Genomic DNA, 288,358 nt, shown 5'->3' with positions numbered 1-288,358 from the left:
TGTGAGACTTGGATTAATTGCCACTTATTACCAACCAGACTGGTGTTCCCCATTCCTTCCTTCCTTCACCTATCACCATTGGTCAGGTGGGATGGGAGAATGGTGATTTGGCCATGAATACACCAAGAAGACTCTAGGTTCACCACAAACAGGCCCCTGAGCAAACTCTCATAACTCTAGAACAAATGGAAAATAGAAGTTCAGCAGTCAAGAAATCAAATAGAATCTGTATTCAAATATACAAACGCTGCAAGTTTTTTCAACACTGTTAAACATTGTTCATATTTAAAGCCTAGAATTTTGAACAATTAATTTCCTGGTATAAAAGTAAAAGAAATTCACATATTACACATTCTATGATTTGACACACATATGGAAAATTTTTAGTGAAGGGAAAAGAAGAACACAGATCATCACTATGGACAAGAATTGAAAGTTCTACAAAGATTCCTCCAGACCCTGTGCCAGGCTGGACCTCATATCTGGGGCACACTGGAGGGTGATGGATGAGTTCCCCCCCCCCCCGAAAACAGATCCCCAGCAGCCAAAAACCTCCAGAACCTAATTACCACATGTTCGTGACCAATATCTATGGGCTCAAACAAGCCTCATCCATGAATGATTCTTTTGAAAAACTCAGGTATGCAGGTTTTGTTACTGAAATCTCCAGACTCTCAAGGAGTCGGAAGTGGGTGACCTCCACACATTAGCCTATTGTTCTAAGAGCCTGACTGTCACACTCACAAACTCTCTCTGGTGCAATGTATAAGCTCCTTAACCAGCCATGATTCAGAGACCCACAAATAAATCTTTGAATAGAACATCAAGCTGCATAGTTGCCTCAGGCCCAAAAGTTGCCATCCGGTTAATATTTTAACTCCATTTATATCACCTTCCTGGGCCGGTTTACCCCTCCTTAGGCAACCTGGTGGTCCTCCGCTCCCGGAGGGTCACCATATTGATGCCGAACTTAGTGCGGACACCCGATCGGCATAGCTCACTACAGCCCAGAACTCCTGGACTCAAGCGATCCTCCAGCCTCAGCCTCCCGAGTAGCTGGGACTACAGGCGCGCGCCACCACGCCCGGCTGGAGTGATAGCACAGCGGTAGGGCGTTTGCCTTACAAGCGGCCAACATGGCCGACCCGAGTTCAATTCCTCTGCCCCTCTCGGAGAGCCTGGCAAGCTACCGAGAGTATTCGATATGCCAGACACAGTAACAACAAAGTCTCCAATGGAGACGTTACTGGGCCCGCTCGAGCAAATCGACGATCAACGGGAGGGCCTTTACCTTTACCTTACCTATATCACCTTATTTAAAATTTTAGAATTCCAGGAGTATGCAGTTGTGTTCGTGGCTATGTGACATCTCATACTCCATATCACTGATATACCAGGAGTAGCACACACTGGATAGGATGCAAAGTAGAAGGCAAACAATCCAAATTAAAAAAATATTAGCACATAATGTTCAGCCTGTAACAGCATGTTAATAATCTCTTATATAAGGACTCAATAGCTCCATTGTGAGATACAACAAACTTCACACACTTTCTTCTAAGTAATCTTTTTGATAATTGTAAGATAATTATTCAAAACAAGCACTACAAAATAAATTATTTAGGGCCTGCTATTGGGGCAAACTTGGGTGGTGGTTGGTAAAATTCAAAATAATGAAGTAAGGTGTAATGGTGTTAGAATTGATGTTGAAATATTGAATGTAATAAATTATTATGAAAAACCTTATAAAAGTAGAATTTTAAACAGGAATTAATGCTCAAAGTAGGCAATGGAATATACATGATAACCTATGAGTATCTGTACTGAAAACCACAATGCCTAAAAAAAAGGAGGGGGGAGGGAAAGAGAGAGAGAAAGAAAAGTGTGCCTGAGATAGAGTGGCAATGTGGGGTGGGGGGAGGGAAACTGAAGGCACTTGTGGTGGTAAATGTACACTGGTGAAAAGATGGGTGATAGAACATTGTATGACCAAAGCCCCATCACAAACAAATTTGTAACTATGAATCTCACAGTTTAAAAAGAAAACAGAGTGAGAGACAGGGAGAAAGGAGAGAGAGAAGTGTGGTGGGAAGGGAGAGCGATGATCATGGATAATTGAGAGTTTATTCATTTTTAAATTAAAAAATCATCTATAAAGCTAACAGAAGAATTTTCCATAGCTCAGCTTATTGTAAATAATGCTACACACATCATTGAGTTCAGATACCTTTGTAAGTAAGTAGATAAATTTTCAGAAGTAGAGTTGTTGAATCATATGCTGGTTAATTTTATATTAAAATTTCTAGGATAGCAGCACTGTACTCCCGTTGTTCATTGATTTGCTTGAGTGGGCACCAGTAATGTCTCCATTGTGAGACTTGTTGTTACTGTTTTTTTTTTTGCATATTGAATACGTCACGGGTAGTTTGCCAGGCTTTCCCATGAGGGCAGGATACACTTGGTAGCTTGCCGAGTGCTCTGAGGGGTCTAAGATTGTAATATTTTTAATTTGTAAGATCCTATATATTGTTTTATTGTTTCCCACTGTAGCTACAGGAATTAACATCGAAACCAACTGTATACTAGGATATATTTTCTCCACATGTGTAAGATAACATTGGTTTGTCCTTTCTGCCTTGCCACAGAGAGCTTAGGTTTATTGGGTTGCACACATCACAGTGTTCCTGAGGCACTCACATTCCTCTGTGTTTATCTGTAACATTTATCTTCTAATCAGACTCTGTTAACTTGTAAATATTGCTTTTCTCTTCTTCTTATGTTCTTTGCATAGTGAATTCAGACCAACTCCCTTTTTTATAGACACAGGAAGACAATGCTATGCTTTTGTAACTTAGGAGTTAATGAACTCCGAATAATATTCACTCCGAGGGCATGTTTTCTCAACTTAAGCCTCAGTTGCCCTTACTTCCTAGCACCTCAAAAGCAGGGTCCCGGCGAGGGACTGGATGGACCCAGAGCAAGCTGTGAGCTACCCTGGCATCGAAATGGGCCAGGCTAAAGCGCCATAATACTTAACTATAAATTAAGGTTGTGGACAAATTCTGTCATGACCCAAAAAGTAACAATTGGATTAGGACCCTTCTAGGGTTCACTATCATTGTATCACTGTCATCCCGTTATTCAACGATTTTCTCGAGCGGACCAAAGTAACGTCTGCAATCATCCTAGCTCTAAGATTTTAGCAGCCTCACCTTACTCGTCCTTCCCAATGGTGCCGCATTGGAGGCTCTTTCAGGGTCAGGGGAATGAGACACATCATTGTTACTGTTTTTGGCATATCGAATATGCCACGGGAGCTTGCCAGACTTTGAGATGCAGGCAGGATACTCTCTTTAGCTTGCCGGGTTCTCCAAAAAGGAGAACTACACTATAAGAGGTCTCTGGGTCTTTGTTTTATAGTCTCTTCTAACACTTCTAAGGTTAGGAAAGACTAATCTGGCCTGAGTACTGCAGTCTGAGATTTATTGTGAGATGTACCCAGGAGAGCCAACCTATAAGCTTAATGTATCTCTTACTGTGTCCATACAAAATGACTAATATTACTAAGCACTAAAAATTAAGATGAATGCTTAAATGGTTATTGGACTAAGGAAAGGAGGAACACACTCTAGATGGTATTTTGCCCTTGAGCTGATCTCCTGACGGCAGGAGATCAGGAAGGGCTTTCATATATTAATTGTGCTACCAGACTTGGGTGTAGTTGCTACTGCCAAGGTTTGGAGGGTGGGAGAGACTAGAGAGACCAGGACAGGGAGTCAGAGCATAGAGAGACTAGCAAAAGGGAGAGGAGGAGACTGGAATGGGGAGCTTAGTGAGACTAGAACAGGCGCTTGGGGAGAATGGAATAAATTGCAATTGATCACCAACCAAACTGGCCTTTGTTTCTTCCTTTGTCCGCTCTTGGTGTTGGCCATCCCAGGTAGGGAAGCGGCCCAAGACCACTGAATACAGGCAGTGAGAGATAGCCATGAGCTTTTATTTGTTTTATGAATACACACACATGCTCACATGCATTTTATTTTACTACATAGGTAAAGGTAAGGTAAAGCCCTCTTGCTGATCGTCGATTTGCTCGAGCGGGCCCAGTAACGTCTCCATTGGAGACTTTGTTGTTACTGTGTTTGGCATATCGAATTCTCGGTAGCTTGCCGGGCTCTCCGAGAGGGGCGGAGGAATCAAACTCGGGTTGGCCATGTTGGCCGCTTGTAAGGCGAACGCCCTACCGCTGTGCTATCACTCCAGCCCCTTTTTACTAGATACACTGACTAAAATGAGACTCTATTTCATTGTGTTTACAATTTAGTGGATATCTCACTAAAATCTGGTGATAGCCAGAAATGATATAAGATAGAGGGTTGTGGGCACTTTGGTGACAATATTATGGACAAACTTTGTATCTCAACACCTTAAGTTTCAACACTATTATACCTGTATTGCCTTGGGCTGGAGCAATGGCACAGAGGATAGGGTGCTTGCCTTGCACATGGCTTAACCTTATTTCATCTCAGCATACCATAAGGTTCCCTGAACACAGCCAGAAGTGATCTCAGAGGGTAGAGACAGAACTAAGCTCTGAGCACTGCCGGGTATGTTCCAAAATATGTTTATATGTGTATTACCTAAACTGCAATAAATTTTTGACTGGGGATACTCAGTAGCTTTTTTGTGTAACATTCTTGTATCTTTGAGAGAAAATGTTTATTGGGTACTTTGTCATTTATTAATTATTGCATTATAATTGAATTAAAATTATGTAATTACATTACATATATAGTCTTTTAACTGTGTTAATCATTTATTTTTGCTGTAATTTGTTTTGGGGGCCTCCTCCACCTGCAACAACCAGGCCTAGGACCCTCCTATCATTGATGATCATCTTGTTTTCTGCTCTTACACCAGATATTTACTCACCTGATGCTAATTATCAAACCTTAAAGCTCCAAACCAGCAATGAAAAAGTATTACTGCACATACCCTCACATTGGGAACAGGTAGACTGTGACAGTCTTAGTTCTTGAATAGTATACACCCATATATCTTAATTAACAGAATAACTAGTTGAAGATTCCCTTGTCATACTCAAATATTACTTTATGGCAAGGAAATACTCTCAGAAAAACAGAGATATTATAAGTACTCTTCTGGTATAGACAGTTGAGAAGATTACTTCCTAAGTAACAGGGAATATAAACCTCCATCATTAACACCCATAACTCATAAAACAATGAGAAATAAAGGAACTCAGCTGTTGTGGCCTACAGAGATAGAAAGTCAGGCTAAAACTCAAACTCATAAAAACTCTTCAGCCTGACAAGATGCTCCACATCATTAATCATCAGGGAGATGCAGATCAAAACCACAATGAGATATCATTTCACACCACATAGATTGGCCCACATCCAAAAGAACAAAATCAACCTGTGTTTGTGTGAATGTGGCGAGAAAGGGACCCTCATTCACTGCTGGGGGGAATGCCGACTAGTTCAGCCATTTTGGAAACCAATATGGACGATTCTCAAAAAATTAGAAATTGAGCTTCCATTTGATCCAGCAATACCACTCCTGGGAATATATCCCAGAGAGGCAAAAAAGTATAGCCAAAATGACATCTGCAATTGTTTGTTCATTGCAGCACTCTTTAGAATAGCCAGAATCTGGATAAAACCTGAGTGCCCAAGAACAGATGACTGGCTAAAGAAACTTTGGTACATTTACATAATGGAGTACTATGTAGCTGTTAGAAAAGATGAAGTCATGAAATTCACATACAAGTGGTACTACATGGAGAGTATCATGTTAAGCTAAATGACTCAGAAAGAAAGGGATAGACATAGAAAGATTGCATTCATCTGGGGAACATAAAGTAACAAAATAGGAGACTAACACCCAAGAATGGCCGAGATTAGTACCAGGAATTTTACTCCATGGCTTGGAGGCCAACCACACATGCTAGGGGAAAAGGGAGCTCAAATAGAAAAGGGAACACCAAATAAAGGGTGTTCAAGGATCCTCCCAGGATGGGAGAAGCATGCTGAAAGTAGACTATAGACCAAACATGATTGTTACCAATTGCCTCTTTTGCAAACCACAACACCCAATGAGAGAGAGAGAACAAAAGGGAATGCTCTGCAACAGAGGCAGGGTGGGATGGGAGGGATGGGTGTGGGAAGGATACTGGTATCCGTGGTGGTGGGAAATGGGCACTGGTGGAAGTATGGGTATTTGATCATTGTATAATTGAAACCCAAGCACAAAAATTTGTAAGTCTACAACTGTATCTCATGATGTCTCACTAATAAAAATTTAAAAAAAAGAATACACTTACTTATATGCTTTTCTTTAAAGGTAAATGGAATCCCTGTCGCAATTATTCTGTTTCTTATACTACTATTAAACACCCATACCCTGTACTGTCTAACTCCCAATGTAAATAAAATATACTTCCCCATTAAAAAAATCTCTTCAGCCTGGTTGGAGTACTTTAATCAACACTCATCTCTTTGTCAACAGAAATTAAGAAAGCACTGGCAATTGAAATTAAACAATTACTAGATGAGAAGTTCAAGCAACTCAAAGAGAACTGTATAGAGGATGAGACATTCAATTCAAACAGAATGGAAGGACTTAAAGAACTCACTAGCAAGTCATAGAAGCAGAATTTCACATGTCAAATATAGACAAACTTGAAGACAAAATACAAGCCAGCATTGATAAGCAAGTAGTAAAAGAAAAGAGAAGCAAAATAATAGAAGAGAATCTAAGGTACTTAATGGATAACAGCAAGAGGAGTAATAACTGAATTATATGAATACCATAAGGTGAGAAATAAAGGAAAGGGGAAAAAGAAGTGATGGGAGAGATAGTAGCAAGTAATTTCCTCAGTCCTGGGGGGAGACCGCTGCACAGATTCAAGAAACCCAAAGATTACAAAACAAAGTAGATTCAAACAGAACAATACCAAGACATATAGTAATCAAAGTGGTAAAAACCAAAGAGACAAACTTTGTAACGCATTAAGCGAGAAGAGATACTTTAACTATAATCAAAACAATATAATAATCACAACACATATCTCATATTAAACAGTACAGATAAGAAATGAGTGGAATGACATGTTCAAATTACTGACTGAAAAAATAAACTTTTAACCTAGATTTCACTACTCTTGCAATGTTCTGGATGGAAGGATACAAATATCCTCGAACAAACAAGGGCTGTCTGTTAGATGGGAGGGAAGGATAAAAACATTTTCAGACAAGCACGACTTTGTAACATTTGTTATAACTAAACTGACCCAGAATGAAATGCTGAAAGATAACTTATATAAAACAAATAGCCAGTTGTTGATACTACACTGCCATAGAGCAGATAACAATACTGTCTTTTGTTCAACAATATTCCTGAATCTCAATTTACTAAACTCTTCCATCAAAAGACATAGTGTGGTGAGATGAATCAGGAAACTAAATCCATTAATTTCTGCTTGTAGGAAACACATCTAAAATAACAGGATATACATAAGTTATAAAAAATATATGGAACATGGGGGGCAGTATGATAGTACAGTAGGTAAAGCATTTGCCTTACATTCAGCCTACCTGAGTTTGATCCTTGCCATTCCATATGATCTGCTGAGCATCTCCAGGTCTAATTCCTGAGTGCAAAGCCAGAAGTAGCCCAGGAAAAGTCCTGCAGTATTTCTGTGTGTGTTCTATAAAATAGCAAAAGAATATTTGAGACACAGCAATAGCAATGTTTAGAGGGAAAATCATAGCACTACAGGCATACATTAGGAAATAAGAAAAAGATAAAATCAATAACCTAAGTGAACATCTTAAAACGGAGAACAAACAAGAAATGAATCAAAAGATTAGCAGAAGAAAGGAAACAATAAAAACCAGAGTATAAATCAATGATATGATTTATCAATGACCACAAAAGGAAAACAAAGAATAAAATCATGAGCTGGTTGTTTGGAAGAATAAACAAGGTAAACAAACCTTTAGCTAGACTCACAAGGATAAAAGAGAAAGTGCTCAAATATATCAATCAGAAAAGAAAGAGAGAAATTGCAATTAAGCCATCAGAAACCAAAGACAACATAAAAGCCTACTATGAACAATACTGTGCTGTTGAGCTGAAGAACCTAGAAGAAATGCAAATATTATTAGAACTTATTCCAAAAACTAAATGAGGAGGAAGTAGAAAACCTGAATAGGCTAATCAAAAAGAAGGAATTGAAATAGAAATTAAGAATCTCTCTAAGAACACAAGTCCTGGTCCAGATGTGTTTACTGATGAGTTTTATAAAACTTTCAGATGACTTATTGCCATTGATCCCTAAGTACTTTCCAAATATCCAAGACCCAGTAATTTTCCCTAATACTTATATGAAGAAAACATGACACTGTACTGAAAGCTGACAGAAATACTACCAAAACTGAAAATTTTAGACCAATCTCAATGAATATAAATGAAAAATCCTCAACAAATTTTTAAAAGTTCATACATCATGATCAAGTGGAATTCATCCAGGGATGCAAGGATGATTCAGTATACAAAAATGAATTAACAGAATAAATCACATCAGTAAAAGGAAAGATAGAAATCAGTGATAACTTCAATCAATACAGAGAAAGCTTTTGACAAGATCCAACACTCATTAATGATAGGAAAATACCCTCAATAAAATAGTAGTGGAAGAAAACTTTCTCAAGGCAGTAGCAGGTATTTATAACAAGGCTAGTTTATTTTTAATAGTGAAAAACTGAAATCATTCCCACCTCTGAGATCACAGACAAGACAAGTATGCAGACTGTCCTCAGTCTTATTAAACATTGTACTAGAAGTACTTGAAGCAAAAATTAAGCAAAAAAGGAAATCAAAGGGATCCAAAATGGGAAAGAGGAAATCAAATTGTCTTTATTTGCTATGACATGATGATATACATTGAAGACTCTAAAGACTCCACAATCTTCGTGACAACCAATACAGCAAAGTAGTCAGCTACAAATTTGATGCACAAAAATTGGTTTCCTGTAGGCAAATAATAATTCAGAGGAGAAAAGGATCAAAAGTTCATTACATTTAAAATAATGTCCAGAAATATCAAATACAAAGGAATTTGTATTTGATATTTTTATATCCTTTATATATATCCTTTGTTTATATAAATAAAGGATATAAATATCCTTTATATATATATCCTTTATTATATATTATATATATCCTTTATTTATATCCTTTGTATCAAATACAAAGGAATTATCATAAGAGGTGAGAGATCTATACCATGAAAACATTAACATACTTAAGAAATAAACTGAAAAAGACTAGTAAATTGAAAAACAAGAATGGTTTTTCAAAAAAAACTGGGTACTGAAACAAAACAAGAATGTTTTTCCTTTTACTAGTCTTTTTCAGTTTATTTCTTAAGTATATTAATGTTTTGATGGTGTAGGTCTCTCACCTCTTTTGATAAGTTGATTCCTATGTACGTGAATTGAAAAAATTCAATATTGTCAAAAATAACAATCCTACCTAGAATACTCCACAGATTCAGTGCAATTCCTATACAAATTCAGAGAACATTGTTCAAGGACTTAGAACAGTTGATTATAAAGTTTGCGTGGAATCATAAAAGACACAACACCCAAAAGGAGAGAGAGAACAAAAGGGAATGCCCTGCCAAAGAGGCAGTGTGGGATTGGGGGGTGCAGGGGGTGGGAGGGATACTGGGACCCGTGGTGGTGGAAAATGGGCACTGGTGGAGGAATGAGTATTTGATCATTGTATAATTGAAATCCAAGCACAGAAATTTGTAAGTCTACAACTGTACCTCATGGTGTTTCACTAATAAAGAATTAAAAAAGACCCTAAACACCGAAAACCATACAAAAAGATAAGAAACTGGAGGTATTTCATTACTTAACTTGAAGCAATAATATAGAGCCATAGTGATCAAAACAGCATGGTACTGAAACAAAAACGTTTATCTGGTCAATGGCCAGAATGGAATATTAAAGAACAACACTTCATATAAATGGTTAGAATTTTTTTAAACAAAGGTGATGAGGCCAAAAAATAGAATAAAGATAGCCTTTCAAGTGGTGTTTGGAGTATCAGATCACCATGTGCAAGAAATTAAAGCTGAATCCATATGTCACAACTTACAAAAAGTCAAATCAAAGTAGATCAATGATCTTGAGATCACATCTGAATCTATAAAGTTTATTGAGAAAAAAATAGGCAGAATGTTCCAATATCTAGACCTGAAAAGGGTCCTCAAAGATATGATGCCAATAGCAAAGGCTAAACAATCAAAACTAAGCAAAACTAAACAATCAAAACTAAAAAGATTCTGTAAGATGAAAGAAACATGACTAAAATACAGCTATGAGTAGAAGAAAATATTTTCACTCAACATTTGTTGATATCAAGGATCTATGAAGTACTCACAAAGATCAACAACAACAAAAATCTAAATCTAAAAACCCCCAAATATATAAAGAGTAAATGAACTGAGGAAGACCAACAGTCTTCTGATAAAGACAAACAGATGGCCAACAGACATATGAAAAATGCTCATCATTACTTATAATTAGGGAAATCTAAATCAAGATGACAATGAAATATCATCTCATGTCAGTGAGAATGACACATATCAAAAATACTGAGAAATATATCTTGGCAGGGATGTGATTAAAAAGAAAGTTTCATCCACTGCTGGTGGTTAGTAATTTCTGGCTCAAACCCTATGGAAAACAGTATGGAGCACTTATCAGCAAACTTGAAATTGAATTCCCAGGATCCAGAATTTCACTTTCGGGCATCTATCCAAGGACAGAAAATAATTCATTAAAAAGAACATATTCACACCATTATGCATTGAAGCACTCAGTACAATAGCTATGACTTGGAATTAACTCAGATGTCCAAAGACAGGTAATGGACCATAAAGATATGATATAATATAGACAATGGAATATTACATAGTTGTATGGAATGAGGAAATTATGCAATTCATGATGACATGGAAGGAACTGGAAGATATCATGCTAAATGAAATATTCCAGAAGAAGTATAAACACAGGATGATCTCACCTATATGCCATTTAGACTAACTGAATGAGGGAATGCATGCCTTAAAGAGATTACCAAGATCCCAATAGCCCCAAAGTAGAAGGGGAGAAATGGAAAAAACAGAGTAGAAGTGATAAGGAGAAGAGAGAGATGAGAAGCAACAGGAGGTAGGTCAAGGGGCTACATGTACATTGGTGGTGTTTCAGGAATTATAGAGCCAAATAGCCAAATCATAAAGTCACTAGACTGAAATCACGAGACGCAAACATTAACAACTAAACTTACAAAGGTACTTGACAGAAGGGCAGATTGGGGGAGGGCACCTGGGAACACTGGTGAATTGGAAGATGACACTAATAGTGGGATCAATGCTGGAACATTGTATGTTAAAACTCAACTATGAATAACTTTGTATGTCCTGGTCCTTTATTAAAGATTTAAAAAGAAACCCAACACTTTTGATAAATATGTTAACAATTACTATGTTTTTTTTTGTAGAAGTGAAATCAGAAACATAACAATTTTCCTTACAGCAGGCTTATCAGAATGAAAAATCACTTGACCACTTGATATTCTAATTGATCACGATCACGACCATCCTGTTGTTCGTAGATTGCCTTGAGCAGGCCCCAGTAACGTCGCCTTCATCCTAGCCCTGAGATTTTATAAAATGTGCCATATTCAAGGCTCTTTCAGGGTTAGGATAATGAGACCCATCATTGTTACTGGTATTTGGCATATTGGGTACGCCACGGCTTGTTTTCCAGACTCTGCCGTGTGGGCAGGTTACATTCGATAGCCTGCCAGTTTGTCCAAAGTAAGGATGAGATAATAAGTTGTCGCGTGGCTGCAAATGTGGCTGCAAATGTGGCCGCACACTTCAGGATCTAGGTTTTATAGTCTCTGGGTCTTGGCCGTTGATGGGATTACATGGCGTCAGGGGGCCAGTTGGTAGGTGTGACCCCTGCCTACTGGAATATGGAGGATCTGGGTGGAGGATGCTCAGCCCCGATCCGATCAGGCTTGGAGATCTCAGCCCCGGGACCCGCATGCCTTTGTTCCTCTGCTGGTACCTTCATGCGTGTGGAGAGTGGTCTCAGCATGGTGGTAGCTGGTTCTGGAGGTCTTCGGCTGCTGGAGCCCTGGTCGGGGCGGGGAGGGAAACTCAACCCGCTCCCCTCCAAGGGGCCCCAACGAGGACAGCCAGGCGCGGGGGCAGGAGACTAATAAATATCCTATTACTCATCAATTTTCTTGAGCAGGCACCAGTAATGCCTCCATTCATCCCTGTTGCATGCTAGTGTAGCCCAATGGCATCTATTCACTACAGGAACACAAAGAGCCTCAAACCATTTATTCAGGATCTTGATGAAGAAGTCTGACCATCTTGTAAGTGGCCACACGTTCTTTTGACGTCATGTGAAATCCAGTTGGTAACAGCTATAGTCCAGCAGTCATCTTCAAATTGCATTATGAGTCAAGCCCATCTGATTTTCTATGCCTTGGAAAATGAGACAGCATCCCTGATTCTCAATGATTCTTGAATGTCAACGGAGGTCGGAACTCTGGTTTCTTTCTCTCACTTGAGTGAAGCGTGATACTCCAAGAATAGCTCTTTTGATTCCTCTTTGGGAGACCCAAAGAGCATTCTCATCCTGTTTTCATAGGGCCCGGATTTCTGAGGCATATGTTAGTGCAGGGAGAATGGTGGAGTCGAAGAGATGTGCCCAAAGCTATAACTATTCATCCTCTTAGCTATTTCTTCAAAGCTCTTGAAGGAGTTCCAAGCTGCTCTCTTCCTCCTGTGCAACTCAGGTGCTAGGTCATTCGTCATGTTGAGTTCTCAAACAAGGTATGTATAACTGTTTCATTCGGAGATGCTCATTATATTGAGAGCAAATGGAACGTCAGGAACTAGTCCGTTTTTCATAAACATTGTCTTCATGAGATTCAGCTTTAGTCACGGTTAAAGTCGGCCAGCATTTGTGCCACTTGGATAAGGTTTGGTGTTATTAGAACGATGTCATCAATGAATCAGAGGTGGTGTACACCTGTCTGTCCTTCACCAACTACAAGACCAAGATGACTGCCCTCTGATGTCCTGATGGATCTATCACATCTTCCATAAGGGCAATGGAGAAGATTATCCACGACTTATATCTTTGATATCTTTGATGATCACGTCCAGCTGACCACATAACAAATTGAGCAGGATGGATATGTCGTTCCGAACGTTCTACCTTCTTAAATCCGACACACCATTTTGTTGGTAAAGAATCGAGGGGGTATGCTGCCACCAGCAGGTCAATCTGTACCTGTGAGGTGAGTGCATCAACAGCCTGATGGCACCTTCAGACTTTCAGATACCCCAAAATTGCTTCTGTGCCCTTGGCCAGACCCCAAAAAACTTGGGGCAAAGTTTACCAAGAAAGTAAATGGCCAAAAAATGAATAAATAAAATTAAAAAAAAAGAAAAAAGAAAAAAAGTAAACGGCCAAAAGTTAGGTATGTGGGAGACACACCCACAAACCACATCTGGCTCAGCTATATACTTGGAGGCATGGACTCTCTAGTTCCTGATCAAACTGCTTAATGGCCATGATCCCAGAGATTCAGAAACAAATCTCAAACCCAATGACTTTTGGCAGAAATGTGCCCATTCCCTGCAGTAGGTTACTGGCGCTGGGCCACCCCAGGTGGGAAAAGGTTTCATGCCTCGGCCTGTTCCTCCTGGCGGCCTGGTGGCCACCATACCCTAGAGGCCACTGGACAGTCAGGTTTGGGCCCACAGTGACGAGACACATGGGACCTCACTGGGTGGGGGTGGAGCTGGCCCTTTCCTGCCCATCCCAATGAGACCCCGAGTCACCGCCCACGAACGGCCTCTAAGGCTCCTGATCAAGCTGCTTAATGGCCATGATCCCGGAGACTCAGAAACAAATCCGAAACCCAGCTGCTTTTGGAAGAAATGCGTCCGGACCCTACATTAGGTTACTGTGCCAGGCCATACCAAGGGGGAAAGAGTGCTATCCCACTGTCTGCTCCTCCTAGGAGGCTCGGTGGCCGCCATTCTCCATAGGCCATTGGACAGTCAGGTTTGGCCCCTCAGTGATGAAACACGCAGGGCCTCACAGGATGTGGGTGGAGCCAGCTCTTCCCCCACCTCCCGTCCCAACGAGACCCTGAGATGCCGCCCACAAATGGCTTTTCTGGCTCCTGATCAAGCTGCTTAATAGCCATGATCCAAGAGACTCAGGAACAAATCTAGGAACCCAGCAGGTTTGGGCAGAAATCACTCCAGATTTAATTCTTAAAATTTCTGAATTTCAAATTTGCACAGCCACTACGGCAGCTGCACGACATCATATTTTATTCATAACCAGCATTAAAAATCAAATTGTCTACTGTTGCCTTTTTAGCATATCTGAGTGTTGGAGTCACTGTCCTCCCGTTGTTCATCGATTTTCTCGAGCAGGCCCAGTAACGTCTCCATTGTGAGACTTTTTTGTTACTGTGTTTGGCATATCGAATACATAATGGGTAGCTTGCCAGGCTTTGCCGTGCGGGCAAGATACTCTTGATAGCTTGCCGGGCTCTTCAAGAAGGGCAGAAGAATCGAACTTGGGTCAGCCATGTTGACTGCATGCAAGGCAAATGTCCTACCCGCTGTGCTATGTCTCCAGCCCAAGTTTTGGGGTAAAATCCAAAATAATAATGGTGTCAAAATATTGAATGTGATCAAAGTAGAGAGAGAGTAGTGTGGAAATCATCTGCTCCACAGGCAGGGGGAGGTGTGTGATGGGGGTATACTGGGTTTTTTTTTGGGGGGGTGAAGAATGGGTACTGATGAAGGGATGGGTGTTTCGTTGTATGACTGAGACTTAAACCTGAAACCTTTGATACTGCTCTCACGGTGACTCAATAAATAAAATTATAAAAAAATGAAAAAAAAGAATAGAACAGCACCTGGTCCAGACAAGGTCATACCCCAAACACTTGAAGAATCTGCTGTCAATAATCGTCAATACACTGGCTCAACTCTTCCCATGCTACTTGTCTGAATGCATGACATTGGTAACTATAGCCGGATCTGCCTGTTCTCTGCCTTCTACAAGCTTTTTGCTCGAGTCATCCTGAATAGGATTGGCAGAACACTAGATGAAGGACAACCACACAAGCAAGCCGGGTTCCCAAAAGGATTCAGCACGATCAATCATAACCACACAGTGACCAAGCTCATTGAAGTTTCTCGGGAAATCAAGGTGCCACTCTGTGTAATGTTCATTGATTTAAAGAAGGCCTTTGATTCTGTTGAGACTGAAGCAGTCATCGAAGCCCTAGCCAAACAGGACATTCAAACCAGTACATCAGGATCCTCCATGAGCTGTATTACAGATTCACCACAGGATCTCACCATTCTACAAGGATGTGATCATCTACATAAAGATGAGGGTTTGACAGGGCGATACCATTTCACCAAAACTCTTCAGTATCTCCCTCGAGAACATCATACGACGACTGGAGTGGAAAGGAATCGGAGTGAAGATAGACGGTCAGCAACCAAACCACCTCCAGAATGCAAAATAAAGGAACAAAATATAATGCTATAGCCATTATATTCTTGTTCCTTAAAAACTCTGCTATGCTTGAGTTAGGAAAAGTTTTTCTTCTCCAGGTCCAAATGTTTTAAAAATTGTCTAATGTATCATATTTCTTGTTTAGACCAATAATTTTGAAATCCAAAAACCCATTGAATGGGTATCATTAATAAAAAAACAGGAGGTTTTACTCCCTTACACAGATATGTTACCTAAAAAGATGAATTTATTCCTGAGATTTTTGGGTTCTTGAGAGTCATGCAAAAGATTTGCATACAAAATTTTGATTCTTTATATATGAAAAATTATTGTCCAGTTAAAGTACATGTGTCCAGGTCCTTCTTGTAAAATATGACCACTTTCTCATCAATTAGCACCACCAGGGTCTGCCTCTGTGGCAGGCACTTTATGCATACAGAGAAGTCTAGGCCAAATCAATTTGGGTTAAATTGTATATAATCTTTTCCTAAAAGCCATTATCTGCAATTGCACCCCCCCCCCGATAAGCCCCTTTCTTCTCCTTTGATTGTGTATCTCTCATACCTCACAGTTATCTAAAACTCTTAGAAGAAAAACTATTGTTTTACAAAAGTAAGAAAAAAATCAATCAACACAAACCATCATATCAACAAAAGAAAAGATAAAAATATCATCATATAAAAACAAGCAGAAAATCATTTGACTAGATCCAGCACCCATTTATGATGAAAACCCTCGCCAAAATGGGGATAGAGGGGACTTTTCTCAATATAGTTAAAACCATCTACCACAAGCCTACAGCAAGCAGCATCCTCAATGGGGGAAAACTGAGAGCCTTCCCCCTAAGATCAGGGAGGAGACAAGGATGCCCAATCTCTCCACTACTGTTCAGTATAGTACTGGAAGTACTTGCAATAGCGGTCAGGCAAGAAAAAGATATTAATTGTATCCAGGTAAGAAAGGAAGAAATCAAGCTCTCACTATTTGCAGATGATATACTATACTTAGAGAACCCTAAAACCTCTATCAAGAAAATCCTAGAAACAATAGACTTGTATAGTAAAGTGACAGGCTATAAAATCAATACCCCCCTCAATTATATGATCATCTAATCTTTGATACAGGTGCAAGAAATGTGAAGTGGAGTAAGGAAAGACTCTTTAACAAATTGTGCTGGCATCACTGGACGGCTACATGCAAAAAATGGGCTCAGAACTCTGCCTAACACCATGTACAAAAGTAAGATCAAAATGGATTAAAGAACTCAACATCAGACCAGACACCATAAGGTACATTGAAGACAAAGATGGCAAAACTCTCCATGACATTGAGGCTAATGGTACTTTCAAAGATGCCACGCCACTGACCGAGCAAGTAAAAACAGAGATAGATAAATGGGACTATCTTAAACTAAGAAGCTTCTGCACCTCCAAAGAAACAGTGACCAAAATACAAAGACAGTCTACAGAATGGGAAAGGATATTCACCGAATACACATCTGACAAGGGGTTGATATCAAGGATATACAAAGTACTGGTTGAACTCCACAGGAAGAAAACATCCAACCCAATCAAAAAATGGGGCAATGAAATGAACAGAAACTTTCTCAAAGAAGAAATCCGAATGGCAAAAAAGCACATGAGAAAATGCTCTACACCATTAATCATCAGAGAGATGCAGATAAAAACCACAATGAGATACCATCTCACACCTCAGAGACTGGCCCACATTCAAAAGAACAAAAGCAACCGATGCTGGCACGGATGTGGCGAGAAAGGGACACTCCTTCACTGTTGATGGGAATGCCGACTAGTTCAGCCCTTTTGGAAAACAGTATGGACGTTTCTCAAAAAATTAGAAATTGAGCTCCCATTTGACCCAGTGATACCACTCCTGGGATTATACCCCAGAGAGGCAAAAATGTGTAGTCGAAGTGACATCTGCACTTGTTTGTTCATTGCAGCACTCTTTACAATAGCCAGAAACTGGAAGAAACCTGAGTGCCCAAGAACAGATGACTGGTTAAAGAAACTTTGGTACATCTACACAATGGAGTACTATGTAGCTGTTAGAAAAGATGAAGTCATGAAATTTACATACAAGTGGTACAATATGGAAAGTGTCATGCTAAGCGAAATGAGTCAGAAAGAGAGGGATAGACATAGAAAGATTGCATTCATCTGGGGGATATAAAGCAACAAAATATGAGATCAATACCTAAGAATCGCTGAGATCAACACCAGGAGGATTACTCCATAGCTTAGAGGCCAGATATTCTAGGGGAAAGGGCCGTTCAGATAGAGAATGGAGCACCAAATAAAGGGTGTTTGGAGGATCCTCCCAGGAGGGGAAATGCATGTTGAAAGTAGACTATGGACTGAACATGATTGCCACTCAATGCCTCTTTTGCAGACCACAACACCCAAAAGGAGAGAGAGAACAAAGGGGAATGCTGTGCCACAGAGGCAGGGTGGGAGGGGGGGTGGGGGGGATATTATCCATGGTTGTGAAAAATGGGCACTGGTGGAGGGATGGGTATTTGATCATTGTATAATCTAAACCCAAGCACAAAGATTTGTAAATCTACAACTGTACCTCATGGTGCTTCACTAATAAAAAAAAAATCAATACCCAAATGTCCATGACTTTGCTGTACGCAAATAGTGAAAGAGAAGAAAGTGACATAAAGAAAACAATCCCAGGGGCTGGAGCGATAGTACAGCAGTTAGGGCATTTGTCTTGCACACGACCGACCTGGGTTTTATTCCCAGCATCCCATATGGGCCCTCTGAGCACCACCAGGAGTAACTCCTAAGTGCACAAGCCAGGAGTAACCCCTGTGCATGGCTAGGTGTGACCCAAAAAGCAAAATTTTAAAAAAAGAAAAAAAAACAATCAAGTTCACAATTGTGCCTCAGAAAATCAAGTACCTAAGAATCAGCTTAACTAAGGAAGTAAAGGACCTGTACAAAGAAAACTACAAAATGGTTTTTTCATTTCATCATCATTTCATCATCCTGTTAATCGTCGATTGCCTCGAGCAGGCCCCAGTAACGTCTCTTTCATCCTAGCCCTGAGATTATATTCACAGCTCTTTAGGAGAATGAGACCCATCATTGTTACTGGTATTTGGCATATTTGGTACGCCACGGGGAGTTTGCCAGACTCTGCCCTGTGGGCAGGCTACATTCGATAGCCTGCAAGTTTGTCCAAAGTAGGAATGAGATAATAAGATGTCATAAAAAAAAAAAAAAGTTCTGTTAAGATGTCGCGCGGCCGCGAAAGCGGCCGCGCGGTTCCGGGATCTGGATTTTATAGTCTCTGAGTCTTGGCCGCTGATGGGATTACACGACGCCAGGGGGCCAGGTGGTGGGTGTGACCCCCGCCTACGTGTAATCCCATCAGCGGCCAAGACTCAGAGACTATAAAATCCAGATCCCGGACAAAATGGTACCTTAGGAAATAAAAGATGACATGGGAAATGGAAAAATGTCCCCTGTTCATGGATTGGGAGAATTAACATTGTCAAAACGGCAATAATTACCAAAGCACTGTAAAAAATCAATGTGATCCCTATTACGATACCCATGACATTCTTCAAGAAATGGAGCAAACACTCCTGAAATTTATATGGAACAATAAACTCCCACGAATAGCTAAAGCAATTCTTAGGAAAAAGAAAATGGGAAGAATCAACCTCCCCAACCTCAAACTCTACTACAAAGCAGTAACAATTAAATCAGCATGGTACTGGACTATTAAATCAGCAGGGTACTGGAAAAAAGGCAGAGCTGTAGACCAATGGAACAGGGTTGAATATACTGACATCTCCCCCCAAGCATATGATCACTTAATCTTCGATAAGGGGGAAAGAAAAGTGAGGTGGAGCAGGCTAAACCTCTTTAACAACTTTTGGGAGCTGGGTTTTGTAGTCTCTGAGTCTTGGCCGCTGATGGGATTACACAACGCTAGGGGGTCAGTTGGTGTGTGTGATCCCTACCTAATGGAATATGGAGGATCTGGGTGGAGGATGCTCAGCCCCAACCCAAGCAGGCTTGGAGATCTCAGCCCCGGGACCCGCATGCCTTTGTTCCTCTGCCGGTACCTTAACAAGTGTGGAGCGTCATCTCAGCATGGTTTACCTCCATATAAAAGAAAATAAACGGTATATAGAAGAAAATTTATAAAAATAAAATTGGAAAATAAAACAAGTTATATGAAATAAGATGATTATTGATACAAGTGATCACTCATGTGAGGTAATATTCCATTGTTTTGTTTTAATTTCCCAGATGAGTTCCCCAGTAACAAAAGCTCATGATCATAGGGGTCTAATAGTTTAATAGTGATTTCTTCAAAAGCTTTTAAGAATCACTTCCGTTTTTTTAGTCTCTTTCAGAAAGTTGAAAAAACAGAAATCCTTTCAAATAGCTTTTTTGAGGCAAAAAGTATCCAGATGACAAAAGCAGGAAGAAACATCACTAAGAAAGAAAATTAGAGAACTGTATCACTGATGAACATTGACGCAAATGTCTTCAACCCAATATTAGACAATCAAGGGGGAAGAGCAATAGTACAGTGAATAACGAATGTGCTTTGCATGTGACCAACTGAGATTCGATTTCTGGGATGCCATATGATCTCCCATGCCATTTCAGGAGTTATCTTTGAGTGAAGATCCTGGATTAAGCCCTGACCACCACTGAGTGTGGCACAAACAACAGCAACAACAACAATATAACCACATCAAATAAAACATCAAAAATACCAGACATATATCTAAGTAGGGATTCATCCTGGGGGTGCAAGGAGATTTTAATATATGCAAGTCAGTTAACATAATACTCATATCAATACAAGAAAAAGCATGTTATCACTTCAATAGACAGAAAACATTTGACAATGTCCAACACTCATTCATGATAAAAACTCTCAACAAGTCAGAAGTTTCGTCTGGCACCTGGGAGAGGACCAGATAGGCTCCTCAAAGAGTTGATGTGGCAGATCTGCGCAGGACGGCAACCGAGCCCCACCTCCCAGCAACAAAGCTGAAGGTCTCCGGGAACTCTCTCCCCTTCCATTCAGGTACAGCCCGACCCCAAGGCCTGGGACTCTCTCTGGGCATGCACAGCTAGCTCGATCTCATAGACAGCCAGTTTCTTCCCCTGATCTGCACGGGACTGCAACCGAGCCCCACCTCCCAGCAACAAAGCTGAAGATCTCTGGTAGCTCTCTCCCCTTCCATTCAGGTACAGCCCTCTCCCAAGGCCTGGGACTCTCTCTGGGCATGCGCAGCTAGCTCGATCTCATAGGACAGCAGTTTTTTCCCCCTGATCTGCGCGGGACCAGTGCAGGGACCCTTTCTGAAGCCGCGGTCGCTAACGCGGCCATGAAATATTTTCCCACTGCATATGCCCTAGGAACCATAAACTACCTTCTTAGATGGAATCTTCCCTATTTTAGCTCAGCCACTAGAAACTCAGTAGCCAATAACTCATAAGCCTATCTCAACTCACACTGCATATCAAGCAGAATAGTAACAGTGAACGTGAAGGACTAAACCACACTTGTTACAATGGTAAAGCAACACAAAAGCCCACCAAACTTTGTTATTGAATAGGCTAGCCCAGAAGACATCAACAGTACTGGAGTGTTAGACAACCTCTCTGACAAGGAATTCAGAAGGGAGCTACTTAGGATGCTTAGGGAACTAAAAGAAACAATGGAAAGCAATGCCAATAAAAGACAAGAGGATTTGAAGGCAGAAATGAGGAAAATGCAATCGGAAATGTCAGACCTGAAAAACCTGGTAGGCAAATTGAAAAACTCAGTGGAAGGTCTCACAGTAGAGTAACAGCCGCTGAGAACAGAATCAGTGAGCTCGAAGATGAAGTTCAGAGACTCTCCAGGAAAGAGCAGAAAATGGAAAAGAGACTCACTATTCGGGAACAGATGGCAAGAAAAGATCGTGACTAAGCCAAGAGGGCTAACATAAGAATTATTGGAGTCCCAGAGGGACAGGAAGAAAACCCAGGTACCTTGAGCCCAGAGTCTAAGGTCACAAATTTCTGCATTACTTGGGCTCCGTGGGACATCATTCATGCGTGAGGCTTGGCCTGAGTGTCTGGAAAGCGGCCTGGAGCATGGAGGTCAGCTGATGGGGCTGGGTCCTTTGGGGCAGGAAGGGCTCTCACCCGGCCCAGTCTGGGGTGCCCCAGAATAATATTATATCTTCAAAAATAGCTCCTAGAAATAATAGATTTGCATAGCAAAGTGGCAAGCTATAAGATTAATATGCAAAAGACCATGGATTTCCTGTAATAAAAGATATTAATTAGGAGCTGCGCGAGACGGGCACGGAGGCACAGCTCTGGGCAACAAAGCTGAATGGCTCCAATTCCAAACAGGTACAGCCCGCCCCCAAGGGCCTGGGACCCTTTCTGGAAATGCGCAGCTAGATCCAGCCCCTAGAAAGCCGGTTTTCAACCCCTGAGCTGCGCGGGATGGGCACGGAGGACCAGCTCTGGGCAACAAAGCTGAACGGCTCCAATTCCAAACTGGTAACGTACCCAACTCCTCGCCCCGTGCCAGGGACTCTTTCCGGAGCCGCGGCCGCTAATTGCGTCTGCGAAATATTTTCCCACTACATGTGCCATAGGAACCATAAGCTACCTTCTTAGATGGAAACTTCTCTATTTTATCTCAGCCACTAGAAACACAGTAGCCAATAACTCATAAGCCTATCTTAACTCACACTGCATATCAAGCAGAATAGTTACAGTGAACGTGAAGGACTAAAGCACACCTCTCACAATGGTAAAGCAATGCAAAAGCCCACCAATCTTTCATATTGAAGAGTCTAGCCCAGATGACACCAACAGTACTGTAGTGTTAGACAACCTCTCTGACAAGGAATTCAGGAGGGAGCTACTTAGGATACTTAGGGAATTAAAAGAAACAATGGAAAGCAATGCCAATAGAAGACAAGAGGATCTGAAGGCAGAAATGAGGAAAATGCAATCAGAAATATCAGACCTGAAAAATCTCGTAGGCGAATTGAAAAGCTCAGTGGAAGGCCTCAGCAGCAGAGTAACAGCTGCTGAGAACAGAATCAGTGAACTCGAAGATGAAGTTCAGAGACTCTCCAGAAAAGAGCAGAAAATTGAAAAGAGACTCACAATTCGGGAACAGATGGCAAGAGAAGATCGTGATGAAGCCAAGAGGGGTAACATAAGAATTATTGGAGTCCCAGAGGTACAGGAAGAAAACCTTGATGAAGAAGAAACAGTCAAAGACATCATTGCTACAACGTTTCCAGAGCTGAAGAAAACTTGTGACTACATTCAGGAGGCCCGAAGGGTACCAGCTAGAAGAAATCCGAATAAAAATACCCCAAGACACATTCTTATCAAAATGACCAAAACCTTAGACAGAGACAAAATTCTGAAAGCAGCAAGATCGAAGAAAGAAATCTCTTACAAAGGAGCATCCTTAAAATTCACAGCTGATTTTTCTGATGAAACCCTCATGGCCCGAAAACAGTGGTGGGACATAGTCAAAAAACTCAATGAAATAAATGCCTCTCCAAAAATACTTTACCCAGCGAGACTCTCATTCAAAATAGAAGGAACAACACACAGTTTCACAGACAAACAACAGCTCAGGAAATTCATAGACTCAAAACCATGGTTACAAGAACAACTAAATGGGCTACTTTAAAGCAAGAAAGGCCCCTCAAATACACCAAATTTTAACAGAACAATGGGACAAAATCCCATAACAATAATCTCTCTCAATGTCAATGGGCTAAACGCACCAATTAAAAGACACAGAGTGGCAGGATGGATTAGAAAATTGAACCCAACATTCTGCTGCCTGCAAGAAACGCATCTCAATAGTCAAAGCAAACACAGACTCAGAGTCAAAGGCTGGAAAACAACCCTACAGGCAAACAGCTCCCATAAAAAAGCTGGGGTAGCCATCCTTATATCAGACCACATCGATTTCAGAGTGAGGAAGGTCATAAGAGATAGTGAAGGCCATTTCTTATTGATCAAAGGATCTGTACAACAGGAAGAACTTACAATAATAAATGTATATGCACCTAATGAGAGACCAGCAAAGTACTTAAAACAACTACTCATAGATTTGGAAAAAGACATCAATAGCAACACAATACTAGTGGGAGACTTCAACACTGCTTTGTCACCTCTTGATAGATCAACCAGACTCAAGCTTAGCAAGGACATACTTCATTTGAGGGAAACAATGGAAGAAAGGGACTTAGTAGATATATATAGGACACTTCTTCCACAAAAAGCTGAATACACATTCTTCTCAAGCGTACATGGAACATTCTCCAAGATAGACCACATGCTGAGCCACAAAACATGCCTCCATAAAATTAAGAAGATAGAGATTGTATCAACAATCTTCTCAGACCATAATGCGCTGAAATTAGAAGTAAATCACACACAAAAACAGAAAACTAAATCAAACACCTGGAAATTAAACAGTGCACTATTGAACAACGAGTGGATTAGACAGGAAATCAAAGAGGAAATCAAAAGATTCCTAGAAACGAATGAAAATGAGAACACGAGTTACCAAAACTTATGGGGCACAGCAAAGCCTGTGTTAAGAGGAAAGTTTATAGCTCTACAAGCATTCCTCAGGAAGGAGCAGCGAGCACACATAAGTAACCTAACCTCACAGCTTAAGAGCTTGGAGATGGACCAAAAAAAGGAGCACAACACGAACAGGAGAAAGGAAATAATAAAACTTAGAGCAGAGATTAACGAGATGGAAACCCAAAAAACAATCCGAAAGATCAATGAAACCAAAAGCTGGTTCTTTGAGAAAATTAACAAGATCGATAAGCCTCTAGCAAAACTCACAAAGAAAGGGAGAGAGAAAACCCTAATAAACCGAATCAGAAATGAAAAGGGGGTCATTACAACAGAAACCACAGAAATTCAGAGGATCCTCAGGGAGTACTTTGAGAAGCTTTATGCCACGGAACATCAAAACCTCGAGGAAATGGATAAATTCCTAGACTCCTACAGACTCCCAAGGCTGAACCAAGAAGACCTGGAATACCTGAACAGACCTATCACCATCAAGGAAATTGAAATGGTAATAAAACGACTCCCCAAGCACAAAAGTCCTGGCCCGGATGGATTCACTAGTGAATTCTTCCAAATCTTTAAAGAGGACATACTCCCAATGCTCTTTAAGCTTTTCCACGAAATTGAAATATCAATAACACTTCCAAACAGTTTCTACGAAGCAAATATCACACTGATATCAAAAGCAGACAGAGATACCACAAATAAAGAGAATTACAGGCCGATATCCCTGATGAACACAGATGCAAAGATCCTCAACAAACTACTAGCAAATAGAATCCAACTACTCATCAAAAAGATCATACACCATGACCAAGTAGGATTCATCCCAGGGATGCAAGGATGGTTTAACATTCGAAAATCAATCAACATAATCCATCATATCAACAAAAGAAAAGATAAAAAGCATATGATCATATCAATAGATGCAGAGAAAGCATTTGACAAGATCCAGCACCACTTTATGATGAAAACCCTAGCCAAAATGGGTATAGAGGGGACCTTCCTCAACATAATTAAAGCCATCTACCACAAGCCTACAGCAAGCATCATCCTCAGTGGGGAAAAAATGAGAGCCTTCCCTCTAAGATCAGGGATGAGACAGGGATGCCCACTCTCTCCACTTCTGTTCAATATAGTACTGGAAGTACTTGCAATAGCGATTAGGCAAGAAAAAGATATTAAGGGCATTCAGGTAGGAAAGGAAGAAATCAAGCTCTCACTATTCGCAGATGATATGATACTCTATTTAGAGAACCCAATAACCTCCACCAAAATACTCCTAGAAACAATAGACTCGTATAGTAAAGTTGCAGGTTATAAAATCAATACCCAAAAGTCCATGGCTTTCCTATACGCAAACAGTGAGAGAGAAGAAAGCAACATGGAAAAAACAATCCCGTTCACAATTGTGCCCCAGAAAATCAAGTACCTAGGAATCAGCTTAACTAAGGAAGTAAAGGACCTGTACAAAGAAAACTACAAAACGCTACTTCAGGAAATAAAAGAGGACATGAGGAAATGGAAAGATATCCCCTGCTCATGGGTCGGGAAACTTAACATTGTCAAAATGGCAATACTACCGAAAGCATTGTATAAATTCAATGCAATCCCTATAAGGATACCCATGACATTCTTCAAAGAAATGGAGCAAACACTCATGAAACTTATATGGAAAAATAAGCCCCCACGAATAGCTAAAGCAATTCTTGGGAAAAAGAAAATGGGAGGAATCAAACTCCCTAACTTCAAACTGTACTACAAAGCAACAATAATTAAAACAGCATGGTACTGGAACAAAGGCAGAACTGTAGACCAATGGAACAGGGTTGAATACACTGACATCTCCCCTCAATCATATGATCATCTAATCTTTGATAAAGTTGCAAGTAATGTGAAGTGGAGTAAGGAAAGCCTCTTTTATAAATTGTGTTGGCATCATTGGACGGTTACATGCAAAAAAATAGGCTCAGAACTCTGCCTAACACCATGTACAAAAGTATGATCAAAATGGATTAAAGACCTCAACATCAGACCAAGGTACATTGAAGATAAAGTTGGCAAAACCCTCCATGACATTGAAGCTAATGGTATCTTCAAAGATGCCACGCCACTGGCCGAGCAAGTGAAAACAGAGATAGATAAATGGGACTATCTTAAACTAAGAAGCTTCTGCACCTCCAAAGAAACAGTGACCAAAATACAAAGACAGCCTACAGAATGGGAAAGGATATTTGCCGAATACACATCTGACATGGGGTTGATATCCAGGATATACAAAATACTGGTTAAACTCCACAAGAAGAAAACATCCAACCCCATCCAAAAATGGGGCAATGAAATGAACAGAAACTTTCTCAAAGAAGAAATCCGAATGGCAAAAAAGAACATGAGAAAATGCTCTACATCATTAATCATCAGAGAGATGCAGATCAAAACCACAATGAGATACCATCTCACACCTCAGAGACTGGCCCACATTCAAAAAAACAAAAGCAACCAATGCTGGCGTGGATGTGGCGAGAAAGGGACACTCCTTCACTGTTGGTGGGAATGTCCACTGGTTCAGCCCTTCTGGACAACAGTATGGACGATTCTCAAAAAATTAGAAATTGAGCTCCCATTTGACCCAGCAATACCACTCCTGGGAATATATCCCAGAGAGGCAAAAATGTATAGTCGAAGTGACATCTGCACTTGTTTGTTCATTGCAGCACTCTTTACAATAGCCAGAAACTGGAAGAAACCTGAATGCCCAAGAACAGATGACTGGTTAAAGAAACTTTGGTACATCTACACAATGGAGTACTATGTAGCTCTTAGAAAAGATGAAGTCATGAAATTTACATACAAGTGGTACAATATGGAAAGTATCATGCTAAGCGAAATGAGTCAGGAAGAGAGGGATAAACATAGAAAGATTGCATTCATCTGGGGGATATAAAGTAACAAAGTATGAGATTAATACCCAAGAATTGCTGAGATCAGCACCAGGAGGATTACTCCATAACTTAGAGGCCAGCCGGGTATCCTAGAGGAAAGGGCAGTTCAGATGGAGAAGGGAGCACCAAATAAAGGATGTTTGGAGGATCCTCTCAGGAGGGGAGATGCATGTCGAAAGTAGACTATGGGCTGAACATGTTTGCCACTCAATGCCTCTTTTGCAGACCACAACACCCAAACGGAGAGAGAGAACACAGGGTATTGCCCTGTCACAGAGGATATTATCCATGGTGGTGCAAAACGGGCACTGGTGGAGGGATGGGTATCTGATCATTGTATAATTGAAACCCAAGCACAAAAAATTGTAAATCTACAACTGTAAAAAAAATAAAGATAAAAAAATTAAAAAAAATTAAAAAAACGATATTAATTAAATATAGATCTTTAGCAAATAACTCCATTCACAATTTTACCTCAAAAATCAAGAACCTAAGAATCAGCTTTACTAAGGAGGCAAAAGAAATAGACAAATACATCTGCAAAACACTACATCACAAAATATTGGAGAATAGGAGGAAATGTAAACACATCCCCTTCTCATAGATTGGGAGGATTAATGTAATAAAAATGCCAATAATTCCCAAAGAATCAGTGGACAGAATCAACGGAGTCCCTATAAGGATACTCATGACACTTATTTTATAAACTCAAACAGTCCTGAAATTCATATGGAATAATATCCTCCCTTCTGAAATATCTAAAACAATCCATGAGAAAAACAAGTTGGGAGGCATCACTTTCCCCAATTTCAACTACAAAGTGATAATAATTAAAACATGTGCTGTATAATATCTCCGGTGGGAGGCCAGTGAGATGCCCCGGAGACTCTCCCCCTTGATGCCAGCGTTCAGGAGGCCTCGGGCCGCTCACCCAGCTGGGGCGATCCAGGCCATGGGGCAGATGGTGGAGGAAATGAGGGCCAAGCCGATTGATTGATCAGTTGCCGTTTACTCCATTCTCCCCACGTGCCTGCCCCAGTCTCTCTGAGCCCCCCCATTCTAGTCTCACACTCCCCTCATTTCCATCTCCTTCTGTCTCTCCTGCTCATCTCTCTGCACTCCATCTCACAGCCTGGGCACTTTCTCTCCATGTGCCTGCTCTTGTATTCTTCTACATTCTCTCTCTATCCCCCTTGCTAGTCTCTCCATGCTCCACCATGCTGCCCTTCCCTTTCCTCACTCTCTCCCCAGCTCTCCTGCCTCTCCAAATCCCCAGCACTCTGGGCCTACACTGCACCCAGTCAGGTAGCAAAATCAACCTAAGAAAGCCCTTCCTGAGCGCCCACCCATTTCAAAGGAAACACCACTGTCCGTCACTGTCTGTCACTGTCCTCCTGTTGTTCATCAATTTGCTTGAGCGGGCCCAGTAACGTCTCCATTGGAGACTTTTGTTGTTACTGTGTTTGACATATCGAATACATCACGGGTAGCTTGCCAGGCTCTGCCGTGCGGGCTAGATACTCTAGGTAGCTTGCTGGGCTCTCTGGGCTCTCCAGGAGGGGCAGAGGAATTGAACTCGGGTTGGCCATGTTGGCTGCATGCAAGGTAAATGCCCTACCACTGAAGAGATATTACAAAGCCCTTGCTGACTGCCCAGGGACGAAATAACTCTTAAGGTGTTTTTCTCCTTCCCTCAGTCCAATAACTATGAACCTCTTAATACTAGTTATTTTTGTATGGGCACAGTAAAAGATACATTGAGGCTTGTAAGGCAGCTCTCCTGGGAACATCTTGCCACAGACTCAGACTACAGAGCTCAGGACACATTAATCTTTCCTAATCCTAGCAGGGTCCAAATCTAGTTACTACTTTTTGGATCATGACAGCATTTGTCCATGACCAAGCTCTTAACTTATAGTTAAGCATTATGGCAGTTTGGCCAGACCCATTTCGATGCCACGGTAGCACATAGCTTACCACTTGCCTTGGTTCCATCCAGTCCCTCGTCGGGACCCTGCTTTGGGGGAGGCGTTAGGAAGTAAAGGCAGCTGAGGGTTAGATGAGAGAACAGATGTCCAGGAGAAAAATATCACTGAGAGAAACATTACAAAAGCATAGCATATACTATTTTCTTGTGTCCATACAAAAAGGACATTGCTCTGAATAAACTATGCAAAGGACTTAGGGAGAAGAGAAAAACAATATTTACAAGTCAAGAGAGCACAAAGAAAGAGGTTACAAATAAACACAGAGGAATAGGAGCATTTTGATGGGAACAACCCAATAAACCTAAACTACCTTAGGGGCTAGAGTGATAACATAGCAGGTAGGGCGTTTGCCTTGCATGTGGCTGACACGGCCAACCCGAGATAGATTCTTCCGCCTCTCTCGGAGAGCCGACAAGCTACTGAGAGTATCTCACCCACACGGCAAAGCCTGGCAAGCTACCCGTGACGTGTTCGAAATGCCAAACACAGTAACAAGTATCAGTATGTTACTGGGCCTGCTCGAGCAAATCGGGAGGACAGTGACAATGACCTTAGGCTATGCAGCGTAGAATAACATTGCCACAAGGAGCTTAGGTTTGTCGGGCTACACCCAGGACAATGCTCCCGAGTCACTCCTATTCCTCTGTTTATCTGTAAACTCTTCTCTGTGCTTTCCTCCATGGCCAGCTAATCACCTTTTCTCCCTAATCAGATTCTGTTAGCTTGTAAGATCAGATCCTTCTAAGGACACTGAACTTGTATTGTAAGTTATGTCCTTTGCATAGTTTATCTTAAAGCAATGTCCTTTCTGTATGGACACAGGAAGACAGTTGATATTATGCTTTGTAACTTGGGAGTTGATTGACTCCGAATAATATTTACTCCTGGGCATCTGCTTTCTTGACTCAGTTGCCCTTAGTTACTAACACCCCAAAAGCAGGGTCCTGAGGAGGGACTGAATGGATCCAGGGCAAGCTGTGAGCTACTCTAGCATCGAAACAGGCCAGGCCAATGCGCCACGATACTCAACTATAAGTTGAGGGCATGATCATGGACAAATGTTGTCATGATCCAAAAGTAAGTAAAGACGAGACTAGGACCCTGCTGGGCTAGGAAGACTAACCTGACCTGAGGACTGTAATATATATATATGTATATATATGTACATATCATAATATATATAGCGGAATATATAGTGAGATTTCCCCGGGAAGAACCAAACTGTAAGTTTATCTCTTACTGTGCTCATACAGAATGACATTGCTAGAGATATTAGAAGTAGACTTACTACAATTATTTAAGTAGATTACTAGCTGAGGAAAGAACACACGCTTGTTGGAATCCCACCTTTGAGCAGATCTCCTAGTATTCTAGAATAAATCTCTTTAGATGAGATTTAATCCTTGAGCTAATCTCCTCCAGGAGTGGTCTTACCTCTCTTTGCTGATTTGTTAATGTTCAACCCACCTTTGTGCCACCACCCTACATGATTGCTATATAAGCTAAGACTGTAAAGTTGAAGGGGGCTTGGGGCTCGAGAGAGCAGAGACTGAGGCTCAGGCTGAGGCTCGGGCAGAGGCTCAAGATTGAAATAAACTACAATTGATACCTACCAGCCTGGTCCTCGTTCATTGCTTCGCCTGCTCATCGCCATCGACCTCCCTGAGGTGGGGGAAACTGCTCGACACTACCAAACACGGGCAGCGGGAGAGATAGAATGCCGCCGGACCTTCTGAAAACACACATTGCAGGAAGAACAAAGCAGTGTTTTCCTACAGTGTGTTACTAGAAAAAAGGCAGACTCTCAAATCAATAGAATAGAGTTGAGTATCTTGAGATAGACCCTCATATATGTGGTCAGTTAATCTATGGTAAAAAGAACAACAAATTTAAAGTGGAGTGAAGAAAAGTTTTTCAACAGTGGTGCTGGGAAAACTGGTCAGGTACATGCAAAAACAAAAAAAAGTCAGACTTCTTTCTGACATTATGAAAAAAAGTAAAGTTAAAATGGATTAAAGAGAAGCCGAGCTGGTCTCTTCTCCCCACCCAGGTCAGTTTTCCTGCTGCTTCTCGAACCCGGGACTTGGATTTCACCCTGACAGCACCCAGACGTCCCCCAGACACCAAGAGGCAAAGCAGATCTGAGCCTCTCTGCCTCTCCCTTTCCGCCGCCCAAGCCGAGCAGGTCTTTTCTCCGCACCCAGTCTTTACTCCCCGGACACACACCAGGTATCCGTGGGGGTGTAGACAGTTTAGAAGTGGGTGTGGCCTTTAAAAAGTGAGCGTGGCCTAATTTTGGGCTGGCGGCCAAGTTTTCTTATACCAAAAAATCCAAGCCCTACACCTAAACACCAACATGAAGAAACAATGCCAATCCCTGCCACAGGGAGACGAGGAGGAAACAAGTCCAGAAGCCTCAGTAGGTGTTAGCCACCTTAGGGACCTCTCTGACAAAGAATTCAGATATGAAGTCATTCACTTGATCACTTGATCCCCCGTTATTCATCGAATTACTCGAGCGGGTGCCGGTAAAATCTCCATTCATCCCTGTTGCTTGCTAGCGTAGCCCAATGGCATCTGTTCATTCTAGGAACATGCAGAGCCTAAAACCGATCATTCAGGGTCTTGACGAAGAAGTCTGACCATGTTGTAGGTGGGCGTCCACGCAATCTTTTGACGTCCCATGGAATCCAGTCAGTAATGGCTCTAGTCCAGCGGTTGTCTGTAAACCTCATTACATGTCCAGCACATCTGATTTTTGATGCCTTGGAAATGAGACAGCATCCCTGATTCTTGAGCGTTGACGGAGATCAGAACTCCGGAATTCTATCTCTAATTTGAGTGAATCGTGATATTCCAAGCATAGCTCTTTCAATTCCTCTTTGAGAGACCCGAATAGCGTTCTCATTCTGTTTTCGTAGGGCCCAGGTCTCTGAGGCATATGTTAATGCAGGAAGAACAGTGAATCCTTTTCGAAATCCAGCTTATTCACATGGTTGTCCTTCATCTAGTGTTCTGCTAATCCTATTCAGGATGCCTCGAGTGAACGGTTTGTAGATGACAGATAATAGGCAGATTGGGCCATAGTAGCCAATGTCGTGGTTGTCTCACTTCTTGTATAGTAGTACAGTCCTGCTGGTTTTCCATTGGGATGGAACCTTGCATTCAGACAGGTGGTGTGTGAAGAGCCGAGCCAGTGTATTGATTGAGTACTGATGGTAAGTTCTTCAGGTGTTCAGGTCTGATCTTGTCGGGGCCAGATGCTCTTTGTTTCTTTACCGACGAGATGGCATGTTGGATTTTGGAAGGGAGAACATTGGGAACACATATCCATCATGCGGAATGTGGTATGTGGGCAAGTGGACGTGGCTATTAAAGAGATCTGAGTAGAAGTCATGAATAATCTTCTACATTGCCCTTCTGGAAGATGTGATATATCCATCAGGATGTCGGAGGGCAGTCATCTTGGTCCTGTAGTTGGTGAAGGACAGGCGGGCATTACGAATGCTTTTCCTGGCTTCTGCCACATCTACCAGCACCACTGCTCTCCTGTCTTTGAGGTCATCCTTGATGACTTCTCTGCATTGTTTTGCCAGCTCAGACGTTCGCTTGCAGTTGCCTGAGGCATGTGCCAAGCCACGTTGGCAAATAAGTTCAAGAGTGTTCCATGAAAGGGAGTTTTTTGTGGTTATCTCTCTCTTGGCATTCCTCGCACAATCATGGAGGTGCTGAATAATTTCATTGTATTCCTCATCAGTGATGTCAATGACGGCATCTTCCCATGTTGCCACAACAGAGCCAAAGAGTTCCCAGTTGGTGGTCGTTCAGGGAGTGCTCTTTTAAACTTTGCATTCTTTTCTCCTCGTTCTGTGAGGTATAACTTTGCACGAAGGAGACGGTGGTCCGATCTCGTTTGGAATTTTGGGACAACAGCAACATCGGTTAGGCAAAACCACCGATTGAATATGATGTGGTCTATTTCATTGTGGAACCATCCACCGGGAGACTCCCATTTGCAACGTTTAGATTCAGCCTTTTGGAACTGTGAGTTACCATGGAAGGTCTTGGTTGACATGATGAACTCAGACAGTCTGTCACCCTGTTTGTTCCATTCTAGTCCATGGGTCCCGATGTGGAGTTCGTTGGCTGATCTTCTTGGTCCTATCTTGGCATTCAAATCACTGACAATGATCTTGTAGAAGGTGTGATCTTCTTTATAGAGCTTCTCCAGCTCCATGAAGAACTTCTCTATTTCTCTTTAACCATAATTGGATGTTGGTGCATAGGCAACAAAAATAGAAACTGTCGGCAGTGAGCCACATCTATTCAAGTGTAATTGATTGATTTGGGTTGTTAGGCATTCGAATGAATCAATGCTCATGGCTAAGTTTGTGTTGACAAAGATACCGACACCACCGACGCCTCTTTTGTCACATGTTCCAAGGAACAGTTCTTCTCCAGTGTCGAAAACGTAGTGATGTGATCAATGTCTTCTCGTTTCGGTCAGAACACTGATGTGGTACTTGATGTTTCGTGCTTGTACCATCAGGTCCTCGGTGCATGCATCAGATGCCAGCGTACGTGCATTAAAAATACAGACAATCATTTTTGTCTTTATTCATTTTGGCAGTCATTAAGATGTTCAATCAACTAAATGAAACAGTCAGACAAATGTCCACTAAATTGAAAGAGGACATGAAAGAAACAATCGATCGCACAATCAACAAAATACAGGAAGAAATGAGAGCTGAAATTGGAAAGCTTCTCGCAGAAATGGCACGGATCAGAGATTCCATACATGAAATCAAAAACTCAGTCTGTACCCTCAAAAATAGAATGACCACAGCTGAGGAAAGAATCAGCGAACTGGAAGATCAGCTGCACCAAGCCAAGACACAACAACAAACAGTGGCAAACGACCTCGAAATGGCTCTACAGAGAATCAGAGTCCTAGGAGACGATTCCAAAAGAAACAACATTAGAATCATTGGACTACTAGAAGCTCAGGGAAACAATCCCAATGAAAAAACCAGGGTTAAACAAATCATTGCTGAGAAATTCCCAGAGCTTCACAATACAGCCATTCAGACTCAAGAAGACCGAAGTTTGCCAGCTAAAAGAGACCCTAACAAAAACACTCCAAGACATATCATGGTTAGAATGATCGATGCTGCCGATAAAGACACAATACTGCAAGCATCAAGGGCAAAGAAGAAAATCACATACAAAGGAGCATCCCTGAGATTCAGAGAAGACCTATCAGAGGAAACCCTGCAAGCCCGAAGGCAGTGGCGAGATATAGTGAAAATACTCACTGAAATGAATGCTTCACCAAGAATACTCTATCCGGCTAAACTCTCATACAAAATCGAAGGAACAGTACACTATTTTCTAGATAAAAAGCAGCTCAGGAACTTCATCGACTCAAAACTAAACCTAAAACAAGAGCTAAAGGGGATACTATAAGACAAGACAAACCCAATGAGCACAACAGAGCGTAAACAGAAAGATGACACAAAGCCACATAACAATAATCTCTCTCAATGTCAACAGTCTAAATTCACCATTTAAGAGACACAGTGTGGCAAAATGGATACAGAGACAGAACCCAACATTCTGCTGCATACAAGAAACTCATCTTAACACTCAGAGCAAACACAGACTCAAAGTCAAAGGATGGAAAACAATCCTGCAAGCAAACGGCTCCCTCAAAAAAGCTGGCGTGGCCATACTAGTATCCTAAAACATTACATTCACCTTGAAAAAGATTAGAAGGGACAGTGTAGGCTATTTTCCCTGCATCAAGGGATACGTACAACAGGAAGAAATAAAACTCTTAAATGTATACGTACCTAATGAGAGAACAGGTAAAAATTTAAAACAACTGCTAATAGATTTTAAGGATGACATTGCTAGCAACACAATAGTACTTGGAGACTTCAACATCGCCTTATCACTTCTAGACAGATCAACAAGTACAAAACCCAGCAAGGAATCATTGGCTTTGAAAGAAGAAATAGAAGAGAAAGGGCTTATAGAACTATACAGGGCTTTACACCCCAAAAAGAAAGAATACACATTCTTCTTCAGTGCACACGGAACATTTTACAAAATAGACCATGTGCTACAACACAAAACATAACTCAACAGAATCAGGAAGATAGAAATAGTATCAACCATCTTTTCAGACCATGATGCACTGAGGATAGAAGCGAATCACACACAGACACGGAGAACCAAATCAAACACCTGGAAATTAAACAACTCAATGCTGAACAACGAGTGGGTCAGGAACAAAGTCAAGGACGAAAACAAAACATACCTAGAAACAAATGAGAATGAAGACACGAGCTACCAGAACCTATGGGATGCAGCAAATGCAGTATAAAGGGGAAAATTTATAGCTCCGCAAGCCTATCATAGGTCTGTAGAAAGGATGCACGTAAAAAACTTGACCTCACAGCTCAAGACCTTAGAAAAGGATCAACAGAAAGAGCATAAAACAGTCAGAAGGAAAGAGATCATAAAGCTTAGAGCAGAAATCAATGACATGGAAACCAAAGAAACAATCTGAAATATCAATGAAACCAAGAGCTGGTTCTTCAAGAAAATAAACAAGATAGATAAACCACTAGCAACACTCACAAAGAAACAGAGAGAGATAACCCTAATAAACCGAATCAGAAATGAGAAGGGGGATATCACAACAGAAATCAAAGAAATCCAAAAGATCATGAGAGACTACTTTGAAAGTCTATATGCCACTAAACAAGAGAACCTAGAAGAAATGGACAAATGACTGGACTCCTATAATCTCCCAAAGCTGAATCAAGAAGACCTGGAGAATCTGAATAGAGCTATTAATCAAGGAAATAGAAACTGTAATCAAAAGTCTTCCCAAAAACAAAAGCCCAGGTCCAGATGGATTCACTAGCGAATTTTTCCAAACATTTAAAGAGGACCTACTGCCAGTCCCTCTCAAGCTTTTCCAGGAAATTGAAAAAAATGGAAACTCTGCCAAAGAGCTTCTATGAAGCCCATATCTCTCTAATCCAAAAAGGAAACAAAGACACAACGAGAAAAGAAAAAAGCAGGCCGATATCCCTGATGAACACGGATGCGATGATTCTCAACAAAATACTAGCAAATAGAATTCAACTACTCCTCAAAAAGATCATACTCCATGACCAAGTAAGATTTATCCCAGGGATGCAAGGCTGGTTTAACACTCGGAAATCAATCAACATAATCCACCATATCAACAAAAGAAAAGATACAAATCATATGATGATATCAATAGATGCAGAGAAAGCATTTGACAAGATCCAGCACCTATTTATGATGAAAACCCTAGCCAAAATGGAGATCGAGGGGACTTTCCTCAATATAGTTAAAGCCATCCACCACAAGCCTACAGCAAGCATCGTCTTCAATGGCGAAAAACTGAGAGCCTTCCCTCTAAGATCAGGGACAAGACAAGGATGTCCACTCTCTCCACTGCTGATCAATATAGTACTGGAAATACTGCAATAGCGATTAGGCAAGAAAAAGATATTAGGGGCATGCAGGTAGGAAAGGAAGAAATCAAGCTCTCACTCTTCGCAGATGGTATGATACTATACTTAGAGAATCCTAAAACCTCTACCAAGAAACTCCTAGAAACAATAGGCTTGTATAGTAAAGTTGCAGGCTATAAAATCAATACCCAAAAGTCCATGGCTTCCCTATTTGCAAATAGTGAAAGAGAAGAAAGTGACATGAAGAAAATCATCCTGTTTACAATTATGCCCCAGAAAATCAAGTAACTAGGAATCACCTTAACCAAGGCAGTAAAGGACCTGTACAAAGAAAACTACAAAACGGTACTTAAGGAAATAAAAGAGGATACGTGGAAATTGAAAAATATCCCCTGTTCATGGATCAGGAAATTTAACATTGTCAAAATGGCAATACTTCCCCAAACACTGTATAAATTAAGCGCAATCCCTATTAGGATGCCCATGACAGTCTTGAAAGAAATGGAGCAAACACTCCTGAAATTTATATGGAACAATAAGCCCCATGAATAGCTAAAGCAATTTTTGGGAAAAACAAAATGGGAGGAATCAACCTCCCTAACTTCAAACTCTTCTACAAAGCATGAGTAATTAAAACAGCATGGGATTGGAACAAAGGCAGGGCTGTAGACCTATGGAACAGGGTTGAATATACTGACATCTCCCCGCAAGCATACGAGCATCTAATCTTCGATAAGGGGGCTAGAAAAGTTAGGTTAAGTAGGGAAATCCTCTTTAACAAATTATGCTGGCAAAACTGGATGGCTACATGCAAAAAAAGTGGGCTCAGATCTCTGCCTAACTCCATGTACAAAAGTAAGTTCAAAGTGGATTAAAGACTTCAACATCAGACCGGAATCCATAAGGTACATTGAGGAAAACGTTGGTAAAACCCTCCATAACATAGAAGTTAATGGTGTCTTCAAAGATGTCACACCGCTGGCCAAGCAAGTGAAAACAGAGAGACAATTGGGACTATCTTAAACTAAGAATCTTCTACACCTCAAAAGAAACAATGACCAAAATACAAAGACAGTCTACAGAATGGGAAAGGATATTCGCCAAATACACATCCGATAAGGGGTTAATATCAAGGATATACAAAGTACTGGTTGAACTCCACAAAAATAAAACATTCAACCCCATCAAAAAATGGGGCAATGAAATGAATAGAAACTTTCACAAAGAAAAAATCCGAATGGCTAAAAGGCACATGAGAAAATGCTCCACATCACTAATCATCAGGGAGATGCAGATCAAAACCACAATGAGGTATCATTTCATACCGCAGAGACTGGCCCATACCCACAAGAACAAAAACAACCGGTGCTGGTGCGGATGTGGCGAGAAAGGGACAGTCCTTCACTGCTGGTGGGAATGCCGACTGGTTCAGCCATTTTGGAAATCAGTATGGACGATTCTCAAAAAAATAGAAATTGAGCTCCTATTTGATCCAGCGATACCACTCCTGGGAATACATCCCAGAAAGTCAAAAAAGTATAGTCGATGTGACATCTGCAATTTTCTGTTCATTGCAGCAGTCTTTACAATAGCCAGAATCTGGAAAAATCCTGAGTGCTCTAGAACAGATGACTGGTTAAAGAAACTTTGGTACATTTACACAATGGAGTATTATGTTGCTGTTTGAAAAGACGAAGTCACGAAATGTACATACAAGTGGTACTACATGGAAAGTATCATGTTAAGTGAAATGATTCAGAAAGAAAGGGATAGAAGTAGAAAGTTTGCTTTGCATTAATCTGGGGAACATAAAGTAACCAAATAGGAAACTAACACCCAAGAATAGCCGAGATTATTACCAGGAATTTTACTCCATGTCTTGGAGGCAAACTACACATACTAGGGGAAAAGGGAGCTCAGATATAGAGGGAAACACCAAATAAAGGTGTTGGGAGGATCCTCCCAGGATGGGAGAAGCATGTGGAAAGTAGACTATAGACTAAACATGATTGTCACCCATTGCCTCTTTTGCAAACCACAACACCCAATAAAAGAGAGAGAGAACAAAAGGGAATGCCCTGCCACAGAGGCAGGGTGGGATGGGGGGGATTGCGGGTCGGAGAGATACAGGGTTCCGTGGTGGTGGGAAATGGGCACCGGTGGAGGGATGGGTATTTGATCATTGTATAATTGAAACCCAAGCACAAAAATGTGTTAGTCTGCAACTGTACCTCATGATGTCTCACTATTAAAAATTAAATTAAAAAATAAATAAAATAAAATGAAAACTAAAAAAAAATGGATCAAAGAAGTTGATATAAGACCTCAATCCATAAGATACATATAGGAAAATGTAGGCAGAACTCTCCATTACATTGAAGCTAAAGGCATATTGATTTTTTATTCTTTTTTTTTGGCTTTTGGGGGTCATCCTTAGCTTTGCTCAGGGCTTACTACTTACCTTCTACTTACGATTTACTCACTTACTACTTACTTAGGCTCTGCACTAAGGAATTCCTACTGGTGGTTCTCTGGGACCATATGACATGCTTGGGATCAAACTGGGATCAACTGCTTGCAAGACAAAGGCACTACAGGCTGTACTCTCACTCAGTTCCCAAGGGCATATTCAAAGATGAATCATGACTGATAAAGCAAGTATGAATATAAACAAATGGGTCTACAATAATTAAGAATCTTATGTACCTCAAGAAAAATGATGACCAAGATCCAAAGAGGTCCCACAGCCTGGGAAAAATTATTTTTTCACTATCACTCATCTGATACTGAGTTATATCAGAGATATACAACCACTGATAGAACTTCACATGAAAAAATATTCAACCATAAGACTAACACCCAAGAATAGCAGAGTACCATGTTTTAAGTACCAGGCAGTTTACTCCATGGCTTGGAGGCCAGTCACACACGCTGGGGGGGAAAGGAAGCTCAGATAGAGAAGGAAGGACCGGATAAATGGTGTTGAGAGGATCCTCTCAGGATGGGAGATGCGTGTTGAGAGTAGACTCTAGACCAAACATGATTGTCACTCAATGCCTCTTTTGCAATCCACAGCACCCAAAAGGAGAGAGAACAAGGGTGAATGCCCTGCCACAGAGGCAGGGTGGTATGGGGGGGACGGGGGGTAGGAGGAATACTGGGATCAGTGGTGGTGGAGAATGGGCACTGGTGGAGGGATAGGTATTCGACCATTGTATAACTGAAACCCAAGCACAAAAGTTTGTAAATCTAAAACTGTACCTCATGGTGTTCACTAATAAAAATCTAAATAAAAAATATTCAACCATATCAAAAATGGTGGAAGAAATGAAAAGAAACTTCTCAATGTAGAAATACAAACGGCCAAAGCACACGAAAAATGCTCTGTTTCACTAATCATTAGGGAGATGCAGAATCAAAACAACAAAGAGATATCATCTCATAGAACAGACTGGTACACTTCAAAAACAACAAGAACAGACAGTGTTGGCACGGGTGCAGGGGAAAAAGATTCTCATTCACTGCTGCTGAGTATATCGACTGGTCAGGCCTTTATGGAAAACAAGATGGACACTATTAGTAAAATCTAGGAATTGAGACTGCATTTAACTCAGCAACTTGACTTTTAGAATACATCCCAAGGGCCCAAAACAAAATGGACAGAATAAATTTGGAATCCTATATTGCACTATCCACAATAGCCCAAGCCTAAAACCAACCAAAACGCCCAGGAACAGATGAGTGAATAAAGAAATTATAATTTCTTTATACACACTGTAGCACCGTAGCACTGTCCTCCCGTTGTTCATCAATTTGCTTGAGCAGGCACCAGTAAGGTCTCCATTGTGAGACTTATTACTGTTTTTGGAATATTTAATATGCCACGGGAATCTTGCCAGGCTCTGCTGTGCAGGCAGGATACTCTCAGTAGCTTGCAGGGTTCTCTGAGAGGGACAGGGGAATCGAACCCGGGTCAGCCACGTGCAAGGCAAACGCCCTACCCTATGTGCTATTGCTTATACACAATGGAATATTATTAGTCCATAAGGAAAAATAAAATTATGCAACTTGCTGCTATATGGAAGGGCATATAGAGTATCAGGCTGAGTGAAGTTAATCAGAGGGAGAGAGGCCAAGACAGAATCATCTTTCATATGCGGTATATAAAGAAACATAATGGTGAAATAAGAAATGCCCAAAGGCAATGAAAACAATGATCATGAGAACTGGAATTGAGTACGAAGAATGCCACTTGTGTTTTGGACTGGCGGTGGGTAACAATTATGGTGGGGGGAAGCTTTCAACCAGGAAAGATAGGTACTTAAAGGTGGTAAAGTGTTATATATTAAACCCTGTAGCACTGTAGCACTGTACTCCTGCTGTTCATCGATTTGCCTGAGCAGGCACCAGTAACCTAAAGTTACTGTAAAATCTCCATTGTGAGACTTGTTGTTTTTGGGATATCGAAAACCACTTGTTTTTGGCATATCGAATATGCCACAGGTAGCTTGCCAGGCTCTGCCATGCAGGCAGGATACTCTTGGTAGGTTGCCAGTTTCTCCAAGAGGGATAAAGGAATCAAACCCGGGTCGGCCGCGTGCAAGGCAAATGCCCTACCCGCTGTAATATTGCTCCAGCCCTATATTAAACCCTATTAACAACAATACTGTAAATCACTGTAAATACTGTAAATCAAGACCCAGAGACTATAAAACCCAGCTCCTGGAAGCACGCAGCTGCAGTTGCACCGCACGACATCTTATTATCTTATTCTTACTTTGGACAACCTGGCAGGCTACTGAATGTAACCTGCCACATGGCAGAGTCTGGCAAACTCCCCGTGGTGTACCCAATATGCTAAATACCAGTAACAATGATGGGTCTCTTTCTCCTAACCCTGAAAGAGCCTTGAATATGGCACCTTTTAAAATCTCAGGGCTAGGAAAAAGGAGACGTTACTGGTGCCTGCTAGAGGCAATTGACGAACAACAGGATGATCGTGATCATGATCATGACTGTAAATCACAATGCAAAAACTTGAATAATAAAGTTTCTCTCATAGAGGTTCACTTGTGGGTGGGAAGCAAATGGGGGTCGGTGGGAAACTAATGGAGGGAAGTGGAACTGGAAAAGTGATCAGTGTTGAAACACTTTATACCTGGAAACCAATCATGAATAACCCAGTAATTTCACAATGAAAGATTAACTCTCAATGAATTTGGGGTTGATAAAATGTTTCTTAACATGGTTAAAGTCATTTACCAGAAGCCAACAGCAAATATTATACTCATTAGTAAAAATTGAAGGTCTTCCATCTAAGATAATGCACAAGACAAGGCTGCCCACTATTATCCTACTAGTCAATTTAGTATTGAAAGTTCTAACCATAGTAATTATGTAAGAAAGAGATGTTGAGGGCCTACATATTTGAAAAGAAGAAGTAATACCCTTGCTTTTGGCATATGACATGTACTATATTTATAAGATCTCAAATATCCTAAAAAAAAACTCCTAAAAACCTTAGACTTGCACAGTAAAGTGGCATGCTCCAAAATCCATGCCAGATATCCACAAGTTTTTCATCATGCAAATAATTAAATAGAAGAGAGCCAAATTAACAAACAGTTTTTCTCACTTTTGTGCCTCAGAAAAGCAAATATCTAGGAATCAGCATTGTTGGAATACAAGGAGTTTAGGTTTATCAGGTTACACCCATCACAGTTCTCCCGAGTGACTTCCATTCCTTCGTTTGTCTGTAACCACTTCTTTGTGCTCTCTTCCCCAACCAATTCTCCAATTCTCCAATCAGAATCTGTTAATTTGTAATGTCAGATCCTTCTAGGACACTGAACTTGTATTGTAAGTTAATATTGCCTTTCTCCTCTCTTTATGTCTTTTGAATAGTTTACTGCAATGTTCTTTTTGTATAGATACAGGAAGACAATTAATATTATGCTTTGTAACTTAGTATCTAATTGGCTTTGAATATTATTCACTCTCAGGCATCTGCTTTCTCAACTTAAGCCTCAGTTGTCGTCACTTCCTAGCACCCCCAAAAGCCAGTAAGTTATGTGCTACCCTGGTATCGAGATGGGCCAGGCCAAGGTGCCACAATTCTTAACTATAGGTTAAGAGTTTGATCATAGGCAAATGCTGTCATGATCCAAAAGTAATGACGAGACTAGGACCCTGCTAGGGATAGGAAAAACTATTTGGCCTGAGCGCTGTATTCTGAGGTTGAGATGGCCCTAGGAGAGCAATTCTATAAGCTCAAGGTATTTCTTACTGTGTCCATACAAAATGATTTAATTTATATATGCTTATATGTTTGTTGGACAAGGAGAGGAGAAACACACCCAGGGGATTCCGTTCTACGGTGGGTCAATCGGCTAAATGAGAATCTGCCCTAGAAGCTGCCTTAGCTTGTGTCCTGACTAGTTTGGATGAGGCTGAACATTTCTCCCTTCAATCTGCCTTCAGTAAATAATTTCAGTATATTGTAAGAGGCAGTTTCACTTTTCCCACAGAAATCTCAGGTACTAGCCAGGCCTGATCTTTGAGATGTACATTCCAGGCTCAAGGCAGGCTAGTCTTTGGAATGCAAAGCTCAGATATTTGTCTTTGGGATGTAGATCCCAAGCTCTAACAGACTGGTCTTTGGGATGCAAATCCAAATGCTTGCAGCTTGTGAAAGTGCTTGTGAAAGGTTTCAGTCTTGGTTTTGTATCTTCTTTCTGGAGGCTGAAATTACTGGCCTGCGGATGTAAAGAAACAACATGTGTTTTGCTGCCTCAATGTTCTTTCTGTAATTCCTTTTGATGACATCACTGTATTGTGCCCTTTAGAGGTACCATGATCTATATAAGGAGATTTTCGGGGCTCTCTGGGAGAACATGTGCCTGAGAGAACGGGGAACACAGGCTGAGAGAATCTGGGGGACACGTGTTTGAGAGAACTGAGAGAATGGGGAACACAGGCCCTAGAGTACCTGGAAAGCAAGTGCTTGGGAGATCTTGGGACCTCCATTGATGTCGTTGGACCCCATGGGTGGCTCACGCGAGTTGGGAGTAGAGAAAGACGGTCACTCTCTCTCACTCCTCCTCTGCCACCCAAGAGCCCCTGGGTAGGCTAGGACTGGTAAAGTCTGTAGTGAGGACCTGCTTGGTACAGGCCTAAGTCCCGCCAGCCCCACAAGGTGGCCGTCAAGCCACACCTGAAGTCCGCTTGATCTTCTTGGCACAGGAGTTAATCCCCACCACCCGATTTCTCGGGAAGCCATGGACTCAAGTTGGAACAAGAGTTTGCTCTTTGCAGGAAAGGAGAGACAGTTCCACGCCTTGCCTGGGGTTTCTAGGGTTCTTGTGTCGCTTGCAGAAAATAATTTCAGGAGTAGACGAGCATTGATGTAACAGATTTTTTGAAGGCTTTTGGAGAGGGAGAGAAAGGGATAAGCAGGTAAACGGGGGAAAGAGAGTAAGAGAGAGAGAGAGAGTAACGTGTCCAGAGGGAATGCGGGCTTCTCCTAGGATGGAGAGAGCCCCAACTGGGCTCTCGAGCTGGCTCTTCTAGATCCTTCTGACTTGGAATGTTCTGGAATCTCCTTGGGGCTGGGTCACTGGATTTAACCAGATTGAAAGGGGGTCCAAGAATCTTCTGACTCGGAATGTCCTGGAATCTCCTTGGGGCTGAGTCTCTGGAGTTAACCAGATTGAAAAGGGGGGGTCCGAGAATCTTCTGACTCGGAATGTCCTGGAATCTCCTTGAGGCTGTGTCACTGGAGTTAACCGGATTGAAAGGGAGGTTCGGGGATTTTTGAAAAAGGAGGAATTTCATGGGGAGGAGGCCCATATCTTCAGGGTCTAGGGATGGTCTTATCATGTCTTTGTTCTCTGTATCCACAAGGTGGGTCAGTCCTGGAATTCTTCTTCCATGAAACTTTGTTAATTCAAGTTTCATCACCGAGGGCCTTTTCCCTATCTACCTGCCTACATCACCATGACATACATTTCTTCCATGTAATAAACTGCTACTGATGTAGGCAGGTAGATAGGAAAAGGCCCTTTGCTATGAAACAAAGTTTCATGGAAGAAGAATTCTAGGAATTACCCACCTTGAGGATACAGAAAACAAAGACCTGATAAGACCATCTGCAGACCCTGAGGATATAGGCCTCCTCCCCATGAAGTTCCTCTTTTTGGACCTCCCTGGTAGCCTCCTTAGCAATGGACTTTTACCTGGGAAGAAACTTCACATGGGTGCAGGCTAGAGAAACCCTATAAAGGGCACCTTGAACAAAGGAAGGGTGCGCATATGCTGCCTGAGCCCATGTGCTGCTTGCGCCCACGTGGCCGAGCACATGTGGTGCCCGGGCACATGTGTCGTCTGCATCTCCCCTCTTGAGATGTGTACTTTCATGCTTTTGTGTCTAATGCTAAGATGTGTGTAGGGGCTCTCTCCGCCCTTGGAGAAGTCGGTGTTCTCTCTTGAGTACGTTACTCTCTCTCTCCCTCCATACCTAAAATTCCTCCAAATAAAATCTATTTACTTCACTGCTTGTCTACTCCTGAAATTCCTTTCTGCGAGGCAAGACAAGAACCCAGTAACCCTGGGTCCCGGGTGGCAGAGGCGGTTGGGGAGAAAGTGAACGTCTTTCTCCTCCCCACTTCACATAAGTCACCCGTGGGGCCCACCGACATCACTACTATGACCAACCAGCCTGGCCCTTGTTTCCTTCCTTTGCCTGCCCATCGCCATCGACCTCCCTGGAGTGGGAAAACGGCCTGAGACTGCCGAATGTGGGCAGTGGGAGAGAAGGCTGCTGCCATCCCTTTGCCAGGCTTTTTTTGTGTTTACACACAGCATAACAAAAGAGGTGAATGAAACACACAAAAAAAGCTGTAAATCACTGCTACAAAAAATAAAAGATGACACAAAGAAATAGAAGCACATCCCTATTCATGGATTGAAAAGATCAATATTGTCAAAATAGCAATTGTGCCCAAAATATTATATAGGTTCAATTCAGTCCCAATAGAAATATCATGAAGCTCTAAAAAATTATAGTTTTATATTTATTGAGATACTGTCAGTTACGAAGTTGTTTACAAGAGTTTTTTTGGGTATATAATATTCCAACACCAATCCCACCACCAGTGTACCTTTCCTTCCACCAATGTCCCCAGACTTTCTCCCACCCCCAGCCAATCCTCTTGACAGATATAAAATAAATAAATTTAATGTTGCTTGCTACAACAAATGAGAATGCTACTCGGGTCTTCCAAAGAGGAATTGAAAGAGCTATGCTTGGAATATCACGTTTCACTCAAATGAGAGAAAGAATCCGGAGTTCCAACATTCATCGATGATCAAGAATCAGGGAAGCTGTCTCGTTTGCCAAGGTGTCAAAAATCAGATGGGTTGGTCACATAATGAGATTTAAAGAAGACCGCTGGACTAGAGCTGTTACCGACTGGATCCCACGGGATGTCAAAAGACCGCGTGGCCGCCCACCTACCAGATGGTCAGACATCTTCATCAAGATCATGAATGATCGGTTAGAGGCTCTTCATGTTCCCAGAGCGAACAGATGCCATTGGGCTATACTAGCACGCGACAGGGACAAATGGAGACGTTACTGGAGCCCGCTCAAGCAAATCGACGAACTAACGGGAAGTTAAGTGATTAAGTGATTAAGCTACAACAAAAGTTAAAGAAATGTCAAATGGACTAGTATAAAATAAACTAATAAAATTCCATTGTGATGATTAATGTGCATAGAATTTTAACATATGTAAAGGAAGCACTGTAGCACTGTCCTCCCGTTGTTCATCGATTTGCTCGAGTGGGCCCAGTAACATTTTCATTGTGAGATTTCTTGTTACTGTGTTTGGCATATTGATTTTGTCACGGGTAGCTTGCCAGGCTTTGCCATGCAGGCGAGATACTCTCGGTAGCTTGCCGGGCTCCCCGAGAGGGGCGGAGGAATCGAACCCGGCTTGGCTGGGCCAGCCACATGCAAGGCAAACGCCCTGCCGCTGTACTATCGCTCCAGCTCTACGTAAAGGAAGAAAAAAAATAATTTAATACAATATAGTATACTGCCTGTTCGTATTTATATATAACTAAGTTTTCAACTCTGGCTTCTAAAATACATTGCATTGAATTTTATTTTGTGCTTGATTTTATTGTTGTAGTTAGCATGTCTCTGTCATAAATAAACCTCAAATTATTCTGTGGCAATATATTTTATATTTTTCATAAAATTTGTGAAATCTACAAAAGTAAAATTTAGTAATAGTGAAGATAATTAAGAAAATATAAATGGGAATATATAAATAGACTCTTCCTAAGAAAGGTAATATTGGTTTTATAGCACTGTCGCACTGTAGCACTGTCCTCCCATTGTTCATCGATTTGCTGGAGCGGACAACAGTAATGTCTCCAGCGTGGGACTTGTTGTTACTGTTTTTGACATATCAAATATGCCATTGGGAGCTTGCCAGGCTCTGCCATGTGGGCAGGATACTCCTGTAGCTTGCCGGGCTCTCCAAGAGGGATGGAGGAATTGAACCTGGGTCGGCCACGAGCCCTACCCACTGTGATATCGCTCCAACCCGTGGTTTTATAACAGAAAATATTTTAGATATTCCTTGTGGGCATTAATAAGTTAAATATTGAAATAAAACTCTGTATATAAAAAACTGATTAGACAGAACAATCAATGCAATTGAGAGCTTAATTTGTTAGCATGTGGAAGCTAGGAGTAAACATACATTTCTAAATCTAGTAGTGGGCAAACATATGCACTATTAGGGATGGCCATACTCAACGTCACATGTTGGGAAGTTTTTCCTGTGCGTTAAAGAAGATCTTTTAATGCCTTTTTGTAAACTTGTGTCTGGGTTATAAATACCCTAAGCTGTAGCCTATGAAGCTCTGTATTGATCGTTCAAATCTGAATGATAATCTAGGTAGGGTATTGCTGGTGAAGTGTTTATTTCTTTGTTTTTCCTCCATAATTTTCTGGTTTGGAGACTTATTTAATACAACTGCTTTAAATCTAGGGGTTTTCCCATAGATTTAAAACAGATGTAAAGTTCCTATTTTGATCTGTTGCTTTCAGTATTCTGCCTCTGTCTTTGGCTTTTGTCATTTTGATTAAATGTGCCTTGGAGTTTTCCAAGCTTTTTCTGTTTTCATTGGGAGTCTTCAAGATTCTTGGGTCTTGGTGCCTGTATTCATCAACTCTGGGAAATTACTATCAGTGACTTCTTTAACTATTGTTTCTTCATCAAATTTGCATTTCTGCTATGTAGAAACTATCAATGATTGTTATTTTGTTCCTCATTAACTCATCCCATATTTCTCTGCTGGTCTGTTAATTTCTTTTCAGACTACTTTATCTAGCTGTTTCCTAGCACTTTCCTCCTCTCATATTGGAGTTCCTTGATCTTCTTAGCTGCTGTTATTTTGTGATTCATAGAGGCTATTGAGTTTTTTATATTATCTTCATTTCTGTCATTTCTGATTGTGGTAGTTTTCTTATTTATACTCAATTTCTTGTGCTTTGCTGACTAGCTCTGCTATAGTTTCTTTGAGTTCATTAAAGTATGCCTAAAGATATCAACCAGAGTATTAGCTTCAGATGGAATGGCAGAGCAGCAATCAGAAGTTCATGACATTTTAAAAAGACACAGATCAAATGATCTTGAAATCCGTATATAATAATACCACCCTCAGTACAGTCAAAGTCATACTAGGGAAAAAGAAGATGGGCTGTTTCTACTTCCCCAATTTTAAACACATCATAAGACACTCCCTACCCATTTTCCATAATTACCACACCATATTTGATGCGGTTTAGACAGTAGGCAACAAATCATAGAGGGAAATATATATATATATACATATATATATCACTTGATCGCTTGATACCCCGTTATTCATCGATTTACTTGAGCGGGTGCCAGTAACGTCTCCATTCATCCCTGTTGCATGCTAGTGTAGCCCAATGGCATCTGCTCGTTCTAGGAACATGCAGAGACTCAAACCGATTATTCATGGTCTTGACGAAGAAGTCTGACCATCTTGTAGGTGGGCGTCCACACGATCTTTTGAGGTCCCGTGGAATCCAGTCAGTAATGGCTCTAGTCCAGCGGTCGTCTGTAAACCTCATTACATGTCCAGCCCATCTGATTTGTGATGCCTTGGCAAATGAGACAGCGTCCTTTATTCTTGAGCATTGACAGAGATTGGAACTCCGGATTCTATCTCTCATTTGAGTGAAGCGTGATACTCCAAGCATATATATATATATGGAGAACCTGGCAAGCTACCGAAAGTATCCCGCCCACATGAGTAAATTGATGAACAACAGGATGACAGTGATACAGTGATACTATCAAGATGTGGTAATCAAAACTGTGAGGTACTGGTATAAGAACAAAGTCTTAGATCAGTGGAATATAATTAAAAGTCCATAGATAGATCTGCAGGTAATTTTCAGGGAAAAGGGGAAAAGTATAAAGTGGAGCAAGCAAAGCTTCATCAACAAATGATGCTGGTAAAATCCATCAGTTATATACAAAGAAATGAACTCAGATCCCTTTCTAACACCATGCACAAAAGTCAAGTCAAAATGAATTCAGAAAATTGACATCAGACAAGAATACATAACTTATATTGAAATTATATTGAGGAAAACATATATAAACCTCTTCATGACATTGAATCTCAAGGTGGCTTCAATGATTAAATGTCATTCGCCAGGCAAACACAAGCAAAGACTAAACAAATGACATTAATAAGCTTCAAACTAAGAAGCTTCTGCATAGCAAAAACAAAAACAAAAACAAAAAAACAAACCACAGACTAGGAGTAATATTTTCCCACCACTTATCTGACAAAGTGTTAACATCCAGGACGTAAATGACACTGGTAAAACTTTACGAGAAAACACCAAAACCCATAAAAATGCGAGGAAAGAGATGAAGAAAAACTTCCTTAAGAAGACATACAGATGGCTCGAAGTTATATGAAAAAATTTGCTCCATCATTTATCATCAGAGAAATACAAAGCTTAATATATAGTATTAGAAATTTTAGTTCACAGTTATGATATTTAATAAAAATTGCGTCATTTTTGTGTGTATGGCATTTGCCAGATAAGAATACTTAATGTTGTTTTTAAGATATATCAATTAAACATGTTTTCATTTCATAGTTCTATAAATAAAGAAGTATTGTACATTTTAGAATAGACAAAATAATTTAGAGGCAGTAAGATAAATACCATTTGATTTTGTCCATTCTTGGAATGAAAAGAATTAGATGGCAAAGTAAAATCAAATTTTTAGAGTATTGAACAAAATCATGTTAATTTGAAGGTAAAGAGGATAAAAGTTGCTAATTGTATGTATGGTGAAGTATAAATACTATTTTGGTGGCAAACAGAATATCATATGTAAATGTTGATTCATAATAATGTACACATAAACTCAATGTAACATTACAAGCAAGGTACTTGAATTTTAATAAGCATTAGTATTGCATTAAAATTATAGTAAATATTATTAATAAATATAAGAAATAATAGTAAATAGTTATTCAGAAAACAACTTCATAATAAGACAAGAAGAAAAACTATCCGTAATTTGAAAAAATTAACAAACATGCACAACATTGTAGGATAATATTTGTTTGCCCTTCCTCCCTGTCCACAGGGATCTTGGGTTTGTTGATTCCTCCCCCAACCTATCGATTACCTTTGCCTCCTGATAAGACTCTGCTGAATTGTAAATATTGTTTTTTTCTCTACTCCTTAAAGTCCTTTGCATGGTTAGTTACTTCAGAGCAATTACTTTTTGTATGAACACAGGAAGATAGTTAAAAAGATAAGCTCATAACTTGGGAGTTAATTGACTCCAGATAATATTACCTCCTGGACATCTGCTCTCTCAACTTAAGCCTCAGTTGCCCTTACTTCCTAGATCTCCCAAAGCAGGGCCCCAACGAGGGACTAGATGGACCCAGGGCAAGCTGTGAGCTACCCTACCATCGAAATGGGCCAGACCAAAGTGCCGTGATACTTAACTATAAGTTAAGAGCATGGTCATGGACAAATTCTGTCATGAAGCAAAAAGCAATAACTAGGTTTGGACCCTGCTAGGGTTAAGAATGATTTATACGGCCTGAGCACTGTAGTCTAAGTCTGTGGCAAGATGTCCCCAGGAGAGTTGCCCTATAAGCCTAAATGTGTCTATTACTGTGTCAATACAGAATGGCAAATGTTAGGAAGTAGAATTAAGATGTTTATTAAGTTAAGGAGAGGAGGAACACACCCTAAGTGCTGTTTTGCCCTCATGGGCTGCAGGTCATCAGGAAGGCCTGATAAACATGATGATTGCACTTCCCGGGAAGAGGTGTGGTTTGGGAGACATGGTAAGAGAAGAGGTGGTAAAAGTGGTGGCTGGAGAAGGAGTGAGAGAAAGGTAGAGAGTTCAGAGAGAAAGGGGAGAGAGTTCGAGAGAGGCAGAGTGGGAGCTGTGGGCAGAGCAAGGGACAGAGCGAACGAGAGATGGAGAGAGCGTTGTGGAGCGAGTCAGAGGGTTATAGAGATCTGGGAGAGAGTTGGAGACAGTTATGGACAAGTTTGGGAGAGGGTTGTGAGAGTTGTGGAGAGAGTTTGGGAGACACGAGAGATGGAACAAACAGCATTTGATCACCAAGCAGCTTGACCCTTCTTCTTCCTTCTTCAGCCCAAGGCAATGGCTGTCCTGCATGATGAAGTGGTTCAAGAGAACCGAACGCGGGTGGCGAGAGAGAGCCACCCAGAGAGCCCATGAACATCCGTTAATGTGTGATCACTCCTAATGTCACCCAAGCAAAAGGAGTTTACACAGCTCCGATAATCGTGCTTACACACAACATTATACATATTTACTTCAATATCTATCACTCTACATAAAATATTTATATCACATATTGGAATAATATTGTTCTTTTTCTCGCAGATCCCAAAACATGAATTTAGACTAATTGGTGTTTCTAAATTGTGTCAGTATGAGAGAGTATAGTTAACAATGTAATCAAAAGAATTATATACTGAAAATAGAAGATATTGTACAAAAAGTAGAGTACACAAAAATATGTTAACTTATCACCTCTACTCATAGATTGGAATAATAAAGGTCATTTTTGATGACCACGTTACCTCTACTGTTATGTTTACTTGTTGTGGTGACAGTGTGCACCATTGTTTACTTGATAATTTTGCAGGAAAAGCTTTTAAAATTGTAGAATTGAGTATGAAGTTATTTGTTGGATTGTCATAGTCATAATTATTTTGTGTTAAATGATATCTACAACTGAATTGTTCATATTTTCCCTCCTGAATATTTGATGGGATTTTACTCATTAACTCCAAAGTTTCTTATGTTTCTATATAATATTTATGTTTCTATATAATATTTCCAAAATAATCAGAAAATTTAGAAACAGCAAAATAACCATTGTGGCAAAATTATTATTGCAAATATAAATGTTTTAATTATAAAAAGTCTATTTGGGGATTGGAGAGAAAATAAAGGGCTTAACTCTGCTGTGATCCCAAGAACTGTATTACCTGAGCACCATCAGGTTTGATCCCTGGGCACAGAGCCAGGAGTAAGACCTGAGAACCTCTGTGTGTGCACCCGTTTAGAAAACAAAAATAAATGATAAATTAAAAATTTCATTTTGACAAAAAGAGCACAACTTTTAAAATTTCTATGCTTCTGATAATCATCACAAAATGTGTTTAAAATGTAAATTTACATGTAAAATTTAACAAACAAAATTATAGTGGAAAATCTAAACACAGTTTACTCAGAAATAGACAAATTAAATAAAATTAAGGATATAGAATATTCGTACAGAAAAATTAAGCCAGCATTTTTGGACATATGTTGAACTTTATCCCCAACACTGAAGAATACATATTCTTTCAGAGCACATGTAGAACATTTTTTGTTGTTGTTTGGGCAACAACATCAGTGTTTGCTCTTGGCTTCCCACTTAGAGATCACTTCTGGTGGTGCTCAACAAACACCATATAGGATACTGGAAATCAAACCTGGGTGAGTTTAGCCATGTGCAAGATCTGCATCCTACCTACTATACTATCACTCTGGCCCCACTTTCAAACTGGGGGCATTGGTAGAGGGTAGTGGACACAGGTGATGGGATTGGTGTTAAAACAATGTACACTCAACCATAAATTGCTTTGAAACTTTGCAATTCATGGTGATTAAATAATTAAAATATAATGCCCAGTGCAACTATATCATATAAACACTGTAAATCAATGTTCTGAGGTATAGTAATGTACGAAGAAACAAAGAATAAGAAATATTCTGTTATACCTATAATATATGTGAAGTATTCCTTTATGGTGGAGTTTAGTGAAATTAAATGGATGTTGAAAACTCTAAAAATGCATATATATATATGTATATATATATATGCTAGGATAGGGCTTAAAACTAAACTGTAGGCAGAATTAAGCCTTTTATAACTTTTTTCCTTCTTTAACAAATTCATTGAAATATGATTCATATATTGCATTCATTTAAAGTGTATAATCCAGGGGGCAGAACAATAATATTGTGGATAGGGTGCTTGCCTTGCATGAAGTCAACCTGTCTCCAATCCTTGGCATCTCATATGACCACCCAAGCCATACCAGAAGTGACCTCTGAGTGCAGAACCACGAGTAAGTACTGAGCAAATCTGGGTGTGACCCCAAACAACAAAAAAAGTATGTAATCCATGGATATTTAATTCACTGATTTGTATATACACCTGTGTAAGTTTTCAATAGAAAAGGTGCATGGGTCTGAGCAGGATGCGATCATTTGGTGGCCAAGAGCCACCTTCCCAGGCTAGATGATGGTGGCGGATGGACAGGCAAGCAGAAGAAGGGAATGGGAAAACTGGGCCTGGGTCCCAGGCTGGTCGGTAGTCTACTTCTCTCTCCTCCCAAGTCGTCCAATTTCTCCCCTCATAGCACAGGCATAGTCGTAGTTTTGGTCATAGTTCCAGTCATCATAGTTTCGTCATCCTAGTCTCCTCATAGACTTCAAAGTCTTCCACTTCATTATATCTTCCTCGTTTCAATGTAGACTCATAGTCCTCTACTTCCACTCATTTTCTTCATCTTGCCCTCCTTCTAGTCCCAAAGTCCTAAAGTCTCCAAAATCTCAGTTCTCCTCTAGTCTTTAATGTCTAGTCATTGACTTTCTCATCTTCAATGTCTAATCCCCTCTTACCTCTTACAGCATAGTTAAATAGAAATCATGAAGGGTGGGGATACACAAAGGTGTGGTTGATAACAACATATCATAACAACAAACAGATGTAAAGGTGGGGTTGATAACAACATATAACAACAAACAGATGTAATGCCACTCCTTCAGAAGATTAACTCAAAGGATAAAATCTCATCTGAAGAGATTACTCCAGGTTACTAGGAGATCTTTCAAGGGCAGGATTCCACCGAGGGAATATTTCTTTCTCCTTTCCTCAGCTAATAATCCATTTAAACAATCATTGTAAGTTTAGTTCTTATATATTTCCAGTCATTTTGTGTGAACACAGTAACATATTAAACTAAAGTTTGACTCTTCCTGGGGTCATCTGGCTAAACGTTCCAGACCACAGTCCTCAGGTCAGTTTAGTCTTTCCTAACCCCAGAAGGGTCCTTATTCAGTTACTTCTTTTTGGGCCATGACAGAATTTGTCTATGACCGTGCTCTTAACATGTAGTTCAGTATTTTAGCACTTGGCCTGACCCATTTCGATGCCAGAGTAGCTCACAGCTCGCTCTGGTTCCAACCAGTCCCTTGTTGAGCCCCATCTCTTGGAGTGCTAGAAACTAAGGGCAACTGAGGTTTAAGTAAAGTAAATATGGATCCCCAGGAGAAAATATAATTCTGGAGTCAATTAACTCCCATGTTAAAAAGAATAGCATGAACTACCTTCCTGTGTCTATACAAAAAGGACATTGTTAAATAAACCATCCACATGATATAAAGGAAAGAGAAAATCAATATAGGAGTATTAGAGCTTGATGGAATTGGGTGTGCCTCAGTTACACTGTTGTAGGAGTGGCTCAATAAATCTTCAGCTCCCTGTGGGAGAAGCAAGGACAACCCAATATTATCCAACACACCTGCACATAGTATTTTATTTGTACCAAAAGAAAATCATACACATCTTTAGCTATCACCCTCCAAAACTTTACATACATACTCTTTTCACCCCTCAGCAAATATCATTATAATTTCTTTGTTTAGGTATTTGTGTATTTTAGCCATTTCACATAAATTGAATCATAAATTATTTGTTCTTTTTGACTACCTTCATGTCTTCAAGGTTCATCCTTTCTAAAATATGACATTGGGGGCCAGAGCAATGGTGCAGTGATCTTGCAAACAGCTAACCCAGGTTTGATTTCCTGAATCACATATGTTCTCCTTAGTCCATCTGGAGTAATTCCTGTGAGAAAAGCCAGGAGTAAGCCCTGAGCACTTCTGAATGTGCCCTTCCCCCACCTGAAAACAAATAAACAAAGAAAAAAGTATGACATCAGTATGTAATTTCTTCTGATTGCCAAAATGTATTTTGTTTATCCATTCATTCACTATGTGTGGGCTTCCCAGTGGCTCTCAGAAGGCCTCATTATCTCCCTGTGATTTTTTGATAATCAGAAAGGTTTTTCCATGCCAGAACCCAAGGATACAGTGCTACTTAGACACTTCTATGCTGGAAATAACCCGGGCCACACCAGGCAGTCTTCAGATGCCTCTATGGTTGCATTCAGTAACATTCTGTGGGGCCATGTGGTGCCGAAGATCTAATCAGCTACAAGACATACAGCTTGATCTCTGTAAGACCTCTCTAGCCCCAACCATTATCATAAGTTTATATACAATTTGGTTGCTCAGATCATTGGTTATTATTAAAAATACTGCTAAAGTGTTCTTTGAAAGCTTTTGTACTTGCAATGTAACATCTGTTATCTTGGATATGATCTTTTTATATAATAGAAAGTTTAGGTAATAGGGCTACAGTAATTGTAAATTTTATTATATTGCTATACAAAGTTACTGATTTTTTGTCATTGTTATTATGGGCAATATTTTATTGCGATTTTATATGCATATGCTTGATAGAAATTAAGGCATCACCACATCCTCAATAAATAATCTTTTCCATTATGGGGTAAAAATAAAATAGTAATATTGCCACAAATTATGATCAAAGTCATCAGAACTAGAGATTTTGTCTATAAAACTGAGTTTATGTCAGTCAGACACCTCAGCTAATCTGTCAGAGTTAGGCCCGGTTTCCGGGCTGAGATCTCTGGAGCCTTCTCTGCATGAGGTGGACAAGTCTCTGCCCCGAAGAGAGGTCCAGAACCCCACCCACGCCCAACTTCATACAACATATATATGGCCCAGTTCCAAGATTAATCGCTAAGAGTTACCCAGCTGCTAAATGACCTCAGTAACAAAACTATTGAATATTTCCAAATTTCACAGTACTATAGTTGAGTAGGAGCACAACAAATTAGATGGGAAAGTTGTATAGAAGCCCACTAAGTCCAGTTAGTGAGAACAATAACACAGAAGCTCAACTAGCAACTAACAGCTGAGAAAATCCTCAGGCAGTGACCTTAGCAAGACTGTTGGGAAATATATATTCTAACAAACAATAATGAGTAAATTTCTACCTGCTAAGGGATCAGGTTTGGCAAAGAAGTGAGAAACTGGGGAGATTGGTGGAGGGAAGTTCCCACTTGAGATATATATATCTTTACACGTGATAAAATAAAATATATATATTTTACACGTGATATATATGTATATATATAAAGACTATATATATATATATAAAGACTGAACTTACATTGGAGGTAGAGAAGTCCCTAGAGAGAAATGGATGGAAGTGTTCTCTCTGATGATGGGTGTGGTGTTGGTATGATATATGAATGAAAGTATAAATAAAAGTATAAATAAATAACAGTAGTGTATCTCCCACTACCTCAATAAAATTGACTATAAAATTTAAAAATAGATAAAATATAAGTATTTTCGTTAAGTTATTGACAACTTTACATACATTATTTTAGAATTATCTACACATGGCATTAGTGATTTAAATGTTTTTATTATTTTTAAATTTTATTTCTTTACTTTCATTATTTTGGGGTTTGGGAGCCATAGTCATCAATGCTCAGGGAATACTTCTCTATAATGAGGAGTAGTGGCCCCCAGTGATGCTCAGTGTTTTTTTTAATTATTTTTTATTAGTGACACACCATAAGGTACAGTTGTAGACTTACAAATTTTTGTGCTTGAATTTCAATAATACAATAATCAGATACCCATCCCTCCACCAGTGCCCATTTCCCACCACCACTGATCCCAGTAACCTTCCCAACCCCTATCCTCCCCATCCAACCCTGACTTTGTGGCAGGGCATTCCCCTTTTTTCTCTCTCTCCTTTTGGGTGCTGTGGTTTTCAAAAGAGGCATTGAGAGGTGATCATGTTCGGTCTATAGTCTATTTTCAGCATGCATCTCCCATCCTGGGAGGATCCTCCCAACACCCTTTATTTGATGCTCCCTTCTCTATCTGATCAGTGATGTTCAGCGGACCAATCAATGAATGTAGGATTTGAAACAACAAGGATAGGCCATAAGTAAGGCAAGTGGCTTACCTCCTGTACAATACCTCTCTGGCACCATGTTTTTTTTATTATTAAGCCATAATATTCTTTTTACCGCTGGAACGATAGCACAGCGGTAGGGCATTTGCCTTGCACGCAGCCAATATGGCCGACCCGAGTTCGATTCCTCCGCCCCTCTCGGAGAGCCCGGCAAGCTACCGAGAGTATCTTGCCCGCACGGCAGAGCCTGGCAAGCTCCCTGTGACGTATTCGATATGCCAGACACAGTAACAACAAAGTCTCCAATGAAGACGTTACTGGGCCCGCTCGAGCAAATCGATGATCAATGGGAGGACCTTTTACCTAATATTCTTTTTGTCGTTGTTGTTTTTTGGGATATACCTGATGATGCTTGGGCACTACTCCTGGCTCTATGCTTAGGAGTAACTCCTGGCATAGTTCAGGGGACCAATGGGCTGTCAGTAGTCACGATTTGCTGCATGCAAGGCACCTTACCCACTCTATTATCTCTCCTGCCCGAAGTTCAGAATCACTGGATCACTGTCATCCTGTTGTTCATCAATTGCCTCGAGCAGGCCCCAGTAACATCTCCTTTGTCCTAGCCCAGAGATTTTAAAATGTGCCCCATTCGAGGCTCTTTCAAGGTCAGGAGAAAAAGACCCATCATTATTACTGGTTTTTGGCATATTGAATACGCCACGGGGAGTTTGCCAGACTCTGCTGTGGGAAGGATACTTTTGGTAGCATGCCAGGTTCTCCAGAGTAAGAACTAGATAATAAGATGTTGTGTGGCCACAAATGCAGCCATGTGCTTCCGGGAGCAGGATTTTATCGTCTCTGGGTCTTGGTCATTGATGGGATTCACGGCGCCAGGGTCAGCTGGTGGGTATAACACCTACATACTAGAATATGGGGGATTTGGGTGGAGGAGGCCCCAGTCCCAACCTGAACAGGCTTGTAGATCTATGTCCTGGGTCCCGCACACCTGGGTTCCTCTGCTGGTTCCTTCAGGCCTGAGGCTCGTCCAAATGTGTGGAGAGTGGTCTTAAGCATGACTGTGGCTGGAACCAGAGGTCTTCAGCTGCCGGGGCTCTGCTCGGGGTGGGGAGGGAAGCTCAACCCACCCTCCTCCAAAGGGCCCTGGTGAGGACAGCCAGGCAAAGAGGCAGGAGACTGCATTGTTCTCTTCCGGGTGCAGGGTTTAATAGTCTCTGGGTCTTGGCCGTTGATGGGATTACAGGGCGCCGGGGGCAGTTGGTAGGTGTAATGCCTACGTACTAGAAGATGGGGGATCTGGGTGGAGGAGGCCCCAGTCCCAATCCGAGCAGGCTTGGAGATCTATGCCCTGGGTCCCGCACACCTGGCTTCCTCTGCCGGTTCCTTCATGCGTGAGATTCATCCGAACGTGTGGAGAGTGGTCTTAAGTATGGCTGTGACTGGAACCAGATGTTTTCAGCTGCCAGGGCTCTGCTCGGAGTGGGGAGGGAAACTCAACCCACCCTCCTCCAAGGGGCCCCGGTGAGGACAGCCAGGCGCGAAGTTCATAATATTCTTTTTAAATATATTTTTTATTGATTGAGGATCTGTGATTTATAATGCTATTTTTGGTGTGTTTTATGCGCAAAATCCTACACCACATCCATCATCAATGTACCCACTTCCCTTCCCCATGGAAATCCATACCCGTCCCCTTAATACCCCCAACTTAATTTTGTGGATCAGTTCTCCTGTTGTGTTGTCTTTGGCCCTTTATTGCTATGTTACATCCTTGGGTCCCACATATTAGTGAGATCACTTTGTGTCTATATCATTCTTTCTGATTGATTTAACTCAGCATATTCTATAGTTCTATCTATATTTTGAAAATTACATGATTTTGTTCTTTGTTAAAGTTGCACAGTATTTCATTGTGTATAACACAACTTCTTTTTTGCTTTATTTTTATTGAGTCACTGTGAGATACACAGCTACAAAGCTGTTCATAATTGAGTTTGAGTCATACAATGTGCCAACACCCATCCCTCTACCAGTGTACATTTAGCACCATCAATGACCCCAATTTCCCTCCCACCGCCCCGCCACCCCACCCCAGCCTGCTTCTATGGCAGGCATTTTCCTCTCTCTCTCTCCCTCTCTCTCTCTCTCTTTACCTCTCTCTCTCTCCTTTTGCTAATTATGGTCCACAACACAAATACTGAGAGGTTATCAATAACACACTTCTTGATCCAGTCATCTGTACATGGGCACTTAGGTTATTTCCATTTCATGGCTATTATAAAAATTATATGAGTAACATAGGTGTGTATTGTATCCTTTTGAATTAATACTTTTATGCCTCAGGAATATAAAAAGTGCCCAATATCATTCATGATTATGAAAATAAAAACAACATTGCCAGGGATTATGGCATATATTAAGAAGCCTGGGAAAAGCCAGTGTTGGTGAACGTGTGCTAAAAAAGGAATACTCATCCAATGTTGATGGGAATATCATTTGGTTTAGCCTCTATGGAAAGTAATATGAAGACAACTAAAAAATAATAGGAATAGAATTTACATATGGCCTAGCAATATTACTGCCCCCAAACATAATATTCATTATACATATTTATAAGTTATATGTATATAACACAAATATATAAATGTATTTCTATTTAATTGTATTCATATAATACAAATATATGTAGCACTGCACTGTAGCATTGTCCTCCCATTGTTCATCAATTTGCTCGAGCAGGCACCAGAAATGTCTCCATTGTGCAATTTGCTCGAGCAGGCACCAGAAATGTCTCCATTGTGAGATTTGTTGTTACTGTTTTTAGCATATCCAATACAACACAGGGAACTTGCCAGGCTCTGCAATATGGGCGGGATACACTCAGCAGCTTGCCGGGCTCTCTGAGAGCCAGTGTCTCAATCAATAAAAAAAATAAAATTAAAAAAATTATAAAAATATGGACTCCTTCACGAATTTGCTTTGGCAGCACATATACTAAAATCGGAATGATACAGAGAAGATTAGCATGGCCCCTGAGCAAAGATGACAAATATATGTATTTATATAAAATGTATTTATATATTAATATTATAACTGAGTTTATATTATATTAATAGCATTATGATGTTATTTATATATACACAGAACTTAACAAATCCATTATTTACAAAAATTTCACCCTTCAATATTGGAGGATGACTTTTCATTTTGTTGTTATTTTTGAAAAGTAAAATCATTCATTTTGCTGATAATCTCTTGATATCGTAATTTCTTTATTGGTTACTGATTGGAATCATATTTAAGAAATCATTGTTTTTCTGGAGCAATTGTATAGCTGGTAGGGCTTGCATGCTGTCAACCTATGTTTGTTCCCCAGCAATACATATGGTCATAGGACTCTTGCCAGGAGTGATGCTTGAGCACAAACCCATGAGTAAGCCCTGAGCACTGGTAGGTGAATCCCTCAAACAAAAAATAAAAATAAATCATTGTCTAATTCAAGGTAAAAATATTTGTGCTTATATTTTCTTCAAAGTTTTTTCTTCAAAGTTATTTTCTTTATAGTTTTAAATTCCTGTTTGCTTTTTGGGTCACACCTGGCGATGCACAGAGGTTACTCCGGGCATTGCTCAGGGGAACATATAGGATGCTGGGAACTGAACCTGGTTTGGCCGCGTGCAAGGCAAACGCCCTACCCGCTGTACTATCGCTCCAGCCCCACACGGCAGGTAGGGCGTTTGCCTTGCATGTGGCCAACCTGGGTTAGATTCCTCCATTCCTCTTGGATAGCTGGGCAAGTTACCAAGAGAATCCTGCCCACATAGCAGAGCCTGGCAAGCTCCCCTTGGCATATTTGATATGCCAAAAACAGTAACAACGAGTCTCACAATAGAGATGTTACTGGTTCCCACTAGAGCAAATCGATGAACAACAGGAGGACAGTGCTACAGTGTGTATAAAGAAATCATAATTTCCTTATTCAGTCATCTATTCTTGGACATTTTGGTTGTTTTTAGATTTGGGCTATTGTGGATAGTGCAATATAGGATTCCAAATTGTTATAAATCAAGCAAAAATCAACAATACACAATGAGCTCCAAAATCTTAAAAATAAAAGCAAATAGTCACAAATGAGAAAACATCCATTAACTCACAACAGATATTTTCCTCAAAGAAACTACTGGCCAGAATAGAGTCACATGATATATCTAAAGTACTTAATGTAAAATATCTCCAAGATTTCTCTATCAAGTAGTTCTGAAGGAGAGATAAAATGTTTTATGGACAAGGACCAAATAAATAGGTAGGGTACATTTGCACAACTTAAGTTCAATTCTCAGCACCCCATTCAGTCCCCTGAGCCTATTAGTAGTCCCTGAATACAGCGCCAGGTTTAAGCCCTGAGTTAGTTCCTTACCTGATATACTACCTCTCTAGCCCCTAAAACATCTAGAGTTAATAAAAATGATAAAATTCTTTAAATCATTAATTTTACCAAATATTAATCAAATAAACTCACAATCAAAAGGTGCAGAGTGATGGGTGAATAAGAAAACAAACTAAATATTTTGCTTTTTTAGGAAACAACTTTAATGCTATAGAAAAATTTTAAAATTATAGACAATTTATCAACAGGTAAATGGTGGACTAAAACAGGAGTTGACTGTATACAACTTCTAAATAAAAAAATAGATTTAAGATAAAAGTGTAATCAAATGGTTAGATTCTTGGCACTGTGTATGGTTCCCCTAGTTCCACCAGTAGTGACTTTGAACAATGAGCCAGGAGTAATCACAGAGCCAAGAGTAGCCCCTGAGCACCATTAGGTATGGCCCAAACCCTTCTTCAACAAAATATGTGATAAGAGATAAAATTGCACATTAAATAATGAGTAAAGGGTCTACACATCAAGAGAACTTAATAACCAATAACATATTCACCAAATCAAAATAAATAAAATAGATAACAAGTCTAAATATAGATATGAACAGCAGCATAATTGCTGTAGGAGATAATCTTTTACCATTTAACACAACTAGACACAAATCAACAAGAAAACAGCTATCTTACATGAGAAGACTGAGGCCAGGGAGACAGTCCAGCAAGCAGTGTGCTTAGGCAAGCTGACGTGACTTTGATCTTCGTCATCACGTATGTAGCCCTGACAGGAATAATGTTTAGGCAAAGATATATCAACAAACCCTGGAGAGAACTAGGTGTGGTGAAGAAAGAAAGAAAGAAAGAAAGAAAGAAAGAAAGAAAGAAAGAAAGAAAGAAAGAAAGAAAGAAAGGAGGGAGGGAGGGAGGGAGGGAGGGAGGGAGGAAAGGATGGAAGAAGAGAGAAGGAAGGAAGGGGAGAGAGGAAAGGAAGAAGAGAGGGAAGGAAGGGAGGAAAGACTAAGGAAGGAAGGAGCGAGGGAGGGAGGGAGGGGAAGAACATATTTCAATATCCTTAATGAACATAGAGGCAAAGCTCCTAAAGAAAATTTTAGTGAAAGAAATTCAACAAGACATTGAAAGGATTGTCCACCATAATCAAATAATATTTGTTTCAGGAATATACGGGTGGCTCAACATATGCAAACAAATTAAAATGATACATCAACACAATGAAAGATAGTTTATATGATCAGGGCCAGGGAGATAGCTCAGACATCCGGGATTCAAGCTTTGCCTGCACAAGACCTGAGCTCAAACCTCAGCTCCACAGATCTCCACTCTGAACAACACTGAGTATAGTGCTCTGACAGGGACAGAAATTACAGTAAATCATTGAGTTTAAATAAATATCAAGCATAATCAATGAGGAAATAAAATCAATTACCTTTGCAATGGCCATAAAGTAAAGAAAGCTCTGAAAGAAAAAAATCAGTCAAAAGATAATACCTTGGGTGTATAGCACCACTAGCAGGTCAATCTGTACCTGTGAGGCGAGTTCTTCAGTAGCCTGACGGCGCCTTCAGACTTCCAGATACCTCAAAATTGCTGCTGTGCCTCTGGCCAGACCCCCAAAAACTTGGGGCAAAATTTACCAAGAAAGTAAATGGCCAAAAGTTAGGTATGTGGGAAACACACCCACAAACCACCTCCGACTCAGCTATACAATTGGAGGCATGGCCTCTCTGGTTCCTAATTGAACTGCTTAACAGCCATGATCCCAGAGACTCAGAAACAAATCTCAAAACCCAGCGGCTTTTGGCAGAAATGCGTCCGGTCCCTGCAGTAGGTTACCGGTGCTGGGCCAACCCAGGTGGGAATACGTTTCGTGACTTGGCCTGCTTCCCCTTGGCGGCTCAATGGCCGTCATCCTCCAGAGGACATTAGACAGTCAGGCTTGGGCTCACAGTGATGAAACTTGTTGGGCCTCATGGGATGGGAGTGGAGCCAGGCCTATCCTCCCCACCCCAATGAGACCCCATGTCATTGCCCACGAACAGCCTTTATGACTCCTGATCAAGCTGCTTAATGGCCATGATCCCAGAGGCTCAGAAACAAATCTCAAAACCCAGCGGCTTTTGGCAGAAATGCATCCGGAACCCACAGTAGGTCACTGTCGCCGGGCCACCCTGGGGGGTAAGGGTGCTCTCCCTCCTCCTGCTTCTCCCTGGCGGCTTGGTGGCCATTATCCTCCAGAGGCAACTGGACAGTTAGGCTTGGGCCTGCAGTGACGAAACTTGTTGGGCCTCACGGGATGGGGGTGGAGCCAGGCCTGTCCTCCCCACCCCAACGAGACCCCAAGTCATTGCCCATGAACGGCCTCCCTGGCTCCTGATCAAGCTGCTCAATGGCCATGATCCCAGAGACTCAGGAGCAAATATCAAAACCTAGTGGCTTTTGGCAGAAATCCCTCCAGATTTAAATGTTAAAATTTTGGAATTTCAAAATCACATGGCCCTACTGCAGCCATGCAACATCATATGTTATTCATAACCAGCAATAGAACACAAATTGTCTACGGTTGCCTTTTCAGCATATCTGAGTGTTCGGGTAAAATATCAAATAATAATGGTAGGTCTGGTGTTGAAATATTGAATGTGATCAAAGTAGAGGGAGAGTAATGTGGAAATCATCTGCCCCACAGGTAGGGGGAGGGTGTGGGATACTTGGGTATACTGGGGTATACTGGGGTTTTTGGTGGTGGAGAATGGGCACTGGTGAAGGTACGGGTGTTTCATTTTACGACCGAGACTTAGACCTGAAAGCTTTGTAAGTGCTCTCACGGTGATTCAATTAAAAAAATTATAAAAATAAAAAAAAAGTAAGGTGGAGTTCACACACAATTCAATCAGCTAATCAGTGGCTGAATAAATAGCAGTACTCCTACAAAAAAAAGATAATACCTTGTTCCAGGGTATCAGAGAGTCCATGCAAATGGAGCTGAAGAAGTTAAAAATGAGCCAGTCACACCAACAGAATTAAACATATGGAGGGCAGTTTCAGTGATATTGAAAATAAAATTCTAGTCACAACCAATAATGGAGTTACAGAAGAAAAAGAAGTAGAAAAATAGAATAGAATGTAAGATTTGTAATAGGTAATAGCAAGATAAATAATCTTTGTTTCATAAGAATAATGGACAGGGTAAAGAGAATGGGGAGAATGGCTGGTGGAAGAAATAATAACTGATAATTTTCCTGATATCTGGATAGAGGCTCCTGCTCATAATCAGGAGACCCAAAGAGTATCAACAAAATAGATGCCAAAAAATGCCAAAAATAATAGTGATCCAAGTGGTAAAAAGAAAAAGAAAAAGAAGAGAGGGGCTGGAGTGATAGCACAGTGGGTAAGGAATTTGCCTTGCACGTGGCCAACCTGGGTTTGATTCCCATTATCCTATATGGTCCCCTGAGCACCGCTAGGAGTGATTCCTGAGTGCGAAGCCAGGAGTAACCCCTTTGCATCGCCAGGTGTGACCCAAAAAGCCAAAAAAAAAGAAAAACAAAAAAGAAAAAGTAGAGAAAAACTACATAAAACGGGAGAGAAGAAAATTCTGCAACCCAAGTGAAAACAGAGATAGATAAATGGGACTATCTTAAACTAAGAAGCTTCTGCACCTCCAAAGAAACAGTGACCAAAATACAAAGACAGTCTACAGAATGGGAAAGGATATTCGCCGAATACACATCTGACAAGGGGTTGATATCCAGGATATACAAAATACTGGTTAAACTCCACAAGAAGAAAACATCCAACCCCATCCAAAAATGGGGCAATGAAATGAACAGAAACTTTCTCAAAGAAGAAATCCGAATGGCAAAAAAGAACATGAGAAAATGCTCTACATCATTAATCATCAGAGAGATGCAGATCAAAACACAATGAGATACCATCTCACAACTCAGAGACTGGCCCATATTCAAAAGAACAAAAGCAACCGATGCTGGCGCAGATGTGGCGAGAAAGGGACACTCCTTCACTGTTGGTGGGAATGTCGACTGGTTCAGCCCTTCTGGAAAACAGTATGGACGATTCTCAAAAAATTAGAAATTGAGCTCCCATTTGACCCAGCAATATCACTCTTGGGAATATACCCCAGAGAGGCAAAAATGTATAGTCGAAGTGACATCTGCACTTGTTTGTTCATTGCAGCACTCTTTACAATAGCCAGAAACTGGAAGAAACCTGAATGCCCAAGAACAGATGACTGGTTAAAGAAACTTTGGTACATCTACACAATGGAGACAATGGAGTACTATGTAGCTGTTAGAAACGATGAAGTCGTGAAATTTACCTACAAGTGGTACAACATGGAAAGTATCATGCTAAGCGAAATGAGTCAGAAAGAGAGGGATAGACATAGAAAGATTGCATTCATCTGGGGGATATAAAGTAACAAAATATGAGATTAATACCCAAGAATAGCTGAGATCAGCACCAGGAGGATTACTCCATAGCTTAGTGGCCAGCCAGGCATTCTAGAGGAAAGGGCAGCTCAGATAGAGAAGGGAACACCAAATAAAGTGTGTTTGGAGGATCCTCCCAGGAGAGGAGATGCATGTCAAAAGTAGACTATGGACTGAACATGTTTGCCACTCAATGCCTCTTTTGCAGACCACAACACCCAAAAGAGAGATAGAACACAGGGGATTGCCCTGCCACAGAGGTGGGGGGAATGGGGGGATGGGGGTGGGAGGGATATTATCCACGGTGGTGGAAAATGGGCACTGGTGGAGGGATGGGTATCTGATCATTGTATAATCAAACCCAAGCACAAAAAATTGTAAATCTACAACTGTACCTCATGGTGTTTCACTAATAAAAAAAGAAAAAAAAAGAAAATTCTGCAACCCAAGGGAAACAAAATGTAATTGAAAGAGACCATCTTTCTCATATATTACAAACCAGAAAGGAGTGAATTATACATTCAAGGTACTAAACAAAAAAATCTAGACTAGAGTCCACTCAACTGCAAACCTATGATATTGACTTGAGGGAGAGACATGAACATTTTAAGACAAAGAGCTGGCAACAATTGCATCAACTAAAACAATCCTGCAAGAATTATTGAAACTCCACCATAAACAGCAAATAAACTCTGGCAAAAACAACTTGATTTCTTTTCCTTTTTTTAATTTCCCCCTCTGGAAAGCAAGATGGCAGCCGCCTCGGAGCTTTTTGGAAAGCCAGGTATGAGCAGGTCGTGACGGGGCGACTGAAACCTCATGGGAAGGGGGGTGTTCCCGGCTCGTCCTTCTCGCCCTACAGAGGTCACGAGTTGCCCCCCATGAGTGGCTCTCCGACATGGCCATGGCTCCAGAAGCACAAGGACTTAATTCAGAGCCCGACAGATTGCGGCAGAGAGGTGAATGGACTATGCATTAATCCACGTCACCATGCCTGTCTGGAGGGGAAAGGTTGTTGCTCCCTTCAGCCTTTATCCCTCTGGAAAGCAAGATGGCAGCCAATCTCATAATTATCTGACTCTTGGCAGAAATACTTCCAGGCTTAATAAGTAAAATACTAGAAATCCAAAATCTTGCGGCCGCTATCGCGGCTGTGTGACATCATTTGGTTCTTGTAACCAGCTGTAGAAAACAAATTATTTCACAATGCCTTTCCAGCAGGTCTGATTTTGGGGTGTAGACTCTGAATAATAATGGTGCATCTTTTGTCGAAGCAATGAATCTAATCAAAGTAGATAGAGTGTTAACTAGAATTCATCTGTCTCACGGGCATTGGGAGGGTTGAGAGGGGGGTTTATTAGGGTTCTTTGTGGTGAAAAATGGATACTGGTGAAGGGAAATGTGTTTGATGATTGCGTGACCAAGACTTAAACCTGAAAGCTTTGTAGTTTTTTCCACAGTGATTCAATAAATAAATAAATTAAAAACAGATGAAATTCTTTTATGCATGGATGAATTATTTGGCGTTTACTTTCATATTAAATCATTTGAATCCCACAAACAAAAAAAATCAACTTGATTTCATACTCACACAAAAATAGCAACACAGCCTTTTATATCAATAACTTTTCTCTCTCAATGTCAACTGAAAACATTCCCCTTAAGAAGGCAAATCAGACAAGACCACAAATAGCCAAAAACATAATTAAAAACTAGAAATTGTGAAGTAAGGTAGCTAGAGAGGGCATAGTCTCTAGGGCAGCGAGCCAAGTAAGGAGCCACAGGGAACTAGAAGACTACTTTTAAACTAAGGTGCCTACATGAGCACTTAGGTCAGAGGGCATTCCAGTAGTTTTAGAAGTACACCAAAGCAGAACTCTAACCCAAGACCACCATCAATGTGGTCCCCTTGCCCACAAATACAGCAGTGGTAGGGAGGCCTCTGGGGTGGCTGTAGCTCACGTGGCCACGGTTTTTTTCTCCTTTCATTGTGCTTTGGACTCACAGCTCAACCTCCATTACCTAATTCTTACAAGAACATCCTGGCTATCCTGAACATATTCGGCCAATTCTAAATAGCCTCTTCTATTCCAATAATTCCAACTAGCCTATTCTAATCAAAATACATCAAAATTTACCAAAATAACAATGAACGTAAAAATTGAACATGGCTATTGGAAAGGAATACATTAAATGAAGCTACACTATACAGGCCTCACATAAGTCACAAAAGAGAACCAAAGAGAATGTTAATATTCTTTCTTTTAACAGAAAAGAGTATTTATGACACGGAGGGCGGGGCGGCTGCGGTAGGGGCTCACTCGGTCCAGCAGTGGCCTCAGTGCAGGGCTGTGCACACGTAATACAGGCGCATTGCGTCCTCGGCTCGGGCACTGTGCGACTGGAAAAACACCGCCTCCTTGTGGCCGCACTTTTGGCAGGGGTGGTCCTCGGTCCGCGGCAAGGTGGGGTCCTGGGACACATTGGCGATGATCTGGGTCAGTTCGTCCACTTCATGCGTGATTTTGTTGACGTAGATGCAGCTATTACGGCTTCCTGCTGGTAATCGCAATTCCGGCACGCGTAGAGCAGAATGCGGTTCTCCTTGTCTTCCTTGGGGTAAAGCATGTTGTTACATTCTTGGCAGAACCGGATACCCACGAAACCAGGCTCATAGGTCCCCGTCCGGTTCCATAGCGACGTTCCGCCCACCAAGCCAAACGCACTTGCTCTCGAGAATGTTAATATTCTTGAAGGAGAAAAGGGAGACTACCATTGACCAAACTTTTCAAGAAACTTCTCTTAAAGCAAAAGGGGGATCACTGGTGATAAACTGGAGGGATCCACCTCCATACTCCTACAGAAACAAGAAGAAACAGTGCAGATCCCCACCACAAAGAATGGATGAAGGAAAGAGCCCCGAAGCTTCAACAAGGAATATCCATATACTATCTCACCAATAAAGAAGTCAGAGCTGAAATGGTGAGGATGTTCAATGAGCACAAAGAAATGGTAGAACATACATCCAGAAAATTAAAGGAAGATATAAAAGAAACAGTGTAATGGATAGCCAAGAAAATACAGGAAGAAATGAGAGAAGAATAAAGGAAACTACAAACAGAAGTGTCACTAATAATTCAGTAGATGAAATTAAAAACGCAGCGAGTGCCTTCAACAGTAGAGTGACAACAATCGAAGAGAGAATCAGTGAGCTTGAAGATGAGCTGAAGAAAGCATATAGGCAACAACAGACAATGGAAAAAGACCTGAAAATAACTATAAGTTGAGTCAGAGACTTAGGGGATGAACTCAAGATGAACAACATAAGAATTATTGGAGTACCATAATGACAGGAAGTCAGCCCCACTGAAATGATAACAGTTAAAGATATCATTCCTGAGAAGTTCCCAGAGCTGAAGAATGAGGGCATCCAGATCCAAGAAGCCCAAAGGGCTAAAAGAGACCCTAATAAAAGACTCCAAGATATATCATACTTAGAATGACAAACACCACAGATAGAGACACAATATTGCAAGCAGCAAGGTCAAAGAAGGAAACCACATACAAAGGAACACCCCTTAGATATAAAGCAGACTTATCAGAAGAAAACTTCCAAACCTGAAGACTTGATCACTTGATCACTTGATACCCCGTTACTCATCGATTTACTCGAGTGGGTGCCAGTAACGTCTCCATTCATCCCTGTTGCGTGCTAGCATAGCCCAATGGCATCTGCTCGTTCTAGGAACATGCAGAGCCTCAAACTGATCATTTAGGGTCTTGACGAAGAAGTCTGATCATCTTGTAGGTGGGCGTCCACACGATCTTTTGACGTCCCATGGAATCCAGTCAGTAATAGCTCTAGTCCAGTGGTTGTCTTTAAATCTCATTACGTGTCCAGCCCATCTGATTTTTGATGCCTTGACAAATGAGACAGTGTCCCTGATTCTTGAGCGTTGATGGAGATCAGAACTCCGGATTCTATTTCTCATTTGAGTGAAGCATGATACTCCAAGCATAGCTCTTTCGATTCCTCTTCGAGAGACCCGAATAGTGTTCTCATCCTGTTTTCGTAGGGCCCAGGACTCTGAGGCATATGTTAATGCAGGAAGAACAGTGGAATCGAAGAGATGTGCTCGGAGCTGGAGGTTCTTTGTCCTCTTCGTTATTTCTTCAAATAAATAAAATCCATTTCTAAAAAAATGGATCTCATTCCCCAGTAAACCTGAAGACAATGGTGGAAATAGTAAAAAAAACTCAATGAAATGAACGCCTCACCAAGAATACTTTATCCAGCTAAACTCTCACTCAGACTCGAAAGAACAATACCCTATTTCATGGATAAAGTTACAGCTCAGTAACTTCATAGACTCAAAACCAAACATAAAAGACGGACTAAAGGGGTTACCATAAGACAGGAAAAAACCTTACAAGCACAACAAACCTCTACAGGAAGATGGTGCAAAACCCCATGACAATAATCTTTCTCAATGTCAATGGTCTAAATGAAACAATTAAGAGACAGAGTCGCAAAATGGATTACAAAATGAAACCCAACATTCTGCTGCCTACAAGAAACATATCTGAATAGTCAGAGCAAAAATAGACTCAAACTGAAAGGATGGAAAAAATCCATCAAGCAAGCAACCTACTCAAAAAATCTGGGGAAACCCATACTAGTATCTTACAACATAGATTTCATGCTGAAAAAGATAAGAAGGGACAGAAAAGGACATTTTTAATAATAAAGGGATATGTACAGCAGGAAGAAATCATACTTCTAAACATATACGCACCCAGTTAAATACTTAACACGAATTAAGTACTTAAAACAACTGCTAATAAACTTCAAGGAGGACAATAGTAGCAAAACAATAGTAGTTGGAGACACAATAGTAGGAAAACAATAGTAGTTGGAGACATCAACACAGCCTTATAACCTCTGTATTGATCAGCAAGACTAAAATTCAGCAAGGAAGTACTGGATTTTAAGGAAGAAATAGAAGTAAAAGGGCTAATCAATTTACACAGAGCCTTACATCCTCAAAAAAACCAAATTCACATTTTTACAGTGCACATGGAGCATTTTCCAAGCCTGCTTACAATGCAGATTGTTACAACATGCCAGTCAACCGAAAACTTGCATTCAGTAGACCGGGAACACCCTTAAAAGCGATTACAGCCCCCCAAAAGCCTCCATCCCTCTTGGAGAGCTCAGCAAGCTACCCAGAGTATCCTGCCCGTACAGCAGAGCTGGGCAAGCTACACGTAGCGTATTTGATATGCCAAATAGTAACGATAATGGACCTCATTCTCCTGACCCTGAAACAGCTCCGAATACGCCATTGAGCTATGCTACCGTGCGATAGGGACAAATAGAGTCGTTACTGGTGCCCAATTTAGTAAACTAATGATCAACAGGATGATAAGTGACAAGTGATACAAGTGATGTATTTTTATATATTTTTATATAGTAGAAGACTAATATCCATGGCCAGGGAAAAAGGGTTAGGAGGACTGGTAAATTGTTAAAAGTAACCACAAATGAGTGTAGGGCTGAGGGTAGGTAAGATAGAGAAGAGATCAGTATGACAATAGTAGCTGGGAATGATCATGCTGGAAAAGATATTAGAGTTATATATAGGTAAAAGGATTGCCTTGATAATCTCTCAGTATCAATATTGCAAACCTCAATGCCCAAAATGAGAGAAAGAGAAGAAAAGTGAATTCCATACAGGTAGGCATGGGGTGAGGTTTGGTGGGTGATGGGAGGGAACCTGGGAACACTGGTGCTGGGAAATGTACACTGGTGGAGGGGTACATGTTGGAATACTGAATGGCTGAAATTCAATCATGAACAACTTTTTAGGGGTCTATCTCACTGTGACTCATTACAAAACTTTTAAAAATAAATAAATGATGTAAAAAACAACAAACAAACAACGAAAAAGAAATGGGAGGTGTTATGTTACTAATTCTAAACTGAATTGTAATGCCATAGTGATCAGAATTAGAATAAATTAGAATAAATAGACTGGAATAAATGTAAGCTTTCTGATCAATGAATCAGAATTTCATGCCCCATGACAAAACCCAAAATATATGGATAGTTTATTCTAATAAGGGAGCTGTGAAGATTATTTGGTGTAAAGATACATTCTTCAACAAAAGGTTTTGGAAAAATTATAACAAATGTGAAAAATTAAATCTTGATTCATATATAACACTTTATACTAAATCCAATGCAAATTGGATCAAATACTTTGAGATCTGACCAGAAACCATACAGCACATTGAGGAAGAAAAAAACACTTTAATATTTGTACCTCAATGGTGTGTTCAATTTTCTGATACCACTGGCAAAGGCAACAAAACCAAAAGTAGACAACTGGGATTCCATAAAATTAAAAAACTTCTGCATGACAAAAGAAGCATGGTTTAAAAGACAGCTTACAAGATGGGGAAAATATTTACATTCACTACATCAGGTAAACTTCATATTTCAAGGATATACAAAGTTCGCTCAAAGATCAACCAAAAATTTTTTAAAATACTATCAAAACGGAGAGAGAAAATTAATAGACTCTTCTCAGAGGAAGACAGGCAGACGACCAGTAGGAATAGTAATACATGATCAGTATCACTTATAATCAGAAAATTCAAATCAAGATGACAATGAGATACCATTTCACACCAGTGAGAATGACACATATAAAAATAATAGCAACAACCTGCGTTGGTAGGTATGTGGAGAACAAATACCTCTTATCAACTGCCTGTGGGGTTGTTTTTTGGTTCAATCCCTGCGGAAAATAATATGAAGAGTCCACAGTAAACTTAAAATTGAACTTTAATATGAACCAGCAATCCTACTTTTGGACAGCTACCCTGAAAACTTAAAACAGTTATTCAAACAGAATTATGTACACCATGTTAAACTTTGTGGTTAGTACAATAGCTGAGATATGGAATAACCCTTCAAGTCCTTCAACAGATGAATTAAGATATTGTATATATACAAATGGAAAACTATGCATCTGCAAGGAACAACAAAATCATGCAATTTTCTGAAAGATAGTTGTATCATATTGAATGAAGTAAACCAGAATAAAAAATACAAACAGGGGATCATCTCATATTTCTGTAGTATATAGAATAAGTGGATGAGGAAATGTAATGTTGTGAAGGGGAGATTCCTAGATCACCTTTGAACCCAGAGGTTAGTGAGGAAAAGGACAAAAAATTAAAAAAATAAATCAAGGGGATAAGGAAGATGATAAAGAGAAGTAATGGGTTGGGTAATGGATAGGGTAAGTAATGGATAGGGTTGGGTCTTCAGTTATACTGGTTATATGGGAGAGTGGCATAGGTATATACCCAAAGAACAGACTCAAATTGAAAATATGATATCTAAATTGCATCCACTGAATTTTGCAACTTGCCTGTCAAAGATGATATTTTGATGATGGGGGGAGTGAGTTGAAGAGGTATAGGGTTTGGGAATATTTGTGGAAGGAAGTTTCAGTGGTGGTAGGATTACTGTTGAAGTATACACCTAAGACTCAACTGTCAATAACTTTTTAAAAAAGATATGTTAAATTAAGTAATTCAGAAAAAGAAATACATATATACCATAGTCATAGTTCTGTGTGGTGTATAGAATAACTGGACAATGGAATTCAATGTATTAAATGGAGGTTTATGTCATCCTTTCTCTGAGAGTATAGGGATGAGAAGGACAGAGAAAGAAAGAAATCTAATGAGTAAGGAAGAAGAGAAAGGGAAGTAACAGGAGATCTACTATCAAGGACTTTGAGTACACTGATGATTTTGGTGAGTGATATAGCTATGTATCCAAACCTCAGATTCAACAACACTAAACAGATGAGATACAAACTTCAAAAATCAGACTTAAAAATTTCAATGTGGTAGGCTGGTCTGGGGTAAGTTTCATAGGAAGGAATTTGGGAAAACTAGTAGAGGGAAGTTCACACTGTGGTGGGATTGGTGCTAGAACATTACATATCTAAATCTCAACTATTCATAACTCTCTCTAAATTATGGTTCTTTAATAAAATAACTTTTAGAAATGTTGGAGCACATAAAATTCATAATAAGCCACAAGAGTACTGGAAATCAAAGAGCAATAATACTCTATCTATATATTTATATAGATATACACATATATATATATGTTTGTGTGTATCTGGCATCCAAATTGTAAAAGAGAAAGCAAAGTACACCTACTGCAGATTACATGATAATGTACATTGGAAGCCATAAATACTCCAAACATACTAGAAATAATTATTTAATGTTATTAAGTGGTAGCTACAAATCAAAACTAAATTTTTTATAAATTTCAATATATGGAAACTGACCTATAGAGAAAGAAATAATAAAAATTATTTACAGTTATAGAAAATGTTATATACCAAGGAATTAACAAAGTATATTTTTCACAATTTAAAATGGAGGAATGAAAAATTAGATATTTTCCATGTTAATTGACTGGAAAAATTGTTACTGTTAAAATCTCCATCCCACATAAAGCATTATAGTCACTCACCAAAATTTGTATCAAAAATTCAATAGAACTGTCTGAATACACAGAATGAAGATTAATAACATTTCTAAGAAATCACTCCCTGAATTCCAAAGCAGTTCTCAGAAGAAAAAGCTGGGAGGCACCTGGTTCCTCTATATTTTTTTCTGAAACAGTATTGGTATATTTATTTAGTCTTTTTTTTTTATTGAATCACTGTGGGAAAAGTTACAAAGCTTTCAGGTTTAAGTCTCAGTCATGCAATTATCAAACACATTTCCCTTCACCAATACTTATTTTTCACCACCAAGAACCCCAACCCCCCCCCCCCCCCCAAACCCTCACAATGCCTGTGAGGTAGATGAATTCTAGTTAACACTCTATCTGCTTTGAGTAGATTCATTGTTTCGACAAAAGATGCACCATTATTATTTAAAGTTTACAATCCCAAATCAGACATGCTGAAAAGGCATTGTGAAATAATTTGTTTTCTACAGCTGGTTACAATAATCAATGATGTCGCTCGGCCACAATAGCGGCTGCGTAATTTTGGATTTCTGGTATTTTACTTATTAAGCCTGGAAGTATATCTGCTGAGAGTCAGATAATTATGAGATTGGTTTCTGTGGCTATGGAGTCATGTCCGTGCCAGAGAGCCGCTCGTGGGGAGCAACTCGTGACCTTGGTAGGGCGTGAAGGATGAGCCGAGACGCCCCCCTTCCCATGAGGTTTCAGTGGCCCTGTCACGACCGGCTCATACCTGGCTTTCCATAAAGCTCTGAAGTGGCTGCCATCTTTCTTTCCAGAGGAAAAAAGGCGGAAGGGAGCAACACTCTTTCCCCTCTGGGCAGGAATGGTGGTGTGGATTAACGCATAGTCCATTCACTTTTCTGTCGCAAGCTGCCAGGCTCTTCATTAAGTCCTTCCTTGTGCTTCTGGAGCCATGGTCGTGCCAGAGAGCTGCTCTTGGGGGGCAACTCGTGACCCTATTTGGTCTTTAAGAGCACAGCATTCTTTGGGTGAAAGTGTTTCAGGGAACTAACAATAAAGAAGAAATTCCCTGATGCAGTGATGCTATTATTCAAGATCCCAATGGTTTAGCATCATGAAATGGCTTAGTGCTTAGGAATGAACCTCTTCACCAGCAGCAGCACAAAGACTAACATTACTAGAATACCTATTAGAATCCCGGAAGCAAAATAGAAAACAGGGCTTTGACTCAAAGTCCTTGCATAAAGGAAGTACTTCCATTCCAGTTTTAAATTTTGTACTTCCATTCCAGTTGTAAATTTTGATGATGGCAGAAGCATTTTACCTCAGAAGTTTTAATTACATCCATTTCCTTCAAAGCTTTACACCTTGGAACTGACAGTCCTTCCTCTGGGAGCTGCGCTGCCGCCTCCTCCCCACGCACCCCGCCCCTGGGCAGCCGGCCAGGAGCGACAGCCAGAGAAGTGGCCACTGCATCCCCGCTGGGCTCCAGCTGAGAGTCCTTAAAATGGCCGGGCCAGGAAGAAGCGTGCGGGAAAGGCCCAGGCGCCTCCTCCTGGCCCGGGCGGAGGAAGAGGAAGAGGAGGAGGAGGTAGGCGATGGGGAACGAGGAGGAGGTGGGGAGGGAGGACAAGGAGGAGGAGGAGAGGAGGAGGAGGGGGTAGGGGAGAAGGGAGGGAGGAAAGAAGGAAAGGAGGAGGAGAAGGAGGAGAGGAGGGGGAGAGGGGAGGACGAGGGGAGGAGGGGAGGACGGGGTATGATCGTTTCCTCTATTTTAAACTAAACTAAAAAACTGTAAAATCCAAAACAGCATAGTATAACAAGAAACAAATGCTCAAACCAATGGAATGAAATAAATAGCCCAAAATAGAAATTCATATAAATTGGCAGCAGAATTTGCAATAAAAGGACAAAGAAAATAAAATGTACAAAACATATCCCTTCAACATATGGCATTAGAAAAACTGTATGAACACATGCAATGTAATAAAATTGGACTATTTCATTCCATGAACAAAAATTAACTCCGTATTGATTAAAAACCAAAAATTTTGATCCAAATTCATAAAATACATAGAAAATCACAGGCAAACAATACATGAGTGTTTTGAGTAGTCTTTAGTAATTTGATTACACTGGCAAGGAAGACAAAATAGACAAGAGACTGTGTTTTTATAAAAAAAGAGCTTCAGTATTTCAAAAGAAACTGTAACTAAAAGGTCCCTGAGAACTAAAGAAAGGCTAGGCAGGAATGACATAAGGGTGTCTGTATCGAACTCAGAAACACCCAGTTTGCTACCCACTTCAAGAGTGAACCCCACCCACAAATGGGAAAGGACTGATATTCAACCTGACTTGGATTTGCCCAGCCCAGCTAAGCTACCTGAGAACTTGTAGGATAACATTTGGTTTGTCCTTTCAGCCTTGCCGCAAGAAACTTAGTTTACCTTAAATCAATGTCCTTTCTGTATGGACAGAGGAAGACAGTTAATATTATGCTTTTGTAACTTGGGAGTTGATTGACTCAGAATAATATTTACTCCTGAGCATCTGCTTTCTCGACTTTGTTGCCCTTAGTCGCTAGCACCCCCAAAGCAGGGTCCCCGTGAGGGACTGAATGGACCCAGGACATGCTGTGAGTTACCCTGGCATCGAAATGGGCCAGGTCAAAGTGCCACAATACTCAACTATAAGTTGAGAGCATGATCATGGACAGATGCTGTCATGATCCAAAAGTAACGATGAGGTAAGGACCCTGCTGGGGTTAGGAAGATTAATCTGGCCTGAGGGACTGCGGTCTGGAATACATAGTGAGATGTCCTCAGGAAGAACCAAATCTTAAGTTGATATATGTCTTACTGTGCTCATACTGAATGACATTGCTAGAAATAATAGAAGTAGATTAACTACAACTAAGTGGATTACTAGTTGAGAAAAGAAGAAAGTGACACACCCTTGATGGGATCCCTCCATTAAGCATATCTCCTAGTAATTCGGAGTAATCTCTTTAGATGAGATTTTATACTTGAGTTAATCTCCTGGAGGAGTGGCCTTACCTCTCTTTGTTGATTTTTTTAATGTTAAGCCCACCTTTTTATCACCATCCTATGTGATTGTTATATTAACTAAGACTGTAAGAGTGGACGGGGCAGAGTCAAGAATCCAGAGCGAAGAGCTCCAGGGAGCAGAGTCAGAATCAAGAGCGAGAAGGGCTCCAGAGAGAGAAGTAGAAGCATTCCAGAGAGAGAAGCAGAAGAGCTCCAGAGAGAGAAGCTGAAAGTCTCCAGAGAAAGAAGCAAAGGGGCTCCAGAGAGAGAGAGATCGGGAGAGACCAGAGGAGACACTACAGAAACAGAGTCAGAGAGACAGATAGAAGAGAGCACAGCAGCACAAACAGAAGCAGAGAACAAAGGAGGAGCCATCCCTATCCAGTTCATACATAGCGTCTCTAGAGCATCAAATGCGGGCGGTGAGAGAGAGCCATCTGGAGAGCCCGCCAAAACATATCATCATCATCATCATCATCATCATCATCATCATCATCATCATCATCCCTTCTTCTCCTTCTGCACATTTGTACTTTTACAAGAACGAAAGAAAGTTCAGGCAGGCGTCACATCAGGGACTCTGGATCAAACTCAGGAGCCTCATTTTTGCTCACCAGGTCAGGTGTGAACCACGCCCACAAAAGGAGTAAACATAGAAAGACAACCTAACTGCAAGTTTATAACCACAAAATATCACACAAGAAAAAACTCCAAAATGCACAGGTCACAATGGCAATGAAAGGTAGAAACCCACCAGGCAAAGAGAGTGAAGAAGCTAACCCAGATGACCCAACCAGTAAGAATGAGCTTTATAAATTCTATGCTAAGGAACTCAGAATGGAATTGTTGATGCATAAGGAGCTAAGAGAAACAATGGAACACACTGCTAATAAAAAATAAGATATGAAAGCAGAAATGAGAAAATTACAAAGGAAAAATACAAACAGAAATGGCAGATCTGAAAACTCTGGTAGTTGAAATGAAAAACTCACTGGAAGGCCTCAGTCACAAAGTAACAGCTGCTGAGGAAAGAATTAGTGAGCTTCAAGATGTGGTGCAGAAAATTTAAGGAAAACAGGAGAAGAGAAAAAGGACCTTCAAGACAAACCAACAAATGATGCAATAAAGCCAAGAGGAACAACAAAAGAATCACTGGAATACCAGAGGGGCAGGAAGGAAATCCTGATGAAGAAGCAGCTGTCAAAGCTATCATTGCTGATAAATTTCTGGAGCTGAAGAGCACATGCACCCAGATCCGAGAGGTCTAAAGGGTGCCAGCTAAAAAATCCAAATAATCCAAATAAAATTACTTCAAGACATCATAAGCAGAATGACGAAAATCATAGGTAAAGATAGACTACTGAAAACAAGAAGATCAAAGAAGGAAAGTTCTAACAAATGAACATCCTTAAGATTTGCACTGACTTATCCAGGACTGAAAATGTTGGTGGAATATAGTGAAAAAACTAAACAAAATAAATGCTTCAGAGAGAATAATTCATCAACCAAACTCTCATTCTGATATGAAGGAACAGTACACAATTTCAGAAATAAAGAACAACTCAGAAAGTTCATAAAATCAAAACTATTGTTACAAGAACTAAGTGCGCTACTTTAAGACAATACAAATCCCACAAGTGCAGCAAACTCCAAGATAAAGATAGCACAAAATCCCATCACAATATTATCTCTCAGTATCATGTCAATAGACTAAATGCAAAAGACACAGAGTGGCAGGATGGATTAGAAAAATGAATTCAACATTCTTCTACCTGCAAGAAACATACTTGAACATTCAATACAAACACAGCCTCAAAGTCAAAGGCTGGAAAACAATTCCCCAAGTAAATAACAACCTTAAAAAGCTGGTGTCACTTTATGTTCTCCAGATGAATGTAATCTTTCTATTACACCCAAGAATAGCCAAGATAAGTACCACGAGGTTTACTCCATGGCTTCGAGGTCATCTAGGGGAAAAGGCAGCTCAGATAGAAAAGGGAGCACCAAATAAAGGGTGTCGGGAGGATCCTCCCAGGATGGGAGATGCATGCTGAAACTAGAATATAGACCAAACGTGATTGCCACTCAATGCCTCTTTTGCAAACCACAGCACCCAAAAGGAGAGAGAGAACAAAAGAGAATACAGAGGCACCACAGAGGCAGGGTGGGATGAGATTTTGGGGGTGGGAGGGATACTGGTATCAGTGGTGGTGGAGAAAGGGCACTGGTGGAAGGATGGGTACTCGATCATTGTATAACTGAAACCGAAGCACAAAATTTGTAAGTCTACAAATGTACCTCATTGCATTTAACTAATAAAAATTTTTAAAAAAAGAAAAAAAGCTGGTGTCACCATACTTGTATCAGGCCACAAGACTTCATACTGAAGAAGGTTATAAGAGACTGTTAAGGTCATTTCTTTTTTTTTTCATTTTTTTCCCTTTATTTATTTTTTTTACAGTTGTAGATTTACAATTTTTTGTGCTTGGGTTTCAATTATACAATGATCAGATACCCATCCCTCCACCAGTGCTCATTTTTCACCACCATGGATAATATCCCTCCCACCCCCATCCCCCTATCCCCCCTGTCTCTGTGGCAGGGCAATCCCCTGGGTTCTCTCTCTCCTTTTGGGTGTTGTGGTCTGCAAAAGAGGCATTGAGTGGCAAACATGTTCAGTCCATAGTCTACTTTCGACATGCATCTCCCCTCCTGGGAGGATCCTCCAAACATCCTTTATTTGGTGCTCCCTTCTCTATCTGAACTGCCCTTTCCTCTAGGATACCCGGCTGGCCTCTAAGTTATGGAGTAATCATCCTGGTGCTGATCTCAGCTATTCTTGGGTATTAATCTCATACTTTGTTACTTTATATCCCCCAGATGAATGCAATCTTTCTATGTCTATCCCTCTCTTTCTGACTCATTTCGCTTAGCATGATACTTTCCATATTGTACCACTTGTAGGTAAATTTCATGACTTCATCTTTTCTAACAGCTACATAGTACTCCATTGTGTAGATGTACCAAAGTTTCTTTAACCAGTCATCTGTTCTTGGGCATTCAGGTTTCTTCCAGTTTCTGGCTATTGTAAAGAGTGCTGCAATGAACAAACAAGTGCAGATGTCACTTCGACTATACATTTTTGCCTCTCTGGGATATATTCCCAGGAGTGGTATTGCTGGGTCAAATGGGAGCTCAATTTCTAATTTTTTGAGAATCGTTGTTAAGGTCATTTCTTAGTGATCAAGGAATCTATATATCAGGAAGAACTCACACTCCTAAATGTATATGCAAATAATGATGGACCAGCAAAATACTTGAACAAACTGCTAATAGACTTTAAGAAATGTAAAATCTTAGCACACTGAAGGTTGTGTGTTCACAGGCTCTCTGGACAGCTCTATCTCATCGCCCATGTTCAGTGCTCTTCTTTTTTTTAGATTTTTATTATTGAAACACCATGAGGTACAGTTGTAGATTTACACATTTTTGTCCTTGGGTTTCAGTTATACAATGATCGAATACCCATCCTTCCACCAGTGTCCATTCTCCACCTCTTGAGCCGCTGTGTGTGGCATGGATCAGGAAGCTGTTGGCCAAGGGCAGACGAAGGAAGAAACGAGAGCCAGACTGGTTGGTTTTAGTCACCGTTTATTCTAATCCTCTTCACTCCTGTCTGCCTCTCTCCTGAGCCCCAATCTGGAACCATTTCTCCCTCTTGCTCTGACTCTGGATATCTGGAGCCCAAGCCCCCTCCGAGTTTACAGTCCTAGTTTATATATCAATCACGTAGGGTAGTGACACAAGGTGGGTTGAACATTAACAAATCAACAAAGAGAGGTAAGACCTCTCCTTCAGGAGATTAATTCAAGGATAAAATCTCATCTAAAGAGATTACTCCAGGTTACTAGGAGATCCACTCAAGCGTGGGATCCCAAAAAGGGTCTGTTATTTCCTCAGATAATAATCTACTTAAATAGTTGTAGTAAATCTACTTCTAATATTTCTAGCAAAGTCATTCTGTATAAGCACAGTAAGAGATATAAACTTACAGTTTGGTTCTTCCTGAGGACATCTCACTATATATTCCGCAGTCCTTCAGGCCATGTTAGTCTTCCTAGCCCCAGCAGGGTCCTAGTCTCATCGTTACTTACTTTTGGATCATGACAGTATTTGCCCATGATCATTCCCTCAACTTATAGTCGAGTATCATGGCACTTTGGCCTGGCCCATTTTGATGCCAGGGTAGCTCACAGCTTGCCCGGGTCCATTCATTCCCTCGTCGGGACCCTGCTTTGGAAGTGCTAGGAACTAAGGGCAACTGAGTCAAGAAAGCAGATGCCCAAGAGTAAATATTATCCAGAGTCAATCAACTCCCAAGTTACAAAGCATAATATTAACTGTCTTCCTGTGTTCATACAGAAAGGACATTGCTTTAAGGTAAACTATGCAAAAGACATAACTTACAATACAAGTTTAGTGTCCTTAGAAGGATCTGATCTTACAAACTAACAGAATCTGATTAGGGAGAAAAGGTGATTAACTGGCTGGGAAGGAGAGCACAGAGAAGAGTTTACAGATAAACAGAGGAATGGGAGTGACTCAGGAGCACTGGGATGGGTGTTACTCGATAAAGCTAAGTTACCTGAGGAAGGACAATACAGTGTTATCCTGCAAAGAAAGACACTGATAACAATACTATAGTAGTTCGAAATTTCAATACCATTTTGAAACCTCTCAATAGATCAATCAGACCAAAGCTCAGTAAGGAAATACTTTAGTCTAAGGAAGAAATGGAATAGAAGGGGTTAGTACGTATATGTCTGCCTTTTAATTCCCAAAACCTGAATATACATTCTTCTTCAGTGCACATGGGATATTCTCCATGATAGCCTACATGCTGGGTCACAAAACATAGCACAAAGAATTAAGAAGATGGAAATTGTATCAAATGTCCTTTAATACCATGATGCACTTAACATAGAAGTTAGTCACACACAAAAACTGAAAATAAAATTAAACACTTGGAAATGAAACAGCTCACAATTGAGCAACCAGTCCATTAGAAAACAAGTCAAAGAGGAAATTGAAAGATTCCTCAAAACAAATGAGAATAAGGACAGTGATACAAGAATTTGTGGGACACAGCAAAATTGCAGTGTTAAGTGGAAAGCTAACTCTGAAAGCATTCATTGGGATAGAAGAAGGGGCACATCAATAACTTAACTGCTCAGCTTAAGATCTTGAAATATGCCTAACAAAATGAGCCCAAACCAGACAAAAGGAAGTAAATAGCAAAATTTAGAGCAGAAATCAATGAGCTGTAACCACAAAACCCAGTCCAAAAGATAAATGAAACCAAGAGCTGGTCCATTGTGAAAATAAATAAGATTGATAAACCACTAGCGAGACACAAAAAGAAACAAAGTGTAACAAACCTAATAAACAAAATCAGAAATATGAAAGGGGATATAATAGCAGAAACTACAGTAATCTGTAGAATGATCAGAGACTATTTTGTAAATCTTTATGACATGAAATACATGAAATAAGGGAATCTTCAAGAAATGGATAAATTCCTGGATTCCTGTAACTCCCTCTTCCTCCAAGGCTGAATCAAGAAGATTTAGAATACCTAAACACACCAATCACCATCAAGAAAACTGAAATGAAAAATCTCCCCCAAAAAGCAAAAGTTTCCCCATTAAAAAAAGCCCTGGCCCAGTTGGATTCACTAGTGAATTTCAAACCTTTAAAGAGAATCTTCTGGCAATCCTTTTCAAGATTTTCCAGGAAACTGAAAAAAAAACAGAAACACTCCCAAACAGTTTATATGAGGCAAATATCACCCTGATACCCAAAGCAGACAGACACTATGAGAGAAGAAAATTACAGACCTATATCCCTGATAAACACAGATTCAAAGATCCTCAATAAACTCTGAGCAAATATAATTCAATAGCTCATCAACAAGATCATACACCAAGAACAAATTGGATTCATCTCAGTGATGGAAGTATGGTTTAACATTCGCAATTCAATCAACATAATAATTTATATCAATCAAAGAAAGGATAAAATGGTATGACCAGGTTCAGATAAATATTTGACAAGGTCCAGCACCTGTTCATGATAAAAACTCTCAACAAAATGGGAGTTGAAGGGACTTTTCTCTATATAGTCATCAAAACCATCTACCACAAGCTCACAGCAAACATTATACTCAATGGGGAAAAAATAATAGCCTTCCCTCTAAGATCAGGCATGACACAATATCACCACTTCAATTCAATATAGTACTGAAAGTACTTGCCATAGCAAATAAAGGCAGAGAGAACAGAGAGAAGTCCATTATTGTATTTTGGAGTAATTATTGGAGTAACAAAATTATTGGAGTAATAAAGATTATTGAAGTAATAAAATCACCCAGTTGGAAGGAATATTAACCAGATGGTATCATATACTGAACCCAGACCATTATCATTTGGAATCCATAGCCAATTTGTTGTTCTTTATATGATATTCTATAGAAAAGTAGTTTCTGAAGATAGTAAGCTAATAAGTTACGTTATAGGGACATTTTCTATGGTGCCAAAGACACACCTACTAAAAAACCCACATTTGTTTAGTGGTCCTCGTCTCCACGACCTTCTCAGTATGATAGAATTCCATTGTATAATATTTGTTAATGTGTCATGTTAAAGGTCAAGAAGAGAAATAAGCTTGGAATATCTTAGTTGTCAATAAGAGGCATACTATAACATTCAGTGTCTGTTTCTTTTTTTAAATTTTTTTACTGAATAGATCCTTAAAAAGCTGTTAATGATGAGATTTAAGTCACAACATTCCAAGACCCATCCCTCTATCAGTGTACATTTCCCAGCATCAGGGTCTCCAAGTTCTAATTCATCACCCCCACCCTCCAGCCTGCCTTGATTTCAGGGTCTTTTCTTCTCTCTGCATCTCTGTCTCTGTCTCTCTGTTTCTCTTTCTCTCTCTCCTTTTGGGCATTGTGGTTTGCAATATTTGAATCAATCATAAGTGTGGGGGAAGAGGGTAGGTAAGACAGTGTATGTTTCTTGAACTGCTTAATCAATGACTGACTGTCAGTCATTCATTTTTCTCCTGTCTCTAAAGAACTCTAATAGGAAAGCATAAAGTCCTTATTTAGGATATTAATAACAATGATTAACTCTTGTATTTCTATGTATTAATACATCACATAGAGGTATTTAAGGGAATGTCAAGGAAGGAAAAGCAGTTCTTAGAAGGAATGGTTTTGAGAAGCATCCAATATCATGAGGAGCCTTCACCTTATAAACAATGGGTTTGGGGTCTTGAGAAGTTGGTGTCATAGAAAGTTTGGAGTAGCTTCCTTTCATCTTGCTATATTATCACAATAACAGGAATTCTACAGTATAACTTTTTTAGAAACCACACATATCAACAAATCTACTTCAGGCTATGCAGAAGATAGCTCTATTTTGTTGATTCTAAATAGTCATATAACTTATTTTTTTCTCTCATTCTTTCCAATATATATAACTTTCATAACTTTTTATTAAAGTTATTAAAGTATTTTAATTAAAGTATTAAAGTGTTTTATAAATACTGTGATTTACAAAATTATTCATAGTTGAGTTTTAGACATATAATATTGCAGTACTGATCCCACCACCAATGTCAATCTCCCTCCAGCAATGTTTCCAGGTTGCTCTCTTGACAGCGCACTCCATCCTGCACTCTTGACAGGCACCTTTTGAAGTTTGGTTGTTAAAGTCTCTTGATTTCAGTGTTGTTGACACTATGGTTTAGTTATTTGGTTCTATCATTCAAAACTTTTCACATGTCTCTTTTCTTCCTCTTTCATTTTCCCCTACTTTTTGTCTGCATCATGTTCCAATTAATTTTTTTATTTTAATGATTTTTGGTCCACAGCCCACTGTTCTCAGGACTCTGCACAAGGATTATTACTGGTGGAATTTGAGGAACAATATGTAGGGCTGAGAACAGAACTAGTATTTCCCACATGCAAGGCAAGTGCCTTGCCCTCTGCACTCTCTCAAGCCTTGCTTTAATTTTTTCAATGCTGTTATTTCTGATTTCATTTGCCCTACCTCTCTCTCCCAGTTCAATTTCTCACTCTTTCTGAAATCTCTCTCTCTCTCTCTCTCTCTCTCTCTCCTGTTTGTGAAATCGTCATTTATAGATTTCCTAGGAAACCTTTTAACCAAATTCCTGCCAGACGTTATGAAAAGCCAACAAAATAATGCATCTATGATCTGAGACCACACTTGCTTTTCCACATTACTGGAAGTAAAATAAGCCTTATCCTGCTCCGGCAGAACCCCCTGAAAATCTCCAACAAATAAACACTTCAACAAACTGCTGTATTTAGACCAACTCTGCTTCACAACCACATTTTCACTTCTTGGTTTCATTTATTGATGACAGCACCTTGATCCTAGCACACTCCCCTGATGTGAGCCTGTAAAGTCTGTTGAACCTACTTGTCTGCAAGTCCTTTGGGGTTAGAGCTCAGGACCTATTTCTATAATGATCAGTACTGAGTTCTAAAAAAAGAATTTTGATAACACATAAATGGCTTCTAGAAAACAATACAGCAATAAACACTGGAATGATAATGTGAATTACTGTTCAGAAAACCTGTAACTCCAAACTTTACCAATCACATTCATGAAGCACTAATAGTAATAATGAAAGAGTGGTGGAAACCATTTGGTTGCACATATGGGGACATAAATCCAGGTACGTCCTCAAGTACATTAGAGCTTTGGCCATTACGCTAATAACAAAAACAGACAGATGCTAAAGAAATAGAAAATGCAGACAAATTACTGACAAAAATTCTCAGCAAAACCTTAGTGAACTGAAGTCAAAATTTAATAAAAGAATCATACACCATGATAAAGTGGAATTCATTCCAGAGATGCAAAGAACACAATAATATAATCCATAGCATTTAACACACCATATCAGAAAATGTCAATATAAAAATCTTATGCATCTCCAGACCCGTCTGACTGAGCACTGGGAAGATGGCGGAAGCACGATTCAAATAGCCTGAGACGCAGCAGACGCAAGTGTGCACGGGCCTCAGGGCGAAGCAACGGCTTGAAGCCGCCCCCACGTGACCCCTGTGCATGGACAGGCACCCACCTGCAGCTCCCAGGGCCTACATGCGAGGGCCCGAAAGGGCAGGCTTCCACACGCACATGTGCCCCCATCCTGCGTGCCGCGTGCTCATCACTGCCCCCCACTCCCCCCCACCCAGTGCCTTAGAACCTTATGCAGCGGTGGGGTGTTTGCCTTGTGCGCCGCCTGCCTGGCGGAGCCTGGTCCGAGTTCTTGATAATATAAATTCTTTAAAAAAATAGAGATATTGGGTGATGTCTCTGTGGACCAAAATAAAATTTTGCCTCAAATACTGCATTAATTACTTTAATTTTTAGAAAATGTTGACTTTCAAGGATTCTCACATACCCACAAAAACATGAAAAATGACTGAATATTCAACAAAGCAAAATTATTTTTAAAAGCTTGCTAAAATACTTGGAAAGTGCCAAAAGTTTAATATGGGGGCCAAGAAAATTAATATGAGGGTATGTTTTGTGTGTATGTCTCCTACAACGAGTCAAACCAAAGGTAAACTTCACTTTCTTTGGATGATAAGATGACTCATACTGAAATACATATCCCTGAGCTGGAATAACTACAATGGAGCTAAATCCCCACAAAGGCAAAGGGGTAACTAGAACCACAATTAACATAATCTGGGGAAAACCCAAGAAAGCATAAAAACAAGCACTAATGATGTTAAAATCAGAGTACCTAATTACCCAGAACATTTAATTTTAGCCATGATTATATGATTACACTTACTATATTATATTCTGAATGCTATGCTATATGCTGTATTTGATATATATACTAACAGCCTAATGGTAGCAATTGGCCATCATTTGTGCTGAGTGCACTTCATAAACCCCACTTTGTTTGATATAGTAACTTATATTATTCGAAACACTATCCAAAGAGCTGTTGATTCAAAGTTCTACCAATAAGTAAAGCATGACCCAGTTGAAAGAACCTGAGTCAGAACTCGAATATCTAGGCCAATAGCTAGAGACCTTCATATAACAATCTAGATTTTTCTGCAACCGTATTTTAATACAAGTGTGTTTGACTGCAGTCCATTTTAATAAATGCATGTCTAGAGTGAAGTAGAAAATCACTTATACACGTGTCCAAAATGATTAATAGTTTCGATGTTTTATAGTATCAATAAATGTAATTATCAACTAGAAATGAAGGAGTAGGGTATTACTTTGGATTGGTGGAATAATCTCTGTCCCACAAAGCTGGAAATTTGGAATGCCATTGAAATCTGGATTCTTTTAAGAACTGGAATGTTAACGTTCTTATTGATAATTTGTTGCAGCATCAAGATCCTGTGCTAAGGAAAAGATGGCATCACTACCCCACAACCAGATGGATTTATGCTCAGAAACTAACATCATCTTTGACCATTCGAAAATTCACCTGGAAGAGGCAGCACATCAATGATACTAATAGTTCTCATTTAAAAATAAAAATGGCCGAACTGCAATGGGGCCGCCCCGGCTCTCAGGAAACCTCTAACTCCGGAAGTCACGCCCACAACTTGCCCCCAGCGCCATCTTACAGCACACAGAAACAAAGAAGAAAACCGGCTGGAGGGCCCCACAGCTCCCAGAGAATTCTCCGGACCCCAAATAGAGCCGATATCACCGGGAGGTTCCAGATGGGGTAGGTGCTGCCGCCTCGCCTTCTCCAGATGGAATCCCGGTGACCATGAGCTTCTACAAGCATAGCTCTGGCATGCGGGTACCAGGATATTTTTTTCCGAACCGCCTGGCCACTTACGCAGCCTGTGCGATTTTTCCTTATATGCAAAGTGATCGATGGAAAGTAAATCATCCAACATTTCTCCCTGAAAATCAGGCTTGACTCTTTTGCAAACCACAACACCCAAAAGGAGAGAGAGAACAAAGGGGAATGCCCTGCCACAGAGGCAGGGTGGGATGGGGGGTTGGGGTTGAGAGGGATACTGGGATCCGTGGTGGTGGGAAATGGTCACTGGTGGAGGGATGGGTATTTGATCATTGTATAATTGAAACCCAAGCACAAAATTTGTAAGTCTACAACTGTACCTCATGGTATCCCACTAATAAAAATTTTTTTAAAAATCAAATAAAAAATAAAAATAAAAATAGGGCATATTCGGGAAATCGCTCAACTAACAATAACCCCAAGTTTGGGATAGTTTCCTGTGCAAAAGAGTTTGAGTCTTTTAGAACATAAACAGCCAATCAAAACTGACCCACGGAAGAATAAAATATATTACAAGGCAAGCTAAACATACCCAGGAAATAATGGTATAAAACCCTTTAAGATCTTTTAGATGTAGAGCAAAACAAGGCAAAAATAAATTGGAAATAAAACTTTATACTTCAAGGGTGCCAACTGATTAATTATGTGAAATACTCCAGACTGTTCTTCAATTATTTATTGAATTTTAATTTGCTAACTAATGTGCTGAATGCATTTGTCAACTTAAACAATGGCTCACATGTTTGGAAGTAGGCTGGAAACCCAGTATTGTCTTGAATAAATAGCCAGTCTGTGAACAAACTGATGGGTAATGAAGGTGACCCTAAAGCTTGGACAGTTTGGGTAATTGTCTTCTTGTATTTGTTTTATCACCCCATGCATGTATGTACCATTTTCTGTGACTTTTCCCTGGTGGATACAGGTTAAAGTTGCCAATCTGATCGACTTCAGACACTACCCAAAGCAGTAGATTCAGTTAGAAACCCATCAAAATTCTGATAGTATTTTTCAGGCACTTATATAAAATTCTGATAAAATTTTCATTGAATTATTAACCTTCCTAAATAGCTAAAGTATTCTGATAAAATTAAGTTCAGAAATATAGTAATCCCTGACACTAAATTATACCATAGACTATAGGAATCAAACAACATGGTACTGTAATAAAGATGTACTCCCAAGCCAATAGAATAGAATTGATACACCATACATAATCCAGCAGATATATGGAAAGTTAAACATTTAAAAGGAGTTAAGTACTTGGTATGAAATAAGAAAACCATCTTCACCAAATAGTGTTGGAAAAACAAGATGAACCACCTGAGGGTAGGTGTGAAGACGGGTTGGAGGGGAGATGCAGGGGTAGTTGAAATAAATCCCAGATTCCTTCCCACACAATTTTTAACTCAAATTTGCCACATTGTTGTCTTCATTCTCTTCCTGTTCTAGGTCCTGCGTCAATGTTTATTAAGGCAGAGTATCTTAGAAATTGTATTGTGTTAAGTTCATGAAATCTGGAAAGAATTTACCTTTCTCAAATCTAAGACCTAATGTTTGTTACTCTATTGTGTCTACCACTTTCAGATTCCTTTACTAGCAATTGAGTCTGATATTCAGTAGGTGGAGGATAAGACATGGGCATCAATGTAACTCTAAATTTTCAGTTTTCTGTTCCATCAACTCATAATTTTCTAGTGCATAAACATGTCCTACTGCCTGGTTATCATGTTTCAGATTTCTCCAGTATGGAATTTTAAAAATATCCTCATAATTATCTCCTGTTTCAACTTTTCTACTCTAAGGATCGATACTATCCCTGTATCACTCCTCCCACCTTTTACTCACAGCTAAAGCTCATCTCTCCCACCATGTAAATAGATTAAATAGCATAAAATTACTATTCTATACGTAGTTACAAAGTTGTTTATGATTGGGTTTTGGCCACACAATGTTTTGATACCCATCCCATCAAATTATTATCTTCCTTGTCCTACTCTGACCTGGCTACCTGCACTAACTGGGCATTCTACCAGTAGACAAAGTAGCCTTATCCTGGCTAATTTCTTCCTCCAAGTCTCTATTTCCAAGATATTGATACTGAACCTCTTGTAACTAGTGAGTCATAAAGAAATCATAGCTTAATATCAAATAAATGTCTGAGCCTGGTTTCTTACCCTGTCCTATTATTTTGCTTCTACAGTTGCTATCCAAAATGGAATTAATTAGTAGTACACATTTTTCAGGTACAGTGTAACCTTTCCATGGTGAAGTATTAGTGACAGATTCTAATTATAAGCTTTACTTCAGTGCATAGACAAACACTGCGATGATTAGACTTAGCTTTTGAAGATTAAAGCATTTACACTCCAAATCTCTTTAATTTTATTGGAAAGGGGAGAAAATGTCATGTAAATAATTCATTTCAAAGCATAAATCCAACACAGAACTCCTATGTCAGTAATCACCACCCACCCACTTGCATCATAATCTGAGAAACAATCACAAAAAGGCCCAAGTTCCTTATATATCCGTTTATATATATTAAGTATTCCAGTTTAGAATTAATTTATTTTTCCTTCCCCTATAATGTTTTGCGGAATGTCACCTTCATTTTCTTACTAGTAGACTGTGGGAAGACTTTTTTGGCTTCACGTGTTTAAGTATATTTGATATAAATACTTGGCTTGACTTGACATCCCGTTACATAATCAATTTGCTCGAGTGGGTGCCAGTAACGTCTCCATTAGGCCCTGTCGCATGCTAGTGTAGCCCAATGGCATCTACTTGCTCCAGGGACAAGAGGAGCCTCAAAACATTCGTTCAGGGTCTTGACAAAGAAGTGTGACCATCTCGTAGGTGGGTGGCCACAGGATCTTTTGATGTCCTGTGGAATCCAGTTGGTAACGGCTTTAGTCCAGTGGTTGTCTCCAAATCTCATTACATGCCCAGCCCATCTGATTTTTGACACCTTAGCAAACAGCGTCCCTGATTCTTGATCATCAATGGAGGTTGGAACTCCAGATTCCTTCTCTCACTTGAGTGAAGCGTGATACTCCAAACATGGCTCTTTTAATTCCTCTTTGGAAGACCCAAACCGCATTCTCATCCTGTTTTTATAGGGCCCAGGTCTCTGAGAAGTATTTTAATGCAGGAAGAATGGTGAAGTCAAAGAGATGTGCCTGGAGCTGGAGGTTCTTTATCCTCTTAGCTATTTCTTCGACTCTCTTGAAGGCATTTCAAGCCGCTCTCTTCCTCCTGCACAACTCAGTTGCCAGGTCATTCGTCATGTTGACTTCGCGACCTAGGTAAACAAAACTGCTGCATTTGGAAATGTTCATTTCACTGAGAGTGAATGGAATGTCAAGAATGAGTCTGTTTCACATGAACATTGTCTTCATGAGATTCAGCTGCAATCTAACATTTCCACACACACGGCTGAAGTCAGCCAGCATTTGTGCTGCTTGGCTAATGTTTGGTGTTATTAGAATAATGTCATCAGCGAAGTGGAGGTGCTGTAGTTGACGACCGTCTATCTTCACTCCCATTCCTTCCCATTCCAGTCTTCGCATGATGTTCTCAAGGGTGGCACTGAAGTGTTTTGGTGAAATTGTATCACCCTATCGAATCCCTCTCTTTATGTCGATGATCACTTCCTTGTAGAATGGTGAGATCCTGATAGTGAATCCGTAATTCAGCTCATGGAGGATCCTGATATATTGAGTTTGAACGCCCTGTTTGGCTAGGGCTTTGATAACCTCTTCAGTCTCAACAGAATCAAAGGTCTTATTTAAATTGATGAACATTAGACAGAGCGGAATCTTGAACTCCCAAGAAACCTCAATGATCTTGGTTACCGTGTGGATATGGTCGATCATGCTGAATCCTTTTTGGAACCTGGCTTGCTTGCATGGTTGTCCCTCATCTAGTGTTACTATTCAATCCTATTCAGGACGACTTGTTGAACAGCTTGTAGACAACAGTCAACAGGCAGATCGGGCAATATTTGCCAATGTCGTGGATATCTCCTTTCTTGTACAGTAGAACGGTCCTGCTTTTTTCCATTGGGAGGAACCTTGCATTCATACAGGTAGTGTGTGAACAGCCAAGCCAGTGTATTGAGAGTATTGACAGCAGATTCTTCAGGTGTATGGGTCTGACCTTGTCTGGGGCAGGTGCTGTTCGCTTCTTTACCAATTAAATGGGTGTCAGATTTCGGAAGGGAGAATGTTGGGAATGACATATCTATCCTGCAGAAATTGGTATGTGGGCAGATGGGCGTGGCTATCAAAGAGATCCAAGTAGATGTCATGAATAATTTTCTCCATTGCCCTTCTGAAAGATGTGATAGATCCATCAGGACGTTGGAGGGCAGTCATCTTGGTCTTGTAGTTTTCAATGGACAGGCAGGTGTTGCGAATGTTTTGCCCAGCTTCTGCCGCATCGGCCAGCACTGCTGTTCTTCTATCTTTGAGGTCTTACTTTATTGATTTTCTGCACTGCTTTATGATTCTGACATTAGCTTGTGATTGCCTGAGGCTCGCACGAAGCCATGTTGGCAAAGGAGCTCAGAGTTTCTAAAGGCAGTGAGGCTTCTTTCTGTGGCTTTTCCTCTCTAAGCGTTCTTTGCACAATCATGGAGGTACTGAAGCAAGCGATCGTATTCTTCATCAATGTTGTCAACCACGGCATCTCCCCATATCGCCATAATAGTGTCAAAGAGCTCCCATTTGGTGGTCGCTCTGGGAGTTCTCTTCTTAAAATTTTCAGGCCTTTCTCCCCACTCTGTGAAGTAGAATTTTGCACAAAGGAGATGTTGGTTTGATCCCGTTTGGAATTTTGGGACAACAGCGACATAGGTCAGGCAAGACTGTCAATTGAATATGATGTCGTCAGTTTCATTGTGGAACTGTCCACAGGGAGACTCTCATGTCCAACGTTTAGATTCTACCTCTGGAACTGTGAGTTACCATGGATGGTCTTCGTTGACATGATGAACTCTGACAGTCTCTCACCCTGTTCGTTCCATTCTAGGACATGGGTCCCAATGTGGATTTCTTCAGGTGATCTTTTCAGTCTTATCTTTGCATTAAAATCAATCACTGACATTGATCTTGCAGAAAGTGTGGTCTTATTTATAGAACTTCTTCAACTCCATGTAGAACTTCTCAATTACTTCATCATTGTAATTGGATGTTGGTGTGTAGACAACGAAAGATAGAAATTGCCGGCAGTGAGCCACATTGATTCAAGTGTAATCGTCCTATTCGAATTGTTAGGCATTTAAATGAATCAATGCTCATGGCAACTTTGTGTTGACAAGGACACCGAGACCACCAACACCTCTTTTGTCCCATGTTCCAAGAAACAATTCTTCTCCAGTGTTGAAAATAGCGTGATGTGATCAATGCCTTCTCATCTCAGTCAGACAAATCATGTCATACTTGATCTTCCGCATATGTACCATCAGGTCCTCAACAGATGCTTCCAATGCCAGCATAGGGTGTTGAAAGTACAGACAGTTATTTTAGACCTTCTTTGTTATGACAGCCTACTTTGGCCCTGAGATTTCATCAACCTCTCCTTGATCATCCTTCTTAAACCTGCCATATTGGGGGCTCTTTTAGAGTCAAGGGAACGAGGCCCATTGTTTTTACTGTTTTTGGCATATTGAATACGCCACGGGTAGCTTGCCAGGCTCTGCCCTGCAGGCGGGATACTCTTGGTAGCTTGCCGGGATCTCCTAGAAGGTTGGAGGCTTTTAAGGAGGCCTTTAATCGCCCTTACAGGTGTTTCCATGGTTCACACCATATTTGAACCCCATTAAATATGGTGCAGTAATTATGGAAAAATGGGTATTAAGTGTCTTATGATGTGTCGTGTGGTCCGGAAAGTGGACTGGAAAGTGGTAGTGGCTGGGTAGTGGAGGTAGTGGAGGTCTGCTGATGAGGTATTTATCTGATACCGGCAGGGTGGGGCTTCTGGGTGTGATCCCTGGGTAGACGGAGATTGGTGGAAGCAGGGATATAATCTTTGTTTCCGGGTCCCATTGAGCCTAGAGTCCAAGGTCACAAGTTCCGCTTTACCTGGTTCTGTAGGGCTTCACTCATGCATGAGGCTCGGCCTACTTGTCCAGAAAGTGGCCTGAAGTGTGGCAGCGGCTGGGTAGTGGGTGTAGCGGAGGTCAGCGATGAGGTATTTATCTGGTTCCAGCGGGGTGGGTCTTTTCAGTGTGACCACTGGTTTGCCGGAGATTAGTGGAAGCAGGCAGAGGATCTGTTTCTGGGTCCCGTTGAGCCTGGAGTCCAAGGTCACAAGGTTACCCAGCCACTGCCACACTGCAGGCCACTTTTTGGACCATTCGGGCTGAGCCTCATGCATGAGCGAAGCCCCACAGAACCAGGTAAAGTGGAACTTTGTGACCTTGGACTCCAGGCTCAACGGGACCAGGAAACAGAGATTCTCTGCTTGCGTCCACCAATCTCCGGTGACCCAGGGATCACACCCAGAAAACCCACCCTGCTGGAGTCAGATAAATACCTCATCGACCGACCTCCACTACCTCCACTACCCAGCCGCCACCATATAAATAACTAAGTATACTTATAAATATAATAGTGTCATTGAATCCTGGTAGTCCAGCTGGCAGAAAATCTATAATTCCAGTCTAGATGGAGTGCATGGTGCCTGGGAAGAATAGAAGGAAGATAAATCAAGAAGAGAAGGAACTCACAAATCTTGGCACAAAATTTGTTGAGGAGAGAGAACTGGAACTCACAACAGGGCTAATGGACTGCAGCAAGAAATCCTGAAACATGATATTGGAAGAAAGGACTTTGTTAAAGCATGAATGAGCTGATAACAAAATGGTAAATATGGTGGGATTCAGACCTCGGAAATACATGATTTGGCACAAATTATGGGCATGATTGAAGACGATAGTATACAAATTAGTGACATAATATCTCCCTGAGAGGAAAATCTAAGTATAACTCAGTTAATGGCATATAAATTAACCAAAAAGACATATTCCTTTTAAGATAAAATAGTAAGTACGAATCTTCCTCTAAAGTGGACTAACATGGACTAAAAAAAGCCAACTTGCTTTAGAGTTTTCTAGTCAGAAGTTGGGCTTGAATTTTCAAAGTACATACGACTTAATACAAACAGAAATCTTGTTCATTTCAGTGCAAGACACTACGACTTTGCCTTCTGGTTAAAAGGGAAGAACTTAACAAGAGTTTGGGGATCCAGAACTTGAAGTGAAGGGGGGTGACTAGTTTCTCTCCTTCTAATTTCAGGTTTTTCCCCAGAATTATTCACAATTATACATAAATAAATTTCATTTCTGTTCCACAAGATACTTATAGATGACTTATTTTGTCTCTAGAAGCCTACATTTATATTTATGCAAACTAAAGATAATACAATGTTGCCATTGGTATTTCTTAGTAAATATTAAGTAAATTAAATACATCTCTGGCTTTCTTCTAATGTCCACAAGAGGACAGATACATTTATTCTTTAAAGCTGGGTGGTCTGAGCTGTGCTAGACAAGAAAGTGTCTGATGACCACTTCCAGACTGAATACGGGATGAAAGTCAGGACAGGAGAATGGTGGATTTGGAGGATGTTATATATAAGAATATCAAATGTATCTAATCATGGAAAATATAATTTAATTTCCCATCTTTCATTTAAGACACTGAACTATAAAGCAGCATTAACTTCCATCATAAGGGTTTTGTCTCTCTCTGAGTTTATGCCACAATTTATTGCTTCATATTTACCCTTTTAGTCTATTATTTAGTAGATGTGGTAGTAGAGGTTGTAATGGGTGCACACAATAATTTGTTGAGTGTCGTGCATATGCTAGACATGCTGCTAAATGCATCATATTCGTTATCATAAAGAGCCCTGAAGCCACGTTATAGATGAGAAAACGGAAAAGGAAGGTTATATTTATTAATGAAGAGTCACATTGTTAAAAAACAACAGAGTCATGACTAGCTACTAGATTTCTGACTCTAGATCCTTTGTTCTTCTGTACTATGGGTAAATTAGGGAGGTCCGGATTCACCTGAGTCAGGTCTATTTACAAATACTTTCCTTCTGGTTTCATATATACGTAGACCACCATTTGTTTTGGAGGTGAAAATACATTTACACGTTACTAGCACTCATACTTTCATTAGACATTAGACATTTTTTACAGTTATCATGCCCAATTCCAAGTTGTCACAGAGTGGGTATTGATGACTCCTGTTTTAATGTTCACATCTAGCTCTCTCAGCCTCTCATTACATATCTGAAAAAGGTTGTATCTCCTGACATGGATCAGATGTCATAAGTAAGATATCTCACTTTCTCATTTCCTTCCTAATACCTCTTGATAACCTTAGCTTTCACCCTTTTAGTAAAACATTTTAGAAAGAAAAACTGGCAGAATCACGCTGATTGCTTAAACCTTGATAAAATAAAAGCTACCTGGAAAAAATGCAACCCACGTTCTCCACTCATGGACATCAGAAATGAAGTCTAAAAGTCACAAAGTCAGTCAGGATTTCTAACAAAGTAGGCCACCAGAGTGGACTAATTAATGCTATTTGGCAGTGGACTGGCTGAAACCTGCACTTTGGAAGGGTTGTAAGCCAGTCAGGCCACAGCTGCTCTGAGAGCCCATAGCCTATTCCTGGCCTATTCCTTAGCCCTGCAGTTTTATTAGATTCATTTTTATGTGCGTTTTAAGACTATAAATGCAGCCAAAACCAACATCAAATAACATCAAGGAACACAAGGTCATGATCCCCCAACCCCCAGTTCTTAGAGGTGGGGTGAGTAAAATGTTCTAGTTTTCTCTCTTCATTATTTGCAGAGGGAGAAAACTGCTGCTGCTCTGTGAGCTATTCTCAGATACTGCTGCCTCAGAAATCACTGTCAAAGACATTCAGGTCACCATAACCCCAAGATTCAGAAGGAAGGGAAATATGGGGGGAGAGAAAACTCAGCCAACAAGCAATCCTCAAATCTTTGCTTCCCTGTTGCTATGAATGCTGAGTCTAATGGTCTTGGCTGGGGCATGCTGGGAGGGACTCTTGGAGAAACCAATTTTCTGTCTCTAGGCTACTTGACTCCCTCCTCCCTTTTCTTCCCTTTCCCAGTTTTATTTCCTTGAAGAGTCAGCCTGAAACCAGTGTTCCAAGATGCTTCTCATTTTGGGGGCAAATCCCAGCTCTCCCAAAGGTTACACAGAGACAAAGACTGTTCTTGAAAATTGGAAGTTTACCGACAGTACAAGCTTGGAACTGAATCTGAAACCAGATGCAGAGACCAAACTGCCTGAGCTGAAAGAGTTTCCCAGTACAAAGATATTCAGAAAATCATTTCAGATTACAGATTTTCTGACACATGGTAATGATTGGTAAGGGCAAAATACTAGGATTCATGGGAAAGTGCCTTGGTCTTTCAATCAGGAACCAAGTCCTGGGTTCTAGCTCTGAAGGTGTGTTGCTTAAAATTAGTGGGTAAGGTGTTTGCCTTGCACGTGGCTTACATGGCTACTATCCCTAACATCCTATATGGTCCTCTTGTGCACTGTAAGGACTAGTTTCTGAGTGCAGAACCAACATTAACCCCTGAGCATTGCTAGGTGTGATCCCAAAAGACAAAAAAACGTTTTTAAAAAACAAACAATCAGATTCTTGCAGAAACATAGTAACTTTCTCTTCACATATTCTTCTAAAATAGAATATTTGTATTTTTAAAAATACATAATATGTGTAGAGTTACCAAAGTTTCTTTAACCAGTCATCTGTTCTCGGGCACTCAGATTTTTTCCAGATTCTGGCTATTGTGAACAGTGCTGTAATGAACATACAGATGTCATTTCCACTGTGAATTTTTGCACCCTTGGAATATATTCCCAGAAGTGGTATTGTGGGGTCGTATGGAAGTTCAATTTCTAGTTTATGAAGGAATGCCCATATTGTTTTCCAAAAAGAGTGGGCCAGTTTTCATTTCATTTCATTTCATTTCCATCAACAATGAAAGAGAGTACCTTTCTCCCCACATCTGCACCAGCACTGACTGTTCTTGTTCTTTTTGATGTGTGCCAGTCTTGTGGTGTGAGATGATATCTCATAGTTGTTTTGATTTGCATCTACCTGATGATTAGCGATGTGGAGCATTTTTTTATGTGCATGCCTTTTGACAATTTGTATTTCTTTTTTTTTTTTTTTTGCTTTTTGGGTCACACTCGACGATGCACAAGGGTTACTCCTGGCTCTGCTCTCAGGAATTACTCCTGGCGGTGATCAGAGGACCATACGGAATGCTGGGATTTGAACCTGGGTTGGCCGCATGCAAGGCAAACGCCCTACCTGCTGTGCTATCACTTCAGCCCCTATATTTCTTTTTTAAAAGAAGCTTTCATTGATTTCTTCACTCCATTTTTTTCCCACTTCTTTTTTTTCCCTTTATTTTATTTTATTTTATTTTTTAAAGTTGTAGATTTACAATTTTTTGTGCTTTGATTTCATGGAATGCTATGCAGCTGTTAGGAAAGATGAAGTCATGAAACTTGCTTATAAGTGGATGGTCATGGAGAATATCATGCTAAGTGAAATAAGTCAGAAAGAAAGGGATAGACATAGAATGACTGCATTCATTTGTGAAATATAAAATAACATAATATGAGACTGACACCCAAAGACAGTAGACACAAGGGCCAGGAATATTACTCCATGGTTGGAAGCCTGCCTCATGAACTGGGGGAGAAGGCAGCTGGAATAGAGAAGGGATCACTAAGTCAATGATGGTTGGAGGGATCGTTCAGGATGAAAGGTGTGTGCTGAAAATAGATAAAGGACCAAAGGTGATAGCCTCTCAGTATCTGTATTGCAAAGCATTATATCCCAAAGTAGAGAGAGAGAGTGTGGGGTAAATTGTTTTCCATAGAGGCAGGGGGAGGGTTGGGATGGGAGAAGGGATACTGGGGACATTGGTGGTGGAAAATGTGCACTGATAGAAAGAATGGGTGTTTGATCATTGTATGACTGAAACTCAAAATGAAAGCTTTTTATCTGTATGTCACGGTGATTCAATTAAAATTTTTTAAAAAAATAAAAAAAACATAATATGTTAAAATTTTGTTTGCTAAGATTTGATAAAGAAAGCTTAGAAGCAGCAATGTAGCATGACAAAGGGAAGTTAATTCTAAAACTTTTATTATGTGCTTGTTCCCTTAACAGACAAGGGCTTATGTCCTGCTTCTGTACCCCAGATCCAAGTTAGAATTTGGTTAAGTGACATCTCTATTTAGAAAATATAAAAAAAATTTGTTTAGTCTATGGGTTAAAAATACAACCTGAGTCCAGAAATTACAGTATATACTAGGACTTAAAGGCAGAATTTCTTTGGCAGATAGGTTATATGTGGAAATGTTGGTTAAAACTGCCTCCCATGCCTATAGTAGTGAGTAGAAACTGGGAGCAATAAATTGGAAGTCCTGTGAACTTTGTTCCTGTGCAAAAAAGGAAGCAATAATGCTGTTTTCCTATCTATTGCACTTGGTTTATCACTTTTATATCAGAAGCTTACAAACTTTTTGGTTCCAAAGCCCTTAAAATCTGTTTATTTTCTTTTTGATTTGTGTAAAGACAAGCTGGGTTCAATCCCTGGCACTTATATTACTGCCCACCACCTGGCACCAATAAAGGTGTCTGAATTAAAAACTTGGAAACACCAGGGTTCTTGGGTCACTGTCACTGTTCTCCCATTGTTCATCGATTTTCTCGAGCGGGCCCAGTAATGTCTCCATTGTGAGACTTTGTTGTTACTGTGTTTGGCATATTGAATACATCACGGGTAGCTTGCCAGGCTTTGCTGTGCGGGCGAGATACTCTCGGTAGCTTGCCGGGCTCTCCGAGAGGGGCGGAGGAATCGAACTCGGGTCAGCCAAGTTGGCTGCGTGCAAGGCAACCGCCTTACCCGCTGTGCTATTGCTCCAGCCCACCAGGGTTCTAAAACTCTAAAAATTATTTAGTCATAATATTCCCACTTTCCCTTAACTTTCTTCAAGAAATGTCTAGTTCCATAATTTCAAAGTATTTTTGTTGTATAGTTATTAAATAGATGAAGAATATGCTTATATATTATCTACAACATTGCTATTGGAGTTGTGTGTTCCAGCCAACTCATCAAAGTATGCTTCATATTGTAGGTGGGTATATAATTTTAGAAGTTTATACCTGACATGCTCATCAACTTGGAATATGATTTATACAATTATTTTCTGGAAATGTTTATGATTATTTATTTAAAATAAACATATATATGCTCTATGATCCAGGTAGTCTATAAGTGTATAACCTGAAAATTGATGCACACATAAACCATGTTACATATACCCAGGCAGCCATAGTAGGATTGCTCATAATAGCACCAACTCTTGCACAGTTTAACTACTGATATTGAGTATATTGGATAGATCGTAATTTTTTTTTGGCTTTTGGGGTCACATCCAGCTATCTTCAGAGGTTACTCTTGGCTATGCACTCAGAAATAACTCCTGACAGTGCTTGGGGGACTCTATGGGATACTGGAGGAACCCAGGTTGGCTGTGTGCAAGGCAAACTTCCTACCTGCTGTACAATCGCTATAGCCCAGTAATATATGTAGACAGTGGAATACTATGTGATAATGTTAACAAAATAATTATAATTCTATATAAATAGCAACTTATGATAGTCTCACCAATATAGTATTGAGGAAAATCAATAAGCATATCTACCATATAATTCCATTAATACATATTTTCAAAAGAAAATACACTCTACGGATTACTTGTATATTGTTAAACTATATTTTAAACAGACATCAAATACTGCCTAAATAAAGTAGCCCAAGTGGTCTGAGGCTAAAATTTCACATCTGGCAGCAATGAATTCCTCAGAGATAGTACAAAGCATCATTGTCATCACCTGTTACGTTTACTTTGCAGCATTAAACAATTTGAATTATCGTTAAGGCAGTAGAACAAGCGAGTATCTGATCTCGTACCTCACAGGCAAAAATTTGACGCTCTATGTTTAGTGAGGGGGTATTAAAGATAAGATCGAGATGTCTATTTCATCTATCTGACATGAAGTAATATGTGTCAGTATATCAATTTTCCAGAGGTGGTATCAGGAGGATTCAATGAGAAGTTGAGCATAGATATCTACCCTTTTTCCTGTACAACAATATAGAGGTTGCCATATTTTTAATAACAAGATAAAATTAAATTAAAAATATTCAAATATAGGTGACAATATTATCAAACAATAAAAACCAAAGTAAAAACTAAGAAAATCACAATTTGAATAAGAAAATAATTAAATTATACAAACATTGAGATGACAAAGGTGTTGGAATAACCTAAAAAGTTTTTAAACAAGCCAAAGATTATCACTTAACATTTTTTTGAATAAAGGAAAAATAGAATTTCGTAGTGAAGGAAAAAATAAGTCACTACAAAATACACTAATTTCCAATCTCACTATTTGAAAAATATAGGATTATAGTAGAAGAGAAAACAAACAAATATTCTACTGATCAATTCCAATAGTAAATGGCAAGTGACAAATTAGAGAACTAGAAAATTTGAGGAAATAATATAATTCAAACACTATCAATAACAATAAAAGGCTAAAATATTAATAATCTCTAGAGAACATTGAGAAAATATTTTTAAAAAAACACTGTGTAATTTGAGTCCAATAAATGAAGGACAATGGAAAGTGATGCATTTTTAAGAAAGTAAAGAAAATAATTACCAATCTGTAAATCTGGATATAATTAAACTCTATTTCATAAAGTAGGTAAATAAGGTGTTATCAAATAAAGGAAACTTTAGAGAATTTATTATAAGCAGACCTACCAAAAGAATGCCTAAAAGTTTTCTTTATTTAGAAAATAAATCCTAACAGAAGAAATCTTGGAAGCATAGAAAGGAAAGAATATCAGATTGGGTACAATTAAACTTGAACATAACAGACTAACTTACTTATCATGAATTTCTTATAATATTTTATAAATGAACCACACTAAAAAGTCTGATATCATTCTCAAATGTAGAATAAATTCTTAGCAAGTTATTTTTAAGTCTAGAGGATAAAGAAACATAATAATGCAATGCTTATGAATTACACTACACTTGATCTTAGCCAAAAGGCCGAGAAGCGATATTGACACCTCCATTACCTCCATTACCTCCACTACCCAGCCGCGGATGCCCTCCAGGATGCTTTCTGGACACTCAAGCCGGGACTCACGCATGAGTGAAGCCCCAGAGAGCCAGGAAAGCAGAACTCTGTGACCTCGGACTCCAGGCTCAACAGATGCCGGAGCAGAGATCCTCTGCCTGCTCTCAGCAGCCTGGGTGACCTCCATTGCCTCCATTACCTCCACTACCCAGCCGCGGATTCCCTCCAGAATGCTTTCAGGACTGCGTGGCCACTATGCGGCCGCCCAATACATCATAAAACACTTAATACAAGATTACTACACCATTGAATGCATTGAAATGTGGTTTGAAGAAAGGGAACACCTGTAAGGGTGATTAGAGGCCACGCTAAAAGCCTCTATCCCTCTCAGAGAGCCTTTCAAGCTACCTAGAGTGTTCCGCCCAAATGGCAGAGCATGGCAAGCTATCCATGTTGTATTCGATATACTAAAACCAGTAAGTACAATTGGTCCAATTCTCCTGACCCTGAAAGAGCCACCAATATGGCAGCGTTAAAAAGGATGAGGAAGGAGAGGCTCATCTAATCTCAGGGCCGACCTAGGCTGCCAAAAAGAAGAAGGACAAAAATGGCTGTCTGTACTTTCAGTGAACATATGCTGACATAGGATGCATCCACTGAGGACCTGATGGTACAAGCACGAAAATATGACAAGTATGTCAAGTATGACATCATTGGTCTGACCGAGATGAGAAGGCACCAATCACAACATGCTGTTTTCGACACCAGGGAAGAACTCTTCCTTGGAACATGTGACAAAAAGGTGCTGGTCGTGTCGGTGTCCTTGTCAACATGAACTTGGACAAAAACATTGATTCATTCGAATGCCTAACAACCCAAATTCGACGATTACACTTAAATAGATGTGGTTCACTGCTGGCAGTTTCTATCTTCGTTGTCTATGCACCAACATCCAATTATGATGAAGGAGAAATTGAGAAGTTCTACATGGAGCTGGAGAAGTTCTATAAAGAGGACCACACCTTCTACAAGATCATTGTTGGTGATTTTAATGCTAAGATAGGACTGAGAAGATCAGCCGAAGAACTCCACATTGGAACCCATGGCCTAGAATGGAACAAACAGGGTGAGAGACTGTTCAAGTTCATCATGTCGACCAAGACCATCATGGTAACTCTCAATTCCAGAAGGCCGAATCTAAACGTTGGACATGGGAGTCTTCGGTGGATGGTTCCACAACGAAATTGACCACATCATATTCAATCGACAGTTTTGCCTGACTGATGTTGCTGTTATCCCAAAATTCCAAACGGGATCAGACCAGCGTCTCCTTCACGCAAAATTCTACTTCACAGAGTTGGGAGAAGGAATGCAAAGTTTAAGAAGAGAACTCCCAGAATGACCACCAGCTGGGAGCTCTTTGGCACTACTGCAGAAACATGGGAAGATGCCATCATTGACAACATTGACAAGGAATACAATCGACTGGTTCAGCACATCCATGATTGTGCAAGGAACACTGAGAGAAAGATATCCACAAAAAAGACGACTGTCTTCGAAAACTCTTGAGCTCATTCGCCAACGTGGCATGGCGCAAGCCTCAGGGAACCACAAGCGAACATTCGAGCTCGCAAAGCAGTGCAGAGAAGCGATAAAGGAAAACCTCAAAGAGAGAAGAGCAGCAGTGCTGGCAGAAGGGGCAGAAGCTGGGAAAAGCATTTGCAACGCCCGCCTGTCCATCGCCAACTACAAGACCAAGATGACTGCCTTCCGACATCCTGAAGGATCTATCACATCTTGCAGAAGAGCAATGGAGAAGATTATCCATGACTTCTACTCGGATCTCATTGATTGCCCATGTGCCAAATTCCACAGGATGGATATGTTATTCCCAAAGTTCTCCCTTCTGAAATCCGACATGCCATTTCATTGGTAAAGAAGCAAACAGCACCCGGCCCAGACAAGGTCAGACCTGAACACCTGAAGAACTTGCCATCAGTACTCATCAATACACTGGCCTGGCTCTTCACATGCTACCTGTTGAATGCAAAATTTCATCCCTATGGAAAACCAGTAGGACTGTACTACTGTACAAGAAGGGAGACATCCACGACATTGGCAACTATTGCCCGATCTGACTGTTGTCCGTTGTCTACAAGCTGTTCACTCGAGTCATCTTGAATAGGATTGGCAGAACACTAGATGAAGTACAATCATGCAAGGCAGCCGGTTTTCAAAAAGGATTTAGCACAATGGACCATATCCACATGATAACCAAGCTCATTGAGGTTTCTCAGGAGTTCAAGATGCCACTCTGTCTAACGTTCATTGATTTATAGAAGGCCTTTGATTCTGTTGAGACAGAAGAAGTCATCAAGGCTCTAGCCAAACAACACGTTCAGAGTCAATACATCAGGATTCTCCCTGAGCTGTATTGCGGAATCACTACCAGGATCTTACCATTCTACAGGGAGGTGATCGTTGACGTCAAAAGAGGTTTTTGCCCGGGTGATACCATTTCACTGAAACTCTTCAGTGCCACCCCCGAGAACATCATGTGACGACTGGAATGGGAAGGAATGGGAGTGAAGATAGATGGTTGGCAACTACACCACCTCAGCTTCACTGATGACATTGTTCTTATAACCAAACATCAGCCAAGCAGTACAAATGCTGGCTGACTGACCTTGAGTGTGGAAAGGTCGGACTACAGCTGAATCTAACGAATACAATGTTTATGATAAATGGTCTCATTCCTGACGTTCCATTCACTCTCAACGGGATGAACATTTCCGAATGTAAATTATGTGTATTTAGGTCGAGAAGTCAACATGACGAATGCGCTGGCACCTGAGTTGTGCAGGAGAATGAGAGCTGCTTGGAACGCCTTCAAGAACTTTGAAGAAATAGCTAAAAGGACAAAGAACCTCCGGCTCAAGGCACATCTCTTTTATTCCAGTGTTCTTCCTGCATTAACATATGCCTCAGAGACCTGGGCCCTAAGAAAGCAGGATGAGAATGCTATACGGGTCTCTCAAAGAGGAATCAAAAGAGCTATGCTTGGAGTATCACGCTTCACTCAAATGAGAGAAAGAATCTGGAGTTCTTTCCTTTGTCGATGGTCAAGAATCAGGGACGCTATCTCGTTTGCCATGGCGTCGAAAATAAGATGGGCTGGACACGTAATGAGATTTGGAGACGACCACTGGACTAGAGCCATTACCGACTGGATTCCACGGGACATCAAAAGATCACGTTGCCACCCACCTATGAGATGGTCAGACTTCTTTGTCAAGACCCTGAACTAATGGTCTGAGGCTCTTCGTGTTCCTAGAATGAGCAGGTGCCATTGGGCTACATTAACATGTGACAAGGATGAATAGAGACGTTACTGGCACCTGCTCGATCAAATTGATGAGCAATGGGATCTCAAGTGATCAATTAATCAAGTTTATGTATTTATAGCAAAATAATAAAATGCCCATACTAGTAAACTATAACAAACTATGGAAGTGGATTGAAATACTGACAGCAACAACTAAGAAAATTATACAAAGAGATAATACCAGAGAACAGTACAAATAAATTAAGATTGAAAACCTTTGAAATGTTCAAAGAACCAATAAGAATATAAAGAAAAGAAAGCAGGATTAGTAAACAGAGAAATCATACAGAAAAAAACAACAAACCAATAAACATAAATGGCTTAAATAAATTTTAAGAAAAGAACAGAGTAGGAAAACTCTCACTAATCCAATGAAATCTTTTGTAAAAGAAGCTTACTTTTTTTTGCTTTTTGGGTCACACCTGGCGATTCACAGGGGTTTCTTCTGGCTCTGAATTCAGGACTTACTCCTGGCAGTGCTCAGGGGACCATATGGGATGCTGGGAATCAAACACGGGTTGGCCGCGTGCAAGGCAAACGACCTACCCACTGTGCTATCTCTCCAGCCCCAAAAGAAGCTTACCTTAAATAAAACAGCATCACGAAGTTAAAAGTAAAAGAATGGAAAAGATAGATAAAAGGAAAAAAATTCCCCACTGAGGATAATCCTTGCTGTGGGCTTGTGGAAGTTGACTTTTACTAACTTGAGGGAAATTACTTTAACTCCTGTTTTGTTGAGAGTTTTTACCATTAACGCGTGCTGGATCTTGTCAATTGATCTTCTGTATCCATTGATGTGATCATATGGTTTTGGCTTAGTTTTATTGATATGGCTTATTATATGAATTGAAATGCAAATATTCAACCATCCTTGCATCCGCAGGATGAATCGTACTTGGTCATGGTGTATGATTTTTTTTGATGAGTCATTCAATTCTATCTGTTAGCATTTTGTTGAGGATCTTTGTATGTGTTCATCAAGGATATCTACCTGTAATTCTCTTTTTTGTGATGTCTCTGTATACTTTTAGTGTTTTGCCTGATAGAAAATGTTTGGGAGTGTTTCTGTTTCTTCAGTTTCCTGGAGAAAGCTTAAAAAAATAACGAGTACGTATGTCTTCTTTAAAGATTTGGAAGAATTCACTAGTGAATCCATCTGGGATTGGGCTTTTCTTTAGGGAAGAATATTGTTTACCATTTCAATTTCCTCCATGGCTATAGGTCTGTTCAGGTATTCCAGATCTTCTTTGTTGAGTCTTGGGAGGTTACCGAAGGAATTATCCAATCCAGGAATTTATTCATTTTTTCAAGACACTCTTGTTTTGTACTGTGAAGATTTTCAAAGTAATCTCTGATGATCCTGTGGATCCAGTTTCTGTTGTGATGTCCCCCTTTGCATTTCTGCTACAGTTTACTAGGTTTCTCTCTGTTTCTTTGTGAGTTTCACTCACGGTTTATCATCAATATTCCCTCTAAGATCAGGCACAAGACAATGTCGCACACTATCATCAGTTCTTTTCAATATAGTACTGGAAGTACTCGCCATAGGAAATAGGCCAGATAAGGATATCAACGGCATTCAGATAGAAAAGGAAGAAGTCTTGCTCTCACTATTTTCAGATGTCACTATACTATACTTAGAAAATCCTTAATACTCCCCGAAATAGCTCCTAGAAACTACAGATTTGCATAAAAGAGTAGCAGATTACAAAATCAATGTCCAGAAGTCAATGGTTTACTTATTTGCAAATAATGAATGAGAAGAGATGCCTAAAAAAATAATATTGGACCTGAGCGATAGTACAGTAAGTAGGGCATATGTCAGACCTGGGTTCAATCCCCGGCATCCCATATGGCCGTGCAAGCACTGCCAGGACTAATTCCTTATGGCAGAGCCAGGAGTAACCCATACGCATCGCTGGGTATGACACAAAGAGCAAAAAGAGAGAGAGAGAGAGACAGACAGAGAGAGAGAAAGAAAAGAAAAATAAACAATATCACTCATAGTCATATCTCAGAATATCAAGCACCTTGCAATCAGTTTAACTAAAATGGTGAAGGACCTATACAAAGAAAACTATAAAACAGTGCTCTAAGAAATAAAAGAGGACAAGAGAAAACAGAAACAAATTCCCTGCTCATGAACTAGGAGGATTAACATTACCCAAACGGCAAAACTCCTTAAAGCATTATACAAATTCAATGTAGTTTCTATAAGGATACTCACAACATTTTTCAAAGAAATAGATCAAACACTCCTGAAATTCATACGGAAGAACAAACTTCTATGAATAACTAAAGCAATACTTGGGAAAAGGAGTATGGGAGGCATCACCTTCCTCAACCTCAAACTTTACTACAAAGCAGTATTAAAGAAAACAGCAGGGTACTGGAATAAGACAGACCCACAGATCAATGGAACAGAGATGAATATCCTGACCCCGGTCCTCAAATATATGATCATCTAATCTTTGAAAAATGAGCAAGAAATATGAAGTGGAACAAGTATCTTGAACAGACAGTGCTGGGAAAACTGGGCATCTACATACAAAAAGGAAACTCACATCTCTTTTTAACACCAAGCACAAAAGTCAGATCAAAATGCATTAAATACCTTGATATCAGAAATGAATCCTTAAAACACTGCAGAAAATGTGGGCACAACACTCCATGACAATGAAGCTAAAAGCATCTTCAAAGACAGAACATCACTAACCAAGAAGTGGTAGACAAGACAAATGGGACTACATTAAAATCAGAAGCTTCTGAACCTCAAAAGAAGCAGTGAGCAATATACAAAGACATCACACAGACTAGGAAAAATATTTATTCAATACCCATCTGTAAGAAGTTAATATATAAGACATATAAGGCATTTGTAGAGCTTACAATAAAAAACTCCAACCCCATCAAAAAATGGGGAGAAGAAATAAACAGAAACTTTCTCAAATAATAAATATAAATGATCAAAGGACACATGAAAAATACTCTATATCGCTATTCATCAGGAAGATGCAAATTAAAACAACAATGAGGTATCATCTCATATCACAGAGACTGGTAAACATCAAAATGCGCAAGAACCACCAGTACAAATGAGGGGAGAAAGGATCTCTCATTGGTGGCAATGCAATCTGCTCCAGCCTTTTTGGAAAAAAATATGGGCATTCCTAAATAATGCTAGAAATTGACAGACCTACAGATCAATGGGTCATATGATCCATATGACCCAGCAATAGAACTTCAGGGAATATACCCAAAACATACAGTAGACATGATCTTAGCACTTCAATGTTTATTGAAGCACTATTCCCAATAGTCAAACAGCCCCACTGCCTGAGAACAGATGACTGCTTCAAGAAATTATGATCATCTAATTGAAATAATATGCAGTTGTTAGGGAAAAATGAAATTATGAACTTTGCTTATAAATGGATGTACATAGAGGATATCATGCTGATTGAAGGAGAGAGAAGGTCAGAAGGAGAAAGATTACACAGAATGATGGGACTATTTTGTGAGATTAAAATGAACAAAGAGGATATCATGCTGATTGAAGAAGAGAGAAGGTCAGGAGACAAATACCGAATGACAGTAGAAACAAGGGCCAAGAGAATTGGTCCAAGTTTGTAAGCCTTCCTCAAGTGCTGGGAGAGAAGGCAGCTGCAATAGAGAAGGGACCATATGACACAGATTGTATTTTTAATTTAAGTAATTATTTTTATTGAATCACCGTAAAATACAGTTACAAAGCTTTCATGTTTGGGTTTTGGTTATACAATGATCAAATACCCATCTCTCACTATTGCACAGTTGCTAATGATTACTTTTTGGATAAGAACTGCATACTTAATACAGGTAAAGAAAAAAATAATAACCTTCAGTACATGTATTGCAAAACCATTATGCCCCAAAGGGGAGAGAAAGTGATACAGACAGAGAGAAAGAAGGAATGTGCCTGCCATAGAGACAGTATAGACAGGTTTCGTGGAGGTTGGTGGTAGGGAAGCTGGGGACATTTGTGGTGGAAAATATACACTGGTGGAAGGATGGGTGTTGAAACACCGTCTGAAACCCAACCATGATCAGCTTTGTATCTCACAGTGGCTCAAAAAAATTTTAAAAAATAAATTAAGTTTAAGAAGATAAAAAAACAGGAATAGCAATATAAAATATAAAGTGTATTTCATAGCAAAAAAGTTTAACAAGACATAAAGAACATTACCTAGCAATAAAATGTTCAATCCAAAACTAGACGTTAGAACACAATATGCAAAACAAAAAGAAAATGAAAGCCTTGAAATAGAGAATGCCAGAAGGTCAAATTGAATGAAAAAAATGTGGATTAATTCCAAGAGGCTCCTCTTTTTTAAATTCTCATCCCAGTTCACAGTTGCTTCTCTTATATTTCTTTCAAGATGTTTCTCTGTTGTAGTAAAAAATTTGGTATCTGAGAGTCACTTACAAAAGGAGGTAAGAGGCTGAAAAGATAATACTGGTGGTGAGGTACTTGCCTTGCTTGTGACCAACCCTGGTTAATCCCCAGTACAGTGTATAGTACCACAAGCATTTCCGGGACTGATTCTGTGTACAGACCCAGAAGTATGCCCTAAGCACCACTAGGTGTGGCCCGAAGCCAAATAAAAATGTGGAAGATATACAAATTAAAATATAAGCCATCAATAAATGAAAAAATAGAAGATATGATGGATATAAATTCATAGACTGCAAAAACTAACATTGTAAAATAACCGACTTATCAAACACACTATATGGATTTAATGCAGGCTCCATAAAAATTCCCAAGACACCCCTCATCATATTAAAATTTATATGGAGTTTTAAAATTAATAAAATAGCCAAAGAAATCCTGGGGAAAGAATATGGGATACTTTTGTTTTTCAAAACATAAATTATACTATAAAATTAGATTATGTCATTATAATAAAAGCATGCTTTCAAATAATTTAAATAGAATTGTTGGCTAGAAACATACTCTCAGGTATATTGAGAGCTAATCTTTGAAAAAAGGGCAAGGTATGTGAAATAGTGTGGAAAACCTCTTCATCAAATGGTGCTGTGAAGACTAAGTAGCGACATGCGAGAAAAGAAGAAACTTTAATTCCCATCTCGCACCATACATAAAATGAATGTAATGTAATTTAAAATGTCAATATTAAATATAATACATAAGTAGCATACATAGAGAGAAATGCAAGCAGAACTTTCACTGACATTGACTCAAGAGATATCTTCAATGATTAAGTGTCTTTGGCCAAGCGAAGAGAAACAAACAAACAAGCAAAACAAACAAAGCACATACAATTAAGAAGCTTCTGTACTTGTAAATAAATGATAACTGGAATAAAACAACATATTATGGACTGAGAGAAAATATTTTTTCACAACATATCTGACAAAACATTACTATCCAATGTTTATAAATAACTTGCAAAACTACAAAAATGAATACTAAGCAATCCCATCAGAAAATGTGGAGAAGAAATGAAAACAATTCTTCTGAGAAGATCAACAGATGTCTAATAAGTATATGGAAAAGGTGCTATTATCACTTATCAGGGAAATGAACTTAAAGCAATGAGTTATTCCTCATAAGTGAGATTGACACATATCAACAAGTAGGAACAACCAGTGTTGGTTGAGATGTGGTTGAAAAGTAATCCATGTCCAATGTTGGTGGTGGGAATGCCATATACTTAAGCCTCTATGGAAAATAGTATGGAGCATCTAACCTCCAAGCCTCCAAATGCTGTTTTGAAAATGTTTCCTCTCCTGTGTTCATAAAGTGCTACTCACTGTAGCCAAGATTAGGAAACAACCCAAGTGTTCAAAAATATGAGTGGAAAAAGAAACTGTTGTACGCATTCACAGTGAATATTGCAAGACGTAAAAAAGATAAAGTCGTGCAATTCATCAATACATGGATGGAATTGGTGGGCATTGTGCTGAGCCAAACAGGCAGAGGGAGTAGGACATAAGGGTTTCTATCATATATGAAATATAGATAAGCATAATAAGGGTATAAAAGTTGGCCGATGTTAGCAGACATTGAGTCAATATATAGAGCTGAATTTGTCAAGAGATTGTGGAGAATTAGAGTTTGGGGGATTTGAAACATTGGTGGAATAAAGATGACTTTCTGATGATGCATGCAAGTTGTATAGCTAAAACTCTTAACAGTACAATACATCATGGTACCTAAATGAACATTGAAAAATAAAATAGTTTTTAAGGTCTCATCAGTGTTACCTTAGCATATACAATGTTAAACAGAAAAAAAAACTATTTTTCAAAAATCCTAGTAGCACAGCGGGTAGGGTGTTTGCCTTGCACGCGGCCAACCCGGTAGGTCCAGGTTTGATTCCTCCGCCACTCTCGGAAAGCCCTGCAAGCTACCGAGAGTATCTCACCCACACGGCAAAGCCTGGCAAGCTACCCGAGACGTATTCAATATGCCAAACACAGTAGCAACAAGTGTCACAATGGAGATGTTACTGGGCCCACTCGAGCAAATCGATGAACCACGGGAGAACAGTGCTACAGTGCTATAATAGTTTCTTATGTTTATTTGCAGCTTGAATCATATAGGTGACAAGCAAGACAAATTATGTATTTCATTTTATGTCTTCCCTATGTGTTGAGCATTTCTGTTGTGAATGGCATAAAAATCTGTTACCTGACAATATGACCTCAAATAGCTTTGAAATAAGTGAGAATGTTATAATTAGGCAATTGAATGTCTTTCCTTGGAAGAAAATTATTTAGACTCTCATATATGAGGCAGAAGTACAAGTTCTTTGCTTAGGTTAAATAGGGAAAGAATGGAATTTTCTCTAATCTGAAGGTCATAGGCTTAAGCATTTGAGGTACTTTACCAGAGAAAATTTTCCTGAATTAAACAATTTTGGATTAAAAAAAAGTTTTGAATAAAAAGCTAGAAAAAAAACTGAATCTAGAAAGAATGGAGAAAATGACTCAAAGAACACTCATGATCAAATAAACCATTAGCACTTTTAAAAAAATAAAGTTTGAAAGAAATGGCAAAAAAAAGTTTTGGGTTTCAGTACTAGACTGAAAACAACAGAATGATCCTAATTTCTTTGTCATTGATCTAAAGTTTCAGTACCAAACCTCAATCCTTTTTAATTGAGTGATCTTACTTTGTAGCTAAGGAGTTCAAATAAAAAAGCCATATTCCCCCTGATGAAGACATTACAAACAACGCTTTTAAGGATAATAATTACTTAGCAGTCTGCTAACTTGTCAGGTTCCTAATCACCAGATATGAGGTTGGTGCATAGGCAGGAACTAAAAAATCATAAAGGTGACTCCAAACAGTGGCCACCTAGTATTAAAAAGGGAAATCAAATAGGATTTTCTTGGTACTGGTGCTAAATCTCCAGATCAAATCAGGTTAAGCCAAGGGCTTGAATAATAATAAAGGGCTCTGTATTTTCTTGAAGAAAAAAGGGTCTAGAATCTATGTAGAATTCAGTAAAATTCTATACATCGTTTTTGTCTACAAGTACTTAACTCTCTTAAGTACATGAGTTAAACTTGTCCCCGCTCAAACCAGGTAACTGGCTTAAAAGAGAGCCATATATGTGTGATATATTCATTTTCCCCAGCCTTAGCTACACTGAGTGACTAGACACTGGATTTTCTGACAGGAGTTGGCACTAAAAAAATATATTGCTGATGATAAGACCGGTCAACAGATTAGGTTTGAGCCTCAAGTATAGAATATTATAGATCACTTGACTTCCCGTTAATCATTGATTTGCTCTAGCGGGCATCAGTAACATCTCCATTTGTCGCTGTCGCGTGCTAGTGTAGCCCAATGGCGTCTGTTCTTTCTAGGAACATGAAGAGCCTCAAATCAATCACTCAGGATCTTGATGAAGAAGTCTGACCATCTGGTAGGTGGGCGGGTATGTGGTCTTTTGACGTCCCGTGGAATCCAGTCAGTAATGGCTCTAGTCCAGTGGTCATCTCCAAATCTCATTACGTGTCCAGCCCATCTGATTTTTGACACCTTGGCAAATGAGAGAGCATCCCTGATTCTTGATGGTCGACGGATGTCAGAACTCCGGATTCTTTCTCTCATTTGAGGGAAACCTGATACTCCAAGCATAGCTCTTTTGATTCCTCTTTGGGAGACCCGGATAGCGTTCTCATCCTGTTTGCGTAGTGCCCAGGCATCTGAGGTGTATGTTAATGCAAGAAGAATAGTGGAGTCAAAGAGATGTGCCGGGAGCTGGAGGCTCATCGTAGCTATTTCTTCGACGCTCTTGAAGGCGTTCCAAGCAGCTCTCTTCCTCCTGCGCAACTCAGATGCCAGGTCATTCATTATGTTGACTTCTCGACATATATACACATAATGTTGCATTCGGAGATGGTGGTTTCATAGAGAGCGAATGGAGTGTCAGGAACGAGGCTGTTTCTCATAAACATTGTCTTCGTGAGATTCAGCTGTAGTCCGACCTTTCCACACTCACGGTCAAAGTCGGCCAGCATTTGTGCCACTTGGCTAATGTTTGGTGTCATTAGAACAATGTCATTAGCAAAGCGGAGGTGGTGTAGTTGCCGACCATCTATCTTCACTCCCATTCCTTCCCATTCCAGTCGTCACATGATGTTCTCGAGGGTGGCACTGAAGAGTTTCGGTGAAATGGTATCACCTTGCCGAACCCCTCTCTTGACATTGATGATCACTTCTTTGTAGAATGGTCAGATCCTGGTAGTTAATCCATAATACAACTCACGGAGGATCCTGGTGTATTGAGTTTGAATACCCTCATTGACTAGAGCTTCAATGACCACTTCAGTCTCAACAGAATTAAAGGCCTTCTTTAAATCAATGAACGTTAGACAGAGCGGCATCTTGAACTACCGAGAAACCTCAATGAGCTTGGTTATCATGTGGATATAGTTGATGGTGCTGAATCTTTTTCAGAACCTGGCTTGCTTGCATTGTTGTCCTTCATCTAGTTTTCTGCTAATCCTATTCAGGATGACTCAAGTGAAGAGCTTGTAGATGACAGACAATAGACAGATTGGGCAATAGTTGCCAATGTCGTGGATGTCTCCCTTCTTGTACAGTAGTACAATCCTGCTGGCTTTCCATTGGGATGGAAACTTGCATTCAGACAGGTAGTGTGTGAAGAGCCAAGCCAGCGTATTGATGACTACTGATGGCAGGTTCTTTAGGTCTTCAGGTCTGACCTTGTCTGGGCCAGGTGCCGTTCGTTTCTTTACCGACAAAATGGCGTGTCGGATTTCGGAAGGGAGAACATTGGGATCGACAAATCCATCCTGCAGAATTTGGTATGTTGACAGGTGGACATGGCTATTGAAGAGATCTGAGTAGAAGTCATGGATAATCTTCTTCATTGCCCTTCTGGGAGATGTGATAGATCCATCAGAACGTCGGAGGGCAGTCATCTTGGTCTTGTAGTTGGCGAAGGACAGGTGGGCGTTATGAATGCTTTTCCCAGCTTCTGCCACATCCACCAGCACTTCTGCTCTACTCTCTTTGAGATCTTCCTTTATCGCACCTCTGCACTACTTTGTGAGCACAGACGTTCACTTGCGGTTGCCTGAGCCATGTGCCAAACCACGTTGGCAAATAAGCTCAAGAGTTTTAGAAGACAGGTTTTGTGTGTGTGTGTGTGGCTATCTCTCTCTTGGCATCCCTCGCACAAGCATGGAGGTGCTGTACCAGTCGATCGTATTCCTCGTCAATTTTGTCAACAATGGCATCTTCCCATGTTGCAGCAATAGTGCCAAAGAGCTCCCAGTTGGTGGTCGTTCTGGGAGTTCTCTGTGTAAACTCACACAAAGGGGGCACAGCACACACACAGCGGCAGTGGCTCTATCTCTCCCGCCGCCCGCGTTTGGTAGTCTCACTGTTCTCCCACCCCGGAGAGGTCGATGGCGATGGTCAGGCGGAGGAAGGAACGAGGGCCAGGCTGGTATGTATTAGTCGTAGTTTATTCTGATTCTCTCCTCATCTGTCTCTGCTCCTGTCTCTCTCTGTCTCTCCTCGTCTCTGCCCCCTGTCTCTGCTCTCTGTCTCTGCCCCTCTTCTCCTTCTGTATCTCTGCTCCCCATTCTTCCTCCCCCAGCTACTTCATTCTCCTTCTCCATCCCCCTTCATCCTCCTCTTCCTTCTGATCTTCTCTGAACCTCCAGCCCACTCCTACAGTCTGCTTAAATCCTCTCTCCATGAGGAATTGGGGAAACAATTACACATAGGTGTGGTCACAATCAATAGGGGTAGAAATCTTAGCCTCAGGGAAGACCACTCCTAGAACAGATCCTTCCTCAGCAGGAGGACCCACCCTAGAGCATAATCCCATGGGCATGCCTCTCCTCTCCTTGTCCATCAAGCATATAAGAATATAATATAAATCATTTTGTATGGATACAGTAAGAAATATCTTAAACTTATAGAATTGCTCTCCGAGGGCCATCTCGATCTCAGACTACGGTGCTCAGGCCAGATAGTTTTTCCCATCCCTAGCAGGATCCTAGTCTTGTCGGTACCTTTGGATCATGACAGCATTTGTCTATGATCAAACTCTTAACTTATAGTTAAGAATCGTGGCACTTTGGCCTGGCCCATTTCGCTGCAGGGTAGCTCACTGCTTGCCCTGGGTCCATTCAGTCCCTCGTCGGGACCCTGCTTTTGGGGTGTTAGGAAATAAGGGCAACTGAGGTTTAAGTCGAGAAAGCAGATGCCCGGGAGTGAATAATATTCAAAGCCAATCAAATCCTAAGTTACAAAGCATACTGTTAACGGTCTTCCTGTTATTCGTCGATTGCCTCGAGCAGGCCCCAGTAAAGTCTCTTTCATCCTAGCCCTGAGATTATATTCAAGGCTATTTAGGAGAATGAGATCCATCATTGTTACTGGTATTTGGCATATTTGGTACGCCACGGGGAGTTTGCCAGACTCTGCCCTGTGGGCAGGCTATATGCGATAGCCTTCAAGTTTGTCCAGAGTAGGAATGAGATAATAAGATGTCATAAAAAAAATTTCTGTTAAGATGTCGCGCGGCCGCAAATGCGGCCGCGCGGTTCCGGGATCTGGATTTAATAGTCTCTGAGTCTTGGCCGCTGATGGGATTACACGGCGCCAGGGGCCCAGGTGGTGGGTGTGACCCCCGCCTACTGGAATTTGGAGGATCTGGGTGGAAGGTGCTCGGCTCCAATTCGAGTAGGCTTGGAGGTCTCGGCCCCGGAACCCGCGTGGCTTTGTCCCTCTGCCAGTACCTTCCTGTGTGCGGAGAGTGGTCTCAGCATGGTGGTGGCTGGTCCTGGAGGTCTTCGGCTGCCGTAGCCCTGGTCGGGACGGGGAGGAAAGCTCAACCCGCTCCCCTCCAAGGGACTCCGGGAAGGAACACCCAGGCGCGGGGGCAGAGACTGCACTCTTCTCGTCCGGGATCTGGATTTAATAGTCTCTGAGTCTTGGCCGCTGATGGGATTACACGGCGCCAGGGGGCCAGGTGGTGGGTGTGACCCCCGCCTACTGGAATTTGGAGGATCTGGGTGAAAGGTGCTCGGCTCCAATTAGAGTAGGCTTGGAGGTCTCGGCCCCTGAATCGGCGTGGCTTTGTCCCTCTGCCAGTACCTTCCTGTGTGCGGAGAGAGGTCTCAGCATATTGGTGGCTGGTCCTTGAGGTGTTCGGCTGCCGTAGCCCTGGTCGGGGCAGGGAGGAAAGCTCAACCCGCTGCCCTCCAAGTTACTCCGGGAAGGAACACCCAGGCGCGGGGGCAGAGACTGCACTGTTCTCGTCCGGGATCTGGATTTTACAGTCTCTGAGTCTTGGCCGCTGATGGGATTACACGGCGCCAGGGGCCCAGGTGGTGGGTGTGACCCCCGCCTACTGGAATTTGGAGGATCTGGGTGGAAGGTGCTCGGCTCCAATTCGAGTAGGCTTGGAGGTCTCGGCCCCGGAACCCGCGTGGCTTTGTCCCTCTGCCAGTACCTTCCTGTGTGCGGAGAGTGGTCTCAGCATGGTGGTGGCTGGTCCTGGAGGTCTTCGGCTGCCGTAGCCCTGGTCGGGACGGGGAGGAAAGCTCAACCCGCTCCCCTCCAAGGGACTCCGGGAAGGAACACCCAGGCGCGGGGGCAGAGACTGCACTCTTCTCGTCCGGGATCTGGATTTAATAGTCTCTGAGTCTTGGCCGCTGATGGGATTACACGGCGCCAGGGGGCCAGGTGGTGGGTGTGACCCCCGCCTACTGGAATTTGGAGGATCTGGGTGAAAGGTGCTCGGCTCCAATTAGAGTAGGCTTGGAGGTCTCGGCCCCTGAATCGGCGTGGCTTTGTCCCTCTGCCAGTACCTTCCTGTGTGCGGAGAGTGGTCTCAGCATATTGGTGGCTGGTCCTTGAGGTGTTCGGCTGCCGTAGCCCTGGTCGGGGCAGGGAGGAAAGCTCAACCCGCTGCCCTCCAAGTTACTCCGGGAAGGAACACCCAGGCGCGGGGGCAGAGACTGCACTGTTCTCGTCCGGGATCTGGATTTTATAGTCTCTGAGTCTTGGCCGCTGATGGGATTACACGGCGCCAGGGGGCCAGGTGGTGGGTGTGACCCCCGCCTACTGGAATTTGGAGGATTTGGGTGGAAGGTGCTCGGCTCCAATTCGAGTAGGCTTGGAGGTCTCGGCCCCGGAACCCGCGTGGCTTTGTCCCTCTGCCAGTACCTTCCTGTGTGCGGAGAGTGGTCTCAGCATGGTGGTGGCTGGTCCTGGAGGTCTTCGGCTGCCGTAGCCCTAGTCGGGGCGGGGAGGAATGCTCAACCCGCTCCCCTCCAAGGGACTCCGGGAAGGAACACCAAGGCGCGGGGGCAGAGACTGCACTGTTCTCGTCCGGGATCTGGATTTCATAGTCTCGTAGTCTTGGCCGCTGATGGGATTACACGGTGCCAGGGGGCCAGGTGGTGGGTGTGAACCCCGCCTACTGGAATTTGGAGGATCTGGGTGGAAGGTGCTTGCTCCAATTCGAGTAGGCTTGGAGGTATCGGCCCCGAACCGGCGTGGCTTTGTCCCTCTGCCAGTACCTTCCTGTGTGCGGAGAGTGGTCTCAGCATGTTGGTGGCTGGTCCTGGAGGTCTTCGGCTGCCGTAGCCCTGGTCGGGGCGGGGAGGAAAGCTCAACCCGCTGCCCTCCAAGTTACTCCGGGAAGGAACACCCAGGCGCGCGGGCAGAGACTGCACTGTTCTCGTCCGGGATCTGGATTTTATAGTCTCTGAGTCTTGGCCGCTGATGGGATTACACGGCGCCAGGGGGCCAGGTGGTGGGTGTGACCCCCGCCTACTGGAATTTGGAGGATCTGGGTGGAAGGTGCTTGCTCCAATTCGAGTAGGCTTGGAGGTCTCGGCCCCGGAACCCGCGTGGCTTTGTCCCTCTGCCAGTACCTTCCTGTGTGCGGAGAGTGGTCTCAGCATGGTGGTGGCTGGTCCTGGAGGTCTTCGGCTGCCGTAGCCCTGGTCGGGACGGGGAGGAAAGCTCAACCCGCTCCCCTCCAAGGGACTCCGGGAAGGAACACCCAGGCGCGGGGGCAGAGACTGCACTCTTCTCGTCCGGGATCTGGATTTAATAGTCTCTGAGTCTTGGCCGCTGATGGGATTACACGGCGCCAGGGGGCCAGGTGGTGGGTGTGACCCCCGCCTACTGGAATTTGGAGGATCTGGGTGGAAGGTGCTCGGCTCCAATTCGAGTAGGCATGGAGGTCTCGGCCCCGGAACCCGCGTGGCTTTGTCCCTCTGCCAGTACCTTCCTGTGTGCGGAGAGTGGTCTCAGCATGGTGGTGGCTGGTCCTGGAGGTCTTCGGCTGCCGTAGCCCTGGTCGGGGCGGGGAGGATAGCTCAACCCGCTCCCCTCCAAGGGACTCCGGGAAGGAACACCCAGGCGCGGGGGCAGAGACTGCACTGTTCTCGTCCGGGATCTGGATTTTATAGTCTCTGAGTCATGGCCGCTGATGGGATTACACGGCGCCAGGGGGCCAGGTGGTGGGTGTGACCCCCGCATACTGGAATTTGGAGGATCTGGGTGGTAGGTGCTCGGCTCCAGTTCGAGTAGGCTTGGAGGTCTCGGCCCCTGAATCGGCGTGGCTTTGTCCCTCTGCCAGTACCTTCCTGTGTGCGGAGAGTGGTCTCAGCATGGTGGTGGCTGGTCCTGGAGGTCTTCGGCTGCCGTAGCCCTGGTCGGGGCGGGGAGGAAAGCTCAACCCGCTGCCCTCCAAGTTACTCCGGGAAGGAACACCCAGGCGCGCGGGCAGAGACTGCACTGTTCTCGTCCGGGATCTGGATTTTATAGTCTCTGAGTCTTGGCCGCTGATGGGATTACACGGCGCCAGGGGGCCAGGTGGTGGGTGTGACCCCCGCCTACTGGAATTTGGAGGATCTGGGTGGAAGGTGCTTGCTCCAATTCGAGTAGGCTTGGAGGTCTCGGCCCCGGAACCCGCGTGGCTTTGTCCCTCTGCCAGTACCTTCCTGTGTGCGGAGAGTGGTCTCAGCATGGTGGTGGCTGGTCCTGGAGGTCTTCGGCTGCCGTAGCCCTGGTCGGGACGGGGAGGAAAGCTCAACCCGCTCCCCTCCAAGGGACTCCGGGAAGGAACACCCAGGCGCGGGGGCAGAGACTGCACTCTTCTCGTCCGGGATCTGGATTTAATAGTCTCTGAGTCTTGGCCGCTGATGGGATTACACGGCGCCAGGGGGCCAGGTGGTGGGTGTGACCCCCGCCTACTGGAATTTGGAGGATCTGGGTGGAAGGTGCTCGGCTCCAATTCGAGTAGGCATGGAGGTCTCGGCCCCGGAACCCGCGTGGCTTTGTCCCTCTGCCAGTACCTTCCTGTGTGCGGAGAGTGGTCTCAGCATGGTGGTGGCTGGTCCTGGAGGTCTTCGGCTGCCGTAGCCCTGGTCGGGGCGGGGAGGATAGCTCAACCCGCTCCCCTCCAAGGGACTCCGGGAAGGAACACCCAGGCGCGGGGGCAGAGACTGCACTGTTCTCGTCCGGGATCTGGATTTTATAGTCTCTGAGTCATGGCCGCTGATGGGATTACACGGCGCCAGGGGGCCAGGTGGTGGGTGTGACCCCCGCATACTGGAATTTGGAGGATCTGGGTGGTAGGTGCTCGGCTCCAGTTCGAGTAGGCTTGGAGGTCTCGGCCCCTGAATCGGCGTGGCTTTGTCCCTCTGCCAGTACCTTCCTGTGTGCGGAGAGTGGTCTCAGCATGTTGGTGGCTGGTCCTTGAGGTGTTCGGCTGCCGTAGCCCTGGTCGGGGCAGGGAGGAAAGCTCAACCCGCTGCCCTCCAAGTTACTCCGGGAAGGAACACCCAGGCGCGGGGGCAGAGACTGCACTCTTCTCGTCCGGGATCTGGATTTTATAGTCTCTGAGTCTTGGCCGCTGATGGGATTACACGGCGCCAGGGGGCCGGGTGGTGGGTGTGACCCCCGCCTACTGGAATTTGGAGGATCTGGGTGGAAGGTGCTCGGCTCCAATTAGAGTAGGCTTGGAGGTCTCGGCCACGGAACCCGCGTGGCTTTGTCCCTCTGCCAGTAACTTCCTGTGTGCGGAGAGTGGTCTCAGCATGGTGGTGGCTGGTCCTGGAGGTCTTCGGCTGCCGTAGCCCTGGTCGGGGCGGGGAGGAAAGCTCAACCCGCTCCCCTCCAAGGGACTCCGGGAAGGAACACCCAGGCGCGGGGGCAGAGACTGCACTCTTCTCGTCCGGGATCTGGATTTAATAGTCTCTGAGTCTTGGCCGCTGATGGGATTACACGGCGCCAGGGTGCCAGGTGGTGGGTGTGACCCCCGCCTACTGGAATTTGGAGGATCTGGGTGGAAGGTGCTCGGCTTCAATTCGAGTAGGCTTGGAGGTCTCGGCCCCGGAACCCGCGTGGCTTTGTCCCTCTGCCAGTACCTTCCTGTGTGCGGAGAGTGGTCTCAGCATGGTGGTGGCTGGTCCTGGAGGTCTTCGGCTGCCGTAGCCCTGGTCGGGACGGGGAGGAAAGCTCAACCCGCTCCCCTCCAAGGGACTCCGGGAAGGAACACCCAGGCGCGGGGGCAGAGACTGCACTCTTCTCGTCCGGGATCTGGATTTAATAGTCTCTGAGTCTTGGCCGCTGATGGGATTACACGGCCCCAGGGGGCCAGGTGGTGGGTGTGACCCCCGCCTACTGGAATTTGGAGGATCTGGGTGGAAGGTGCTCGGCTCCAATTCGAGTAGGCTTGGAGGTCTCGGCCCCGGAACCCGCGTGGCTTTGTCCCTCTGCCAGTACCTTCCTGTGTGCGGAGAGTGGTCTCAGCATGGTGGTGGCTGGTCCTTGAGGTGTTCGGCTGCCGTAGCCCTGGTCGGGGCAGGGAGGAAAGCTCAACCCGCTGCCCTCCAAGTTACTCCGGGAAGGAACACCCAGGCGCGCGGGCAGAGACTGCACTGTTCTCGTCCGGGATCTGGATTTTATAGTCTCTGAGTCTTGGCCGCTGATGGGATTACACGGCGCCAGGGGGCCAGGTGGTGGGTGTGACCCCCGCCTACTGGAATTTGGAGGATCTGGGTGGAAGGTGCTCGGCTCCAATTAGAGTAGGCTTGGAGGTCTCGGCCCCGGAACCCGCGTGGCTTTGTCCCTCTGCCAGTACCTTCCTGTGTGCGGAGAGTGGTCTCAGCATGGTGGTGGCTGGTCCTGGAGGTCTTCGGCTGCCGTAGCCCTAGTCGGGGCGGGGAGGAATGCTCAACCCGCTCCCCTCCAAGGGACTCCGGGAAGGAACACCAAGGTGCGGGGGCAGAGACTGCACTGTTCTCGTCCGGGATCTGGATTTCATAGTCTCGTAGTCTTGGCCGCTGATGGGATTACACGGTGCCAGGGGGCCAGGTGGTGGGTGTGAACCCCGCCTACTGGAATTTGGAGGATCTGGGTGGAAGGTGCTTGCTCCAATTCGAGTAGGCTTGGAGGTCTCGGCCCCGAACCGGCGTGGCTTTGTCCCTCTGCCAGTACCTTCCTGTGTGCGGAGAGTGGTCTCAGCATGGTGGTGGCTGGTCCTGGAGGTCTTTGGCTGCCGTAGCCCTGGTCGGGGCGGGGAGGAAAGCTCAACCCGCTCCCCTCCAAGGGACTCCGGGAAGGAACACCCAGGCGCGGGGGCAGAGACTGCACTCTTCTCGTCCGGGATCTGGATTTAATAGTCTCTGAATCTTGGCCGCTGATGGGATTACACGGCGCCAGGGTGCCAGGTGGTGGGTGTGACCCCCGCCTACTGGAATTTGGAGGATCTGGGTGGAAGGTGCTCGGCTTCAATTCGAGTAGGCTTGGAGGTCTCGGCCCCGGAACCCGCGTGGCTTTGTCCCTCTGCCAGTACCTTCCTGTGTGCGGAGAGTGGTCTCAGCATGGTGGTGGCTGGTCCTGGAGGTCTTCGGCTGCCGTAGCCCTGGTCGGGACGGGGAGGAAAGCTCAACCCGCTCCCCTCCAAGGGACTCCGGGAAGGAACACCCAGGCGCGGGGGCAGAGACTGCACTCTTCTCGTCCGGGATCTGGATTTAATAGTCTCTGAGTCTTGGCCGCTGATGGGATTACACGGCCCCAGGGGGCCAGGTGGTGGGTGTGACCCCCGCCTACTGGAATTTGGAGGATCTGGGTGGAAGGTGCTCGGCTCCAATTCGAGTAGGCTTGGAGGTCTCGGCCCCGGAACCCGCGTGGCTTTGTCCCTCTGCCAGTACCTTCCTGTGTGCGGAGAGTGGTCTCAGCATGGTGGTGGCTGGTCCTGGAGGTCTTCGGCTGCCGTAGCCCTGGTCGGGACGGGGAGGAAAGCTCAACCCGCTCCCCTCCAAGGGACTCCGGGAAGGAACACCCAGGCGCGGGGGCAGAGACTGCACTCTTCTCGTCCGGGATCTGGATTTAATAGTCTCTGAGTCTTGGCCGCTGATGGGATTACACGGCGCCAGGGGGCCAGGTGGTGGGTGTGACCCCCGCCTACTGGAATTTGGAGGATCTGGGTGGAAGGTGCTCGGCTCCAATTAGAGTAGGCTTGGAGGTCTCGGCCCCTGAATCGGCGTGGCTTTGTCCCTCTGCCAGTACCTTCCTGTGTGCGGAGAGTGGTCTCAGCATATTGGTGGCTGGTCCTTGAGGTGTTCGGCTGCCGTAGCCCTGGTCGGGGCAGGGAGGAAAGCTCAACCCGCTGCCCTCCAAGTTACTCCGGGAAGGAACACCCAGGCGCGGGGGCAGAGACTGCACTGTTCTCGTCCGGGATCTGGATTTTATAGTCTCTGAGTCTTGGCCGCTGATGGGATTACACGGCGCCAGGGGGCCAGGTGGTGGGTGTGACCCCCGCCTACTGGAATTTGGAGGATCTGGGTGGAAGGTGCTCGGCTTCAATTCGAGTAGGCTTGGAGGTCTCGGCCCCGGAACCCGCGTGGCTTTGTCCCTCTGCCAGTACCTTCCTGTGTGCGGAGAGTGGTCTCAGCATGGTGGTGGCTGGTCCTGGAGGTCTTCGGCTGCCGTAGCCCTGGTCGGGACGGGGAGGAAAGCTCAACCCGCTCCCCTCCAAGGGACTCCGGGAAGGAACACCCAGGCGCGGGGGCAGAGACTGCACTCTTCTCGTCCGGGATCTGGATTTAATAGTCTCTGAGTCTTGGCCGCTGATGGGATTACACGGCGCCAGGGGGCCAGGTGGTGGGTGTGACCCCCGCCTACTGGAATTTGGAGGATCTGGGTGGAAGGTGCTCGGCTCCAATTCGAGTAGGCTTGGAGGTCTCGGCCCCTGAATCGGCGTGGCTTTGTCCCTCTGCCAGTACCTTCCTGTGTGCGGAGAGTGGTCTCAGCATGGTGGTGGCTGGTCCTGGAGGTCTTCGGCTGCCGTAGCCCTGGTCGGGGCGGGGAGGAAAGCTCAACCCGCTCCCCTCCAAGGGACTCCGGGAAGGAACACCCAGGCGCGGGGGCAGAGACTGCACTGTTCTCCTCCGGGATCTGGATTTTATAGTCTCTGCGTCTTGGCCGCTGATGGGATTACACGGCGCCAGGGGGCCAGGTGGTGGGTGTGACCCCCGCCTACTGGAATTTAGAGGATCTGGTTGGAAGATGCTCGGCTCCAATTCGAGTAGTCTTGGAGGCCTCGGCCCCGGAACCCGCGTGGCTTTGTCCCTCTGCCAGTACCTTCCTGTGTGCGGAGAGTGGTCTCAGCATGGTGGTGGCTGGTCCTGGAGGTCTTCGGCTGCCGTAGCCCTGGTCGGGGCGGGGAGGAAAGCTCAACCCGCTCCCCTCCAAGGGACTCCGGGAAGGAACACCCAGGCGCGGGGGCAGAGACTGCACTGTTTTCGTCCGGGATATGGATTTTATAGTCTCTGAGTCTTGGACGCTGATGGGATTACACGGCGCCAGGGGGCCAGGTGGTGGGTGTGACCCCGCCTACTGGAATTTGGAGGATCTGCGTGGTAGGTGCTCGGCTCCAATTCGATTAGGCTTGGAGGTCTCGGCCCCTGAATCGGCGTGGCTTTGTCCCTCTGCCAGTACCTTCCTGTGTGCGGAGATTGGTCTCAGCATGTTGGTGGCTGGTCCTGGAGGTCTTCGGCTGCCGTAGCCCTGGTCGGGGCGGGGAGGAAAGCTCAACCCGCTGCCCTCCAAGTTACTCCGGGAAGGAACACCCAGGCGCGCGGGCAGAGACTGCACTGTTCTCGTCCGGGATCTGGATTTTATAGTCTCTGAGTCTTGGCCGCTGATGGGATTACACGGCGCCAGGGGGCCAGGTGGTGGGTGTGACCCCCGCCTACTGGAATTTGGAGGATCTGGGTGGAAGGTGCTCGGCTCCAATTAGAGTAGGCTTGGAGGTCTCGGCCCCGGAACCCGCGTGGCTTTGTCCCTCTGCCAGTACCTTCCTGTGTGCGGAGAGTGGTCTCAGCATGGTGGTGGCTGGTCCTGGAGGTCTTCGGCTGCCGTAGCCCTAGTCGGGGCGGGGAGGAATGCTCAACCCGCTCCCCTCCAAGGGACTCCGGGAAGGAACACCAAGGCGCGGGGGCAGAGACTGCACTGTTCTCGTCCGGGATCTGGATTTCATAGTCTCGTAGTCTTGGCCGCTGATGGGATTACACGGTGCCAGGGGGCCAGGTGGTGGGTGTGAACCCCGCCTACTGGAATTTGGAGGATCTGGGTGGAAGGTGCTTGCTCCAATTCGAGTAGGCTTGGAGGTCTCGGCCCCGAACCGGCGTGGCTTTGTCCCTCTGCCAGTACCTTCCTGTGTGCGGAGAGTGGTCTCAGCATGGTGGTGGCTGGTCCTGGAGGTCTTTGGCTGCCGTAGCCCTGGTCGGGGCGGGGAGGAAAGCTCAACCCGCTCCCCTCCAAGGGACTCCGGGAAGGAACACCCAGGCGCGGGGGCAGAGACTGCACTGTTCTCGTCCGGGATCTGGATTTTATAGTCTCTGAGTCTTGGCCGCTGATGGGATTAAACGGCGCCAGGGGGCCAGGTGGTGGGTGTGACCCCCGCATACTGGAATTTGGAGGATCTGGGTGGTAGGTGCTCGGCTCCAATTCGAGTAGGCTTGGAGGTCTCGGCCCCTGAATCGTCGTGGCTTTGTCCCTCTGCCAGTACCTTCCTGTGTGCGGAGAGTGGTCTCAGCATGGTGGTGGCTGGTCCTGGAGGTCTTCGGCTGCCGTAGCCCTGGTCGGGGCGGGGAGGAAAGCTCAACCCGCTGCCCTCCATGTTACTCCGGGGAGGAACACCCAGGCGCGCGGGCAGAGACTGCACAGTTCTCGTCCGGGATCTGGATTTTATAGTCTCTGAGTCTTGGCCGCTGATGGGATTACACGGCGCCAGGGGGCCGGGTGGTGTGTGTGACCCCCGCCTACTGGAATTTGGAGGATATGGGTGGAAGGTGCTCGGCTCCAATTAGAGTAGGCTTGGAGGTCTCGGCCCCGGAACCCGCGTGGCTTTGTCCCTCTGCCAGTAACTTCCTGTGTGCGGAGAGTGGTCTCAGCATGGTGGTGGCTGGTCCTGGAGGTCTTCGGCTGCCGTAGCCCTGGTCGGGGCGGGGAGGAAAGCTCAACCCGCTCCCCTCCAAGGGACTCCGGGAAGGAACACCCAGGCGCGGGGGCAGAGACTGCACTCTTCTCGTCCGGGATCTGGATTTAATAGTCTCTGAGTCTTGGCCGCTGATGGGATTACACGGCGCCAGGGTGCCAGGTGGTGGGTGTGACCCCCGCCTACTGGAATTTGGAGGATCTGGGTGGAAGGTGCTCGGCTTCAATTCGAGTAGGCTTGGAGGTCTCGGCCCCGGAACCCGCTTGGCTTTGTCCCTCTGCCAGTACCTTCCTGTGTGCGGAGAGTGGTCTCAGCATGGTGGTGGCTGGTCCTGGAGGTCTTCGGCTGCCGTAGCCCTGGTCGGGACGGGGAGGAAAGCTCAACCCGCTCCCCTCCAAGGGACTCCGGGAAGGAACACCCAGGCGCGGGGGCAGAGACTGCACTCTTCTCGTCCGGGATCTGGATTTAATAGTCTCTGAGTCTTGGCCGCTGATGGGATTACACGGCCCCAGGGGGCCAGGTGGTGGGTGTGACCCCCGCCTACTGGAATTTGGAGGATCTGGGTGGAAGGTGCTCGGCTCCAATTAGAGTAGGCTTGGAGGTCTCGGCCCCGGAACCCGCGTGGCTTTGTCCCTCTGCCAGTACCTTCCTGTGTGCGGAGAGTGGTCTCAGCATGGTGGTGGCTGGTCCTGGAGGTCTTCGGCTGCCGTAGCCCTAGTCGGGGCGGGGAGGAATGCTCAACCCGCTCCCCTCCAAGGGACTCCGGGAAGGAACACCAAGGTGCGGGGGCAGAGACTGCACTGTTCTCGTCCGGGATCTGGATTTCATAGTCTCGTAGTCTTGGCCGCTGATGGGATTACACGGTGCCAGGGGGCCAGGTGGTGGGTGTGAACCCCGCCTACTGGAATTTGGAGGATCTGGGTGGAAGGTGCTTGCTCCAATTCGAGTAGGCTTGGAGGTCTCGGCCCCGAACCGGCGTGGCTTTGTCCCTCTGCCAGTACCTTCCTGTGTGCGGAGAGTGGTCTCAGCATGGTGGTGGCTGGTCCTGGAGGTCTTTGGCTGCCGTAGCCCTGGTCGGGGCGGGGAGGAAAGCTCAACCCGCTCCCCTCCAAGGGACTCCGGGAAGGAACACCCAGGCGCGGGGGCAGAGACTGCACTCTTCTCGTCCGGGATCTGGATTTAATAGTCTCTGAGTCTTGGCCGCTGATGGGATTACACGGCGCCAGGGTGCCAGGTGGTGGGTGTGACCCCCGCCTACTGGAATTTGGAGGATCTGGGTGGAAGGTGCTCGGCTTCAATTCGAGTAGGCTTGGAGTTCTCGGCCCCGGAACCCGCGTGGCTTTGTCCCTCTGCCAGTACCTTCCTGTGTGCGGAGAGTGGTCTCAGCATGGTGGTGGCTGGTCCTGGAGGTCTTCGGCTGCCGTAGCCCTGGTCGGGACGGGGAGGAAAGCTCAACCCGCTCCCCTCCAAGGGACTCCGGGAAGGAACACCCAGGCGCGGGGGCAGAGACTGCACTCTTCTCGTCCGGGATCTGGATTTAATAGTCTCTGAGTCTTGGCCGCTGATGGGATTACACGGCCCCAGGGGGCCAGGTGGTGGGTGTGACCCCCGCCTACTGGAATTTGGAGGATCTGGGTGGAAGGTGCTCGGCTCCAATTCGAGTAGGCTTGGAGGTCTCGGCCCCGGAACCCGCGTGGCTTTGTCCCTCTGCCAGTACCTTCCTGTGTGCGGAGAGTGGTCTCAGCATGGTGGTGGCTGGTCCTGGAGGTCTTCGGCTGCCGTAGCCCTGGTCGGGACGGGGAGGAAAGCTCAACCCGCTCCCCTCCAAGGGACTCCGGGAAGGAACACCCAGGCGCAGGGGCAGAGACTGCACTCTTCTCGTCCGGGATCTGGATTTAATAGTCTCTGAGTCTTGGCCGCTGATGGGATTACACGGCGCCAGGGGGCCAGGTGGTGGGTGTGACCCCCGCCTACTGGAATTTGGAGGATCTGGGTGGAAGGTGCTCGGCTCCAATTAGAGTAGGCTTGGAGGTCTCGGCCCCTGAATCGGCGTGGCTTTGTCCCTCTGCCAGTACCTTCCTGTGTGCGGAGAGTGGTCTCAGCATATTGGTGGCTGGTCCTTGAGGTGTTCGGCTGCCGTAGCCCTGGTCGGGGCAGGGAGGAAAGCTCAACCCGCTGCCCTCCAAGTTACTCCGGGAAGGAACACCCAGGCGCGGGGGCAGAGACTGCACTGTTCTCGTCCGGGATCTGGATTTTATAGTCTCTGAGTCTTGGCCGCTGATGGGATTACACGGCGCCAGGGGGCCAGGTGGTGGGTGTGACCCCCGCCTACTGGAATTTGGAGGATCTGGGTGGAAGGTGCTCGGCTTCAATTCGAGTAGGCTTGGAGGTCTCGGCCCCGGAACCCGCGTGGCTTTGTCCCTCTGCCAGTACCTTCCTGTGTGCGGAGAGTGGTCTCAGCATGGTGGTGGCTGGTCCTGGAGGTCTTCGGCTGCCGTAGCCCTGGTCGGGACGGGGAGGAAAGCTCAACCCGCTCCCCTCCAAGGGACTCCGGGAAGGAACACCCAGGCGCGGGGGCAGAGACTGCACTCTTCTCGTCCGGGATCTGGATTTAATAGTCTCTGAGTCTTGGCCGCTGATGGGATTACACGGCGCCAGGGGGCCAGGTGGTGGGTGTGACCCCCGCCTACTGGAATTTGGAGGATCTGGGTGGAAGGTGCTCGGCTCCAATTCGAGTAGGCTTGGAGGTCTCGGCCCCTGAATCGGCGTGGCTTTGTCCCTCTGCCAGTACCTTCCTGTGTGCGGAGAGTGGTCTCAGCATGGTGGTGGCTGGTCCTGGAGGTCTTCGGCTGCCGTAGCCCTGGTCGGGGCGGGGAGGAAAGCTCAACCCGCTCCCCTCCAAGGGACTCCGGGAAGGAACACCCAGGCGCGGGGGCAGAGACTGCACTGTTCTCGTCCGGGATCTGGATTTTATAGTCTCTGCGTCTTGGCCGCTGATGGGATTACACGGCGCCAGGGGGCCAGGTGGTGGGTGTGACCCCCGCCTACTGGAATTTAGAGGATCTGGTTGGAAGATGCTCGGCTCCAATTCGAGTAGTCTTGGAGGCCTCGGCCCCGGAACCCGCGTGGCTTTGTCCCTCTGCCAGTACCTTCCTGTGTGCGGAGAGTGGTCTCAGCATGGTGGTGGCTGGTCCTGGAGGTCTTCGGCTGCCGTAGCCCTGGTCGGGGCGGGGAGGAAAGCTCAACCCGCTCCCCTCCAAGGGACTCCGGGAAGGAACACCCAGGCGCGGGGGCAGAGACTGCACTGTTTTCGTCCGGGATATGGATTTTATAGTCTCTGAGTCTTGGACGCTGATGGGATTACACGGCGCCAGGGGGCCAGGTGGTGGGTGTGACCCCGCCTACTGGAATTTGGAGGATCTGGGTGGTAGGTGCTCGGCTCCAATTCGATTAGGCTTGGAGGTCTCGGCCCCTGAATCGGCGTGGCTTTGTCCCTCTGCCAGTACCTTCCTGTGTGCGGAGAGTGGTCTCAGCATGTTGGTGGCTGGTCCTGGAGGTCTTCGGCTGCCGTAGCCCTGGTCGGGGCGGGGAGGAAAGCTCAACCCGCTGCCCTCCAAGTTACTCCGGGAAGGAACACCCAGGCGCGCGGGCAGAGACTGCACTGTTCTCGTCCGGGATCTGGATTTTATAGTCTCTGAGTCTTGGCCGCTGATGGGATTACACGGCGCCAGGGGGCCAGGTGGTGGGTGTGACCCCCGCCTACTGGAATTTGGAGGATCTGGGTGGAAGGTGCTCGGCTCCAATTAGAGTAGGCTTGGAGGTCTCGGCCCCGGAACCCGCGTGGCTTTGTCCCTCTGCCAGTACCTTCCTGTGTGCGGAGAGTGGTCTCAGCATGGTGGTGGCTGGTCCTGGAGGTCTTCGGCTGCCGTAGCCCTAGTCGGGGCGGGGAGGAATGCTCAACCCGCTCCCCTCCAAGGGACTCCGGGAAGGAACACCAAGGCGCGGGGGCAGAGACTGCACTGTTCTCGTCCGGGATCTGGATTTCATAGTCTCGTAGTCTTGGCCGCTGATGGGATTACACGGTGCCAGGGGGCCAGGTGGTGGGTGTGAACCCCGCCTACTGGAATTTGGAGGATCTGGGTGGAAGGTGCTTGCTCCAATTCGAGTAGGCTTGGAGGTCTCGGCCCCGAACCGGCGTGGCTTTGTCCCTCTGCCAGTACCTTCCTGTGTGCGGAGAGTGGTCTCAGCATGGTGGTCGCTGGTCCTGGAGGTCTTTGGCTGCCGTAGCCCTGGTCGGGGCGGGGAGGAAAGCTCAACCCGCTCCCCTCCAAGGGACTCCGGGAAGGAACACCCAGGCGCGGGGGCAGAGACTGCACTGTTCTCGTCCGGGATCTGGATTTTATAGTCTCTGAGTCTTGGCCGCTGATGGGATTAAACGGCGCCAGGGGGCCAGGTGGTGGGTGTGACCCCCGCATACTGGAATTTGGAGGATCTGGGTGGTAGGTGCTCGGCTCCAATTCGAGTAGGCTTGGAGGTCTCGGCCCCTGAATCGTCGTGGCTTTGTCCCTCTGCCAGTACCTTCCTGTGTGCGGAGAGTGGTCTCAGCATGGTGGTGGCTGGTCCTGGAGGTCTTCGGCTGCCGTAGCCCTGGTCGGGGCGGGGAGGAAAGCTCAACCCGCTGCCCTCCATGTTACTCCGGGGAGGAACAGCCAGGCGCGCGGGCAGAGACTGCACAGTTCTCGTCCGGGATCTGGATTTTATAGTCTCTGAGTCTTGGCCGCTGATGGGATTACACGGCGCCAGGGGGCCGGGTGGTGGGTGTGACCCCCGCCTACTGGAATTTGGAGGATATGGGTGGAAGGTGCTCGGCTCCAATTAGAGTAGGCTTGGAGGTCTCGGCCCCGGAACCCGCGTGGCTTTGTCCCTCTGCCAGTACCTTCCTGTGTGCGGAGAGTGGTCTCAGCATGGTGGTGGCTGGTCCTGGAGGTCTTCGGCTGCCGTAGCCCTGGTCGGGGCGGGGAGGAAAGCTCAACCCGCTCCCCTCCAAGGGACTCCGGGAAGGAACACCCAGGCGCGGGGGCAGAGACTGCACTCTTCTCGTCCGGGATCTGGATTTAATAGTCTCTGAGTCTTGGCCGCTGATGGGATTACACGGCGCCAGGGGGCCAGGTGGTGGGTGTGACCCCCGCCTACTGGAATTTGGAGGATCTGGGTGGAAGGTGCTCGGCTCCAATTCGAGTAGGCTTGGAGGTCTCGGCCCCTGAATCGGCGTGGCTTTGTCCCTCTGCCAGTACCTTCCTGTGTGCGGAGAGTGGTCTCAGCATGGTGGTGGCTGGTCCTGGAGGTCTTCGGCTGCCGTAGCCCTGGTCGGGGCGGGGAGGAATGCTCAACCCGCTCCCCTCCAAGGGACTCCGGGAAGGAACACCCAGGCGCGGGGGCAGAGACTGCACTGTTCTCGTCCGGGATCTGGATTTTATAGTCTCTGCGTCTTGGCCGCTGATGGGATTACACGGCGCCAGGGGGCCAGGTGGTGGGTGTGACCCCCGCCTACTGGAATTTAGAGGATCTGGTTGGAAGATGCTCGGCTCCAATTCGAGTAGTCTTGGAGGCCTCGGCCCCGGAACCCGCGTGGCTTTGTCCCTCTGCCAGTACCTTCCTGTGTGCGGAGAGTGGTCTCAGCATGGTGGTGGCTGGTCCTGGAGGTCTTCGGCTGCCGTAGCCCTGGTCGGGGCGGGGAGGAAAGCTCAACCCGCTCCCCTCCAAGGGACTCCGGGAAGGAACACCCAGGCGCGGGGGCAGAGACTGCACTGTTTTCGTCCGGGATATGGATTTTATAGTCTCTGAGTCTTGGACGCTGATGGGATTACACGGCGCCAGGGGGCCAGGTGGTGGGTGTGACCCCGCCTACTGGAATTTGGAGGATCTGGGTGGTAGGTGCTCGGCTCCAATTCGATTAGGCTTGGAGGTCTCGGCCCCTGAATCGGCGTGGCTTTGTCCCTCTGCCAGTACCTTCCTGTGTGCGGAGAGTGGTCTCAGCATGTTGGTGGCTGGTCCTGGAGGTCTTCGGCTGCCGTAGCCCTGGTCGGGGCGGGGAGGAAAGCTCAACCCGCTGCCCTCCAAGTTACTCCGGGAAGGAACACCCAGGCGCGCGGGCAGAGACTGCACTGTTCTCGTCCGGGATCTGGATTTTATAGTCTCTGAGTCTTGGCCGCTGATGGGATTACACGGCGCCAGGGGGCCAGGTGGTGGGTGTGACCCCCGCCTACTGGAATTTGGAGGATCTGGGTGGAAGGTGCTCGGCTCCAATTAGAGTAGGCTTGGAGGTCTCGGCCCCGGAACCCGCGTGGCTTTGTCCCTCTGCCAGTACCTTCCTGTGTGCGGAGAGTGGTCTCAGCATGGTGGTGGCTGGTCCTGGAGGTCTTCGGCTGCCGTAGCCCTAGTCGGGGCGGGGAGGAATGCTCAACCCGCTCCCCTCCAAGGGACTCCGGGAAGGAACACCAAGGCGCGGGGGCAGAGACTGCACTGTTCTCGTCCGGGATCTGGATTTCATAGTCTCGTAGTCTTGGCCGCTGATGGGATTACACGGTGCCAGGGGGCCAGGTGGTGGGTGTGAACCCCGCCTACTGGAATTTGGAGGATCTGGGTGGAAGGTGCTTGCTCCAATTCGAGTAGGCTTGGAGGTCTCGGCCCCGAACCGGCGTGGCTTTGTCCCTCTGCCAGTACCTTCCTGTGTGCGGAGAGTGGTCTCAGCATGGTGGTGGCTGGTCCTGGAGGTCTTTGGCTGCCGTAGCCCTGGTCGGGGCGGGGAGGAAAGCTCAACCCGCTCCCCTCCAAGGGACTCCGGGAAGGAACACCCAGGCGCGGGGGCAGAGACTGCACTGTTCTCGTCCGGGATCTGGATTTTATAGTCTCTGAGTCTTGGCCGCTGATGGGATTAAACGGCGCCAGGGGGCCAGGTGGTGGGTGTGACCCCCGCATACTGGAATTTGGAGGATCTGGGTGGTAGGTGCTCGGCTCCAATTCGAGTAGGCTTGGAGGTCTCGGCCCCTGAATCGTCGTGGCTTTGTCCCTCTGCCAGTACCTTCCTGTGTGCGGAGAGTGGTCTCAGCATGGTGGTGGCTGGTCCTGGAGGTCTTCGGCTGCCGTAGCCCTGGTCGGGGCGGGGAGGAAAGCTCAACCCGCTGCCCTCCATGTTACTCCGGGGAGGAACACCCAGGCGCGCGGGCAGAGACTGCACAGTTCTCGTCCGGGATCTGGATTTTATAGTCTCTGAGTCTTGGCCGCTGATGGGATTACACGGCGCCAGGGGGCCGGGTGGTGGGTGTGACCCCCGCCTACTGGAATTTGGAGGATATGGGTGGAAGGTGCTCGGCTCCAATTAGAGTAGGCTTGGAGGTCTCGGCCCCGGAACCCGCGTGGCTTTGTCCCTCTGCCAGTAACTTCCTGTGTGCGGAGAGTGGTCTCAGCATGGTGGTGGCTGGTCCTGGAGGTCTTCGGCTGCCGTAGCCCTGGTCGGGGCGGGGAGGAAAGCTCAACCCGCTCCCCTCCAAGGGACTCCGGGAAGGAACACCCAGGCGCGGGGGCAGAGACTGCACTCTTCTCGTCCGGGATCTGGATTTAATAGTCTCTGAGTCTTGGCCGCTGATGGGATTACACGGCGCCAGGGTGCCAGGTGGTGGGTGTGACCCCCGCCTACTGGAATTTGGAGGATCTGGGTGGAAGGTGCTCGGCTTCAATTCGAGTAGGCTTGGAGGTCTCGGCCCCGGAACCCGCTTGGCTTTGTCCCTCTGCCAGTACCTTCCTGTGTGCGGAGAGTGGTCTCAGCATGGTGGTGGCTGGTCCTGGAGGTCTTCGGCTGCCGTAGCCCTGGTCGGGATGGGGAGGAAAGCTCAACCCGCTCCCCTCCAAGGGACTCCGGGAAGGAACACCCAGGCGCGGGGGCAGAGACTGCACTCTTCTCATCCGGGATCTGGATTTAATAGTCTCTGAGTCTTGGCCGCTGATGGGATTACACGGCCCCAGGGGGCCAGGTGGTGGGTGTGACCCCCGCCTACTGGAATTTGGAGGATCTGGGTGGAAGGTGCTCGGCTCCAATTCGAGTAGGCTTGGAGGTCTCGGCCCCGGAACCCGCGTGGCTTTGTCCCTCTGCCAGTACCTTCCTGTGTGCGGAGAGTGGTCTCAGCATGGTGGTGGCTGGTCCTGGAGGTCTTCGGCTGCCGTAGCCCTGGTCGGGACGGGGAGGAAAGCTCAACCCGCTCCCCTCCAAGGGACTCCGGGAAGGAACACCCAGGCGCGGGGGCAGAGACTGCACTCTTCTCGTCCGGGATCTGGATTTAATAGTCTCTGAGTCTTGGCCGCTGATGGGATTACACGGCGCCAGGGGGCCAGGTGGTGGGTGTGACCCCCGCCTACTGGAATTTGGAGGATCTGGGTGGAAGGTGCTCGGCTCCAATTAGAGTAGGCTTGGAGGTCTCGGCCCCTGAATCGGCGTGGCTTTGTCCCTCTGCCAGTACCTTCCTGTGTGCGGAGAGTGGTCTCAGCATATTGGTGGCTGGTCCTTGAGGTGTTCGGCTGCCGTAGCCCTGGTCGGGGCAGGGAGGAAAGCTCAACCCGCTGCCCTCCAAGTTACTCCGGGAAGGAACACCCAGGCGCGGGGGCAGAGACTGCACTGTTCTCGTCCGGGATCTGGATTTTATAGTCTCTGAGTCTTGGCCGCTGATGGGATTACACGGCGCCAGGGGGCCAGGTGGTGGGTGTGACCCCCGCCTACTGGAATTTGGAGGATCTGGGTGGAAGGTGCTCGGCTTCAATTCGAGTAGGCTTGGAGGTCTCGGCCCCGGAACCCGCGTGGCTTTGTCCCTCTGCCAGTACCTTCCTGTGTGCGGAGAGTGGTCTCAGCATGGTGGTGGCTGGTCCTGGAGGTCTTCGGCTGCCGTAGCCCTGGTCGGGACGGGGAGGAAAGCTCAACCCGCTCCCCTCCAAGGGACTCCGGGAAGGAACACCCAGGCGCGGGGGCAGAGACTGCACTCTTCTCGTCCGGGATCTGGATTTAATAGTCTCTGAGTCTTGGCCGCTGATGGGATTACACGGCGCCAGGGGGCCAGGTGGTGGGTGTGACCCCCGCCTACTGGAATTTGGAGGATCTGGGTGGAAGGTGCTCGGCTCCAATTCGAGTAGTCTTGGAGGCCTCGGCCCCGGAACCCGCGTGGCTTTGTCCCTCTGCCAGTACCTTCCTGTGTGGGGAGAGTGGTCTCAGCATGGTGGTGGCTGGTCCTGGAGGTCTTCGGCTGCCGTAGCCCTGGTCGGGGCGGGGAGGAAAGCTCAACCCGCTCCCCTCCAAGGGACTCCGGGAAGGAACACCCAGGCGCGGGGGCAGAGACTGCACTGTTCTCGTCCGGGATCTGGATTTTATAGTCTCTGAGTCTTGGCCGCTGATGGGATTACACGGCGCCAGGGGGCCAGGTGGTGGGTGTGACCCCCGCCTACTGGAATTTGGAGGATCTGGGTGGAAGGTGCTCGGCTCCAATTCGAGTAGGCTTGGAGGTCTCGGCCCCGGAACCCGCGTGGCTTTGTCCCTCTGCCAGTACCTTCCTGTGTGCGGAGAGTGGTCTCAGCATGGTGGTGGCTGGTCCTGGAGGTCTTCGGCTGCCGTAGCCCTAGTCGGGGCGGGGAGGAATGCTCAACCCGCTCCCCTCCAAGGGACTCCGGGAAGGAACACCAAGGCGCGGGGGCAGAGACTGCACTGTTCTCGTCCGGGATCTGGATTTCATAGTCTCGTAGTCTTGGCCGCTGATGGGATTACACGGTGCCAGGGGGCCAGGTGGTGGGTGTGAACCCCGCCTACTGGAATTTGGAGGATCTGGGTGGAAGGTGCTTGCTCCAATTCGAGTAGGCTTGGAGGTCTCGGCCCCGAACCGGCGTGGCTTTGTCCCTCTGCCAGTACCTTCCTGTGTGCGGAGAGTGGTCTCAGCATGGTGGTGGCTGGTCCTGGAGGTCTTTGGCTGCCGTAGCCCTGGTCGGGGCGGGGAGGAAAGCTCAACCCGCTCCCCTCCAAGGGACTCCGGGAAGGAACACCCAGGCGCGGGGGCAGAGACTTCACTGTTCTCGTCCGGGATCTGGATTTTATAGTCTCTGAGTCTTGGCCGCTGATGGGATTAAACGGCGCCAGGGGGCCAGGTCGTGGGTGTTACCCCCGCATACTGGAATTTGGAGGATCTGGGTGGTAGGTGCTCGGCTCCAATTCGAGTAGGCTTGGAGGTCTCGGCCCCTGAATCGTCGTGGCTTTGTCCCTCTGCCAGTACCTTCCTGTGCGCGGAGAGTGGTCTCAGCATGTTGGTGGCTGGTCCTGGAGGTCTTCGGCTGCCGTAGCCCTGGTCGGGGCGGGGAGGAAAACTCAACCCGCTGCCCTCCAAGTTACTCCGGGAAGGAACACCCAGGCGCGGGGGCAGAGACTGCACTGTTCTCGTCCGGGATCTGGATTTCATAGTCTCGTAGTCTTGGCCGCTGATGGGATTACACGGCGCCAGGGGGCCAGGTGGTGGGTGTGACCCCCGCATACTGGAATTTGGAGGATCTGGGTGGAAGATGCTCGACTCCAATTCGAGTAGGCTTGGAGGTCTCGGCCCCGGAACCCGCGTGGCTTTGTCCCTCTGCCAGTACCTTCCTGTGTGCGGAGAGTGGTCTCAGCATGGTGGTGGCTGGTCCTGGAGGTCTTCGGCTGCCGTAGCCCTGGTCGGGGCGGGGAGGAAAGCTCAACCCGCTCCCCTCCAAGGGACTCCGGGAAGGAACACCCAGGCGCGGGGGCAGAGACTGCACTGTTCTCGTCCGGGATCTGGATTTTATAGTCTCTGAGTCTTGGCCGCTGATGGGATTACACGGCGCCAGGGGGCCAGGTGGTGGGTGTGACCCCCGCCTACTGGAATTTGGAGGATCTGGGTGGAAGATGCTCGGCTCCAATTCGAGTAGGCTTGGAGGTCTCGGCCCCGGAACCCGCGTGGCTTTGTCCCTCTGCCAGTACCTTCCTGTGTGCGGAGAGTGGTCTCAGCATGGTGGTGGCTGGTCCTGGAGGTCTTCAGCTGCCGTAGCCCTGGTCGGGGCGGGGAGGAAAGCTCAACCCGCTCCCCTCCAAGGGACTCCGGGAAGGAACACCCAGGCGCGGGGGCAGAGACTGCACTGTTCTCGTCCGGGATCTGGATTTTATAGTCTCTGAGTCTTGGCCGCTGATGGGATTACACGGCGCCAGGGGGCCAGGTGGTGGGTGTGACCCCCGCATACTGGAATTTGGAGGATCTGGGTGGAAGATGCTCGGCTCCAATTCGAGTAGGCTTGGAGGTCTCGGCCCCGGAACCCGCGTGGCTTTGTCCCTCTGCCAGTACCTTCCTGTGTGCGGAGAGTGGTCTCAGCATGATGGTGGCTGGTCCTGGAGGTCTTCGGCTGCCGTAGCCCTGGTCGGGGCGGGGAGGAAAGCTCAACCCGCTGCCCTCCAAGTTACTCCGGGAAGGAACACCCAGGTGCGGGGGCAGAGACTGCACTGTTCTCGTCCGGGATCTGGATTTTATAGTCTCTGCGTCTTGGCCGCTGATGGGATTACACGGCGCCAGGGGGCCAGGTGGTGGGTGTGAACCCCGCCTACTGGAATTTGGAGGATCTGGGTGGAAGGTGCTCGGCTCCAGTTCGAGTAGGCTTGGAGGTCTCGGCCCCTGAATCGGCGTGGCTTTGTCCCTCTGCCAGTACCTTCCTGTGTGCGGAGAGTGGTCTCAGCATGTTGGTGGCTGGTCCTGGAGGTCTTCGGCTGCCGTAGCCCTGGTCGGGGCGGGGAGGAAAACTCAACCCGCTGCCCTCCAAGTTACTCCGGGAAGGAACACCCAGGCGCGGGGGCAGAGACTGCACTGTTCTCGTCCGGGATCTGGATTTTATAGTCTCTGAGTCTTGGCCGCTGATGGGATTACACGGCGCCAGGGGGCCAGTTGGTGGGTGTGACTCCCGCATACTGGAATTTGGAGGATCTGGGTGGAAGGTGCTCGGCTCCAATTAGAGTAGGCTTGGAGGTCTCGGCCCCGGAACCCGCGTGGCTTTGTCCCTCTGCCAGTACCTTCCTGTGTGCAGAGAGTGGTCTCAGCATGGTGGTAGCTGGTCCTGGAGGTCTTCGGCTGCCGTAGCCCTGGTCGGGGCGGGGAGGAAAGCTCAACCCGCTCCCCTCCAAGGGACTCCGGGAAGGAACACCCAGGCGCGGGGGCAGAGACTGCACTGTTTTCGTCCGGGATCTGGATTTTATAGTCTCTGAGTCTTGGCCGCTGATGGGATTACACGGCGCCAGGGGGCCAGGTGGTGGGTGTGACCCCCGCATACTGGAATTTGGAGGATCTGGGTGGAAGATGCTCGGCTACAATTCGAGTAGGCTTGGAGGTCTCGGCCCCGGAACCCGCGTGGCTCTGTCCCTCTGCCAGTACCTTCCTGTGTGCGGAGAGTGGTCTCAGCATGGTGGTGGCTGGTCCTGGAGGTCTTCGGCTGCCGTAGCCCTGGTCGGGGCGGGGAGGAAAGCTCAACCCGCTGCCCTCCAAGTTACTCCGGGAAGGAACACCCAGGCGCGCGGGCAGAGACTGCACTGTTCTCGTCCAGGATCTGGATTTTATAGTCTCTGAGTCTTGTCCGCTGATGGGATTACACGGCGCCAGGGGGCCAGGTGGTGGGTGTGACCCCCGCATACTGGAATTTGGAGGATCTGGGTGGTAGGTGCTCGGCTCCAGTTCGAGTAGGCTTGGAGGTCTCGGCCCCTGAATCGGCGTGGCTTTGTCCCTCTGCCAGTACCTTCCTGTGTGCGGAGAGTGGTCTCAGCATGTTGGTGGCTGGTCCTGGAGGTCTTCGGCTGCCGTAGCCCTGGTCGGGGCCGGGAGGAAAGCTCAACTCGCTGCCCTCCAAGTTACTCCGGGAAGGAACACCCAGGCGCGGGGGCAGAGACTGCACTGTTCTCGTCCGGGATCTGGATTTTATAGTCTCTGATTCTTGGCCGCTGATGGGATTACACGGCGCCAGGGGGCCAGGTGGTGGGTGTGACCCCCGCCTACTGGAATTTGGAGGGTCTGGGTGGAAGGTGCTCGGCTCCAATTAGAGTAGGCTTGGAGGTCTCGGCCCCGGAACCCGCGTGGCTTTGTCCCTCTGCCAGTACCTTCCTGTGTGCGGAGAGTGGTCTCAGCATGGTGGTGGCTGGTCCTGGAGGTCTTCGGCTGCCGTAGCCCTAGTCGGGGCGGGGAGGAATGCTCAACCCGCTCCCCTCCAAGGGACTCCGGGAAGGAACACCAAGGCGCGGGGGCAGAGACTGCACTGTTCTCGTCCGGGATCTGGATTTAATAGTCTCGTAGTCTTGGCCGCTGATGGGATTACATGGTGCCAGGGGGCCAGGTGGTGGGTGTGACCCGCGCCTACTGGAATTTGGAGGATCTGGGTGGAAGGTGCTCGGCCCCAATTCGAGTAGGCTTGGAGGTCTCGGCCCCGGAACCGGCGTGGCTTTGTCCCTCTGCCAGTACCTTCCTGTGTGCGGAGAGTGGTCTCAGCATGGTGGTGGCTGGTCCTGGAGGTCTTCGGCTGCCGTAGCCCTGGTCGGGCAGGGGAGGAAAGCTCAACCCGCTCCCCTCCAAGGGACTCCGGGAAGGAACACCCAGGCGCGGGGGCAGAGACTGCACTGTTTTCGTCCGGGATCTGGATTTTATAGTCTCTGAGTCTTGGCCGCTGATGGGATTACACGAAGCCAGGGGGCCAGGTGGTGGGTGTGACCCCGGCATACTGGAATTTGGAGGATCTGGGTGGAAGATGCTCGGCTCCAATTCGAGTAGGCTTGGAGGTCTCGGCCCCGGAACCCGCGTGGCTCTGTCCCTCTGCCAGTACCTTCCTGTGTGCGGAGAGTGGTCTCAGCATGGTGGTGGCTGGTCCTGGAGGTCTTCGGCTGCCGTAGCCCTAGTCGGGGCGGGGAGGAATGCTCAACCCGCTCCCCTCCAAGGGACTCCGGGAAGGAACACCAAGGCGCGGGGGCAGAGACTGCACTGTTCTCGTCCGGGATCTGGATTTCATAGTCTCGTAGTCTTGGCCGCTGATGGGATTACACGGTGCCAGGGGGCCAGGTGGTGGGTGTGAACCCCGCCTACTGGAATTTGGAGGATCTGGGTGGAAGGTGCTTGCTCCAATTCGAGTAGGCTTGGAGGTCTCGGCCCCGAACCGGCGTGGCTTTGTCCCTCTGCCAGTACCTTCCTGTGTGCGGAGAGTGGTCTCAGCATGGTGGTGGCTGGTCCTGGAGGTCTTTGGCTGCCGTAGCCCTGGTCGGGGCGGGGAGGAAAGCTCAACCCGCTCCCCTCCAAGGGACTCCGGGAAGGAACACCCAGGCGCGGGGGCAGAGACTTCACTGTTCTCGTCCGGGATCTGGATTTTATAGTCTCTGAGTCTTGGCCGCTGATGGGATTAAACGGCGCCAGGGGGACAGGTCGTGGGTGTTACCCCCGCATACTGGAATTTGGAGGATCTGGGTGGTAGGTGCTCGGCTCCAATTCGAGTAGGCTTGGAGGTCTCGGCCCCTGAATCGTCGTGGCTTTGTCCCTCTGCCAGTACCTTCCTGTGTGCGGAGAGTGGTCTCAGCATGTTGGTGGCTGGTCCTGGAGGTCTTCGGCTGCCGTAGCCCTGGTCGGGGCGGGGAGGAAAACTCAACCCGCTGCCCTCCAAGTTACTCCGGGAAGGAACACCCAGGCGCGGGGGCAGAGACTGCACTGTTCTCGTCCGGGATCTGGATTTCATAGTCTCGTAGTCTTGGCCGCTGATGGGATTACACGGCGCCAGGGGGCCAGGTGGTGGGTGTGACCCCCGCATACTGGAATTTGGAGGATCTGGGTGGAAGATGCTCGACTCCAATTCGAGTAGGCTTGGAGGTCTCGGCCCCGGAACCCGCGTGGCTTTGTCCCTCTGCCAGTACCTTCCTGTGTGCGGAGAGTGGTCTCAGCATGGTGGTGGCTGGTCCTGGAGGTCTTCGGCTGCCGTAGCCCTGGTCGGGGCGGGGAGGAAAACTCAACCCGCTGCACTCCAAGTTACTCCGGGAAGGAACACCCAGGCGCGGGGGCAGAGACTGCACTGTTCTCGTCCGGGATCTGGATTTTATAGTCTCTGAGTCTTGGCCGCTGATGGGATTACACGGCGCCAGGGGGCCAGGTGGTGGGTGTGACCCCCGCCTACTGGAATTTGGAGGATCTGGGTGGAAGATGCTCGGCTCCAATTCGAGTAGGCTTGGAGGTCTCGGCCCCGGAACCCGCGTGGCTTTGTCCCTCTGCCAGTACCTTCCTGTGTGCGGAGAGTGGTCTCAGCATGGTGGTGGCTGGTCCTGGAGGTCTTCGGCTGCCGTAGCCCTGGTCGGGGCGGGGAGGAAAGCTCAACCCGCTCCCCTCCAAGGGACTCCGGGAAGGAACACCCAGGCGCGGGGGCAGAGACTGCACTGTTCTCGTCCGGGATCTGGATTTTATAGTCTCTGAGTCTTGGCCGCTGATGGGATTACACGGCGCCAGGGGGCCAGGTGGTGGGTGTGACCCCCGCATACTGGAATTTGGAGGATCTGGGTGGAAGATGCTCGGCTCCAATTCGAGTAGGCTTGGAGGTCTCGGCCCCGGAACCCGCGTGGCTTTGTCCCTCTGCCAGTACCTTCCTGTGTGCGGAGAGTGGTCTCAGCATGATGGTGGCTGGTCCTGGAGGTCTTCGGCTGCCGTAGCCCTGGTCGGGGCGGGGAGGAAAGCTCAACCCGCTGCCCTCCAAGTTACTCCGGGAAGGAACACCCAGGTGCGGGGGCAGAGACTGCACTGTTCTCGTCCGTGATCTGGATTTTATAGTCTCTGCGTCTTGGCCGCTGATGGGATTACACGGCGCCAGGGGGCCAGGTGGTGGGTGTGAACCCCGCCTACTGGAATTTGGAGGATCTGGGTGGAAGGTGCTCGGCTCCAGTTCGAGTAGGCTTGGAGGTCTCGGCCCCTGAATCGGCGTGGCTTTGTCCCTCTGCCAGTACCTTCCTGTGTGCGGAGAGTGGTCTCAGCATGTTGGTGGCTGGTCCTGGAGGTCTTCGGCTGCCGTAGCCCTGGTCGGGGCGGGGAGGAAAACTCAACCCGCTGCCCTCCAAGTTACTCCGGGAAGGAACACCCAGGCGCGGGGGCAGAGACTGCACTGTTCTCGTCCGGGATCTGGATTTTATAGTCTCTGAGTCTTGGCCGCTGATGGGATTACACGGCGCCAGGGGGCCAGTTGGTGGGTGTGACTCCCGCATACTGGAATTTGGAGGATCTGGGTGGAAGGTGCTCGGCTCCAATTCGAGTAGGCTTGGAGGTCTCGGCCCCGGAACCCGCGTGGCTTTGTCCCTCTGCCAGTACCTTCCTGTGTGCAGAGAGTGGTCTCAGCATGGTGGTAGCTGGTCCTGGAGGTCTTCGGCTGCCGTAGCCCTGGTCGGGGCGGGGAGGAAAGCTCAACCCGCTCCCCTCCAAGGGACTCCGGGAAGGAACACCCAGGCGCGGGGGCAGAGACTGCACTGTTTTCGTCCGGGATCTGGATTTTATAGTCTCTGAGTCTTGGCCGCTGATGGGATTACACGGCGCCAGGGGGCCAGGTGGTGGGTGTGACCCCCGCATACTGGAATTTGGAGGATCTGGGTGGAAGATGCTCGGCTCCAATTCGAGTAGGCTTGGAGGTCTCGGCCCCGGAACCCGCGTGGCTCTGTCCCTCTGCCAGTACCTTCCTGTGTGCGGAGAGTGGTCTCAGCATGGTGGTGGCTGGTCCTGGAGGTCTTCGGCTGCCGTAGCCCTGGTCGGGGCGGGGAGGAAAGTTCAACCCGCTGCCCTCCAAGTTACTCCGGGAAGGAACACCCAGGCGCGCGGGCAGAGACTGCACTGTTCTCGTCCGGGATCTGGATTTTATAGTCTCTGAGTCTTGTCCGCTGATGGGATTACACGGCGCCAGGGGGCCAGGTGGTGGGTGTGACCCCCGCATACTGGAATTTGGAGGATCTGGGTGGTAGGTGCTCGGCTCCAGTTCGAGTAGGCTTGGAGGTCTCGGCCCCTGAATCGGCGTGGCTTTGTCCCTCTGCCAGTACCTTCCTGTGTGCGGAGAGTGGTCTCAGCATGTTGGTGGCTGGTCCTGGAGGTCTTCGGCTGCCGTAGCCCTGGTCGGGGCCGGGAGGAAAGCTCAACTCGCTGCCCTCCAAGTTACTCCGGGAAGGAACACCCAGGCGCGGGGGCAGAGACTGCACTGTTCTCGTCCGGGATCTGGATTTTATAGTCTCTGATTCTTGGCCGCTGATGGGATTACACGGCGCCAGGGGGCCAGGTGGTGGGTGTGACCCCCGCCTACTGGAATTTGGAGGGTCTGGGTGGAAGGTGCTCGGCTCCAATTAGAGTAGGCTTGGAGGTCTCGGCCCCGGAACCCGCGTGGCTTTGTCCCTCTGCCAGTACCTTCCTGTGTGCGGAGAGTGGTCTCAGCATGGTGGTGGCTGGTCCTGGAGGTCTTCGGCTGCCGTAGCCCTAGTCGGGGCGGGGAGGAATGCTCAACCCGCTCCCCTCCAAGGGACTCCGGGAAGGAACACCAAGGCGCGGGGGCAGAGACTGCACTGTTCTCGTCCGGGATCTGGATTTCATAGTCTCGTAGTCTTGGCCGCTGATGGGATTACATGGTGCCAGGGGGCCAGGTGGTGGGTGTGACCCGCGCCTACTGGAATTTGTGGATCTGGGTGGAAGGTGCTCGGCCCCAATTCGAGTAGGCTTGGAGGTCTCGGCCCCGGAACCGGCGTGGCTTTGTCCCTCTGCCAGTACCTTCCTGTGTGCGGAGAGTGGTCTCAGCATGGTGGTGGCTGGTCCTGGAGGTCTTCGGCTGCCGTAGCCCTGGTCGGGCAGGGGAGGAAAGCTCAACCCGCTCCCCTCCAAGGGACTCCGGGAAGGAACACCCAGGCGCGGGGGCAGAGACTGCACTGTTTTCGTCCGGGATCTGGATTTTATAGTCTCTGAGTCTTGACCGCTGATGGGATTACACGAAGCCAGGGGGCCAGGTGGTGGGTGTGACCCCGGCATACTGGAATTTGGAGGATCTGGGTGGAAGATGCTCGGCTCCAATTCGAGTAGGCTTGGAGGTCTCGGCCCCGGAACCCGCGTGGCTCTGTCCCTCTGCCAGTACCTTCCTGTGTGCGGAGAGTGGTCTCAGCATGGTGGTGGCTGGTCCTGGAGGTCTTCGGCTGCCGTAGCCCTGGTCGGGGCGGGGAGGAAAGCTCAACCCGCTGCCCTCCAAGGTACTCCGGGAAGGAACACCCAGGCGCGGGGGCAGAGACTGCACTGTTCTCCTCCGGGATCTGGATTTTATAGTCTCTGAGTCTTGGCCGCTGATGGGATTACACGGCGCCAGGGGGCCAGGTGGTGGGTGTGACCCCCGCATACTGGAATTTGGAGGATCTGGGTGGAAGGTGCTCGGCTCCAATTAGAGTAGGCTTGGAGGTCTCGGCCCCTGAATCGGCGTGGCTTTGTCCCTCTGCCAGTACCTTCCTGTGTGCGGAGAGTGGTCTCAGCATATTGGTGGCTGGTCCTTGAGGTGTTCGGCTGCCGTAGCCCTGGTCGGGGCAGGGAGGAAAGCTCAACCCGCTGCCCTCCAAGTTACTCCGGGAAGGAACACCCAGGCGCGGGGGCAGAGACTGCACTGTTCTCGTCCGGGATCTGGATTTTATAGTCTCTGAGTCTTGGCCGCTGATGGGATTACACGGCGCCAGGGGGCCAGGTGGTGGGTGTGACCCCCGCCTACTGGAATTTGGAGGATCTGGGTGGAAGGTGCTCGGCTCCAATTCGAGTAGGCTTGGAGGTCTCGGCCCCGGAACCCGCGTGGCTTTGTCCCTCTGCCAGTACCTTCCTGTGTGCGGAGAGTGGTCTCAGCATGGTGGTGGCTGGTCCTGGAGGTCTTCGGCTGCCGTAGCCCTAGTCGGGGCGGGGAGGAATGCTCAACCCGCTCCCCTCCAAGGGACTCCGGGAAGGAACACCAAGGCGCGGGGGCAGAGACTGCACTGTTCTCGTCCGGGATCTGGATTTCATAGTCTCGTAGTCTTGGCCGCTGATGGGATTACACGGTGCCAGGGGGCCAGGTGGTGGGTGTGAACCCCGCCTACTGGAATTTGGAGGATCTGGGTGGAAGGTGCTTGCTCCAATTCGAGTAGGCTTGGAGGTCTCGGCCCCGAACCGGCGTGGCTTTGTCCCTCTGCCAGTACCTTCCTGTGTGCGGAGAGTGGTCTCAGCATGTTGGTGGCTGGTCCTGGAGGTCTTCGGCTGCCGTAGCCCTGGTCGGGGCGGGGAGGAAAGCTCAACCCGCTCCCCTCCAAGGGACTCCGGGAAGGAACACCCAGGCGCGGGGGCAGAGACTGCACTCTTCTCGTCCGGGATCTGGATTTAATAGTCTCTGAGTCTTGGCCGCTGATGGGATTACACGGCGCCAGGGGGCCAGGTGGTGGGTGTGACCCCCGCCTACTGGAATTTGGAGGATCTGGGTGGAAGGTGCTCGGCTCCAATTCGAGTAGGCTTGGAGGTCTCGGCCCCGGAACCCGCGTGGCTTTGTCCCTCTGCCAGTACCTTCCTGTGTGCGGAGAGTGGTCTCAGCATGGTGGTGGCTGGTCCTGGAGGTCTTCGGCTGCCGTAGCCCTGGTCGGGGCGGGGAGGATAGCTCAACCCGCTCCCCTCCAAGGGACTCCGGGAAGGAACACCCAGGCACGGGGGCAGAGACTGCACTGTTCTCGTCCGGGATCTGGATTTTATAGTCTCTGAGTCATGGCCGCTGATGGGATTACACGGCGCCAGGGGGCCAGGTGGTGGGTGTGACCCCCGCATACTGGAATTGGGAGGATCTGGGTGGTAGGTGCTCGGCTCCAATTAGAGTAGGCTTGGAGGTCTCGGCCCCTGAATCGGCGTGGCTTTGTCCCTCTGCCAGTACCTTCCAGTGTGCGGAGAGTGGTCTCAGCATGTTGGTGGCTGGTCCTTGAGGTGTTCGGCTGCCGTAGCCCTGGTCGGGGCAGGGAGGAAAGCTCAACCCGCTCCCCTCCAAGGGACTCCGGGAAGGAACACCCAGGCGCGGGGGCAGAGACTGCACTGTTTTCGTCCGGGATCTGGATTTTATAGTCTCTGAGTCTTGGCCGCTGATGGGATTACACGGCGCCAGGGGGCCAGGTGGTGGGTGTGACCCCCGCATACTGGAATTTGGAGGATCTGGGTGGAAGATGCTCGGCTCCAATTCGAGTAGGCTTGGAGGTCTCGGCCCCGGAACCCGCGTGGCTCTGTCCCTCTGCCAGTACCTTCCTGTGTGCGGAGAGTGGTCTCAGCATGGTGGTGGCTGGTCCTGGAGGTCTTCGGCTGCCGTAGCCCTTGTCGGGGCGGGGAGGAAAGCTCAACCCGCTCCCCTCCAAGGGACTCCGGGAAGGAACACCCAGGCGCGGGGGCAGAGACTGCACTGTTCTCGTCCGGGATCTGGATTTTATAGTCTCTGAGTCTTGGCCGCTGATGGGATTACACGGCGCCAGGGGGCCAGGTGGTGGGTGTGACCCCCGCATACTGGAATTTGGAGGATCTGGGTGGAAGATGCTCGGCTCCAATTCGAGTAGGCTTGGAGGTCTCGGCCCCGGAACCCGCGTGGCTTTGTCCCTCTGCCAGTACCTTCCTGTGTGCGGAGAGTGGTCTCAGCATGATGGTGGCTGGTCCTGGAGGTCTTCGGCTGCCGTAGCCCTGGTCGGGGCGGGGAGGAAAGCTCAACCCGCTGCCCTCCAAGTTACTCCGGGAAGGAACACCCAGGCGCGCGGGCAGAGACTGCACTGTTCTCGTCCGGGATCTGGATTTTATAGTCTCTGAGTCTTGTCCGCTATTGGGATTACACGGCGCCAGGGGGCCAGGTGGTGGGTGTGACCCCCGCATACTGGAATTTGGAGGATCTGGGTGGTAGGTGCTCGGCTCCAGTTCGAGTAGGCTTGGAGGTCTCGGCCCCTGAATCGGCGTGGCTTTGTCCCTCTGCCAGTACCTTCCTGTGTGCGGAGAGTGGTCTCAGCATGTTGGTGGCTGGTCCTGGAGGTCTTCGGCTGCCGTAGCCCTGGTCGGGGCCGGGAGGAAAGCTCAACTCGCTGCCCTCCAAGTTACTCCGGGAAGGAACACCCAGGCGCGGGGGCAGAGACTGCACTGTTCTCGTCCGGGATCTGGATTTTATAGTCTCTGATTCTTGGCCGCTGATGGGATTACACGGCGCCAGGGGGCCAGGTAGTGGGTGTGACCCCCGCCTACTGGAATTTGGAGGGTCTGGGTGGAAGGTGCTCGGCTCCAATTAGAGTAGGCTTGGAGGTCTTGGCCCCGGAACCCGCGTGGCTTTGTCCCTCTGCCAGTACCTTCCTGTGTGCGGAGAGTGGTCTCAGCATGGTGGTGGCTGGTCCTGGAGGTCTTCGGCTGCCGTAGCCCTAGTCGGGGCGGGGAGGAATGCTCAACCCGCTCCCCTCCAAGGGACTCCGGGAAGGAACACCAAGGCGCGGGGGCAGAGACTGCACTGTTCTCGTCCGGGATCTGGATTTCATAGTCTCGTAGTCTTGGCCGCTGATGGGATTACATGGTGCCAGGGGGCCAGGTGGTGGGTGTGACCCGCGCCTACTGGAATTTGGAGGATCTGGGTGGAAGGTGCTCGGCCCCAATTCGAGTAGGCTTGGAGGTCTCGGCCCCGGAACCGGCGTGGCTTTGTCCCTCTGCCAGTACCTTCCTGTGTGCGGAGAGTGGTCTCAGCATGGTGGTGGCTGGTCCTGGAGGTCTTCGGCTGCCGTAGCCCTGGTCGGGCAGGGGAGGAAAGCTCAACCCGCTCCCCTCCAAGGGACTCCGGGAAGGAACACCCAGGCGCGGGGGCAGAGACTGCACTGTTTTCGTCCGGGATCTGGATTTTATAGTCTCTGAGTCTTGGCCGCTGATGGGATTACACGAAGCCAGGGGGCCAGGTGGTGGGTGTGACCCCGGCATACTGGAATTTGGAGGATCTGGGTGGAAGATGCTCGGCTCCAATTCGAGTAGGCTTGGAGGTCTCGGCCCCGGAACCCGCGTGGTTCTGTCCCTCTGCCAGTACCTTCCTGTGTGCGGAGAGTGGTCTCAGCATGGTGGTGGCTGGTCCTGGAGGTCTTCGGCTGCCGTAGCCCTGGTCGGGGCGGGGAGGAAAGCTCAACCCGCTGCCCTCCAAGGTACTCCGGGAAGGAACACCCAGGCGCGGGGGCAGAGACTGCACTGTTCTCCTCCGGGATCTGGATTTTATAGTCTCTGAGTCTTCGCCGCTGATGGGATTACACGGCGCCAGGGGGCCAGGTGGTGGGTGTGACCCCCGCATACTGGAATTTGGAGGATCTGGGTGGAAGGTGCTCGGCTCCAATTAGAGTAGGCTTGGAGGTCTCGGCCCCTGAATCGGCGTGGCTTTGTCCCTCTGCCAGTACCTTCCTGTGTGCGGAGAGTGGTCTCAGCATATTGGTGGCTGGTCCTTGAGGTGTTCGGCTGCCGTAGCCCTGGTCGGGGCAGGGAGGAAAGCTCAACCCGCTGCCCTCCAAGTTACTCCGGGAAGGAACACCCAGGCGCGGGGGCAGAGACTGCACTGTTCTCGTCCGGGATCTGGATTTTATAGTCTCTGAGTCTTGGCCGCTGATGGGATTACACGGCGCCAGGGGGCCAGGTGGTGGGTGTGACCCCCGCCTACTGGAATTTGGAGGATCTGGGTGGAAGGTGCTCGGCTCCAATTCGAGTAGGCTTGGAGGTCTCGGCCCCGGAACCCGCGTGGCTTTGTCCCTCTGCCAGTACCTTCCTGTGTGCGGAGAGTGGTCTCAGCATGGTGGTGGCTGGTCCTGGAGGTCTTCGGCTGCCGTAGCCCTAGTCGGGGCGGGGAGGAATGCTCAACCCGCTCCCCTCCAAGGGACTCCGGGAAGGAACACCAAGGCGCGGGGGCAGAGACTGCACTGTTCTCGTCCGGGATCTGGATTTCATAGTCTCGTAGTCTTGGCCGCTGATGGGATTACACGGTGCCAGGGGGCAGGTGGTGGGTGTGAACCCCGCCTACTGGAATTTGGAGGATCTGGGTGGAAGGTGCTTGCTCCAATTCGAGTAGGCTTGGAGGTCTCGGCCCCGAACCGGCGTGGCTTTGTCCCTCTGCCAGTACCTTCCTGTGTGCGGAGAGTGGTCTCAGCATGGTGGTGGCTGGTCCTGGAGGTCTTCGGCTGCCGTAGCCCTAGTCGGGGCGGGGAGGAATGCTCAACCCGCTCCCCTCCAAGGGACTGCGGGAAGGAACACCAAGGCGCGGGGGCAGAGACTGCACTGTTCTCGTCCGGGATCTGGATTTCATAGTCTCGTAGTCTTGGCCGCTGATGGGATTACACGGTGTCAGGGGGCCAGGTGGTGGGTGTGACCCCCGCCTACTGGAATTTGGAGGATCTGGGTGGAAGGTGCTCGGCTCCAATTCGAGTAGGCTTGGAGGTCTCGGCCCCGGAAACCGCGTGGCTTTGTCCCTCTGCCAGTACCTTCCTGTGTGCGGAGAGTGGTCTCAGCATGGTGGTGGCTGGTCCTGGAGGTCTTCGGCTGCCGTAGCCCTGGTCGGGGCGGGGAGGAAAGCTCAACCCGCTCCCCTCCAAGGGACTCCGGGAAGGAACACCCAGGCGCGGGGGCAGAGACTGCACTGTTCTCGTCCGGGATCTGGATTTTATAGTCTCTGCGTCTTGGCCGCTGATGGGATTACACGGCGCCAGGGGGCCAGGTGGTGGGTGTGACCCCCGCCTACTGGAATTTGGAGGATCTGGTTGGAAGATGCTCGGCTCCAATTCGAGTAGTCTTGGAGGCCTCGGCCCCGGAACCCGCGTGGCTTTGTCCCTCTGCCAGTACCTTCCTGTGTGCGGAGAGTGGTCTCAGCATGGTGGTGGCTGGTCCTGGAGGTCTTCGGCTGCCATAGCCCTGGTCGGGGCGGGGAGGAAAGCTCAACCCGCTCCCCTCCAAGGGACTCCGGGAAGGAACACCCAGGCGCGGGGGCAGAGACTGCACTGTTTTCGTCCGGGATATGGATTTTATAGTCTCTGAGTCTTGGACGCTGATGGGATTACACGGCGCCAGGGGGCCAGGTGGTGGGTGTGACCCCGCCTACTGGAATTTGGAGGATCTGGGTGGTAGGTGCTCGGCTCCAATTCGATTAGGCTTGGAGGTCTCGGCCCCTGAATCGGCGTGGCTTTGTCCCTCTGCCAGTACCTTCCTGTGTGCGGAGAGTGGTCTCAGCATGTTGGTGGCTGGTCCTGGAGGTCTTCGGCTGCCGTAGCCCTGGTCCGGGCGGGGAGGAAAGCTCAACCCGCTGCCCTCCAAGTTACTCCGGGAAGGAACACCCAGGCGCGCGGGCAGAGACTGCACTCTTCTCGTCCGGGATCTGGATTTTATAGTCTCTGAGTCTTGGCCGCTGATGGGATTACACGGCGCCAGGGGGCCAGGTGGTGGGTGTGACCCCCGCCTACTGGAATTTGGAGGATCTGGGTGGAAGGTGCTCGGCTCCAATTCGAGTAGGCTTGGAGGTCTCGGCCCCGGAACCCGCGTGGCTTTGTCCCTCTGCCAGTACCTTCCTGTGTGCGGAGAGTGGTCTCAGCATGGTGGTGGCTGGTCCTGGAGGTCTTCGGCTGCCGTAGCCCTAGTCGGGGCGGGGAGGAATGCTCAACCCGCTCCCCTCCAAGGGACTCCGGGAAGGAACACCAAGGCGCGGGGGCAGAGACTGCACTGTTCTCGTCCGGGATCTGGATTTCATAGTCTCGTAGTCTTGGCCGCTGATGGGATTACACGGTGCCAGGGGGCCAGGTGGTGGGTGTGAACCCCGCCTACTGGAATTTGGAGGATCTGGGTGGAAGGTGCTTGCTCCAATTCGAGTAGGCTTGGAGGTCTCGGCCCCGAACCGGCGTGGCTTTGTCCCTCTGCCAGTACCTTCCTGTGTGCGGAGAGTGGTCTCAGCATGGTGGTGGCTGGTCCTGGAGGTCTTTGGCTGCCGTAGCCCTGGTCGGGGCGGGGAGGAAAGCTCAACCCGCTCCCCTCCAAGGGACTCCGGGAAGGAACACCCAGGCGCGGGGGCAGAGACTGCACTGTTCTCGTCCGGGATCTGGATTTTATAGTCTCTGAGTCTTGGCCGCTGATGGGATTAAACGGCGCCAGGGGGCCAGGTGGTGGGTGTGACCCCCGCATACTGGAATTTGGAGGATCTGGGTGGTAGGTGCTCGGCTCCAGTTCGAGTAGGCTTGGAGGTCTCGGCCCCTGAATCGTCGTGGCTTTGTCCCTCTGCCAGTACCTTCCTGTGTGCGGAGAGTGGTCTCAGCATGGTGGTGGCTGGTCCTGGAGGTCTTCGGCTGACGTAGCCCTGGTCGGGGCGGGGAGGAAAGCTAAACCCGCTGCCCTCCATGTTACTCCGGGGAGGAACACCCAGGCGCGCGGGCAGAGACTGCACAGTTCTCGTCCGGGATCTGGATTTTATAGTCTCTGAGTCTTGGCCGCTGATGGGATTACACGGCGCCAGGGGGCCAGGTGGTGGGTGTGACCCCCGCCTACTGGAATTTGGAGGATCTGGGTGGAAGGTGCTCGGCTCCAATTAGAGTAGGCTTGGATGTCTCGGCCCCGGAACCCGCGTGGCTTTGTCCCTCTGCCAGTACCTTCCTGTGTGCGGAGAGTGGTCTCAGCATGGTGGTGGCTGGTCCTGGAGGTCTTCGGCTGCCGTAGCCCTAGTCGGGGCGGGGAGGAATGCTCAACCCGCTCCCCTCCAAGGGACTCCGGGAAGGAACACCAAGGCGCGGGGGCAGAGACTGCACTGTTCTCGTCCGGGATCTGGATTTCATAGTCTCGTAGTCTTGGCCGCTGATGGGATTACACGGTGCCAGGGGGCCAGGTGGTGGGTGTGAAACCCGCCTACTGGAATTTGGAGGATCTGGGTGGAAGGTGCTTGCTCCAATTCGAGTAGGCTTGGAGGTCTCGGCCCCGAACCGGCGTGGCTTTGTCCCTCTGCCAGTACCTTCCTGTGTGCGGAGAGTGGTCTCAGCATGGTGGTGGCTGGTCCTGGAGGTCTTTGGCTGCCGTAGCCCTGGTCGGGGCGGGGAGGAAAGCTCAACCCGCTCCCCTCCAAGGGACTCCGGGAAGGAACACCCAGGCGCGGGGGCAGAGACTTCACTGTTCTCGTCCGGGATCTGGATTTTATAGTCTCTGAGTCTTGGCCGCTGATGGGATTAAACGGCGCCAGGGGGCCAGGTCGTGGGTGTGACCCCCGCATACTGGAATTTGGAGGATCTGGGTGGTAGGTGCTCGGCTCCAATTCGAGTTGGCTTGGAGGTCTCGGCCCCTGAATCGTCGTGGCTTTGTCCCTCTGCCAGTACCTTCCTGTGTGAGGAGAGTGGTCTCAGCATGTTGGTGGCTGGTCCTGGAGGTCTTCGGCTGCCGTAGCCCTGGTCGGGGCGGGGAGGAAAGCTCAACCCGCTGCCCTCCAAGTTACTCCGGGGAGGAACACCCAGGCGCGCGGGCAGAGACTGCACTGTTCTCGTCCGGGATCTGGATTTCATAGTCTCGTAGTTTTGGCCGCTGATGGGATTACACGGCGCCAGGGGGCCAGGTGGTGGGTGTGACCCCCGCCTACTGGAATTTGGAGGATCTGGGTGGAAGGTGCTCGGCTCCAATTAGAGTAGGCTTGGATGTCTCGGCCCCGGAACCCGCGTGGCTTTGTCCCTCTGCCAGTACCTTCCTGTGTGCGGAGAGTGGTCTCAGCATGGTGGTGGCTGGTCCTGGAGGTCTTCGACTGCCGTAGCCCTAGTCGGGGCGGGGAGGAATGCTCAACCCGCTCCCCTCCAAGGGACTGCGGGAAGGAACACCAAGGCGCGGGGGCAGAGACTGCACTGTTCTCGTCCGGGATCTGGATTTCATAGTCTCGTAGTCTTGGCCGCTGATGGGATTACACGGTGTCAGGGGGCCAGGTGGTGGGTGTGACCCCCGCCTACTGGAATTTGGAGGATCTGGGTGGAAGGTGCTCGGCTCCAATTCGAGTAGGCTTGGAGGTCTCGGCCCCGGAAACCGCGTGGCTTTGTCCCTCTGCCAGTACCTTCCTGTGTGCGGAGAGTGGTCTCAGCATGGTGGTGGCTGGTCCTGGAGGTCTTCGGCTGCCGTAGCCCTGGTCGGGGCGGGGAGGAAAGCTCAACCCGCTCCCCTCCAAGGGACTCCGGGAAGGAACACCCAGGCGCGGGGGCAGAGACTGCACTGTTCTCGTCCGGGATCTGGATTTTATAGTCTCTGCGTCTTGGCCGCTGATGGGATTACACGGCGCCAGGGGGCCAGGTGGTGGGTGTGACCCCCGCCTACTGGAATTTGGAGGATCTGGTTGGAAGATGCTCGGCTCCAATTCGAGTAGTCTTGGAGGCCTCGGCCCCGGAACCCGCGTGGCTTTGTCCCTCTGCCAGTACCTTCCTGTGTGCGGAGAGTGGTCTCAGCATGGTGGTGGCTGGTCCTGGAGGAATTCGGCTGCCGTAGCCCTGGTCGGGGCGGGGAGGAAAGCTCAACCCGCTCCCCTCCAAGGGACTCCGGGAAGGAACACCCAGGCGCGGGGGCAGAGACTGCACTGTTTTCGTCCGGGATATGGATTTTATAGTCTCTGAGTCTTGGACGCTGATGGGATTACACGGCGCCAGGGGGCCAGGTGGTGGGTGTGACCCCGCCTACTGGAATTTGGAGGATCTGGGTGGTAGGTGCTCGGCTCCAATTCGATTAGGCTTGGAGGTCTCGGCCCCTGAATCGGCGTGGCTTTGTCCCTCTGCCAGTACCTTCCTGTGTGCGGAGAGTGGTCTCAGCATGTTGGTGGCTGGTCCTGGAGGTCTTCGGCTGCCGTAGCCCTGGTCGGGGCGGGGAGGAAAGCTCAACCCGCTGCCCTCCAAGTTACTCCGGGAAGGAACACCCAGGCGCGCGGGCAGAGACTGCACTGTTCTCGTCCGGGATCTGGATTTTATAGTCTCTGAGTCTTGGCCGCTGATGGGATTACACGGCGCCAGGGGGCCAGGTGGTGGGTGTGACCCCCGCCTACTGGAATTTGGAGGATCTGGGTGGAAGGTGCTCGGCTCCAATTAGAGTAGGCTTGGAGGTCTCGGCCCCGGAACCCGCGTGGCTTTGTCCCTCTGCCAGTACCTTCCTGTGTGCGGAGAGTGGTCTCAGCATGGTGGTGGCTGGTCCTGGAGGTCTTCGGCTGCCGTAGCCCTAGTCGGGGCGGGGAGGAATGCTCAACCCGCTCCCCTCCAAGGGACTCCGGGAAGGAACACCAAGGCGCGGGGGCAGAGACTGCACTGTTCTCGTCCGGGATCTGGATTTCATAGTCTCGTAGTCTTGGCCGCTGATGGGATTACACGGTGCCAGGGGGCCAGGTGGTGGGTGTGAACCCCGCCTACTGGAATTTGGAGGATCTGGGTGGAAGGTGCTTGCTCCAATTCGAGTAGGCTTGGAGGTCTCGGCCCCGAACCGGCGTGGCTTTGTCCCTCTGCCAGTACCTTCCTGTGTGCGGAGAGTGGTCTCAGCATGGTGGTGGCTGGTCCTGGAGGTCTTTGGCTGCCGTAGCCCTGGTCGGGGCGGGGAGGAAAGCTCAACCCGCTCCCCTCCAAGGGACTCCGGGAAGGAACACCCAGGCGCGGGGGCAGAGACTGCACTGTTCTCGTCCGGGATCTGGATTTTATAGTCTCTGAGTCTTGGCCGCTGATGGGATTAAACGGCGCCAGGGGGCCAGGTGGTGGGTGTGACCCCCGCATACTGGAATTTGGAGGATCTGGGTGGTAGGTGCTCGGCTCCAATTCGAGTAGGCTTGGAGGTCTCGGCCCCTGAATCGTCGTGGCTTTGTCCCTCTGCCAGTACCTTCCTGTGTGCGGAGAGTGGTCTCAGCATGGTGGTGGCTGGTCCTGGAGGTCTTCGGCTGACGTAGCCCTGGTCGGGGCAGGGAGGAAAGCTCAACCCGCTGCCCTCCATGTTACTCCGGGGAGGAACACCCAGGCGCGCGGGCAGAGACTGCACAGTTCTCGTCCGGGATCTGGATTTTATAGTCTCTGAGTCTTGGCCGCTGATGGGATTACACGGCGCCAGGGGGCCAGGTGGTGGGTGTGACCCCCGCCTACTGGAATTTGGAGGATCTGGGTGGAAGGTGCTCGGCTCCAATTAGAGTAGGCTTGGATGTCTCGGCCCCGGAACCCGCGTGGCTTTGTCCCTCTGCCAGTACCTTCCTGTGTGCGGAGAGTGGTCTCAGCATGGTGGTGGCTGGTCCTGGAGGTCTTCGGCTGCCGTAGCCCTAGTCGGGGCGGGGAGGAATGCTCAACCCGCTCCCCTCCAAGGGACTCCGGGAAGGAACACCAAGGCGCGGGGGCAGAGACTGCACTGTTCTCGTCCGGGATCTGGATTTCATAGTCTCGTAGTTTTGGCCGCTGATGGGATTACACGGTGCCAGGGTGCCAGGTGGTGGGTGTGACCCCCGCCTACTGGAATTTGGAGGATCTGGGTGGAAGGTGCTCGGCTCCATTTCGAGTAGGCTTGGAGGTCTCGGCCCCGGAACCCGCGTGGCTTTGTCCCTCTGCCAGTACCTTCCTGTGTGCGGAGAGTGGTCTCAGCATGGTGGTGGCTGGTCCTGGAGGTCTTCGGCTGCCGTAGCCCTGGTCGGGGCGGGGAGGAAAGCTCAACCCGCTCCCCTCCAAGGGACTCCGGGAAGGAACACCCAGGCGCGGGGGCAGAGACTGCACTGTTCTCGTCCGGGATCTGGATTTTATAGTCTCTGCGTCTTGGCCGCTGATGGGATTACACGGCGCCAGGGGGCCAGGTGGTGGGTGTGAACCCCGCCTACTGGAATTTGGAGGATCTGGGTGGAAGATGCTCGGCTCCAATTCGAGTAGGCTTGGAGGTCTCGGCCCCGGAACCCGCGTGGCTTTGTTCCTCTGCCAGTAACTTCCTGTGTGCGGAGAGTGGTCTCAGCATGGTGGTGGCTGGTCCTGGAGGTCTTCGGCTGCCGTAGCCCTGGTCGGGGCGGGGAGGAAAGCTCAACCCGCTCCCCTCCAAGGGACTCCGGGAAGGAACACCCAGGCGCGGGGGCAGAGACTGCACTGTTCTCCTCCGGGATCTGGATTTTATAGTCTCTGCGTCTTGGCCGCTGATGGGATTACACGGCGCCAGGGGGCCAGGTGGTGGGTGTGACCCCCGCCTACTGGAATTTGGAGGATCTGGTTGGAAGATGCTCGGCTCCAATTCGAGTTGTCTTGGAGGCCTCGGCCCCGGAACCCGCGTGGCTTTGTCCCTCTGCCAGTACCTTCCTGTGTGCGGAGAGTGGTCTCAGCATGTTGGTGGCTGGTCCTGGAGGTCTTCGGCTGCCGTAGCCCTGGTCGGGGCGGGGAGGAAAGCTCAACCCGCTCCCCTCCAAGGGACTCCGGGAAGGAACACCCAGGCGCGGGGGCAGAGACTGCACTGTTCTCGTCCGGGATCTGGATTTTATAGTCTCTGCGTCTTGGCCGCTGATGGGATTACACGGCGCCAGGGGGCCAGGTGGTGGGTGTGACCCCCGCCTACTGGAATTTGGAGGATCTGGTTGGAAGATGCTCGGCTCCAATTCGAGTAGTCTTGGAGGCCTCGGCCCCGGAACCCGCGTGGCTTTGTCCCTCTGCCAGTACCTTCCTGTGTGCGGAGAGTGGTCTCAGCATGGTGGTGGCTGGTCCTGGAGGAATTCGGCTGCCGTAGCCCTGGTCGGGGCGGGGAGGAAAGCTCAACCCGCTCCCCTCCAAGGGACTCCGGGAAGGAACACCCAGGCGCGGGGGCAGAGACTGCACTGTTTTCGTCCGGGATATGGATTTTATAGTCTCTGAGTCTTGGACGCTGATGGGATTACACGGCGCCAGGGGGCCAGGTGGTGGGTGTGACCCCGCCTACTGGAATTTGGAGGATCTGGGTGGTAGGTGCTCGGCTCCAATTCGATTAGGCTTGGAGGTCTCGGCCCCTGAATCGGCGTGGCTTTGTCCCTCTGCCAGTACCTTCCTGTGTGCGGAGAGTGGTCTCAGCATGTTGGTGGCTGGTCCTGGAGGTCTTCGGCTGCCGTAGCCCTGGTCGGGGCGGGGAGGAAAGCTCAACCCGCTGCCCTCCAAGTTACTCCGGGAAGGAACACCCAGGCGCGCGGGCAGAGACTGCACTGTTCTCGTCCGGGATCTGGATTTTATAGTCTCTGAGTCTTGGCCGCTGATGGGATTACACGGCGCCAGGGGGCCAGGTGGTGGGTGTGACCCCCGCCTACTGGAATTTGGAGGATCTGGGTGGAAGGTGCTCGGCTCCAATTAGAGTAGGCTTGGAGGTCTCGGCCCCGGAACCCGCGTGGCTTTGTCCCTCTGCCAGTACCTTCCTGTGTGCGGAGAGTGGTCTCAGCATGGTGGTGGCTGGTCCTGGAGGTCTTCGGCTGCCGTAGCCCTAGTCGGGGCGGGGAGGAATGCTCAACCCGCTCCCCTCCAAGGGACTCCGGGAAGGAACACCAAGGCGCGGGGGCAGAGACTGCACTGTTCTCGTCCGGGATCTGGATTTCATAGTCTCGTAGTCTTGGCCGCTGATGGGATTACACGGTGCCAGGGGGCCAGGTGGTGGGTGTGAACCCCGCCTACTGGAATTTGGAGGATCTGGGTGGAAGGTGCTTGCTCCAATTCGAGTAGGCTTGGAGGTCTCGGCCCCGAACCGGCGTGGCTTTGTCCCTCTGCCAGTACCTTCCTGTGTGCGGAGAGTGGTCTCAGCATGGTGGTGGCTGGTCCTGGAGGTCTTTGGCTGCCGTAGCCCTGGTCGGGGCGGGGAGGAAAGCTCAACCCGCTCCCCTCCAAGGGACTCCGGGAAGGAACACCCAGGCGCGGGGGCAGAGACTGCACTGTTCTCGTCCGGGATCTGGATTTTATAGTCTCTGAGTCTTGGCCGCTGATGGGATTAAACGGCGCCAGGGGGCCAGGTGGTGGGTGTGACCCCCGCATACTGGAATTTGGAGGATCTGGGTGGTAGGTGCTCGGCTCCAATTCGAGTAGGCTTGGAGGTCTCGGCCCCTGAATCGTCGTGGCTTTGTCCCTCTGCCAGTACCTTCCTGTGTGCGGAGAGTGGTCTCAGCATGGTGGTGGCTGGTCCTGGAGGTCTTCGGCTGACGTAGCCCTGGTCGGGGCAGGGAGGAAAGCTCAACCCGCTGCCCTCCATGTTACTCCGGGGAGGAACACCCAGGCGCGCGGGCAGAGACTGCACAGTTCTCGTCCGGGATCTGGATTTTATAGTCTCTGAGTCTTGGCCGCTGATGGGATTACACGGCGCCAGGGGGCCAGGTGGTGGGTGTGACCCCCGCCTACTGGAATTTGGAGGATCTGGGTGGAAGGTGCTCGGCTCCAATTAGAGTAGGCTTGGATGTCTCGGCCCCGGAACCCGCGTGGCTTTGTCCCTCTGCCAGTACCTTCCTGTGTGCGGAGAGTGGTCTCAGCATGGTGGTGGCTGGTCCTGGAGGTCTTCGGCTGCCGTAGCCCTAGTCGGGGCGGGGAGGAATGCTCAACCCGCTCCCCTCCAAGGGACTCCGGGAAGGAACACCAAGGCGCGGGGGCAGAGACTGCACTGTTCTCGTCCGGGATCTGGATTTCATAGTCTCGTAGTTTTGGCCGCTGATGGGATTACACGGTGCCAGGGTGCCAGGTGGTGGGTGTGACCCCCGCCTACTGGAATTTGGAGGATCTGGGTGGAAGGTGCTCGGCTCCATTTCGAGTAGGCTTGGAGGTCTCGGCCCCGGAACCCGCGTGGCTTTGTCCCTCTGCCAGTACCTTCCTGTGTGCGGAGAGTGGTCTCAGCATGGTGGTGGCTGGTCCTGGAGGTCTTCGGCTGCCGTAGCCCTGGTCGGGGCGGGGAGGAAAGCTCAACCCGCTCCCCTCCAAGGGACTCCGGGAAGGAACACCCAGGCGCGGGGGCAGAGACTGCACTGTTCTCGTCCGGGATCTGGATTTTATAGTCTCTGCGTCTTGGCCGCTGATGGGATTACACGGCGCCAGGGGGCCAGGTGGTGGGTGTGAACCCCGCCTACTGGAATTTGGAGGATCTGGGTGGAAGATGCTCGGCTCCAATTCGAGTAGGCTTGGAGGTCTCGGCCCCGGAACCCGCGTGGCTTTGTTCCTCTGCCAGTAACTTCCTGTGTGCGGAGAGTGGTCTCAGCATGGTGGTGGCTGGTCCTGGAGGTCTTCGGCTGCCGTAGCCCTGGTCGGGGCGGGGAGGAAAGCTCAACCCGCTCCCCTCCAAGGGACTCCGGGAAGGAACACCCAGGCGCGGGGGCAGAGACTGCACTGTTCTCCTCCGGGATCTGGATTTTATAGTCTCTGCGTCTTGGCCGCTGATGGGATTACACGGCGCCAGGGGGCCAGGTGGTGGGTGTGACCCCCGCCTACTGGAATTTGGAGGATCTGGTTGGAAGATGCTCGGCTCCAATTCGAGTTGTCTTGGAGGCCTCGGCCCCGGAACCCGCGTGGCTTTGTCCCTCTGCCAGTACCTTCCTGTGTGCGGAGAGTGGTCTCAGCATGTTGGTGGCTGGTCCTGGAGGTCTTCGGCTGCCGTAGCCCTGGTCGGGGCGGGGAGGAAAGCTCAACCCGCTCCCCTCCAAGGGACTCCGGGAAGGAACACCCAGGCGCGGGGGCAGAGACTGCACTGTTTTCGTCCGGGATATGGATTTTATAGTCTCTGAGTCTTGGACGCTGATGGGATTACACGGCGCCAGGGGGCCAGGTGGTGGGTGTGACCCCGCCTACTGGAATTTGGAGGATCTGGGTGGTAGGTGCTCGGCTCCAATTCGATTAGGCTTCGAGGTCTCGGCCCCTGAATCGGCGTGGCTTTGTCCCTCTGCCAGTACCTTCCTGTGTGCGGAGAGTGGTCTCAGCATGTTGGTGGCTGGTCCTGGAGGTCTTCGGCTGCCGTAGCCCTGGTCGGGGCGGGGAGGAAAGCTCAACCCGCTGCCCTCCAAGTTACTCCGGGAAGGAACACCCAGGCGCGCGGGCAGAGACTGCACTGTTCTCGTCCGGGATCTGGATTTTATAGTCTCTGAGTCTTGGCCGCTGATGGGATTACACGGCGCCAGGGGGCCAGGTGGTGGGTGTGACCCCCGCCTACTGGAATTTGGAGGATCTGGGTGGAAGGTGCTCGGCTCCAATTCGAGTAGGCTTGGAGGTCTCGGCCCCGGAACCCGCGTGGCTTTGTCCATCTGCCAGTACCTTCCTGTGTGCGGAGAGTGGTCTCAGCATGGTGGTGGCTGGTCCTGGAGGTCTTCGGCTGCCGTAGCCCTAGTCGGGGCGGGGAGGAATGCTCAACCCGCTCCCCTCCAAGGGACTCCGGGAAGGAACACCAAGGCGCGGGGGCAGAGACTGCACTGTTCTCGTCCGGGATCTGGATTTCATAGTCTCGTAGTCTTGGCCGCTGATGGGATTACACGGTGCCAGGGGGCCAGGTGGTGGGTGTGAAACCCGCCTACTGGAATTTGGAGGATCTGGGTGGAAGGTGCTTGCTCCAATTCGAGTAGGCTTGGAGGTCTCGGCCCCGAACCGGCGTGGCTTTGTCCCTCTGCCAGTACCTTCCTGTGTGCGGAGAGTGGTCTCAGCATGGTGGTGGCTGGTCCTGGAGGTCTTTGGCTGCCGTAGCCCTGGTCGGGGCGGGGAGGAAAGCTCAACCCGCTCCCCTCCAAGGGACTCCGGGAAGGAACACCCAGGCGCGGGGGCAGAGACTTCACTGTTCTCGTCCGGGATCTGGATTTTATAGTCTCTGAGTCTTGGCCGCTGATGGGATTAAACGGCGCCAGGGGGCCAGGTCGTGGGTGTGACCCCCGCATACTGGAATTTGGAGGATCTGGGTGGTAGGTGCTCGGCTCCAATTCGAGTTGGCTTGGAGGTCTCGGCCCCTGAATCGTCGTGGCTTTGTCCCTCTGCCAGTACCTTCCTGTGTGAGGAGAGTGGTCTCAGCATGTTGGTGGCTGGTCCTGGAGGTCTTCGGCTGCCGTAGCCCTGGTCGGGGCGGGGAGGAAAGCTCAACCCGCTGCCCTCCAAGTTACTCCGGGGAGGAACACCCAGGCGCGCGGGCAGAGACTGCACTGTTCTCGTCCGGGATCTGGATTTCATAGTCTCGTAGTTTTGGCCGCTGATGGGATTACACGGCGCCAGGGGGCCAGGTGGTGGGTGTGACCCCCGCCTACTGGAATTTGGAGGATCTGGGTGGAAGGTGCTCGGCTCCAATTAGAGTAGGCTTGGATGTCTCGGCCCCGGAACCCGCGTGGCTTTGTCCCTCTGCCAGTACCTTCCTGTGTGCGGAGAGTGGTCTCAGCATGGTGGTGGCTGGTCCTGGAGGTCTTCGACTGCCGTAGCCCTAGTCGGGGCGGGGAGGAATGCTCAACCCGCTCCCCTCCAAGGGACTGCGGGAAGGAACACCAAGGCGCGGGGGCAGAGACTGCACTGTTCTCGTCCGGGATCTGGATTTCATAGTCTCGTAGTCTTGGCCGCTGATGGGATTACACGGTGTCAGGGGGCCAGGTGGTGGGTGTGACCCCCGCCTACTGGAATTTGGAGGATCTGGGTGGAAGGTGCTCGGCTCCAATTCGAGTAGGCTTGGAGGTCTCGGCCCCGGAAACCGCGTGGCTTTGTCCCTCTGCCAGTACCTTCCTGTGTGCGGAGAGTGGTCTCAGCATGGTGGTGGCTGGTCCTGGAGGTCTTCGGCTGCCGTAGCCCTGGTCGGGGCGGGGAGGAAAGCTCAACCCGCTCCCCTCCAAGGGACTCCGGGAAGGAACACCCAGGCGCGGGGGCAGAGACTGCACTGTTCTCGTCCGGGATCTGGATTTTATAGTCTCTGCGTCTTGGCCGCTGATGGGATTACACGGCGCCAGGGGGCCAGGTGGTGGGTGTGACCCCCGCCTACTGGAATTTGGAGGATCTGGTTGGAAGATGCTCGGCTCCAATTCGAGTAGTCTTGGAGGCCTCGGCCCCGGAACCCGCGTGGCTTTGTCCCTCTGCCAGTACCTTCCTGTGTGCGGAGAGTGGTCTCAGCATGGTGGTGGCTGGTCCTGGAGGAATTCGGCTGCCGTAGCCCTGGTCGGGGCGGGGAGGAAAGCTCAACCCGCTCCCCTCCAAGGGACTCCGGGAAGGAACACCCAGGCGCGGGGGCAGAGACTGCACTGTTTTCGTCCGGGATATGGATTTTATAGTCTCTGAGTCTTGGACGCTGATGGGATTACACGGCGCCAGGGGGCCAGGTGGTGGGTGTGACCCCGCCTACTGGAATTTGGAGGATCTGGGTGGTAGGTGCTCGGCTCCAATTCGATTAGGCTTGGAGGTCTCGGCCCCTGAATCGGCGTGGCTTTGTCCCTCTGCCAGTACCTTCCTGTGTGCGGAGAGTGGTCTCAGCATGTTGGTGGCTGGTCCTGGAGGTCTTCGGCTGCCGTAGCCCTGGTCGGGGCGGGGAGGAAAGCTCAACCCGCTGCCCTCCAAGTTACTCCGGGAAGGAACACCCAGGCGCGCGGGCAGAGACTGCACTGTTCTCGTCCGGGATCTGGATTTTATAGTCTCTGAGTCTTGGCCGCTGATGGGATTACACGGCGCCAGGGGGCCAGGTGGTGGGTGTGACCCCCGCCTACTGGAATTTGGAGGATCTGGGTGGAAGGTGCTCGGCTCCAATTAGAGTAGGCTTGGAGGTCTCGGCCCCGGAACCCGCGTGGCTTTGTCCCTCTGCCAGTACCTTCCTGTGTGCGGAGAGTGGTCTCAGCATGGTGGTGGCTGGTCCTGGAGGTCTTCGGCTGCCGTAGCCCTAGTCGGGGCGGGGAGGAATGCTCAACCCGCTCCCCTCCAAGGGACTCCGGGAAGGAACACCAAGGCGCGGGGGCAGAGACTGCACTGTTCTCGTCCGGGATCTGGATTTCATAGTCTCGTAGTCTTGGCCGCTGATGGGATTACACGGTGCCAGGGGGCCAGGTGGTGGGTGTGAACCCCGCCTACTGGAATTTGGAGGATCTGGGTGGAAGGTGCTTGCTCCAATTCGAGTAGGCTTGGAGGTCTCGGCCCCGAACCGGCGTGGCTTTGTCCCTCTGCCAGTACCTTCCTGTGTGCGGAGAGTGGTCTCAGCATGGTGGTGGCTGGTCCTGGAGGTCTTTGGCTGCCGTAGCCCTGGTCGGGGCGGGGAGGAAAGCTCAACCCGCTCCCCTCCAAGGGACTCCGGGAAGGAACACCCAGGCGCGGGGGCAGAGACTGCACTGTTCTCGTCCGGGATCTGGATTTTATAGTCTCTGAGTCTTGGCCGCTGATGGGATTAAACGGCGCCAGGGGGCCAGGTGGTGGGTGTGACCCCCGCATACTGGAATTTGGAGGATCTGGGTGGTAGGTGCTCGGCTCCAATTCGAGTAGGCTTGGAGGTCTCGGCCCCTGAATCGTCGTGGCTTTGTCCCTCTGCCAGTACCTTCCTGTGTGCGGAGAGTGGTCTCAGCATGGTGGTGGCTGGTCCTGGAGGTCTTCGGCTGACGTAGCCCTGGTCGGGGCAGGGAGGAAAGCTCAACCCGCTGCCCTCCATGTTACTCCGGGGAGGAACACCCAGGCGCGCGGGCAGAGACTGCACAGTTCTCGTCCGGGATCTGGATTTTATAGTCTCTGAGTCTTGGCCGCTGATGGGATTACACGGCGCCAGGGGGCCAGGTGGTGGGTGTGACCCCCGCCTACTGGAATTTGGAGGATCTGGGTGGAAGGTGCTCGGCTCCAATTAGAGTAGGCTTGGATGTCTCGGCCCCGGAACCCGCGTGGCTTTGTCCCTCTGCCAGTACCTTCCTGTGTGCGGAGAGTGGTCTCAGCATGGTGGTGGCTGGTCCTGGAGGTCTTCGGCTGCCGTAGCCCTAGTCGGGGCGGGGAGGAATGCTCAACCCGCTCCCCTCCAAGGGACTCCGGGAAGGAACACCAAGGCGCGGGGGCAGAGACTGCACTGTTCTCGTCCGGGATCTGGATTTCATAGTCTCGTAGTTTTGGCCGCTGATGGGATTACACGGTGCCAGGGTGCCAGGTGGTGGGTGTGACCCCCGCCTACTGGAATTTGGAGGATCTGGGTGGAAGGTGCTCGGCTCCATTTCGAGTAGGCTTGGAGGTCTCGGCCCCGGAACCCGCGTGGCTTTGTCCCTCTGCCAGTACCTTCCTGTGTGCGGAGAGTGGTCTCAGCATGGTGGTGGCTGGTCCTGGAGGTCTTCGGCTGCCGTAGCCCTGGTCGGGGCGGGGAGGAAAGCTCAACCCGCTCCCCTCCAAGGGACTCCGGGAAGGAACACCCAGGCGCGGGGGCAGAGACTGCACTGTTCTCGTCCGGGATCTGGATTTTATAGTCTCTGCGTCTTGGCCGCTGATGGGATTACACGGCGCCAGGGGGCCAGGTGGTGGGTGTGAACCCCGCCTACTGGAATTTGGAGGATCTGGGTGGAAGATGCTCGGCTCCAATTCGAGTAGGCTTGGAGGTCTCGGCCCCGGAACCCGCGTGGCTTTGTTCCTCTGCCAGTAACTTCCTGTGTGCGGAGAGTGGTCTCAGCATGGTGGTGGCTGGTCCTGGAGGTCTTCGGCTGCCGTAGCCCTGGTCGGGGCGGGGAGGAAAGCTCAACCCGCTCCCCTCCAAGGGACTCCGGGAAGGAACACCCAGGCGCGGGGGCAGAGACTGCACTGTTCTCCTCCGGGATCTGGATTTTATAGTCTCTGCGTCTTGGCCGCTGATGGGATTACACGGCGCCAGGGGGCCAGGTGGTGGGTGTGACCCCCGCCTACTGGAATTTGGAGGATCTGGTTGGAAGATGCTCGGCTCCAATTCGAGTTGTCTTGGAGGCCTCGGCCCCGGAACCCGCGTGGCTTTGTCCCTCTGCCAGTACCTTCCTGTGTGCGGAGAGTGGTCTCAGCATGTTGGTGGCTGGTCCTGGAGGTCTTCGGCTGCCGTAGCCCTGGTCGGGGCGGGGAGGAAAGCTCAACCCGCTCCCCTCCAAGGGACTCCGGGAAGGAACACCCAGGCGCGGGGGCAGAGACTGCACTGTTCTCGTCCGGGATCTGGATTTTATAGTCTCTGCGTCTTGGCCGCTGATGGGATTACACGGCGCCAGGGGGCCAGGTGGTGGGTGTGACCCCCGCCTACTGGAATTTGGAGGATCTGGTTGGAAGATGCTCGGCTCCAATTCGAGTAGTCTTGGAGGCCTCGGCCCCGGAACCCGCGTGGCTTTGTCCCTCTGCCAGTACCTTCCTGTGTGCGGAGAGTGGTCTCAGCATGGTGGTGGCTGGTCCTGGAGGAATTCGGCTGCCGTAGCCCTGGTCGGGGCGGGGAGGAAAGCTCAACCCGCTCCCCTCCAAGGGACTCCGGGAAGGAACACCCAGGCGCGGGGGCAGAGACTGCACTGTTTTCGTCCGGGATATGGATTTTATAGTCTCTGAGTCTTGGACGCTGATGGGATTACACGGCGCCAGGGGGCCAGGTGGTGGGTGTGACCCCGCCTACTGGAATTTGGAGGATCTGGGTGGTAGGTGCTCGGCTCCAATTCGATTAGGCTTGGAGGTCTCGGCCCCTGAATCGGCGTGGCTTTGTCCCTCTGCCAGTACCTTCCTGTGTGCGGAGAGTGGTCTCAGCATGTTGGTGGCTGGTCCTGGAGGTCTTCGGCTGCCGTAGCCCTGGTCGGGGCGGGGAGGAAAGCTCAACCCGCTGCCCTCCAAGTTACTCCGGGAAGGAACACCCAGGCGCGCGGGCAGAGACTGCACTGTTCTCGTCCGGGATCTGGATTTTATAGTCTCTGAGTCTTGGCCGCTGATGGGATTACACGGCGCCAGGGGGCCAGGTGGTGGGTGTGACCCCCGCCTACTGGAATTTGGAGGATCTGGGTGGAAGGTGCTCGGCTCCAATTAGAGTAGGCTTGGAGGTCTCGGCCCCGGAACCCGCGTGGCTTTGTCCCTCTGCCAGTACCTTCCTGTGTGCGGAGAGTGGTCTCAGCATGGTGGTGGCTGGTCCTGGAGGTCTTCGGCTGCCGTAGCCCTAGTCGGGGCGGGGAGGAATGCTCAACCCGCTCCCCTCCAAGGGACTCCGGGAAGGAACACCAAGGCGCGGGGGCAGAGACTGCACTGTTCTCGTCCGGGATCTGGATTTCATAGTCTCGTAGTCTTGGCCGCTGATGGGATTACACGGTGCCAGGGGGCCAGGTGGTGGGTGTGAACCCCGCCTACTGGAATTTGGAGGATCTGGGTGGAAGGTGCTTGCTCCAATTCGAGTAGGCTTGGAGGTCTCGGCCCCGAACCGGCGTGGCTTTGTCCCTCTGCCAGTACCTTCCTGTGTGCGGAGAGTGGTCTCAGCATGGTGGTGGCTGGTCCTGGAGGTCTTTGGCTGCCGTAGCCCTGGTCGGGGCGGGGAGGAAAGCTCAACCCGCTCCCCTCCAAGGGACTCCGGGAAGGAACACCCAGGCGCGGGGGCAGAGACTGCACTGTTCTCGTCCGGGATCTGGATTTTATAGTCTCTGAGTCTTGGCCGCTGATGGGATTAAACGGCGCCAGGGGGCCAGGTGGTGGGTGTGACCCCCGCATACTGGAATTTGGAGGATCTGGGTGGTAGGTGCTCGGCTCCAATTCGAGTAGGCTTGGAGGTCTCGGCCCCTGAATCGTCGTGGCTTTGTCCCTCTGCCAGTACCTTCCTGTGTGCGGAGAGTGGTCTCAGCATGGTGGTGGCTGGTCCTGGAGGTCTTCGGCTGACGTAGCCCTGGTCGGGGCAGGGAGGAAAGCTCAACCCGCTGCCCTCCATGTTACTCCGGGGAGGAACACCCAGGCGCGCGGGCAGAGACTGCACAGTTCTCGTCCGGGATCTGGATTTTATAGTCTCTGAGTCTTGGCCGCTGATGGGATTACACGGCGCCAGGGGGCCAGGTGGTGGGTGTGACCCCCGCCTACTGGAATTTGGAGGATCTGGGTGGAAGGTGCTCGGCTCCAATTAGAGTAGGCTTGGATGTCTCGGCCCCGGAACCCGCGTGGCTTTGTCCCTCTGCCAGTACCTTCCTGTGTGCGGAGAGTGGTCTCAGCATGGTGGTGGCTGGTCCTGGAGGTCTTCGGCTGCCGTAGCCCTAGTCGGGGCGGGGAGGAATGCTCAACCCGCTCCCCTCCAAGGGACTCCGGGAAGGAACACCAAGGCGCGGGGGCAGAGACTGCACTGTTCTCGTCCGGGATCTGGATTTCATAGTCTCGTAGTTTTGGCCGCTGATGGGATTACACGGTGCCAGGGTGCCAGGTGGTGGGTGTGACCCCCGCCTACTGGAATTTGGAGGATCTGGGTGGAAGGTGCTCGGCTCCATTTCGAGTAGGCTTGGAGGTCTCGGCCCCGGAACCCGCGTGGCTTTGTCCCTCTGCCAGTACCTTCCTGTGTGCGGAGAGTGGTCTCAGCATGGTGGTGGCTGGTCCTGGAGGTCTTCGGCTGCCGTAGCCCTGGTCGGGGCGGGGAGGAAAGCTCAACCCGCTCCCCTCCAAGGGACTCCGGGAAGGAACACCCAGGCGCGGGGGCAGAGACTGCACTGTTCTCGTCCGGGATCTGGATTTTATAGTCTCTGCGTCTTGGCCGCTGATGGGATTACACGGCGCCAGGGGGCCAGGTGGTGGGTGTGAACCCCGCCTACTGGAATTTGGAGGATCTGGGTGGAAGATGCTCGGCTCCAATTCGAGTAGGCTTGGAGGTCTCGGCCCCGGAACCCGCGTGGCTTTGTTCCTCTGCCAGTAACTTCCTGTGTGCGGAGAGTGGTCTCAGCATGGTGGTGGCTGGTCCTGGAGGTCTTCGGCTGCCGTAGCCCTAGTCGGGGCGGGGAGGAATGCTCAACCCGCTCCCCTCCAAGGGACTCCGGGAAGGAACACCAAGGCGCGGGGGCAGAGACTGCACTGTTCTCGTCCGGGATCTGGATTTCATAGTCTCGTAGTCTTGGCCGCTGATGGGATTACACGGTGCCAGGGGGCCAGGTGGTGGGTGTGAACCCCGCCTACTGGAATTTGGAGGATCTGGGTGGAAGGTGCTTGCTCCAATTCGAGTAGGCTTGGAGGTCTCGGCCCCGAACCGGCGTGGCTTTGTCCCTCTGCCAGTACCTTCCTGTGTGCGGAGAGTGGTCTCAGCATGGTGGTGGCTGGTCCTGGAGGTCTTTGGCTGCCGTAGCCCTGGTCGGGGCGGGGAGGAAAGCTCAACCCGCTCCCCTCCAAGGGACTCCGGGAAGGAACACCCAGGCGCGGGGGCAGAGACTGCACTGTTCTCGTCCGGGATCTGGATTTTATAGTCTCTGAGTCTTGGCCGCTGATGGGATTAAACGGCGCCAGGGGGCCAGGTGGTGGGTGTGACCCCCGCATACTGGAATTTGGAGGATCTGGGTGGTAGGTGCTCGGCTCCAATTCGAGTAGGCTTGGAGGTCTCGGCCCCTGAATCGTCGTGGCTTTGTCCCTCTGCCAGTACCTTCCTGTGTGCGGAGAGTGGTCTCAGCATGGTGGTGGCTGGTCCTGGAGGTCTTCGGCTGACGTAGCCCTGGTCGGGGCAGGGAGGAAAGCTCAACCCGCTGCCCTCCATGTTACTCCGGGGAGGAACACCCAGGCGCGCGGGCAGAGACTGCACAGTTCTCCTCCGGGATCTGGATTTTATAGTCTCTGAGTCTTGGCCGCTGATGGGATTACACGGCGCCAGGGGGCCAGGTGGTGGGTGTGACCCCCGCCTACTGGAATTTGGAGGATCTGGGTGGAAGGTGCTCGGCTCCAATTAGAGTAGGCTTGGATGTCTCGGCCCCGGAACCCGCGTGGCTTTGTCCCTCTGCCAGTACCTTCCTGTGTGCGGAGAGTGGTCTCAGCATGGTGGTGGCTGGTCCTGGAGGTCTTCGGCTGCCGTAGCCCTAGTCGGGGCGGGGAGGAATGCTCAACCCGCTCCCCTCCAAGGGACTCCGGGAAGGAACACCAAGGCGCGGGGGCAGAGACTGCACTGTTCTCGTCCGGGATCTGGATTTCATAGTCTCGTAGTTTTGGCCGCTGATGGGATTACACGGTGCCAGGGTGCCAGGTGGTGGGTGTGACCCCCGCCTACTGGAATTTGGAGGATCTGGGTGGAAGGTGCTCGGCTCCATTTCGAGTAGGCTTGGAGGTCTCGGCCCCGGAACCCGCGTGGCTTTGTCCCTCTGCCAGTACCTTCCTGTGTGCGGAGAGTGGTCTCAGCATGGTGGTGGCTGGTCCTGGAGGTCTTCGGCTGCCGTAGCCCTGGTCGGGGCGGGGAGGAAAGCTCAACCCGCTCCCCTCCAAGGGACTCCGGGAAGGAACACCCAGGCGCGGGGGCAGAGACTGCACTGTTCTCGTCCGGGATCTGGATTTTATAGTCTCTGCGTCTTGGCCGCTGATGGGATTACACGGCGCCAGGGGGCCAGGTGGTGGGTGTGAACCCCGCCTACTGGAATTTGGAGGATCTGGGTGGAAGATGCTCGGCTCCAATTCGAGTAGGCTTGGAGGTCTCGGCCCCGGAACCCGCGTGGCTTTGTTCCTCTGCCAGTAACTTCCTGTGTGCGGAGAGTGGTCTCAGCATGGTGGTGGCTGGTCCTGGAGGTCTTCGGCTGCCGTAGCCCTGGTCGGGGCGGGGAGGAAAGCTCAACCCGCTCCCCTCCAAGGGACTCCGGGAAGGAACACCCAGGCGCGGGGGCAGAGACTGCACTGTTCTCCTCCGGGATCTGGATTTTATAGTCTCTGCGTCTTGGCCGCTGATGGGATTACACGGCGCCAGGGGGCCAGGTGGTGGGTGTGACCCCCGCCTACTGGAATTTGGAGGATCTGGTTGGAAGATGCTCGGCTCCAATTCGAGTTGTCTTGGAGGCCTCGGCCCCGGAACCCGCGTGGCTTTGTCCCTCTGCCAGTACCTTCCTGTGTGCGGAGAGTGGTCTCAGCATGTTGGTGGCTGGTCCTGGAGGTCTTCGGCTGCCGTAGCCCTGGTCGGGGCGGGGAGGAAAGCTCAACCCGCTCCCCTCCAAGGGACTCCGGGAAGGAACACCCAGGCGCGGGGGCAGAGACTGCACTGTTTTCGTCCGGGATATGGATTTTATAGTCTCTGAGTCTTGGACGCTGATGGGATTACACGGCGCCAGGGGGCCAGGTGGTGGGTGTGACCCCGCCTACTGGAATTTGGAGGATCTGGGTGGTAGGTGCTCGGCTCCAATTCGATTAGGCTTCGAGGTCTCGGCCCCTGAATCGGCGTGGCTTTGTCCCTCTGCCAGTACCTTCCTGTGTGCGGAGAGTGGTCTCAGCATGTTGGTGGCTGGTCCTGGAGGTCTTCGGCTGCCGTAGCCCTGGTCGGGGCGGGGAGGAAAGCTCAACCCGCTGCCCTCCAAGTTACTCCGGGAAGGAACACCCAGGCGCGCGGGCAGAGACTGCACTGTTCTCGTCCGGGATCTGGATTTTATAGTCTCTGAGTCTTGGCCGCTGATGGGATTACACGGCGCCAGGGGGCCAGGTGGTGGGTGTGACCCCCGCCTACTGGAATTTGGAGGATCTGGGTGGAAGGTGCTCGGCTCCAATTCGAGTAGGCTTGGAGGTCTCGGCCCCGGAACCCGCGTGGCTTTGTCCCTCTGCCAGTACCTTCCTGTGTGCGGAGAGTGGTCTCAGCATGGTGGTGGCTGGTCCTGGAGGTCTTCGGCTGCCGTAGCCCTAGTCGGGGCGGGGAGGAATGCTCAACCCGCTCCCCTCCAAGGGACTCCGGGAAGGAACACCAAGGCGCGGGGGCAGAGACTGCACTGTTCTCGTCCGGGATCTGGATTTCATAGTCTCGTAGTCTTGGCCGCTGATGGGATTACACGGTGCCAGGGGGCCAGGTGGTGGGTGTGAAACCCGCCTACTGGAATTTGGAGGATCTGGGTGGAAGGTGCTTGCTCCAATTCGAGTAGGCTTGGAGGTCTCGGCCCCGAACCGGCGTGGCTTTGTCCCTCTGCCAGTACCTTCCTGTGTGCGGAGAGTGGTCTCAGCATGGTGGTGGCTGGTCCTGGAGGTCTTTGGCTGCCGTAGCCCTGGTCGGGGCGGGGAGGAAAGCTCAACCCGCTCCCCTCCAAGGGACTCCGGGAAGGAACACCCAGGCGCGGGGGCAGAGACTTCACTGTTCTCGTCCGGGATCTGGATTTTATAGTCTCTGAGTCTTGGCCGCTGATGGGATTAAACGGCGCCAGGGGGCCAGGTCGTGGGTGTGACCCCCGCATACTGGAATTTGGAGGATCTGGGTGGTAGGTGCTCGGCTCCAATTCGAGTTGGCTTGGAGGTCTCGGCCCCTGAATCGTCGTGGCTTTGTCCCTCTGCCAGTACCTTCCTGTGTGAGGAGAGTGGTCTCAGCATGTTGGTGGCTGGTCCTGGAGGTCTTCGGCTGCCGTAGCCCTGGTCGGGGCGGGGAGGAAAGCTCAACCCGCTGCCCTCCAAGTTACTCCGGGGAGGAACACCCAGGCGCGCGGGCAGAGACTGCACTGTTCTCGTCCGGGATCTGGATTTCATAGTCTCGTAGTTTTGGCCGCTGATGGGATTACACGGCGCCAGGGGGCCAGGTGGTGGGTGTGACCCCCGCCTACTGGAATTTGGAGGATCTGGGTGGAAGGTGCTCGGCTCCAATTAGAGTAGGCTTGGATGTCTCGGCCCCGGAACCCGCGTGGCTTTGTCCCTCTGCCAGTACCTTCCTGTGTGCGGAGAGTGGTCTCAGCATGGTGGTGGCTGGTCCTGGAGGTCTTCGACTGCCGTAGCCCTAGTCGGGGCGGGGAGGAATGCTCAACCCGCTCCCCTCCAAGGGACTGCGGGAAGGAACACCAAGGCGCGGGGGCAGAGACTGCACTGTTCTCGTCCGGGATCTGGATTTCATAGTCTCGTAGTCTTGGCCGCTGATGGGATTACACGGTGTCAGGGGGCCAGGTGGTGGGTGTGACCCCCGCCTACTGGAATTTGGAGGATCTGGGTGGAAGGTGCTCGGCTCCAATTCGAGTAGGCTTGGAGGTCTCGGCCCCGGAAACCGCGTGGCTTTGTCCCTCTGCCAGTACCTTCCTGTGTGCGGAGAGTGGTCTCAGCATGGTGGTGGCTGGTCCTGGAGGTCTTCGGCTGCCGTAGCCCTGGTCGGGGCGGGGAGGAAAGCTCAACCCGCTCCCCTCCAAGGGACTCCGGGAAGGAACACCCAGGCGCGGGGGCAGAGACTGCACTGTTCTCGTCCGGGATCTGGATTTTATAGTCTCTGCGTCTTGGCCGCTGATGGGATTACACGGCGCCAGGGGGCCAGGTGGTGGGTGTGACCCCCGCCTACTGGAATTTGGAGGATCTGGTTGGAAGATGCTCGGCTCCAATTCGAGTAGTCTTGGAGGCCTCGGCCCCGGAACCCGCGTGGCTTTGTCCCTCTGCCAGTACCTTCCTGTGTGCGGAGAGTGGTCTCAGCATGGTGGTGGCTGGTCCTGGAGGAATTCGGCTGCCGTAGCCCTGGTCGGGGCGGGGAGGAAAGCTCAACCCGCTCCCCTCCAAGGGACTCCGGGAAGGAACACCCAGGCGCGGGGGCAGAGACTGCACTGTTTTCGTCCGGGATATGGATTTTATAGTCTCTGAGTCTTGGACGCTGATGGGATTACACGGCGCCAGGGGGCCAGGTGGTGGGTGTGACCCCGCCTACTGGAATTTGGAGGATCTGGGTGGTAGGTGCTCGGCTCCAATTCGATTAGGCTTGGAGGTCTCGGCCCCTGAATCGGCGTGGCTTTGTCCCTCTGCCAGTACCTTCCTGTGTGCGGAGAGTGGTCTCAGCATGTTGGTGGCTGGTCCTGGAGGTCTTCGGCTGCCGTAGCCCTGGTCGGGGCGGGGAGGAAAGCTCAACCCGCTGCCCTCCAAGTTACTCCGGGAAGGAACACCCAGGCGCGCGGGCAGAGACTGCACTGTTCTCGTCCGGGATCTGGATTTTATAGTCTCTGAGTCTTGGCCGCTGATGGGATTACACGGCGCCAGGGGGCCAGGTGGTGGGTGTGACCCCCGCCTACTGGAATTTGGAGGATCTGGGTGGAAGGTGCTCGGCTCCAATTAGAGTAGGCTTGGAGGTCTCGGCCCCGGAACCCGCGTGGCTTTGTCCCTCTGCCAGTACCTTCCTGTGTGCGGAGAGTGGTCTCAGCATGGTGGTGGCTGGTCCTGGAGGTCTTCGGCTGCCGTAGCCCTAGTCGGGGCGGGGAGGAATGCTCAACCCGCTCCCCTCCAAGGGACTCCGGGAAGGAACACCAAGGCGCGGGGGCAGAGACTGCACTGTTCTCGTCCGGGATCTGGATTTCATAGTCTCGTAGTCTTGGCCGCTGATGGGATTACACGGTGCCAGGGGGCCAGGTGGTGGGTGTGAACCCCGCCTACTGGAATTTGGAGGATCTGGGTGGAAGGTGCTTGCTCCAATTCGAGTAGGCTTGGAGGTCTCGGCCCCGAACCGGCGTGGCTTTGTCCCTCTGCCAGTACCTTCCTGTGTGCGGAGAGTGGTCTCAGCATGGTGGTGGCTGGTCCTGGAGGTCTTTGGCTGCCGTAGCCCTGGTCGGGGCGGGGAGGAAAGCTCAACCCGCTCCCCTCCAAGGGACTCCGGGAAGGAACACCCAGGCGCGGGGGCAGAGACTGCACTGTTCTCGTCCGGGATCTGGATTTTATAGTCTCTGAGTCTTGGCCGCTGATGGGATTAAACGGCGCCAGGGGGCCAGGTGGTGGGTGTGACCCCCGCATACTGGAATTTGGAGGATCTGGGTGGTAGGTGCTCGGCTCCAATTCGAGTAGGCTTGGAGGTCTCGGCCCCTGAATCGTCGTGGCTTTGTCCCTCTGCCAGTACCTTCCTGTGTGCGGAGAGTGGTCTCAGCATGGTGGTGGCTGGTCCTGGAGGTCTTCGGCTGACGTAGCCCTGGTCGGGGCAGGGAGGAAAGCTCAACCCGCTGCCCTCCATGTTACTCCGGGGAGGAACACCCAGGCGCGCGGGCAGAGACTGCACAGTTCTCGTCCGGGATCTGGATTTTATAGTCTCTGAGTCTTGGCCGCTGATGGGATTACACGGCGCCAGGGGGCCAGGTGGTGGGTGTGACCCCCGCCTACTGGAATTTGGAGGATCTGGGTGGAAGGTGCTCGGCTCCAATTAGAGTAGGCTTGGATGTCTCGGCCCCGGAACCCGCGTGGCTTTGTCCCTCTGCCAGTACCTTCCTGTGTGCGGAGAGTGGTCTCAGCATGGTGGTGGCTGGTCCTGGAGGTCTTCGGCTGCCGTAGCCCTAGTCGGGGCGGGGAGGAATGCTCAACCCGCTCCCCTCCAAGGGACTCCGGGAAGGAACACCAAGGCGCGGGGGCAGAGACTGCACTGTTCTCGTCCGGGATCTGGATTTCATAGTCTCGTAGTTTTGGCCGCTGATGGGATTACACGGTGCCAGGGTGCCAGGTGGTGGGTGTGACCCCCGCCTACTGGAATTTGGAGGATCTGGGTGGAAGGTGCTCGGCTCCATTTCGAGTAGGCTTGGAGGTCTCGGCCCCGGAACCCGCGTGGCTTTGTCCCTCTGCCAGTACCTTCCTGTGTGCGGAGAGTGGTCTCAGCATGGTGGTGGCTGGTCCTGGAGGTCTTCGGCTGCCGTAGCCCTGGTCGGGGCGGGGAGGAAAGCTCAACCCGCTCCCCTCCAAGGGACTCCGGGAAGGAACACCCAGGCGCGGGGGCAGAGACTGCACTGTTCTCGTCCGGGATCTGGATTTTATAGTCTCTGCGTCTTGGCCGCTGATGGGATTACACGGCGCCAGGGGGCCAGGTGGTGGGTGTGAACCCCGCCTACTGGAATTTGGAGGATCTGGGTGGAAGATGCTCGGCTCCAATTCGAGTAGGCTTGGAGGTCTCGGCCCCGGAACCCGCGTGGCTTTGTTCCTCTGCCAGTAACTTCCTGTGTGCGGAGAGTGGTCTCAGCATGGTGGTGGCTGGTCCTGGAGGTCTTCGGCTGCCGTAGCCCTGGTCGGGGCGGGGAGGAAAGCTCAACCCGCTCCCCTCCAAGGGACTCCGGGAAGGAACACCCAGGCGCGGGGGCAGAGACTGCACTGTTCTCCTCCGGGATCTGGATTTTATAGTCTCTGCGTCTTGGCCGCTGATGGGATTACACGGCGCCAGGGGGCCAGGTGGTGGGTGTGACCCCCGCCTACTGGAATTTGGAGGATCTGGTTGGAAGATGCTCGGCTCCAATTCGAGTTGTCTTGGAGGCCTCGGCCCCGGAACCCGCGTGGCTTTGTCCCTCTGCCAGTACCTTCCTGTGTGCGGAGAGTGGTCTCAGCATGTTGGTGGCTGGTCCTGGAGGTCTTCGGCTGCCGTAGCCCTGGTCGGGGCGGGGAGGAAAGCTCAACCCGCTCCCCTCCAAGGGACTCCGGGAAGGAACACCCAGGCGCGGGGGCAGAGACTGCACTGTTCTCGTCCGGGATCTGGATTTTATAGTCTCTGCGTCTTGGCCGCTGATGGGATTACACGGCGCCAGGGGGCCAGGTGGTGGGTGTGACCCCCGCCTACTGGAATTTGGAGGATCTGGTTGGAAGATGCTCGGCTCCAATTCGAGTAGTCTTGGAGGCCTCGGCCCCGGAACCCGCGTGGCTTTGTCCCTCTGCCAGTACCTTCCTGTGTGCGGAGAGTGGTCTCAGCATGGTGGTGGCTGGTCCTGGAGGAATTCGGCTGCCGTAGCCCTGGTCGGGGCGGGGAGGAAAGCTCAACCCGCTCCCCTCCAAGGGACTCCGGGAAGGAACACCCAGGCGCGGGGGCAGAGACTGCACTGTTTTCGTCCGGGATATGGATTTTATAGTCTCTGAGTCTTGGACGCTGATGGGATTACACGGCGCCAGGGGGCCAGGTGGTGGGTGTGACCCCGCCTACTGGAATTTGGAGGATCTGGGTGGTAGGTGCTCGGCTCCAATTCGATTAGGCTTGGAGGTCTCGGCCCCTGAATCGGCGTGGCTTTGTCCCTCTGCCAGTACCTTCCTGTGTGCGGAGAGTGGTCTCAGCATGTTGGTGGCTGGTCCTGGAGGTCTTCGGCTGCCGTAGCCCTGGTCGGGGCGGGGAGGAAAGCTCAACCCGCTGCCCTCCAAGTTACTCCGGGAAGGAACACCCAGGCGCGCGGGCAGAGACTGCACTGTTCTCGTCCGGGATCTGGATTTTATAGTCTCTGAGTCTTGGCCGCTGATGGGATTACACGGCGCCAGGGGGCCAGGTGGTGGGTGTGACCCCCGCCTACTGGAATTTGGAGGATCTGGGTGGAAGGTGCTCGGCTCCAATTAGAGTAGGCTTGGAGGTCTCGGCCCCGGAACCCGCGTGGCTTTGTCCCTCTGCCAGTACCTTCCTGTGTGCGGAGAGTGGTCTCAGCATGGTGGTGGCTGGTCCTGGAGGTCTTCGGCTGCCGTAGCCCTAGTCGGGGCGGGGAGGAATGCTCAACCCGCTCCCCTCCAAGGGACTCCGGGAAGGAACACCAAGGCGCGGGGGCAGAGACTGCACTGTTCTCGTCCGGGATCTGGATTTCATAGTCTCGTAGTCTTGGCCGCTGATGGGATTACACGGTGCCAGGGGGCCAGGTGGTGGGTGTGAACCCCGCCTACTGGAATTTGGAGGATCTGGGTGGAAGGTGCTTGCTCCAATTCGAGTAGGCTTGGAGGTCTCGGCCCCGAACCGGCGTGGCTTTGTCCCTCTGCCAGTACCTTCCTGTGTGCGGAGAGTGGTCTCAGCATGGTGGTGGCTGGTCCTGGAGGTCTTTGGCTGCCGTAGCCCTGGTCGGGGCGGGGAGGAAAGCTCAACCCGCTCCCCTCCAAGGGACTCCGGGAAGGAACACCCAGGCGCGGGGGCAGAGACTGCACTGTTCTCGTCCGGGATCTGGATTTTATAGTCTCTGAGTCTTGGCCGCTGATGGGATTAAACGGCGCCAGGGGGCCAGGTGGTGGGTGTGACCCCCGCATACTGGAATTTGGAGGATCTGGGTGGTAGGTGCTCGGCTCCAATTCGAGTAGGCTTGGAGGTCTCGGCCCCTGAATCGTCGTGGCTTTGTCCCTCTGCCAGTACCTTCCTGTGTGCGGAGAGTGGTCTCAGCATGGTGGTGGCTGGTCCTGGAGGTCTTCGGCTGACGTAGCCCTGGTCGGGGCAGGGAGGAAAGCTCAACCCGCTGCCCTCCATGTTACTCCGGGGAGGAACACCCAGGCGCGCGGGCAGAGACTGCACAGTTCTCGTCCGGGATCTGGATTTTATAGTCTCTGAGTCTTGGCCGCTGATGGGATTACACGGCGCCAGGGGGCCAGGTGGTGGGTGTGACCCCCGCCTACTGGAATTTGGAGGATCTGGGTGGAAGGTGCTCGGCTCCAATTAGAGTAGGCTTGGATGTCTCGGCCCCGGAACCCGCGTGGCTTTGTCCCTCTGCCAGTACCTTCCTGTGTGCGGAGAGTGGTCTCAGCATGGTGGTGGCTGGTCCTGGAGGTCTTCGGCTGCCGTAGCCCTAGTCGGGGCGGGGAGGAATGCTCAACCCGCTCCCCTCCAAGGGACTCCGGGAAGGAACACCAAGGCGCGGGGGCAGAGACTGCACTGTTCTCGTCCGGGATCTGGATTTCATAGTCTCGTAGTTTTGGCCGCTGATGGGATTACACGGTGCCAGGGTGCCAGGTGGTGGGTGTGACCCCCGCCTACTGGAATTTGGAGGATCTGGGTGGAAGGTGCTCGGCTCCATTTCGAGTAGGCTTGGAGGTCTCGGCCCCGGAACCCGCGTGGCTTTGTCCCTCTGCCAGTACCTTCCTGTGTGCGGAGAGTGGTCTCAGCATGGTGGTGGCTGGTCCTGGAGGTCTTCGGCTGCCGTAGCCCTGGTCGGGGCGGGGAGGAAAGCTCAACCCGCTCCCCTCCAAGGGACTCCGGGAAGGAACACCCAGGCGCGGGGGCAGAGACTGCACTGTTCTCGTCCGGGATCTGGATTTTATAGTCTCTGCGTCTTGGCCGCTGATGGGATTACACGGCGCCAGGGGGCCAGGTGGTGGGTGTGAACCCCGCCTACTGGAATTTGGAGGATCTGGGTGGAAGATGCTCGGCTCCAATTCGAGTAGGCTTGGAGGTCTCGGCCCCGGAACCCGCGTGGCTTTGTTCCTCTGCCAGTAACTTCCTGTGTGCGGAGAGTGGTCTCAGCATGGTGGTGGCTGGTCCTGGAGGTCTTCGGCTGCCGTAGCCCTGGTCGGGGCGGGGAGGAAAGCTCAACCCGCTCCCCTCCAAGGGACTCCGGGAAGGAACACCCAGGCGCGGGGGCAGAGACTGCACTGTTCTCCTCCGGGATCTGGATTTTATAGTCTCTGCGTCTTGGCCGCTGATGGGATTACACGGCGCCAGGGGGCCAGGTGGTGGGTGTGACCCCCGCCTACTGGAATTTGGAGGATCTGGTTGGAAGATGCTCGGCTCCAATTCGAGTTGTCTTGGAGGCCTCGGCCCCGGAACCCGCGTGGCTTTGTCCCTCTGCCAGTACCTTCCTGTGTGCGGAGAGTGGTCTCAGCATGTTGGTGGCTGGTCCTGGAGGTCTTCGGCTGCCGTAGCCCTGGTCGGGGCGGGGAGGAAAGCTCAACCCGCTCCCCTCCAAGGGACTCCGGGAAGGAACACCCAGGCGCGGGGGCAGAGACTGCACTGTTTTCGTCCGGGATATGGATTTTATAGTCTCTGAGTCTTGGACGCTGATGGGATTACACGGCGCCAGGGGGCCAGGTGGTGGGTGTGACCCCGCCTACTGGAATTTGGAGGATCTGGGTGGTAGGTGCTCGGCTCCAATTCGATTAGGCTTCGAGGTCTCGGCCCCTGAATCGGCGTGGCTTTGTCCCTCTGCCAGTACCTTCCTGTGTGCGGAGAGTGGTCTCAGCATGTTGGTGGCTGGTCCTGGAGGTCTTCGGCTGCCGTAGCCCTGGTCGGGGCGGGGAGGAAAGCTCAACCCGCTGCCCTCCAAGTTACTCCGGGAAGGAACACCCAGGCGCGCGGGCAGAGACTGCACTGTTCTCGTCCGGGATCTGGATTTTATAGTCTCTGAGTCTTGGCCGCTGATGGGATTACACGGCGCCAGGGGGCCAGGTGGTGGGTGTGACCCCCGCCTACTGGAATTTGGAGGATCTGGGTGGAAGGTGCTCGGCTCCAATTCGAGTAGGCTTGGAGGTCTCGGCCCCGGAACCCGCGTGGCTTTGTCCCTCTGCCAGTACCTTCCTGTGTGCGGAGAGTGGTCTCAGCATGGTGGTGGCTGGTCCTGGAGGTCTTCGGCTGCCGTAGCCCTAGTCGGGGCGGGGAGGAATGCTCAACCCGCTCCCCTCCAAGGGACTCCGGGAAGGAACACCAAGGCGCGGGGGCAGAGACTGCACTGTTCCTGTCCGGGATCTGGATTTTATAGTCTCTGAGTCTTGGCCGCTGATGGGATTAAACGGCGCCAGGGGGCCAGTTGGTGGGTGTGACTCCCGCATACTGGAATTTGGAGGATCTGGGTGGTAGGTGCTCGGCTCCAATTCGAGAAGGCTTGGAGGTCTCGGCCCCGGAACCCGCGTGGCTTTGTCCCTCTGCCAGTACCTTCCTGTGTGCGGAGAGTGGTCTCAGCATGGTGGTAGCTGGTCCTGGAGGTCTTCGGCTGCCGTAGCCCTGGTCGGGGCGGGGAGGAAAGCTCAACCCGCTCCCCTCCAAGGGACTCCGGGAAGGAACACCCAGGCGCGGGGGCAGAGACTGCACTGTTCTCGTCCGGGATCTGGATTTTATAGTCTCTGAGTCTTGGCCGCTGATGGGATTACACGGCGCCAGGGGGCCAGGTGGTGGGTGTGACCCCCGCCTACTGGAATTTGGAGGATCTGGGTGGAAGGTGCTCGGCTCCAATTCGAGTAGGCTTGGAGGTCTCGGCCCCGGAACCCGCGTGGCTTTGTCCCTCTGCCAGTACCTTCCTGTGTGCGGAGAGTGGTCTCAGCATGGTGGTGGCTGGTCCTGGAGGTCTTCGGCTGCCGTAGCCCTAGTCGGGGCGGGGAGGAATGCTCAACCCGCTCCCCTCCAAGGGTCTCCGGGAAGGAACACCAAGGCGCGGGGGCAGAGACTGCACTGTTCTCGTCCGGGATCTGGATTTCATAGTCTCGTAGTCTTGGCCGCTGATGGGATTACACGGTGCCAGGGGGCCAGGTGGTGGGTGTGAACCCCGCCTACTGGAATTTGGAGGATCTGGGTGGAAGGTGCTTGCTCCAATTCGAGTAGGCTTGGAGGTCTCGGCCCCGAACCGGCGTGGCTTTGTCCCTCTGCCAGTACCTTCCTGTGTGCGGAGAGTGGTCTCAGCATGGTGGTGGCTGGTCCTGGAGGTCTTCGGCTGCCGTAGCCCTAGTCGGGGCGGGGAGGAATGCTCAACCCGCTCCCCTCCAAGGGACTCCGGGAAGGAACACCAAGGCGCGGGGGCAGAGACTGCACTGTTCTCGTCCGGGATCTGGATTTCATAGTCTCGTAGTTTTGGCCGCTGATGGGATTACACGGTGCCAGGGTGCCAGGTGGTGGGTGTGACCCCCGCCTACTGGAATTTGGAGGATCTGGGTGGAAGGTGCTCGGCTCCATTTCGAGTAGGCTTGGAGGTCTCGGCCCCGGAACCCGCGTGGCTTTGTCCCTCTGCCAGTACCTTCCTGTGTGCGGAGAGTGGTCTCAGCATGGTGGTGGCTGGTCCTGGAGGTCTTCGGCTGCCGTAGCCCTGGTCGGGGCGGGGAGGAAAGCTCAACCCGCTCCCCTCCAAGGGACTCCGGGAAGGAACACCCAGGCGCGGGGGCAGAGACTGCACTGTTCTCGTCCGGGATCTGGATTTTATAGTCTCTGCGTCTTGGCCGCTGATGGGATTACACGGCGCCAGGGGGCCAGGTGGTGGGTGTGAACCCCGCCTACTGGAATTTGGAGGATCTGGGTGGAAGATGCTCGGCTCCAATTCGAGTAGGCTTGGAGGTCTCGGCCCCGGAACCCGCGTGGCTTTGTTCCTCTGCCAGTAACTTCCTGTGTGCGGAGAGTGGTCTCAGCATGGTGGTGGCTGGTCCTGGAGGTCTTCGGCTGCCGTAGCCCTGGTCGGGGCGGGGAGGAAAGCTCAACCCGCTCCCCTCCAAGGGACTCCGGGAAGGAACACCCAGGCGCGGGGGCAGAGACTGCACTGTTCTCCTCCGGGATCTGGATTTTATAGTCTCTGCGTCTTGGCCGCTGATGGGATTACACGGCGCCAGGGGGCCAGGTGGTGGGTGTGACCCCCGCCTACTGGAATTTGGAGGATCTGGTTGGAAGATGCTCGGCTCCAATTCGAGTTGTCTTGGAGGCCTCGGCCCCGGAACCCGCGTGGCTTTGTCCCTCTGCCAGTACCTTCCTGTGTGCGGAGAGTGGTCTCAGCATGTTGGTGGCTGGTCCTGGAGGTCTTCGGCTGCCGTAGCCCTGGTCGGGGCGGGGAGGAAAGCTCAACCCGCTCCCCTCCAAGGGACTCCGGGAAGGAACACCCAGGCGCGGGGGCAGAGACTGCACTGTTTTCGTCCGGGATATGGATTTTATAGTCTCTGAGTCTTGGACGCTGATGGGATTACACGGCGCCAGGGGGCCAGGTGGTGGGTGTGACCCCGCCTACTGGAATTTGGAGGATCTGGGTGGTAGGTGCTCGGCTCCAATTCGATTAGGCTTCGAGGTCTCGGCCCCTGAATCGGCGTGGCTTTGTCCCTCTGCCAGTACCTTCCTGTGTGCGGAGAGTGGTCTCAGCATGTTGGTGGCTGGTCCTGGAGGTCTTCGGCTGCCGTAGCCCTGGTCGGGGCGGGGAGGAAAGCTCAACCCGCTGCCCTCCAAGTTACTCCGGGAAGGAACACCCAGGCGCGCGGGCAGAGACTGCACTGTTCTCGTCCGGGATCTGGATTTTATAGTCTCTGAGTCTTGGCCGCTGATGGGATTACACGGCGCCAGGGGGCCAGGTGGTGGGTGTGACCCCCGCCTACTGGAATTTGGAGGATCTGGGTGGAAGGTGCTCGGCTCCAATTCGAGTAGGCTTGGAGGTCTCGGCCCCGGAACCCGCGTGGCTTTGTCCCTCTGCCAGTACCTTCCTGTGTGCGGAGAGTGGTCTCAGCATGGTGGTGGCTGGTCCTGGAGGTCTTCGGCTGCCGTAGCCCTAGTCGGGGCGGGGAGGAATGCTCAACCCGCTCCCCTCCAAGGGACTCCGGGAAGGAACACCAAGGCGCGGGGGCAGAGACTGCACTGTTCCTGTCCGGGATCTGGATTTTATAGTCTCTGAGTCTTGGCCGCTGATGGGATTAAACGGCGCCAGGGGGCCAGTTGGTGGGTGTGACTCCCGCATACTGGAATTTGGAGGATCTGGGTGGTAGGTGCTCGGCTCCAATTCGAGAAGGCTTGGAGGTCTCGGCCCCGGAACCCGCGTGGCTTTGTCCCTCTGCCAGTACCTTCCTGTGTGCGGAGAGTGGTCTCAGCATGGTGGTAGCTGGTCCTGGAGGTCTTCGGCTGCCGTAGCCCTGGTCGGGGCGGGGAGGAAAGCTCAACCCGCTCCCCTCCAAGGGACTCCGGGAAGGAACACCCAGGCGCGGGGGCAGAGACTGCACTGTTCTCGTCCGGGATCTGGATTTTATAGTCTCTGAGTCTTGGCCGCTGATGGGATTACACGGCGCCAGGGGGCCAGGTGGTGGGTGTGACCCCCGCCTACTGGAATTTGGAGGATCTGGGTGGAAGGTGCTCGGCTCCAATTCGAGTAGGCTTGGAGGTCTCGGCCCCGGAACCCGCGTGGCTTTGTCCCTCTGCCAGTACCTTCCTGTGTGCGGAGAGTGGTCTCAGCATGGTGGTGGCTGGTCCTGGAGGTCTTCGGCTGCCGTAGCCCTAGTCGGGGCGGGGAGGAATGCTCAACCCGCTCCCCTCCAAGGGACTCCGGGAAGGAACACCAAGGCGCGGGGGCAGAGACTGCACTGTTCTCGTCCGGGATCTGGATTTCATAGTCTCGTAGTCTTGGCCGCTGATGGGATTACACGGTGCCAGGGGGCCAGGTGGTGGGTGTGAACCCCGCCTACTGGAATTTGGAGGATCTGGGTGGAAGGTGCTTGCTCCAATTCGAGTAGGCTTGGAGGTCTCGGCCCCGAACCGGCGTGGCTTTGTCCCTCTGCCAGTACCTTCCTGTGTGCGGAGAGTGGTCTCAGCATGGTGGTGGCTGGTCCTGGAGGTCTTTGGCTGCCGTAGCCCTGGTCGGGGCGGGGAGGAAAGCTCAACCCGCTCCCCTCCAAGGGACTCCGGGAAGGAACACCCAGGCGCGGGGGCAGAGACTTCACTGTTCTCGTCCGGGATCTGGATTTTATAGTCTCTGAGTCTTGGCCGCTGATGGGATTAAACGGCGCCAGGGGGCCAGTTGGTGGGTGTGACTCCCGCATACTGGAATTTGGAGGATCTGGGTGGTAGGTGCTCGGCTCCAATTCGAGTAGGCTTGGAGGTCTCGGCCCCGGAACCCGCGTGGCTTTGTCCCTCTGCCAGTACCTTCCTGTGTGCGGAGAGTGGTCTCAGCATGGTGGTAGCTGGTCCTGGAGGTCTTCGGCTGCCGTAGCCCTGGTCGGGGCGGGGAGGAAAGCTCAACCCGCTCCCCTCCAAGGGACTCCGGGAAGGATCACCCAGGCGCGGGGGCAGAGACTGCACTGTTTTCGTACGGGATCTGGATTTTATAGTCTCTGATTCTTGGCCGCTGATGGTATTACACGGCGCCAGGGGGCCAGGTGGTTAGTGTGACCCCCGCATACTGGAATTTGGAGGATCTGGGTGGAAGATGCTCGGCTCCAATTCGAGTAGGCTTGGAGGTCTCGGCCCCGGAACCCGCGTGGCTTTGTCCCTCTGCCAGTACCTTCCTCTGTGCGGAGAGTGGTCTCAGCATGGTGGTGGCTGGTCCTGGAGGTCTTCGGCTGCCGTAGCCCTGGTCGGGGCGGGGAGGAAAGCTCAACCCGCTCCCCTCCAAGGGACTCCGGGAAGGAACACCCAGGCGCGGCGGCAGAGCCTGCACTTTTCTCGTCCGGGATCTGGATTTTATAGTCTCTGCGTCTTGGCCGCTGATGGGATTACATGGCGCCAGGGGGCCAGGTGGTGGGTGTGACCCCCGCCTACTGGAATTTGGAGGATCTGGGTGGAAGATGCTCGGCTCCAATTCAAGTAGGCTTGGAGGCCTCGGCCCCGGAACCCGCGTGGCTTTGTCCCTCTGCCAGTACCTTCCTGTGTGCGGAGAGTGGTCTCAGCATGGTGGTGGCTGGTCCTGGAGGTCTTCGGCTGCCGTAGCCCTGGTCGGGGCGGGGAGGAAAGCTCAACCCGCTCCCCTCCAAGGGACTCCGGGAAGGAACACCCAGGCGCGGGGGCAGAGACTGCACTGTTTTCGTCCGGGATCTGGATTTTATAGTCTCTGAGTCTTGGCCGCTGATGGGATTACACGGCGCCAGGGGGCCAGGTGGTGGGTGTGACCCCCGCATACTGGAATTTGGAGGATCTGGGTGGAAGATGCTCGACTCCAATTCGAGTAGGCTTGGAGGTCTCGGCCCCGGAACCCGCGTGGCTTTGTCCCTCTGCCAGTACCTTCCTGTGTGCGGAGAGTGGTCTCAGCATGGTGGTGGCTGGTCCTGGAGGTCTTCGGCTGCCGTAGCCCTGGTCGGGGCGGGGAGGAAAGCTCAACCCGCTCCCCTCCAAGGGACTCCGGGAAGGAACACCCAGGCGCGGGGGCAGAGACTGCACTGTTCTCGTCCGGGATCTGGATTTTATAGTCTCTGAGTCTTGGCCGCTGATGGGATTACACGGCGCCAGGGGGCCAGGTGGTGGGTGTGACCCCCGCCTACTGGAATTTGGAGGATCTGGGTGGAAGATGCTCGGCTCCAATTCGAGTAGGCTTGGAGGTCTCGGCCCCGGAACCCGCGTGGCTTTGTCCCTCTGCCAGTACCTTCCTGTGTGCGGAGAGTGGTCTCATCATGGTGGTGGCTGGTCCTGGAGGTCTTCGGCTGCCGTAGCCCTGGTCGGGGCGGGGAGGAAAGCTCAACCCGCTCCCCTCCAAGGGACTCCGGGAAGGAACACCCAGGCGCGGGGGCAGAGACTGCACTGTTCTCGTCCGGGATCTGGATTTTATAGTCTCTGAGTCTTGGCCGCTGATGGGATTACACGGCGCCAGGGGGCCAGGTGGTGGGTGTGACCCCCGCATACTGGAATTTGGAGGATCTGGGTGGAAGATGCTCGGCTCCAATTCGAGTAGGCTTGGAGGTCTCGGCCCCGGAACCCGCGTGGCTTTGTCCCTCTGCCAATACCTTCCTGTGTGCGGAGAGTGGTCTCAGCATGATGGTGGCTGGTCCTGGAGGTCTTCGGCTGCCGTAGCCCTGGTCGGGGCGGGGAGGAAAGCTCAACCCGCTGCCCTCCAAGTTACTCCGGGAAGGAACACCCAGGTGCGGGGGCAGAGACTGCACTGTTCTCGTCCGGGATCTGGATTTTATAGTCTCTGCGTCTTGGCCGCTGATGGGATTACACGGCGCCAGGGGGCCAGGTGGTGGGTGTGAACCCCGCCTACTGGAATTTGGAGGATCTGGGTGGAAGGTGCTCGGCTCCAGTTCGAGTAGGCTTGGAGGTCTCGGCCCCTGAATCGGCGTGGCTTTGTCCCTCTGCCAGTACCTTCCTGTGTGCGGAGAGTGGTCTCAGCATGTTGGTGGCTGGTCCTGGAGGTCTTCGGCTGCCGTAGCCCTGGTCGGGGCGGGGAGGAAAACTCAACCCGCTGACCTCCAAGTTACTCCGGGAAGGAACACCCAGGCGCGGGGGCAGAGACTGCACTGTTCTCGTCCGGGATCTGGATTTTATAGTCTCTGAGACTTGGCCGCTGATGGGATTACACGGCGCCAGGGGGCCAGTTGGTGGGTGTGACTCCCGCATACTGGAATTTGGAGGATCTGGGTGGTAGGTGCTCGTCTCCAATTCGAGTAGGCTTGGAGGTCTCGGCCCCGGAACCCGCGTGGCTTTGTCCCTCTGCCAGTACCTTCCTGTGTGCGGAGAGTGGTCTCAGCATGGTGGTGGCTGGTCCTGGAGGTCTTCGGCTGCCGTAGCCCTGGTCGGGGCGGGGAGGAAAGCTCAACCCGCTGCCCTCCAAGTTACTCCGGGAAGGAACACCCAGGTGCGGGGGCAGAGACTGCACTGTTCTCGTCCGGGATCTGGATTTTATAGTCTCTGCGTCTTGGCCGCTGATGGGATTACACGGCGCCAGGGGGCCAGGTGGTGGGTGTGAACCCCGCCTACTGGAATTTGGAGGATCTGGGTGGAAGATGCTCGGCTCCAATTCAAGTAGGCTTGGAGGCCTCGGCCCCGGAACCCGCGTGGCTTTGTCCCTCTGCCAGTACCTTTCTGTGTGCGGAGAGTGGTCTCAGCATGGTGGTGGCTGGTCCTGGAGGTCTTCGGCTGCCGTAGCCCTGGTCGGGGCGGGGAGGAAAGCTCAACCCGCTCCCCTCCAAGGGACTCCGGGAAGGAACACCCAGGCGCGGGGGCAGAGACTGCACTGTTTTCGTCCGGGATCTGGATTTTATAGTCTCTGAGTCTTGGCCGCTGATGGGATTACACGGCGCCAGGGGGCCAGGTGGTGGGTGTGACCCCCGCATACTGGAATTTGGAGGATCTGGGTGGAAGATGCTCGACTCCAATTCGAGTAGGCTTGGAGGTCTCGGCCCCGGAACCCGCGTGGCTTTGTCCCTCTGCCAGTACCTTCCTGTGTGCGGAGAGTGGTCTCAGCATGGTGGTGGCTGGTCCTGGAGGTCTTCGGCTGCCGTAGCCCTGGTCGGGGCGGGGAGGAAAGCTCAACCCGCTCCCCTCCAAGGGACTCCGGGAAGGAACACCCAGGCGTGGGGGCAGAGACTGCACTGTTCTCGTCCGGGATCTGGATTTTATAGTCTCTGAATCTTGGCCGCTGATGGGATTACACGGCGCCAGGGGGCCAGGTGGTGGGTGTGACCCCCGCCTACTGGAATTTGGAGGATCTGGGTGGAAGATGCTCGGCTCCAATTCGAGTAGGCTTGGAGGTCTCGGCCCCGGAACCCGCGTGGCTTTGTCCCTCTGCCAGTACCTTCCTGTGTGCGGAGAGTGGTCTCAGCATGGTGGTGGCTGGTCCTGGAGGTCTTCGGCTGCCGTAGCCCTGGTCGGGGCGGGGAGGAAAGCTCAACCCGCTCCCCTCCAAGGGACTCCGGGAAGGAACACCCAGGCGCGGGGGCAGAGACTGCACTGTTCTCGTCCGGGATCTGGATTTTATAGTCTCTGAGTCTTGGCCGCTGATGGGATTACACGGCGCCAGGGGGCCAGGTGGTGGGTGTGACCCCCGCATACTGGAATTTGGAGGATCTGGGTGGAAGATGCTCGGCTCCAATTCGAGTAGGCTTGGAGGTCTCGGCCCCGGAACCCGCGTGGCTTTGTCCCTCTGCCAGTACCTTCCTGTGTGCGGAGAGTGGTCTCAGCATGATGGTGGCTGGTCCTGGAGGTTTTCGGCTGCCGTAGCCCTGGTCGGGGTGGGGAGGAAAGCTCAACCCGCTGCCCTCCAAGTTACTCCGGGAAGGAACACCCAGGTGCGGGGGCAGAGACTGCACTGTTCTCGTCCGGGATCTGGATTTTATAGTCTCTGCGTCTTGGCCGCTGATGGGATTACACGGCGCCAGGGGGCCAGGTGGTGGGTGTGAACCCCGCCTACTGGAATTTGGAGGATCTGGGTGGAAGGTGCTCGGCTCCAGTTCGAGTAGGCTTGGAGGTCTCGGCCCCTGAATCGGCGTGGCTTTGTCCCTCTGCCAGTACCTTCCTGTGTGCGGAGAGTGGTCTCAGCATGTTGGTGGCTGGTCCTGGAGGTCTTCGGCTGCCGTAGCCCTGGTCGGGGCGGGGAGGAAAACTCAACCCGCTGCCCTCCAAGTTACTCCGGGAAGGAACACCCAGGCGCGGGGGCAGAGACTGCACTGTTCTCGTCCGGGATCTGGATTTTATAGTCTCTGAGTCTTGGCCGCTGATGGGATTACACGGCGCCAGGGGGCCAGTTGGTGGGTGTGACTCCCGCATACTGGAATTTGGAGGATCTGGGTGGTAGGTGCTCGGCTCCAATTCGAGTAGGCTTGGAGGTCTCGGCCCCGGAACCCGCGTGGCTTTGTCCCTCTGCCAGTACCTTCCTGTGTGCAGAGAGTGGTCTCAGCATGGTGGTAGCTGGTCCTGGAGGTCTTCGGCTGCCGTAGCCCTGGTCGGGGCGGGGAGGAAAGCTCAACCCGCTCCCCTCCAAGGGACTCCGGGAAGGAACACCCAGGCGCGGGGGCAGAGACTGCACTGTTTTCGTCCGGGATCTGGATTTTATAGTCTCTGAGTCTTGGCCGCTGATGGGATTACACGGCGCCAGGGGGCCAGGTGGTGGGTGTGACCCCCGCATACTGGAATTTGGAGGATCTGGGTGGAAGATGCTCGGCTCCAATTCGAGTAGGCTTGGAGGTCTCGGCCCCGGAACCCGCGTGGCTCTGTCCCTCTGCCAGTACCTTCCTGTGTGCGGAGAGTGGTCTCAGCATGGTGGTGGCTGGTCCTGGAGGTCTTCGGCTGCCGTAGCCCTTGTCGGGGCGGGGAGGAAAGCTCAACCCGCTCCCCTCCAAGGGACTCCGGGAAGGAACACCCAGGCGCGGGGGCAGAGACTGCACTGTTCTCGTCCGGGATCTGGATTTTATAGTCTCTGAGTCTTGGCCGCTGATGGGATTACACGGCGCCAGGGGGCCAGGTGGTGGGTGTGACCCCCGCCTACTGGAATTTGGAGGATCTGGGTGGAAGATGCTCGGCTCCAATTCGAGTAGGCTTGGAGGTCTCGACCCCGGAACCCGCGTGGCTTTGTCCCTCTGCCAGTACCTTCCTGTGTGCGGAGAGTGGTCTCAGCATGATGGTGGCTGGTCCTGGAGGTCTTCGGCTGCCGTAGCCCTGGTCGGGGCGGGGAGGAAAGCTCAACCCGCTGCCCTCCAAGTTACTCCGGGAAGGAACACCCAGGCGCGCGGGCAGAGACTGCACTGTTCTCGTCCGGGATCTGGATTTTATAGTCTCAGAGTCTTGTCCGCTGATGGGATTACACGGCGCCAGGGGGCCAGGTGGTGGGTGTGACCCCCGCATACTGGAATTTGGAGGATCTGGGTGGGAGGTGCTCGGCTCCAGTTCGAGTAGGCTTGGAGGTCTCGGCCCCTGAATCGGCATGGCTTTGTCCCTCTGCCAGTACCTTCCTGTGTGCGGAGAGTGGTCTCAGCATGTTGGTGGCTGGTCCTGGAGGTCTTCGGCTGCCGTAGCCCTGGTCGGGGCCGGGAGGAAAGCTCAACTCGCTGCCCTCCAAGTTACTCCGGGAAGGAACACCCAGGCGCGGGGGCAGAGACTGCACTGTTCTCGTCCAGGATCTGGATTTTATAGTCTCTGAGTCTTGGCCGCTGATGGGATTACACGGCGCCAGGGGGCCAGGTGGTGGGTGTGACCCCCGCCTACTGGAATTTGGAGGGTCTGGGTGGAAGGTGCTCGGCTCCAATTAAAGTAGGCTTGGAGGTCTCGGCCCCGGAACCCGCGTGGCTTTGTCCCTCTGCCAGTACCTTCCTGTGTGCGGAGAGTGGTCTCAGCATGGTGGTGGCTGGTCCTGGAGGTCTTCGGCTGCCGTAGCCCTAGTCGGGGCGGGGAGGAATGCTCAACCCGCTCCCCTCCAAGGGACTCCGGGAAGGAACACCAAGGCGCGGGGGCAGAGACTGCACTGTTCTCGTCCGGGATCTGGATTTCATAGTCTCGTAGTCTTGGCCGCTGATGGGATTACATGGTGCCAGGGGGCCAGGTGGTGGGTGTGACCCGCGCCTACTGGAATTTGGAGGATCTGGGTGGAAGGTGCTCGGCCCCAATTCGAGTAGGCTTGGAGGTCTCGGCCCCGGAACCGGCGTGGCTTTGTCCCTCTGCCAGTACCTTCCTGTGTGCGGAGAGTGGTCTCAGCATGGTGGTGGCTGGTCCTGGAGGTCTTCGGCTGCCGTAGCCCTGGTCGGGCAGGGGAGGAAAGCTCAACCCGCTCCCCTCCGAGGGACTCCGGGAAGGAACACCCAGGCGCGGGGGCAGAGACTGCACTGTTTTCGTCCGGGATCTGGATTTTATAGTCTCTGAGTCTTGGCCGCTGATGGGATTACACGAAGCCAGGGGGCAGGTGGTGGGTGTGACCCCGGCATACTGGAATTTGGAGGATCTGGGTGGAAGATGCTGGGCTCCAATTCGAGTAGGCTTGGAGGTCTCGGCCCCGGAACCCGCGTGGCTCTGTCCCTCTGCCAGTACCTTCCTGTGTGCGGAGAGTGGTCTCAGCATGGTGGTGGCTGGTCCTGGAGGTCTTCGGCTGCCGTAGCCCTGGTCGGGGCGGGGAGGAAAGCTCAACCCGCTGCCCTCCAAGGTACTCCGGGAAGGAACACCCAGGCGCGGGGGCAGAGACTGCACTGTTCTCCTCCGGGATCTGGATTTTATAGTCTCTGAGTCTTGTCCGCTGATGGGATTACACGGCGCCAGGGGGCCAGGTGGTGGGTGTGACCCCCGCATACTGGAATTTGGAGGATCTGGGTGGTAGGTGCTCGGCTCCAGTTCGAGTATGCTTGGAGGTCTCGGCCCCTGAATCGGCGTGGCTTTGTCCCTCTGCCAGTACCTTCCTGTGTGCGGAGAGTGGTCTCAGCATGTTGGTGGCTGGTCCTGGAGGTCTTCGGCTGCCGTAGCCCTGGTCGGGGCGGGGAGGAAAGCTCAACCCGCTGCCCTCAAAGTTACTCCGGGAAGGAACACCCAGGCGCGGGGGCAGAGACTGCACTGTTTTCGTCCGGGATCTGGATTTTATAGTCTCTGAGTCTTGGCCGCTGATGGGATTACACGGCGCCAGGGGGCCAGGTGGTGGGTGTGACCCCCGCCTACTGGAATTTGGAGGATCTGGGTGGAAGGTGCTCGGCTCCAATTAGAGTAGGCTTGGAGGTCTCGGCCCCGGAACCCGCGTGGCTTTGTCCCTCTGCCAGTACCTTCCTGTGTGCGGAGAGTGGTCTCAGCATGGTGGTGGCTGGTCCTGGAGGTCTTCGGCTGCCGTAGCCCTAGTCGGGGCGGGGAGGAATGCTCAACCCGCTCCCCTCCAAGGGACTCCGGGAAGGAACACCAAGGCGCGGGGGCAGAGACTGCACTGTTCTCGTCCGGGATCTGGATTTCATAGTCTCGTAGTCTTGGACGCTGATGGGATTACACGGTGCCAGGGGGCCAGGTGGTGGGTGTGACCCGCGCCTACTGGAATTTGGAGGATCTGGGTGGAAGGTGCTCGGCTCCAATTCGAGTAGGCTTGGAGGTCTCGGCCCCGGAACCGGCGTGGCTTTGTCCCTCTGCCAGTACCTTCCTGTGTGCGGAGAGTGGTCTCAGCATGGTGGTGGCTGGTCCTGGAGGTCTTCGGCTGCCGTAGCCCTGGTCGGGCAGGGGAGGAAAGCTCAACCCGCTCCCCTCCAAGGGACTCCGGGAAGGAACACCCAGGCGCGGGGGCAGAGACTGCACTGTTTTCGTCCGGGATCTGGATTTTATAGTCTCTGAGTCTTGGCCGCTGATGGGATTACACGGAGCCAGGGGGCCAGGTGGTGGGTGTGACCCCGGCATACTGGAATTTGGAGGATCTGGGTGGAAGATGCTCGGCTCCAATTCGAGTAGGCTTGGAGGTCTCGGCCCCGGAACCCGCGTGGCTCTGTCCCTCTGCCAGTACCTTCCTGTGTGCGGAGAGTGGTCTCAGCATGGTGGTGGCTGGTCCTGGAGGTCTTCGGCTGCCGTAGCCCTGGTCGGGGCGGGGAGGAAAGCTCAACCCGCTGCCCTCCAAGGTACTCCGGGAAGGAACACCCAGGCGCGGGGGCAGAGACTGCACTGTTCTCGTCCGGGATCTGGATTTTATAGTCTCTGCGTCTTGGCCGCTGATGGGATTACACGGCGCCAGGGGGCCAGGTAGTGGGTGTGACCCCCGCATACTGGAATTTGGAGGATCTGGGTGGAAGATGCTCGGCTCCAATTCGAGTAGGCTTGGATGTCTCGGCCCCGGAACCCGCGTGGCTTTGTCCTTCTGCCAGTACCTTCCTGTGTGCGGAGAGTGGTCTCAGCATGGTGGTGGCTGGTCATGGAGGTCTTCGGCTGCCGGAGCCCTGGTCGGGGCGGGGAGGAAAGCTCAACCCAATCCCCTCCAAGGGACTCCGGGAAGGAACACCCAGGCGCGGGGGCAGAGACTGCACTGTTCTCCTCCGGGATCTGGATTTTATAGTCTCTGAGTCTTGGCCGCTGATGGGATTACACGGCGCCAGGGGGCCAGGTGGTGGGTGTGACCCCCGCATACTGGAATTTGGAGGATCTGGGTGGAAGATGCTCGGCTCCAATTCGAGTAGGCTTGGAGGTCTCGGCCCCGGAACCCGCGTGGCTTTGTCCCTCTGCCAGTACCTTCCTCTGTGCGGAGAGTGGTCTCAGCATGGTGGTGGCTGGTCCTGGAGGTTTTCGGCTGCCGTAGCCCTGGTCGGGGCGGGGAGGAAAGCTCAACCCGCTGCCCTCCAAGTTACTCCGCGAAGGAACACCCAGGCGCGGGGGCAGAGACTGCACTGTTCTCGTCCGGGATCTGGATTTTATAGTCTCTGAGTCTTGGCCGCTGATGGGATTACACGGCGCCAGGGGGCCAGGTGGTGGGTGTGACCCCCGCCTACTGGAATTTGGAGGATCTGGGTGGAAGGTGCTCGGCTCCAATTAGAGTAGGCTTGGAGGTCTCGGCCCCTGAATCGGCGTGGCTTTGTCCCTCTGCCAGTACCTTCCTGTGTGCGGAGAGTGGTCTCAGCATGGTGGTGGCTGGTCCTGGAGGTCTTCGGCTGCCGTAGCCCTAGTCGGGGCGGGGAGGAATGCTCAACCCGCTCCGCTCCAAGGGACTCCGGGAAGGAACACCAAGGCGCGGGGGCAGAGACTGCACTGTTCTCGTCCGGGTTCTGGATTTCATAGTCTCGTAGTCTTGGCCGCTGATGGGATTACACGGTGCCAGGGGGCCAGCTGGTGGGTGTGACCCCCGCCTACTGGAATTTGGAGGATCTGGGTGGAAGGTGCTCGGCTCCAATTCGAGTAGGCTTGGAGGTCTCGGCCCCGGAACCGGCGTGGCTTTGTCCCTCTGCCAGTACCTTCCTTTGTGCGGAGAGTGGTCTCAGCATGGTGGTGGCTGGTCCTGGAGGTCTTCGGCTGCCGTAGACCTGGTCGGGGCGGGGAGGAAAGCTCAACCCGCTCCCCTCCAAGGGACTCCGGGAAGGAACACCCAGGCGCGGGGGCAGAGACTGCACTGCTCTCGTCCGGGATCTGGATTTTATAGTCTCTGCGTCTTGGCCGCTGATGGGATTACACGGCGCCAGGGGGCCAGGTGGTGGGTGTGACCCCCGCCTACTGGAATTTGGAGGATCTGGGTGGAAGATGCTCGGCTCCAATTCGAGTAGGCTTGGAGGTCTCGGCCCCGGAACCCGCGTGGCTTTGTCCCTCTGCCAGTACCTTCCTGTGTGCGGAGAGTGGTCTCAGCATGGTGGTGGCTGGTCCTGGAGGTCTTCGGCTGCCGTAGCCCTGGTCGGGGCGGGGAGGAAAGCTCAACCCGCTCCCCTCCAAGGGACTCCGGGAAGGAACACCCAGGCGCGGGGGCAGAGACTGCACTGTTCTCGTCCGGGATCTGGATTTTATAGTCTCTGAGTCATGGCCGCTGATGGGATTACACGGCGCCAGGGGGCCAGGTGGTGGGTGTGACCCCCGCATACTGGAATTTGGAGGATCTGGGTGGTAGGTGCTCGGCTCCAATTCGAGCAGGCTTGGAGGTCTCGGCCCCTGAATCGGCGTGGCTTTGTCCCTCTGCCACTACCTTCCTGTGTGCGGAGAGTGGTCTCAGCATGGTGGTGGCTGGTCCTTGAGGTCTTCGGCTGCCGTAGCCCTGGTCGGGGCAGGGAGGAAAGCTCAACCTGCTGCCCTCCAAGTTACTCCGGGCAGGAACACCCAGGCGCGGGGGCAGAGACTGCACTGTTCTCGTCCGGGATCTGGATTTTATAGTCTCTGAGTTTGGCCGCTGATGGGATTACACGGCGCCAGGGGGCCAGGTGGTGGGTGTGACCCCCGCCTACTGGAATTTGGAGGATCTGGGTGGAAGGTGCTCGGCTCCAATTAGAGTAGGCTTGGAGGTCTCGGCCCTGGAACCCGCGTGGCTTTGTCCCTCTGCCAGTACCTTCCTGTGTGCGGAGAGTGGTCTCAGCATGTTGGTGGCTGGTCCTGGAGGTCTTCGGCTGCCGTAGCCCTCGTCGGGGCGGGGAGGAAAGCTCAACCCGCTGCCCTCCAAGTTACTCCGGGAAGGAACACCCAGGCGCGCGGGCAGAGACTGCACAGTTCTCGTCCGGGATCTGGATTTTATAGTCTCTGAGTCTTGGACGCTGATGGGATTACACGGCGCCAGGGGGCCAGGTGGTGGGTGTGACCCCCGCCTACTGGAATTTGGAGGATCTGGGTGGAAGGTGCTCGGCTCCAATTAGAGTAGGCTTGGAGGTCTCGGCCCCGGAACCCGCGTGGCTTTGTCCCTCTGCCAGTACCTTCCTGTGTGCGGAGAGTGGTCTCAGCATGGTGGTGGCTGGTCCTGGAGGTCTTCGGCTGCCGTAGCCCTAGTCGGGGCGGGGAGGAATGCTCAACCCGCTCCCCTCCAAGGGACTCCGGGAAGGAACACCAAGGCGCGGGGGCAGAGACTGCACTGTTCTCGTCCGGGATCTGGATTTCATAGTCTCGTAGTTTTGGCCGCTGATGGGATTACACGGTGCCAGGGGGCCAGGTGGTGGGTGTGACCCCCGCCTACTGGAATTTGGAGGATCTGGGTGGAAGGTGCTCGGCTACAATTCGAGTAGGCTTGGAGGTCTCGGCCCCGGAACCGGCGTGGCTTTGTCCCTCTGCCAGTACCTTCCTTTGTGCGGAGAGTGGTCTCAGCATGGTGGTGGCTGGTCCTGGAGGTCTTCGGCTGCCGTAGCCCTGGTCGGGGCGGGGAGGAAAGCTCAACCCGCTCCCCTCCAAGGGACTCCGGGAAGGAACACCCAGGCGCGGGGGCAGAGACTGCACTGTTCTCGTCCGGGATCTGGATTTTATAGTCTCTGCGTCTTGGCCGCTGATGGGATTACACGGCGCCAGGGGGCCAGGTGGTGGGTGTGAACCCCGCCTACTGGAATTTGGAGGATCTGGGTGGAAGATGCTCGGCTCCAATTCGAGTAGGCTTGGAGGTCTCGGCCCCGGAACCCGCGTGGCTTTGTTCCTCTGCCAGTACCTTCCTGTGTGCGGAGAGTGGTCTCAGCATGGTGGTGGCTGGTCCTGGAGGTCTTCGGCTGCCGTAGCCCTGGTCAGGGCGGGGAGGAAAGCTCAACCCGCTCCCCTCCAAGGGACTCCGGGAAGGAACACCCAGGCGCGGGGGCAGAGACTGCACTGTTTTCGTCCGGGATCTGGATTTTATAGTCTCTGAGTCTTGGCCGCTGATGGGATTACACGGCGCCAGGGGGCCAGGTGGTGGGTGTGACCCCCGCATACTGGAATTTGGAGGATCTGGGTGGAAGATGCTCGGCTCCAATTCGAGTAGGCTTGGAGGTCTCGGCCCCGGAACCCGCGTGGCTTTGTCCCTCTGCCAGTACCTTCCTGTGTGCGGAGAGTGGTCTCAGCATGGTGGTGGCTGGTCCTGGAGGTCTTCGGCTGCCGTAGCCCTGGTCGGGGCGGGGAGGAAAGCTCAACCCGCTCCCCTCCAAGGGACTCCGGGAAGGAACACCCAGGCGCGGGGGCAGAGACTGCACTGTTCTTGTCAGGGATCTGGATTTTATAGTCTCTGCGTCTTGTCCGCTGATGGGATTACACGGCGCCAGGGGGCCAGGTGGTGGGTGTGACCCCCGCATACTGGAATTTGGAGGATCTGGGTGGAAGATGCTCGGCTCCAATTCGAGTAGGCTTGGAGGTCTCGGCCCCGGAACCCGCGTGGCTTTGTCCCTCTGCCAGTACCTTCCTGCGTGCGGAGAGTGGTCTCAGCATGGTGGTGGCTGGTCCTGGAGGTCTTCGGCTGCGGTAGCCCTGGTCGGGGAGGGGAGGAAAGCTCAACTCGCTCCCCTCCAAGGGACTCCGGGAAGGAACACCCAGGCGCGGGGGCAGAGACTGCACTGTTCCCGTCCGGGACCTGGATTTTATAGTCTCTGAGTCTTGGCCGCTGATGGGATTACACGGCGCCAGGGGGCCAGGTGGTGGGTGTGACCCCCGCCTACTGGAGTTTGGAGGATCTGGGTGGAAGGTGCTCGGCTCCAATTCGAGTAGGCTTGGAGGTCTCGGCCCCGGAACCCGTGTGGCTTTGTCCCTCTGCCAGTACCTTCCTGTGTGCGGAGAGTGGTCTCAGCATGGTGGTGGCTGGTCCTGGAGTTCTTCGGCTGCCATAGCCCTGGTCGGGGCGGGGAGGATAGCTCAACCCGAGATCGTCCAGATCCCCGTCTACCTGTATCTATACAAAAAGGATATTACTTTAAGGTAAACTGTTCATAAGGCATATGGAGAGGAGAAAGGCAATATTTCACTCATACATCTAAAATCATAGATTTCTGGGAAACTGATCTTACAAATTAACAGTCTGATTAAGGGGAAAGCTGATTAATTGGGTGGGAAGCAGAGCATAGGGAAGACTGTTTACAGATAAACACACTAAAAGTGGAAGTGCTTCAGGAGCTCTGTGATGGGTGTAACCATATTAATGGGTGTAACCAGATAAACCTAAGCTCCTTGTAGAAGGACAAAGCAATGTTACCCAACAGTTCTCTTATTAAACTTTGCAGCTCTTTCTCCCCTCTCTGTGAAGTAGCATTTTGCATGAAGGAGACGGTGGTTCTATCCCATTTGGAATTTTGGGACAACAGTGATATCGGTCAGGCAAAACCTTTGATTGAATACGATGTGGTCAATTTTGTTGTGGAAGCGTCCACCTGCAGATTCCCATGTCCAACGTTTAGATTCGGCCTTCTGGAACTGTGAGTTACCATGGATGGTCTTGGTCGACATGATGAACACAGACAATCTTTCACGCTGTTCATTCCATTCTAGGCTATGGGTCCCAATGTGGAGTTCTTCGACTGATTTTCTTGTTCCTATCTTGGCATTAAAATCACCAACAATGATCTTGTAGAAGGTGTGGTCCTCTTTATAGAACTTCTCCAGCTCCGTGTAAAACTTCTCAATTTCTCCTACATCATAATAGGATGTTGGTGCGTAGAGAACGAAGATTGAAACTGCCGGCAGTGAGCCACTTCTATTCAAGTGTAAATGTCCGATTCGGGTTTTTAGGCATTCGAATGAATCAATGCTTATGGCCAAGTTTGTGTAGACAAGGACACCGATGCCTCCACTGCCTCTTTTATCGCACGTTCTGAGGAAAAATTGTTCTTTAGTGTTGACAATGGCATGATGTGCTTGATGCCTTCTTGTCTCGGTCAGACCAATGATGTCGTACTTGATCTTTTGTGCTTGTACCATCCGGTCCTCGATGGATGCATCCAATGCTAGCGTACGTGCATTGAACGTATAGATAATCATTTTTGTCTTCCTTCATTTTGGCAGCCTATTCGGCCTTGAGATTTTATCAGCCTCTCCTTATTCATCCTTCTCAATGCTGCCATATTGGTGATGCCTTCATTGTCAGGGGAATGAGACCCATTGTAATTACTGGTTTTGGCATATTGAATACACAATGGATAGCTTGTCAGGCTCTGCCTTGCGGGCGGAATACTCTCAGTAGCTTGCCAGGCTCTCCGAGAGGGATAGAGGCTTTTGGAGCGGCCTCTAATCGCCCTTGTAGGTGTTCCCATGGTTCAAACCATATTTGAAACCTATCAAATATGGCACAGCAATTCTGGAAGATGGGTATTAAGTGTCTTATAATGTGTCACACGGTCGCTTTTTGCGCGGTCCATAAAGCATCCTGGAGCGTGGTGGCAGCTGGGTAGTGGAGGTAGTGGAGGTAATGGAGGTCTGCCGGTGAGGTACCACTACCTCCACTACCCCGACTCCATCATGCTCCACGACACTTTCCAGACACTCAGGCCGAGACTCACAGAACAAGCCCCACAGAACAAGATAAGTGGAACTCTGAGATCTTGGACTCCAGGCTCAATGGACCTGGGGACAGAGATTCTCTGCTTGCTCCCACCAACCATTGTTGATGAAGGGATTAAAAACGGGAGCCCCACCCTACCCTGCCCTGTCTGCTTCCACCAACCGCCAGAGACCCAGGGATTGGATTGCTCAGAGAAAGTCCACCCTACCCCCACTGGTACCAGATAAATACCTCACTGGCAGACCTCCACTACCTCCAGTAGAATATTATAGGAATATTTGAAATCCTTCATCAGTCCATGTGTGAACTCCCAAATGCTAATGCATATGTATTGCCAGCTTTGACAGTAACTATTCTGTGACTTATTATTTCTGTGCTAATAGGCACAACTTTTCCATAATTTTACTTGGCAGAAAGAAGCCTAAAACACTATATCAGGATCCTCACTTTCGAACATTTGTTCAGTCACATATTTGAAATAGTAAGTCAATTCTTTGTAACTTGAATTTCTCAACTATAACATTAAAGACATTTACTCATTGGAACTTGATTTTATATTTGAATATCATGCAGTTGTTAATATTTAGCAATTTTGACATGTAAAACTGGCAATTCGTATGTAAACACATGCACACAGGTGGAAGCATTTACTTGTACACACTATAAAATACATTTCTTACTGTGGAACAGAGGAAAAAGGAATAAAAGTTATTGCAGTGCCTTAACAAAACTAAATGGTCAAGTCAATCGATAAGTTCATTACTAGGAAAAATGAATTTAGACACAGGTCTTTAAAGATTCAAGAATTTTCAGATAAAGGAAGAAAAGTCTTCTATTATCTATAAAATCTTTCAATTCTGTGTATGTACTGTATTTTCCGTACTTTTAAAGTCATTTTTACCTAATTAGAGAATAGAGTATATTGAAGTGTCCATTTGTCTGTAATTGCACCAAATAAGGAACCAAAAAATATGAAAGAAGAGGGCCTAGGGAATTGGAACTATGATATTTAGTCTTCAGTTTAACCAGTATTCCCTACTCAACCCATCATTACATTAAAGGTAAAGGATGCATCCAAAAGGAACAACATAAAAATCATCAGAACCCCCAAGAAATATAAAATAGATTTTGATGAAAATTTATTAATCAAATATATCATGTTTTTCAGAGACAATGAGTGCATTCAAGAGGCCAAAATTATCTCAGGCAAGAAAATGTCCCAATAAAATTTCTCCATGACATATCCTAATTAGAATTTAAAAAATCAAAGAAAGAATACAGAAAGTAGAGATATAAAAGAAGAAAATTACATAGAATAAATCTAATTTTTTAAGATTTATAGTCGAATTATGAAGTGAAACTTTGAGTCACAAGAAAATAAGGAGATATAGTAAGTTAAAAATCACAATTACAGAGGCATCCTCTGGGAACCTGGACCGTCCACCATCCTTGAGCCTCCTCCTGTTCGTCCCCAACGCTGCACGTGGTTTTCTCCCGCTCTAAGGTCAGTGAAAATTCGAACTTGGGACTTCACCTCATCCCTTCAATTCAATGTGATCCCTATAACGATACCCATGACATTCTTCAAAGAAATAGAGCAAACACCCCTGAAATTCATAATGGAAAAAATAAGCCCCCACGAATAGCTAAAGCAATTCTTGGAAAAAATAAAATGGAAGGAACCAACCTCCCTACCTTCAAACTCTACTACAAAGCAGTAATAATTAAAACAGCATGTTACTGGAAAAAAGGCAGAGCTGCAGACGATGGAACAGGGTTGAATATACTGACATCTCCCCACAATCATATGATCATCTAATCTTTGATAAGGGAGTAAGAAAAGTGAAGTGGAGCAAGGAAAGCATTTTTAACAAATTGTGCTGGAAAAACTGGACAGCTATATGCAAAAAAAAAGTATGCTCTCTTCCTAACAACATGTACAAAAGTAAGATCAAAATGGATTAAAGACCTCAACATCATACCAGAATCCATAAGGTACATTGAAGATAAAGTTGGCAAAACCCTCCATGACACTGACTCTAGTGAAATTTTCAAAGATGTCGTGCCACTTGCCAAGCAAGTGAAAACAGAGATAGACAAATGGGACTATCTTAAACTAAGAAGCTTCTGCACCTCCAAAGAAACAGTGACCAAAATGCAAAGACAGAATGGGAAAGGATATTCTCCAAATACACATCCGACAAGGGGTTGATATCAAGGATATACAAAGTACTGGTTGAACTCCACAAGAAGAAAACATCCAACCCCATCAAAAAATGGGGCGATAAAATTAATAGAAAGTTTCACAAAGAAGAAATCCGAATGGCTAAAAGGCACATGAGAAAATGCTCCACATCATTAGTCATCAGGGAGATGCATATCAAAACCACAATGAGATTTCATTGCACACCACAAAGACTGACCCACATCCACAAGAACAAAAGCATCCGGTGCTGGAGAGGATGTGGTGAGAAAGGGACCCTCTTTCACTGCTGGTGGGAATGCCGACTGGTTCAGCCCTTCTGGAAAACAGTAAGGACGATTCTCCAAAAATTAGAAATTGAGCTCCCATTTGACCCAGCAATATCCTCCTGGGAATATATCCCAAAGAGGCAAAGAAGTATAGTCGAAGTGACATATGCACTTGTTTGTTCATTGCAGCACTGTTTACAATAGCTAGAATCTGGTAAAAAACCGAGTGCCTGAGAACAGATGATTGGTTAAAGAAACTTTGCTACATCTACACAATGGAGTACTATGTAGCTGTTAGAAAGGATGAAGACATGAAATTTAGATACAGGTGGTACTACATGGAACGTATCATGCTAAGCGAAATGAGTCAGAAAGATGGACAGATATTGAAAGATTACATTCTTCTGGGGAACTTAAAATGACAGTTTAGGAGACTAACACCAAAGAATAGCCGAGATAAGTACCAGGAGGTTTGCTCCATGGCTTGGAGGCCGCCGCACACTCTAGGGGTAAGGGCAGCTCAGATGGAGAAGGGAGCACCAAATAAAGTGTGTTGGGAAGATCCACCCGGATGAGAGATGCATGCTGAAAGTAGACTATAGAACGAACATGATTGCCACTCAATTCCTCTTTTGCAAACCACAGTACCCAAAATGAGATAGAGAATAGGGGAGAGTGCCCTGTCACAGAGGCAGGGTGGGATGGGGGGATGGGGATTGGGAGGGATACTGGGATTAGTGGTGGTGGAGAATGAGCACTGATGGAGAAACGGGTACTCGACCATTATATAACTGAAACCAATGCACAAAAATTTGTAAGTCTACAACTGTACCTCATGGTGTTTCACTAATAAAAATTTTTAAAAAAGAAAATTTCTCCATGATACATCCTAATTAGAATTTAAAAAATCAAAGAAAGAATACAAAAAAACCCAGAGAAATAAGAGAAGAAAATTACATAGAATAAATCTAAGATTCATAGTTGAATTATGAAGTGAAACTTTGAGCCACAGGAAAATAAGGGATATAGTAAGTTAAAAATCACAGATCACAATTCTTTTGGGACCCTGGACCATCCACCATCTTTTAGACCCTTCCTATCCATCCCCAATCTGCACCCAGTTTTCTCCCACTCCAAGTTCAGTGAAAATTTGAACTCGGGACTTTGCCTCACCTGTGCACACGACCCAGGCTTCCTCTGGGGCCCTGAGCCATCCACCATCCCTGATTCCATTCCTGTCTATCCCCAATGCTGTGCTCAGATTTCTTCTGATCCTAGGTCTGTACACCCCCCCCCACACACCTGGTACCTATAGGGGCGGGGCTTAGCAGAAGTGGGCGTGGCATATGGAGGAGTGGACATTGTCCATTTGGGTGTCCCAGGTAAATTACCCAAACCCAGCAATCTTGTGTAACATCTCAGTCTCCATACCACCATAACAACATGAAGAAACAACACAAATCCTCACTATGAGGAGAGGATGATGAAAAGTCTCCAGAAGTCTCTATACGTGTTACTCACATAAGGCAGCTCTCTGATAAAGAATTCAGATATGAAGTAATGAACATGTATAATGAACTCAAAGAAAACGTAAGGCAGATATCCAGTAAATTAAGGGAGGACATGAAACAATTGAGAAAATACAGAAAAAAAAACATGAGTGCAGAAATGGGAAAGCTACGATGTCACGATTAAAGTATTCCGTAGACAAAATAAAAAACTCGGTGTGTGCTCTCAATAGCAGAATGGCTGCAGCTGAAGACAGAAACAATGAGCTGTAATATCAGCTGCAGAAAGCCTACAGGCAACAACAAACAATGGCAAGAGACCTCGAAATAGCTCTAGAGCAAATCAGAGTCCTAGGGGATGATTTCAAGAGAAACAATATTAGAATTATTGGAGTCCTAGAAAATCAGGGAAACAATCCCAATGAAAAAGTCACGATTAAAGAAATCATTGCTGAAAAGTTCCAAGAGCTGGAGAATGTAGGTATCCAGGTTCAAGGAGCCTGAATGTTGCCAGCTAAAAGATACCCTAACAAAAATACTCCAGGACATATCATAGTTAGAATGATGGATGCCACGGATAGAGACACAATACTGCAAGCATCAAGGTCAAAGAAGCAAATCACATACAAAGGAGCACCCCATAGATTCACTGCAGATCTATCAGAGGAAACGCTCCTAGCCTGAAGGCAATGGTGGCATATAGTGAAAAAAACTCACTGAACTGAATGCTTTACCATGAATACTTTATCCGGGTAAATTAACATTGAAACTTGAAAGAAAGGTACACTATTTTATAAATAAAGAACAACCCAGGAACTTCATAGACTCAAACCAAACCTAAAAGAAGGGTTAATTGGGCTACCGTAAAGACAGAACAAACCCATACAAGCACAACAAACCCTTATAGAAAGATGAAACGAAACCCCATAACAATAATCTCTCTCAGTGTACATGTCCTAAGTGCACCAATCAAGACAAAAAATGTGGCAAAATGAATTCAGAGACAGAACCCAACGTTCTACTGCCTAGAAGAAAAACATCTGAACAATCAGAACAAACACAACTCAAAGGCAAAGAATGAAAAACAACCCTGAAAGCAAACAACCCCCTGAAAAAAGATGGGGTGGCCTTACAAGTATCGTACAACATAGATTTCAGGTTGAAAAAGATTAGAAGGGACAGTGAAAGCTGTTTTTTTTATGAATCAAGAGATATGTACAGCAGGAAGAAATCACACTCCTAAATGAGGGACCAGCCAAATACCTACAAGAACTGCTAACAGACTTTAAAAAGGATATTGAAAGCAACAAAATAGTTGTTGGAGATTTCAACACAGCCTTATAACCCATGGATAGACCAAGAAGAATAAAACTCAACAAGGTAATAATGGTAATAATGGCTCTAAAGGAAGAAATAGAAGACAGAGGGGTAATAGATCTATACATAAATTTATATGCCCCCACAAAAGAATACATATTATTTTCCAGTACATATGGAACATTTTTCAGAATACAACATGTGCTTGTCCACAAAGCATAACTCAAAGAATCAGGAAGATAGACATTGTATCAACTATCTTCTCATACCATGATGGACTAAATATAGAAGTTAATCATGTACAGACGCAGAAAACGAAATCAAACACCTGTAGATTAAACAACTCAATGTTGAAAAACTAGTGGATCAGGAAAGAAATCAAGGAATAAATATATGGAAACAAATGAGAATGAAGAAACAAGCTACCAGAACCTGTGGGACGCAGCCAAAGACGTGTTCATGGGGAAATTTATAGCTCTGCAAGCATTTCTCAGGAAAGAAGAAAGGGCCCACATAAACAACTCAATTTCAAAGCTAAAGATCTTAGAAAAGGACCAACAAAGAGAACCAAAATGAGGCAGAAGGAGAGATAATAAAACTTACAGCAGAAATCAACAACATGAACACCAAAAAAAAAATCCAAAAGATCGATGATACCAAGAGCTGGTTCTTTGAGAAAATAAACGAGATTGATAAACCACTAGCACACTCACAATGAAAGAGAGAGAGAGAGAGAGAGAGAGAGAGAGAGAGAGAGAGAACCGTAATAAGCAGAATCAGAAATGAGAAGGGGAATATCACAATGGAAACAAAGAAAATCATAAGATCATCAGAGATTACATTAAAAGACTGTATGCCACAAAACAAGAGAGCCTAGAAGAAATGCATAAATTCCTGGATTCCTAAAATCTACTAAGGCTGAATCAAGAAGATCTAGAATACCTGAATAGTCCTATTAATGGCAAAGAACTTGAAATTGTAATCAAAATTCTTCCCAAAAACAAAAGTCCAGGTCCAAATGGATTCACTAGCGAATTTTTCCAAACATTAAAAGAGAACCTATCTCAAAAAATTAGAAATAGAGCTCCTATTTGACCCAGCAATACCACTCCTGGGAATATACCCCAGAGAGGCAAAAAAGTATACACAATGACATATGCACTTGTTTGTTCATTGCAGCACAGTTTACAATAGCTAGAATATGGAAAAAACCTAAGTGCCCTAGAACAGATGACTGGTAAAAGAAACTTTGGTATTTCTACACAATGGAGTACTATGTAGCTGTTAGAAAAATGTCATGAAATTTACATACAAGTGGTACTACATGGAAAATATCATGCTAAGTGAAATGAGCCAGAAAGAGAGGGACAGACATAGAAATATTGCATTCATCTGGGGAACATAAAGTAACAAAATAAGAGATTAACAACCAAGAATAACTGTGATAAATACCAGGAGGTTCACTGCATGGCTTGGAAGCCAGCCACACACTCTAGGGGTAATTGCAGCTCAGATAGAGAAGGGAGCACCAAATAAAGGATGCTGGGAAGATCTTCCCAGGAAGGGAGATGCATGCTGAAAGTAGATTATAGACAGAAAATGATTGCCACCAAATGCCTCTTTTCCTAACCACAGCACCCAAAAGGAGAGAGAGAACAAAAGGGTTTGTCCTGCCACCGAGGCAGAGTGGGATGTGGGGATGGGGGTTGGTGGGAGGGATACTGGGATTGGTGGGGGTAGAGAATGGACACTGGTGGTGGGATGGGTACTTGATCATTGTATAACTGAAACCCAAGCACAAAAAATTGTAAGTCTACAACTGTACCTTGTGGTGTTTCACTAATAAAAAAAAAGAAATGGATACAAGTATCCAGACAGAAATTGGTTCCTTGAATATTTTAATGAAATCAGGAAAACCTTGGGTGAAACCAAAGATAAAGACAAAGGTAAAGAGTCAAATGATGTACTGGGAATTAAAGAGATGATATAGTGCATGTTACAGAAAATAAAACAAGAATAATATAAACAAATTTATGCTAACAATTCTGTGGCTCAAAAGAAATGAACAAATGCATATTAAAAGACATGTTCCTAAAAAAGAGGACCTAATTCCAGTTCTTCTCAACCTCGTCCAGGAAAAAGGAACAAAATCTCTCCCAAACAGTTCATATGAAGCTCATATCTCTCTAATACCAAAAGGAAACAAAGACTCCACTAGAAAAGAAAACTAGAGGCAAATATCCCTGATGAGCAGGGATGCAAAGATTCTCAACAAATACTAGCTAAAAAAGTTCAACAACTCATCAAAAAGATCATACAACGTGACCAAGTGGGATTCATCCCTGGGATGCAAGGATGATTTAAAGTTTGGAAATCAATAAACATAATCCATCATATCAACAAAAAAATATAAAACCTTATGATCATATCAATAGATGCTGAGAAAGCATTTGACAAGATCCATCACCCGTTTATGATGAAAACCCCTGCTAAAATGGGTATAGAAGGAACTTTCCTCAATATATTTAAAGCCATGGACCTCAAGTCATGGCAAGCATCATCCTCTATGGGGAAAATATAAGAGCTTTCCCTCAGAGATAGGGACGAGACAAGGACGCCTACTCTCCAGTTCTGTTCAATATAGTACTGGAAGTACCTGCAATAGTGGTTAGGCAAGAAAAAGGTATTAATGGCATTAGAGTATGAAAGGAAGAAATCAAGCTCTCACTATTCACAGATGATATGATACTATACTTAGAGAACCCTGAAATCTCTACCAAGAAACTCCTAGAAAAATTAGATTTGTATAGTAAAGTTGCAGGCTATAAAATCAATACCCAAAAGTCCTTGGCTTTCCTATTCACAACCAGTGATAAAGAAGAAAGTGACATGAAAAGAACAATGCCGTTCTCAATCGTGGCCCAGAAAATCAAGTACCTAGAAGTCAGCTTAACTAAGGACATAAAAAACCCATACAAAGAAAACTACAAAACTCTTCTTCAGAAAATAAAAGAGGACACGAGGATATGGAAAGATATCCCCTTCTCGTGGATCGGGAGAATTAACATTGTCAAAATGGCAATAATCCCCCCCAAATTGTACAAATTCAATGCGATCCCTATAAAGATACCCATGGCATTCTTCAAAGAAATGGAGCAAACACTCCTGAAATTCATATGGAACAATAAGCCCCCACGAATTGCTAAAGTAATTCTTGGGAAAAATAATATGGGAGGAATAAACCTCCCTAACTTAAAACTCTACTACAAAGCAGTAATAATTAAAACAGTATGGTACTTGAACAAATGCAGAGCCAAAGACCAATGGAACAGGGATGAATATATTGACACCTCCTCTCAAATATATGATCATCTAATCTTTGGTAAGGGAGCAAGAAATGTGAAGTGGAGCAAGGAAAGCCTCTTTCTCAAATTGTGATGGCAAAACTGAACGGCTACATGCAAAAAAGTGGATTCAGATCTGTCTAACACCTGTACAAAAGTAAGATCAAATGGATTAAAGACCTCAACATCAGACAGGAACCCATAAGGTTGAAGACAAGGTTGACAAAACCCTCCACGACATTGAAGCTAATCGTATCTTCAAAGATAACGCTCCACTGGCCAAGCAAGTGAAAACAGAGATAGACAAATGGAACTATATTACACTAAGAAGCTTCTGCACCTAAAAATAAACAGTGACAAAAATACAAAGACAGTCTGCAAAATGGGAAAAGATATTTGCCCAATACCCTTCTGACAAGGGATTTATGTCAAGGATATACAAAGTTCTGGTTGAACTCCACAAGGAGAAAACATCCAACCCCATCAAAAAATCAGGCGATGAAATGAACAGAAACTTTCTCAAAGAAGAAATCAGAATGGTATAAAAGCACATGAGAAATTGCTCTACATCACTAATCATCAGCGAGGTGCAGATCAAAACAACAATGAGATATCATCTCACACCACAGAGACTAGCCCACATCCAAAAGAGAAAAAACAACTGGTATTGTTGTGGATGTGATGAGAAAGGAACCCTCCTTCACTACTGGTGGGAATGCCAGCTGGTTCAGCCCTTTTGGAAAACAGTATGGACGATTATCAAAAAAATTAGAAATGTTTGGAGGATTCACTTGGGGTGCGAGATGTGTGCTGAAAGTAGACTATAGACTGAACACGATGGCTACTCAAAACCTCTATTGCAATCTACAAAACTCTAAAGGAAATAGAGAGCAAATGGGAATGCCCTGTCACAGAAACCAGGTGGGGGCATGGAGTGGGGTGTGGAAGGGCTATTTGGATCATTGGTGGTGGAGAATGGGCATTGTTGAAGTTATGGGTACTCGATAATTGTACAACTGAAACCCAAGCATGAAAGTCTATAGGTCTACAACAGTACCTAATGGTGTTTCACTAAAAACTACTTCAAATATTAATAAAATCTATGAAAAAATCACAATTACATAAACATCACTCTTACATTTCTGTACTTAGTTAGATTATTATCGAAATTGAAGGATCAACAGTTTCCTGAATCAGTAATTGCTCAAGTACCTTGAAACCAATTTTGCAGGTGGAATTGAGGGGACCCCTTAAGAAAACACCAAACTTTATAGAATGATGGCAAAAATACTTTTGATAATTATGCTCACTAAACAGCAATTGTCAAAACCCCAAATTGAGGAGAAACCACGCAGAAGGATAGATATGAACACAATTTTTTTTGCTGTCTCTAAAAGCATATTTGACTAGCAAGGAAAAATATTAAAAGTCAGTCTGGACACAGTGGCGGTTCTGGTTGTGGCCCCTCACACACAGGTACAGCTGTGGTGAGGGGGGACATGGCCTCCTGGGTTGTTGTATTTCACATGGCTGCAGTTATTTTCTCCTTTCATTGTACTCTGTACTCATATATCGACCTCCATTACCTAATTCTCACAAAAACTGCCTGGCTATCACAAACACACTCAGCCAATAGTTCAGTAGCCTATTCTAATCAAAATACTCCCAAATTCACCAAAATAACAATGAATACAAGAATCTAAAGACTAATATAAAAGAACACATCCCATGAAACTGAACTATGTAGTCCTGACATAAGTCACAAAGGAGCACCAAAGAGAAAGTGAGTGTTATTGAAGGAGAAAAAAGGAGAACAACATCAACTGAGGTCATCTGGAAACCTCCTTCACATTGAGAGGGGGCGGGGTCACTAGTAGCTAACTGGAGGGATCATCTGCATACTACTACAGAAACTGGAAGAAACAGCACAGATCCCCACCACAAGGAATGGATGAAAAAAAGAGCACTGAAGTTTCAACAAGGCATACCCAAGTATATAATCATGTATTTTCCAAAGGGAAGCCAAGACTGCCCATATTCGGTGGTCTCCATTTTCCCCACCCCAGGGGAGGCCAATGGCAATGGGTTGGCAAAGGAAGAAATGAGGGCCAGGTTGGTCGGTATCAATTGCAGTTTATTCCAATCTCTTCTCCATTCTCCTCTGATTCCCCTTCTGCTTTTCTCTCTGGATCCCCTATCATTCTCCTTCTTGCTTCCCAGCCTGCTCTTACAGCCTAGTTTATATAGAAATCATGTAGGGTGGGGATACAATGGTGGGGGTTGACCATTAACAAATAAAAAAATAGCTAAGACCACTCCTCCAGGAGATTAACTCAAGGATAAAACCTCATCTAAGGAGATTACCCAAGATTATGAGGAGATCTGCTCAAGGGCAGAATTCCATTCAGGGTATTTTGCTTTTTTCTTTCTCCACCTAGTAATCCACTTAAATAGTTATAGTAAATCTACTTCTACTATTTCTACCAATGTCATTCTGTATGAGCACAGTAAGAGATATATCAAACCTAAAGTTTGCTTCTTCCTGAGGACATCTAACTATATATTCCAGATCACAGTCCTCAGTCCAGGTTAGTCTTCCTAACCCCAGCAGGGTCCTTATCCAGTTACCTATTTTGGGTCATGACAGAGTTTGTCCATGGCTGTGTCTTAATTTATAGTTAAGTATTATGGTGTTTTGGCCTGGCCTATTTTGATGCCAGGGTAGCTCACAGCTTGCCCTGGGTCCATTCAGTCCCTCTCCGCAACTCTGCTTTGGGGGTTCTAGGAACTAAGGGCAACTGAGACTTAAGTCGAGGAAGCAGATGTCCCGGAGTGAATATTATTCAGAGTCAATTGATTCTCAAGTTACAAAAGCATAATATTAACTGTCTTGCGTGTCCATACAAAAAGGACATTGCTTCAAAATAAACTATGCAAAAGATAGGAAAAGCAATACTTAACTTACAGTATAAGTTCTGTGTCCTTAGAAGTATCTGAACTTACAAGTTAACAGAATCTGATTAGTGGGAAAAAGTGATTAATTGGTTGGGGAGGAGAGCACAGAGCAGAGTTTACAGATAAACACAGAGGAATGGGAGTGACTTGGGAGCATTGTGATGGGTGTAACCTGATAAACCTAAGCTCCCTGTGGCAAGGGAGAAAGTACAAACCAATGTTATCCTACATATAATCCGTCCCATAAATAATTCAGAGATGAAATGGTGAGGATGTTCAATGAGCACAAATAAATGGTAGAACGTACATCCAGTAAATTAAAGGAAGATATGAAAGAAACAGTGTAATGAACAGCCAAGAAAATGCAGGAAGAAATGAGAGAATAAAGAAAACTACAAACAGAAGTGTCACTGATAATTCAGTAGATAAAATTAAAAACGCAGTGGTTGCCCTCAACAGTAGAGTGACAACAGACGAAGACAGAAAAAGTGAGCTTGAAGATGAGCTGAAGAAAGCATACAGGCAACAAAAGACAATGGGGGAAAAAAACCTCAAAATATCTCAAGGGCGAATAACAGACCTAGGGGATGAATTCAAGAGGAACAACATAAGAATTATTGGAGTACCTGAATGACAGGGAAGCAGCCCCAATGAAGTGACAAGAGTTAACTTCTCATTGCTGAGAAGTTCCCAGAGCTGGAGAATGCAGGCATCCAGATCCAAGAAGCCAGAAGTGAATCAGCTTAAAGATACCGCCAATAAAAAGACACTAAGTCATATCATAAACAGAATGAAATATACTACAGATAGAGTCACAATACTGCTGGCAGCAAGGTCAAAGAAGGAAATCACATACAGAGGAGCATTCCTTCAATTTACAGCAGACTTATCAGAGGAAACTTTCTTCTGAGCCCAAAGAGAGTGGTGGGATAAAGAGAAAATAATTAATGAAATGAACACCTCATCAAGAATACTTTATCTGGCTAGACTCTCACTCAAACTCGAAGGAACAATACACTATTTCATGGATAAATGAAAGCTCAGGTACTTCATAGAATCAAAACCAACCATAAAAAGGACTGAAGGGGCTACTGTAAAACAAGACAAGAAACCTCTACAGAGAGATGGCACAAAACCCCACAACAAATATCTCGCTCGATGTCAGTGGACTATATTCACCAATTAAGATTCACAGAGGGGCAAAATGGATTAAAAGACTAAATACAACATCCTGCTGTCTACAGGAAACACATCTGAACATGTCAGAGAAAACACAGACTCAAAGTCAAAGGATGAACACTAACCTTCAAGCAAACAACTCCCTCAAAATAGCAGTGGCGACCATACCAGTATCCTATAATGGAGATTTCAGCCTGAAAATGATTAGAATGAACAGCTACAGCCATTTTTAAATAATCCATGGATATGTACATCAGGAAGAAGTCACACACCTAAACCTATACACACCCAATGAGGGGCCAGAAAAATACCTAAGACAACTGCTAATACACTTAAAGGAGGACATTGGTAGCAGCACAATAGTAGTCAGAGACTTCAGCAACGCCTGTTCATCTCTTGATAGATCAAAAAGACTAAAATTAAGCAAGGAAGTACCAGCTATGAAGGAAGAAATTGAAGAGCGGGTTCTAATAGGTATATACAGTACTTTTCATCTCCCAAACCGAATGCACATTTTTTTTCCAGTGCACATGAAACATTTTTCAAGATACACTGTACGCTGGGCCACAAAAAATAACTCAATAGAATCTGGAAGAATTAAATTGTTTCAACTGTCTTTCCAGACTACGATGCCCTGAAGATAGAAGTTAATCACACACAGAAATGGAGAAGCAAATCAAACACCTGGAAATTAAACAACTCAATATTGAACAACATGAGAGGAAATCAAGGAATAAATCATAAGATTCCTGGAAACAAATGAGAGAATGAAGACATGAGCTATGAGAACCCATGTGACACAGCTAAAGCAGTATTAAGGGGAAATTTTATAGCTCTGCAAGCGTTTCTCAGGAAGAAATAATGGACCCACATAAATAACTTGACTTCACAGCTTATGATCTTAGAAAATGACCAACAAAAGGAGCCCAAACTAGCAGGAGGAAAGAAATAATAAATCTTAGAGCAGAAGTCAAGGAGCTGATTACCCAAAAACAATCCAAAAGATCAATGAAACCAAGAGCTGGTTCTTTGAAAAAAATTAACAAGTTTTATAAAAACTAGTAAGACTCACAGAAGTTCAAAAGACCATCAGAGATTATTTTTAAAGTCTGTATGCCACAAAACACGCAAACCTGGAAAAAATGGATAAATTCCTGGATTCTTATAAGCTCCCATGGCTGAACCAAGAATATTTGAAATTCCTGAATAGACCTATCACTACCAAGGAAATTGAAACAATAATCAAAAGTCTCCTCAAAACAAAAGCCCAGGCACAGATGAATTCACTAGTGAATTTTTTCAAACTTTTAAAAAGGACCTAATTCCTCTCCTTTTCAAGCCTTTACAGGAAATTGAAGCAACAGAAACACTGCCAAACAATTTCAATGAGGCACATATCACTCTGACACCAACAGGAGATAGAGACAGGAGAAAAAAAGAAAATTACAGGCCGGTATCCCTGATGAAAATGGATGCAAAGATTCTAAACGAAATATTAGCAAATAGAATCCAACGACTGATCAAGGCCAGCCACACGTGCTAGGTGAAAAGGAAGCTCAGATAGAGAAGAGAGCACCAAATAAAGGGGGTTGTGAGGATCCTCCCAGGGTGGGAGAAGCATGCTAAAAGTAGTCTATAGACCAAACATGATTGCCACTCAATGCCTCTCTTGCAAAACACAGTACCCAAAAGAAGAGAGAGAGAACAAGGGGGAATTACCTGTCACAGAGACAGGGTGGGATGGGGGAGATGGGGGGTGGTGGGGATGCTGGGACCCATGGTGGTGGATGATGGGCACTGGTGGAGGGATGGGTACTTGATCATTGTATAACTGAAACCCAAGCACAAAATTTGTAAGTCTATAACTGTACCTCATGGTGTTTCACTAATAAAAAAAGGAAAAAAAATAGACATCATCTCTAATACCATTTAAAAGGAAATCATGAAAGAAAGAATAGCTTTGGTATTTGCAAAATTCCATTTTGTGACCTGGGTGGTGGTTACACTCCTTTCACTGAGTTAAATTATATGCTACATTATATCTTTGTCCTGTGTACTTCTGCATATAGGCTTCATAGTAAAAAGAGCAAAGGCTAGGTATCCGTTGGTTTAGAAATACTATAGAGTAAGATATAATCCATGAAAGAATTACTTAAAAAATAAAGTTTTAGTAAGTCAAAAAAAAGATCATGCACCATGATAAAATGGGATTCATCCCAGGGATGAAAGGATGGTTTAACATTCACAGCTCAATCAACATAATTAATCATATTAATAAAAGAAAATATAACAACTATGTGATCTCATCAATAGATGAAGAGAAAGAATTTGACAAGATACAGGACTTGTTTATGAGGAAATCTCTGAACAAAATGGGAATTGAAGAAACTTCTCTCAATATAGTCAAAGCCAACTAGCACACGGCCATGGCATGCATTATTATAAATGGGGAAAAAATAAAAGCCTTCCCTCTAATATCAGGGACAAGACTAGAATGACCAATCTCACCACTTCTATTCAATATAGTACTGGAAGTACTTGATACAGCAGTTAGGGAAGAAAAATATACTAAGGGCATGCAGATAGGAAGGGAAGAAATCAAGCTCTCATTATTTGTAGAAGACATGATACTATACTAAGAAGACCCTAAAGCTTCTATCAAGAAGCTTCTGAAAACAATAGACTTGTATGGTAAATCCGCAGGCTACAAAATAAAGACCAAAAATTCCATGGCTTTACTATACAAAAATGAGAGAGAAGAAAGTGATATGAAAAAGCAACACTGTTCACAATCATTCCACAGAAAATCAAGTATCTCGGAATCAGCTTAACTAAGGAGGTAAAGGAGCTGTACAAAAGAAACTTCAAAATGCTACTTGGAGAAATAAAAGAGGACATGAGGAAATGGAAACACATCCACTGCTCATGGATTGGGAGAATTAACATTGTCAAAACTGCTACTCCTCAAAGCCTTATTCAATGTGATTCCTATAAGGATACCCATGATATTTTTTTCAAAGAAGTTGATCAAATACTCCTGTAATTCATATGGAACAATAAGCCCAATGAGTAGCTATACCAATTCTTGTGGAATATAAAGAAGGGAGGCATCACTTTCCTCAATTTCAAAGTGTAATACGAAGTTGGAATAATTAAAACACCATAGTATTGGAATAAAGACAGATCCACGGACCAATAATATAGGTTTGATTATCTTGACACAACCCTAAAATATCACTTGATCACTTGAATTCCCATCAGTCGTCGATTTGTTCGAGAGGGCGCCAGTAACGTCTCCATTTGTCCCTGTCACGTGCTAGTGTAGCCCAATGGCTTCTGTTCGCTCTAGGAACATGAAGAGCCTCAAACCGATTGTTTAGGGTCTTGACTAAGAAGTCTGACCATCTGGTAGGTGGGCAGCCACGCGGTCTTTTGATGTCCCATGGAATCCAGTCTGTAATGGCTCTAGTCCAGTGGTCATCTCCAAATCTCATTACGTGTCCACACCACTTGATTTTTGATGACTTGGCAAAATTCACCCTCAAATATATAATCATTTAATCTTTGATAAAGGAGCAATAAGTATGTAGTGGAGAAAGGAAAGCTTCTGGTTCTGGCAAAACTGAACTGCAACGTGCAAAAAATGGGCTCAGACCTCTACCTAACACCAAGCATGAAAGTCAGATCAAAATGCATTAAAGACCTCAACATCAGACCAGAGTCCATAAGGAACATTTAAGAAAAGGTTGGTAAAACCCTCCAGGATATTGAAGCTAAAGTATCATCAAAGATAAAATGCCACTGACCAAGCAAATGTAAGGAAAGATAAACAAATGGGTCTACATTAAACTAAGAAGCTTCTGCATCTCAAAAGAAACAGTTATGAATTTAGAATGAAAGCCTATGGAATGGTACAGGTTATTCACCCAATACCCTTCTGTTAATGTGTTAATATCAAAGATATACAAGGCACTGGTTGAACTTTACAAGAAAAAAAATGAAATCCCATAGGAAAATGAGCCTATGTAATAAACAAAAAGTGTCAGAAAAAGAAATACAAATGGCCAAAAAGCACATGAAAAAAATGCCTTTCATCAGGGAGATGCAGATCAAAACAACAATGAGATATCATCTCACACTACAGAAACTGGAACACATCCAACAAACAAAAGCAGCCAGTGTTGGCGTGCATGTTGGGAGAAAGGGACTCTCCTTCATTGTTGGTAGTAATGCTGATCCAGCCTATTTGGAAAACAACATGGACTTTTCTCAGAAAATTAGAAATTGAGCTCCATTTGACCCAGGAATACTACTTCTGGTAATATACCCTGGGGCCCCTAAAACTCAAAGCAGAAACAGCATTGCACTACTATGTTCATTGCAGCACTATTCACCATATCCAGAAACTGGAAACAGCCTGAGTGCCCAAAAACTGACGAGTGGATAAAGAAACTATGGCAAATCTATGCAATGGAATACTATGCAGCTGTTAGGAAAATGAAGCCGTGAAATTTACCTATAAATGGATGGAAATGGAGAGTATCATGCTGAGTGAAATGTCACAGAAGGAAAGGAATAGGTTCAGAATGATTACATTAATTTGTGATATATATATATATATATATATATATATATATATATAGTACCCTGAAAAATTAAATGAATGTAAATAAAAAGTCACAGGGCCGCGAATGCGGCTGCTCGCTCCTGGGAGCTTGGTGTGATAATCTCTGGATCCTGGTCGTTGTTGGGGTTACACGGCAGTTGGTGGGTGTAAATGTCTAGCTACTGGCAAGTACAGTCCCAAACCGTGCAGGCCTGGAGATCTCAGCTCCGGGTCCCACACACCTGGGTTCCTCTGCCAGTTCTTTTATGCATGAGGCTCATACAAGTGTGTGGAGAGTGGTCCCAGCATGACCTTGGCTGGGCCCCGGACATCTTCAGCTGTTGGGACCTGGCGAGGACAGTCAGGCACAGGGTAGGAGACTCTGCCTTGTTCTCTCCCGGGAGCTTGGTGTGATAATCGCTGGACTAGAGCCATTACTGACTGGATTCCATGGGACGTCAGAAGATCGCATGGACACCCACCTACAAGATGGTCAGAGGTCAGACTTTTTCGTCAAGATCCTGAATGATCGGTTTGAGGCTCTGCATGTTCCTAGAACAAACAGATGCCATTGGGCTACGCTAGCACGCAACAGGGATGAATGGAGACGTTACTGGCACCCACTCGAGTAAATCGATGAATAACAGGGGATCAAGTGATCAAGTGATATATATATATATATATATATATATTACATATATATATGAAGACTAATATCTACGGCCAAGGAAAACAGGGGTTAGGAGAGTACTGATCAATTGTTGGAAATAACCACAATTATTTCGGTTTTTGAGGAATGACCAGCATGACACTAATAGCTGGGAACGATCACGCTGGACAAGATTTGAGGGTTAAAAATAGGCAAAGGGTTATTTTTGAATATCTTACATTATCAATATTGTAAAGCACAGTCCCCCCCCCCAAAAAAAAAAGAGAAAGAGGGGCTGGAGCAATAGCATAGCGGGTAGGGCCTTTGCATTGCATGTAACCGACCCAGGCCCAATTCCCAGTATCACATATGGTCCCCTGAGAACCGCCAGGAGTAATTCCTTAGTGCAGAGCCTTGAGTAATTCTTGTGCATCACTGGTTGTGACCCAAAAAGAAAAAAAAAAGAAAGAGAGAGAGCGAAAGAGAGATATACATTGAAGAATAGCACTTTCCATTGGAGCAGGCATGCGTTGGGGGGTGGGGTTGATGGGAGGGAACCTAGGGATATTAGTTCTGGAAATTGCATTGGTGTTAGAATAATGTATGACTCAAGTCCAATAATGAACATCTCTGTAAGATTATCTCAAAGTGATTCAATAAAATGTTTTGAAAAGGTCACACTGGAATGATATTACAGAAGGTTGGCTCTATCCCTGTTACCACATAGTCTGCTAGTAGTGATCTTTGATTGCAGAGCCAGAAATAAGTCTTATTACCACCGTTTGTGGCCCCCAAATTAAAAGACAAATAAATTCAATATCAAAATCTGGAAAATAATATTACAAGCAAGTAATTCCCTTCACATAGGCCAAAGTCATCATACTTATCTAAGACAACGGAGGCCTCATATTTTAAAAGATTGTAATATAGAGGTAATTACTTGTCATCCTGTTGTTCATTGATTTGTTCGAACGGCACCACTGACATCTGCATTCATCCTGTTGCTTGCTAACGTAGCCCAATGGCATATGCTCACTCCGGGAAGCCAAGAGCATCAAACCATTCATTCAGGGTCTTAACGAAGAAGTCTGACCGTCTCGTAGGTGGTCAACCAGGTGTTCTTTTGATGTCCTACGGAATCCAGTGGGTAACAGTTCTAGTCCAGCGGTCATCTCCAAATCTCATTACATGTCCGGCCCATCTGATTTTCTACACCTTGGTAAACGAGGCAACATCCCTGATCTTTTGTCATCCACGGAGGTCGGAACTCCGGATTCCTTCTCTCACTTGGGTGAAGAGTGATATTCCAAGCATAGCTCTTTTGATTCCTCTTTGGATGACCAGAATAGCGTTCTTATCCTGTTTTTATAGGACCCCAGTCTCTGAGGTGTATGTTAATGCAGGAAGAATGGTGGAGTTGAAAAGATGTGCCCAGAGCTGGAGGTTTTTCGTCTTCTTAACAACTTCTTCAATGCTCTTGAAGGCGTTCCATGCAACTCTCTTCCTCCTGCACAGCTCAGGTGCCAGGTCATTCGTCATGTTGATTTCTCAACCTAGGTATATATAACTGCTGCATTAGGAGATGTTTGTTCCATTGAGAGCAAATGGAACTTCAGGAACTAATCCTTTTCTCATGAACATTATCTTGGTGCAATTCAACTGCAATCCGACCTTTCCACATTCAAGGTCGAAGTCGGCCAGCATTCTTGCTGCTTGGCTGTTTGGTGTTATTAGAATGATGGAATCAGCGAAGCAGAGGTGTTATGGTTGCCGACTATCTATCTTCACTCCCATTTCTTCCCATTCCAGTCATTGCATGACATTCTTGAGGGTGACACTAAAGCGTTTCGGTGAAATGGTATCACCCTCCTGAACCCCTCTCTATATCAATGATCACTTGTAGAATGGTGAGATCCTGGTGGAGAATCTGTAATACAGCTACTAGAGGATACTTATGTACTGAGTTTGAACACCCTCTTTGGCTAGGGCTTCGATAACTGCTTCCATCTCAACAGAGTCAAAGTCCTTCTTTAAATCAATGAACATTAGACAGAGTGGCATCTTGAACTCTGGTGAAACCTCAATGAGCTTGGTCACTGTGTGGCTATGGTTGATCATGCTGAATCCTTTTTGGAACCCAGAATGCTCACATGGTTGTCCTTCATCTAGTGTTCTGTCTATTCTATTCAGGATGACTCTAAACAATGGACAACAGGCATCTCAGGCAATAGTTGTCGATGTCATGGATGTTTCCCTTGTACAACAGAACGGTCTTGCTGGTTTTCCACTGGGATGGACCATGCATTCAGACAGGTAGCATGTGAAGAGCCGAACAAGTTTATTGACAATTACTGGTGGCAGATTCTTCAGGTGTTCAGGTCTGATCTTATCTGGACCGGGTGCTGTTTGCTTCTTTACTGATGAAATGGAGTGTCTGATTTCGAAAAGGAGAACATTAGGAACGACATATCCATCCTGTGGAATTTGGTCTGTGGGCAGGCGGATGTGGCTACAAAGAGATCCGAGTAGAAGTCATCGATAATCTTCTCCACTGCCCTTCTGGAAGATGTGATAGATCCATCAGTGTGTTGGAGGACAGTCATCTTGGTTTTATAGTGGGCAAAGAACAGGCAGGCATTGTGAATACTTTTCCCAGCTTCTGCCTCATCGGCATCGACCAACACTGCTGTTCTTCTCTCTTTGAGGACTTCCTTTATTGCTTCTCTGGACTATTTTGTGAGCTCCTATGTTAGCTTGTGATTGCCTGAGGCTCATACCAAATCACGTTGGTGAATGAGCTTGAGAGTTTACAAAGATAGGCATCTGTTTGTGGCTTTCCCACCCTCAGCATTCCTTTCACAGTCATGGAAGTGCTAAACCAGTCTATTGTATTCCTTGTTGATGTTGTCAATGGAGGCATCTTACCATATTGCCACAATAATGCCAAAGTGCTCCCAGTTGGTGGTTGTTTTGGGAGTTCTCTACTTAAACTTACAGCCCTTTATCCCAGCTCTGTGAAGTAGAATTTCTTGTGAAGGAGATGGTGGTCTGATCCCATTTGGAATTTTGGAACAACAGTGACATCAGTCAGGCAAAACCGTGGATTGAATATGATGTGGTCAATTTCATTGTGGAACTGTCTACTGGGAGACTCCCATGTCCAACGTTTAGATTTGTACTTCTGAAACTGTGGATTACCATAGATTGTCTTGGTCAACATAATGAACTCAGACAGTCTCTCACCCTCTTCATTCCATTCTAGGACATGGGTCCCAATATGGAGTTTTTTTGGGCAATCTTCTCAGTCCTATCTTGGCATTAAAGTCACCAACAATGATCTTGTAGAAGGCGTGGTCTTCTTTATAGAATTTCTTCAGTTCCATGTAGAACTTCTCAATTTCTTCTTCAACATAGTTGAATGTTAGTGGGTAGATGACGAATATAGAAACTACCAGCAATGAGGCACATATATTCAAGAGTAAGCATTCAATTTGGGTTGTTAGGAATTTCACTGAATCACTGCTCATGACCAAGTTCATGTTGATGAAGACACTGTCACAACCGATGCCTCTGTTGTTGCATCTTTTGAGGTACAGTTCTTCTCCAGTGTCGAAAATGGCATGATGTGATCTATACCTTCTCATCTCAGCCAGACCAATCGTGTCATACTTGAACTTCTGCGCTTGCACCATCAGGTCCTCGATGGATGATTTCGAACCCAGCGTATGTGCATTGAATATACAGACAGTCATTTTAGTCTTCGTTTTGGCTGCCTTGTTCGGCCCAGAGATTTTATCAGCCTCTCCTTGCTAGTTTTTCTTAATGCTGACATTTTGGGGGCACTTTCAGGGTCAGGGGAATGAGGTCCAAAATTGTCACTGATTTTGGCATATTGAATATGCCATGGATAGTTTACCAGGCTCTTCCATGTGGACGGGATACTCTCGGTAGCTTGTCTGGCTCTCCAAGACGTATGGAGACTTTTAGGGTGGCTTATAATTGCCCTTGCAGGTGCTTCGACTCTACCGAATGCAAGCTTTTAGTCGACTGGCATGTTGTAGTGATCTGCAGCACCTGTTGGTTCACTTTTCATAGGTTGGCACCATTGCCACCACCGCCCCCCTACCCCGCCATGATGAGGGGGTGAACCATATGACTCACACCATATTTAAACTCCATCAAATAGGGTTTTGTAAATATGAAAAATTGTGTAGGAAGTGTCTTATGATGTGTTGCATGGCTACTTTGCGGTTGCGTGTTCCAGAAAGCAGCCTGGAGTATGGCGGCAGTTGGGTGGTGGAGGTTGGCAAATTGAGGATATTATCTGGCATCAGCAGGAAGTGGCTTATGGATGTGACTCCTGAGTCACCAGAGATTGGGGGAAGCAGGCAGTGGATCTCTGCTCCCAGTTCCTGTTGAGCCCAGAGTGCAAGGTCACAAGATCCGCATTACCTGGGTTCCATGAGACTTTGCTCATGCGTGAGGCTTGACCCAAGCATCCAGAAAGTGGCCTGGAGTGTGGTGGCAGTTGCGTGGTGGAGGTTGGCCGATGAGGAGATTATCTATATAATCTATAGATATGCTTGTTTATTAATGATCAACTGATATGTAACTCATAAATAACTCACACTCCTAAGATTTATGCAGCTAATTATGGACAAGAAAAATGTGTATACACCTGCTAACTAGCTTAAAGAAGATCCTTATGGCAACATAATAAAGTTGGAGATGTTAACTCAATTTATCTTCTCTAAATAGATGGACTAGGATGAAATTCAAAAGAATTCAGAAACTAGCTTTGAAGGAAGAAACGGAACATACGAATTTAGTTAGAAAATATAAGCTTCTTCATCCCAAAAAATAATTTACACATTCTTATCCAGTATACATGAGATGTTCTCCAAGACATATCACATTATGGGTAGATAAAACTATTCCCATTAAATCAAGAACATAGAAATCATATCATGTCAGACCATGATGTGAAAAAATGGAAGCTAATCAAAAGCAGAAATGGGGAAAGAGAAAATCCAGCATTTGAAAATTTAAAGATAATTGACAAATATATAGTGGGCAAAAAAAAATAAATTCAAAGGTTTTTTGGAAAAAAGAAATGTAACACTAGTTACCAGAACATATATAATGGAGTGTAAGTGATATTAAGAGAGAATATCATAATTATGCAAAATTTCATTAGAAAGAAAAATACCAAATTATAAAATAACAGCACAGATTAGGCAGCTAGTAAAAGACTACAAACGTAAATCAAAACACATAAAAGTTATAAATGACAAAAGTTAGAAATCAATGAAATAAAAACTGAAAAAATGTAATAAAGTTAATGAAATACTGGTTCTTTGAAAACACAAACACTAGACAAACCATTAGTTAGGCTAACAAAGACAGAATTAAAACTTTACTAGTCAATATTATAAACAAAAGTGGAAATATCCGTACAGATGCCATAGAAATTACAAGGCTCAGGGAGAAGTAAAAGGGGGAGGACAAGGAGAAGGAGAAGAGGAAGGTGAATGAGGAGAAGGAGGAGAATGTTAAGTAGACGGAGAAAGAGGAGGAGGGAAAAGAGGAGATAGAGGAGAAGGAGAAAGAGGATGAAAATAAAGGAGAAGGAGGAGCAGGAATGAGGAGGAGTAAGAGGGATGGGGAGGATGAGAAGAAGCAGAAGAAGAAGCAGAAGAAGAAGAAGAAGAAGAAGAAGAAGAAGAAGAAGAAGAAGAAGAAGAAGAAGAAGAAGAAGGAGGAGGAGGAGGAGGAGGAGGAGGAGGAGGAGGAGGAGGAGGAAGAGGAGGAGGAGGAGCAGAAGAGTGACCACCCTATAGGAAGACTGGGGAGGGATCCACAGGGAAAATGGAGACTTTTGGAAGGGGGAATGTTCACTGGTAAAGGGGACAGGTGATGGAACATTGTATGACTGAAACCCATTGTATGACTGAAACCCAAAACATTGTATGACTGAAACACGGTTACAGCTTTGTAACCGTGTATTTCACTGTTGTTCAATTAAAAAGCAGCAGAAAACAGAAAACAGTTCCATGCAATAGTTGGTGTATTCAGCAGTAGCGAGTAAAACTTCCAGTTGACTACTTGAGTAATGTCAAGTACATTACTCTGTAATGTCAAGTTAGTCAAGTGTAGGTGAATACATCAACATGACCTTCTGATGGCTTACATGTTATCAGGTCCAATGGTATTCTGGTCACCTAGCATCTCTTCTCTATAACAGCCCTTTCCTTTCTTCTTTTTAATAGAACAATGATATAATTTATAGCTATAATCATTTATACATTTAGTCATTGCATTTTATACATTTAATCATAGATGTCATCATATGCATTAAAAATTAATGAGATCTCATGCCAAAACCTAACTGTATATCTTAAAATACTAGAAGAAGTACAAATTAAACCCAAAACTGCCAGAATTCAAGAAATATATTAAAGGCTATTGTAGAGATAATTGTTGAACTGAAAATTAAGAAACTCAAGAAAACCAAAAGTTGTGTCATAGATAAAATCGATAAATTTGTCAAGCTTAAGTTAAATGACCATTTATGTGTGGCCTATTGTTTAGAACCTATAGAAAGCATGTCTGAAAAATTAAAAAAAAACTTTAAAGAGAACTTTTTCTTTTCTTTATTTAACTTTTTATTAGTGAGTCACCGTGGGGTACAGTTACAAACTTACAAACGTTCGCGCTTGCGTTTCAGTCATACAATGATCAAGCACCAATTCCTCTACCAGTGCCCATTCTCCACCACCAATGATCACAGTATCCCTCCCACCACCCCTACCCAAACCCACCTCTGAGGCAGGGCATTCCATTTTAAAGTGAACTTTTTCTTTTTCTTTGTTTCCTTTTTTGGCTTTTTGGGTCACACCCAGTGATGCACAGGGGTTACTCCTGGTTCACGCATTCAGGTATTACTCCGGCGGTGCTTGGGTGACCATATGAGATGCTGGGAATCGAACCAGCATTGGCCGCAAGCAAGGCAAACGCCCTACCCTCTGTGCTATCACTCCAGCCCAAAGAGAAATTTTCCTTAAAAAACTTTTCCTTAAAAAAACTTTACAGAAGATATATTTTAATAATGATTTTTTTCAATGAAAATAATAGGTATTCCAGGGGATAAAAAGGATATCTGAGCTTCTTGTATATTATGCAGTTTCATTAGAAATATATTAATAAACGTATTTATAATTTTATTTTACAGAGATAATCTTCAATTGCTCTACACCAAAGCAACAATAATTAATAGATGACACACAATGTATTTTGTGAGTAGTCCTTTATTTTGATGAATATTAAAGCCTACACTTATAATAATTGACAACTATTTTTATTTATTTATTTTTATTTTTATTAGTGAGACACCATGAAATACAGTTGTAGACTTACAAATTTTTGTGCTTGGGTTTCATTTATACAATGATCAAATACCCATCCCTCCACTAGTGCGCATTTCCCACCAGCACGGGTCCCAGTATCCCTCCCAGCCCCCATCCTCTGCATCACACCCTGCCTCTGTGGCAGGGCATTTCCTTTTGTTCTCTCTCTCCTATTGGGTGTTGTGGTTTGCAAAAGAGACAATGGTTGACAATCATGTTTGGTCTATAGTCTACTTTCAGCATGCTTCTCCCATCCTGGGAGGATCCTCCCAACACCCTTTATATGGTGCTCCCCTCTCTACCTGAGCTCCCTTTCCCCCTAGCATGTGTGGCTGGTCTCCAAGCCATCGAGCAAAATTCCTGGTACTAATCTTGGCAAGCTACCGAGAGTATCTCGCCCGCACGGCAGAGCCTGGCAAGCTCCCCGTGATGTATTCGATATGCCAGACACAGTAACAACAAAGTCTCCAATGGAGACGTTACTGGGCCCGCTCGAGCAAATCGACGATCAACGGGAGGGCCTTTACTTTACTTTACTTAATCTTGGCCATTCTTTGGTGTTAGTCTCCTATTTTGTTACTTTATGTTTCCCAGATGAATTCAATCTTTCCATGTCTAACCCTTTCTTTCTGAGTCATTTTGCTTAACATGATATTTTCCATATAGTATCACTTGTATGTAAATTTCATGACTTCATCTTTTCTAACAGCTATATAGTACTCCATTGTGTAAATGTACCAAAGTTTCTTTAACCAGTCATCTGTTCTCAGGAACTCAGGTATTTTTCCAGATTCTGGCTATTGTAAAGAGTGTTGCAATGAACAAACAAGTGCATATGTCACTTCGACTATACTTCTTTGCCTCTTTGGGATATATTCCCAGGAGTGATATAGCTGGGTCAAATGGGAGCTCAATTTCTAATTTTTGGAGAATCGTCCATACTGTTTTCCAGGAGGGCTGAACCAGTCGGCATTCCCACCAGCAGTGAAAGAGGGTCCCTTTCTCGCCACATCCTCTCCAGCACCGGTTGCTTTTGTTCTTGTGGATGTGGGCCAATCTCTGTGGTGTGCAAAGAAATCTCATTGTGGTTTTGATATGCATCTCCCTGATGACTAATGATCGGGAGCATTTTCTCATGTGCCTTTTAGCCATTCGGATTTCTTCTTAGTGAAACTTTCTATTAATTTTATCACCCCATTTTTTGATGGGGTTGGATGTTTTCTTCTTGTGGAGTTCAACCAGTAATTTGTATATCCTTGAAATCAACCCCTCGTCGGATGTGTATTCAGCGAATATCCTTTCCCATTCTGTAGACTGTCTTTGTATTTTGCTCACTGTTTCTTTGGAGGTGCAGAAGCTTCTTAGTTTAAGATAGTCCCATTTGTCTATATCTGTTTTCACTTGCTTGCTCAACGGTTTGACATTTCTGAAGATACCATTAGCTTCAATGTCATGGAGGGTTTTGCCAACGTTTTCCTCAATATACCTTATGGATTCCGGTCTGATGTTGAGGTCTTTAATTCATTTTGATCTTACTTTTGTATTTGGTGTTAGGCCGAGTTTTGAGCCCACTTTTTTGCATGTAGCCATCCAGTTTTGCCAGCACAATTTTTTAAAGAGGCTTTCTTTGCTCCACTTCACTTTTCTTGCCCCCCACCCTTATCGAAGATTAGATGGTCGTATGTTTGGGAGGATATGTCAGTATATTCAACCCTGTTCCATTGGTCTGCAGCTCTGCCTTTGTTCAAGTGCCATGCTGTTTTAATTATTACTGCTTTGTGGTATAGTTTGAAGTCAGGGAGGCTGATTCCTCCCATTTTCTTTTTCCAAAGAATTGCCTTAGCTATTAGTGGGGGCTTATTGTTCCATATAAATTTCTTGAGTGTTTATTCCATTTCTTTGAAGAATGTGATGGGTATCTTAATAGGGATCACGTTGAATTTGTACAGTGCTTTGGGAAGTATTGCCATTTTGACACTGTTAAATATCCCGATCCATGAACAGGGGACATTTTTTCCATTTCCTAATGTTCTCTTTTATTTCCTGAAGTAGCGTTTTGTAGTTTTCTTTGTACAGGTCCTTTACTTCCTTAGTTAAGCTGATTCCTAGGTACTTGATTTTCTGGGGCACAATTATGAATGGAATTGTTTTCTTCATGTCACTTTCTTCTCTTTCACTATTTGTATATAGGAAAGCCATGGACTTCTGGGTGTTGATTTTATATCCTGCAAATTTACTATACAAGTCTATTGTTTCTAGAAGTTTCTTGGTAGAGATTTTAGGGTTCTCTCAGTATAGTATCATATCATCTGCAAATAGTGAGAGCTTGATTTCTTCCTTTCCTACCTGGATGTTCTTAATATTTTGTCTTGCATAATCGTTATTGCATGTACTTCCAGTAATATATTGAACAGCAGTGGAGATAGTGTACATACTTGTTTTTTCCCTGATGTTAGAGGGAGGGCTCTCAGTTTTTCCCCATTGAGGATGATGCTTGATGTAGGTTTGTGGTAGATGGTTTTAACTATATTGATCAAGGTCCCCTCTATCCCCATTTTGGCGAGGGTTTTCATCATAAACGAGTGCTGGATCTTGTCAAATGCTTTCTCTGCATCTTGATATGCTCATATGATTTTTGTGTTTTCTTTTGTTGATATGATGGATTATGTTGATTGATTCCAGAGTGTTAAACCAGCCTTGTATCCCTGGGATGAATCCTACTTGGTCATGGTGTATGATCTTTCTGATGAGTCGTTGAACTCTATTTGCTAGTATTTTGTTGAGAATCTTCGCATCCATGTTCATCAGGGATATCGTCCTGTAATTTTCTTTTCTTGTCGTGTCTTTATTTCCTTTTGGTATTAGAGAGATAAGGGCTTCATAGAAACTGTTTGGGAGAGTTTCCGTTTTTTTCAATTTCCTGGAAAAGCTTCAGAAGGACTGGCAATAGGTCCTCCTTAAATGTTAGGAAAAAATTGCTAGTGAATCCATCTGGACCTGGGCTTTTATTTTTGGGAAGACTTTTGATTATAGTTTCTATTTCCTTGATGTTAATAGGTCTATTCAGATACTCCAGGTCCTCTTGATTCAGCTTTGGGAGATTATAGGAGTCCAGGAATTTATCCATTTCTTCTAGGTTCCCTTGTTTCGTGGCATACAGACTTTCAAAGTAGTCTCTGATGATCTTTTGGATTTCTTTAGTTTCTGTTGTGATATCACCCGTCTCATTTCTGATTCGGTTTATTAGGGTTCTCACTCTCTGTTTCTTTGTGAATGTTGTTAGTGGTTTATCTATCTTGTTTATTTTCTCGAAGAACTAGCTCTTGGTTTCATTGATCTTTCGGATTGTATCTTTCGTTTCTATGTCATTGATTTCTGCTTTAAGTTTTATAATCTCTTTCCTTTTGCCCGATTTAGGCTCTGTCTGTTGATCCTTTTCTTATGTCTTGAGCTGTGATGTCAAGTTGTTTTTGTGCATCCTTTCTACAGGCCTAAGATATGCTTCCAGAGCTATAAATTTTCGCCTTAATACAGCTTTCACTGCATCCCATACTTTCTGGTAGCTCGTGTCTTTATTCTCATTTGTTTCCAGGTATCTTTTGATTTCGTCCTTTACTTCGTTCCTGACCCACTCATTGAGCTGTTTAATTTCTAGGTAATTGATTTGGTTCTCCGTGTCTGTGTGTGATTCACTTCTATCCTCAGTGCATCGTGGTCTGAAAAGATGGTTGATACTATTTCTATCTTCCTGATTCTGTTTAGGTATGTTTTGTGGCCTCGCACATGGTCTATTTTGGAAAATGTTCCATGTGCACTGGAGAAGAACGTGTATTCTTTATTTTGGGGGTGTAAAGACCTGTATATGTCTATAAGCTCTCTCCCTTCTCTTTCTTCCTTCAAATCCAATTTTCCTTGCTGAGTTTTGTTCTTGTTGATCTATCCAGAGGTGATAAGGCGATGTTGAAGTCTCCAACTGCTATTGTGTTGCTAGCAATGTCCTCCTTAAAATCTGTTAGCAGTTGTTTTAAATATTTAGCCATTCCCTCATTAGGTGTGTATACATTTAAGAGTGTGATTTCTTCCTGTTTTACATATCCCTTGATGAATAGAAAATGAATAGATGATTCCTCTCTTGATGAATAGAAAATGAATAAAAGGTTTCCTCTGATAGATCTGCTGTGAATCTATGGGGTGCTCCTTTTTATGTGATTTCCTTCTTTGACCTTGCTTCTTGCAGTATTGTGTCTCTATCAGCAGCATATGTCATTCTAACTATATGTCTTGGAGTGTTTTTGTTCGGTTCTCTTTTTGCTGCCCCCCTTCAGGTTCCTTGAATCTGAATGGCTGCATTTTTGAGCTCTGGGTATTTTTCAGCGATGATTTGTTTAACTATGGCTTTTTCATTCGGATTTTTCCCTGAGCTTCTGGTAGTCCAATGATTCTAATGTTGTTTCTCTTGGAATCGTCTCCTAGGACTCTGATTCTCTGTAGAGCTATTTTGAGTTCCCTTGCCACTGTTTGTTGTTGCCTGTTAGATTAGTGCAGCTGATCTTCCAGCTCACTGATTCTTTCCTCAGCTGTGGTCATTCTATTAATCATGGCACAGTCTGAATTTTTTATTTCATCTATGGAATCTTTGATTCGTGACATTTCTGTGCGTAGCTTTTCGATTTCTGCTCTCATTTCTTCCTGTATTTTCTTGATTGTGCGATCCATTGTTTCTTTCATGTCCTCTTTCAATTTACTGGATATGTGTGTGATTGTTTCATTGTGTTGATTGAATATCTTCATCACTTCATATCTGAATTCTTTGTCAGAGAAGTCCCTTAGGTGAGCAGCAGCTACAGAGGCTTCTGGACTCTTTTCATCGCCCTCCCATTATGTTGGGGATCTACGTTGTTTTTGCATGTTGGTGTGTAGGTGTGGGGGACTAGATTTCTTGGTATGAGTAACCTATTTGCAGCCAAAAATTAGGCCACGCCCACTTTACAGAAGCCACGTCCACTTCTAAAGCGGCCACATCCCCATGGGTTCCTTGTGTGTGGGGAGGGAGTAAAGACTGGGTGGGGGAGAAGACCAGCTCAGCTTGGGGGACAAAAATGAAGAGGCAGAGAGGCTCAGAGCTGCTTTGTCTCCCAATGTCCGAGAAGATGCCTGGGGGACTTGCAGGGTGAAATCCAAGTCCCGTGTTCGAGAAGCGGCGAATAAACTGACCTGGGTGGGAGAAGTGACCAGCTAAGCTTGGAGTGACAACTATTTTATATTACTAATTGTAATGGTGGTGGCCACCACTATGCTAAGACCACTCTCCGCACACATGAAGGTACTGGCAGAGGGACAAAGCCACGCGGTTTCCGGGGCCGAGATCTCCAAGCCTACTCGAATTGGAGTTGAGCATCCTCCACCCAGATCCTCCAAATTCCAGTAGGCGGGGGTCACACCCACCACCTGGCCCCCTGGCGCCGTGTAATCCCATCAACGGCCAAGACTCAGAGACTATAAAATCCAGCTCCCGGAACCACGCGGCCGCATTCGCGGCCACGCGACATCTTATCAGAACATCTTTTTATGATATCTTATTATCTCATTCCTACTCTGGACAAACTTGCAGGCTATCGAATATAGCCTGCCCACAGTGCAGAGTCTGGCAAACTCCCCGTGGAGCACCAAATATGCCAAATACCAGTAACAATGATGGGTCTCATTCTCCTAAAGAGCCTTGAATTTAATCTCAGGGCTAGGATGAAAGAGACGTTACTGGGGCCTGCTCGAGGCAATCGACGAATAACAGGATGATGAATGAAAATGAATTGTAATGATTTGTGATGAACGTTACCAAGATAATAACTGCTTGAATTGAAAGTATTAGTATTTGGCTTCATTATAAACCATGCATTAAAGAACTCAGAAGTAGTTTTATTTCATATCATCTTCTCAACACTAGCCTAATTATGGTATTACAGAATAAATTTGATTAAACACTGTTTATCACTATCTGTGACTAGCAAAGAAGTTTCTATACCAGAACTACCTTAACTCCATCCTTGACTATGAACACTCTGCTTATTTATTTCCTTTGTAAAATTGTACAGTTACTGAACTTCTTGAACAAAGACTGATTGTAACAAAGGATGTGGAATTCTACTGATAGAGGGGGAGTTTTCCACTGGTGAAGCGCTTGGTAAATTTAGTCACTTGGTACATTTATCTCACCCATTTGGTAGAATATGGCAGTAGATAAAAGGAGGCTGCCAGTGTCACATTCTCTGTCTCTCTCTCCTTGTACCAGCAGCTTTCTCTCTCTTCCATCATCTCTCTGACTATTTCTCCAGAAATTCTTTCTCTGTGCCAACTCACCAGCCAATTGCAGGATTAGGTAGAGCTGAGCACCTTTAAATTTGACCTCATACAGGCAATTCTCATAGGCCCATACAGAGTCACAATACAGGCAAGGCTCCGATTACCAGAAAAATTCAGTTTCAGTTAGGGCTTCAATGCCCAGGCACTGACAAATAATAAACACAAGAGTCTCACCCATGTGTATGTGGCGATGGCCCAAGACTCAAAAAGCCAGGACAGGAAGATAGGAACAATTTGGTTATAATTGGTTGACCCAGTGACAGATGCAGAGTCCAGGAATCTTGCCCACATACATGTAGCCATGGCCAGTGACTAAGGAAAATGTATACAAGAGCAAAGCATTGCCGGGACCTGCTCATCATTTTAGGGAGTCAGGTAGACTGCATGTACAAGACAGGAAGGTTGTTTGTGGGATGGGGCATTGTCAGGGACAGGACAGTTGATCCCATACTTAGGTAAATGAGAGGCCTGAACATTTGGAGAGGAACTCAGACCCATGTACTTTAACTGCATAATAAACTCTAACTTTTTTTTGCTGACTTTAAAATGTGTATTCTTTAAAAAAATTAGTTGCTTTTTATACAGCTATGCAAAGTGATACTGAAAAGTTGTGATACAGTTAGTGTGAGAAACTTTGCTTATAGATATATGACATATGCATGTGGGGCAATAAACAAATTAATATTTTAAAATTGGTTAAAGAATTATTCATCAGCTCCTGAACATAATGAAGAATATGTAAGAAACAGCTACTGGACAGCAAATTACCTAAAATAAAGTTATTCATTTTCCTCCTTCACGAAGTGAATCTGAAAAAAAGTCACAAAAACAAGATATGGGCTGCTACAAATTTATACCATAAACAAAAGTTAAAATGTTAGAAAGAAAAAACTAAAAGAGTAAAGAAGTTGTACTGCTTTTATGAGGGTGAGTCAGCACTTTGAAATGTTATTTTTGAAACTTGCATAAAAAAGACTTAAGCACAGCTTTTCTACTATGACATTCAGACAATATATTAATTCAGAACGTTCTGAAGGAGAGGAACAATGCTCACTGCAAAAAAAAAAAAAATTCCAAAAAAGAAACCAAAGATTGGTTTATTAAACAAGGGAAACTGCTTAATCCCAGTCCAATGTAGTAGAAACCAGACAAAGTGGTTAAAGCATTATTAGATTTTCCATTTAGGAAGAAGATATGCTCTAACGCTGTTAGTAAAAATATCCTTCATGGAAAGTGGTTAAAAAGAATCATAAGAAATATATCTCAAAGTTGTTCTTTGTGGGCTGTTACTGAATCTAATCGAAATCCTAGGCCTCCTCTCCTGACATCACCTGTTGAGCATAAAGGAATATACCTCGAGGAGGACTGGAAATTTGACTTGACTTTACACAAATGTCTAAAAGCTCAGTGTAAAAATATTTATTGTTTTTTATTGACAGCTTCAGTAGGTGGGTAGACGCATTCCCCATCTACAATGAAAAAGCTAGAGGATTGTCTAAACTGTTTCTTAAGGAAACAATTCCTAGATTTTGTTTACACAGGTCACTACAAAGTGACAATGGTGTCTGTCTCTTTCACTTCTAAAGTTCACCGAGATTTGGGGGTATGGTGCCGCCAGCAGGTCAATCTGTACCTGTGAGGCGAGTGCGTCAGCAGGCTGATGGCACTGTCAGGCCTTCAGATACCCCAAAATTGCTGCTGTGCCTTTGGCCAGACCCCAAAAACTTGGAGCAAAGTTTACCAAGAAAGTAAACGGCCAAAAGTTAGGTATGTGGGAGACACACCAACAAACCACCTCCGGCTCAGCTATATAATTGGAGGCATGGCCTCTCTGCTTCCTGATCGAACTACTTAAGAGCCATGATCACAGAGACTCAGAATTGAATCTCAGAACCCAAAAGCTTTTGGCAGAAATGCATCCTATTCCTGCAGTAGGTTACTGGGACTGGGCCACTCCAGGTGGAGATAGGTTTCGTGCCATGGCCTTTTCCCCTTGGCGGCCTGGTGACCATCATCCTCCAGAGGCCACAAGACAGTCAGGTTTGGGCCTGCAGTGATGAGACACGCGGAGCTTCACCAGATGTGGGTGGAACCAGCCCTTTCCTCACCATCCCAGCGAGACCTCGAGTCGCCACCTACAAACAGCCTCTCTGGCTCCTGATCAAGCTGATTAATGACCACGATCCCAGAGACTCAAAAACAAATCTCGAAACCCAGCAGCTTTTGGCAGAAATGCATCTGGACTGCATACACGGCCATGGCTCCAGAGGCAAAAGGACTTAGTTGAGAGCCCGGCAGCTTGTGGCAGAGAAGTGAATGTACCATGCGTTAAACTATGGTGCCATGCCTCCCCTGGAGGGAAAGGGTGTTGCCTCTTCCGCCTTTCTCCCCCCTGGCAGCAAGGTGGCCACCGCACCAGAGCTTATTGGAAAGCCAGGTATGAGCCAGTAGTGACAGGGCAACTGCAGTCTCATGGGAAGGGGGGCGGTACCAGCTCGTCCTTCATGCCCTACTGAGGTCACAAATTGCCCCCCACAAGCGGCTCTCCAGCATGATCATGGCTCCAGAGACAAAAGGACTTAATCCAGAGCCCGGCAGCTTGTGGCAGAAAAGTGAATGGACCATGCATTAAACTATAGTGCCATGCCTCCCCGGGAGGGAAAGGGTGTTGGTTCCTTTCTTCCTTTTCCCCCCGCCCCTGGCAGCAAGATGGCCACTGCCTCAGAGTTTATAGGAAAGCCAGGTATGAGCTGGCAGTGACAGGGAAACTGCAGTCTCATGGGAAGGGGGTCGGTACCGGCTCGTCCTTTACGCACTACCAAGGTCCTGAGTTGCCCCCCACAAGCAGGTCTTCCGCATAGCCATAACACCAGACGCACAGAAATCAATCTCTAAATTATCTTTGCAGAAAACCAAAATTGCGTGGCTGCAATAGCGGCCACGCAACATTATATGATTCTCATAACCAGCTATAGAAAACAAAGTATTTCATAATGCCTTTTCAGCAGTTCTGATTGTTGGGGGGGAAATTCTAAACAATAATGGCACATCTTTTGTTGAAATGATGAATGTAATCAATGTAGAGAAGAGTTAAGTACAAATCATCTGCCTCACAGGCATTGGGTGGGGTGCGAGGGGGTTATATTGGAGTTAATAAATAAAACTGTGGAAAAAAAAGAAAGGTGGAGTTCATGCCCAATTCAATCAGCTAATCAGTGGCTGAATAAATAGCAGTATTCCTACATATTAAAAAAAGTTCCCCAAGATTTAGCATCTGATTTCAAAATTATCAACTCCATAAACCTGACACCATCAATTACAAAAAGAGAGGATGTCCTTTCTTCTTATGAATATATAATATAAACATATTTATTTGACTTTTGTGAATAACTAAAATAAACATGGGCTCATATATAGCTCTTTACTATCCTGCTCTTTGTGCTTAGTTATTGGATTACTGAATAATATGGTAAAATTACCTTGAAAAGCTTTTGAAATTTAAGATAATTTTATGTGGCTGAAAAAAAATTGCCACCAGCAGAATATAAGAGTTTTATTTTAATCCATATTACCAGCAGAATATAAGAGTTTTATTTTAATCCATATTCTTGACATATTACCCTGAGTTTTTTGATATCCATTTAATAGGTGTACAATAATGGGTCATTCTAATTTTGATAAGAATTCTCTGGGTGGTTGTGAAATAGAACATATTGATACTGAGCTTATTTTTATTGAATATAAACCTGCTGCAACATTTATTTTGACAAGTGTTTATTTTGTTTTTCTGTCCACTTGAAAAATTAGACTTGAGATCCATAAATTAATCACATATTTTTATATTTATCTCTTATCCAATAGATTTGTGGGGGACAAAACAATAGTACAGAGGGTAGAATGCTTCCCTTGTACATCGCTGACCTTAATTCGATCCCTGGCACTACATATGGTGCCCTGAATGCTGTCATGTGTGATCCCTGAGTAAGCACTGAGCACTGCCAGGGATAGCCCAACAAACAAAATATATATAAAATGCACTATATTTTACCGGTGTCAATTGACTTTTTAATTTTGTCAATAGCTTACTTTGTCTTAATATTAGCTCTTTCATTGAAGATTAGCTGTTCAACCTCCCTGAACATCTGTCTCTAGGATGGCAATTATATTCCATTGGTATGAAAGTCTGCCTTTATATTACTACCACACTGTATAGATTACTCTAACTTCATAGTATAATTGAAAGTTGGGGAAAGAGAAACATTCTATCTTCTTTTTACCTTGTATGGATTGGCTCCTTGGAGTGAGAGGGTATTCCTCTATAAATTTAAAAAGAACGGGTCCATGTCTTAGAAAATACATTAAAGTTTCTATAGTGATTTGGATAGTGATTTGGTAGGATTACCATTTGAACATTATCCTTCCAAACCATTGGTAGGAGGCATGCTTTAATTTCCTGTGTCTTTTTTCTTTCCTTAACTAGTGACAAGTTTCCTTTAAGAATTTCACCATTTTTGTTAAGCTAATTCCCATATAACTGAGTTTTGTAAGGCAACTGTAGTAAGTTTAAAATTTTCCTCTCTTGAATTATACTGTTTTCATACAGAAGTGTCATGGATTTCTTGGCTTTACTTTTGTGCCCACTTGACACTTTACCATTCAAGCTTTTTTGTTTCTAGCAGCTTCTTGATAGCATTTTTAGGACCTGGGGCTTTCAAGTTTCAACCATAGATGTTAGCTATATATAGGTTTCAGATATATGACTAAAATTATATTTAATACAATTATTTTATTCACATTTTACTGAGCTTTAATAATAAATGGGTAAATTATCCCATTTAATCATAATGGGAAATGTCCATTTCCCACAATCAATGTGCCCAGTTTCCCTCCCACTATCCCCCCATCACCTTTATGACAGGCACTTTTCTTATCTCTCTCCATTTTTCTTTCTCTATCTCTCTCACTCTCTTTTCCTCCCTTTCTTTCTCTTTTAGCATTATGGCTTGCAATAGAGATACTGAAAGGTTATCAGGTATATTCCTTTACCTATTTTCAATACTTCGTTCCTATCCAAAATGATTATTTCCAGCTACTATTGTCATACTGTTTCCTTGAGGCAAGAAACTTTTGATTGACAATTATATAAAACTATGTGATGGAAGGGAAAGAGAGAAGAACTTGTTTAATAGAATACAAGCTTCCCCAGTATGGAAATCAGCAAGTAAAGACGCATAAAAAGAAGCAAGTGAGATATGTGTTCAAGAAAGAACACAGGCTTGAAGAGCAAGCCTCCTCCATTTCTGTTTAAGATTAATTTCCATTTTCAAAGCATCATGGTATAAAAGGATAGTTGATACATTTTATATAATATTTATTTTATGTGTAAATTCCTTGTAGTACATTTTATGTGGCCAAATTTTGATAATATCCTGTGTGCATTGGAGAAGAAAATGTACTCAACTTTTGAGGGCTAAGAGGCTCCACATATGACTACGAAGACCATATTTTCCACTTCTTTCTTCAATACAAGTTTTTTCTTACTGAGATTTTGCTTAGGTGATATTATCCAGTGGGAACTGGGAAATGTTGAGATTTTTCCACCATTATCTTACTGTCAATAACATCATTAATGCCTTCAGTATCTTTTAAAATATTTTGATGGACCAGGGCCTGGAGCAGTAGCACAGCGGATAGGGCATTTTCCTTGCATGCAACCGACCCAGGTTCGAATCCCAGCATCCCATATGGTCCCCCGAGCACCGCCAGGAGTGACCCCTGAGTGCAAAGCCAGGAGTAACCCCTGAGCATCGCCGGGTGTGATCCACGGGCCTCCCGTTGTTCATCAATATGCTCGAGCGGGCCCAGCAATGTCTCCATGATGAGACTTGTTACTGTGTTTGGCATATCGAATACGTCATGGGTAGCTTGCCAGGCTCTGCCATGCAGGCGAGATACTCTCAGTAGCTTGCTGGGCTCTCCGAGAGGGGCGGAGGAATCAAACTCGGGTCGGCCATGTTGGCCGCTTGTAAGGCAAACGCCCTACCGCTGTGCAATCGACCCAAAAAGCAAAAAGTTTATTTTTTAAAAAATTTGAAACACTATAATTTGCAATACTATAATGGCAGAGTTTCATGCACAACACATTCAAGCATTAGATATTTTATCAGATATAAGTATGGCAATCCTGACATTCATTTTTTTATTAGTGAAACACCATGAGGCACAGTTGTAGATTTACAAATTTTTGTGCTTGGGTTTCAGTTATACAATGATCGAATACCCATCCCTCCACCAGTGTCCATTCTCCACCACCAAGTATCCCTCCCACCGCCCTAATATTGACATTCTTAAAGAATTATTTGCCTTTAAGATTGTTTTCCAGGCTTTGAATTTGGCCTGGGTGTGCTCTAATATAATAGTTCAGGTGTGTCTCTTGTAGGCAACATAAAGGTGACTTGCTTTCTGATCCATCCTATCTCTTTATAGGAGAGTTAAGTACATTACTGTTCAGTGATATTTTTGAGATCACTGTCACTGTCCTCCTGTTGTTCATCAATTTTCTCGAGCGGGCCCAGTAATGTCTCCATTGTGACACTTGTTACTGTGTTTGACATATGGAATACGTCATGGGTAGCTTGCCAGGCTTTGCCTTGCAGGCGAGATACTTTCGGTAGCTTGCTGGGCTCTCTGAGAGGGGCGGAGGAATCAAACCTGGGTCAGCCAGGTGGGCCACGTGCAAGGCAAACACCCTACCACTGTGCTACCGCCCAAACCCATTTTTGAGATAAAGGAATTAATTGCAGTGATTTGTGGAAGTTGTGCTTGAATTTGAAGTTTGTATTGCGTTTAAAAGAAGCTCCTATAATGCTTCTTACAAAAGTGATGTTCAATCTATGAAGTTCCTAAGCTACTCCTTGTCCACGAAATTTTCTTTCATTCCTTAAAATATTAATGTGAGTAGGGTGATTGCCTTCCTTGGAACCAATCTGGGTTCAATCTCCAGCATCCTATATGGTCATCCAAGCCTCACCAGGAGTGATCCCTGAGTGCAGAGTCAGGAATAAACCATGAACACAGATGAGTTTTGCCCAAGAAAAGAAAGGGAGGGAGGGAGAGAAATAGTTCTAGCCACATAGCTAGCAAGTAAAATATAAAAATTAATGTTAGTCAAGTATATATGTCTGTATTTATGATAATACCCTTGTGTGAAGGCTAAAATTAATAAACTTTTAGAGACGTAAAGATATCTGACTGATAACCTAGTAATATGTAGCATTCTTTATTATGCATTTATTTAGTTCATTTTTTAACTTTGCTATATTCTCTTCTGGTCCATAGAGTCTCATTTGGGATATCTGCTCTGACTGTTATAAGGTTTCTTTCGTACATGAATTCCTACTTTAATCTTGCTCCTTGAATTATTCTCTTTCTGTATTTTGGCTTTTTTAATATGATTAAATTTATCAATTAATTTTTCTATTTTAATTTATTTTGGAGGGCACTTGGGAGCTCTTGAGTCTGATAGTATGCATTCCCCGACTCTAAGCAACTCTAAGAAAATCTCACCTATGATTCCTTTGACTAGTGCTGTATCAAAACTTTTTTCTGTTCCTTTGGGGACTCCAATTATTCTTATTTCATTTTGCTTGAACTCATTCAGTAGTACTCTGTTGTGATATTTATTTCTTTTTGGATTCTTCTATCTTCTGTTCTTTTCTAGAGGTTTGCTGCATCCCATCTGCGAATCTATTCTCTTGAGGCCTTCTATTGTATTCTTTATTTACGGACAGTAATCCTCAGTTCGGCCAGACTCTGCAATTCTCTCAATTCTAATTTCTTACTTTGTTGTGATTCATTGATGAACTGAACTATTTTTTAATATAGTTCATTAAACAACATCCACATCACAGTAAGACATCACAGTGTCTTACATGAGAGGTAATAGAGCTAGTTGGTACCTGGAGTGACACTCTTTTCAATCTTTAAGCTTGGTGGACTTCTATGTTGATTTCTTATAGTTCAGACCCTCAGGAATTCAGCTGAATGTTTCTCTCTCTTTTTTTATTAAAGCACTGTCATTTACAAAGTTATTCATAGCTGATTTTAGACCAAAAATATTGCAGCACTGATCCCATCGGCATTGTCAACTTCCATCCACCAATGTTCCTAGATACCCAACCATATGCCCACCACTCCCACCCCAAACCAAACTGCCCTCTTGATAGACACCTTTTTTAAAATTTTTATTAGTGAAACACCATGAGGTACAGTTTTAGAATTACAAATTTTTGTGCTTGGGTTTCAGTTATACAATGATTCACTACCCATCCCTCCACCAGTGCCCATTCTCCACCACCAATGATCCCAGTATCCCTCCCACCCACCCCCATCCCACCCATCCCACCCTGCCTCTGTGGCAGGGCAGTCCCTCTTGTTCTCTCTCTCCTTTTGGGTTCTGTGGTTTGCAAAAGAGGCATATTTTTGAGTGGCAATCATGTTCGGTTGACAGACACCTTTTAAGTTTGGTTGTTAAAGTTTGGGTCTCTTTATTTCAGTTTTGTTGATACTGTGGTTTGCATACTTGGCTCTATCATTCCTAAACACCACCTTTGTATCTGACTTGGGCTCTTGCTTTTCATCTGTCTCTTCTCCAAATCTCATTCCTTCTTTCTTTCCTTCTCCTATCTATACTCTGGGGGCAAGGTTGATTAGGGAAAACACCTTGAAAACATTGCATTCCCCCATCCATTAATTCTAAATACCACATTTAAATGATATTATTCTGTGTTTATCCTTCTTAGGGCTTACTTTGTTTAATATTTTGTTTTCCGATTTCATCCATATTGCCTCAAATTGCATAATTTCATCACTCCTTACAGCTGTGTGGTATTGCATTGAGTATATATACTATATCTCCTGATCCATGTAACTGTCATGAGACATCAAAGTGGGTTCCAAATATTAGGTACTTTACTATGTATTGTACCATATAACATATCATTTTCTCTATCTTAAATTATGTTTGGATTGATACAAATATTTCTGTTCCTCCTTTAAAATTCTATTTATTTGTAGTACTATTTTCCATTCCAGATATCCTAGCCTTTGTTTATCATTTCCTGTAAAAAAAAGTAAAGGCCCTCCCGTTGATTATCGATTTGCTCGAGCGGGCCCAGTAATGTCTCCATTGGAGACTTTGTTGTTACTATGTTTGGCATATCAAATACATCATGGGGAGCTTGCCAGGCCCTGCGGTGCAGGCGAGATACTCTCGGTAACTTGCCGGGCTCTCCGAGAGGGGCGGAGGAATCGAACTCAGGTCGGACATGTTGGCTGCGTGCAAGGCAAATGCCTTACCACTGTGCTATCGCTCCAGCCCGAGTGTCATTTCCTGTAAGCAACAGAATTTTGAATTTTGTTTCCTGATCCATGCAGCCACTCTGTATTTTCAGATGGCAGACTGAGGTCCATTATAGACATTTCTAGAAATGATTGAAATGAAGAACTTTGTTGGAGTTTTTCAAAGAGGATTTTTTTGCCATTCTTGGTAAAAAATAACTTTATAATGTACTTTGTGTGTATTCATTCTTTATTTCATCTACTTAATTTTACTTAAAAAACATACTTTATCAGACATATTGGGGAGCTATTTTTGTTTTATTATTCACTTTTTCAGTTTTGATAGCAAAGTCCACTTTTTATTTATTATTTTTTCTTAGATTTTATTTTTTATTATTTTAATAATTTAAGTTTCAGTAATTCACTTGCCTTAACTTCTCCACTGAGGAGACCAGTCACCCATGTCTGCTCCCTAGGTTTTTTTTTGTGTATGTGTGTTTGTGTCTTTTTTTTTAAATTTCTATTAGTGAAACACCATGAGGTACAGTTGTAGACTTACAAATTTTTGTGCTTGGGTTTCAATTATACAATGATCAAGTACCCATCCCTCCACCAGTGCCCATTTTCCACCACCACGGATCCCAGTATCCCTCCCGCACCCCCCCTATCTCCCCCAACCCACCCTGCCTCTGTGGCAGGGCATTCCCTTTTGTTCTCTCTCTCTTTTTGGGTGCTATGGTTTGCAAAAGAGGCATTGAGTGGCAATCGTGTTCGGACTATAGTCTACTTTCAGCATGCTTCTCCCATCCTGGAAGGTTCCTCCAAATACATTTTATTTGGTGCTCCTTTCTCTATCTGAACTGCCTTTCCCCCTAGCATATGTGGCAGCCATGGAGTAAACCTCCTGGTACTTATCTCGACTATTATTTTATAAAAGCAACTTAAATTGCAAAGTTATTTTTAGTTGGATTTTTAACATGCAATGTACCGTTACCAATCCTGCCACAAGTTTAAACTTCCCCTATACCAGTGTTACCAGAATCTCTCTCCTACCCCGTCTACCACAACCCCAGCTTGCATCGTGACAAACACTTTTAAATTTGGTTATTAAAGTTTGGGTCTCACGATGTCAGTGTGGTTGACTCTGGGTTGGATATTTAACTCTTATCATTCCTTAACACTATCAATGTATCAATGTACCTGGGTGTCCTTATTTGCCACTTGCCCCTGTTGCTCCTCATCAATCTTTTCTCCCCTTCCTTTTCACTTTATTTCTCCCCAACCCCTGCTATACCATATGTCCAGGGTAATTTATGCATTTCCCTTTTAAACCATTGCATTTCCTCCTTCTGTTATTCTAAATACCACATACAAGTTATGTGATACTGCATTTGTTCTTCTTATTTCATTTAACATGTTATCTTCTGGTTGAGTTCCCCTCCCCCCTCCCCCGAGCAGAGCTCCAGCAGCAAAAGACCTCCAGAACCAGCCACAGCCATGCTGAGACCACTCTCCACATGTCCGGACAAGCCTCATGCATGAAGGAACCGGCAAAGGAACCCAGGCATGCAGGTCCGGGGCCTGAGATCTCCAAGCCTGCTCGGATCGGGACTCTCCTCCCAGATCCCCCATCTTCCAGTAGGTAGGCATCACACCCACCAGCTGCTGCCAGCGCCAGGTTGGTTCCATCAACTGCCAAGACCCAGAAACTATAAAACCCAGCTCCCGGAAGCGTGCGGCTGCAAATGCGGCCATGTGACATCTTACTATCTTGTTCCTACTTTGGAGAACCTGGCAGGCTACCGAAAGTCTCCTGCCCACACGGCAGAGTCTGGAAGACTTCCCATGTCGTACTCAATATGCCAAATACCAGTAACATTGATGGATCTCATTCTCCTAACCCTGAAAGAGCATTGAATATGGCTCTTTTAAAATCTCAGGGCTAGGAAGAAGGAGACGTTACTGGTGCCTGCTCGAGGCAATAGATGAACAACAGGATGATCATGATCATGATAGTGATCTTCCAGTTGCATTCGCGTTGCAGTAAGTTACATAATTTCATCATTCTTGGAGCTTAGTAGTAATCCATTGTGTCTATGTACCACATATTTATCATCCACTGATATTTTGATGGATATCTAGGTTGATTCCAAATCTTAGCTATTGTACTGACTGCTGCAATAAATAATGGTTTGCCAACATTTTTCATTTTTATTTTTTAATTAATTTTTTTTTTTTGCTTTTTGGGTCACATCCGGCAATGCACAGGGCTTACTCCTGGCTATTCACTCAGGAATTACTCTGGGCGGTGCTCGGGAGACCATATGGGATTCTGGGAATCCAACCCTAGTCGGCCGCATGCAGGCAAACACCCTACCCGCTGTGATATCGCTCAAGCCCCTGCCAACAGTTTTTTAAATGAAAGATTTTCAGTCCTGAAATTCCAAAGTGGAATTTCTGGTTAAATGGAAGTTCAGTTCTGAGTTTACTAATATACTCCATAATACCTTCCATAGAGGTTAATCTGGACAATATTCCAAATGAGCAGTGGATTAGGGTTCCTTTTTCATCAGATCCCTGCCAATATAGATTGATCCCATTATTTTTAATATGTGTTATTTTACTGGTGTAAGACAATAACTCTTTGACATCTTGATTTGGATTTCCCTGAAAACTAGTGATAAATGTTTTTTTTTTGTGAGTGTATGCCTGCTATCCATCCATTGGTCTTCCTCAGAAAGAGTCTGTTCACTTCCTCACCCCATTTTTTGACGGAGGATTGGATTTTATGCTCTTGATCTTTGTAAGTACTTTATAGATACTGGAATCAACCCTTTATGTGACATGTTGAGTGTGATTGTTTTTCCAATTCAGTTAACTTTTACTAGTGTTTCATTTGCGATGCTGAAATTTTTAAGTTTGATGTAGTCCCATCTGTTTAGATTTGATTCTGTATCCTTTGCCAGTGACACCATACATTGAAGACTTCTTTGAGGTCTAGGTCTTGGAGGGTTCTACCTAAATTTTCCTCAATGTACTTTATAGGATCAGGTTTGATATCAAGGTATTTGATCCATTTTGAGTTGACTTTTGTAAGGTGTGAGATATGGATACAGCTTTGATTTTCCTGTGTGTTTACCCAGCACAGTTTGTCAAAAAGCCTGTCTTTATTCCATTTCATGCTCTCAACTCCTTTGTCAAAAATTAACTGACCACATATATGATAGCTTATCCTTGAATATTTAATTCTAACCATTAGTAAGGAAGTCTTTCTTTATTACATAAATACTGTTTTGATCACTATGGATTCATAGTATGGCTTAAAGTTTGGTAGTTAGATGCCTCCCAGTTTCTTGTTTTCTAATAAAGTTTTGGCTATGCAGAGTTTTTTATGGTTCCATACAAACTTTATAACGAACTGTTCTTATTCCTTGAAGAATATTGTCTAAAATTAGATAGGGACTGCATTGAATCTACATACTAGTTTAGGCAAGATGGTCATTTTGATAATGTTGATTCCTTCAATACATGAGCATGAAATGTTGTTACATTACCTTACATTTTCTTCACTTTCTTTCTTGAACCTTTTGAGGTTTTCATGGTATATAAACCTCTGACCTATATTAAGTTTATTTCTGGGTACTTGAAGTTTTTGCTTCCAATTTTAAATTGAATAGACATTTTGATCCATTTCTCTTCTGATGCATTATTTGTGTATAGGAATGCAATTGTTTCTATTGACTATATAGCCACCAACATTACTGTTTCTAGGAAATTTTTAATGGATGCATTAGTATCTTCAATGTATATAATCATATCATCTACAAACAGAAAATTTTACTTACTTCACAATTTGTATCATTTGATATTTTCTTTTCTTGCCTCACTGTTGTTAATAAGACTTTTAATACCATTTTGAATAAGAATAGGAACAGTGGACATCCTTGTCTTGTGTGTGACTTTATCAGAAATGCTTTCAGTTTTTTACCATTAAAATAATGCTGATTAAGGGGTGAAGGGTTGGGTTCTCGATCATTGTATAACTGAAATCCGGTCACGGTCACTGTCACACCGTTGTTCATCGATTTGCTCGAGCGGGCCCAGTAACATCTCCATTGTGAGACTTCTTATTATTGTGTTTGGCATATCGAATACGTCACGGGGGAGCTTGCCAGGCTTTGCTGTGCTGGTGAGGTACTCTCGATAACTTGCCAGGCTCTCCCAGAGGGGCGGAGGAATCGAACTCCAGCCGGCCATGTTGACTGCATGCAAGGAAAACTCCCTACCAAAAAAAATGTTGAAGGGGGTATGGTGCTGCCAGCAGGTCAATCTGTACCTGTGAGCTGAGTGCATCAGCAGCTTGATGGCGCCATCAGACTTTCAGATACCCCAAAATTGCTGCTGTGCCTTTGGCCAGACTCCAAAAACTTGGGGCAAAGTTTACCAAGAAAGTAAATGGCCAAAAATTAGGTATGTGGGAGACACACCCACAAACAACGTCTGGCTCAGCTATATAATTGGAGGCATGGCCTCTCTGGTTCCTGATCAAATTGCTTAATGGCCTTGATCCCAGAGACTCAGAAACAAATCTTGGAACACAATGGGTTTTGGCAGAAATGCATCCTGTTCCTGCAGTAGATTACTGGCGCTGGGCCACTCCAGGTGGGAATAGGTTTCGTGCCTTGGCCTGATTCCCTGGTGGCCTGGTGACCGCCATCCTCCAGAGGTCACTGGACAGTCAGATTTGGGCCTGCAGTGACAAGACACTCGGGTCTTCACCAGATGGAGGTGGAGCCAGCCCTTTCCTCCCCACCCCAATGAGATCCCGAGTCACCGCCCACAAACGACCTCTCTGGTTCCTGATCAAGCTGCTTAAGGGTCATGATCACAGAGATTCAGAAACGAATCTCAAAACCCAGCGGCTTTTGGCAGAAATATGTCAGGTCCCTGCAATAGGTTACCAGTGCTGGGCCACCCCAGGTGGAAATAGGTTTCATGCCTTGGCCTGTTCCCCCTGGCATCCCAGTGGCAGCCATCATCCGGAGGCCACTGAACAATCAGGTTTGGTCCTGCAGTGATGAGACACGTGGGGTCTCATGGGATGGGGGTGGATTTGGCCCTTTCCTCCCCACCACCCCAATGAGTTCCCAAGTCACTACTCACGAATGACCTCTCTGGCTCCTGATCAACCTGCTTAATGGCCATGATCTCAGAGACTTAGAAACAAATCTCAGAACCCAGTGGCTTTTGTCAGAAATGCATCTGGACCCACAGTAGGTTACTGTCGCCGGGCAACCCCAGGGGGAAAGGGTGTTGTCCCTCTGCCTGCTCCCCCTAGGCGGCTTGGTGGCCGCCATCCTCCAGTGGCCATTGGGCAGTCAGGTTTGGGCCCTCAGTGCCTCATTGACGAGACACGCAGGGCCTCATGAGATTGGGGTGGAGCTGGCCCTTTCCTCCCCGTCCAACGAGACCCTGAGTTGCCACCCATGAATGAACTTTCTGGCTCCTGATCAAGCTGCATAATGGCCATGATCCCCAAGAATCAGGAACAAATATGGAACCCAGCAGGTTTTGGCAGAAATCCCTCCAGATTTAAGTGTTAAAATTTCAGAATTTCAAAATCGCTCAGCCACTACTGCAGCCATGCGACATCATATGTTATTCATAACCAGCAATAGAAAACAAATTGTCTAGTGTTGCCTTTTCAGCAGATCTGAGTGTTGGGGTAAAATCCCAAATAATAATTGTGGATCTGGTGTCAAAATATTGAATGCAATCAAACTAGAGAGAGAGTAATGTGGAAATCATCTGCCCCACAGGTAGGGGGAGGGTCTGGGCTGGGGGTATATTGGGGTTTTGAGTGGTGGAGAATGGGCACTGGTGAAGGTATGGGTGTTTCATTGTATGACCGAGACTTAAATCCGAAAGCTTTGTAACTGCTCTTACAGTGATTAAATAACTATAATTATAAAAAATGAAAAAAAAGTAAGGTGGAGTTCATGCCCAATTCAATCAGCTAATCGGTGCCTGAATAAATAGCAGTACTCCTACATAAAAAATAATGTTGATTGGGGGTATGGTACTGCCATCAGGTCAACCTGTAACTGTGGGACAAATGTATCAGCAGTATGATGGTGTTTTCAGGCTTCCTGATACACCAAAATTGCTGCTGTGCCCTTGCCCAGTCCCCAACAACATTGGGCCAAGTTTACCAAGAAATTAAATGGCCAAAATTTAGGCACGCTCAAAAAACACCTCCAGATCAGCTATACAATCTCTTTTATTAAACTTATTTCAGAGATCCTTAAATAAATCTCGAAAGAGGTCAAAAGTCACAGTTAACCCCAGACCTGCACATGGCTGAAGAGACATGGATAAATCGGAGGGGGACGGGTTGGCCTGGTGCCCACCCAAGCAGACACCCTGGCAACTATTTGCTTCTAAATTCCAAAATTGCCACCATACTCCTAACCTGTCTCCACCATTTCAGGACAGACATCACCAAGTTATAATCTGATGAAAATTCGAATAAGCTGGTTTTGTGACTGAAATCTCCAGGCTATTTTGGAGTTGTGATAGGCTACCTCACCCCACTTCTCAATACTCCTGGAAGCACTGGCAGTCACCCCCATGAACCAACTTCAGCACCACCATGTAATCTCTACTACCGGCCTTGTTTCAGAGCATTGTATCACTGTCCTCCCGTTGTTCATCGATTTTATCGAGCAGGCACCAATAATGTCTCCATTGTCATACTTGTTGTTACTGCTTTTGGCATATCATATACGTCACAGGGAGCTTGCCAGACGCTGCTGTGTGGGCTGGATACTCTCGGTAGCTTTCTGGGCTCTCTGAGAGGGACGGAGGAATCAAACCTGGGTTGGCTGCGTGCAAGGCAAATGCCCTACACCCCGTGCTATCACTCCAGCCCAGTCTGAGTATAAAGAAAAAAAATGTAAAGCTTTTGTTTCTTTCAACCCTATGTGCTATAAGAGTAGATATCTCACTCAATATATAATCAAATTTCTCTTTTAAAGTTTTCTGGCAATATAACTGTCTTTATGTTTATGCTTTCTACTACATACACGTTTAGGATAATATGATTCATGTTACTTTTAGAAACTGCGTTTTAAAATTCTAGAGTTTTATCATGGTCACGTTCCTCCCGTTGTTCATCGATTTGCTCAAGCTGGCCCAGTAACATTGTGAGACTTGTTACTGTGTTTGGCATATCGAATACATCACGGGGAGCTTGCCAGGCTTTGCCGTGTGAGCGAGATACTCTCGGTAGCTTGCCGGGCTCTCTGAGAGGGGCAGAGGAATCGAACTCGGGTCAGCCATGTTGGCTGCGTGTAAGGCAAACGCTCTACCCACTGAGCTATCGCTCCAGCCCAGAGTTTTATAAATATGTAAAAATTTATATATAAACCTGAAATCCAATTTTTACAATGGGGCATATTCAGTCTTCTTCTGTCCATCCTTTGTTGCTCCTATTTTTCACAGGATTATTAAAAATATACTTTAACTTGCCTTTGTTGTTTCATATAGGAAAATATGTACCTGTAGTCATATTTTCCCTGTAGATAATGTTAATATACTATACATATCTTTACTTACCCTTAAAAGGTATACATAACAACATATATACATATGTTTCAGTATGTGTGTTACGATTTATATTGAATGTCAGTCCATGAGAGGGTACTGACAATAGCCTTTCCTTTTATAAACCACAACATACTACTCATTTTCTGGGTGTAGTTCTGTGCTTTCTAACACATAAGTATAGAAAGACCATTTTTGTTCTTTATATCAATCTGTAAAATACCAAAAGTTTAGTAAAATATAGCAAAAAGAATTTTGTTTCTAGAAAAATGAATTTCAGATCTTCAAAGATGCACAAAACCTAAGCCTTGTTCTTTATCACTGTACTGAGATCTAAATTTACATTTCAGTATGAATCTGAGTTCCCAGTCTAATTAGTAGGCAGTACTGGTGTCTTTGCTTACAGACCAGAGTTCTGGTTACTGCTTTACTATTTTTTTATGAGGATATAACCACTGGTACTTTATTGAACTTTAAATTGACCTTTCAAAACATGAAGTTAACTTTTAACTAGCTTATAATTTTAAATATTTTTTTAATTTATTTATTTTTTTACAGTTGTAGATTTACAATTTTTTTGTGCTTGGGTTTCAATTATACAATGATCAGATACCCATCCCTCCACCAGTGCCCGTTTTTCACCACCATGGATAATATTCCTCCCACACCCATCCCCCCATCCCCCCTGCCTCTGTGGCAGGACAATCCCCTGTGTTCTCTCTCCGTTTGGGTGTTGTGGTCTGCAAAAGAGGCATTGAGTGGCAAACATGTTCAGTCCATAGTCTACTTTCGACATGCATCTCCCCTCCTGGGAGGATCCTCCAAACATCCTTTATTTGGTGCTCCCTTCTCTATCTGAACTGCCCTTTCCTCTAGGATACCTGGCTGGCCTTTAAGTTATGGAGTAATCCTCCTGGTGCTGATCTCAGCTATTCTTGGGTATTAATCTCATACTTTGTTACTTTATATCCCCCAGATGAATGCAATCTTTCTATGTCTAGCCCTCTCTTTCTGACTCATTTCGCTTAGCATGATACTTTCCATATTGTACCAATTGTATGTAATTTTCATGACTCCATCTTTTCTAACAGCTACATAGTACTCCATTGTGTAGATGTACCAAAGTTTCTTTAAGCAGTCATCTGTTCTTGGGCATTCAGGTTTCTTCCAGTTTCTGGCTATTGTAAAGAGTGCTGCAATGAACAAACAAGTGCAGATGTCACTTCGACTATACATTTTTGCTTCTCTGGGATATATTCCCAGGAGTGGTATTGCTGGGTCAAATGGGAGCTCAATTTCTAATTTTTTGAGAATCGTCCATACTGTTGTCCAGAAGGGCTGAACCAGTGGACATTCCCACCAACAGTGAAGGAGTGTTCCTTTCTCACCACATCCACGCCAGCATTGGTTGCTTTTGTTCTTTTGAATGTGGGCCAGTCTCTGAGGTGTGAGATGGTATCTCATTGTGGTTTTGATCTGCATCTCTCTGATGATTAATGATGTAGAGCATTTTCTCATGTTCTTTTTTGCCATTCGGATTTCTTCTTTGAGAAAGTTTCTGTTCATTTCATTGCCCCATTTTTGGATGGGGTTGGATGTTTTCTTCTTGTGGAGTTTAACCAGTATTTTGTATATCCTGGATATCAACCCCTTGTCAGATGTGTATTCGGCAAATATACTTTCCCATTCTGTAGACTGTCTTTGTATTTTGGTCACTGTTTTTTTGGAGGTGCAGAAGCTTCTTAGTTTAAGATAGTCCCATTTATCTATCTCTGTTTTCACTTGCTTGGCCAGTGGCGTGGCATCTTTGAAGATACCATTAGCTTCAATATCATGGAGGGTTTTGCCAACTTTATTTTCAATGTACCTTATGGTTTCTGGTCTGATGTTGAGGTCTTTAATCCACCTTACTTTTGTACATGGTGTTAGGCAGAGTTCTGAGCCTATTTTTTTGCATGTAGCCGTCCAATGATGCAAACATAATTTATTAAAGAGACTTTCCTTACTCCACTTCACGTTACTTGCACCTTTATCAAAGATTAGATGATCATTTGATTGAGGGGAGATGTCAGTGTATTCAACCCTGTTCCATTGTTCTGCAGTTCTGCCTTTGTTCCAGTACCATGCTGTTTTAATTATTACTGCTTTGTAGTACAGTTTGAAGTTAGGGAGGTTGATTCCCCCCATTTTCATTTTCCCAAGAATTGCTTTAGCTATTCGTGGGGGCTTATTGTTCCATATAAATTTCAGGAGTGTTTGCTCCATTTCTTTGAAGAATGTCATGGATATCCTTATAGGGATTGCATTGAATTTATACAATGCTTTCGTAGTATTGCCATTTTGACAATGTTAAGTCTCCCGACCCATGAGCAGGGGATATTTTTCCATTTCCTCATGTCCTATTTTATTTCCTGAAGTAGCGTTTTGTAGTTTTCTTTGTACAGGTCCTTTACTTCCTTAGTTAAGCTGATTCCTAGGTACTTGATTTTCTGGGGCACAATTGTGAACGGGATTGTTTTTTTCATGTTGCTTTCTTCTCTCTCAGTGTTTGCGTATAGGAAAGCCATGGACTTTTGGGTATTGATTTTATAACCTGCAACTTTACTATATGAGTCTATTGTTTATAGGAGTTTTTTGGTGGAGGTTATTGGGTTCTCTAAGTAGAGTATCATATCATCTGCGAATAGTGAGAGCTTGATTTCTTCCTTTCCTACCTGAATGCCCTTAATATCTTTTTCTTGCCTAATCGCTATTGCAAGTACTTCCAGTACTATATTGAACAGAAGTGGAGAGAGTGGGCATCCCTGTCTCGTCCCTAATCTTAGAGGGAAGGCTCTCAGTTTTTCCCCATTGAGGATGATGCTTGCTGTAGGCTTGTGGTAGATGGCTTTAATTATGTTGAGGAAGGTCCCCTCTATACCCATTTTGGCTAGGGTTTTCATCATAAAGGGGTGCTGGATCTTGTCAAATGCTTTCTCTGCATCTATTGACATAATCATATGCTTTTTATCTTTTCTTTTGTTGATATGGTGGATTATGTTGATTGATTTTCGAATGTTAAACCATCCTTGCATCCCTGGGATGAATCCTACTTGGTCATGGTGTATGATCTTTTTGATGAGTAGTTGGATTCTATTTGCTAGTAGTTTGTTGAGGATCTTTGCATCTGTGTTCATCAGGGATATCGGCCTGTAATTCTCTTTCTTTGTGGTATCTCTGTCTGCTTTTTGTATCAGTGTGATATTTGCTTCGTAGAAACTGTTCGGAAGTGTTTTTGATATTTCAAGTTCGTGGAAAAGCTTAACGAGCATCGGGAGTAAGTCCTCTTTAAAGATTTGGAAGAATTCACTAGTGAATCCATCCGGGCCAGGACTTTTGTGCTTGGGTAGACTTTTTATTACCAGTTCAATTTCCTTGATGATGATAGGTCTGTTCAGGTATTCCAGGTCTTCTTGGTTCAGCCTTGGGAGTCTGTAGGAGTCTAGGAATTTATCCATTTCCTCGAGGTTTTGATGTTCCGTGGCATAAAGCTTCTCTAAGTACTCAATGAGGATCCTCTGAATTTCTGTAGTTTCTGTTGTAATGACCCCCTTTTCATTTCTGATTCGGTTTATTAGGGTTTTCTCTCTCCCTTTCTTTGTGAGTTTTGCTAGCGGCTTATCGATCTTGTTAATTTTCTCAAAGAACCAGCTTTTGGTTTCATTGATCTTTCAGATTGTTTTTTGGGTTTCCATCTCGTTAATCTCTGCTCTGCGTTTTATTATTTCCTTTCTCCTGTTCGGGTTGTGCTCCTTTTTTTGGTCCTTCTCCAAGCTCTTAAGCTGTGAGGTTAGGTTACTTATGTGTGTTCGCTGCTCCTTCCTGAGGAATGCTTGTAGGGCTATAAACTTTCCTCTTAACACAGCCTTTGCTGTGTCCCATAAGTTTTGGTAACTCGTGTTCTCATTTTCATTCGTTTCTAGGAATCTTTTGATTTCCTCTTTGATTTCCTGTCTAATCCACTCGTTGTTCAATAGTGCACTGTTTAATTTCCAGGTGTTTGATTTAGTTTTCTGTTTTTGTGTGTGATTTACTTCTAATTTCAGCGCATTATGGTCTGAGAAGATTGTTGATACAATCTCTATCTTCTTAATTTTATGGAGACATGTTTTGTGGCTCAGCATGTGGTCTATCTTGGAGAATGTTCCATGGGCGCTTGAGAAGAATGTGTATTCAGCTTTTTGTGGATGAAGTGTCCTATATATATCTACTAAGTCCCTTTCTTCCATTGTTTCCCTCAAATGAAGTATGTCCTTGCTAAGCTTGAGTCTGGTTGATCTATCAAGAGGTGACAAAGCAGTGTTGAAATCTCCCACTAGTATTGTGTTGCTATTGATGTCTTTTTCCAAATCTATGAGTAGTTGTTTTAAGTACTTTGCTGGTCTCTCATTAGGTGCATATACATTTATTATTGTAAGTTCTTCCTGTTGTACAGATCCTTTGATCAATAAGAAATGGCCTTCACTGTCTCTTATGACCTTCCTCACTCTGAAATCGATGTGGTCTGATATAAGGATGGCTACCCAGCTTTTTTATGGGAGCTGTTTGCCTGTAGGATTGTTTTCCAGCCTTTGACTCTGAGTCTGTGTTTGCTTTGACTATTGAGATGCGTTTCTTGCAGGCAGCAGAATGTTGGGTTCAATTTTCTAATCCATCCTGCCACTCTATGTCTTTTAATTGGTGCATTTAGCCCATTTACATTGAGAGAGATTATTGTTATGGGATTTTGTCCCATTGTTCTGTTAAAATTTGGTGTATTTGAGGGGCCTTTCTTGCCTTAAATTAGCCCATTTAGTTGTTCTTGTAACCATGGTTTTGAGTCTATGAAGTTCCTGAGCTGTTGTTTGTCTGTAAAACTGTGTGTTGTTCCTTCTATTATGAATGAGAGTCTCGCTGGGTAAAGTATTTTTGGAGAGGCATTTATTTCATTGAGTTTTTTCACTATGTCCCACCACTGTTTTCGGGCCATGAGGGTTTCATCAGAAAAATCAGCTGTGAATTTTAAGAATGCTCCTTTGTAAGAGATTTCTTTCTTCGATCTTGCTGCTTTCAGAATTTTGTCTCTGTCTAAGGTTTTGGTCATTTTGATCAGAATGTGTCTGGGGGTATTTGTATTCGGATTTCTTCTAGCTGGTACCCTTCGGGCCTCCTGAATGTGGTCACAAGTTTTCTTCAGCTCTGGAAATGTTGTAGCAATGATTTCTTTGACAGTTTCTTCTTCATCGAGGTTTCCTTCCTGTACTTCTGGGACTCCAATAATTCTTATGTTACCCCTCTTGGCTTCATCACGATCTTCTCTTGCCATCTGTTCCCGAATTGTGAGTCTCTTTTCCATTTTCTGCTCTTTTCTGCAGAGTCTCTGAACTTCATCTTCGAGTTCACTGATTCTGTTCTCAGCAGCTGTTACTCTGCTGCTGAGGCCTTCCACTGAGCTTTTCAATTCGCCTACGAGATTTTTCAGGTCTGATATTTCTGATTGCATTTTCCTCATTTCTTCCTTCAGATCCTCTTGTCTTCTATTGGCATTGCTTTCCATTGTTTCTTTTAATTCCCTAAGCATCCTAGTAGCTCCCTCCTGAATTCCTTGTCAGAGAGGTTGTCTAACACTACAGTACTGTTGGTGTCATCTGGGCTAGACTCTTCAATATGAAAGTTTGGTGGGCTTTTGCGTTGCTTTACCATTGTGAGAGGTGTGGTTTAGTCCTTCACGATCACTGTTACTATTCTGCTTGATATGCAGTGTGAGTTAAGACAGGCTTATGAGTTATTGGCTACTGTGTTTCTAGTGGCTGAGCTAAAATAGAGAAGTTTCCATCTAAGAAGGTAGCTTATGGTTCCTAGGGCATATGTAGTGGGAAAATATTTTGCAGCCGCGTTAGCGGCCGTGGCTCCGGAAAGAGTCCCTGGCACTGGCGAGGAGTTGTGAACGTCTCCTGTTTGGAATTGGAGCCGTTCAGCTTTGTTGCCCAGAGCTGGGCCTCCATGCCCGTCCCGCACAGCTCAGGGGTTGAAAACCGGCTGTCTAGGGGCTGGATCTACGTGCGCATGCCCAGAAAGGGTCCCAGGCAGTTGGAGGCGGGCTGTACCTGTTTGAAATTGGAGCCGTTCAGCTTTGTTGCCCAGAGCTGGGCCTCCGTGCCTGTCCCGTGCAGCTCAGAGGTTGAAAACCGGCTGTCTAGGGGCTGGATCTACGTGCGCATGCCCAGAAAGGGTCCCAGGCAGTTGGAGGCGGGCTGTACCTGTTTGAAATTGGAGCCGTTCAGCTTTGTTGCCCAGAGCTGGGCCTCCGTGCTAGTCCAGCGCAGCTCAGGGGTTGAAAACCGGCTGTCTAGGGGCTGGATCTACGTGCGCATGCCCAGAAAGGGTCCCAGGCAGTTGGAGGCGGGCTGTACCTGTTTGAAATTGGAGCCGTTCAGCTTTGTTGCCCAGAGCTGGGCCTCCGTGCCTGTCCCGCGCAGCTCAGAGGTTGAAAACCGGCTGTCTAGGGGCTGGATCTACGTGCGCATGCCCAGAAAGGGTCCCAGGCAGTTGGAGGCGGGCTGTACCTGTTTGAAATTGGAGCCGTTCAGCTTTGTTGCCCAGAGCTGGGCCTCCGTGCCAGTCCAGCGCAGCTCAGGGGTTGAAAACCGGCTGTCTAGGGGCTGGATCTACGTGCGCATGCCCAGAAAGGGTCCCAGGCAGTTGGAGGCGGGCTGTACCTGTTTGAAATTGGAGCCGTTCAGCTTTGTTGCCCAGAGCTGGGCCTCCGTGCCAGTCCAGCGCAGCTCAGGGGTTGAAAACCGTCTGTCTAGGGGCTGGATCTACGTGCGCATGCCCAGAAAGGGTCCCAGGCCGTTGGAGGCGGGCTGTACCTGTTTGAAATTGGAGCCGTTCAGCTTTGTTGCCCAGAGCTGGGCCTCTGTGCCCGTCCCGCGCAGCTCAGGGGTTGAAAACTGGCTGTCTAGGGGCACTGCTTTACTATTTAAATCTCAAAATATTTATACACTATATAAATTTTTATAATGCATAATTTCAAAAGAGACCTAAAGCCACAGTTAATCTCGGACCCACACGTGACTGAACAGACTGGAGTAAATAGGAGGGTGGAGGTTGGCTTGGGGCCCACCAAAGCAGAGCCCCTGGCAGCCGCTTGCTTCCACAATCCAAAATTGCTGCCATGTACTCCGGCCGGACTCCACCATCTAAGGACAGACCTCAACAAGCTATAATCAGCTGAAAATTTGGGTATGCAGTTTTTGTGACTGAAATCTCCAGACTTTCTCAAGTTCAGGATGGGCTACCTCTCGCAACTTCCTTGTACTTCTGGAAATCTTGGCAGTTACATCCACACCCTAAAGTGGCCACTGAACTGAAAAGCTATTTCTGCCCTTCCATCCCAATAAAAATACTGAATGCCCTGAACAAACACTATGACCTCTTAGCACCTGTATTTCAAACCATGATGCACAAAAGGAAAAGGATAGAGAGAAAGAGAGAGAGCACAAGAAAGAAAGTGCCTCCCATAGAGGGAGGCTGGGGGTGTGAGGCGGGGTGTTTGGGGTTAGTGGCAGGGAGACATGGGACATTGGTTGTGGGAAATGTACACTGGTGAAGGGATGAGTGCTGGATCATTCAATGGCTGAAATCCAAATATGAACAGATTTGTAATGGTCTATCTCATGTATATTCAATTAATTTTTTTTTAAATTTAAAATGTTATGTGGAATTTATGCCCAATTCAATCACCTTAATCAATGGCCGAATAAACAGCAGTACTACTTATTTTAAAAATGAATAACATTGGCTCTAGGCTTTTTAGATAGCTGCTATTAGTTTGAGGAAGGTTCCTTTCACCCATATTTTATTGAAGGTTTTTATCGTAAATGTATATTGGACCTTGTTAAAAACTTTCTCTGCAGACATAATATCCTGATCCTGCACCAGGCTGTCTTCACTGGGGGACCTCAGAGGTGGGTGGATTGAGTCTCCCTACCAACCCCAAGCAGAACCCTGGCAGCTGAAAACCTCCAGAACCCAACCGCCTCCATGCTCAAGGTCACTCTCCACATGCTCTGACGAGCCTCATGCAAGAAGGAACCACAGAAAAAAACAGATATGTGAGCCCCGTGACTGAAATCTCCAAGCCTGCTTGTATCAGGACTGCGTTTCCTCCCCACAGCTCCTGCATTTGCGGCCACACAACCTCTTATACTCTGGCCCACTTATGTACCAAAAGTAGCACACATTTATTTGGTTTTAACATACTTGCTTGTATTATCTTATATATGGGCTTAAATGGCTCCAGAATAAAATACAACAACCTTTACACACTTCCCTCTTATTGTGGTGGGGTGATGCTCAGTGGTGGGATGGGTGTTTGAGTATTATCTTCAATGAACGATTGTGAACTGTAGCACTGAAGCACTGTAGCTCTGTACTCCCGTTGTTCATAGATTTGCTTGAGCATACACCAGTATTATCTCTACTGTGAGACTTGTTGTTACTGTTTTTGGCATATCAAATATGCCACAGGGAGCTTGCCAGGCTCTGCCGTGTGGGACGGATACTCTTGTAGCTTGCTGGGCTCTCTGAGAGGGACAGAGGAATAGAAGCCAGGTAGTCTGCACGCAAGGCAAACGCCCTACTTGGTGTTCTATCGCTTCAGCCCATTGTGAACTACTTTATGAAAATAAAATACATAAAAATTGCAATAAAATTAAATTAAATAAAATTTTCCCTGAACAATACAATTTTTATATTTATTTAACTTATATGCAGTATTACACTAATTTTTGTATATTAAATCATTCAATGTCCCAGAATGTATTTTTGTTTAGTTGCATTAGTTTTATTTTATTTATTATTTATTTTATTAATTTAATTAATTTTAATTTATTTAATTTTATTTATTTCCATCCTTTAATCTCAGCCTGTGTATATCCTGTGATTATATATGTGTTTCTTGAAAGCAGCAAATGAATCGATATTGTTTCCTGATTCAACCCACCACCCTATGTGTTTTCATGGTACAGTATAGTCCATTGACATTTAGGGATATTATTGACATTTAGGGCTGTATTTTCATTTTACTGTGTAGGGTTATGTCTCCTTCAATAAGTTATTTGGTTGATATCAGTGTCATTTCAGTAGTTTTATTATGAAAAATATTGCCTGTTATTGTGTATCTGAGAATTATTTTACCCATCCCTCCCATCTAAGTGAAAGCTTTGCTGTGTTTTGGACTCTAGGTTGAAAGTTTCTTTTATTCATCAATTTGAATATGCCATTCCATTAATTTCTCACTTGTATCTTTTATATGGGAGATTCATTGTATTTCTTATATTATTTCATTGTATTTCTTATATTCTTTCTGTTATATTTAAAGTTTTCTCCTTTCTTGCTGTTACAAGAAGTTCATATCTCTCTTTGGTTTTTACAATTTTGATTACTATATGTCTTGGTGTTCTTCTGTTTGGGTCTATTTTGCTTTTGGAATCTGTGCAGTAGCTGACCTGAAGAGAGTGGGGGAAGTTTGCAGGTGTTATTTCTTCTACCACTCCTCCTTTCCTTTTCCCCTTCCATTTCTCTTCACCTGCTCTTATTCTTATAATTTAGAGATTATTTTTGTTCACTAAGTACCTTAAATATTTCTATTATTTTGTTTATCTTTTCCTTTTTGACTTCATTATTAATCCTAGCTTGTATTTTGTGTTCAAGTTTGTCTAAATTGTTCTCCCCCGTGAGATTCTATCACCATGGCTTGCTAGTGTCTCCATTAGCTCCTCATTCATTTTTACTTTTATGTAGTCTCTCATCTTTTGAAAAAGTTCTTCTTTGAGTTGGGTGCTTCTCTCATGCAGTGATTGCTTAATGCCAGTGGAAGTGCTTACTTCATCTCTGTTGCCTGTGCAGTGTGTGTTGATTTTAGGTTGTTATCAATTATGTTCAAGCAATTAGGAGTGATTGAGAACCTTCTCCTGCATTTCAATCCCTAGAATTTGGTCCTCATACACTAAGCTTAAGTGTTTTGGTCACTTGGGGACTTTACTGAGTTTGTATCTGTCTCCTACTGCAGCTGAGTTCCTTAGATTTACTACTGTTCTTTGAATTTTATGTGTATTAATGGTGGAAGTTTAGATTCCTAGTTACTTGATAATGGATCTGTCAAGTTGTTAATACTAGACTACCAATACTGAATTTGCTGTTTGGATTGTTTTCCTTATCAAGTAATGTTCTTTGTGTATGCCCCCTCCTCCCAAATTGTCAGCTAGTTGGTTACTAGATTGACTTAGCTGATATGTAAGTTAGTGTTGAGTCACTGTCACTGTCACTGTCCTTCCGTTGTTCATCGATTTGCTCAAGCGGGCCCAGTAACATTGTGAGACTTGCTACTGTGTTTGGCATATTGAATACATCACGGATAGCTTACCAGGCTCTGCCGTGCAGGTGAGATACTCCCAGTAGCTTGCCGTAAGAGGGGCAGAGGAATCGAACTCAGTGTTGAGTATGTGAAATAAAAATGCACTGATCCATCTACCCTCATAGAATATTATATATGGATATATATATATATGAAGTAATTTCATCGCATCTGTGTGGTTTGGGGTTTAGAGATTAGAGTGACGCAAAGTGCAGCCAGCCCCTGGAATAGGGATGGTGTCTAGTGGCACTGTACTTCAGGATCAGGTGCCAGGGATTTTTTCTGTGTGAATGCACGGGCCTTCAGTGTTGCTAGGGTGCAGGTCCGAGTCTGCAGTGCACACACCTGGATTAGAGGTTAGAGTGATGTGTACTGGGGCCAGTTACTGGTGTAGAGACAGGGTTCAGCAATGTAAGACTACAGGATCAGGTACTGGGGCTTCTGTTTTGAGTATTTCTCTTTTCCTTTCTTCCTAGTACTTAACCAGGAAATTTGTGTTATTGCTAATTTGTGATTTTGAGGCTTGGTATTAATTACAATAACTGCTTTCAATATCGTATTCATCTTACCTGTCTGTGATAGACCAAGACCAAGATCAAGAGAATTATCATGCTGAGAATTTTCTATAAGTCAAGAATTTTAATGTATTTTTAATAGTGACTTGTTCTTTTAAATTCATTCATAATTCCATAAATTATAAATCATATAATTCACTGTTCAAGATATCAAGCTTTCCAATGTCAAGCACTATTCTAGATGATGGACATATATAAGTAAATATGGAAGCCACAGGTACCTGCCTTACTGAAGGTGATATTCTAACATAGAGTTGGGAAAAATAAGTAAAGAAATAATAAATATGAAAGAAAGTGAGAAATGCTATGAGAAAATGCAATGCTAGGTAGAAGGAACTAAAAGTGTTGGTGAGGTACATACTCTATTTTAGAAATAATAACATGAACTTTTATTTGTACATCATACACATGACAAGGGATTAATTTCCAAAATGTGGGGCCGGAGAGAGAGTACAGTGGGATATGTGCTTTCCATGTATGCTTTTGATCGGGGTTCAATCCCAAGGACCCTGTATGTTCCCATGGACCTGCCAGGAGTGACCCTTACGTGCAAAAACAGTACTAAATCCCGAGCATAGAAAAGTGTAGGCCAAAAATAAAACAAATTAAAAACTATATTAAAAAACACAGTCTCCTGCCCCCGTGCCTGGCTGTCCTCGCCCGGGCCCCTTGGAGGGGAGCGGATTGAGCTTTCCTCCCCGCCCTGACCAGGGCTCCGGCAGCCGAAGACCTCCAGGACCAGCCACCACCATGCTGAGACCACTCTCTGCACACCGGAAGGTACCGGCAGAGGAACAAAGGCAAGCAGGTCCCGGGGCTGAGATCTTCAAACCTAATCGGATTGGGCCTGAGCATCCTCCACCCAGATCCTCCGAATTCCAGTAGGCAGGGGTCACACCCACCAATTGGCCCCTGGCGCCGTGTAATCCCATCAACGGCCAAGACTCAGAGACTATAAAAACCAGCTCCCGGAAGAGAATAGTGCAGTCTCCTGCCCCCACGCCTGGCTGTCCTCGCTGGGGCTCCCGGAACCGCATGGCGCATTCACAGCCACGTGACATCTTATTATGACATTTTATTATCTCATTCCTAATTTGGACAAACTGGCAGGCTACTGAATGTAACCTGCCCCCATGGCAGAGTCTCTGGCAAACTCCCCGTGGTGTACCCAATATGCCAAATACCAGTAACAATGATGGGTCTCATTCTCCTAAAGAGCCGTGAGTATAGCAATTTCATAAAGATCTCAGGGCTAGGATGAAGGAGACGTTACTGGGGCCTGCTCGAGACAATTGACGAATAACAGGATGGTCGTGATTCGTGATTCGTGATTAAAAAACACAAATCAACAATAAAAAGAACTAGAAACCTAATCAACAATGGAAAAAGAGCTAACTATGTACGTTCCTAAGAAGATACAGAGATGGTCCAGAAAAAATGAAAAAATATTCAATATCACTTACAATTAGGGAACTGGAATAGAATTGATAGTGATATTTCATCTTATAGCAGTCATAAAGGTTTAGGCAGGTGCTTACAAAGATGTAGAAAAACCAGAACTCGACCATCCTCTCTTGAGAATATTAATTAGTATACTTCTATGGAAAAGGTGTAGAAATTACTTAAAACATATAAAATTCCATATGATAAGCAATTTATACAAAAGATGTGCAAACACAAAATTGAAAGAATACATTCACCACTTTATAGCAGCATGATTCACAGTACCTAAAACATGGAACCAGCATATATGCATAAATATCCATTAACATATAATTGAATAAATAATCTGTCATACACATACATATATATACAGATATGTATATATATGAATAAATTCTTCCTCAAGAAAAATAAAGTTGTAGCTCAAAGGGTAAAGCACATGCTTAATATGTGCAAGACACCAAGTTCAATATTCAGTATAGTATGGCCCTTGGAGCACCACTGGGTTTACTGTTAGGCTTGCAATAAGAAAGACCAAATATCCCTTGAGAGTGAACTGCAGGTCCTTTGAGCACCACTGGAGAAGGATCCCCTGCAAAAATTAAGTCATTTCTTTGGTAAAGGTAAGTCATGTCTTTCATAATAAGTGAAGAACTAAGAGACACTAGGTGATTTCACTTATATGTTGAATCTGTATTTGGAAAGCAAACAAACTGTCAGGGAACAACAAAATGAATTTCTAGACTCAACACAAACTCTGGAAATTATCATAGGTAAGGGAGAAGGGGCAGAATGAATAGAGGTATTTTTGGTGATTTTATGAGACTGAGAAGTTGGCAGTTAGAATGATGAGTATTGCATAAATATAAATGTAAAGGTATAAACCTAAAATTCCATAGTATAATAAACCTATTATAAATTACTAATAAGATAAAACTTGAAAATACCAAAACTACAAACTACTGAGATTTTTTTTCTTAGAAAAGTCTGTTAGAAATTCTCTTTTCTAACATTCCCAAATCAGCGAGTATTCTGGCTAATAACTCATTCATTCAGGCAAACTTTTTCCATGTTGACGTACTGCCTGTAGTGACACATGCTTAGGGAATTGATAAGAGGGTAGAAGAGGTGATGGTGTGGCTTGGATGCTCTATATTAAGTAAAAATAGGAAGAATATTTTGATGGGAATGTAAGAATTCCACAGCATTAACAATTTTGCCTGCTGGCTAAGATCACAAAATAAGACATAAAATGAGCAAACAAACAAACAAGCCAAAAAACCTCCCTAAAACCGGAGAACCAGAAAGGTCATAAGCATAAGACCAGGATTTTAGAGAGAGCTAGGATTCATATATACTTAGGGTAAATCTATAGTACTCTTATGATGCTATAACTACCAATTTTTTCCTCTGTGTCACAGAACCTCATTTGTGTAGTAAAACACTATCAGTAATGAACTAAGATACATTTCCCATTATATTTTCTGTATCAATCAATAATCTTAAGTAACTGAACTCAAAAAAATATGTTAGATTCATTACTGTGGTTCTCACAGGCCCATGTAAAGATGACTAACACTGATTTTCCTTGATTTTTGCATTTGGGAAAAAACAAATGAGAAAAAAATGAAGAAATTGTTTCCATTCAATGCTTAAATCCACCTGTGACTTGGAAGTTAGAGCCCAGTGAAAGAGTCAACAAGAATAACAGGATGAGCTGGTCTCTTCTCCCCACCCAGGTCAGTTTCCCCGCTGCTTCTCGAAACCGGGACTTGGATTACACCCTGCAAGCCCCCAGGCGACCCCCCCCCCATGCCAGGAGACAAAGCAGATCTGAGCGTGTCTGCCTCTCACTTTCCAAGGCACAAGCCTAGCTGGTCTCTTCTCCCAACCCAGTCTTTACTTCCCGGAAACACACCAGGTATCTGTGGGGGTGTGACCACTTTAGAAGTGGGCGTGGCTTGTAAAAGTGGGCGTGGCCTATTTTGGGGCCGGCAGCCGAGTGGTTTACTCATGCCAAGAAATCTAAGCCCTACACCTACACACCAACATGAAGAAACAATGCAAATCCCCGCCACAGGGAGACGACGAGGAAACAAGTCCAGAAGCCTCATTAAGTGCTAGCCACCTTAGGGACCTCTCTGTCAAAGAATTCAGATATGAAGTCATTCACTTGATCAGTTAATCCCCCGTTATTCATCGAATTACTCGAGTAGGTGCCAGTAACGACTCTATTCATGCCAGTTGCGTGCTAGAGTAGCCCAATGGCATATGTTCGTTCTAGGAACATGCAGAGCCTCAAACCGATAATTCAGGGTTTTGAAGAAGAAGTCTGACCATCTTGTAGGTGGGCGTCCAAGCGATCTTTTGACGTCCCATGGAATCCAGTCAGTAATGGCTCTAGTCCAGCGGTTGTCTTTAAACCTCATTACGTATCCAGCACATCTGATTTTTGATGCCTTGTCAAATGAGACAGCGTCCCTGATTCTTGAGCGTTGACGGAAATCAGAACTCCGGATTCTATCTCTCATTTGAGGGAATTGTGATATTCCAAGCATAGCTCTTTCAATTCCTCTTTGAGAGACCCGAATAGCGTTCTCATCCTGTTTTCGTAGGGCCCAGGTCTCTGAGGCATATGTTAATGCAGGAAGAACAGTGGAATCGAAGAGATGTGCTCGTAGCTGGAGGTTCTTTGTCCTCTTAGTTATTTCTTCAACACTCTTGAAGGCATTCCAAGCTGCTCTCTTTCTCCTGCGCAACTCAGTGCCAGGTCATTCATCATGTTGATTTCTCGACCTAGGTATATATAAATGTTGCATTCGGAGATGGTGGTTCCGTTGAGAGCAAATGGAGCATCAGGAACGAGGCTGTTTCTCATAAACATTGTCTTCGTAAGATTCAGCTGTAGTCCGACCTGTCCACACTCACGGTTGAAGTCGGTCAGCATTTGTGCTGCTTGGCTGATGTTTGGTGTTATTAGAACGATGTCATCAGCAAAGCGGAGGTGGTGTAGCTGATGACCATCTATCTTCACTCCCATTCTTTCCCATTCCAGTCCTCGCATGATGTTCTCGAGGGTGGCACTGAAGAGTTTTGTTGAAATGGTATCACCCTGCCGAACCCCTCTCTTGACATGGATGATTACTGCTTTGTAGAATGGTGAGATCCTGGTAATGAATCCGTAATAGAGCTTACGAAGTATCCTGATTTATTGAGTTTGTACGCCCTGATTGGCTAGGATTTCTATGACCACTTCCTTCTCAACAGAATCAAAGGCTTTCTTTAAATCAATGAACGTTAGACAGAGCGGCATCTTGAACTCCTGAGAAACGTCAATGAACTTAGTAATCATGTGGATATGTTCGAAGGTACTGAATCCTTTTCAGAATCCGGCTTGTTCACATGGTTGTCCTTCATCTAGTGTTCTGCTGATCCTATTCAGGATGACTTGAGTGAACAGTTTGTAGATGACAGACAATAGGCAGATTTGGCCATAGTTGCCAATGTCGTGGATGTCTCCCTTCTCGTATAGTAGTACAGTCCTGCTGGTTTTCCATTGGGATGGAACCTTGCATTCAGACAGGTAACGTGTGAAGAGCCGAGCCAGTGTATTGATGAGTACTGATGTTAAGTTCTTCAGGTGTTCAGGTCTGATCTTGGCTGGGCCAGGTGCTCTTTGTTTCTTTACCGACGAGATGGCATGTTGGATTTTGGAAGGGAGAACATTGGGAACAACATATCCATCATGCGGAATGTGGTATGTGGGCAAGTGGACGTGGCTATTAAAGAGATATGAGTAGAAGTCATGAATAATCTTCTCCATTGCCCTTTTGGAAGATGTGATAGATCCATCAGGACGTCGGAGGGCAGTCATTTTGGTCTTGTAGTTGGTGAAGGACAGGAGGGCATTACGAATGCTTTTCCCGGCTTCTGCCGCATCTACCAGCACCACTAATTTCCTGTCTTTGAGGTCATCCTTGATGGCTTCTCTGCATTGTTTTGCCAGTTCAGACGTTCGCTTGTGGTTGCCTGAGGCATGTGCCAAGCCACGTTGGTGAATAAGTTCAAGAGTGTTCGAAGAAAGGCGGTTTTTTGTTGTTATCTCTCTCTTGGCATTCCTTGCACAATCATGGAGGTGCTGAATCATTCGATCGTATTCCTCATCAATGTTGTCAATTGCGGCATCTTCCCATGTTGCCGCAACAGAGCCAAAGAGCTCCCAGTTTGTGGTCATTCTGGGAGATCCCTTCTAAAACTTTGCATTCTTTTCTCCTTGTTCTGTGCGGTAGAATTTTGCACGAAGGAGACAGTGGTCCGATCTCTTTTGGAATTTTGGGACAACAGCAACATTGGTTAGGCAAAACCGCCAATTGAATATGATGTGGTCTATTTCATTGTGGAACCGTCCATCGGGAGACTCCCATTTGCAACGTTTAGATTCAGCCTTTTGGAACTGTGAATTACCATGGAAGGTCTTGGTTGACATGATGAACTCAGTCTGTCACCCTGTTCGTTATATTCTAGGCCATGGGTCCCTATATGGAGTTCGTTGGCTGATCTTCTTGGTACTACCTTGGTATTAAAATCACCAACAATGATCTTGTAGAAGATGTGCTCTTCTTTATAGAAATTCTCCAGCTCCATGTATAACTTCTCAATTTCTCTTTCACCATAATTGGTTGTTGGTGCATAGACACCAAAGATAGAAACTGCCGGCAGTGAGCTACATCTATCCAAGTGTAATTGTCCGATTCGGGTTGTTAGGCAATCGAATGAATCAATGCTCATGGCTAAGTTTGTGTTGACAAGGATACCGACACCACCGACGCCTCTTTTGTCACATGTTCCAAGGAACAGTTCTTCTCCAGTGTCGAAAATGGCGTGATGTGATTGATGTCTTCTCGTTTTGGTCAGACCAATGATGTCGTAATTCATCTTTTGCTCTTGTACCATCAGGTCCTCGATGGATGCATCAGATGCTAGCGTACGTGCTTTAAAAGTACAGACAATCATTTTTGTCTTTCTTCGTTTTGGCAGTCATTAAGATGTTCAATTAACTAAATGAAACAGTCAGACAGATGTCCACTAAATTGAAAGAGGACATGAAAGAAACAATCGATCGCACAATCAACAAAATACAGGAAGAAATGAGAGCGGAAATTGGAAAGCTTCTCACAGAAATGGCACGGATCAGAAATTCCATATATGAAATAAAAAACTCAGTCTGTGCCCTCAAAAATAGAATGACCACAGCTGAGGAAAGAAGCAGTGAGCTGGAAATCAGCTGCACCAAGCCAACACACAACAACAAACAATGGCAAACGACCTCAAAATAGCTCTACAGAGAATCAGAGTCCTAGGAGACGATTCCAAAAGAAACAACATCAGAATCATTGGACTACCAGAAGCTCAGGGAAACAATCTCAATGAAAAAACCAGGGTTTAACAAATCATTGCCGAGAAATTTCCAGAGCTCCACAATACAGCCATTCAGATTCAAGAAACCCGAAGGGTGCCAGCTAAGAGAGACCCGAACAAAAACACTCCAAGACATATTATAGTTAGAATGATCGATGTTGGCAATACAGACAAAATACTGCAATCAGCAAGGGCAAGGAAGGAAATCACATACAAAGGAGCACCCCTTAGATTCACAGGAGACCTATCAGAGGAAACCCTACAAGCCAGAAGGCAGTGGCAAGATATAGTGAAAAAACTCACTGAAATGATTGCTTGACCAAGAATACTCTATCAGGCTAAACTCTCACACAAAATCGAATGAACGGTACACTATTCTCTAGATAAACAGCAGCTCAAGAACTTCATAGACTCAAAACCAAACCTAAAACAAGGACTAAAGGGGCTACTATAAGACAAGACAAACCTTACAACCACAAGACACCCTTACAAAAAGATGACACAAAACCCCATAACCATACTCTCTCTCAATGTCAACAGTCTAAATTCACCATTTTAGAGACACAGAGTGGCAAAATTTATACAGAGACAGAACCCAACATTCTGCTGCCTACAAGAAACTCATCTCAACACTCAGAGCAAACACAGACTCAAAGTCAAAGGATGGAAAACAATCCTGAAAGCACACAGCTCCTTCAAAAAAGCTGGCATGGCCATACTAGTATCCGACAACATTAATTTCACCTTGAAAAAGATGAGAAGGGACAGTGGAGGCTATTTTATCTTCATCAAGGGATACGTACAAGAAGAAGAAATCACACTCTTAAATGTATACGCTCCTAATGATGGAACAGGTAAATATTTAAAACAACTGCTAATAGATTTTAAGAAGGACATTGCTAGCAACACAATAGTACTTGGAGACTTCAACATCTCCTTTTCACCTCTGGACAGATCAACAAGAACAAAACCCAGCAAGGAGTTGGCTTTGAAAGAAGAAATAGAGGAGAAAGTGCTTATAGAACTATACAGGGCCTTACACCCCAAAAAGAAAGAATACACATTCTTCTCCAGTGCACATGAACATTTTCCAAAATAGACCATGTGCTAGGACACAAAACGTACCTCAACAGAATCAGGAAGACAGAAATAGTATCAATCATCTTTTCAGACAATGATGCACTGAGGATAGAAGTGAATCACATACAGACACAGAGAACCAAATCAAACACCTGGAAATTAAACAACTCAATGCTGAACAATGAGTGGGTCAGGAACAAATTCAAGATCGAAATCAAAAGATACCTGGAAACAAATGAGAATGAAGACACGAGCTACCAGAACCTATGGGAAGCATCGAAAGCCATACTAAGAGGAAAATTTAGAGCTCTGCAAGCATATTTTAGGTCTATATAAAGGATGCACACAAACACCTTGACCTCACAGCTCAAGATCGTAGAAAAGGATCAACAGAAAGAGCTTAAATCAAGCAGAAGGAAAGAGATCATAAAACTTAGAGCTGAAATCAATGAATTGGAAACCAAAGAAATAATCCAAAAGATCAATCAAACCAAGAGCTGGTCCTTTGAGAAAATAAACAAGATAGATAAACCACTAGCAACACTCACAAAGAAACAGAGAGAGAGAGAACTCTAGTAAACCGAATCAGAAATGAGAAGTGGGATATCACAACAGAAACCAAAGTAATCCAAAAGATCACGAGAGACTACTTTGAAAGTCTATATGCCACGAAACAAGAGAACCTAGAAGAAATTGAAAAATTCCTGGTCTCCTATAATCTCACAAAGCTGAATCAAGAAGATCTGGAATATCTAAATAGACCTATTAACATCAAGGAAATAGAAACTGTAATCAAAATCTTCCCAAAAACAAAAGCCCAGGTCCAGATGGATTCACTAGCGAATTTTTTCAAACATTTAAAGAGGACCTACTCGGGGGGCATTCTGGTCTGTCCTTCACGCCCTACCGAGGTCACCAGTTGCCCCCCGCGAGCGGCTCTCCAGCACAGCCACGGCGACAGAAGCACAAGGACTTAATGCAGAACCCGGCAGCTTGGAGCAGAAAAGTGAATGGACTATGCGTTAATCCAGGCCATCAAGTCTGCCAGAGGGGAAAGGTTGTTGCCCCATTCGCCCTCTCCTCTCTGGAAAGAAAGATGGCGGCCACATGGGAGCCTTGTGGACAGCAGGTATGAGCCGGGGGTGTGGGGGCGACTAAAACCTCATGAGATGGGGGGCGTTTCGGTCCGCCCTTCACACCCTACCGAGGCCACCAGTTGCCCCCCACGAGTGGCTCTCCAGCACGGCCACGACTCCAGAACACAGAAACCAATTTCTTAACTATCTGACTTTCAGTAGAAATACTTCCAGGGTCAATAGGTAAAATAGCAGAAATCCAAAACCAACATTTAATTCTTGAACCCAGCTGTAGAAAGCAAATAACTTCACAATGCTTTTTCAGCATGTCTGATTTGGGGGGGGGGGGTAAACTCTAAATAATAGTGGTGAAGCTTTTATTGAAACAGTGAATCTAATCAAAGCATATAGAGTGTTAACTAGAATTCATCTGCCTCACAGGGACTGGGAGGGGTGGGGGGTGGGGTTTTATTGGGGTTCTTCATGGTAAAAAATAAGTATTGGTAAAGGGAAATGTGTTTGATATTTGCATGACTGAGACCTAAACCTGAAAGCTTTGTAACCTTTCCCACAGTGATTCAATAAATAAATAAAAAAAATAAAAAATATAAAAACAAAAAAAAGAGGATCTACTGCCAGTCCTTCTCAAGCTTTCCCAGGAAATTGAAAAAATGGAAATACTCCCAAACAGTTTCTATGAAGCCCATATCTCTCTAATCCCAAAAGGAAACAAAGACACAACGAGAAAAGAAAACTGCAGGCTGATATCCCTGATAAACACGGATGTGAGGATTTTCAACAAAATATTAGCAAATAGAATTCAACTACTTCTCAAAAATATCATACACCATGACCAAGTAGGATTCATTCCGGGACGCAAGGCTGGTTTAACACTCGGAAATCAATCATCATAATCCACCATATCAACATTAGAAAATATAAAAATCATATGATCTTATCAATAGATGCAGAGAAAGCATTTGACAAGATCCAGCACCCATTTATGATGAAAACCCTAGCCAAAATGGGGATAGAGGGGACTTTCCTCAATATAGTTAAAGCCATCTACCATTAGCCTAAGGCAAGCATTGTCCTCAATGGGGAAAAACTGAGATCAGGGACGAGACAAGGATGTCTACTCTCTCCACTGCTGTTCAATATATTACTGGAAGTACTTGCAATAGCGATCAGGCAAGAAAAATATATAAGGGGCATTCAGGTAGGAAAGGAAGAAATCAAGCTCTCACTATTCGCAGATGATATGATACTATACTTAGAGAACCCTAAAACCTCTACCAAGAAACTTCTAGAAACAATAGGCTTGTATAGTAAATTTGCAGGATATAAAATCAATACCCAAAAGTCCATGGCTTTCCTATATGCAAATTGTGAAAGAGAAGAAAGTGACATGACGAAAACAATCCCGTTTACAATTGTGCCCCAGAAAATCAAGTACCTAGGAATCACCTTAACTAAGGAAGTAAAGGACCTGTACAAAGAAAACTACAAAACTCTACTTCAGGAAATAAAAGAGGATATGAGGAAATGGAAAAATATCTCTTGTTCATCAACCGGGAGAATGAACATTGTCAAAATGGCAATATTTCCCAAAGCACTTTAAAAATTCAATGCGATCCCTATCAGGATACCCATGACATTTTTCAAAGAAATGGAGCAAACAATTCTGAAATTTATATGGAACAATAAGCCCCCACGAACAGCTAAAGCAATTCTTGGGAAAAAGCAAATAGGAGGAATCAACTTACCTAACTTCAAACTCTACTACACGGCAGTAATAATTAAAACAGCATGATACTGGAAAAAAGGCAGAGCTGTAGATCAATGGAACAGCGTTGAATATACTGACATCTACCCCCAAGAATACGAGCATCTAATGTTCGATAAGGGGGCAAGAAAATTGAAGTGGAGCAGTGAAAGCCTCTTTAACAAATTGTGCTGGCAAAACTGGACGGCTATATGCAAAAAAATGGGCTCAGATCTCTGCCTAACTCCATGTACAAAAGTAAGATCAAAGTGGATTAAAAACCTCAATATCATACCGGAATCCATAAGGTACATTGAGGAAAAAAATGGAAAAACACTCCATGACATAGAAGCTAATGGTGTCTTCAAAGATGTCCACACCGCTGGCCAAGCAAGTGAAAACAGAGATAGACAAATGGGACTATCTTAAACTAAGAAGCTTCTGCACCTGAAAAGCAACAGTGACAAAAATACAAAGACAGTCTACAGAATGGGAAAGGAAATTCGCCAAATACACATCCGATAAGGGGTTAATATCAAGGATATACAAAGTACTGGTTCAACTCAACAAAAAGAAAACATTCAACCCCCATCAAAACATTAATAGAAAATTTCACAAAGAAGAAATCCGAGTGGCTAAAAGGCACATGAGAAAATGCTCCACATCACGAATCATCAGGGAGATGCAGATCAAAACCACTATGAGATATCATTTCACACCACAGAGATTGGCCCACATCCACAAGAACAAAAGCAACCGATGCTGCAGAGGATGTGGCGAGAAAGGGACACACATTCACTGCTGGTGGGAATGCTGACTGGTTCGGCCCTTTTGGAAAACAGTATGGATGATTCTCAGAAAATTAGAAATTGAGCTCCCATTTGATCCAGCAATACCTCTCCTTGGAATATTTCCTAGAGAGGCAAAAAAGTATAGTCGAAGTGACATCTGCAATTGTCTGTTCATTGCAGCACTCTTTACAATAGCCAGAATCTGGAAAAAACCTGAGTGCCCGAGAACAGATGACTGGTTAAAGAAACTTTGGTACATTTACACAATGGAGTACTATGTAGCTGTTAGAAAAGACGAAGTCACGAAATTTACATACAAGTGGTACTACATTGAAAGAATCATGTTAAGCGAAATGACTCAGAAAAAAGGGATAGAAATAGAAAGATTGCATTCATCTGGGGAACATAAAGTAACAAAATAGGAGACTAACACCCAAGAATGGCCGAAATTATGACCAGGAATTTTACTCCATGGTTTGGAGGCCAACCACACATGGTACGGGTTATGGGAGCTCAGATAGAGAAGGGAACACCAAATAAAGGTGTTGGGAGGATCCTCCAAGAATGGGAGAAGCATGCTGAAAGTAGACTATAGACTAAACATGATTGTCACCCATTGCCTCTTTTGCAAACCATAACACCCAATAAGAGAGAGAGAGAACAAAAAGGAATGCCCTGCCACAGAGGCAGTGTGGGATGGGGGGATGGGTGGTGGGAGGGATATTGGGATCCGTGGTGGTGGGAAATTGGCACTGGTGGAGGGATGTGTATTTGATCATTGTGTAATTGAAACCCAAGTACAAAAATGTGTAAATCTGCAACTGTTCCTCATAAAAATTAAAAAAAGTTATACACACACACAAAACAACAATTACAGGAGACTTGGCATTCTCCGTGTACGCCCCCTAGGCATCCTCTAGGACCCTGGGATGCTCACCATCCCTGAGACTCTTCCTGTTCATCCCCAAAGCTGTGCTAGATCTTTTTCCTTCCCCAGTTAAGTCAGTACTGGAACCCGGGATTTGGCTTTCTCCATGTATGCACTCCAGGTGTTCTCTAGGACCCTGGGACGCTCACCATCCCTGAGCCTTTAAATGTTCATCCTCAACATTTTTCCCGGTCTTTTTCCTCCCCTAGGTCAGTCAGCACTGGAACCCGGGATTTGGCTTTCTCTGCATACACGCACCAGGCGTCCTCTAGGACCCTGGCACGCTCACCATCACTGAGCCTCATCCTGTTTCTCCCCAAGCTTATGCCCAGTGTTCTTCCTCCCAGATGTTTTACTCCCTCCCCACACCAGGTACCAGTAGGAGTTGTGGCCTCTTAAGAAGTAGGCGTGGCCTCTGTGGAAGTGGGTGTGACCTATTTTGGGCTAGCCGCAGGTAGTTTACTCATGCCCAGCAATCTTGTGTAACATCTCAGTTTCCATACCTCCACAACAACATGAAGAAACAATGCAAATCCCTGCTACGAGGGGAGGACAATGAAAAGTGTCCAGAAGCCTCATTAGGTGCTACACACCTAAGGGACATCTCTGACAAAGAATTCAGGTATGAAGTAATGAAGATGTTCAATGAACTCAATGAAACAGTGAGACAGATATCCAGTAAATTAAAGGAGGGCAAGAAAGAAACAATTGAGAAAATATGTGAAGAAATGAGAGTAAAAATGGGAAAACTATGACATAGACGTCATGAATAAAAGATTCTGTAGATGAAATAAAAAACTCAGTCTGTGCTCAGTCTGTGCTCAGTAGAACGGCCACAGCTGAAGACAGAATCAGTGAGCTGGAAGTTTTAGTTGCACAAAGCCTACAGACAACAAAAAACAATGGCAAGAGACCTCAAAATAGCTCTAGAGTGAATCAGGGTCCTAGGTGATGATCCAACATTAGAATCAATGGAGTACCAGAAGCTCAGGGAAACAATCCCAATGAAAAAGCCACAATTAAAGGAATAATTGCTGAAAAGTTCATAGAGCTGGAATATTCAGCCATTCAAATGCAAGGAGCCTGAGGGGTGCCATCTAAAAAAGACCCTAAGGAAAACACTCCAAGTCATATCATAGTTAGAATGATAGATGCCGCTGGATAGAGACACAATACTGTAAGCAGCAAGGGCAAGGAAGGAAATCACATACAAAGGAGCACCCTTTAGATTCACAGCAGACCTATCAGATTAAACCATCCAAGCCCGAAGGCAATGGTGGGATATAGTGAAAAAACTCAATGAAATGAATGCTTCAACAAGAATACTCTATCCAGCTAAACTCTCACTCAAACGCAAAAGAATGGTACACTATTTCGTAGATAAACAGCAGTTCAGGAACTTCATAGACTCAAAACCAAATCTAAAAGAAGGGCTAAAGAGGATATATAAGACAAGACAAATCCTACAAGTACAACAGACCCTTACAGAAAGATAACACAAAACCGCATACCAATAATCTCTCTCAAGGTCAATGTCTGAATTCACCAATTAAGAGACACAGAGTGGCAAAACGGATTCACAGACAGAACCCAACACTCTGCTGCCTACAAAAAACTCACCTGAGCATTCTGAGCAAACACAGACTCAAAGTTAAAGGATGGAAAACAATCCTACAAGCAAACAACTCCCTCTAAAAAGCTGAAGTTGCTATACTAGTATCTGACAACATAAATTTCAGGTTGAAAAATATTAGAAGGGACAGCGAAGGCCATATTCTATTCATCAAGGGATACGTGCAACAGGAAGAAATCATACTCTTAAATGTATATGCAACTAATGAGGGAATAGCTAAATATTTAAAACAACTGCTAAATGATTTTAAGGAGGACATTGCTAGCAACACAATAGTAGCCGGAGACTTCAACATCAACTCTGGATAGATCAACAAGAACAAAACTCAACAAGAAAACATTGGCTTTCAAGAAAGAAATAGAAGAGAGAGGGAAAAGAACACACATTCTTCTCCAGAGCACACAGATAATTTTCAAAAATAGAACATATGATAGGCCACAATATACCTCAATAGATTCAGGAAAATAGAAATAGTATCATCAATCTTTTCCGACCATGATGCACTGAAGATAGAAGTGAATCACACTAAAAATGGATAACCAAATCAAACCCCTGGTAATTAAACAACTCGTTGTTGAACAACGAGTGGGTCAGGTAGGAAGTCAGGGAAGAAATCTAAAGATAACTGGAAAGAAATGAGAATGAAGACACGAGCTACCAGAATCTATGGGATGCAGCTAAAGCTGTGTTAAGGGGAAGCTTTATAGCTCTGCAAGCATTCCTAAAGAAGGAAGAAAGGTCCCACATAAAGAACTTGACTGCACAGCTCAGGATCTTGGAAAAGGACCAACAAAAATGAGCCCAAACCAGGCATTAGGAGAGAGATCATAAAACTTAGAGCAGAAATAAACGACATGAAAACCCAAAAAACACAATACAAAAGATCAATGAAACCAAGAGCTGGTTCTTAGAGAAAAAAAAAACAAGATAGACAAACCGCTAGCAAGAATCACAAAGAAAGAGAGAGAGAACCACAATAAATCGAAAAAGAAATGAGAAAGAGGATACCATAACAGAAACCAAAGGAATTCAAAAAATCATCAGAGACTACTTTGAAAGTCTGTATGCCATGAAACAAGAGAACATAGAAGAAATGGATAAATTCCCGGATTCCTATATTGTCGGAAGGCTGAATCAAGAAGATCTAGAGTACCTGAATACTCCTATTAACATGAAGGAAATTGAAACTCTAATCAAAAGTCTTCCCAAAATCAAAAGGCCAGGTCCAGATGGATTCAGTAGTGAATTATTCTAAACATTTAAAGAGGATTTATTGCCAGTTCTTCTTAAGATTTTCCGGGAAACACAAGGAACACAAACTCTCTCAAACAGATTCTATGAAGACCATATCTCTCTAGTACCAAAAGGAAACAAAGACTCCACAAGAAAAGAAAACTACAGGCCGATATCCCTGATGAACAAGGATGCAAAGATTCACAGCAAAATACTAGCAAATAAAATTCAACAACTCATCAAAAAGATCATAGACCACGACCAAGTGGGATTCATCCAGGGGGTTCAAGGATAGTGTAACATTCAGAAATCAATCAACATAATCCATCATATTAACAAAAATAAAAAATTATATGATCATATGAATAGATGCAGATAAAGCATTTGACAAGTTCCAGAATACGTTTATGATGAAAACCCTCGCCAAAATGCGTATAGAGGGGTCTTTCCTCAATATAGTTAAAGCCATTTACCTCAAGGCTACGGAAAGCATCATCTTCAATGGGGAAAAACTGAGAGCCTTCCCTCTAAGATCAGGGACTAAACAAGGATGCCCAATCTCTCCACTGCTGTTCAATATAATACTAGAAGTATTTGCAATAGTGGTTAGGCAAGAGAAAGATATAAAGGGCATTCAGATAGGAAAGGAAGAAATCAAGCTTTCACTATTCGCAGATCATATGATACTATATTTAGAGAATCCTAAAACCTCTACCAAGAAACTCCTAGAAACAAGAGACTTGTATAGTAAAATACCTCGGAATCAGCTTATCTAAAGAGGTGAAGGACCTATGCAAGGGTAATTAAAAATCACTACTTCAAGAAATAAAATAGGACACTAGGAATTGGAGACACATCCCCTGCTCATGGATAGAGAGGATTAACATTATCAAAATGGCAATACTGCCCAAAGTACTGTACAAATTCAATGCGGCCCCTATCAGGATACCCATGACATTTTTCAAAGAAATATACAAAACACTCCTGAAATTCATATGGAACAATAAACCCCCACGAATATCTAAAACAATCCTTGGGGAAAAATAGATGGGTGGCATCACCCTCCCCAACTTCAAATTGTACTACAAAGCAGTAGTAATTAAGACAGCATGATACTGGGCTTGAAACAGACTTGCAGACCAATGGAAAAGAGTTGAATATTCTTTCACAGACCCCCAAGTATATGACCACTTAATCCCACTTAATCTTTGACAAAGGAGCAAGAAATTGAAGTGGAACAAGGAAAACCTCTTCAACCAGTGGTGCTCGGCAAACTGGATAGCTACCTGCAAAAAAATGCCTCTGTCTAATGCCAGGCACAAAAGACAGATCAGACAGAGGCCCAGCTCTGGGCAACAAAGTTGAACGGCTCCAATTCCAACAGGTACAGCCCGCCCCCAAGGGCCGGGGTCCCTCTCTGGGCACGCGCAGCTAGAACCAGCCACTAGAAAGCCGGTTTTCAACCCCTGATCTGCGTGGGACAGGCACAGAGGCCCAGCTCTGGGCAACAAAGCTGAACGGCTCCAATTCCAACAGGTACAGCCCGCCCCCAAGGGCCGGGGTCCCTCTCTGGGCACGCGCAGCTAGAACCAGCCCCTAGAAAGCCGGTTTTCAACCCCTGATCTGTGTGGGACGGGCACAGAGGCCCAGCTCTGGGCAACAAAGCTGAACGGCTCCAATTCCACCAGGTACAGCCCGCCCCCAAGGGCCTGGGTCACTCTCTGGGCACGCGCAGCTAGAACCAGCCCCTAGAAAGCCGGTTTTCAACCCCTGATCTGTGTGGGACGGGCACAGAGGCCCAGCTCTGGGCAACAAAGCTGAACGGCTCCAATTCCAAACAGGAGACGTTCACAACTCCTCGCCACGTGCCAGGGACTCTTTCTGGAGCCGCGGCCGCTAATGCGGCCGCGAAATATTTTCCCACTACGTATGCCATAGGAACCATAAGCTACCCTCTTAGATGGAAACTTCTCTATTTTAGCTCAACCACTAGAAACACAGTAGCCAATAACTCATAAGCCTATCTTAACTCACACTGCATATCAAGCAGAATAGTAACAGTGAACGTGAAGGACTAAACCACACCTCTCACAATGGTAAAGCAACGCAAAAGCCCACCAAACTTTCATATTGCAGAGTCTAGCCCAGATGACACCAACAGTACTGTAGTGTTAGACAACCTCTCTGACAAGGAATTCAGAAGGGAGCTACTTAGGATGCTTAGGGAATTAAAAGAAACAATGGAAAGCAATGCCAATAGAAGACAAGAGGATCTGAAGGCAGAAATGAGGAAAATGCAATCAGAAATGTCAGACCTGAAAAATCTCGTAGGCGAATTGAAAAGCTCAGTGGAAGGCCTCAGTAGCAGAGTAAGAGCGGCTGAGAACAGAATCAGTGAGCTCGAAGATGAAGTTCAGAGATTCTCCAGAAAAGAGCAGAAAATGGAAAAGAGACTCACAATTCGGGAACAGATGGCAAGAGAAGATCGTGATGAAGCCAAGAGGGGTAACATAAGAATTATTGGAGTCCCAGAGGGACAGGAAGAAAACCTCGATGAAGAAGAAACTGTCAAAGACATCATTGCTACAACATTTCCAGAGCTGAAGAAAACTTGTGACCACATTCAGGAGGCCCGAAGGGTACCAGCTAGAAGAAATCCGAATAAAAATACCCCAAGACACATTCTGATCAAAATGACCAAAACCTTAGACAGAGACAAAATTCTGAAAGCAGCAAGATCGAAGAAAGAAATCTCTTACAAAGGAGCATCCTTAAAATTCACAGCTGATTTTTCTGATGAAACCCTCATGGCCCGAAAACAGTGGTGGGACATAGTAAAAAAACTCAATGAAATAAATGCCTCCCCAAAAATACTTTTCCCAGCAAGACTCTCATTTATAATAGAAGGAACAACACACAGTCTCACAGACAAACAACAGCTCAGGAACTTCATAGACTCAAAACCATGGTTACAAGAACAACTAAATGGGCTACTTTAAGGCAAGAAAGTCCCCTCAAATACACCAAATTTTAACAGAACAATGGGACAAAATCCCATAACAATAATCTCTCTCAATGTCAATGGGCTAAACGCACCAATTAAAAGACATAGAGTGGCAGGATGGATTAGAAAATTGAACCCAACATTCTGCTGCCTGCAAGAAACGCATCTCAATAGTCAAAGCAAACACAGACTCAGAGTCAAAGGCTGGAAAACAATCCTACAGGCAAACAGCTCCCATTAAAAAGCTGGGGTAGCCATCCTTATATCAGACCCCATCGATTTCAGAGTGAGGAAGGTCATAAGAGACAGTGAAGGCCATTTCTTATTGATCAAAGTATCTGTACAACAGGAAGAACTTACAATAATAAATGTATATGCACCTAATGAGAGACCAGCAAAGTACTTAAAGCAACTACTCATAGATTTGGAAAAAGACATCAATAGCAACACAATACTAGTGGGAGACTTCAACACTGCTTTGTCACCTCTTGATAGATCAACCAGACTCAAGCTTAGCAAGGACATACTTCATTTGAGGGAAACAATGGAAGAAAGGGACTTAGTAGATATATACAGGACACTTCATCCACAAAAAGCTGAATACACATTCTTCTCAAGCGTCCATGGAACATTCTCCAAGATAGACCACATGCTGAGCCACAAAACATGCCTCCATAAAATTAAGAAGGTAGAGATTGTATCAACAATCTTCTCAGACCATAATGCGCTGAAATTAGAAGTAAATCACACACAAAAACAGAAAACTAAATCAAACACCTGGAAATTAAACAGTGCACTATTGAACAACGAGTGGATTAGACAGGAAATCAAAGAGGAAATCAAAAGATTCCTAGAAACGAATGAAAATGAGAACACGAGTTACCAAAACTTATGGGACACAGCAAAGGCTGTGTTAAGAGGAAAGTTTATAGCTCTACAAGCATTCCTCAGAAAGGAGGAGCGAGCACACATTAGAAACCTAACCTCACAGCTTAAGAGCTTGGAGAAGGACAAAAAAAGGAGCACAACCCGAACAGGAGAAAGGAAATAATAAAACGCAGAGCAGAGATTAACGAGATGGAAACCCAAAAAACAATCTGAAAGATCAATGAAACCAAAAGCTGGTTCTTTGAGAAAATTAACAAGATCGATAAGCCGCTAGCAAAACTCACAAAGAAAGGGAGAGAGAAAACCCTAATAAACCAAATCAGAAATGAAAAGGGGGTCATTACAACAGAAACCACAGAAATTCAGAGGATCCTCAGGGAGTACTTTGAGAAACTTTATGCCACGGAACATCAAAACCTCGAGGAAATGGATAAATTCCTAGACTCCTACAGACTCCCAAGGCTGGTCCAAGAAGACCTGGAATACCTGAACAGACCTATCACCATCAAGGAAATTGAAATGGTAATAAAAAGTCTCCCCAAGCACAAAAGTCCTGGCCCGGATGGATTCACTAGTGAATTCTTCCAAATCTTTAAAGAGGACTTACTCCCAATGCTCTTTAAGCTTTTCCACGAAATTGAAATATCAAAAACACTTCCGAACAGTTTCTACAAAGCAAATATCACACTGATACCAAAAGCAGACAGAGATACCACAAAGAAAGAGAATTACAGGCCGATATCCCTGATGAACACAGATGCAAAGATCCTCAACAAACTACTAGCAAATAGAATCCAACTACTCATCAAAAAGATCATACACCATGACCAAGTAGGATTCATCCCAGGGATGCAAGGATGGTTTAACATTCGGAAATCAATCAACATAATCCACCATATCAACAAAAGAAAAGATAAAAAGCATATGATCATATCAATAGATGCAGAGAAAGCATTTGATAAGATCCAGCACCCCTTTATAATGAAAACCCTAGCCAAAATGGGTATAGAGGGGACCTTCCTCAACATAATTAAAGCCATCTACCACAAGCCTACAGCAAGCATCATCCTCAATGGGGAAAAACTGAGAGCCTTCCCTCTAAGATTAGGGACGAGACAGGGATGCCCACTCTCTCCACTGCTGTTCAATATAGTACTGGAAGTACTTGAAATAGCGATTAGGCAGGAAAAAGATATTAAGGGCATTCCAGTAGGAAAGGAAGAAATCAAGCTCTCACTATTCGCAGATGATATGATACTCTACTTCCACCAAAAAACTCCTCGAAACAATAGACTCGTATTGTAAAGTTGCAGGTTATAAAATCAATACCCCAAAGTCCATGGCTTTCCTATATGCAAACAGTGAGAGAGAAGAAAGCAACATGAAAAGAACAATCCCGTTTACAATTGTGCCCCAGAAAATCAAGTACCTAGGAATCAGCTTAACTAAGGAAGTAAAGGACCTATACAAAGAAAACTACAAAACGCTACTTCAGGAAATAAAAGAGGACATGAGGAAATGAAAAGATATCCCCTGCTCATGGGTCGGGAGAATGAACATTGTCAAAATGGCAATACTACAGAAAGCATTGTATAAATTCAATGCAATCCCTATAAGGATACCCATGACATTCTTCAAAGAAATGGAGCAAACACTCCTGAAATTTATATGGAACAATAAGCCCCCAAGAATAGCTAAAGCAATTCCTGGGAAAAAGAAAATGGGAGGAATCAACCTCCCGATCTTCAAACTGTACTACAAAGCAGTAATAATTAAAACAGCATGGTACTGGAACAAAGGCAGAACTGCAGACCAATGGAACAGGGTTGAATACTCTGACATCTCCCCTCAATCATATGCTCATCTAAACTTTGATAAAGGTGCAAGTAATGTGAAGTGGAGTAAGGAAAGCCTCTTTAATAAATTTTGTTGGCATCACTGGACGGCTACATGCAAAATAAATAGGCTCAGAACTCTGCCTAACACCATGTACAAAAGTAAGATCAAACTGGATTAAAGACCTCAACATCAGACCAGAAACCATAAGGTACATTGAAGATAAAGTTGGCAAAACCCTCCATGACATTGAAGGTAATGGTATCTTCAAAGATGCCAAGCCACTGGCCGAGCAAGTGAAAACAGAGATAGATAAATGGGACTATCTTAAACTAAGAAGCTTCTGCACCTCCAAAGAAACAGTGACCAAAATACAAAGACAGTCTACAGAATGGGAAAGGATATTCACCGAATACACATCTGACAAGGGGTTGATATCCAGGATATACAAAATACTGGTTAAACTCCACAAGAAGAAAACATCCAACCCCATCCAAAAATGGGGCAATGAAATGAACAGAAACTTTCTCAAAGAAGAAATCCAAATGGCAAAAAAGCACATGAGAAAATGCTCTACATCATTAATCATCAGGGAGATGCAGATCAAAACCACAATGAGATACCATCTCACACCTCAGAGACTGGCCCACATTCAAAAGAACAAAAGCAACCGATGCTGGCGCGGATGTGGCGAGAAAGGTACACTCCTTCACTGTTGGTGGGAATGTCCACTGGTTCAGCCCTTCTGGAAAACAGTATGGACGATTCTCAAAAAATTAGAAATTGAGCTCCCATTTGACCCAGCAATACCACTCCTGGGAATATATCCCAGAGAGGCAAAAATGTATAGTCGAAGTGACATCTGCACTTGTTTGTTCATTGCAGCACTCTTTACAAAAGCCAGAAAATGGAAGAAACCTGAATGCCCAAGAACAGATGACTGGTTAAAGAAACTTTGGTACATCTACACAATGGAGTACTATATAGCTGTTAGAAAAGATGAAGTCATGAAATTTACATACAAGTGGTACAATATGGAAAGTATCATGCTAAGCGAAATGAGTCAGAAAGAGAGGGATAGACATAGAAAGATTGCATTCATCTGGGGGATATAAAGTAACAAAGTATGAGATTAATACCCAAGAATAGCTGAGATCAGCACCAGGAGGATTACTCCATAACTTAGAGGCCAGCCGGGTATCCTAGAGGAAAGGGCAGTTCAGATAGAGAAGGGAGCACCAAATAAAGGATGTTTGGAGGATCCTCCCAGGATGGGAGATGCATGTCGAAAGTAGACTATGGACTGAACATGTTTGCCACTCAATGCCTCTTTTGCAGACCACAACACCCAAAAGGAGAGAGAGAACACAGGGGATTGCCCTGACACAGAGACAGGGGGGATGGGGGGATGGGAGTGTGAAGGATATTATCCATGGTGGTGGAAAATGGGCACTGGTGGAGGGATGGGTATCTGATCATTGTATAATTGAAACCAAAGCACAAAAAATTGTAAATTTACAACTGTAAAAAAAAATAAAATAAAATAAAATAAAGGGGAAAAAATAAAATAAATTTGTTCACACCAAAAAAAGTCATATCAAAGTGGTTTAAAGGCGTCAATATCAGATATAAATCCACAAGGTACATAGAGGAAAATTTAGGCAGAACTTTCCCCAACATTGAAACTAAAAATATCTTTAAGGATGAAACAACACTGATCATGCAAGTGGAAGCAAACATAAACAAATGGGACTACATCAAACTAAGAAGCTTCTGAACTTCAAAAGAAACAGTGACCAAAATACAGAAAAAGCCTACAGAATGGGAAAGAATATTTACCCAGTAACCATCTGATAAGGGATTAATAAAACAGACACTGTCCTTTCGTTGTTTATCGATTTGCTCGAGCGGGCTCAGTAACGTCTTCATTTTGAGACTTGTTGTTACTGGTTTTGGCGTATCGAATATGTCACGGGTAGCTTGCCACACTCTGAGAGGGGTGGAGAAATCGAACCCGGATTGGCCGGGCTGGCTGTGTGCAAGGAAACACCCTAACGCTGTGCTATCACTAGGATATACAAGATACTAGTAGAATTGTACAAGAAAAAACCTCCAACCCCATCAAAAAATGGGGAGAAGAAATGAACAGAAGTTTCCTCAAAAAAGAAATACAAATGGCCAAAAGGCACATGAAAAAGTGCTCCATCAGGGAGCTGCAAATCAAAACAAAAATGAGATATCGTCTCACAACAAGAGACTGGCACACATTCAAAACAACAAAAGCAACCAGTGCTGGCGTGGATATGGGGGACACTCTTTCAATGTTGGTGGGAATGTCCACTAGTCCAGCCTTTCTAGAAAACAATATGAACAGTCATTCAAAAACTAGAAATTGAGCTTCCATATAACCCCGCAATACCTCTTCTGGGAATATATCCTGAGGATGCAAAAAAGCACAGTAGAAATAACATCTGTACCTATATCCTCAGTGCAGCACAGTTCACAATAGCCAAAATCTGGAAAGAACTCAAGTGCCCTCGAACAGATGACTGGTTAAAGAAACTTTGGTACATCTACACAATGGAATACTCTGCAGGTGTCAGTAGAGATTAAGTCATGAACTTTACTTATAAATGGATAGACATGGAGAGTAAAATGCTAAATGAAATGAGTCAGAAAGAGAGGGACAGACATACTGCACTCATCTGTGGAGTATAAAAGAACATTACATGAGGCTGACACCTAAAGATAGTAGATACACAGGACAGATAGATTTCTCCATACCTGGAAGCCTGAGTAATGAGCAAAGGGGAGAAGACAGTTGGAATAGAGAAGGGATCGCTAAGAAAATGATGGCTGGTGGAATTGGTCCGGATGGGAGATGTGTGCAGAAATTGGATAGAGGACCAAACATGATAACTCCTCAGTGTCTGTATTGCAAACCATAATGCCCAAAAGTAGAGAGAGATTATGGGGAATCATGTCTGCCATGGAGGCAGGGGAAGTGTGGGAAGGGGGGGTATACCAGGGATATTGGTGGTGGGGAATGTGCACTGGTGAAGGGATGGGTGTTTGATCATTGTGTGATTGTATCCCAAACATGAGGGCTTGTAACTATCTCACGGTGATTCAATAATTTTTTTTAAAGTGCGGAAGATTCCAAGTGAAGGTTCCCTTAAACAGATTCACCTCACATTATCACCTTCTGAGCATCCTACTACCTAAAGGTAAAACCTGGGCTGCTTTTGATGCTCAACTCTAGCTTATCTCTTTTTCTATGCTTCTAGGAAACTACAGGTTGGAAGGTTTAGTAGGCATTGCATTGTAACGTTTGTTTAAATTTAATTACAGAAACCTGAGTTCTTGCTCCAGTTCTGCCCCCAACTAACTGTGTCTTAGGGTAAATCAAACACACATACCCTCTCTCTGCCTTTCTGAAAAATCATCTGTAGCTTAAATATTTGATATGCTTCATAAATTTTAATGGCTCAAAATTATAAGAACCTCATAAATTTTGTGTACTCAGATTCTACAATTTTACATATAACGCTAGGAAACTCATGAATCCCTAGGCTAAGAAATCTGATATCCGAGAGCTTTTTCAGCTTCAAGCTTGTGGTTCTGTGATTGGGGCACAAGTTCAAGTTCTGTTTGCCTTTTATGAAGAAATAAGAGGAATCCACCTTCCAAATATATCCTGTGGCTTGTGTTTCTATCTGCTTTTTGCTTTATCTCGGGATAATCTGTATCTATGGAAAAATCGATTTGCTCGAGCGGGCCCAGTAACGTCTCCATTGGAGACTTTGTTGTTACTGTGTCTGGCATATCGAATACTCTCGGTAGCTTGCCGGACTCTCCGAGAGGGGCGGAGGAATCGAACTCCTTGTTTTCCCCACAAGGACTGAAAGTGAATAACAAAAATCAAAGGCAAGTCATTAGAGCTCTATTCAAAATCCAGGACTCATGAGACCCATTCCAACCTAATTATATGCAGTATAGCTAGGGCCTCTGGATCCAACAATTAATAAATACTGGCTTGCATTACTGTCTGCCAAAGTTTTTCTGACTGCACTATTATCTGCTGATTGTACATGTATAGGACCTTATGTTTAGAATCTCAGTTTTTAATGTGAGTAAAAGAACAAAGAGACAGGGTGGCAGTATTTCTAAGGGAAGACCTATAGGATGCTTGTTTGGATTTTGTCCAGAGCTAACTATGTAAGGAAAGGTCATAATATGGGTCATGCAGAGTCAACGAGGATCATAATGCTAGAAAATTCTGAGGTTAATTCCAGAAAGTAATGACTTTCAACCTTGGAGGCAACCGGATTCTTGTGAGCTCCTTCATTTACAGCATATTGCAATTCTTTTCCTAAACAGATAAAATATAGCTCCCTTATGGAAACTCTTTCGATATATCAGGCATGTGAAAAGTGAAAGAGATTGTCACAATATGTATCTATGCCTCAAATTTCAGTAAGAACAAGAATTCCTTCCCCAGTAAAAGTAAAAGTAAAGGTCCTCCCGTTGATCATAGATTTGCTCGAGCGGGCCCAGTAACGTCTCCATTGGAGACTTTGTTGTTACTGTGTCTGGCATATCGAATACGTCATGGGGAGCTTGCCAGGCTCTGCCGTGCGGGCGAGATACTCTCGGTAGCTTACCAGGCTCTCTGAGAGGGCTGGAAGTATAGCACAGCGGGTAGGGCGTTTGCCTTGCATGCAGCCAACCTGGGTTCGATTCCCAGCATCCCATATGATTCCTTCCCCAGTATCAAGGAAAATCTCATTTTTCTTTGCTTCAAATCTATATAGTCACTACCTGTGACAGATCTATGTTTACCTCACATTTTTCTTAAAAGCCCAATATATCATCACTATCCTTCCCCAACCTAGTTCCTAACCACTTTAAATAACAGTAAAATAAAATATAAATGTACAGATATGATTAAAATAATTTTATGTAAAATACAGTATAAGACTTTTTAAATGTCATCTTTAAAAAATATTATGGAGATGTTTAATTCAGTGGCTCAGAAATTTTTAAAAAATCATATTCTTTCCATCTATACTCTAAACCTCAACATGTCAACTTCATTTCTTATAGTTAAAAAATATGAGTACAACAATATCAGTAACCAAATTCTCTTTCTCTTTCTCTCTCTCTGGCTCTCTTGCCCCCTGTTAATTGAACTCAAGCTTCATGAATGTAAGGCATGCACGTAGCCATTAAGTTATTTCACCAGATCTTAATTTGGTTTGTTTTTTTAAAATGTATAACATATAATTAACTAACCTATAATATATAATTCATGATTTTAGTATATTTACTGATATAACTGGAATCCCATGACTGGAATCAATATTAGAATATTTTTTCAACTCTCAAAGAAAGTCTGTAACCGTTACAGTATTTTTTATTTATTTATTTTAAAAACTTTCCTTCCTCCTCGGCTCTAGGCAATCACCAAACTTTTCTATATTAATATATTGTCTGTATTATTATATTTCATGTAATTGTGGAATTATGCAACAATTAGCACTTTTGTGGCTTTATTTTATAAATGTTTTACACATATGAAGGAACTGGCAGAGGAACCCAGGTATGCGGGACCTGTGGCTGAGATCTCCAAGCCTGCTTGGATAGGGACTGGGCCTCCTCCACCCAAACCCCCAGTATTCCAATAGCTTGGCAGTCACACCAACAAACTGCCTCTGGCACCATGTAATCTCATCAACGGCCAATATCCAGAGACTATAAAACAAAGCTTCTGGGAGAGAGCAACACCTGTAAAAGCGATTAGAAGCCTCCCCAAAGCCTCCATCCATCTTGGAGAGCTGGGCAAGGTACTGAGAATATCTCGCCTACATGGCAGAGCCTGGAAAGCTCCTTATGGCATATTCAATATGCCAAAAAAGTAACAATAATGGACCTCATTCCTCTGACCCTGAAAGAGCCCCCAGTACGCCATTGGACTGTGCTAGCATGCGACAAGGACAAATGGAGTCATTACTGGAGCCCACTCGAGCAACTCAATGATCAACGGGATGGCAAGTGACAAGTGACAAGTGATTTTATAAAAATTTTATAGGCTTATTTTATAAACTTCATTTGTACGGAACTCCCTTTCTATATGAAAAAACAACGGAAACAAATTGATGACTATATGAAAATTTAGGAACAGAAATATCATGCAGGTTCCACTGGCTGGTGCCAGATAATCTTGTCATTGGCCACCATCCAGAGTATCATGTCATTCTCTCCCAGATGGGAGCATAACACGACACACGCCATAACCATGCTGTTGGACCCCATGCCAAGTTGTTTCACTAGGGAATCCCAGAAGGAGGCGGGTGAGAACCCTGCCTGCAGCCCTGGCAGCCTCATCCACAAGTGAACCTATACCTGGACTGTGTGGCCGTAAATGTGGCCGTGCGACAACTTATATATCACACCACCTATACTCCAAGAGTACTGCACCATATTTGGTGAGGTTTAAAAGTAGGAGGCAACAAATCTTACAGAAAAATATTTTTACATATATATGTATTACGTATATATACGTATTACATATATATAAGTATATATATGTATTACATATATATGTATGTATATATGAGAACACAAGGCTCAACCTTTAGTAACATGTTATTGATCTCTTATAGAGTGACTTAATGTTCCCTGGGTGAAATATAACAATCTTCACACTCTTTCCTCTAAGGAAAATGTTTTATAGCATTTTCAGCGTTTTTTCATAACAGAAAGTACAAAATAAATTATTTTCACTCTGCTTTGGAGCAGGGGTTGGGGTTCAGGATGGAAAAATACGAAATATGGCGATGAGAAGGTATAAAGGTGGTGGGATTGGTGTTAGAATATTAAATATAATCAAATATTGTGAACTACTTTATAAAATAAATATATATATAAAGAAATATTAGCAGGAATGACCAAGTAAACAGAAGTAAAAATAAGCAATTGGAACTTCAGTAAATAAATGTTAGCTTCTTCACCACAAAAGAAATGATAACTAGAATAAAAAGACATGGGGTGTGTACAGAGTGATATTACCGTGGATAAGCTACTAGCCTGGAACATGGATGACTGGGATTCGATTCCTGGTATCCCTTGAGATCCCTAAACCCACTTCAGTGATGATTCCCAAGAACAGAGTGGAGTAAGTCTTGAACACTGTAGGGTGTGGTCCAAAAACAAATTAGAAAAAGACATTCCACAGAATGGGACAATTATTTCCCATTAATCTTCTGGCAGAGGGTTATTATCCAAGAGCTAAAAGGCACTTGTAAAACTTAGCAACAAACAACCCCATTAATTATGAATATTAGAGATAAAAGGACATTTACTTAATAAGATATACAGACAGCCAATAAGTATATAAAAGAATATTTTTGGTGCGAGAATAATCATGTAGAGTTTAAAACTTTGCAGGTTTCAACTCTTTTTTTTAATAAGCAAATTTTTATTTATTTTTTTTAATTTTTTTTTATTAGTGAAACACCATGAGGTACAGTTGTAGATTTACAATTTTTTGTGCTTGGGTTTGATTATACAATGATCAGATACCCTTACCACATATTGGCCTATGAGAACATCCAGGAGTGATATTTAAGCAAAGGGCCCTGAGCACCTATAATCCCTGAGCACCATTAGGTATGGCCCAAGCCCCTTACCCAAATGTTCTTCATCACTTATAATAAAGGAAATGCAAATAAAAACAACAAAGATATATCCTACCACTGAGATCAGTACACATTAACAAAGTGCAAAAACAATCAGTGCTGATGTGCATATGATTGTAAAGTACTCCTGACCAAGTGCTGATGAGAATGTTGACCAGTTCAACCTCTTTGGAAAACAATTAACACTTCATAAAAAAATACTAGACTCACAAAAATTCCAACTGAATATT

The 288,358-nt window shown here is 46.4% G+C and overlaps 1 non-coding gene and 2 pseudogenes across 1 annotated transcript; 1 reads left to right on the top strand and 2 right to left on the bottom strand.

The window, feature by feature from the left end:
* The first annotated feature begins 60,455 nt into the window (after window positions 1-60,455).
* On the top strand, window positions 60,456-60,559 carry LOC130038261 (U6 spliceosomal RNA). The gene has a single exon (XR_008794639.1). It is a non-coding gene; the product is annotated as a U6 spliceosomal RNA (small nuclear RNA).
* Window positions 60,560-68,641: 8,082 nt separating this feature from the next.
* On the bottom strand, window positions 68,642-221,302 carry LOC130038116 (DNA-directed RNA polymerase II subunit RPB9-like; annotated as a pseudogene).
* Window positions 102,886-103,021, bottom strand: LOC130038239 (uncharacterized; annotated as a pseudogene).
* Window positions 221,303-288,358: the final 67,056 nt, after the last annotated feature.

The sequence above is a fragment of the Sorex fumeus genome, unplaced genomic scaffold (genome assembly GCF_029834395.1).
Source record: "Sorex fumeus unplaced genomic scaffold, SorFum_2.1 ptg000073l, whole genome shotgun sequence".
Lineage (NCBI taxonomy): Eukaryota > Metazoa > Chordata > Mammalia > Eulipotyphla > Soricidae > Sorex > Sorex fumeus.
This window is presented reverse-complemented; position numbering and strand designations above follow the sequence as displayed.